The sequence below is a fragment of the Eretmochelys imbricata genome, chromosome 27, assembly GCF_965152235.1.
Source record: "Eretmochelys imbricata isolate rEreImb1 chromosome 27, rEreImb1.hap1, whole genome shotgun sequence".
Taxonomy (NCBI): Eukaryota; Metazoa; Chordata; order Testudines; family Cheloniidae; genus Eretmochelys; species Eretmochelys imbricata.
The window spans coordinates 3,621,297-3,903,534 of record NC_135598.1 but is presented as its reverse complement, the minus strand read 5'-3'; the positions used below and the strand labels follow the sequence as shown (position 1 = coordinate 3,903,534).

The window sequence follows — 282,238 nt, the reverse complement described above, 5'->3', positions numbered from 1 at the left end:
CCGTAAGGGCCTGGGTTTATAGACTGTGTTACTCTGTCCTGACTGCAGGCCAGAGCCCCGATCTATGCCCTGCCTTGCCTGAGGGCCAGAGTTCATAGACTCGCTATTGCCCAGCCCGGATCAAGCGGATTGAGCTCTAAAGACTGCTAATTCCCCACTAATTGATTGCAGTACTAAGGGCTCGATAGCAAGGAGGCATGGCCTCCCTCAGAGATAGACCAGGAGGGACGGCTGCACAGGCTTACAGGGCTCTAAAGAAACATTGCAAAACAAGGAAATGCTTCTAATTCCATGAAATCAGATCTACTCAGTGGAATTCAGCAGACTCACTCGGCAGCTCTTCAGTGCATGTTGCCCGTGCTGGAGATTCATCACAGTCCAGTTGTTCCGATGGTTAATTACCCTCACTGTTAAAGATGTGCACCTTATTTCCAGGCTGAATTTGTCTCAGCACCAAGGCTGGATGGCTGACAGTCACATTTACAATTGCCACCTGAATGCAGGCGGCGGGAATGTAGTCGCATCATCCACAGAGCAGCTGGCATGGAGGAGCCATTCAGCAAGTGAATGCAACAGAGAGGCAGAGGGACCAGGAACAAGAGACGGCAAAGCCCCATTGAAACAGCAGGACCTTCGCAACAAGGTCAGGGCCCAAGGGACAGCACCCCTGAGAAGCATCCCCGTGAGTCCCGGTTGCCATAGAGCTGCCGAGGAGATGAAGTCCCCACCCCTCCCGCCCACTCTTGACCTTTCAGCTTCCAATTATTTCCAGCATGGTCGTATGAAAAAGCAAAGCCATTTAATGCATTCCTGAGTGTCATTAGCAGGGTAATTTCCACGCACTGTAGTTGTAACTATCATTAAGAGGGTAATTTGCAGAGATCTGCCATTAGTCAATTCGAGCTGACATGAGTCTAAAAATAGCCCCCAGCAGAGTGGCATTTGCAGGAGGGTCAAGCTGTTGTACAGACCAGCCCTGGCCCCCTGCCTCCTAGGAATCACCCTGATGGTTGCTCACCTGGCTTGGGCTCGACAACTGCCAGCCCAGCACCCCACCTGTGTGATTGCCGCATGGTAATATTATACCAGCACCCTGAGGCTGTCACAGAAATCAAGGCCCCACTGTGCTAGGCACCGTGCATACACATATGAAGAGACAGTCCCTGTCGGTAGAGTTTACAGTCTAGACAAGGCAGACAAAGAGTGGGAGGAGAAACTGAGGCACAGAGACAGGAAGGGACTTGCCCAAGATCACCCAGCAGGACAACAGCGGAGTTGCGACTAGAACACAGGTCTCCCAAGTCCCCGGTGTCTGGACCATGCGGTGACGAATGGGGGAGCGTTCTGTAATATTGTTATGAACAACATGACTCTCCCCGTTGGGCTTTGCATTGTCACCCCTGGGATTCTGCAGGGTTAAGATGTTTCCTCTGGATCAGAGCAGGAGGCATGAGGGTCACGCAGCCATCTGGCATTAGCACCCCCCAGCGCAGGGCTGGAATCAACCCAGATGAATGGAAGACCCTAGAGGAGCGATAGGGACCTCAAGGACTGAAGATGAACACCTCGCTGCAGAGGCAGCTGAAGGGCGGAGCCCAGAGAACGGAGCCCACGAGGTGTCTGTGATAAAAAGAGCAGCGTGCACAGATGCAGGGGAGCACTCCTGGGACTGGAGGGACAGAGAGAGCAGGGATAGCCCTATGGGGAGTAACTCCCACTAATGGGAACTGTATGCCAAGCCTGCCTCGCTCATGCTACGCCAAAAACAGTCAGATTTGGTATGCCAGGTGGCTAACAGATCCTTAGGTCTTTCTGAACAGGCTGCCTGGTGTTACTGCAGACACTTACTGTGCCCTGAAAGGGGGAGGAAAGTCTCTTGGAGAAGCCTGGCTTGACTTGGACCTAGCAGGTCTCAAACCCCAGCATACAAAGGTACTAAATAGCAGACACCACCCAGCAGCAGTTACATAGAGCTTGCCCTCCACTTCACACAACCCACTATGGACACAGACCATCGGCAGAAGTCCCACCTCAAGGGATCTGACAGGCAGCAGCCTCCTGATTGGTTCCCCACCCTATATAAACCCAAGGAATGCCCAGGAAGTGACCAGGAAACAGTGTGGTTCTTTTGTAGCAGCTGTGACCATTTCTACCCCTGAACTCTTGGCTTCAACCTTGGCTTGATTTGGACTTTGCCTTCTAATCCAGACCCTGAAACCTGACTTGGACTCTGGTCCTTGCTATCTACCCCAGCCTGGAACCTGGCCACGAACTCTTCTGCTACTCCTAGCCCTTGGGTTTGACCCAGCTCTGCCCCTTGGTCCTGGTGGCCCTTGTTAGGGTCCTGAGAAGAGGTTGCTCTGGGCACCTCTCTCTCTCGGTCCCAAAGGCCTTGTTTGTGGTGGCAGTGTTGCTGAACGGCTTGTCCGTTCTCTGGGTCTGTGGCATGTGTGCCTTTCCTCTGCAGCACAGAGCTTCCCATGGGCCCCCAGCCTCTGTCCTAAACCACTGTCACTTACTTCTGACAGTGCTTCCTGCAAAATGGTGCTGGGGCTGTGGAAATTACAGCCAGGGCCAGCCTTAGGGAAAATAGCACCCTGGGTGACCTGGTATTTTGGTGCCCCTGGCCGCTGCTGCCTCCCTGAGCCTCCCACAATGGGTCAGCAGCCCAAGGGGAGGTGCAGTGACAGGAGGGCACCAGAGGGCTGTGGTGGCAGGGGAGCATGGTGACCGGAGAGCCCCAGAAAGGGGGAAGCGAACCAGAGGCATACAAATGGAGCCCCACTGGCTTGGGGATGCGGGGGGGGGGGGCGGTGACATGGGGGCTCCAGAAGGGCAGATCTCTCCCAGTAGTGAGCATTCCCAATATTCAAGTGCCCCTTCCCAGGGAAGGTGCATTATTGGGGGGCAGGGAGGTTAAAATGCAAATGCCCCAGTGCAGTGGAGGTAGCTGGGGTGGGTGGTGATGGTGAAAGATTTGCTCCTGAAATATCCCCAACACCCTGCACTAACACCTCCCTTTGGGATGAGCAAGAAAAAGGGGGAACCTCTGAGATCTGGGGAGCACAGGGAACTGGGGTGTCAATGTGTGGCATGGGAGAAGGGAACCTTGAAGACCTGGGGTGAATGGGGGGGTCCTGAGAACTAGGACCTGGGGGGCAGAGGGAGAGGCCCCTGGGAGCAGGGGTATGGGTTCAGGAACCCCCTGAGTTACTCATCTATTTCCCCTGCAGTTTCAGCTCCCTTCCCCTCCCAACCCAGAAGAGGCTGGCAACTTCCAGCTCCCATGGGCTGGCCGTGATGCCATGCTCGCCTTCCACTGTGCCGCATCGCTTTCATTCAGGCTACCATGGAAGGAGGAATGGTCCAGACTGGGGATGGTCCCAGGGATGGGGGAGCGTGTTGGCTCACAGAGCGCGAAGGCAGGACTAGGAGCTGGGCTGGTAAACCACATGGGGTGGCAAGCAGGGGGACTCTGCTCAGGAGCAGGGAGGCGGTCGCTCCTGCCGCACCGGGCTACACCTCACAGGCAGCAAAGGGGAGCCTGAGCCCCTTGCCTCTGCACCACAGTGCTCCCATGGTGCCCCATAGCACACAGCTCCTTGGTGCAGGGATGAGGGACTCCGGCTATGGCTACACTTGAAACGCTACAGCCGTGGTGCTTCAGTGTAGACACTTACTACAGCGACTGGAGGGGTTGTCCCGTTGACGTAGGTAATCCGCCTCCCTGACAGGCAGTAGCTAGGTCAAGGGAAGAATTCTTCCAGTCAGTGTCCACACTGCAAGTTATGTCGGCATAACTATGTCACACCCTGAGAGACATAGCTCTGTGGCTGTAACTTTTCAGCGTAGACAAGCCCTTACACTATGAGCTTTTTGAGGCAGGGACCCTCTTTTTGTTCTGTGTTTTTACGGCACCTAGCGCCATGGTTCGTGACTGTGGCTCCTTGGTGCTACAGCAATAGAAAAAATAAATAACCAGCTGCCCTGGTGAGCCAACAAATCACCTCAGATCTTGCTGACGGAATATGGTGCCCTTAAAGTGGGTCTCTGCTCTGAAAGGGACCACATAAATATGGCTTCTGCAGATCTGCTCCCTGCCTGCATCCGAGTCAGAGCTGCTGTCTTTAGCAACTACAATCTGTTGCACGGTTCTTTATTCCCACTGGCCCTGCAGAGCCAGGCCAGCTAATGGACAAGGAACTAGAATCTGTTCTGAACTGATTGCAAGACCACATTAAATCCTCACTCACTTCTGGGTAACCCACTGATGTCCTGGTCCTGCTTGCAGGTTCTGAGGGAACATGCAAGTGGAGGTCAAGTTGCAGCCAGCCAACACAGAGCCAGGGGAGTTGAGTGTTCCTCTCTGTTGTAGGGAGTGACCTGCTCTGTGTGTCCGGGGTTGGTTGATTGGTTTGTTTTTTTAATTCTTATGTGGTGTTATTCTGGATTCTGAGAAATAGTCATGTTATGATGCAACACTCCTTCAAGAGGATTTTGTTTTTATTTAATTCTTCTATGTGTATGCTGTGAAACATAATTATTGCTTCCTATATTTTGTAAAGTGCCCAGATACAGTGTTGGTCAGTATCTAAATAGGTCAGGGCCCAACTGTGCTTCCTTTACTCCCATTGTGTAATCAGTAGTCAATCTTATTGATAGGGAATGAGCAGACCCACTTCCCCCAGTTACTCACCCTGCCAAGTGGGTTGCATCTGCGTGGGCAGGGAGGCTGATCCTGCTGCAAGCTCCCCCTCCTGCCACACACTGTGTCCTCTGCTGGGGCAGGGTTGACAAGACCCCCAAGAGCTGTAGAGTTGGAGGCTAACATCCCATTGAGACTCATGAGGCAGTTCCCCTGTCTAAGAGCTATTGACTCAGGCTCTCAGTAAACTCAGGCAGACATCACTTCATCAGTCGTACTAGTGTCTCATTTTTGAGCTTCTCTTTGCAACGATACTTTATTCTGAATGGAAACTGAGATTCCACCCTCCCCCATGACTCCAGGAGCTGGGGGCCTGTTGCTCCTCAATCCTTAATACCCTTTGCTGTCTTTCCAGTGCATCACCTGGTCCCAGTGCTTCAGACCGAGTCCCTGTGCTTCTCTTGCCAAATGGCCAATTCAGCATGAAGACTTTACTGCAAGCCCCAGCAGGACCATCTGGGGCTGGGAAGGAGCCTGGAACACACAAATACCATCAATAATTAAGCTGTGTGGCAAGAAAAACTCTTCAGCCCAATAAGAAGAGTTGGCTTTCTGCCAGACCTTGCCTCTGCTGGAGAGCAGACCCCACCCTCAACCCCACAGAAAAGTCCTTCTTGAAGGATATCCGCCAAACTCAGCTGCACTTTTACCCTTGATTCAGAGAGAGCCTGCTGCAGTCAGAGGAAGTGTTCCTGTCCCCTGAAAGGGCCTGATCCTGGGAGACTCCTGGAAGAAGGGGCCTCCCTGGGAGCTGGCAGTTGGGCCCCAAGGCCATTATTAACAGGCAGAAGGATTCTCGGCCAAGGGAAGTATCCCCAGGGAGCCATACTAGGCAATAATCACACGTGAGAGCCATTTTAGTGTTCTATAAGCAGCCTTGGATTGAAGCAAAGAATGAACTTGAATTAATAGGGGGCTCTTAAATTTTTCATTGCCGAGTACAATATGCATTGGTAGGAACGGCAAGGGAGCTGATATCTATTTATCATCCTGAATGCCAGCGGCAAAGGGATACAAGAGAGGGCAAAGTAATAAGTGCCTTCTAATCCATTATTAGTATTATGGTAGCCCATAAAAATCAAGGATCGGGGCCCTGTTGTATTAAGCACCAGATGAAGAATAACAGGGAAGAGGCCCTGGCCCAAAAAGTGGGGAGAAGGATGGCCCGGGATTAGACTGGTGTGCTAGAGACCCAGGTTCAAGTCCTCCTCTATCGGACTCCTTCTGTGACCTTGGTCAAGTTGCTCACAGCCAGATCCTGAGAGGTGAATTTAGTTGCTGAACTGCCAGTGGAATCGACCGAAATTCAGGAGCAAGCTGGGTCTGGAATCGGAAAACGTGCCGAGAGCAGGATGGAACAGCTTCTGTGGGAGGAGAGATTAAACAGGCTGGGACTGGTCAGCTTGGAAAAGAGACAACTGGTGGCACCATGGCAGATTAGCCACTGGGCCAGCTGGGCCTGTGCCTGGGGGGCTATGGAAAATGGAAGGCCCTGATCCACCCAGCAGGCCTGCCTGGCAAGTCCCCAACCCTGCTCCTTGGCAGAAGTGTGGGGGGAGTGCGGGGGGCCCCAGGGCCCCACAGACCCCGACTCTGCCTCTGGAGAGAGGTCTATAAAATCATGAAAGGTCTGGAGAATACAAACAGGGAAGTGTTATTTACTCCTCCATGCAACACAAGCATGAGAGGTCACTCTATGGAATTAATAAGCAACAGGATTAAAACAAGCATAAGGCAACTTCACACAACGCATGGCCAGCTAGGGGATGTTGTGAAAGCCAAAAACATAACTGGGTTCAAAAAAGAACTAGATAAGTTCACGGAGGATGAATGGCTATTCTCCAAGATGGTCAGGGATGCAACCCCATGCTCTGTGTGTCCCTAAACCTTCAGCTGGACTGGGGGGGAGGGATAGCTCAGTGGTTTGAGCATTGGCCTGCTAAATCTAGGGTTGTGAGTTCAATCCTTGAGGGGGCCATTTGGGGCAAAAATTGGGGATTGGTCCTGCTTCAAGCAGGGGGTTGGACTAGATGACCTCCTGAGGTCCCTTCCAATCCTGATATTCTATGTCTATGTCTATGTCTGACAACAGGGGATGGATCACTCGATAATTGCCCTGTTCTGTTCACTCTCTCTGAAGCATCTGGCACTGGCCACTGACAGGCTACTGGGCTGGGGGGACCATTGGTCTGACCCAGAATGGCCCTTCTAATGTACTTGTATTTCAGGAGCTGGACTTTGGAAGCTCTCTGTCTTCTCTCGCTATCTGCCATGTGAGGAATATAGCCGTTCCCCGCTTCATAGGGGTGTTGTGAGCATAAGTACATGAAAGATTATGCTACAGCGATAGATTGCTATGGTAACAGGAGCCAGACAGGTACCTGAGCCAGACCAGTAGGGTGGGAGTAATAAAATGAGCAGAGTTTAGCAGGAAGATGGGGAATGTCTCATTCCAGCTCTTGCCAGGTGGGCGTGGGCTCTGCTCAATGTCTTAGAGTGATTAGATAGAAATGCGGGAGACCAAATGTAGAAGATGGGACGGAAGGGAGAAGCAGTCGGGTTCAGCTGAGATCCTGCTCCCCAGGAGGGACGTGGGGCTTTGCTCTGATAATGTCTGTCTGGTCATTGTAAGGGATAGTTACAGACTGACTGTACTGGGTAAAATCAACAGGGGTCTTGGGAAACAAACAGGAAGGCAAAGCAATGACTGGAGAGACGACTTCCCGTGCATCTCTCCCCCCAAACACTTGGAGTGGGGGATTGTTACAAGACAAAGGAGTCCGTTTCAGCCTCCCACCAAACTGATTTTGGGCAGCAAGTCCAAGCCCAGGCAAACTGAAGGCAAAGAACTGTGGGCGAGTTAGACTCTACGATTGGTAGGAGGTTGTGAGGGGAAAGGGAGGGCAATATAGGGCAGGTGGGAGACAGGAGAGTGTGGAGAACTTGGAGGGAGGATGTGTGGGGGCAGCTGTTTGTCCTGTCTAGCTAGGGAGGGGATGGAGAGGGACAGAACAGGTCGGAGAAGGTAAATGGAATCCCCTCCTGTCAGTGACCGGGGAGGTCACATCTGGGTATAGCTCAGGGGGTCTGGCTTTTTTACATCGCTCAGGGGCTGGTTTTTCCCTCTTGCCCAGGAATGATGCAAGGCTAAAGCTCTTTGAGGTGGGCTCTCAGAGTTGATATTATGAAAAACTCTGCAATCTATCAACAATTATGTTTTCACAGTTCAATTAACTGCAACTCTAGCAATTGTGGACAGACAAAGGCGGAGGGGTCGGAAAATTCTCTCCTGCATAGATTACCTTTAAGTAATAATAATAATTAATAATAAAAAGCCAAGATGCCTAGCTTTCTCCGTATATAACCCTCTTCCTTGCCTGTGTGCCCTGCAATCCCTCATACACTTTTATTGAATAACATTTTAGGTTGTATTCTAGAAACAGATAAAAAATCAAAGTCTACCTTTGGCACGTAGATACACAGAAGGAGCAAGAAGTATAGGCTGCTGAGATGCTGGGTCTGATTCATTGCTCTCATAAAGGAGTGCAGCTCCCCTAAACCCACTGATATATGCCATTTTGTACCAGCGGTGGATTTGACCCACAGTATCCATGTGAATAAAGTGAGACAATTTTCGAGTAACATGGAAACTTTGCAATTGGAAAGAGTCCAGCAGAGGGCAACAAAAATGATTAGGGGACTGGAACACATGAGTTATGAGGAGAGGCTGAGGGAACTGGGATTGTTTAGTCTGCGAAAGAGAAGAATGAGGGGGGATTTGATAGCTGCTTTCAACCTACCTGAAAGGGGGTTCCAAAAAGGACGGCTCTAGACTGTTCTCAGTGGTAGCAGATGACAGAACGAGGAGTAATGGTCTCAAGTTGCAGTGGGGGAGATTTAGGTTGGATATTAGGAAAAACTTTTTTACTAGGAGGGTGGTGAAACACTGGAATGCGTTACCTAGGGAGGTGGTGGAATCTCCTTCCTTAGAAGTTTTTAAGGTCAGGCTTGACAAAGCCCTGGCTGATTTAATTGGGGATCGGTCCTGCTTTGAGCAGGGGGTTGGACTAGATGACCTCCTGAGGTCCCTTCCAACCCTGATATTCTATGATTCTATGATTCAGTGATCCACCTGCAGAAGGCATTACTTCCCAACAAGCGATCACAGAGGGAGTTTGTGAATTCCTGTCCTGATGGAAAGTTGAGAATAATTTATGGAGAATGTGGTAACGAGGGGAGGGAAGCTGCTAATTTGCTGCAAGGGAATAAATTCCAGGGGATCAGGTTGGGCTGGACATGGCAGTGCACTCAGCACGGTTGTTTACCAGTGCTTGGGGACATAGGCGCTAAGTTTTATTTTTCCCCAGGGGTGCTCCACCCTCGCTCTCCCCCAAGGTCCCACCCTCACTCTGCCCCCTCCTGCCAGGCTCCACCCTTATTCCACCTCTTCCCACACCTGCTCTGCCCCGTCCCCCAAGGCCCAAGCCCTCTCTTCCAGCCTCTTCCCACCCCGGTCCACCCCTGAGGCCCCGTCTGCCGCTCCCAAGTGCCTCCCCCACCGACAGCACCCAATAAATGTGGCTGGTGGGTGCTGTGCACCCACTGTTTTTTTGCATGGATGCTTAAGCACCCAGGGAGTCAGCACCTCTGCTTGGGGAGATGAGGAATTACTCCTTGCAACCTAAGACTGTGGCCAGTCCCTGTGAAGATGCGTGCTAGGAGCTCCCCACCTGTCAAGCTTAAGGGGGTGACTCTGCTACCCGCCTGTATCATCATCATCCTACCCAGCTCTTAGCTAGTATTTTTCATAAGTAGATCTTGAAAGCACTTCATGATCTTTAATGTAGTTCTCCTTCCAGCACACCTGTGCTATCGTCCCCATGGTACAGGTGGGGAACAGAGGCACAGAGAGGCTAAGCGACTTGCCTAAGGTCACTCTGGAAGCCTGTGGTGGAGCAGGGATCCCTCAAGCTCTAGGCTAGTGCCCTGACCCCTGGATAAAGTTACTAACATCACACGCGTGAGTTCAGAAAGACCCAATCCTACAAACAAGGACATTGCTGTCAAAGTTTGAGACTAGAAGGGACTCTTAGATCACCTAGTTTGGCCTCCCATGTAACACAGGCCATTAAACTCACCCCGTCACCCCTGTATTGAGCCCAGTAACTCATGTTTGGCTCCAGTATCTTCCAGAAAGGCCTCCTGGCCTGGTCTGAAGACTTCAAGAGATGGAGAAACCCTTGGGGGTTTGTCCCACTACTGGCTAATCACCTTCACAGCTAAAACATTGCACCTAATTTCAATTTGTCTGGCTTCAGTTTCCAGCCATTCGTTCTACTCTGCTCTTCTCCACTAGATGAAAGAGCCCTTTAGGATTCAGGGTTTTCTTCCCAGGAAGGTATTTACACAGTAATCGAGTCTTCTTTACGACAAACTAAAGAGCCTGAGCTCTGTACGTTTCTCCCTGTGAGGATGTTCTCCAGTCACTGGGATGGCTCTTTCTGCCCCCTCGCCAATTTATCACATTCCATGGGGCTACTTTACGCTACTGATATGCATAAGGTTACTCGTGGACGTGTTTGCAGGAGTGGGGCTTTTGTGCTTGCAGAAGGGATGTTTTGTTAATAGCTGAAGGATTTTCAAACACAGGAATTATGACATGAAAGACATAATGGCTTGAAGAAAGCTGAACATCCTCTGCTGTTTTTATACCAGTCTAAAGCAAAACATCTCTCAAGTGTCGGTTTTTATGTGGTTTTATCCATAATCATGGCAGAGAGATAAAGTTCTGTAATTTATTTCCACTAATGAAGCCAGTCAGCAGTTGATGCTTTTATGAGGGTGACTATGATGTCTGTGCAATGTACCGATGTTTCTAGGGTGGTAAATTGGATTTATATAGAATACTCGGCACTCCTGTTGATCAAGGAGTGATGTTTCCAGGACAGCTAATGTGGTTTGGATTGATTAGATTAATAGCAACTCAGTGAGGTGACATTTGTGATGCACTCTTTTTTTTGGCAGGGGGTAGGTTCTAACATCCCTAACCCTAGCAGTGGTGCTGCTTGTATTCGCAGTCAGAGGCCAGGTGTCAAAGACACGGAATGAAGAGAGGGTCTGTTGTCGCTCCTAGCCGAGATAATACAAAACGGCCACATCATTTGCTGGAGCTGCCCTGTGCACCAAACCCCAGGCAAGGGGATGCTGAAGCCGCAATCCTTTACCTTTAGGCCGTCCCTCCCGATTCAGCCTCTGATGGGTGATTGTGAGGCAGGAGACAGGGTGGTGGATGCTGATCTGTCCGAGGCTCCTCTCCAGGGGCAGGCAGGGCAGGGAAGGGAGCTCTGGGCAGCAGCCGAGAGAGGTGCCGATCATCTCATCAGATCCCGCAGCGATGGCCCTTGGGCAGGAGCACCCCACACACACACACGCACACACCAGAGATTTCTGAAGGAACCTCCTGGCTGGGAATGCAGAGGTTTTCCTGGCTTGGAGGATAGGGGGCATTTAGACACAGGAAAAGACCTTGTGGGGTGGGGATGCCAGTGAACTCCCTCCCCACCCCACACCCCACTGCTCACCACCTAGGCAAGCTGCTGTCCTGAACCGAAGCCCCACGAAGGTGCCCCCGGGGTGCTGCACTGCCCAAGGGCTGTCTTTTACTGAGCCATTGAAACCGAGCCCCTGGCCACCAGATAAAGGAAACGGCTGGACTGTGTCATCAATTCTAATGATAAATCAGGCTCTGGGGCGGCTTGGCGAAGGCTACTGTGTTCCCAGTATGGAGGGGGAAGGAATTTCAGTGATTCAGGTTGTGCTCGTGCCTAGGAGCCCTAGTCATGCTACACACTCTACATTGTCTGCTAGGTGTATTATGGTAACACCTAGGCATCCCAGCCAGGGACCAGGCCCCCACTGTGCTAGGGGCTGTACGTTGTCTATTAGGTGTATTATGGTAGTGCCTCGGAACGCTAGTCATGGATCAGGCCCCTCTGGTGTGAGGGGCTGTGCACACGCGGAACAGAAACATGGTCCCTAATCAATATTGTACCCCCTGAATGCGCGGTGGAGCTGTAATTCCATTTCTGACTCCCTGCGGGAAGGCACAGCAGCGCGACGCATGGTTTGCAGTCCCAGCCCTTGCCTCCACAACCTGTCAACTTCCACGCTTCCAGCCCTCAAGTGCTGCGTAGCCTCCGTGTCTGTGTTCTCATGGCTTGTCTTGGTGTCTGCCAGAACCCGAGGGCAGGGTCTGCTCCTTAAACAGCAGTTGTTTTCTACCCCAGAGGTGGCTGCCTTTCAGCCCTGGTTGAAAATACACCTGCACCTCCCTGATCTTCCTGCCAGTGTGAGGCGGATAAATTGCTATTTGTAAAACACCATGAGGCCTCTCTGATGGACAGTGCTCTGGATGGGTGAGGGGTGATTATTGGTTATATCAGGTAACAAATGAAGTGCCCCGGAGATCCCAAAAGAAAAGACCTTCCTCCAGCCTCTCCCTCTCCGCTGCCTCCTGATCCGCCCTTCTAGCTAAAACCCAGCCCCTGTGTTGCCCTGGGCCCAGGGTTGCGCCGCCTCCATTGCAATGGGAAGTGCCTGAACTGACCCTGTTGCTCCAGGCCGATGCTGGGTACCTGGCTGCGTCAGACTCATTCTGTGTGTTGCTTTGCAGGCCCCCAGCCAGTTTAATGTTTCTCCTGCTCACAGATGGTGCTTGAAAAGCTGCTCTGAGGACCATGATTACCCCAGGAGTGGAGAGAGGAAAGCAATCCCCACTCCGCTCACTGTGTCCGTCACGGACGACATCGGCCCCAGTCACTGACGGGCCTGGCACGGGAAGTAACGTCTCGGTTTTGCAAGGTGTCCGGGTAATCGAAGGGCTGCACAGCCCCCAGTGACATCATGGGCAGTGAGTGTCACAGGCCAAGGGAGGCTAAGCCTCCCCTAACCCGGGTCATAGCCCCACCAACGGCTCGGCCCAAGGCCTTGCCCTGACTCCCCCTCTCCCCCAAAGCTGGCAGAGGCTCAGCTCAGGCCAGCGACCTGGAGCTGGGGCTTGGCTTACCACTTCAGGAGCATGGAAGGCTGCCTGGGGGCCAGCCTGGCGCTCGGGTTGGAAGGCAGCCGGCGGTCAGGGCAGTTTGCCTGGAGCTCCTCTGGCTGCGGTCGGGTGCAGGGAGGGCTCAGGGCTCTGGTGAGCAAGGGGGGACAGAAGGGACAGGGTAGGGGTGGGGCCTCAGGCAGAAGGGGCAGGGCTGGGGCGGTCCTAGTCTCCCCGAAGGGGGTGTTCATGCGCCACCCATGGGTAATGTGACCTTTGATCCAGTCACCCACTGTGCATCATGCCAACGGAGCACGCCATCTGTGTGGGCAAGGCACCTTCGCACTTAACCAGAGGCACTAGGCCCAGCTGCTTTCATTGGGTCTCTGGTGCTGGGGCTTTGCTCACGAGTCCAATGCTCTGAAAATGTCATTTCCCAAAGGGTGCCGAGTGCACTCCTTCGTGCACGCACAGAGTCGTTCCTGTGCACACAAACGCATGCACACACTCGCTTGCACTCTGCACGCTTCCTCGTACGCACGTACTGATGCACACACTTGCTCAGGCTTGCACATGCTCTCACACAGCTGTGTGATTTGGACACCTTGCCGGAGGCATATTTTTGAGAATGTGCCACCCTAGGGGTCAGCTGGCAGCCGCGGTGGTGTGGGAACAGGAATGAACCAATGTCCAGGTCATATTGCCACGGCCTCCTACTGCTCATGCAGCATGTCTCAGCTGGTTCTCTTGGGGCACATTTGTACAGCCACTAATCATGGTGGTGTCTCACTGCCCCCTTGTGCTGAAGAGTTGTTTTATATTCTTATTTTTCTCCAGCCTGGCAGAAGGCAAGCAACTTCAGTGCTGAGAATTACCGACAAAACCCTGCCTGGCAGAGAACCGCAGCTGAGTGTGCTGGCTACCTGTGCACACCCGCAAACTCAACGCCCCCTAACGCAGAGAGAGGCCAGCCAAGGTGCTACTCACCTTCCAGTCCAGCACAGCCAGGACTTCGCTCTGAGAAACGAAACGGGTGCCTTGATCTCGTGGGACTGTGGGAGAGGCTCCCTCCCCATGCAGTCCATCCGGACAAAGGTTCTCGGTTACACAACCGGGCCACATAGAGCCAGCCAAACCTCCTCCACCACTTCCCATAATCCTTTCCACTGACACCAGAGTCACTAAGACAGGGAAGCGAGGGTACAGAACACCTTGGGGAGGGCCTGAGATTTTCCACTGTGATCAAACCATTAAACGTGGCAGGGTGAGGCGGCCCTTCCTTTCTACATGGTGCACGCTGCAGAAGTGGGAATGGGCAGTGAACAAAGATGGAGAAACCTCACTGGGAGGGCACAATCCTCCTATGATCTGGACGAACAGTAACTGCAGCACATACCTGGAGCTCCCACGCCCGCCCCCGGCCCTGCAGGAGACCACAGCACAGAGGGGCAGCTCATGAATATGGAGACTGAAGGGGAACCGACTAGTCAGGAGAATGAATCCAGGCAGGGCATTTCCGTAACCCTTACAGCCCTGGGCAGCCAGAGATGCAGTCCCACACAAAGCACTCGAAATCTACACCTGAGCAACAGCAAAATGGACAAGCCCCCCATCTCCTGAACGCTCCTGCAACACCCGCCCCCCCGAGCACTTCCTGGGGCCCAACTCCCCAGCGCTGCCCCAGTCTGGCACCGTTCCAACTCCTCCCACCTCCCCCCGAGCACCCCACAGGCGGTGGGCACAGCCAGGGAAATCGCTGTGCAGTGCCACCCATAGGGAGCGAGGGGAGGAGCAGCACACACCAGTGTGACTGGTGCTGGGGCCCAAGCATTCACCTGTCACAGGTATCCCCTGCCCCCTGCTGGCTGCACTCAGAAAGACTTTTGTGCAGGAATCCAGATGCCATCTAGCAATGGTACAGTGGTTGACTGCCTGGCAAAGCCCTACTGAGGTCTCTCTCCCAGAGAGTTATTGAAAGTGACGGCAGAGCATCGGCACCTTTGTTACACACAGCACACGTTCCCGAGAGCTGGGACTGGAGCCACCCTCCTCCAGGGGTAAGAACAGGGGCTTTACTACTGGAGCTAACGGGGATTTCACTCCGCTGGCAGTGGGTTTGTCCTCTTGTGGGCCAGCTACTAGAAGACACCTCACTCCTGCGGCTCCCCAAAGCCTCATTAGACATTGCTTGCGGTGCCCTGGAGAGGAGCTTGGCCAGGGGCCATCTCGCACACTGTGCTTTCAGCAGGTGTCTGAAGGCGAACAGAGGGCATGTAAGCTAGCATGCCTGAGAGGTGTGGTTAAGTACATGTGTGAGCCTTGGGCTGTGGCATGACCCCATATCCGTGGGCAGTGTGGACAGGCTAAGGGGCAGGTACAAGGTCTCAAGCTTCAATCGTCTCCCACCTTGCGCTGAGCCCTTTTCTGCCTGACTCTTATCCAGTCTCTTACGGTCCCTGTCCCTGCATTGTCGCTGGTAGTTCCGAGCTGTGCTGACCACGTCAGAACAGCTTCCACTGCCCTCTTTACCGATCAGTCCTGGTGAGCGTGGATCCTGCTCCGAGAGCAGCCGGCCAGTCCACCACACCCGAGTGCTGATCAGTGGGGGTAGGTGGAGTGCACACTCCTCCACGGCCTCGCCCCGCGCAACAGAACATTCACCTGTACCGGGGACTCTCACAGAGGCTGGAGCAAGGAGGCATTGACCAGACTCTGGCCCTGTGCTGGGAACGCACCAAGCCCCTGCAGCTCAAACAGTCACTCCAGGAGGGCAGATCTTACAGGTTTCTTTTACAACAAGCTGGACCCAGTGGTGTTGAGGGCTTCCAGTACAGAGCCTGGAGTGGCTCACGACCCCTCCTTCCTCAGGGACCAGCAGGTGACCAGCTTGGCTTAACAGTGAAATCCTTGCTGATCTTAAACACAAAAAAGAAGCTTACAAGAAGTGGAAGCTTGGACAAATGACCAGGGAGGAGTATAAAATTTTTGCTCAGGCAATCAGGAGTGAAATCAGGAAGGCCAAATCACACTTGGAGTTGTAGCTAGCAAGAGATGTTAAGAGTAACAAGAAGGGTTTCTTCAGGTATGTTAGCAACAAGAAGAAAGTCAAGGAAAGTGTGGGCCCCTTACTGAATGAGGGAGGCAAACTAGTAACAGAGGATGTGGAAAAAGCTACAGTGGGGCGCAGACTCCACTACTTGACTGTGTACATGCTCCCACCTGTTCGCCATATGATTCTATGACCATGGATACCCCAGAAGTCCCAGGAGGTGAGGAGCATGTGATTCAGCACCTCTGCCAGGAGGAGCCAGTTGAAGAAACCCCTGCCCCCGGATGAAACCGACGAGGACCCCGAGCCCTGGCAGGAACCAGAACCCAACGTTGGTAAGTTACAACAGACCCTACCCTGCCCCCCAGCATCCCTCTTGCTCTGATGCTACGTTCCTGATTTGAAGCCCAGCCTGCTCTCTGCTCTACCCCGAGCATGACGCAGCCATAAATCAATGAGTTTATTGATTTCCAATCAGCCACTGTTATGCATTTGGCAGAAGCTGTGCAATAGATTATTAACGAACCATCGTCATGCCTCTGTGCCTGTACTTTTTGCCCAGCACACAGCCAGCCATTGGTCCGGGGGCCACATGTGGGTGGGTTTAGAAAGGTCTCAGCTGAGGATTGTGCTAATGTTGGGTAATGACAGAGGCAGGGTGGACGTGGGCACGACGCATGATACTCGTGTCCAGCATGGCGGACGTGGCCTCTCGGCGTAGGTATGGCGAACAGGTGGGAGCATGTGCACGGTCAAGTAGTAGAGTCTGCACCCCACTGTAGCCATAACCTCAGTTTGAGGGAACATCAAGGCATTTCTCTGCCCCTGGCACAACTTTCAGCCCCCACCCACAGAGGCGGGACAGTCTGCCGCTGCTCAGCACCCCACCCCAACCCCTGGCTGGCGATCAGCTGTTGGACTGGCCAGGGAGGCAGCAACTGCAGTTGCAGCCTAAAGCCACTAGGGCACACTCTGTCCCCCTGCTGGTTAGGTGTGGTGCTTCAGTCTGGAGCCTTCGCTGCCCCCTGCCTGATCCCCCACACCAGGCTGGGAGTACAGAGCAGGGGGCCAGCATGGCAGGCATGGGGCTGGGTAGGCTCCTGGGGAGAGACTGACCCCCTTGCTTCCTGCCCAGCAGGAGCTCCAGCTCTTACTCCCTCCCCCACCTCCCATCCAAGGGGGTTGGGAGCTTGGGGATGACACAACAACAAGGTGAAGAACACTGGCTTGAAAGGGCACTATGGGAAGGGGATGTGGGGATGACAGCCCCATGAGCTCTTGGTGCTAGGAAGGTACAGGCCCACCCGCAGTGGTGCTAGCAAAGTTATTCCAGTGCCCATCAGGAGTAACCTGTACCTGACTGAAAGCAGGGCCCGGCCCACTGAAGGCATTTTCTCCTGTTAAAGCACTGAAGGTAACTGAGTAAAAGTTCTTCTGGTATAAAATCTATAGCAGCCTGCACGGGACTTGGAGGGAGGAGCACAGGGTGCAAGAGGGAAGAGTTTGGAGGAGGCACCAGGAAGTCAGTCTGCATGCACATGGCAGGAATGTCAACCACAGTCCCAGCATTTCTGTAAATAGTTCTATTAATAAGTTCAGATTTAAAAACATGGAATCCTCTCCTGTTATTACCCAGCATGCATTGTGTCAGCCGAGATGGCAGCCATCACCCGTGCACCTAGTGATCCCAGCCACACATTGCTAAATGCCCAGCCACGGTGTGCAAGATTCAGCAGAAAAAATCATCTGCCACCAATTTGCAGCTCACTGAGCTTACACGGCGGGGACTGAGCGGCTTTTCCCCAGACAACACAACCCAGCCCCACAGCAATAACCTTGGTTGGTTGGATGGAATTTGACAGGCTCCAGACACAGCCTCAAAACTCCCATCCAGCCAAGGACGACTGAACAGGGAAACACCAAACTCAATCTCTTTACAGCCTGAAGAAGAAGGCCAAACATGAACCATCTTCCCAGTGTAAGATTAATTTCTCCTGACAGGGCAGCTTCCCCTGAACAGGTGAATAATTTAGAACCAGGTTTTCAGGCTGGCGGTAACTCCAAGTCTAGTGGTGCATTATGTAAGCTGCCAGGCAGAATGGCATCAGAAGCTCAAGCTGCCTTGGAAATGGAGGAGCAGTGGGGGCTGTGCGGCTGGAGAGGGATTGTGCTTTGCACCAAGCTGGGGCATGAGATAAATCTCAATAGCACATGGGCCATGTCTGCATTACAGACATATATCGGTATAACTATGTTGCTGGGTGTCAGGGTTCCTTCCCCACTCTTAACTCTAGGGTACAGTTGTGGGGACCTGCATGAAGGACCCCCTAAACTTATTCTTACCAGCTTAGGTTAAAAACTTCCCCAAGGTACAAACTTTGCCTTGGCCTTGAACCCTATGCTGCCACCACCAAGCGTTTTAAACAAAGAACAGGGAAAGAGACCACTTGGAGATGTCTTCCCCCAAAATATCCCCCCAAGCCTTACACCCCCTTTCCAGGGGAAGGCTTAATAATAATCCTCACCAATTTGTACAGGTGAACACAGACCCAAACCCTTGGCTCTTAAGAACAATGAAAAATCAATCAGGTTCTTAAAAGAAGAATTTTAATTAAAGAAAAGGTAAAAGAATCACCTCTGTAATATGAGGATGGAAAATACTTTACAGGGTATTCAGATTCAAAACACAGAGGATCCCCCTCTGGGCAAAACCTTAAAGTTACAGAAAACAGGAATAAACCTCCCTCTTAACACAGGGAAAATTCACATAAAAGAACAGATAAACTAATCCGCCTTGCCTGGCTTACCTATACTAGTTGCAATATTGGAGACTTGGATTAGGATGGGTTAGAAAAGATGGATTCTGTCTGACCTCTCTCAGTCCCAAGAGAGAACAACCACGTAAACAAAAAGCACAAACAAAAGCCTTTCCCCAACCCAAGATTTGAAAGTATCTTGTCCCCTTATTGGTCCATTGGGTCAGGTGCCAGCCAGGTTAGCTGAGCTTCTTAACCCTTTACAGGTAACAGGATGTTGCCTCTGGCCATGAGGGATTTTATAGCACTGTATACAGAAAGGTGGTTACCCTTCCCTTTATATTTATGACACGCCCCCCAAATCACAGATAGGGTGAAACACTGGCTGTGATTTCTTCCTGGAGCTCTAGGAGAAAACAGAGTTAATAAGACACATGTATCTCTAAATATACTACTAACTGTATAAAGACTATAAGGTGGGTAGAAAGTTGGCTAGATTATCGGGCTCAACGGGTAGTGATCAATGGCTCCATGTCTAGTTGGCAGCCAGTGTCAAGTGGAGTGCCCCAGGGGTCAGTCCTGGGGCCGGTTTTGTTCAATATCTTCATAAATGATCTGGAGGATGGTGTGGATTGCACTCTCAGCAAATTTGCGGATGATACTAAACTAGGAGGAGTGGTAGACACGCTGGAGGGCAGGGATAGGATACAGAGGGACCTAGACAAATTGGAGGATTGGGCCAAAAGAAATCTGATGAGGTTCAATAAGGATAAGTGCAGGGTCCTGCACTTAGGATGAAAGAACCCAATGCACAGCTACAGACTAGGGACCGAATGGCTAGGCAGCAGTTCTGCGGAAAAGGACCTAGGGGTGACAGTGGACGAGAAGCTGGATATGAGTCAGCAGTGTGCCCTTGTTGCCAAGAAGGCCAATGGCATTTTGGGATGTATAAGTAGGGGCATAGCGAGCAGATCGAGGGACGTGATCGTCCCCCTCTATTCGACATTGGTGAGGCCTCATCTGGAGTACTGTGTCCAGTTTTGGGCCCCACACTACAAGAAGGATGTGGATAAATTGGAGAGAGTCCAGCGAAGGGCAACAAAAATGATTAGGGGTCTGGAACACATGACTTATGAGGAGAGGCTGAGGGAACTGGGATTGTTTAGTCTGCGGAAGAGAAGAATGAGGGGGGATTTGATAGCTGCTTTCAACTACCTGAGAGGTAGTTCCAGAGAGGATGGTTCTAGACTATTCTCAGTGGTGGAAGAGGACAGGACAAGGAGTAATGGTCTCAAGTTGCAGTGGGGGAGGTTTAGGTTGGATATTAGGTAAAACTTTTTCACTAGGAGGGTGGTGAAACACTGGAATGCGTTGCCTAGGGAGATGGTGGAATCTCCTTCCTTAGAAGTTTTTAAGGTCAGGCTTGACAAAGCCCTGGCTCGGACGATTTAATTGGGGATGGGTCCTGCTTTTGAGCAGGGGATTGGACTAGATGACCTCCTGAGGTCCCTTCCAACCCTGATATTCTATGATTCTATGATTCTATGAAGACTAACAATATTTCCCACATCTTAAGTACTGTACTTGGACCTCAAGGTAGGCGACCGCACATTCTCCCAATCCCGCTAGGAGACCATCTACAAGTTTTTGGAAGGTGGCGGGTGCATTCCGCAGCCTGAAAGGGAGCACATTAAATTCATGCAGCCCAACACATGTGATAAAGGCTGACCTTTCCTTGGCGGATTCATCTAGCGGTACCTGCCAGTACCCCTTGGTTAAGTCCAAGGTAGAGATGAACTGGGCCCGTCCCAATTTCTACAATAGTTCATCTGTGCGTGGCATTGGATAGTTGTCTGGGTGAGTTACAGCATTTAGCTTACGGTAGTCCACGCAAAAACGTATCTCCCTATCTGGTTTGGGAACTAGAACCACTGGAGATGCCCATGCACTGTGGGAGGGACGGATTACACCCATCTGTAACATATCCTGGATCTCCCGTTCTATAGCAGTTTTAGCTTGAGAAGACACCCGGTAAGGTTGGGCTCTAACTGGGTGAGCATTATCTGTGTCAATGGAGTGGTATGCCTGTTCAGTCAGTCCTGGGGTGGCTGAGAACATCGGCACGTAGCTAGTGCACAGCTCCTGGATCTGCTGTCGCTGCATACGCCCAAGGGTCATGGAGAGGTTCACCTCTTCCACACCACCAGCACTTTTCCCTTCATAGTAGACACCTTAAGGCCACTCAGCGTCGTCTCCTCCCTGGGCTGTAAACTGACAAACCTTTAATTCTCTGGAATAAAAGGGCTTTAGAGAATTAATATGGTACACCTTAGGCTTTCGGTTTGAGGTGGGGAATGCTATGAGATAATTAACAGCTCCCAGGCACTCTTGGACCGTGAATGGCCCTTCCCACGACTCTTCCATTTTATGGGCCTGGAGCGCCTTTAAAACCATGACCTGGTCCCCAACTTTGAAGGAACACTCTCTGGCATGTTCATCATACCAGGCTTTTTGCTCTTTTTGAGCATCCTGTAAGTTTTCTTTAGCAAGGGCTAAAGAGGTTCGGAGAGTGTTTTGTAGGTTGGTTACAAAGTCCAGAATATTAGTTCCTGGAGAAGGTGTAAACCCCTCCCATTGCTGCTTCACCAGCTGTAATGGCCCGTTAACTTCGTGGCCATATACAAGTTCAAATGGTGAAAACCCTAAACTGGGATGGGGTACAGCTCTGTAGGCAAAAAGCAACTGCTGCAACACTAGGTCCCAATCATTGGAGTGCTCATTTATGAATTTACATATCATGGCCCCCAAAGTTCCATTAAACTTCTCCACCATGCCATTTGTTTGATGGTGGCAAGGGGTGGCAACCAAGTGATTTACCCCATGAACTTCCAAAAGGCTTTCCATCATTCCTGCCAGGAAATTAGTTCCTGCATCTGTAAGGATGTCAGAGGGCCAACCTACCCTGGCAAAAATGTCTGTTAGTGTCTGGCACACACTTTTAGCCCTGGTGTTGCTTAGAGCTACTGCTTCCAGCCATCGGGTGGCAAAATCCATGAAAGTCAGTATGTACTGCTTTCCTCTAGGTGTCTTTTTCAGAAAAGGACCCAGAATATCCACAGCTACTCACTGAAATGGAACCTCAATGATGGGGAGTGGCTGGAGAGGGGCTTTGACCTGGTCTTGGGGTTTTCTCACTCTCTGGCATACCTCACAAGGTCAGACATAGCCAGAAACATCCTTGCCCATTCCCTCCCAGTGGAATGACCTCCCCAAACGGTCTTTGGTCCTGTTCACCCCAGCATGGCCACTAGGATGATCATGGGTTAAGCTCAAGAGCTTTTCCCGGTACCTATTTGGAACTACCATCTGTCTCTGAGGATGCCAGTTTTCCTGATGCTAATCAGAAAGAGTTTCCTTGTATAAAAGTCCTCTTTCTACAACAAACCAGGATCGATTAGAAGAGTTGAGAGGTGGTGGGTTGCTCCATGCTTCTGTCCAAGCTCTCTGGAGGCTTTCATCTGCTTCCTGTGTAGCCTGGAACTGTTCCCTTGATGCTGGAGACATCAGTTCCTCACTGGATTGTGGACCTGGGCTTGGTCCCTCTGGAAGCGATGCAGGTGATGGGGCCTTTTCCATTGATGGTGAACCACTCTCCACTGGTGCACTATGGGGTATTTCAGGCTCTGGCTGAGCCTCTTATGTAGGGTCATCTGCTGCTGCTGCCATTGCAGGCTCGGTGGTGCCCTCTGGTGTTAGAGCTGTAGACGGGGTTGCAAGCACTGGACTCAGTACTGGCAATGGTTCTGGTGTTGTTTGCTTCTCCAGTTTCGGTTCGGGGACTGGCTTTGGCTGAGTTTCTGGGACTGGATCCACTACAGCCATTGCAGTTGTTGGCAGGGGACCCGGTTCCACCACCTCCATCTGGGTCTCTAGTAACACGGACGGGGCTCTAGTGGAAGGCTCAGGAACAGGGATAGGTGTGGAAGCTTGCTTAGTCTGGCTGCGGATGACCATTCCCACCCTCTTGGCCAGCTTTACCTGGTTGGCCAAGTCTTCCCCCAGCAGCATGGGAATGGGATAATCATCATAGGCTGCAAAAGTCCACGTTCCTGACCAGCCCTTGTACTGGACCAGCAACTTGGCTGTAGGCAAATTGAAAGAGTTGGACTTGAAGGGTTGAATCATCACTTGGGCTTCTGGGTTGATTAAGTTGGGGTCCACTAAGGATTGATGGATAGCTGACACCTGCGCCCACTAACCCAGGAACCTATCCTTGCAACAAAGCCCATTGAGAACTGTGTCCACACATCTATTCAGGGGACACCATCATAGGGCCTAATCACATCAGCCACACTATCAGAGGCTCGTTCACTGGCACATCTACCAATGTGATCTATGCCATCATGTGCCAGCAATTCCCCTCTGCCATGTACATTGGTCAAACTGGACAGTCTCTATGTAAAAGAATAAATGGACATAAATCAGACGTCAAGAATTACAACATTCAAAAACCAGATGGAGAACACTTCAATCTCTTTGGTCACTCGATTACAGACCTAACAGTTGCAATTCTTCAACAAAAAAACTTCAAAAACACACTCCAATGAGAGACTGCTGAATTGGAATTAATTTGCAAACTGGATACAATTAACTTAGGCTTGAATAGAGACTGGGAGTGGATGGGTCATTACACAAAGTAAAACTATTTCCCCATGTTTATTCCCCACCTCCCACTGTTCCTCAGACATTCTTGTCAACTGCTGGAAATGGCCCACCTTGATTATCACTACAAAAGATTCCCCTATCCCACCCCGCCCCCCGCTCTCCTGCTGGTAATAGCTCACCTTACCTGATCACTCTCATTACAGTGTGTATGGTAACACCCATTATTTCATGTTCTCTATGTATATAAATCTCCCCACTGTATTTTCCACTGCACGCATCCGATGAAGTGAGCTGTAGCTCATGAAAGCTCATGCTCAAATAAATGTGTTAGTCTCTAAGGTGCCACAAGTCCTCCTTTTCTTTTTATGAATACAGACTAACACGGCTGCTACTCTGAAACCATGAGAGTGTCTCTCTCCATGGGTGCTTTCTTTGTGTCTAGTGCCTGGTGACATCCCTGGGCTCAGATGCCATCCACCCTGGGGCCTGTCGCTGTGCCCTGGGGCAATGGGCTCCTGAGATTTCACGATGAATGCAAGGTTGAGGCTGCTCAGGACCCGGAGGGGAGCCCATTGAGGAAAGTTGGGAGGCTGCAGACAGTGGGGTTGGGGAGTCATTGCTGAACCAGCCGTCCCACATGGCGCTAGGAAAAACTGCTCCTGGCACATCAAGGCTGCCTCATTAGCAATGTCCAGGGCTGCCCAGTGGGATCGGAGCAGGGAGCTGCTGCCTGAAGAGTTGGGGTGGGGTCAGGATGTGAGTGCTGGAGTTTTGGGGGGAACAAGACTCAGCTGACCCCTGGATTGGAAGTGGGAAGTTGGGGCTCTGGGTGAGGGGAGATTTCTAGCCAGTGAAAGGGGAGGCAGGCATTAAAGCTGGGAGCGCAGATATTGTGCTGAGCTGGATTCAGGGGGACGACAGCTATGGCAGTTTCTTGAGGAGGCAGGGGGAGAAGTGAGGAGGCCTGAGTGCTTAGTGGGAGGGACGGGACTTCCACTGAACACATGGAAACCCCCAATCCGTCCCCTGGACCTCACCTGTATCCAGCCTCTTGAGGTAGCTTGAGGTGGGTTGGAGGGGGCGACTGCTGCCCACAGCAGGGGGAATGGGATGTTTGTGCAGAATGGGTGGGTAGGAAGGGGGGATGCATAATGAGTGGGGAGATGTATGTGGAATGGCTGGGTGGAAAACACGTGGCAGTGTGGGGCAGGTATGGGAAGCATGCAGCATGGGTGGGGTGCGCCCTGTGGGTAGGGGTGCACCAAATGAGCAGCTGTATGTATTCAGGGTGTGGGCAGGTTGGGTGAACATGGAGTGAAAGGAAGCGGGGGGGAGTACATTGCGTCTGGGGATTAAGTTGCATAGTGCATGTGTGAGTGCAAAGAAGGGGTGGCGAGAAAGCAGGTGCCCTGGGCTGGCTGGAATGAATGCACGGAGGGGGTGCAAGCAGGGCAGTCAGGCAATGTGGCCACAAATGCCTGCATAGTTATGAAAACTCAGATCCCTAGCTTTTCTGTTTGCCCGTACCTGCCAGGCGAGAGAACTGTGAAGCAACACTGGCTGCTAAGGCTTGATTCCCTTCTCCCATCACCCGGGAGCTATTCAGGAACTGCTCTCAGCAGGCTGTCAGAACCCTGCCTGACACTGATGGAATAATTGTGGCTATTTTGTTAATGCAATAAAATAGGCCAATTTAATCCCTAATTAAAAGATAGCAGTGTGCTGTTTTACTGGCCTGCCTTCCTGTCCCTACACAGCCCAATCATCTCTCCACGTCGTGGGCAGAGAGCCCCTGATTATTTTAAATGCTTGCCACATGCTGGGCTTGGAGGCTGAGCTGGGGAAGTGACGGATGGCTTAGACATGCCAACACTAAATGGATTCTGTGCCGTTGTTTGTATAGCCAAATGCGCAATCGCACCTCAGCGGCGGCTGCTGCTGTTGGCTGGAGTCACGGCGGGGGCAGAGCCACAGTGCATTGGTGCTGTTCGGAAGCATGAAAAGGGACGGATTTTATTTGTGAAGCAAAAGCCGACCTGCTGCAGTCTACGTGGGCAATGATCCTAAAACCCAGCACCCCCCATCACCTGGCCTCCGCCTTTGTGCAAAGGGGTAAGTTACTGGGGAGGGTGAGTGGAGAAGAGTCCAGCTGAGCTAAAGAAACTTCTAGGGCCATGTCTATGCTACAGACTTTGTTGGTACATCGCCATGGGCAGCATGTCGCTCAGGCTCATGTGTACTTGGCTGCTTGTGTAGGCACTGAGCGTATTTACCAGGAGTGCTTGTGTCAATGCAAAGTGCAGTACGCTGTGGGTAAGTATCCCAGTGTGCCCCACGCCCCACACACCTCCCGGCACAATGCAGTTTGGGGAAACGTCACACCATATCGTGGTGCAGAAACGAGTCATGCAAGGTGGACTGGGAGCAAGGGGACAAGTTCCCATCATGCAACTTTCTCCATCCCATAATGCCACCCATATCCTATATCTTTCCCACCTCTTTTTGAAAATCCCATAAACCCACATGGGGCCTGTCATAAATATAAAGGGAAGGGTAACCACCTTTCTGTATACAGTGCTATAAAATCCCTCCTGGCCAGAGGCAAAATCCTTTCACCTGTAAAGGGTTAAGAAGCTAAGGTAACCTAGCTGGCACCTGACCCCAAATGGCCAAAGGGGACAAATTCTTTCAAATCTGGAGGGGGGGAACAAAGGGTTTGGTCTGTCTGTGTGATGTTTTTGACAGGAACAGATCAGGAATGCAGCCTCACAACTCCTGTTAAGTTAGTAAGTAATCTACCTAGAAATGCGTTAGATTTCCTTTTGTTTAATGGCTGGTAAAATAAGCTCTGCTGGATGGAATGTATATTCCTGTTTTTGTGTCTTTTTGTAACTTAAGGTTTTGCCTAGAGGGATTCTCTGTTTTTTAAATCTGAATACCCTGTAAGGCATTTACCATCCTGATTTTACAGAGGTGATTCTTTTACCTTTTCTTTAATTAAAATTCTTCTTTTAAGAACCTGATTGATTTTTCATTGTTCTTAAGATCCAAGGGTTTGGGTCTGTGTTCACCTGTACAAATTGGTGAGGATTCTCATCAAGCCCTCCCCAGGAAAGGAGGTGTAGGGCTTGGGGGGATATTTTGGAGGGGAAGACGTCTCCAAGTGGGCTCTTTCCCTGTTCTTTGTTTAAATGCTTGGTGGTGGCAGCATAGGGTTCAAGGCCAAGGCAAAGTTTGTACCTTGGGGAAGTTTTTAACCTAAGCTGGTAAGAATAAGCTTAGGGGGTCTTTCTTGCAGGTCCCCACATCTGAACCCTAGAGTTCAGAGTGGGGAAGGAACCTTGACAGGGCCATTCACCGGCTGTGACAGAAGCATGGAGCCCGCACAGCTCTGCACTATTCTCATAGATGTTGCAAACACAGCATGCAAGTATCCTGTTGCAGATCGCAGGATCCATCACTACAATGGGGAACTGGATGATTTCTCGGAGGACAGTTTGCCAAGGAACAGAGCCAAAAACAAGTCAAGGTTGTTGGTGGCATTCACAGGGCAGCTGGGGACAATTGAGCACCGCGTCTGGGCCGGAGAAATGAGCACTGACTGGTGGGATCGCAATGTAATGCAAGTTTGGGACAATGAGCAGGGACTGCAGAACTTTCAGATGTGCAAAGGCACATTCCTGGATCTGTGTGCGGAGCTCACCCCAGCCCTCCAGAGAGCTGCACTGGCAGTGGAGAAGTAAGTGGCAATCACACGGTGGAAGCTTGCAACACCGGATTGTTCCTGGTCAGAGGGAAATCATTTTGGAGCTGCAGGGCGTGGCTAAGTCTGCAGAGCCATTAATCATCTGTTACACAGGACTGTGACTCTGGCAATTTGCAAGGCATCCTGGATGGATCTGCAGCAATGGGGTTCCTGAACGGTTGTGGAACAATAGCACACACATCCTGGTTTTGGCACCAGCCCCCAGAGTACATCAACCGAGAGGCTTGCTTTCCTGTGGCGTTGCAGGCGTTGGTGGATCTCAGGGGACACTTCACCGACATCAGTGTTGGCTGGTCAGGGAAGCTGCTCGCCTCTTTAAGAGCACAGGACTGTTCAGGAAGCTGCAAGCAGGGACATTTTTTTCACGACCGGCAGATTCCCATTGGCGACGCTGAAATGCCAAGAGTGATCCTGGGGGACCCAGTCTACCCCTTGCTGCCTGGCTCAGGAAGCTGTACATCAGCCTCCTTGACAGCACCAAGGAAAGATTCAGCTACTGGCTCAGCTGGTGCAGAATGATGGTTGAATGTGCTTGTGTGTAGCTGGAAGGAAGCTAGCAGCATGTACTCACTACACGGGGGGGCTTTTCTCACGGAGATCCAATGGTGGTAGCTGCCTGTTGTGTTCCGGGTGACATCTGCGAGGCAGAGTTGCTGCGTGGGGGGAAGTGGAGCAGCTGTCTGCTGAGTTTGAACAGCCAGACACAAGGGCTACTGGAAAAGCTCAGCACGGATCTATGCAGCTGATGGAGGCCTTGAAAAAGCACTTCAACAGTCAACCACAATAATGGGGTATGCCAGGCAGGGCTTTACCTGTCCCTGAAGTTTCAGGGGGTGTTAGGAATTATGTGTGGCTTGGTGTATATTTATCACCCTGTCTTTTAATGAAGCTATGAATTACGTGGTGCTTACTATACATTTATAATTATTACACTGTTTGTCACTGAACCTCTGAGTTTCTTTACAAGCAGTGCATGCTTTGAGGAGCACGAAGCATTCCGCTGCGCACTTTTTGTGAAGTAATAAAGAGGAACTGATTTCCAAAAAATAAAAATGTATTGCGTAACAACAACAACAGCACAAAGAATAATGTGCAATTAAAAACCAAGTCTGTACAAACTTATAAAATAAATTAATGGAACAGAACTTTAAAAACAGGACGGTAGTAAAAGTTCCTCTCCAGTTCTGCCAAACATACACCAACCGTGGCTCTCACAGGTCAGTATGTGAAGCTGTGGTTGTCCTTTACTGTCAGGGGCATCAGAACAGGCAGGGTCAGGGGCCAGTGGGACCCATCACTTTTAAAAGTGGGTTCACTACACTTTTTTCTGGTTGTAAGGCCGAGTGCAGGGGGGGTGGAGAAAAGTGAGTGGAGGGCAGGGTCTTGGGAGGGAAGGGCAGGGTGGAGGGGTGGGGCTATGGTTCAGGCATGGTGGTTCCCTCACTTTTAGGAAGCTTCTGCCTCTCCTGTGGTAAGGATAGGAACGTGCCCTCCCCCATACCACATGAATGTGGGGTATGGGGAGCCGATGAAATGCAGTTTTCCATTGCAAAGGGAGGCGAGCTTGTGATTGTTGGACCTGTAGGGGCATCTCCCTCTCCTGGTCCGGCTGGGACCCCCTGGGCCTTTCTCCTGCCTGCTTTTTCCTTCTCCAGGCTGTTGAAGAGATTCACCCTCCGGACCCTTTGCTCAAGGCCCACTGCAGTGCTGACTTGCAAAATCTCACTTCTTTCATCAGGGTCAGGTGTTCTGTGGGTGTGGAGGGGGATCACTGGATTCACACTCACACTGGGAAGGGAAAGAGATGTTTCAAAACTCCCTTCCCTTATTCCCAAACAAGTTTTAAATAAGACACCTTATGGACTCTTCAGCTCTGCAGGGCCCGGCTCTCCAGCCACAACCTGATAAGGGTGGCCGGCCAGGGCCCAACGGCGGTGGAGAGGAATGGGAGGGAATTTTTCAGTTGTGTAAAACAAAAAAAAGTGTGGCCCCTACTTCCACAGGTATGCGTGCAAGGCAGTGGCCCTGAATAATGGTGCTGTTTTTCCACAGGCAGTGGTGACCATAGCTGAGATCTCACTCCTAAGGGTAACAAAGGCACAGAGAGCCCAGCTATTGCTGGCGTCCCGAAGCTGCCTGGGTCCATGTACCGGTAGCCTGTGTGCAGCGATGGTGCCAGCCGAACTCATGGCGTGGGAAAGTATCCTACTGGGAAGGAAGAAATAAGGCTGTCATCCCTAGAAACCTTCTGGGGAGGCTTGCAGAGTACCTCCATGGATGTTGTCAGCGAGATCTCTCAGGAGGATATAAGGGACATCCCTGTGTCCGTAAACCCACTGCTGTGCATGGCTCCCCTCCCCCCACCTCACCCTGCAGGGGGAATGAAAAGCAGATAACAAGGCTACCTCTGTTTGTTGGGAGGAGACTCTTCTCATCCACGTAAAACAATGGAATGCAGATAGGATTCTGGAGGTCCTGGTGATGTCAAGGAATTATGACATGATTGGAATAACAGAGACTTGGTGGGATAACTCACATGACTGGAGTACTGTCATGGATGGTTATAAACTGTTCAGGAAGGACAGGCAGGGCAGAAAAGGTGGGGGAGTAGCACTGTATGTAAGGGAGCAGTATGACTGCTCAGAGCTCAAGTATGAAACTGCAGAAAAACCCTGGGTGTCTCTGGATTAAGTTTAGAAGTGTGAGCAACAAGGGTGATGTCATGGTGGGAGTCTGCTATAGACCTCCGGACCAGGGGGATGAGGTGGACGAGGCTTTCTTCTGGCAACTCACGGAAGTTACTAGATCGCAGGCCCTGGTTCTCATGGGTGACTTTAATTTTCCTGATATCTGCTGGGAGAGCAATACAGCGGTGCATAGACAATCCAGGAAGTTTTTGGAAAGCGTAGGGGACAATTTCCTGGTGCAAGTGCTAGACGAGCCAACTAAGGGGGGAGCTTTTGTTGACCTGCTGCTCACAAACAGGGAAGAATTAGTGGGGGAAGCAAAAGTGGACGGGAATCTTGGAGGCAGTGACCATGAGTTGGTTGAGTTCAGGATCCTGACACAGGGAAGAAAGGTAAGCAGCAGGATACGGACCCTGGACTTCAGGAAAGCAGACTTCGACTCCCTCAGGGAACGGATGGGTAGGACTTCCTGGGGGACTAACATGAAGGAGAAAGAAGTCCAGGAGAGCTGGCTGTATTTCAAGGAATCCCTGTTGAGGTTACAGGGACAAACCATCCCGATGAGTCGAAAGAATAGTAAATATGGCAGGCGACCAGCTTGGCTTAACAGTGAAATCCTTGCTGATCTTAAACACACAAAAAAAGCTTACAAGAAGTGGAAGATTGGACAAATGACCAGGGAGGAGTATAAAAATATTGCTCAGGCATGCAGGAGTGAAATCAGGAAGGCCAAATCACACTTGGAGTCATAGTTAGCAGGGGATGTTAAGAGTAACAAGAAGGGTTTCTTCAGGTATGTTGGCAAAGTGTGGGCCCCTTCCTGAATGAGGGAGGCAACCTAGTGACAGAGGATGTGGAAAAAGCTAATGTGCTCAATGCTTTTTTTGCCTCTGTCTTCACTAACAAGGACAGCTCCCAGACTGCTGCACTGGGCATCACAACATGGGGAGTAGATGGCCAGCCCTCTGTGGAGAAAGAGGTGGTTAGGGACTATTTAGAAAAGCTGGACGTGCACAAGTCCATGGGGCCGGACAAGTTGCATCAGAGAGTGCTAAAGGAATTGGCGGCTGTGATTGCAGAGCCATTGGCCATTATCTTTGAAAACTCGTGGCGAACGGGGGAAGTCCCAGATGACTGGAAAAAGGCTAATGTAGTGCCAATCTTTAAAAAGGGGAAGAAGGAGGATCCTGGGAACTACAGGCCAGTCAGCCTCACTTTAGTCCCCGGAAAAATCATGGAGCAGGTCCTCAAGCAATCAATCCTGAAGCACTTACATGAGAGGAAAGTGATCAGGAACAGTCAGCATGGATTCACCAAGGGAAGGTCATGCCTGACTAATCTAATCACCTTCTATGATGAGATTACTGGTTCTGTGGATGAAGGGAAAGCAGTGGATGTATTGTTTCTTGACTTTAGCAAAGCTTTTGACACGGTCTCCCACAAAGAAAAGGAGTACTTGTGGCACCTTAGAGACTAACCAATTTATTTGAGCATGAGCTTTCGTGAGCTACAGCTCACTTCATCAGATGCATACCGTGGAAACTGCAGCAGACTTTATATATACACAGAGAATATGAAACAATACCTCCTCCCACCCCACTGTCCTGCTGGTAATAGCTTATCTAAAGTAATCATCAGGTTAGGCCATTTCCAGCACAAATCCAGGTTTTCTCACCCTCCACAGTATTCTTGTCAGCAAGTTAAAGAAGTATGGGCTGGATGAATAGCACTATAAGGTGGGTAGAAAGTTGGCTAGATTGTCGGGCTCAACGGGTAGTGATCAATGGCTCCATGTCTAGTTGGCAGCTGGTGTCAAGTGGAGTGCCCCAGGGATCGGTCCTGGGGCCGGTTTTGTTCAATATCTTCATAAATGATCTGGAGGATGGTGTGGATTGCACTCTCAGCAAATTTGCAGATGATACTAAACTGGGAGGAGTGGTAGATACGCTGCAGGGATAGGATACAGAGGGACCTAGACAAATTGGAGGATTGGGCCAAAAGAAATCTGATGAGGTTCAATAAGGATAAGTGCAGGGTCCTGCACTTAGGATGGAAGAACCCAATGCACAGCTACAGACTAGGGACCGAATGGCTAGGCAGCAGTTCTGCGGAAAAGGACCTAGGGGTGACAGTGGACGAGAAGCTGGATATGAGTCAGCAGTGTGCCCTTGTTGCCAAGAAGGCCAATGGCATTTTGGGATGTATAAGTAGGGGCATTGCCAGCAGATCAAGGGACGTGATCGTTCCCCTCTATTCGACATTGGTGAGGCCTCATCTGGAGTACTGTGTCCAGTTTTGGGCCCCACACTACAAGAAGGATGTGGATAAATTGGAGAGAGTCCAGCGAAGGGCAACAAAAATGATTAGGGGTCTGGAACACATGACTTATGAGGAGAGGCTGAGGGAACTGGAATTGTTTAGTCTGCAGAAGAGAAGAATGAGGGGGGATTTGATAGCTGCTTTCAACTACCTGAGAGGTAGTTCCAGAGAGGATGGTTCTAGACTATTCTCAGTGGTAGAAGAGGACAGGACAAGGAGTAATGGTCTCAAGTTGCAGTGGGGGAGGTTTAGGTTGGATATTAGGAAAAACTTTTTCACTAGGAGGGTGGTGAAGCACTGGAATGGGTTGCCTAGGGAGGTGGTGGAATCTTGATCCTTAGAGGTTTTTAAGGCCCGGCTTGACAAAGTCCTGGCTGGGATGATTTAATTGGGGATTGGTCCTGCTTTGAGCAGGGGGTTGGACTAGATGACCTCCTGAGGTCCCTTCCAGCCCTGATATTCTATGATTCTATGATTCTATGATATCTGCACCCTGATAACGAGGCTGGGCCAGGTTCCATCGTCCCATTTAAACACATGTACCCAGGTTCCTTCCCCTGCCTTAGGCTTGGCTGAGCTCAGCTGGCAGGACTGACTAGACTGCAATGGAGTTTTAAAGGTCCTGGCTCACAGCATAGCTGGACACCCCCATGTGCTGCATCTCCCCCTCCTCTACCTCCTCCTCACTGGGGCTCTGTCTTGGGCTCCTCAGAGGTATCCAGGGTGGTGTGCGGGGTGCTAGTGGGGTATTGGTCAAATACAGCAGGCAGCTCATAGTACCGTGATACAAGGCACTGGTGAGACCTCATCTGGAATACTGTGTGCAGTTCTGGTCTCCCATGTTTAAGACGGATGAATTCAAACTGGAACAGGTACAGAGAAGAGCTACTAGGATGATGCGAGGAATGGAAAACCTGTCTTATGAAAGGAGACTCAAAAAGTTTGGCTTGTTTAGCCTAACCAAAAGAAGGCTGAGGGGAGATATGATTGCTCTCTACAAATATATCAGAGGGATAAATACCAGGGAGGGAGAGGAATTATTTAAGCTCAGTACCAATGTGGACACAAGAACAAATGGATATAAACTGGCCATCAGGAAGTTTAGACTTGAAATTAGATGAAGGTTTCTAACCATCAGAGGAGTGAAGTTCTGGAACAGCCTTCCAAGGGGAGCAGTGGGGGAAAAAGACATATCTGGCTTCAAGACTAAGCTTAATAGGTTTATGGAGGGGATGGTATGATGGGATAGCCTAATTTTGGCAATTAATTGATCTTTGACTATTAGCGGTAAACATGCCTGTGATGGGACACTAGATAGCGTGGGATCTGAGTTTTTACAGAAAATTCTTTCCTGGGTATATGGCTGGTGAGTCTTGCCCACATGCTCAGGGTTTAGCTGATTGCCATATTTGGGATTGGGAAGGAATTTTCCTCCAGGTCAGATTGGCAGAGGCCCTGGGGGTTTTTTGCCTTCCTCTGCAGCGTGGGGCACGGGTCACTTGCTGGAGGATTCTCTGAACCTTGAAGTCTTTAAACCATTGATTTGAGGACTTCAGTAGCTCAGACATAGGTCAGGGGTTTGTTACAGGAGTGGGTGGGTGAGATTCTGTGGCCTGCAATGCAGGAGGTCAGACAAGACGATCATAATGGTCACTTCTGACCTTAAAGTCTGTGAGTCTATGATAAAAGCAGCAGCTCTGCGGCTTGGCACCAGATAAACTGTTGGCCTCGCTGGCCTTGTGGTACATCTGCCATAGTTTCTCTGCTTTCCCGCAGCACTGCTGCTGGTCCTGGTGGTGCCCCTTCTGCATCCCTCCTGCAATCTGCTCGTAGATGTTCTACTGTTGGTCCCTAGCTGGGCCTGCACAGCCTCTTCTCCCCCCAGGCTCCAGAGATCCAACAACTTCGATCTACCCCAGGCAGGAGCGCAGCTAAAGGATGTAGCCAGCACAGTCAGCTGGGCTGTTGCACACAAGAAGGGAGAGCTGATAGATGTGTGTGCCAAGCTGGGCAAGCAGGAAAATCATTTCAAAACTACATGAGGGTTTTAAAGGGGGATAGCTACTAGTCTCCATCATTCCTGGGCAGCGGAGTTCACAGTTGTGACAAGAGTGGTCGCTGTCAGGCATTGTGGGACAGCTTCTGGAGGACTGCTAGGGTCAACGTAAGTCATTCAGTGTCTACCCTAGCACCTCATTGCCCATCGTACGTCAACCATGCTCCAACGCCTTTTGGGGAGGTGGTGTTCTTGCGTCCCCGTAATGGGGCACTTACATTGGCAGGAGACAAATTTCAGTGTTGACAGGTGCACACACAGTGGTCAACACACAGTGACTTAGGTTGGCCTAACTTTGTAGTGTAGACCAGACCGAGGGTATGTTTCTGGAGGAGGCAAACGAGTGACTGAGGATTGGGAGTGAGAAGGTAAATTAATCAAGGGCTGGTCTGTTCGGTTTAGATGACCTCTTCCCATTCCTCATGAAATTATTCCAGTCCTTATTTCATGGGGCAGAAATGGCCTGGGAGATCAACAGTCGACGATATTTATACAGCCCATGATGCTGCAGTATCTTTGATATATAGATCCTCAAACCCCCACCCCCACGAGGCAGGGTGGTGCTAGGAGCCCCCCTGTGTAGATGGGGAACGGAGACACTAAGTGACTGTCCCATATGGATGTCTGTGGCAGAGCAGGGAACTGAAGCCAAGATGCCAGTGGGCCAGGCTGGCATCCAGTCCACTAGGCCAGGGGTTATCAAACTGCATAGCACCATGACCCCCTTCTGACAACAAAAATTACGACATGACCCCAGGAGGGGGGACCAAACCCTGAGCCTACCCAAACTCTGCCGCCCCAGGGCCGGGGGGGGGTCAAAGCCAAAGCCCGACCCCCATTGGCCTGGGCAGGGGGGCCAAAGGCAAAGCCCAAGGGCATCAGCCCCAGGCAGGGGGCCTGTAACATGAGCCCCAGCATACAGGGCAGATGCCTTCGGGCTTTGGGTTTGGCCAAGGATGGTGGGGCTCAGGCTTTGGCCCTGAGCCCCAGCAAGTCTAAGACTGCCCTGGAAACCCCATTAAAATGGGGTCAGGACCCAATTTGGGGTCCCAATCCACAGTTTGAGAGCTACTGCACTAGGCCATCCTTCCAGCCACAGTGACGTCATTTCGTGTGATTCTCACGGAGAGTAACTCTGAGGGACATGGCTCCATTCCGTTCTCTGCATTTTGGGAGGCGAGATGTTGCTGTGACATGACTCCCTGGTACATTCACCCAGGGAGATTACAGGGAGTTTATGATGTTAGCGACTCATTTATTACAATGAGCCACCATAGGGTTGACCACCAGCCACTGATATTGCCTGCTCCTCCCATCCCCTGCCAACCTCCAGGCCACTTCTGAAGGAGGAGAGAAGCTGAAAGGTAAGAAAAGTGAGGGGCAGGCCTCACCTGGCCTGGCCGAGTGTCTAGGGCTCTGGCTTGATTTGGCCTCAGAAAGACCTGTGTTCAAGTCACACTCCACCACAGATGCTGGGTGAGTTAGTTAGTCTCTCTGCACCTCTGTTATCTACCTGTACAATGGGGATAATAGCTGTGTCCTGTCTTATGGGGGGTTGTGAGGCTAATTACACACACTAAGTGCACAGACAGACAATAACGATGAGATGTTTTTGCTCATCAAGTCTGTGAGCCTCACTGCAGAAGCTCTTCCTTTCTTCTAGAGCAGTGGTCCCCAACTTTCTTGTGGGAATAGCACAACCTTTCTTGGGGACCCCTGTTCTAGAGCAGTGGTTTTCAGCCCATAGCCCGTGGGCCCCTGGGGGTCCTCAGACTAAGTGTAAGATTTCCAAAGGGGTCCGTACCTCCATTTGAAATTTTTTAGTGGTCCGCAAATGAAAAAAGGTTGAAAACCACTGTTCTAGAGTCACAAAGCTGCTTTCCCAGCAGAGCTGCCATCTGAGTCCTCAGTGCTGAGTTTCTTCTGCCCTGGGCCCTCAGTACGGTATCTCCTAGATCCACACATGGTCACCTTGTGTCCAGCTGACCTGTGGCTGAGAGAGAATTTGGGAAGGGGGCTTGAGTGACAGTGGTTTCCATCCAGCTGCACGTCTCCAAGATTGTCGGAAGCAAATGATTTGTCAGCCTTGTCTAGACTGTGGTGGAGGCTAAGACAATTTCCTTCACCAATGCAGCTGCAAAGCTGAGGCCAGCAGAATCTGGGCAGCCTGCTGGTGCCAGGTTGTCCCCCTAGTATATGGAGCCAAGTATTTGTTGCTGCAAAGACTTTTCCATCTCCACTGCAGATGAAATCCATGGTGTTTGACTGTCTCCAAGCTGTGGAGTTCTAGCGGGACAGGCTGCGTGCACCTGCCCTCTCTGGCTGAGTTAGGGCAGGACTTGCACCTGTTCAGTGGCTGGAGCAGCATTTTTAGACACACACCAGCAAGAGAAAAATCTTCTTTCCCCTAATGCTGCTGGGAAAGTGACATTGTTTGCGACGCTCACCGTACATCTGTCCCTGCAGGATCCTGCTGACTTCTTCAAAGAGTCACCCGATCTGACTGGGCACCCTCCTTTTCTTCCTCCATCCCCACTTCCCCCGTCACTGAAACTGAGCTCACTTGTCCCCTCTCCACCTCTGAACCCCCCTTGGCCCCCTTCCATCCTGCCTCCTGATTTCTCTTGCTCCCACTCTCCTCCCCCCGCACCTCTCTCACTCCCCTCATTCACTCCCTCCCAAGACACTTTAGCTCATCCCTCCTTCAGCGTGTTCCTGACCTCACCTGCTTCTCTGGCTACCGCCCTACAGCAGGACTGGGTGTCTGTCTCAAAGATACACTCCAGCTCAGCCAGCAGTGGTGAGCACCCTCCAGAATTCCTGGCTGACGTTCTCTGCCCTGTGCTATGCAAACCAGACTAGATGGCCACAGTGGTCCCAGATGTGTGCAACTATGAATCTCTCTCCCTCCAGCCCTTTGCTGGCCATGCTGTCTGCAAGCACTGGAGCTTGCCTCTCCTTCAGCTCCATCCTAGCCCATCTCCACTCGAGCTTCTACCCCCTGCGCTCCACTCAAACGCCTCTCCCCAAAGTCTCTAATGACCTCTTCCTGGCCAAATCCCAGAATCAGCTTTCCAGCCTCATCCTCCTCGGCACCTCAGCCACCTTTGACACTGTCAGACACGCTCCTCTCCTTGGAATCAGGTCCTCCCTCAACCTTCCTGGCTCCGTCTTCTCCTCCCTCTCCAATAGCCCCTTGTTCAGTGGAACATCTGATCTCCCTCAAGAAAATCTCTATCCAGATGCCTAGATCTGCATCGAAGGGGCTGGCAGAGTGCCTCAAACACCCCACCACTCTTCCCCACTTAAGGGCTAGACTCCCCCAGTGGGACACAGAGAAAGGGGCAAAGAGGAAGCCGAGGGAGAGTGAGGGTGATTTCAGACAGAGCACCTCGTGGAGGGAGAGAGATGGGGGTCAGAGGGTAGATTTGGCAAGGAGGGAACTGGGCCCTGGGGAATAGGAGATTCCAGATGGGGAGCTACCTCAAAGACACAGCGCAGGGGGTGTTGTGTTAATTTAGATGGAATATATGGGACAAAGGCGTTAACATAACCCAGTGACTGTCCAACATTAGACAGTGTTAAACAAGGTCAGGGGGTTGGTAAACAGAGACCTCAGCCTGCTTCATACCATGGTGAACACCCCATTAAAAGTCCTCTGAACCTGTTATTAAAGATGCAGAGAAGAGAGGAAAAGAGTTGAGTGAGGATTTTGTTGTGACAACCTGACTTGTTCCCCTTCCCTCTAACAGGAGGGAACTCTTGGAAGGAAAACCCTCCTGTTTGACAGTCTCTTAGAAGGTAACAAAGATGCTAATAACTGTCCTTGGGGATGCAGGGGAAGAGAAGAAGTTACTTGAGATGGGCTAGAGCTATGGTTGTTAGGGTCTGATCCCATTACATCTGGGGTTCAGCTGGAGCTGGTAGGGGTGGCGATGTTACCTGGGTCCCTCTCTCTGCCCTGGTCTGGTCAGGACATCACTCAGGATTAGAAAGAAGACAGTCCGGGACCCCAGGAGAGAGTTGGGGTGGGGGATAGCCAAAATGGTGATGCTTGCTCCAGAAGCCTCCATCTGTTCTTCTGTCTATTCCCCCAAAAGTCTCTTTCTTTAAGGACCCCAGAAGAGAGTGGTGGGTAGAATTGCCCCTCCCCTCATTATTTTGTTCACCAGTTGGGCCTAATATCTGCCATACCGATTTTGGTTCATTAAATTACAGTTCCACAACTTCTGTTTTTACCAAGCATGGTTTCAGCATGATCCTTGAGTTCTAGCAGGAGGCCTTTTTGGTTAGACTAATTCCATTGATCTCCCTTTCGTCCCTTTTGCCATCAAGATTTATTATTATAGGTTATGGTGACATTTTATGAACTTTCATATACTTTCTATGTGTTTCTGCTGTTGCTTGGGCCCTGGGAGCTTTGTGATCTCTGTGACACCACCTAGCTCACCTGAGAAATAATAGTCTCAGCTGATGCTTTCATGCATATCTGTGACTGTTCATTTCTGTCTGACCTTGTGTGTCTCTTTCCCCAGGTTACCCAAAAAGCTATTCCAGGATCTCTCACCCCATTCCCCTCCCTGAAGCACAAATTGGCCACCAGCAGAGATTTGCAATTTATATGTTAATTGAGACCCTATCATGGGACTGTTTTGACTCTGGAGAAAGGGAGTCTTAATTGAGAAATATGCAAAAGATGCTGTTTTAACTTTATTTCCCTAGTGGAAGTTCCCTGGTGTCTGTGTAAACAGATGAGAATGTATCCGCTCCTTGGAAACATACAAGGCATCTCCGTAGATGGGAGAAGGTGGGGTTGCTAATCAGATGTCAGCCTATGTCACGTGATGGAAAAAGAAACCATGATAATTATCTTTATTCCTAGCTGCCACAGAAAAAGGTCTTTAATGAGAAACCTGGTGTACTTTGACCCTATGCTAATGATCTGACACCTAGTGGGATAATGAAAAATGTCAAAACTATCAGAGGGCTTCTGACAAAGCTAATGATTTTTATTTTATTTTTTTTGACACTCCTGGGAAAGATGTCGGTGGAGGAGCTCAAAATATTGGTTCACTGTCTCTAGCTAAATAACTGGAGATGCACACACATTCAGCAGTGTGTAGCTCTAGTGTGATGCTGTGAAGGATCAAACTCACAAAAGCTAAGGGTTTGTATTTGCCAGAGACTGCAGCTTTCTCAGAGCCATGACTTTAGCTTACAGAACATCAATATATGTCTGCAATATGAAGGACACAGTAAACTCCAGCTGTCTGTCACACGCAGGGACCAGTGGCTGCAGTGGAGACCCTGGGGTTTGCTGCCCATCCTGCCTTGGGCGGCAGGTTCAGTGTATAACAAAATACAAAAACCCACCTCTTTGTGAGGCTATTTTGTCGCTTTGTGCCTGCCCTGCTGCTGCTCCTCGCACGGCTCCTGTGCATCCTCAGAGCAGCCAGATCCTGGGACCGTGGCTCTGTCCCCTTCCCCAGCCCTTTGGTCATTGCTGTAGAGTTTGGCTTTAACCCTGGGGAGGGCAGAGTCAGCGACAGCCCCCCGGGTTCCAGCTCCGCTTGGCAGAGCTGCTCTCGTTACACACGTCTACATGAAAATGGAACCAGTTGAACTGAAATTAGTTTTAAAACCAGTTTACTTACACCAGTGAAAACCCCAGTGTGGATGCATTTATTGTAGTGTGAAGGAGGGTTATTTTACTTTAGGTTCAATCAATTAGGAATTGAAGCTAACCCAGAATCTACTCTTCTCTCAGACTGACAGAAGCACCTCTACCAGCTTGCATGGGTTGAACTAAATTGATTTTAAAAGCCAAGGCCCAAGAGAAAGAGGAATAGTTTGTCAGATGCCTTACAACTCTTCCTTGTTTTGTTTGTGTTTTGTTACCATCTGTTTAATTCCAGGGACTAAGGAACATTTTGGGAAAGGTGATCTCTGTGAAAGTCTATCCCCAGTCAAGCTAGGTGTGAGAGCCTAGTGTACATGCTCTGAGATACCTAGCCAGTCCTCCAGAGACCCCAGGGCAGATCAGACTTGACATTCCTGATACTTACAGGGTAAATAGGAAGCAAGAAAAATAAATTCATAGACCGTGCAGACCCTCCCTATCCATCGTAAAGAATCAAGAACTCTTTGTGGGTCCCCTTTAAAAGCGGGAAGCTCATTTTCCTTTGTGCAGATGTTAAAGGCACCTGCTGCAGTTTGTGGCTGCAGGGGCTTTCCCCAGGGCCGGAGTGTGAAAGATTCACCAAAGAGTCACGATCACGAGCTCAGTCGCACTTGGAAAGGATGGCACAAATACATCCCAGAGAGATCTAAGAGGGAAAGAGAACTGGACTTTAATATTTGGGGAATAGGATGTGCTCCCATATTGAAAGACGGTATTGTCCTGTGTACAGCCAGAGGGCAGTTACAAAACGACTTTTCTTTTTCTCTTTGCCTGGGCCTGGCTTCTGTAACAATAATGTTACACTAACACACCTGGTAGTATTTAATTCCTGTTGCTGGTGATGTTTATAGGGGGAGCTCATAGCAACCCGTATATTTAGGCTGCTTGACCGTTTCCATGATAAAATAGTCTTGCAATCTTTTCTTTGAGACAAATCTGAGGAAAACTGTCCCAGATTGAGCTGTTAGAGGAGGTTTTGGAACAAATTAATAAACTAAACAGTCATAAGTTACCAGGACCAGATGGTATTCCCCCAAGAGATCTGAAGGAACTCAAATGTGAAATTGCAGAACTACTAACTGTAATCTACAAACTATCATTTAAATCAGCTTCTGTACTGAAATGACTGCTCACAAACAAGGAAGAATTAGTAGGGGAAGTAAAAGTGGATGGGAACCTGAGAGGCAGTGACCATGCGATGGTCAAGTTCAGGATCCTGACACAAGGAAGAAAGGAGAGCAGCCGAATACGGACCCTGGACTTCAGAAAAGCAGACTTTGACTTCCTCAGGGAACTGATGGGCAGGATCTCCTGGGAGAATAGTATGAGGGTGAAAGGAGTCCAGGAGAGCTGGCTGTATTATAAAAAATCCTTATTGAGGTTACAGGGACAAACCATCCCGATGTGTAGAAAGAATAGTAAATATGGCAGGCGACCAGCTTGGCTTAACAGTGAAATCCTTGCTGATCTTAAACACACAAAAAAAGCTTACAAGAAGTGGAAGATTGGACAAATGACCAGGGAGGAGTATAAAAATATTGCTCAGGCATGCAGGAGTGAAATCAGGAAGGCCAAATCACACTTGGAGTCATAGCTAGCAGGGGATGTTAAGAGTAACAAGAAGGGTTTCTTCAGGTATGTTAGCAACAAGAAGAAAGTCAAGGAAAGTGTGAGCGCCTTCCTGAATGAGGGAGGCAACCTAGTGACAGAGGATGTGGAAAAAGCTAATGTACTCAATGCTTTTTTTGGCTCTGTCTTCACGAACAAGGTCAGCTCCCAGACTACTGCACTGGGCAGAACAGCATGGGGAGGAGGTGACCAGCCCTCTGTGGAGAAAGAAGTGGTTCAAGACTATTTAGAAAAGCTGGACAGGCACAAGTCCATGGGTCCGGATGCGCTGCATCCGGGAGTGCTAAAGAAGTTGGCGGATGTGATTGCAGAGCCATTGGCCATTATCTTTAAAAACTCATGGTGATCAGGGGAGGTCCCGGGCAACTGGAAAAAGGCTAATGTAGTGCCCATCTTTAAAAAAGGGAGAACTACAGGCCAGTCAGCCTCACCTCAGTCCCTGGAAAAATCATGGAGCAGGTCCTCAAGGAATCAATTCTGAAGCACTTAGAGGAGAGCAAAGTGATCAGGAACAGTCAGCATGGATTCACCAAGGGCAAGTCATGCCTGACTAATCTAATTGCCTTCTATGACGAGATAACTGGCTCTGCGGATGAGGGGAAAGCAGTGGACGTGTTATTCCTTGATTTTAGCAAAGCTTTTGATATGGTCTCCTACAGTATTCTAGTCAGCAAGTTAAAGAAGTATGGGCTGGATGAATGGACTATAAGTTGGATAGAAAGCTTGCTAGATCGTTGAGCTCAACAGGTAGTGATCAATGGCTCCATGTATAGTTGGCAGCCGGTATCAAGTGGTCGGTCCTGTGGCTGGTTTTGTTCAATAACTTCATTAATGATCTAGAGGATGGCATGGATTGCACCCTCAGCAAGTTTGAAGATGACACTAAACTGGGAGGAGTGGTAGATATGCTGGAAAGTAGGGATAGGATACAGAGAGACCTAGACAAATGAGAGGATTGGGCCAAAAGAAATCTGATGAGGTTCAACAAGGACAAGTGCAGAGTCCTGCATTTAGGATGGAAGAATCCCATGCACCGCTATAGACTAGGGACCGAGTGGCTAGGCAGGTTCTGCAGAGAAGGACCTAGGGGTTACAGTGGATGAGAAGCTGGATATGAGTCAACAGTCTGCCCTTGTTGCCAAGAAAGCTAATGGCATTTGGGGCTGTATAAGTAGGGGCATTGCCAGCAGATCAAGGGACGTGACCATTCCCCTCTATTCGGCATTGGTGAGGCCTCATCTGGAGTCCTGTGTTCAGTTTTGTGCCCCACACTACAAGAAGGATGTGGAAAAATTGGAAAGAGTCCAGCAGAGGGCAACAAAAATGATTAGGGGGCTGAAGCACATGGCTTATGAGAAGTGGCTGAGGGAACTGGGATTGTTTAGTCTGCAGAAGAGAAGAATGAGGGGGGATTTGATAGCTGCTTTCAACTACCTGAAAGGGGGTTCCAAAGAGGATGGATCTAGACTGTTTTCAGTGGTAGCAGATGACAGTATGAGGAGTAATGGCCTCATGTTGCAGCAGGGGAGGTTTAAGTTGGATATTAGGAAAAACTTTTTCACTAGGAGGGTGGTGAAGCACTGGAATGCGTTACCTAGGGAGGTGGTGGAATCTCCTTCCTTTGAAGCTTTTAAGGTCAGGCTTGATAAAGCCCTGGCTGGGATGATTTAGTTGGGAATTGGTTCTGCTTTGAGCAGGGGGTTGGACTAGATGACCTCCTGAGGTCCCTTCCAACCCTGATATTCTATGATTCTATGATTCAGTGATCCACCTGCAGAAGGCATTACTTCCCAACAAGCGATCACAGAGGGAGTTTGTGAATTCCTGTCCTGATGGAAAGTTGAGAATAATTTATGGAGAATGTGGTAACGAGGTGAGGGAAGCTGACTGGAGAATAGCTAATGTGACACCAATTTTTAAAAAGGGCTCTAGAGGTGATCCTGGCAATTACAGGTCAGTAAGCCTGACTTCAGTACCGGGCAAACTGGATGAAACTATAGTAAAGAACAAAATTGTCAGACACACAGATGAACATAATTTGTTGGGGAACAGTCAATATGGTTTTTGTAAAGGGAAATCATGCCTCACCAATCTACTAGAATTCTTTGAGGGGGTCAAAAAGCATGTGGACAAGGGGCATCCAGTGGATATAGTGTAGTTAGATTTTCAGAAAGCCTTTGACAAGGTCTCTCACCAAAGGCTCTTAAGCAAAGTAAACTGTCATGGGATAAGAGGGAAGGTCCTCTCATGGACTGGTAACTGGTTAAAAGATAGGAAACAAAGAGTAGGAATAAATGGAGTTTTCAGAATGGAGCACAGGCGCCGACTCCGTGGGTGCTCTGGGACTGAAGCACCCTCGCGGAAAAATTGGTGGGTGCTCTGCGCCCACCGGCAGCTCCCCGCCCCAGCTCACCTGCGCCTCTGCATCCTCCGCAAGCACGCCGTGTGCCCGCTTTCCCCCTCCCTCCCAGCGCTTGCTGCCGCGAAGCAGCTGGGAGGGAGGGGGTTCAATAGGGGCAGGGAGGGGGCAGAGTTGGGTAGGGGACTTTGGAGGAAGGGGTTGGAATGGGGGTGGGGCTGGGGGTGGGGCGCAAGCACCCACCAGCACCATGAGAAGTTGGTGCCTATGGAATGGAGAGAGGTAAATAGTGGTGTCCCCCAGGGGTCTGTACTGGGCCCAGTCCTATTTCACATATTCATAAACGATCTGGGAAAAGTAGTAAGCAGTGAGGTGGCAAAATTTGCAGATGATACAAAACTACTCAAGATAGTTAAGTCCCAGGCAGACTGCGAAGAGCTACTAAAGGATCTCACAAAACTGGGTGACTGGGCAACAAAATGGCAGATGAAATTCAATGTTGATAAGTGCAAAGTAATGCACATTGGAAAACATAGCCCAGCTATACATATACAATGATGGGGTCTAAATTAGCAGTTACCACTCAAGAAAGAGATCTTGGAGTCACTTTGGATAGTTCTCTGAAAATATCCACTCAATGTGCAGCAGCAGTCAAAAAGCAAACAGAATGTTGGGCATCATTAAGAAAGGGATGGATAAGACAGAAAATAACCTATTGCTTCTATACACATCCATGGTATGCTCACAGCTTGAATACTGTGTGCAGATCTGGTCGCCCCATCTCAAAAAAGATATATTGGACTTGGAAAAGGGACAGAAAAGGGCAACAAAAATTATTAGGGGTATGGAACAGCTTCCGTATGAGGAGAGATTAATAAGACTGGAACTTTTCAGCTTGGAAAAGAGAAATCTAAGGGGGGATAAAATAGAGGTTTATAAAATCTTGACTGGTGCAGAGAAAGCGAATAAGGAATTGTTATTTATTCCATCACATAACACAAGAACTAGGGGTCACCACATGACATTAACAGGCAGCAGGTTTAAAACAAACCAAAGGAAGTCTTTCTTCACACAACGCACAGTCAACCTGTGGAACTCTTTGGCAGAGGATGTTGTGAAGGCCAAGACTATAACCGTGTTCAAAAGAGACCTAGATAAATTCATGGAGGACAGATCCATCAATGGCTATTAGAATCAGAATTTTTAGACATGTCTGTGGAGTCGCAGGGGGCCGTGGACCACAGGTTGTAAACCACTGTTCCATCAGTACCGAGTGCAGGGTGCTCTGAGGCTGGAGCACCCACGGAAAAAAATAGGGGGTGCTCAAAACCCACAGGCAGCCCTGTGGGTCAGCTCCTCTCCCTCCCCCACCCAGGGCCTCCCACCGGCCAGAGGACCCTGCCCAGCAGCTCCTCCCCCTCCCTCCCTGAGCCTCCCACCCAGCAAGGATCAGCTGTTCAGAGGCGTGCAAGAGGCTCTGCAGGGGACAGGAAGAGGTGGGGGGGCAGAGTGGGGGGCATGAAGAAGGGAGGCGGGGTGGGGGTTTGGGGGAAGGGGTGGAGTGGGGGTTAGGCAAGAAGAAGTGGGGTGGGGGTTTGGGGGAAGGGGTGGACTGGGGGCGGGACCTGGGGGGGAGGGGTTGAGCAGCCCCAGGGAACTGTCAAAGTCGGCACCTGTGCCCTGTTCTGTGGGAATGACGGCCTTTCGCAGACTCCTTAGACGTAGTTTGCCAGCCCCCGTTTGTCCTCGGGCCACAGCTGGAGAACCACTGACATAAACTGTTCAGAACAATCCCCATTTCCCCTCCGGCACATGTGCTCCTGCCAGAATCGCACTGAACTCGAACCTTCCACAGAGCCGCCTCCTGCTGCCCCCAGCAAAGCACGGATGGGCTCACGCTGGGCACCGCCAGGCGTTTCCTCAGCATGAGAGCCATTAGCCTGGTCAGCAGGGGGCGCTGCAGACCCATCCCCTGAGTCATTTCAATCCAGCCCTGGGAAAGCCCTGCACTGCCCGGGGACAGGGCTGGGTCGGGAGGGGCAGGGCAAGCTGTCCCCAGTCGCTCGGTCCCAGCTCTGATTTCCGGGGGGTAAATGCTGCTCTCGGAGACGCTCCCGCAGCTGTGCCCAGACCACACTGGGGCTGTGTAGCCTGTTTGGGTCGTTGGCTGGGGCTGTCTCGGGATGCCCAGCTGTGACTGAGGGCATAATTGGGCTCTGTGATGCCAGGACTGAGACCTGAGCCATTCCATGGATGCCAATCTAAGGGATACGGCCCCAGGCCTCATGCCTGATACTCACCCCCTTCCTGAATCGCTGCCCCCAGGGCAAGGGCCTCCCATGTCACCACCAGCTTCACCAGCTCCAAAGGGCCCTGTCTGCCTGTTTGAACAGTCCCTGAGGACAAGTAAATATTTGAGAGTAAACCAGCAAGGGGCAGTGACCTGGGGCCAGATCTCTGCATCCCTGGAGCTGACAGCGAGCCAGGGCAAGCAGCCTGCTGCCTCACTGTGGAGGTGTCTGCAGTGGTGGGGGAGGGGAGGTGACAGACCAGCCCTCTCCCTTTCCCCTCTTCCCAATCCCAACTCACTACCTTGTGTTTTCTTCTGAGTCTCTCTCTGCAGGACCCAGCCAGTCCCAATGGATCATACATCCCTCTCCCGCCTCCCTGCACTGGACGGGACATTCATGAGACACAATGCACCCCCACCCCTGCAGGGATTCAGAATGGACTGGGTATAGGGGACTCCGGGGCAGTGCCGGGTTTACTATGGTGCCAGTGACTCCATGGCCCATGCTCAGAAGGGGCCCTGGCCTGCTCTGCTTACACTGTACCCTGAAACCCTGCCAGCCCCCACACACCACTTGCTTCTCGTGGCCTGTCCACCAGCTGGCCGAGGACTCCTCTCCGCCCTCTGGCCCCACCCACCGGCTTCTTGTCAGTGAGTTAAAGAAGTATGGGCTGGATGAATGGACTATAAGGTGGATAGAAAGCTGGCTAGATCATCGGGCTCAACGGGTAGTGATCAATGGCTCCATGTCTAGTTGGCAGCCGGTATCAAGCGAGTGCCCAACTGGTCGGTCCTGGGGAGTGTTCCCACTAATTTTTCCCACCTATGTGCGAAATTAATTTTGTTATTTGCACCAATATGAAGGTGATATGTGAGGGTTGGGGTGCAGGGGTGTGAGGGCCCCAGCTGGGGGTGCGAGCTCTGGGGTGGGGCTGGGGATGAGGGGTTTGGGGTGTGGGAGGGGGCTATGGGGCTATGGTGGGGAGAGAGGACTCCCCCCAGCTGTCTCTCCCCACAGCAACACCTGGGCTGTGAGGGAGAGACACCTCTCCCCACCACGGCACCGGGGCTGGGGCTGCAGGATAGGTGCCCCTCCCCCGCCCCAGCAGGTCCAGGCCGGGGCTGGGATTGGGCCAGGGGAGGGGCGCCCCAGCTGCACCTGGGTCCGTGCCATGCCTCCCGGGCCGTGACTGGGGCTGGGCAACGCTGCCCTGGCCACGTCTGGGGCTGGGCTGGGCTGGGCCACACCACCCTGGGTGCTCCTGGGTCCAGGCTGGGCCACTCCGGCCGGGCCTGGGTCCACGCTGCCCTGGCTGCTGCTAGGGCTGGGTCAGGCCACACTGCTCCGGCCACACCTGGGGCCAGGCCGGGCCAGGCCTCTCTGTCCATGCTTGGGTTTGGGCCGGGCCACTCCTGGGTTTGCACTGCCCCAAGCCGTGCCTGGGTCCAGGCCTGGCTGCTCGAGCTGCACCTGGATCCAGGCTGGTCCAGGCCACTCCTGGGTCCAGGCTGCAGCTTGGGCTGCTCCAGGCTGCCTCAGCAGGGCTGGGAGACCTGGCCATGGCAGGTTGGGGGCCTGGGTATGTTGGGGCCGGGGGAGGGGCTCATCTCCCTCAGCCGGTTCCAGGTCATGGCAGGTCCCCAGGCAGATTCCCTGAGCACCTGTGTGGTGCTAAATAGGCTGCTGCATGGCCACGCAGTTTACAGGGAATTTAGGTAGTGGGGTCAGTTTTGCTCAACATCTTCATTAATGATCTGGATGATGGGATGGATTGCACCCTCAGCAAGTTCGCGGATGACACTAAGCTGGGGTGAGAGGTAGATATGCTGGAGGGTAGGGATAGGGTCCAGAGTCACCTAGACAAATTGGGGGATTGGGCCAAAAGAAATCTGATGAGGTTCAACAAGGACAAGTGCAGAGTCCTGCACTTAGGATGGAAGAATCCCATGCACTGCTACAGGCTCGGGACTGACTGGCTAAGCAGCAGTTCTGCAGAAAAGGACCTGGGGATTACAGTGGATGAGAAGCTGGATATGAGTCAGCAGTGTGCCTTTGTTGCCAAGAAGGCCAACGGCATATTGGGCTGCATTAGTAGGAGCACTGCCAGCAGATCAAGGAAAGTGATTATTCCCCTCTACTCGGCATTGGTGAGGCTACATCTGGAGCATTGCGTCCAGTTTTGGGCCCCCCGCTACAGAAAGGATGTGGACAAATTGGAAAGAGAGAGAGCAACAAAAATGATTAGGGGGCTGGAGCACATGGCTTATGAGGAGATGCTGAGGGAACTGGGCTTGTTTAGTCTGCAGAAGAGAAAAGTGAGGGGGGATTTAATATTAGCCTTCAACTACCGGAAGTGGGGTGTGACGGGTTGGGTCACAGAAACCCCCTTGGGAGCTGCCACCTGATGTGCTGAGACTACCTCTGAGCCTGTTTTCCCTGGCAGCTTGGGACTTCAGTGCCCTGCCTTGTTGTGCCAGACACGCCAGCCTGCTACAACCACAGCCCCGGGTCTGAACCATGTCCCCCAAAAGCTGCAGGCTAAACTGAAAACAGCTTAAGAAGTGCTCTTGTCTCCAGCACCCAGATCCCAACTCCCAATGGGATCCAAACCCCAAATAAATCCATTTTACCCTGTACAAAGATTATACAGGGTAAACTCAAATTGTTCGTCCTCTATAACACTGATAGAGAGATATGCACAGCTATTCCCATCCCCCCACCCCGAGTATTAATACTTACTCTGGGTTAATTAATAAGTAAAAAGTGATTTTATTAAATACAAAAAGCAGGATTTAAGGTTCCAAGTAATAACAGGCCAAACAAAGTGAATTACAGAGCAAAATAAAATAAAACATGCAAGTCTAAGCCTAATAAGGTAGAAAACTGAATAGAGATAAAATCTCACCCTCAGAGATGTTTCAATAAGCTTCTTTCACAGATTGGATGCCTTCCTAGTCAGGGCCCAATCCTTTCCCCGGTACGATCTTTGTTCCAGCTCAGGTGGTAGCTAGGGGATTTCTCATGACTGCAGCCCCCTTTGTTCTGTTCCACCCCCTTATATATTTTTGGCACAAGGCTGGAATCCTTTGTCCCTTTCTGGGTCCCCACCCCTCCTTCTAAATGGAAAAGCATCAGGTTAAAGATGGATTCCAGTTCAGGTGACATGGTCACATGTCACTGTAAGACTTCATTACCCACTTGCCAGCCCCCAGGTATACAGGAAGACTTACAAGTAAACAGAGCCATCTAGAGTTAATTGTCCTGGTTAATGGGAGCCATCAAGATTCCAAACCACCATTAATGGCCCACACTTTGCATAATTACAATAGGAACTCAGAGTTATATTTCATATTTCTAGCTTCAGATACAAGAACGATACATTCATACAAATTGGATGACCACCCTCAGTAGATTATAAGCTTTGTGATAATACCTTACAAGAGACCTTTTGCATGAAGCATATTCCAGTTACATTATATTCACACTCATTAGCATATTTTCATAAAATCATATAAAGTGCAATGTCACAGGGGGGTCCAAAGAAGATGGAGCTCAGCTGTTCTCAGTGGTGGCAGATGACAGAAAAAGTAGCAACGGTCTCAAGTTGCAGTGAGGGAGGTCTAGGTTGGATATTAGGAAACACTGTTTCACGAGGAGGGTGGTGAAGCACTGGAATGGGTTACCTAGGGAGGTGGTGGAATCTCCATCCTTACAGGTTTTTAAGACCCGGTTGACAAAGCCCTGTCTGGGATGATTTAGTTGGGGTTGGTCCTGCTTTGAGCAAGGGGTTGGACTAGATGACTTCCTGAGGTCTCTCCCAACCCTGATATTCTATGATTCTCTCTGCCCCCTGCCTCTCTGCCAGTGCACCTCCGGCTCCGGGCCGTCTCTGCTTTCCACCACCTGTGTAGCCCCACCTGTCTCCCTGGAGCTGAGCTGCGTGGGACTGGTGCAGAAGCCTGGCCAGTCTCAGCCAGTTGATGGGGGTCAGGGTGGGGAGCTGTCACGGAGTCCCCGGGCGATGCTCTGGAACTGCTCCCTATGAAGCCAGTCAGGACTCTGGGGAAGTCTCCTCTCTGTGAGCAGACTGTCTTCAGGACACACAGCTCACACAGCTTCCACCTTCCTGGGTCTGACCTCGGAGCATTCAGCATCCTCTGCCCCTCCGTGTGCTTCCCACAGCGAGTCCTCCCAGGCGGGGTCCTGGGGAAGCCAGAGGGTCCTGCACCACAACTCCGCAGTCAGACGTGACTTTCAGCCAGCCAGTAAAACAGAAGGTTTATTAGACAACAGAAACATGGCCTAAAACAGAGCTTGCAGGTAGAGAGAACAGGACCCCTCAGCTGGGTCCATTTTGGGGGGTGGCAGTGAGCCAGACAACCACGTCTGCCCTTCACTCCATGTCCCCAGCCAGCCCCAAACTGACTCCCCCTCCAGCCCCTCCTCCTCTGGGCTTTGTCCCTTTCCCGGGCCAGGAGGTCACCTGATTCCTTTGTTCTCCAACCCTTTAGCTCTCACCTTGCAGGGGGGAAGGCCCAGGCCATCAGTTGCCAGGAAACAGGGTGTTGGCCATTCTCTGTGTCCAGAGCCCTGCACACACCTGCCCTCTAGGGCTCTGCAACGATCATACACCCTTATCCCCCCACCTAGATACTTAAGAACTGCATAGGGGAAACTGAGGCACCCCCACAATATTCAGAGGAAACATTAAGAACAGTCCCGCTTCATCACAGGAGCTTGGCTGGGGCCCCTCCAGGCAAGTGGTCCTGAGGGAGGCTGGTTGGAGCAGGCCCTGGCTGGGCTGATCGTGCCACTCCTGAGGGGCCAGAATGATTCTCCACCCTGGGACCAGCCCTGGCTGCACTGGCAGCTCTGCCTGGCAGACACAGTCGCCTCCCAGCAGGGCCGATGAGTGCGGCCGGGAGGCAGGACATGGGGGAGTGGGTCTCTGGGGGACCTGGGGGGGTCTTGGGTGTGAGGGGGCTGAGAAGATCTGTGTGATGGGGCACTAGGGAGTGGGGGCTCTGTGTGGGATGCTGGGAAGTTGTGGTGGGGCTGTGGGCAGGGGGTCACTGGACCGGGTGGTGGTGTGCAGGGCACTGTGCATTTGTGGCAGGGTCTGGGGCGGGCGCTGGGCATAGCAGGTCCGAGGGGGCTCTAGCCATAGGGAATGGGGGGGGGGGTTCTGGTGTTGGGTGGGAGAGATGTGTGATGCGGGATGGCCCACCCCCGAGGGAAAGGGGCATGCTGGCAGCAAAGGGCCAGGCAGGTTACTGTGTGTCTGGCAACTGCCGGTTTGTAAATAGTGCCCTTGCACTGGGCTGGGAAGAGTGGGGCCACCCCTGCCATACCATACCCCTGGCCAGCCCCTTACTCCGGGGACTGCCCCCTCCCCCCGCGCTATACTTCATTGCCCCCATGGAAGCCAACATATATGTTTGGCGCTGGGCCCACAAAAGGTTAATCTGGCCCTGCTTGGGGGCAGTGGGTATTTCTGTTACCCAACTGATTTCCCCATTACACAAGGAAACCCAGTTCTCTTCCTCCCCTGGAGCGAGGGCAAACATGGAAACTGAATTCTCCTCCCAGCCCAGCTGGGGCTCTGCTGGCGCGTGTGTGCCCATGTGTGAGTGAGAGCGCTCAGCCAGCTGGTAGATTTTTGCACCCCAGGTAATTATTTCATACCATAAACCTACCTTAAAAGAACCTGATTCACGTGGCGAAGCTGAGGGCTGGAACGTTAGGAAATGCCCCACTCAAGGAACGAACAGGACGTGCTTGTGTCAGAACACACTGTACTATGACGTGCTCGCACGAGGAGGCCGAATGAAGGATGACACGGGCAATCTGCCTTCTGGCATTGCTGAACTTTTCACTTCTAGACTTTGCAACCTTAATGCTCCTGGGATGGAGTTTTTGTGTTTAATTTCTCGTGCTGGGGGTAGGGGTTATAGAAAAACAAACATTTTCTGGAATGCCCCTGTAAAGACCCCACCACTACAGCCCAGGGCCATGGAGTGTAAGGCCAGGAGGGACCATTAGATCTTCTAGACCAGTGGTTCTCAAACTTTTGTATTGGCGACCCCTTTCGCTCAGCAAACCTGTGTGTGCGACCCCCCCTTATAAATTACAAGTCCTTTTTTTTATATTTAATACTATTATAAATGCTGGAGGTGAAGTGGGGTTTGAGGGTGGAGGCTGCCAGCTTGCGACCCCAACATAATAACCGTGCAACCCCCTGAGGGGTCACAACCCCCAGTTTGAGAACCAGTGATCGAGACTGACCTCCTGCATAACACAGGCCAGAGAGTTTCATAAGCTATCCCTGCACTGAGTCCATTGCTTGTGTTTGATTGAAGCCCATCCTCCCGAAAGGCATCCAGTCTGGATTTGAAGATGTCCTTTGTTGTTCTCTCCATCCAAACTCATAAATAAGAGCCAGTGGAAAAATTAAAGTTGGCTCCAAGCACAATGCTCCTTCCCCTAGGCCAAGGTGTATTTCGATGGGAACCCCTAGGATGATCTATTTTGTCTGTGCCCTGACCCATCCAGGGGGTCCGTGGGGCTGGCTCCATGCGGTAGAAGAGCAGGGTGAGTGCACATGGCTCTGTGGAGCTAGGAACAGACTCAGTGGCAGTAGGTCTGTACAACATGTTCAGTGTGGAAGGAAGAGACCAGGGCTGGAGCCACAGGCTCTGGCTTCCTCTGGACCCTGGGGGTGCTCAACCCGCTGCTCTGCCCCAAGCCCCCACCCCGCCCCTTCCCACCCAGTTCCACCCCTCCCCCAGCTCATCCTGTCCCTGCTCCTCCCGTTCCCTCCAGCTCCTCCTGCACGCTGTGGAACAGCTGATTATGGAGGGTGGGAAGCGCTGGGAGGGAGGGGGAGAGTTGATCAGCTGGGCCTAATTTTTTTCCATGGGTGCACCACAGCTGAAGTCAGAGTCGGTGCCTATGGCTGGAGCGTGCTCAGCGCAGATGCAATATACAGAGACTTTAGCAGCAAACATTTATAGACTCCAAGGCCAGAGCAGACCATTGTGGTTCATCTAGTCTCACCTCCTGTATAACCCAGGCCAGGGAATTCCCCCAAAATAATTCCTGGAGCAGAGCTTATAGGAAAACATCCAACCCTGATTTAAAAATTGCCAGTGATGGAGAATTCATCACAACGCTTCGGAAATTGTTCCACTGGTTAATTACTCTCCATGTTAAAAATAAAAAGGAGTACTTGTGGCACCTTAGAGACTAACCAATTTATTTGAGCATGAGCTTTAGTGAGCTACAGCTCACTTCATCGGATGCATACTATAGAAAGTGTAGAAGATCTTTTTATATACACACAAAGCATGAAAAAATACCTCCTCCCACCCCACTCTCCTGCTGGTAATAGCTTATCTAAAGTGATCACTCTCCTTACAATGTGTATGATAATCAAGTTGGGCCATTTCCGGCACAAATCCAGGTTTTCTCACACACACCCCGCCCCCCCCCCCACACACACACAAACCCACTCTCCTGCTGGTAATAGCTTATCTAAAGTGACCACTCTCCTTACAATGTGTATGATAATCAAGGTGGGCCATTTCCAGCACAAATCATGGTGGCTGAACTTTGTGACTTTGTCCTTACCCATAACTATTTTACATTTGGGGACAATGTATACCTTCAGATCAGCGGCACTGCTATGGGTACCTGCATGGCCCCACAGTATGCCAACATTTTTATGGCTGACTTAGAACAACGCTTCCTCAGCTCTCGTCCCCTAATACCCCTACTCTACTTGCGCTATATTGATGACATCTTCATCATCTGGACCCATGGAAAAGAAGCTCTTGAGGAATTCCACCATGATTTCAACAATTTCCATCCCACCATCAACTTCAGCCTGGTCCAGTCCACACAAGAGATCCACTTCCTGGACACTACAGTGCTAATAAACAATGGTCACATAAACACCACCCTGTACCGGAAACCTACTGACCGCTATTCCTACCTACATGCCTCCAGCTTTCACCCTGACCCCACCACACGATCCATCATCTACAGCCAAGCTCTGCGATACAACCGCATTTGCTCTAACCCCTCAGACAGAGACAAACACCTACAAGATCTCTATCAAGCTTTCTTACAACTACAGTACCCACCTGCGGAAGTGAAGAAATAGATTGATAGAGCCAGAAGAGTTCCCAGAAGTCTCCTACTACAGGACAGGCCTAACAAAGAAAATAACAGAACGCCACTAGCCGTCACCTTCAGCCCCCAACTAAAACCCCTCCAATGCATTATTAAGGATCTACAACCTATCCTGAAGGATGACCCAACACTCTCACAAATCTTGGGAGACAGGCCAGTCCTTGCCTACAGACAGCCCCGCAACCTGAAGCAAATACTCACCAGCAACCACATACCACACAACAGAACCACTAACCCAGGAACCTATCCTTGCAACAAAGCCCATTGCCAACTGTGCCCACATATCTATTCAGGGGACACCATCACAGGGCCTAATAAGGCCATAGCCACACTATCAGAGGCTCGTTCACCTGCACATCTACCAGTGTGATATATGCCATCATGTGCCAGCAATGCCCCTCTGCCATGTACATTGGTCAAACTGGACAGTCTCTACGTAAAAGAATAAATGGACACAAATCAGATGTCAAGAATTATAACATTCATAAACCAGTCGGAGAACACTTCAATCTCTCTGGTCACACGATTACAAACATGAAAGTTGTGATATTACAACAAAAGAATTTCAAATCCAGACTCCAGCGAGAAACTGTTGAATTGGAATTCATTTGCAAATTTTATACAATTAACTTAGGCTTGAATAGAGACTGGGAGTGGCTAAGTCATTATGCAAGGTAACCTATTTCCCCTTGTTTTTTCCTACCCCCCCCCCCAGACGTTCTTCTTAAACCCTGTATTTGTGCTGGAAATGGCCCACCTTGATTATCATACACATTGTAAGGAGAGTGGTCACTTTAGATAAGCTATTACCAGCAGGAGAGTGGGTTTGTGTGTGGGGGTGGGGGTGAGAAAACCTGGATTTGTGCTGGAAATGGCCCAACTTGATTACAATACACATTGTAAGGAGAGTGATCACTTTAGATAAGCTATTACCAGCAGGAGAGTGGGGTGGGAGGAGGTATTTTTTCATGCTTTGTGTGTATATAAAAAGATCTTCTACACTTTCCATAGTATGCATCCGATGAAGTGAGCTGTAGCTCACGAAAGCTTATGCTCAAATAAATTGGTTAGTCTCTAAGGTGCCACAAGTACTCCTTTTCTTTTTGCGAATACAGACTAACACGGCTGTTACTCTGAAACATGTTAAAAATATACACCATATTTCCAGGCTCAAAATTTTTCCAGCTTCAACTCCCACCCATTGGATCATATTATGCCTTTCTCTGCTAAATTGAACAGTCTGTTATCCAATATTTGTTCCCTGTGTAGGTTCTTACAGACTGTAATCAAATCACCCCTTGGCAATCTCTGTGGTAAGGTAAATAAGTTCAGCTCTTGAGGATACCACTATAAGGCATGTTTCTAATCCGTTAGTCATTCTCATGGCTCTTCTCTGAACCCTCTCCAATTTATCAAATCCTTCTTGAATGACGGACACTGGAACTGGACACAGGATTCCAGCTGCGGTCGCACCAGTGCCAGATACTGTACAGAGATAAGATCACTTCTCTGCTCCTACTCCAGATTCCCCTGTTTATGCATCCAAGGATCTTATTAATCCTTTCAGACACAGCATCACACAGGAAGGTCATGTTCAGCTGATTATTCATCACTGCCCCGAAATCTTTTTCAGGATCACACATCCTGTAAGTATGGCCTACAGTCTTTGTTCCCACATGCGTAAATTTACATTTAGCCACACTGAAACTCATATTGTTTGCTTGTGCCCAGTTTACCAAATGTACCAGTAAACTGTCCTCTTCGTTGTTTACCACTCCCTCAATTTTTGTGTTGTCTGCAGGCTTCATCACTGATGATTTTAGGTTTTCTTCCAGGTCATTGATAAAAATGTTAAATATCATAGGACAAAAAAATGATCCTTACGCGACTCCCTGGAAACTCCCCTGATCAATCATGGTTCCCCATTTACAATTACATTTTGAGACCTATCAGTTAGCCAGTTTGTAATCCATTTAATGCGTGCCATGTTAATTTTATATAATGTTCCAGTTTTTTAATCAAAATGTTGTGTCATATCAAGTCAAACACCTTACAGAAATCTCAGTATAGTACATCAACACTATTACCTTTGTCTACCAAACTTATAATCTCATCAAAAAAAGATATCATATTAGTTTGACAGGATCTGTTTTCCATAAGCCCATGCTAATTGGTATTAATCATATGACTCTCTTCTAATTCTTTATTAACCAAGTCCTATATCAGCCACTCTATTATTGTGCCAGGGATCCATGTCAGACTGACAGGCCTCTCATTACCCAGGTCATCCCATTTACTATTTCAAGTATTAGCACAACATTAGCTTTCTCCCAGTTGTCTGGAACTTCACCAGTGTTCAAGACTTACTGAGAATCACCATTAATGGTCCAGCGAGCTCCTCAGCCAGCCCTTTTAAAACTCTTGGATATAAGTTATCTGGAGCTGCTGATTTTAAAAGTCTCACTTTTGGTAGCTGCTGTTTAACATTCTCCCCAGATACTAGTGGAAGGGAACGAGTGTTCTCCCTTTAATATGATATGACAACTTTATCTGTTTTTTCCCAAATGCAGAACAGAAATATTTATTGAACGCTTTTGCCTTCTCAGCATTCAGGAGCAGCAGAAGCTCCCGAAAAGTGGGGAGCCACTGGCGACCAAGCAATGGCCCCACCTTTTCATCGCCCACTCCACCCGAGGCCACATCCCCATGTCACCTCTTTCCCCCAAGACCTCACCCCCCCATTCCCTCCTCTTCGCCCCCTTGATCCCATTGCTTGCCCTTACAGATAGTAAAAAGTGGGAGGGCATAGCCGTGCCACTTTTAAAAGTGATGGGGCCATGGCCCCTTGGCACCCCCATTCCAGTGCCCTTGTCTGCATGTTTATTGATAATTCTACCATTTCATCTAGTAATTGACCAATACCATTGTTAGAATTCAAATTGTTCTTAAGAACCAGTTTTTAAAGTATATTATTGTCCTTAATTTCTGCTGGCCATATATTTCTTCTTGTATCCCTTTGCTTTCCTTATCAATTTTCTACAGTTCTTAGCTTCTGATTTATACTTATTACTGTCAACTTCTCCCTTCTTCCCTTTGATATACATCATTTTTAAAAATATTTTATCGTTGCTTTCATGTGCCTTCTAAGCCAGGTCAGTTTTTTAACCAGTATGGCTTCCTTCCTTGATTGTGGCTTTTGGAGCATCTAATAAAGTGTTCTTAAACAATTTCCAATTATCAGTCCCACTTTTCTGATTAAATTCTTCCTCCCAGCTGGTTTGGCTCATAATTGTTTTCAGCTTTGTGAAATTGGCCCTTTCACAGCACCAAGTACAAATATTTCTGGTTTGGACTTTATTCTGTTGGTGCATTATAAATGTGATTGTCAGGATCACTTGTACCTAAGCTACCGTTCATTTTTAGTTCTGTGATCAGTTCCTCTTTATCTCTCAAGACGAGGGCTAATGTAGAATACTCCCATGCTGGATGCAACACTTTTTGAGTTAGGAAATTGTCGTCTTTAATATGATGAAATTCCAAGATGATTTTGGTATTAGCAGCATCACACCGCCAACACGTCACTCATACTGAAATCCCCCATGATTAGGCAGCTTTTTTTCCTACACTCTATAAAGAGCTGCATAAGGAGCTTCTCATCCTGTTCCTTAGCGTGATTTGGTGATCTGCCCCAGACACCAGCTAATCGTCCATCTTGTGCCGTATCGGTTAGGACAGTGATCCATAACCATTCAAGATCATTTTCTCTGAAGTTGTCAGTGACTCAGAAACAAGTTTGAGACTCCCTACTGACTTTGTGCACATGGCAATGTTCTGTACTTTATAATCTAGCCAGATCGACATGGATTTTCATGGCATCAGGAAAAACCCTTCTCTTCCCCTAGCACAATCCCCCTGCCAAATTTCAATTCCAGGCTCCAAGGCCTGGAGGTGCTATAACTCCTCAAAGAAATGCTCAGAAAAATGGATTGCTCTGGAAAAAACTACCTGTGTTAATGCTAACCGTGTTCTAAGAAATGGTGTGATTAGTTTTTGCTGAAAGTTTACCAGAAACATTCAACCCAAGGCAGAGACTGAGCATGGAAAGTTCATCCCTGACTGTCCCAGTTTGGGAAAGTTAGAAGCGATCGTGAATGGGGTTTTCATGAGACATGCTCAGCAACCCCAATGTACCTCTCATTTGCATTGCAGTAGTGGGGTAGCTGCCAGAACCCCACTTTAATGAACTCATTTCTCAGCAAGCTCCTCCTTTCCCCCCGCTCCCGCCAGGGCTTTCCCAGCATCCTGGCTTCTGTACCACCACTGACCCCCAGAGGGGCCCCACCCCCTGCTGTGTAACCAATGCAAGGGGCCTCCTGGCCCACCTGAGACTTTGCCAGGCAGCATTCCTCTGACTCAAGTTGCAACACCCTGTCAGAGCCTCGAATCCAGCAGCTGGGGGTGGTGGGTAAATATTGTCCTGGCTGCATCCCCCAGCTCCAGCCAGAGACCTGACACGACCCTTGTTTACCCTGGATCAAAGCGAAACTCTGACTCCAGAGTCTGTACCAGGGCAGAGCAGGCTGGTCTCCAGCACAGAGCAGGGGAGAGAGGGAGGAAGAAAGACCCAGAGGGGGGTAACGTGTATGTGTCCCCTTGCTCCTGCCCATCTGCCTGCACCCCAGGAATGGGGGCCCCAGTAACCCCGGCCTGCCTGCTGCTTCTCCTGCACCTCACAGCTGGGACGTCTGCAGAGCCGTAAGCCCTGTCCATGTCTGTCTGTCTGTCTTCGTGGTGGGCAGTGGGGGGGGGTTGGAAGCAGCCGAGGGCACCGATGAGGGGGCTGCTCGATCTGAAACTGACAGTACAGTTCCGTTCTCCCCTGGGAATTCAGACCCCGATACTGGGTCCCTCCTGGGCCCCCTGGTCCTGCGCCTCCCAGCGCCGGGGGACGTTGGTTCTGGTTAAGACAGTGGCTTGGGGCGCGGGAGAGCTGGGTTCAGTGCCCGGCTCTGCTACAGACGCCCTGTGCGCCCCCAGCCTGACCCCAACCCTCTGAGCCTCAGCTAGGCTCTGTACCATGGGGTGATAATCCTCTGTGGCTGCCTGCTCTGTCAGCCTGTCACCTCCTCGGGCCACAGCCTGTCTCTGCCTGCGGGTCTGTCCAGCCCCAGTGCAGGGGGCCAGGCTGGGATGGGTCTCTAGGCCCCAGTGAAATAGAAAACTAATTACCGACAAACGCAGTGTGTTAAACGAACGTCTCAGCCAGAACCTGGGAGTGCCCTGAAGGTGCAAAGGCCGAAGGGTCCCTGTGAGAGCGAGCGGAGGCCCCGGGGTGCAGAGTGGTCTGGGGTGGGGTTGTATCTAAGCCGGTTACTGGCTGCAAAGGGCTCAGGTGCTCAGTCCAGCCCCAGACTAATCAGTCCCCCACCCCCCCGCACCCTCCCTTACTCCGCGCCAGCCCCGGCCGTGCACTCTCTGCTCACTCTCAGTGCCACTAGCCGCCCCCTTCTGGGGAGACCGAGCAGCCGAGAGGACGGGGATGGACGGGAACTGAGCCCCTCTCTGTGCCCCTGAGGCCCCTCCAGCTCCGCGGGAGGCAGGCTGGGGCAGGGGATGCAGCGGGGAGCCTTGCCCTGCCCCTGCCCTGTGGTTAGAGAAACGAACCAGCCTCCAGCCCCGTCGACCCAGGCCTGTCCCCAGCAGCAGGGACACTCAGGAATCGGGAGTCACCCCCGGCCCTGGGGGAGGCTCTGGGCTGTCCCCTCCCGCACTGCCCATGGTGCTTTCCCCTCCCCAGGCGCTATGTGGTGGTGAGCCCAGCCGTGCTCTACCACCCGCACACGGGGACGGTGTCAGTTCATCTCAGCGACCTCAACGAGACCGTCCGGGTGAGCGTCCGGCTGGAGAGGGGGGATGGGCCCAGCGCTATCCCCCTGCTGGAGAGAGAGGTCCAGGAGCCCCGTCTGCACGAGAACGTGCGCTTCCAGGTGAGCCCCCGCCCGCAGCCATGGGCACGGCCCCGGGCACTGGCCATGGGCACGGAGCCCGTCAGCCCCGGGTCTGCAGCCCCCGCCCAGCCTCAGGGCCCGGGCACAGCAGGGCTCAGGGGACTGGCCCTGGGCACGGAGCCGGTCACTCACGGGGCAGCTGTAGCTGCAGAACTCGAGACCATCCCTCAGCAGCGACAGGCAGGAGGGAGCGGGGATGGGGTGGGGGTACAGAGCGCGCCCTGGCTTCCAACTCCATCGAGCGCCCCAGGTTCATGCTCCCTCCCGTTCAGGGCCCCAGGCTGGGGAGGGAGTTCCTGTGTTTTGGGGGGCTGGAACAGGGACTCCCAAACACCACTGCCCCCCTGCCCACGCGATAGCGGGTCTGCACCACGACCGGCCTGTTACCAGCCGCTGTGGCCTTGCTGGGGTTCCCCGTGTGCAGGTACCAGCCCCATCCGGGGGGCAGCAGGAAGTGGCGGAGCTGCACGTCTCGATCCGGGGAGACGCCCTGCACTTCTCTGAGCGGAAGAAAGTCCTGCTGCAGACACTGGGGCCCGGGACCTTGGTGCAGACGGACAAGGCCGTCTACAAGCCGGGACAGACAGGTGAGAGGGCAGAAGCTGCTGGAGGGAGAGTCCTGGGGCCCCAGCCCCTTGGGACGGACTCCTGGGCCCTGGGGTCGGGCTGGGGGCCTCGCGAGGGACACGGGTCTCTCACTTCTAGGCCTGTCTGCACCCGGTCCCAGGGGGCGAGAGGCCCAAAGCCTGAGGCCTGTTTGGGGGCCTGTATGGAACCAAGTGGGGGTCTCAGCCCATCCTTGGTGATGGCACAGACGCGGCAGGGGCACCGATCGGCCCCCCCCGGCAGCCTCCGGCCACGCAGGGCAGGGCCGTGGTCATTGGCAGAGGGCAGCGTGGGGAAGCTGGCGCTGCACTGCCCGGGCTGTGCCCATTCTGTGGGTTCACAGAGGCCGTCAGTGCCCGGGCGTCTGGCTGGCACCTTCCCCAGCTGGGAATCCACTTAGACAAACCAAGCCGGGGCTGATCCCACCTCTGCCTCTGCTCCTTTCCAGTGAAGTTTCGAATCGTCAGTTTGGACAAAGACTTCATTCCCAGTCCCAGGAAGGTGAGAGCGGGGAGCAGGGGCCGGGGGGCAGGGTAACAGGGCCCTGGTGCACTGAACATCTTAGGTATGTTTACACCAGGCAGGCCATTCATCCAGTTTGAAATCAGACAGTCCTCTTCCGGGGTGGTTTGCTCCCGTCCAGTACATGCTTGTGTCTGGTATTGGATGGCGGGCGCCCTTTGGAAGAGCGCACTGCTCCGTCCCTGCTGGCCTGAACTCACACACACCGAGTGTGGGAGGTCACGCCAGCGGGGAGGGCCCTCGCCATTCCTGGAAACACCGGGATCTCCGGTATCCTGGGAACGCCTCAGCCGCCACCCCGGTCTTCACTGGTGCTGGGGGCGAGTCTCCCAGGGCAGGTTAACAGACTTGCAATAGCAGGGCTTGTGCTGGCCGGCTGAAAACAGCAGTGTGGACCCGCCCCTTGGGGCCTAGTGCCTTGGGCAGTCGCCTCTGTTGTTTGCAGTCTCTTTACTACGCAGAGAGGGGTGATTGCACATGGCATGGAGCCTGAATGAGGGCACTGGCCACCCCCTGGCTTTAGTGAAGTCTGTGATTGGCTGTGGATGCCAGCCCCCCACCCCCAGGATGACAGTCATTAGCACCTTTCAGCCTAACCGTGCTGGGCGCTCTTAGTGAGGTGGCAGAATCGGGCCCAGTGTGGAAATGCAGATTGACAGCTCCCCTCCCAGCCATCTCGCCCGGCCACTGGCTGCAACACAGACCCCCGGCCCTTCGACTGCCCCTTGGCAGAGACCCCAGCCTCTCGCCCTGCTCCTCCACGCACAGACCAGCCACCCATTGCCCTACATCCGCCACTGCAGGGAGGGGAGGTGCGAGGCGCCAGCCTCATGGTCCCAGTGTGGGCAGGGCTGTGGGCTCCCCTTCCGGTCCCTGCTCTCTCGGTCACCCCGCTGCTGTCTGCATGATCCCCCCGGCCTCAGAGACACCCCGGCCCTGAGGAGGTCACAGGCAGAGCCCTGGGCAGTAGGGGGTGTCAAAGTTTGACTCAGACTCACAATTTATCAGACCACTCTGTTTTATTAGCAAAGCTGCTCTGCTAATACATTTAGAAGTGAGCCCCCCGAGTGGGGCTTGTGTCTTTTAATTTATACAGTTTTTTGGAGAACAAGTTACAGAGAAGTTACAGACAAAAGAAGAAAAAGATTTTAGTCACCACCCTTCGAGATCCCTGAGACCAGTCACGTATCTTCAATTACCTGCCACCCTTAACAATCTCCTTTAACAGCTTCCAGTTAACTTAACTAATTGCCCTTCACACCTTCCATTCTGATGACTGCTTCTTAGACGTGCTGGCTCTATCTTAATTGCTTCTCCATTCAAAAGCTAACTGTCCCTACCTGTGCTCCCTCAGATACTTTGTAACATGTTTTGGCATGCCCTCTCATATACAATGTATCCAGCATGTCCCCTTATACAATGTTATACTTATACAATGTTATACTTCCACAGGGGTGTTTCCTGTCCTTCTAACCAGCCATCTCCTGTCTGTTTGCTTTGCAGCTGCCCCTGGTGACTCTGCAGGTCAGTCTGTGCCTCTCCAGCCTCCGCCTCTTCCTGTCTGGCTCATCTGAGGGCACCCGGGGGTGTTCAGTCATGGGGATCCCAGAGGAGTCTGGGCTGTGACCACAGTGTCCAGCAATCCAGCCCTCTGTGGGGGTGCAAAGAGTCCGAGACCACAGGGTGTTTCTGGGCTGGACCACATGGGGGGCAGGGAGGGGACATTTGTGCCATCGGGTTACGTCCTCCTCACCCCCTGCATTGCAGAGTCTGGGGCTGCCTGTCCGGGAGGCAGGTGGGTTTGGGGCTGGCTGGGATCCCTGCCTGAGTCGCTCACCTCGAATGTTCCCAGCCCCCGAACTCTGGGTCAGGCGGCGACTTGATCAGGCCAGTGGGGAACTCAGCGGGGAGGTCCCGTGGGAGACTGAATGGGGGAAGGGCAGGGGAAGAGTGAGGGTCTCTGGGAGCTGCAGGGGCAGTGGGGAGGAGTGGAGGTTTGGGGGTGCTGTGGGGGGGGAGGGGAACAGGGAACATACCCACAGAGGCCTAGCACTGAGATGGAAATGGTCCCTACGGCGTGTTCCCTGGGCTTCATCCAGGCTGGAGATGGGACGTTCCTTGAGACCCACAGGTGGTGCCCTCGGGTCAGGGCTGAGGGGCGCTGGCAGGGCCCCCTTGCCCAGCGGCTGCCCGAAGGTGTCTGCTCCAGGCTAAGGAGTAGGATTTGAGCCCCCAGCCATCGATCCAGCCCCGTCGGCAGCACGAGGCACTCGGGGGCTGCCGGGGATGAGCCATGTGTGGGGGCAGCTGCTGAGCAGGGCATGTCCATGTGCCAGGATCCCAGCGGGAACCGCATCGCCCAGTGGCGAGATGTGACTCCGCAACAGGGCATCGTGGATCTGTCCCTCCCACTGTCTGCAGAGCCAGCCCTGGGGACGTACGCCATTGAGGCACAGGGGACGAGGCACTCGTTCAGCGTGGAGGAATACGGTGGGCAGCGGGGCCCAGGGCAGCGACCGAGGCCACGGGTCCGGCACGAGTCTCCCAACTCCATCTGTGCACCTCTTGGAGCACAAGGGGCTCTTCACACATACTCACCCTTCCCAGAGCGGGTGTTGCTGGGAGGGGGAGGGAAATGTCAGCGGCTCCCTCTCCATTCCCCCCCCAAAAAAACCCTTCTCTGGCTACTGCAGGGGAGGGGGACAGATGAGCTCTGAGGTTTCCCTTGAAACAGCTGGCACCTACCCCCACCCTCACCCCAGGCACTTGCCCCGACTCCCTCCCCACTGCCTCCCACCCCTTGCTTCCCCACACACTCTGCCTGTGAGCCCCACTTCCCCAATGCTCCCACCTTTCCCCTGCTGGCCAACCCCCCATTCCGTAAGCAGGAGGGAAAAAGCAGGCACCGCACAACTTCCCACCCCACCCAGTGCCCCATCCCAGCGCTGCACATTCACCCAGCCCCGATACACGCTCCCCTCCTGGGACTCGTGGGCCTTGGAGCCGTACAGCCAGCTCTTGTCAGTGCCCCAGGATGGCCCAGACCCTGAGGGACAAAGTGCCATGGAGCAGCCCCCCGGCTCCTCTGGGCTGAGCCCAGGTGTGAATTTGGCCCTGTCTGTCCAGGCTGCCTGGTGGGGCCTGGCAGGGGGCGAGGTCCCAGCCGAACACCAGCTCCTGGAGGGGAACAGCCGGGACCTCAGCAGCCAGGAGAAACGCCCTCGTCCACTGGGCCCACGTGGTCCCTGGCCCTGGTCCCGCTCTCAGGCCCACGTTGTCCCTGGTCCAAACCCCAGGTCTTGAGCTAGGCTGACGATACATTCTGGTTTGGCCAGGACAGCCCTTTTTTTTAAGCTCTGTCCCACTGTCCCAAGTATTTTTGGCAAAAGTGGGCATTTGTCCTATTTTCTCTTGCCAACTTGATCTGTGGGGGGTAGAGGAACATGTGGGGGGGGCGAGCGGCAATGCCAGCCCCAAGCATGGGGGAGGCAGGGCTCTTGCGGGGGGCAGGCAGGGCGTGAGCAAACAGTGACACCATCCCCAGCCTTTGGGAAATATGATCACCCCATCTAGTATGTGGGGTTGGGGCCAAGGGGTTTGGAGTGCGGAATGGTCCTGCTTTGAGCAGGGGGTTGGACTAGATGACCTCCTGAGGTCCCTTCCAACCCTGATATTCTATGATTCTATGATAATGGGGTTCAGGGCTGGGGCAGAGGGTTGGGGTGTGGTGGGGTGAGGGCTCCGGCTGGAGGTGTGAGCTCTGGTGTGGGGCCGGGGATGAGGGGTTTGGGGTGCAGGAGGGTGCTCTGGGCTGGGATCGAGGAGTTCGGAGAGGGATCAGGGCTGGGGCTGGGGTGGGGGTTGGGGCGTGGGAGGGGGTGAGGGATGCAGGCTGCGGGCATTGCTTATCTCAAGCAGCTCCTGGAAGCAGCGGCATGTCCCGCCCTCTGGCTCCCAGCCACGGTTTCCAGCCAATGGGAGCTGTGGGGGGGGGCGGTGCTTGGGCCGGGGTTAGCATGCAGAGCCCCCTGGCTGCCCATACAGGTAGGAGCCGAAGAGAGGACATGCCGATGCTTCCAGGAGCAGCACGTAGCCATGGCACACAGGGAGCCTGCCTTAGCCCTGCTGCCCCGCCAACCGGACTTTTAATGGCCCAATCTGTGGTGCCAACCGGAGCTGCCAGGATCCCTTTTTGACAGGGTGTTCCACTTGAAAACTGGACAGCTGGCAACCCTACTGCTACAGCCTAAAGCCTCTTCCCAGCCCTGCTGCATTTCCAGGTCCTTCCCCTTCCCAGCCCTGCCGGCAGGTTGGTGAGGGGGCTGCAAGACCCAGGGAGAAGCTCCAAGGCCGAGGATCACAATGAAACCCCCGAGCTGGGGCTGCAGGTCGGTTTCACCCCGTCTCTCTCTGCTCCCCCCAGTGCTGCCCAAGTTCGAAGTGATCCTTGAGCTGCCCCCCGTGGTGACGGTGCTGGATGAGACGATCCTGCTGCGAGTGTGCGGCCGGTGAGTCTGAAAGCAGCCCTGCCAGGCCAATAAAAGGAAGGCTGGTACCGCCCTGGACCTGCCTCCCCACCCGTGCCCCCCCAGGCCAGGATCTGACCTGCCACTTCCCTGCCTGCCCCCTGCTCTGCCCCATGCTCATGGCCAGGGCTCCCTGGGGCTCTCACTCCCATCCACATGGCCAGCCCCACCCCAGCAGGGACCCCCCATGGGCAGGGGCATTGGCCTCCTCCTCTCCCACTTCCCATCTCCCTCCCCTCTGCTAAACAGATACACCTACGGGAAGCCCGTCCTGGGGAGGATCCAGGCCAGCCTGTGTCGGGAGAAACAACCATCATATCTCTGGTACCGTCTTGATGCCGAGCTAACCAGGGCTCTGTGCACGGAGCTTTCTGGCCAGGTGAGTGTGACTGGGGGCGGGGGGAGGGGAGGTACATGGCATGCTGCTGGGGGAGACTCCTCTCCATGCTTTTCTTACACTGTCCAGAGGGGGCGCTGTGATCTGCCTTGATGATGTTGGTGACATTGGTGTAAGTGCAGGCGAATCAGGCCCTGGATCCATCAGGGTCCCCCATCTGGCAGGCTGGGGGGTGGGGACATAAGAACGGCCATACTGGTCAGACCAAAGATCCATCTAGCCCAGTGTCCTGTCTTCTGACAGTGGCCAGTGCCAGGTGCCCCAGAGAGAATGAACAGAACAGGTAATCATCGAGTGATCCATCCCTTGTCGCCCATTCCCAGCCTCTGCCAAACAGAGGCTTGGGACACCATCCCTGCCCATCCTGGCTAATAGCCATTGATGGACCTATCCTCCATGAACTTATCTAGTTCTTTTTTGAACCCTGTTAGAGTCTTGGCCTTCACAACATCCTCTGGCAAGGAATTCCACAGGTTGACTGTGCATTGTGTGAAAAAATACTTCCTTTTGTTTGTTTTAAACTTGCTGCCTATTAATTTCATGTGGTGACCCCTGGTTCTTGTGTTATGAGAAGGAGTAAATAACACCTCTTTATTCACTTTCTCCGCACCAGTGTTTATAGACCTCTGTCCTATCCTCCCTTAGTCGTCTCTTTTCCAAGGTGAAATTCCCAATCTTATTAATTTCTCCTCATATGACAGCTGTTCCATACCCCTAATCATTTTTGTTGCCCTTTTCTGAACCTTTTCCAATTCCAACATATCTTTTTTGAGATGAGACGACCACATCTGCACACAGTATTCAAGATGTGGGCTTACCAGGGATTTATATAGAGACGATATGATATTTTCTGTCTTATTATCTATCCCTTTCTTGAAGATTCCCAACATTCTGTTCGCTTTTTTGACGGCCGCTGCACATTGAGTGGATGTTTTCAGAGAACTATCCACAATGACTCCAAGATCTCTTTCTTGAGTGGTAACAGCCAATTTAGACCCCATCATTTTATATGTATAGTTGGGATCTGTGTTCCCTGTAAGCTGCGAGAGATGAGATTTAAGTGCCACCCAGCTAATTAGCAGAGCAGACGTAGCCCTCAGCATGTGGTCAGGTCCCCCTCCCATGTACCCCATCTCCACAGAGCAGGGTAGCAGGGACAGCCTGGCTCAGGAGGACTGGGAGCTGCTGCCCTCTGAATGGTGAGTGGCTGAGTGCCTTTCTTAAAGAGACAATGAGTGCACTGTTTCTGAGATTTCCCCAGCAGCCAGCTCACAGAGTCTCTGTCTCTCTTCCCCTCCCCCTCCCCAGGTACCCCATCTCCTCAGAGCTGGGGAGGGGAGACAAAAGGGCTTAGGACAGAGCAGGAGAGCTTTTAGTGAGTGTCTTAAAGAGACAGCACACGGCTTTCCCCAGCAGCCCGCACACACACTGTCTCTGTGTCATACACACAATCTCTGTGTCACACACACACACACACTCTGTCTCTGTCGCACTCACCTCCCAGCACATACTTGTATTATTGTTGTTAGTACTTCTTAGTACTTCCTGTAATGCACATATATTCTCTAAAAAAACAGGAGGACTTGTGGCACCTTAGAGACTAACAAATTTATTAGAGCATAAGCTTTCGTGGGCTACAGCTCACTTCATCGGATGCATAGAATGGAACATATAGTAAGAAGATATATATATGCATACAGAGAAGGTGGAAGTTGCCATACAAACTGTGAGAGGCTAATTAATTAAGATGAGTTATTAGCAGCAGGAGAAAAAAAACTTTTGAGTAATAATCAAGATGGCCCATTTAGACAGTTGACAAGAAGGTGTGAGGATACTTAACATGTGGAAATAGATTCAATATGTGTAATGACCCAGCCACTCCCAGTCTCTATTCAAACCCAAGTTAATGGGATCTAGTTTGCATATTCATTCAAGCTCAGCAGTTTCTCGCTGGAGTCAGTTTCTGAAGCTTTTCTGTTGCAGAATTGCCACCCTTAAGTCTTTTACTGAGTGGCCAGCGAGGTTGAAGTGTTCTCCTACCGGTTTTTGAATGTTATGATTCCTGATGTCAGATTTGTGTCCATTTATTCTATTGCGTAGAGACTGTCCGGTTTGGCCAATGTACATGGCAGAGGGGCATTGCTGGCACATGATGGCATATATCACATTGGTAGATGTGCAGGTGAACGAGCCCCTGATGGCATGGCTAATGTGATTGGGTCCTATGATGGTGTCACTTGAATAAATATGTGGACAGAGTTGGCATCGGGCTTTGTTGCAAGGATAGGTTCCTGGGTTAGTGTTTTTGTTGTGTGGTGTGTGGTTGCTGGAGAGTATTTGCTTCAGGTTGGGAGGCTGTCTGTAAGTGAGGACTGGTCTGTCTCCCAAGATCTGTGAGAGTGAGGGATCATTTTTCAGGATAGACTGGGGGAAGGAGTTTATCCTACAAACCGATGCCTCTGATGTAGGGTTGGGGGCGGTACTTTCACAAATGGTCGGGGATGACAAACACCCCGTCCTCTTCCTCAGTAGGAAGTTCCTACCTAGGGAACGGAAATACGCCGTTGTTGAAAAAGAATGCCTGGCGGTAAAATGGGCCGTAGAAAGCCTCCGCTACTATCTACTGGGACGGAGGTTTACCCTTGTCACGGACCATGCCCCTCTGCAGTGTATGCACCAAAATAAAGACAAAAATGCCAGAGTGACGAGATGGTTTCTGTCGCTTCAACCCTTCCACTTCAGAGTACAACAGGTCTGGAATCCAACATGGCAATGCGGATGGCCTGTCGAGAGTGCACTGTTTGCCGACCCAAGTAGCCCAACCCCGTAGTGTTGAGCAGGTGCGGGGGAATATGTGGTAAACCCAGGACAAACAGCTACAAAAGGGGGGTAGCAATTAGTCCCAGGGGTTTAAACGGCCCCTCCCTATCCACTGAGGAGAGAGAACCACGGGGCAATAAGGTTCAGCGGGAAAAGGGGTTGCTAGGGAACCAATTAGGTTCAGCTGACTCCAACTACTTGGGACCTTTTTAAACCCTCCGCTGGGTGGGGGGAGAGTGAAGGAGTGAGAGGAGCAGGGAAGGGGCCAGTAGGCTGTTTGCAGCAAGACACCAAACCTTCCCAGTAGGGAGGCTGCACTCGCTCCCCAGGAGAGAAGGAAAATAAGCACAAGGGATTGACTGAGGAGAGGAGTAGCAGGACCCTGTGCCACCCTGTGCCTTGCCCCAAACCTGAGTCTCCAAGGCTAAAAACGATGGAGCCTACAGAGGCGAACAAGGTATTTTGCCACAATATATTATATCTAGGTTTTTTGTTTCTACTGGTGGTACACATAGGCACGTACCTCGGTACACATAACAAAATGTATTCCGCACATGGATGGAAAAAATTAGTGGGAACATTGGCTGGGATTATGTTTTCCAATGTGCCTTACTTTGCATTTATCAACATTAAATTTCATCTGCAATTTTGTTGCCCAGTCACTCAGTTTTGTGAGATCCTTTTGTAGCTCTTTGCAGTCTGCCTGGGATTTAACTATCTTGAGTAGTTTTGTATCATCTGCAAATTTTGCCACCTCACTGTTTAACCCTTTTTCCAGATCATTTAAGAATATATTGAATAGGACTGGTCCCCGTACAGACCCCTGCGGGACACCACTATTTACCCTCTATTTACCATTCTGAAAACTGACCATTTATTCCTACCCTTTGTTTCTTAACTTTTAATCAGTTACCAATCCATGAGAGAACCTTCCCTCTTATCCATGACAGCTTACATTGCTTAACAGCCTTTGGTGAGGAACCTTGTCAAAGGCTTTCCGAAAATCTAGGTACACTATATCCACTGGATCCCCCTTGTCCACATGCTTTTAATTCCCCCCAAGGAATTCTGGTAGATTGGTGAGGCATGATTTCCCTTTACAAAAACCATGTTGGCTCTTCCCCAACAAATTATGTTCAACTATGTGTCTGACAATTTTGTTCTTTACTATAGTTTCAACCAGTTTGCCCAGTACTGAAGTCAGACTTACCAGCCTGTATTTGCTGGGATCACCTCTGGAGCCCTTTTTAAAAATTGGCATCACATTAGCTATCCTCCAATCATTTGGTACAGAAGCTGATTTAAATGATAGGTTACAGACTACAGTTAGTAGTCCTGCAATTTCACATTTGAATTCCTTCAGAACTCTTGGTGAATACCATCTGGTCCTGGTGACTTATTATGGTTTAGTTTATTAATTTGTTCTATAACCTCCTCTAATGACACCTCAATCTGGGACAGTTCCTCAGATTTGTCACCTAAAAAGAAAGGCTCAGGTTTGGGAATCTCCCTCACATCCTCAACTGTGAAGACCAATGCAAAGAATTCATTTAATTTCTCTGCAATGGCCTTATCGTCTTTGAGTGCTCCTTCAGCATCTCGATTGTCCAGTGGCCCCCACTGGTTGTTTAGCAGGCTTCCTGCTTCTGATGTACTTAAACAAATTTTTGCTATTACTTTTTGAGTCTTTTTGAGGCTAGCTGTTCTTCAAATTCTTTTTTGGCCTTTCTAATTATATTTTTACACTTCATTTGCCAGAGTTTATGCTCCTTTCTATTTTCCTCACTAGGATTTTACTTCCAACTTTTTAAAGGATGCCTTTTTACCTTTCACTGCTTCTTTTACTTTGTTGTTTAGCCACGGTGGAACTTTTCTGGTTCTCTTACTATGTTTTTTAATATGGGGGATAATTTAAGCTGAGCCTCTAATATGGTGTTTTTAAAAAGCTTCCTTGCAGCTTGCAGGGTTTTCACTTTTGGCGCTGTACCTTTTAATTTCTGTTTAACAAACCTCCTCATTTTTGTGTAGTTCCTCTTTCTGAAATTAAATGCCACCGTGTTGGGCTTCTGTGGTGTTAAATTTAATTATATTGTGGTCACTATTACCAAGCAGTCCAGTTATATTCACCTCTTGGACCAGATCCTGTGCTCTACTTAGAACTAAATCAAGAATTGCCTCCCCTCTTGTGGGTTCCAGGACTAGCCGCTCCAAGAAGCGGTCATTAATGGTATCCAGAAATTTTATCTCTACATCCCATCCAGAGGTGACACATACCCAGTCAGCATTGAGATAGTTGAAATCCACCATTATTATTAGTTTTTTATTTTTATAGCCTCTCTAATCTCCCTGAGCATTTCACAGTCACTATCACCATCCTGGTCAGGTGGTCAGTAATATCTCCCTACTACTATAGTCCTATTATTAGAGTATGGAATTTCTATCCATAGAGATTCTGTGGCACAGTTTGATTCATTTACAATTTTTACTTCATTTGATTCTACGCTTTCTTTCACATATAGTGCCACTCCCTCACCAGCACGACCTGTTCTGTCCTTCTGATATATTTTGTACCCTGGTATTACTGTGTCCCATTGATTATCCTCATTCCACCAAGCTTCTGTGATGCCTGTTATATCAATATCCTCATTTAATACCAGGCACTCTAGTTCATCCATCTTATTATTTAGACTCCTAGCATTGGTATATAAGCACTTTAAAAACTTGTCACTTTTTAGCTGTCTGCCATTACATGGTGTAATTGAATGGGACTCTTTTTCATTTGACTGTTTCTCATCAGATCCTACCTGTATTTTATCATCTTCCATCTTCTCCTCCTCTGTTCTACTAGGACATAGAAAATCTCCATTAATAGATCCTCCCCTAAGGGATGTCACTGTCTGAACCATGTGCTCCTCCGCACCTGTTGGCTTTCCCCCAGGCTTTAGTTTAAAAACTGCTCTATGACCTTTTAAGTGCCAGCAGTCTGGTTCCATTTTGGTTTAGGTGGAGCCCATCCTTCCTGTATAGGCTCCCCCTTTCCCAAAAGTTTCCCCAGTTCCTCATAAATCTAAACCCCTCCTCCCTACACCATCGTCTCATCCACGCATTGAGACCCTGCAGTTCTGCCTGTCTATCTGGTCCTGTAAGTGGAACTGGGAGCATTTCAGAGAATGTCACCAGGGAGGTCCTGGACTTCAATCTCTTACCTAGCAGCCTAAATTTGGCCTCCAGGACCTCTCTCCTATCCTTTCCTGTGTCGTTGGTATCTACATGTACCCAGTGATGAGCTGCCAAAATCTTAACAACCGGTTCCCTATAAAAAGTTCTGATTTAAGGGATGTGCCCCAGTATGTATTTTTTGCACCAGCAGGGTTACCATATGTCCATATTTTCCCGGGAGGAATTTTTAAAATTTTAATTTTAAAATTTAAAAATTCCTCCCAAATGGCGATTTAAGAACCAAAAAACCTGACCTGTCTGGGAAAATACGGATGTGTGTTAACCCTGCCTAAAAAGATGGGCCTGAACTAGAAATGAGCTCCGTTTCACAGGTGTGGGTCCCTGCCACTCCCTGGGGGTGTGCTGGGGGACCAGATGTCCCGATTTTATAGGGACAGTCCCGATTTTGGGGTCTTTTTCTTAGATAGGCTCCTATTACCCCCCACCCCCTGTCCTGATTCTTCACACTTGCTGTCTGGTCACCCTAGGGGTGCACATGTGTGGGTCCCAGCTGCTCCCTGCACCCCTCATTGAAGCAGGTGTGCAGGGTTACTGCCCTGGGAACTGCAGGGCACCAGTGGATGTGGGACCAGCTGCAGACAGGGGCGTGGGGCAGGGCTAGCTGGAGGCAGGGGGTGCAGGGCTGGCTGCGGGCAGGGCAGGGGGTGCGGAGCTGGCTGGAGACAGGAGGATGCAGGATTGGCTGGAGCCAAGGGGGTGTGGGGCTGGCTGGAGACAGGGGCAGGCTGAGGGCAGGGCAGGGGGTGCATGCGGCAGGGGTTGGCTGGATACAAGGCAGGGGGTGCAGGGCCGGCTGCAGACAGGGCAGGGAATCGTGCGGCAGGGGCTGGCTGTGGGCAGGGGCTGGCTGCGGGCAGGGCAGGGAGTGCATGTGGCAGGGTCTGGCTGCGGGCAGGGCAGGGGGTGTGGGGGTGGCTGGAGACAGGGGCTGGCTGCAGGCAGAGGGTACGGCAGAGGCTGACTAGAGGTAGGGGCTGGCTACAGGCAGGGCAGGGGGGGTGCAGGGCTGGCTGGAGACAAGGGCTGGCTGCGGGCAGGGCAGGAGGTGTGTGTGGCAGGCATTGGCTGGATACAGGGCAGGGGGTGCGGCAGGGGCTGGCTGTGGGCAGGGGCTGGCTGTGGGCAGGGCAGGGGGTGCATGTGGAAGGGGCTGGCTGCGGGCAGGGCAGGGGGTGCGGGGGTGGCTGGAGACGGGCTGGCTGCGGGCAGGGCTGGGGGTGTATGCGGCAGGGGCTGGCTGCAGGCAGTGGGTGCGGGGGTGGCTGGAGATGGGCTTGCTGCAGGCAGGGGGTGCGGCAGGGGCTGCTGCGGGCAGGGGGTGCAGGGGTGGCTGGAGACAGGGGCTGGCTGCGGGCAGGGCAGGGGGTGCGGCAGGGGCTGGCTGGAGGCAGGGGGTGCGGGGGTGGCTGGAGGGAGGGCAGGGGTGACTGGAGACGGGGGCTGGCTGCAGGCAGGGGCTGGCTGGAGGCAGGGCAGGGGGTGCGGGGATGGCTGGAGGCAGGGCAGGGGGTGCGGGGGTGGCTGCGGGCAGGGTGCGGGGCTCACGGGGAGAGCAGCAGGACACCGCCCAGGCCCAGCAGAGCAGCCGGGGACCCACCAGGCAGCAGCGGGAGCCCCAGGGCCAGGGGAGCAGCAGCAGCACCAGGGCTCGTGCCCAGGGCCAGTTGGCAGCCCACTTGGCTCCTGAAGCGCAGCGCCCCCGGCGGCCAGAGGAGGAATTACATCACTTCCGGGCCAGAGCCCATCAAAGCCACAGCGCCCCCCTGCAGCGAAGCAGGTTAACAACCGGCTCTAAAACTGGTTCAAAATTTACAACTGGTTCGCGTGAACCGGTGAGAACCGGCTCCAGCTCATCACTGCATGTACCACAACCACCGGCTGCTCCCCAGCACTACACATAAGTCTATCTAGATGCCTCGAGAGATCTGCAGCCTTCGCACCAGGCAGGCAAGTCACCATGCGGTTCTCCCAGTCATCGCAAACCCAGCTATCTATGTTTCTAGTGATCGAATCCCCCATAACTATTACCTGTCTCTTCCTAATAACGGGAGTTCCCTCCCACAGAGAGGTATCCTCAGGGCGAGAGGACACTACGACATCATCTGGAAGGACAGTCCCAACTATGGGATCGTTTCCCTCTGCTCCAGTTGGATGTTCTCCTTCTCTGAGACTTTCATCCTCCTCAACAGCACAGAGGCTGTCAGACAGGGGGTGGGACTGTTCTACTGTGTCCCGGAAAGTCTCATCTATGTACCTGTCTGTCTCCCTTAGCTCCTCCAGCTCAGCCACTCTGGTCTCCAAAGCCCGTACACGGTCTCTGAGGGCCAGGAGCTCCTTGCACTGAATGCACACATATGACATCTGCCGTAGGGCAGGTAATCATACATGCTGCATTGGGTACAATAAACTCGATAGCCCCCACCCTGTTGCTGGACCTCTGCCTGCATTCTCTTTTTGCTCCTGAAGCTCGTTCCTTTGTTGTTGCTTTGTTTTATCAGGAGGTGGTTTGGGCTTTAAATTTAAAGAATGTTAAGTGTATTTAACCCCGCGGCTCACACTCCCTGCTCTAAACTCCCTCTTAAAACTCCCCTGTTAGCTGCTCCTATTCGCTAGCTCCTCTGGTTGCTTACGAGCAGGCTTTTTAAAGCCCGGGTCCTCCTGAATAGTCCCGCCCCCTGGTTAAAGGTTGATGGGGGCTAAATGGCTTAGGGATCACAGCCTCCTTAAGCAGCTCTCAGCCTTGCCTAGCAGCCCGCTAGGCTCAGCACACACATGGTCAGCACAAACAAACAGACCAGACCACACAGTATATTTCAATCACACTACAGACAACTGGCAGCTGTTGAGCAGGGCTTAGGGCCTTATACGCCACCCCCCCTTCACCATAATATCTCAGGGCCTCACTGACCCTCCTAACTCCTGGGAGGCAGGGCAGGCTCCTGTCCCCATTGTACAGATGGGGAACTGAGGCACGGAGATGCTCAGGGTCCGTCTGCGCAGCAAAAACCCTGTGGCAGCATCTCCGAGCCCAGCTCTGCTGCCTGGGGTTTGCGCCGTGGTGCTAAAGTAACAGTGTAGATGCTCGGGTGCAGCCTGGGCTCTGAGACCCTCCCCCTCCCCGGGTCTAGAGCCTGGACCTGAACATCGACCTGCTGGTTTTAGCCCCGCAGCTGGGCTCTGAGACTCGGTGCCGCAGGGTGTTTCTGCTGGAGCCGTACTCAGAGGGACTTGCAGGCAGTCTGTGGCAAAGCAGGGACTTGCCCCCCGGTCTCTCCAGACCTAGGCCAGTGTCCTAGGTTACGGGGCCTCCCTTCCTCATCAGCAGCTCTCGTTAGGCGGGGGCACTGTAAAGACACAGATCTCCCTGAATGCTCTCAGTCCTGCGGGGTTGGGGGACCAATTGGAATTATCCAGCGTTAACACGACGATGGGGGACAAGCACCAGGGGATGGTCACGAGTGGCCAGGGCCTCTGTTTTACGTCTCATCCATCCACAGCAGCTCCAGCTGCACAGCGCCCCCTAGTGCCGTGCTGGGATACCGGTGTCAGGGCCGACTCCAAGGTGTGAGCGCCCCCTGCTGCTGACCAGCACCCAGGTTTTCTTTGAGTGTCTCCCGTCCAAGCGCTAACCAGGCCAAGCCCGATTAGAGAACTGCTGGGCTGACACCTGCAGGGCCTGCTGCAGAGTTGCTGCTAATGGGCCGTGATTCTCTCCCTCCAGACTGAGAGCAACGGCTGCTTTTCCAGAGAGGTGGGGACGGCTCCCTTCAACCTGACCCACTCTGGCTACAAGAGGAGCCTCCAGGCCAAGGCCTCTCTCATGGAGGAGGGGACAGGTGGGACTGAAATCAAGCACACATGCACGCCCCCAGGCAGCCCCCAGCAGTAAACATCCAGAGACAGAGGGGTCTCACTTGCACATGTGGTAATGTCGTTTGTACCCCAGCTGCTTTAGAGATGGGCCCAAGAGGTAGCGTTTGGGGGTTGGATCTGGGGTTTTGGTTCAGCCCATCTCTGGATTGATCCCTCATGAGGAGTTCAGACCTGGGTACATTCATGCAAAGACTAAACAGCCTCCCGCGAGAGGCCTCTGGCTTTGGACTGAGCTGGCAGAGTGGAGTGAAGGCCCAGCCTGTGTCGCTGGGTCCTGAGTCACAGCCTCAGTGACGTTAGCGCTTAGCGTTCAAAACTGCAAGTGCTAATTGCTTATTAATGACCCCAGATAACTCCATATTTAACCCAGAAGAATCCTGATTTCCAGAGCAGTTGACACCCATTTGGCTGAAAACTGTAACTGTGGGGTGGCTACAGCGTTACCCTTGGGTGCTGACATCAGCGATGGCGAAGTGGCTGGAGGAGAGCGGGTCCAGAATGGCAACGGGTCACTGGGCACTTCTGAAAACGGCCCTTTCTGGGGGCAGGCACTGTGCCGAGAGGCCTGTGTGCGGGGTCAGCTCTGGGGCTGTTCAGTTAAGAGCGCTCTGCTGGGGAAAGGGCCGCAGCGCAGGAGAGCCTGCTGGCAAATGTCAAGTGGCTGGTTTGGGATTAAGCCCCATGGGAAGGTGGATCTAAATTTTCTAGTTTCCAGATTCCCCAGGAAAATCCTTCTCCGACCCCAGCCAAACTTTCCAAATTCTCCACCAAGATCACACCCTCCAGCCCATAGCGAGAGGGGGTAGAAATGGCTGCATGTATTGTTATGGAGAGAAATCTGGGACGTAGCCTGAACTCTGGTGTCGTTCCCAGCACCTTCTTCCTATCGTCCCTCCCTCTCCTGCTAGGGGTGGAGCTCAACGCAACCAAGAGCTGCAAGATCACATCTGAAATCGCTACCGTGACCTTTGAGGACGCTGACACTACCTACAAGGCTGGAATCCCCTACACTGGCAAGGTAACAGGAGTACCAGTGTGACAGAGTGGAATATGTCTGAACCAAACTGTAACCTCCATTTACACTGACTGTTTGCCAGATGTGCTGCACTTCTGGTGCACATGTTCCCCATGCACTGGAGATCAGAATGCTTTAGCTGTGTGCTCCATGTCCTCAAGCCCCCTCTTACCGAGGGCACAATGGGGGTTAAGCAACCAGTCAACCCTCAGTTCCTTCTCAGGGCCTCTGGCTGTGAGACCAAGCCAGCAGCAGTGTCTGGTCTCCTGCTCCGCTGAAATTTTTCTCTTTATGTTTTGTAAATAGTAATTTTTGATAGTTAACAATTTTTACTGGAGATAGTGGTTTAGTTAGTTTAGCTGAACTCTCCTGTTTTAGGAAGGATTTGAGTCTTGGACACCCTCTCCTTGGAGCAAAGAATGTCAGCCATGCTTACAGGGTGGGGGAGTCTAGCTGGGAAGCAGGGACTCTGAAAAACACTTGGGGATCGAAGACAAACTCCCAGTGTGCCAACGGGGCCAAAAGAGCTAATGCAATCCTGGGATGTATAAACAGGAGACTCTCGAGTAGGAATAGACAGGTTCTGTTACCTTTATATTTTTCACTTGTGTGTCCACTGCTGGAACACTGTGTCCAGTTCTGGTTCCCACAATTCAACAAGGATAATGATAAATTGAAGAGGGTTCAGAGAAGAGCCCCAAGAATGGCTGAAATATTAGAAATCATACATTATAGTGAGAGACTCAAAGAGCTGCATCTATTTATCTTAACAAAGAGAAGGTTAAGCGGTGACTTGATTACAATTTGTAAGTATCAACATCGGGAACAAATATTCAATAATGGGCTCTTCAATCTAGCAGAGAAAGGTCTAACACAATCTGGAAGTTGAAGCTAGACAAATTCGAACTGGAAATCAGGTGTACATTTTTTATAGTGAGGGTAATTAACTAACAATTTACTGAGGGCTGTGGTGGATTCTCCATCCCTGACAATTTGTAAATGAAGATGGGATGATCTAACAGATCGGCTCTGGGAATTATTTTGGGGCAGTTCGCTGGCCTGTGCTATGCAGGATATCAGACTGGATGATCACAATGATCCCTTCTGGCCTTGGAATCCATGAATCCTGGTATGGGGGGGTAGGGCTCTGAGATGAGCAGTTGCTGTCTTCTCCAGGTACAGGGGGGTTTAGTCCCCAGGATTTAAATTATGTCCCTTACGTGGATCTGCCATGCCGGGAACAACAGACACTCTAAGTGTCTGTATTGCTTGGGTACACAGACACACATTAGAGAGCTGTGCAGGGACTTCAGAGGCCTCCCAAAACGGGCTGTGAAATCCAGGGAGACTAGACTGAAAGTATTTCTCCTGGAGAAGTCTAGGAGTCCAGGCTCCGTCCCTAAAGAGATGCAAGATCCTCCCAGGACCGGTCACCCTTGAGTAAAAAGTACCCTGGTAGCCATCTCTTCAGCCTCTAAGGCTGTGCCTGCCCCGGTTAGCAACCTCGAGTGTGATGTACACTGTCAGGGTTTCTTCCCCACTCTGAACTCTAGGGTACAGATGTGGGGACCCGCATGAAAGACCCCCTAAACTTATTCTTACCAGCTTAGGTTAAAAACTTCCCCAAGGTACAAACTTTGCCTTGGCCTTGAACAGTATGCTGCCACCACCAAGCGTTTAAACAAAGAACAGGGAAAGAGACCACTTGGAGACGTCTTCCCCCAAAATATGCCCCCAAACCCTATACCCCCTTTCCTGGGGAGGCTTGAGAATAATATCCTAACCAATTGGTTACAAAATCATCAAAAACCCAAACCCCTGGATCTTGGAACAATGGAAAAATCAGTCAGGTTCTTAAAAGAAGGATTTTATTTAAAAAAAAAAAGAAAGGTAAAAAGCATCTCTATAAAATCAGAATGGAAAATACTTTACAGGGTATTCAGATTCAAAACACAGAGGATCCGTCTCTGGGCAAAATCTTACAGTTACAGAAAACAGGAATAAACCTCCCTATTAACACAGGGAAAATTCACATAAAACAACAGATAAACTAATTCGCCTTGCCTGGCTTACCTATACTGGTTGCAATATTGGAGACTTGGATTAGGATGGGTTGGAGAAGATGGATTCTGTCTGGCCTCTCTCAGTCGCAAGAGAGAACAACCACGTAAGCAAAGAGAACAAACAAAAGTCCTCCCCCCCCCGCCCCGAGTTGAAAGTATCTTGTCCCCTTATTAGTCCTTTGAGTCAGGTGCCAGCCAGATTAGCTGAGCTTCTTAACCCTTTACAGGTAACAGGATGTTGTCTCTGGCCATGAGGGATTTTATAGCACTTTATACAGAAAGGTGGTTATCCTTCCCTTTATATTTATGACAGACACCATCCTGCCAAGGGCATGGGAGTAGATCTCCTCCTCAGGTGCCTGCTAAGTCACCTCTTTCTTTGTGACTTAAGAAGGGCAGCTCGAGGCCAATCCCTGTTCCCTCTGACGCCCAAAGAGAAGGAGTCCTGAGTCCTTAGTTCCTCTGGTGACTGATCCCTTGGCACTGCAGACAGGACTTGGTGTCTAATGGGGTCCCTCAAGCATCAATCCTGGGTCCAGTACTACTCAGTATTGTAATTTAATGACTTGGATAATGGAATGGAGAGTGTGCTTATAAAATTTGCTGATGACACCAAGCTGGGAGGGGTTGCAAGCACTTTGGAGGACAGGATTAAAATTCTAAACAACTCTGACAAATTAGAGAATGGGTCTGAAATCAATAAGATGTAATTAATTAAAGACAAGTGCAATGTACAACACTTAGGGAGTTGAAATCAAATGAACAACTACAAAATGAGGAATACCTGGCTAGATGATAATACTGCTGGAAAGGATGTGCGAGTTACAGTCAATCACAAACTGAATACAAGTCAACAGTGTGATGCAGTTACAAAAAGGGCTAATATAATTCTGAGGTGTACTGACAGGAGTGCTGAATGTATAGCACGGGAGGTAACTGTCCCACTCCACTCGGCACTGGTGAGACCTCAGCTGCAATACTGTGTCCAGTTCTGGGTGCCACGCTTTAAGAAAGATGTGGATAAATTGGAGACAGTCCAGAGGAGAACAACAAAAATGATCAAAGGCAAATGTCCTGCCATATGAGGAAAGGTTAAAAAACTGGGCATATTTAATCTGAAGAAAAGAAGGCTGATGGGGGACCTGATGACAGTCTTCAAATATGTTAAGGGCTGTTATAAAGAGGATGGAGATCAATTGTTTCCATCTCCACTGAAGGTCAGACAAGGAGTAATGGACTTAATCTGCTGCAAGGGAGATTTAGGGTTAGTTATGAGGAAAAACTTTCTAACTATAAATTCACTTAAGCTCTGGAACACATTTCCAAGCGTGGTTGTGGAAACCCCATCACTGGAGGTGTTTAAGAACAGGTTGGGCAAACATCTGTCAGGGATGGTCTTGTCTAGGTTTACTTGATCCTGCCTCAGTGCAGGGGGCTGGACTAGATGGACTAGGAACCTCTCAATGTTCCTTCCAGCCCTACATTTCTGTGATTCCATGATGTTCCTCAGACACCCTTAAGATCAGCCCATCCATTAGAAGAAGAGTTTTCAGCCTCCTCTTCTTCTTGTGAGGGTAGTGAAGGGGGCTCACTATTCTGTTCTGCTAGGATACACTTTTTTGAACCTTATGTATTAGAGAAAGCCTTTAGTAATAAGGGTAGATATAGGTATGATAGCACTAGACCGGGGGGGCAAACTTTTTGGCCCGAGGGCCACATCTGGGTGGGGAAATTGCATGCAGGGCCATGAATGTAGGGCTGGGGTAGGGGGTTGGGGTGCGGGAGGGAGAGCGGGGTATGGGAGGAGGTGCATGTGCAGGAAGAGGCTCAGGGCAAAGGGTTGGGGCACAGGAGGGGTCCAGGGTGTACGAGGGGGCTCAGGGCAGGGGGCTGGGGTGCAGGGAGGGATGCGGAGTGCAGAAGGAGGCTCAGAGCAGGGGGGTGGGGTGCAGGAGGGGTGCGGGATGCACAAGGGGGCTCAGGGCAGGGGGTTGGGGTGCAGGAGGGGTGCGGGGTGTACGAGGGGGCTCAGGGCAGGGGGTTGGGGTGCAGGCTCCAGCTCAGCGCCGCTTACCTTGAGCAGCTCAGAAAATCAAACAGGACAAAGCCTTGGTCATACTGGCAGCCCCAGCTTGGCCAGACAATACTGGCATCCAGAACTCAAATCTCTGCCACTGACCCCTCCAGTTGCACTACCTCTGTTCTTCACCCAGACCTGATATCCCTGTATCTGATAGCATGGAAACTGCCTGGTTACTGGACGTAGAAAAAACTTGTTTTGCAGATGTACAAAATATCCTAGTTCAGAGTAGAAACAGTCCAGTAGGTGTACCTAGGCTGCGATGTGGACACACCTCTCTGCATGGTCATCTCAACACAATCTGCCCCCAACAGGGCCATCAATTCCTGATATACTTCAATATTTGCTGTCCTTGAAAACATCTGGCCCATCTGTGAGCTCAATATGGGTTCATCTGGTGGTGAACTTGGTGCATCATCCACCAGCAAAACATTATACAGTTTTCTCTCATCGTCTAGTAAGCAAGATTTTAAGGGGACTTATCAGAGTCTTTCTCCTGGAGCAACAGCTTCCTCCATCATAGGACCTTAATATGGTGCTTATCTGTCTGATGGACCATCTGTTTGAGCTGGTCTACATTGGTCTATGAAGACTTCATTCCTCATAACATTTACATCAGCTCATAGGGTTGGCAGATTACAAGGTCATCATAGACTGTCTTTCATAAAGATAATGTGGCATTTAAACCACATCCTAAATTTCTCTCAGAAGCGGTTTCAGGCGATCATTTAAACCATTTAATACCTTTATCTGTATTCTTTCCTAAGCCCCGTTCCTTGAGAGGTGAAGTGGCCTTACATGTTAGATGTCCTTCAAGCCCTGTCCTTCTATCTGGAAGACAGAGCTTGAAGGGGTAGGGATAGATAACAAGACAGAAAGTATCCAAATACATCTATGTAAATCCATAGTATGTCCCCATCTTAAATACTGTGTACAGATCTGGTTGCCCCATCTCAAAAAAGATACACTGGAATTGGAAAGGGTTAAGAAAGGGCAACTAAAATGATTAGGGGCACGGAATAGCTTCCGTATGAGGAGAAATTAAAAAGACTGTGACTTTTCAGTTTGGAAAAGAGACGCCTAAGCGGGTGATAAGATAGAGGTCTATAAAATCTTGACTGGTGTGGAGAAAGTAAATAAGGAATTGTTATTTACTCTGTCACATAATGCGAGAACTAGGGGTCAACCAATGAAATGAATAGGCAACAGTTTAACACAAACAAAAGGAAGTTCTTCTTCACACAATGCACAGTCAACTTGTAGAACTCTTTGCCAAGGGATGTTGTGAAGGTCAAAACAGGGTTCAAAAAGAACTAGATAACTTCATGGAAGATAGGTCTAGTGATGGGTATTAGCCAGGATGGGCTGGGATGCAAAACCATGCTCCGAGTGTCCCTAACCTCAGTTCACCAGAAGCTGGGAGTGGACAACAGGTCACTTGATGATTACCTGTTCTGTTCATTCCCTCTGAAGCACCTGGCATTTGGCCACTGTCGGAAGACAGGATACTGGGCTAGATGGACCAATGGTCTGACCCAGTATGGCCATTCTTATGAATAGGACAAAGCCTTTCAGGGTATCTCCTAGGCTATTTATTTCTATAGCTGAGATGTCAAAGGGTCAAGGAATTTTGATTCAGAGGATTTCCAAGTGGGTGTCCAGTTGCATTAAACTAGCTTATGAGACAGAATTTAGAACAATCATGACAGGTTAAATTACATTCCATCAGGCAGCTTCCACTGCTTCCTTGTAGGGTGTTTCTTTAACTGATGTATGTAGCTGCTACATGGGGTAGCGTACATACTTTTACCAAAAAAAAAAAGAGTACCTGTGGCACCTTAGAGACTAACAAATTTATTTGAGCATAAGCTTTCGTGAGCTACAGCACATTTCATCGGATGCATTTACCAGACAGTACTCGATTGTGAAAGCATCTCCTTCTGATGGTTGGTTCGATAGAGATGCATGATAGAATGTTTCAGTAGACTCACTCCTCTCCACCTTTATGATACACTGTGAGTCACCAGAAGTGGAGCAAATATAGACAAGCACTTGATGGAGAAAAGGAAGTTACGTACCTGCTAATAACTGGAGTTTTTGAGATGTGTTGTTTAAATATGCTGCACAATCCACCCCCCTTTCCCCGTTACTGACAAGTCTATTGTTATGGTCTTGACAATTGGGGTGGAGCTGAGGGGAGGAGGTTTAGTGGGGGAGGTTTAGGTTGGATATTAGGAAAATCTTTTTCACTAGGAGGGTGATGAAGCACTGGAATGGGTTACCTAGGGAGGTGGTGGAATCTTCTTCCTTTGATATTTTTAAGGTCAGGCTTGACAAAGCCCTGGCTGGGATGATTTAGTTGGGGATTGGTCCTGCTTTGAGCAGGGGGTTGGACTAGATGACCTCCTGAGGTCCCTTCCAGCCCTGATATTCTATGATTCTATGAGGGTTGTTTGGTTGCTCCTCCCCCTTTATGCCCTTGGTAAGGGTGTGCCCAAAGGAGGTATGCAGGGCGCAGGCACAACCAATGGCCACTGGAGGCTAAAGCATTCAGATCTGCATCACATGGGGCAGATACGCACCCCCCAGAAGTGGAGCACATGTAGGCACCACATCTCAAAGAACTCCAGTTACTAACGGGTAAGTACCTTCCCTTTGTATTATGGGCTGTACACACACATAAATTTACCCAAGGCAGATTATCTCATTGCATTCTCGACAGGTGCCTAGCCTAGGAAAAGTGTGTGACACTTTGTTGAAGGACTATCATGGAGAAGATCTCAAGATGGCAATCTAGCACCATCAATATTGATTGTCTCTCAACTACTGACCCACCCCCACAAAACAATGTTATTTCTACAAAAGGGCCCGCAGGCGGGGTGAGCACGTCTGGGGGAGGGGGAAGGAGTTTTCCAGCTGAGCACATGGCAGAAGGGTCCAGAGAGGCTCTACTTAAGAAGAGGCGCTGCTCTGTGCAGCCATGCCGACCATTGCCACATGCCAGAAGGACTGGCTGGGGACAGACAAGGCAGGAGGAATTCTGCCCATCCTCAACTGTTGACAAACCCCAGAGTCAGAGGCAGGATGAGATCAGAATAGAGAAGGGTGCTCATCAGGACGTTTGCTCTTTGGCAAAGATCTGTAACTCTTGAGCCATCTAACAGTAAAGTGACTGTGGTTTAGAAATTCCTTTGTTAACCCCAAGTTCTTTGCTTTTCTACCACGTTGTCCCTAAGGGGTTAATCTTGAATCCCAGAGTGGCCACAGCTCAGGTGAGACTCTGAGAGAATGTGTGCAAGCAAAGCAACTCGGTGGGGTGAGGAGGTCTGAGGCCCTGGTTTCAGGGTTTGAGAGCAGTTGGACTGCAGAGTCCCACATCCCAAGGGAGGGCTCAGTCAAGGGGTCAGACAACCTGTTACCCCTCAGTGCTCACCCCAGCACCCCCAGCTATTCCAGTCCTGCCCCAGCTTCTTCCCAGATCTGCTAATGCCCCTCAGTCCTCAGCCCCAACACCCTATCCCAGCTCTCCTTTTGCCTCTCAGTGTTGGATTGCATTGTCCCTTTCTGCTCCCATCCAGCTCTTCAGCCCCTAGTGGGCAACACTCTCCCAGAAGTCTGCTCCCTTGAGTTGTGAATCTCCCCCTTTCTCTCCCGGCTCAGATGCTCCTGAAGACAGCAGATGGCTCTGCACTGAAGAATGAGAAGCTGCAACTCTTTGTTAGCTACGGAGACGTGAGGCAGGACCAGACCTTCCTGACAGACGAGTCTGGCAGAGCCTCCTTCGAGCTGGACACCTCCGGCTGGACTGGGAGGGTCACTCTGAAGGTAAGTGATGGGCATCCCAACACCTGTGGGGACCCTGCACTCCAGCCTCTGATCATCTCTTTTGGGCTGGACTGGACACCCGCACTTGATGTACGAGGGCACCCAGCACTGGGCCCAGCAACTCAGGGGTTGCTGCATTGCTTCTGTCGGGCTGCTTCATTTGAACCACGGGGGTTTTCCATGTCACTCGTGTTAAGTGCTGAGAAATGTTGTTTTTGCTGCGATTACGCTGTCTAGGCTGCTAAACTGTTACAGCAGCTCAGTGCTTCTGTTCTTGGAGCTCCGGTGTTAGCAGCACTAGCAGAGAGTGCCGAGAGACCACAGGCATGGTTCAGTGGCAAAGGCACTTGGCTAGGTTTATTGTCAGTGAAGCACAGTCCTAGCGCCTTGGCTCCGTGGTTACAGGTACAGTAATGTATGTATGCTCATGACAATGGACCAGCTCAGTCAGCAGTGGGACTGTCTGCTGCTCCCTCAGCTGGACAAAGGTGCCCTTCCTATGACTTCCCCTTTTTTACATTGATGCAAACAAGTTACGTATGAAACTCCTGACATGGTTAGTTACCCACCCTACACCTTGTACCTGCTGGTTCAAACAAAACATCCCCATTCATTACTCTGTCATCCCATTCTTATCTTACTTCAGGTCAGCGTGTTCCTGTACCATCTCCAAGGATTGTGTTTATGCCGTTACTTGAGAACTCTAGGTTAGGGTGTACCTGTGCTAGCCTGTGTTTACATGAACACGTACTACTTCTTAGGAAAGCCCGTGTTTTAGCAATGCTAGTCATATCTTTGCCAAGTTCTTGTACCAGACAGTGGACTTGTAAGCAGGCGTCTGCTTTATGACAGGGCCTGAGTTTTGCTCATAGCATGGCCTGGCTATGCTGACTGTGGTTCAGGCCTCAGATCTTACACCAGGCCCAGTGCTCCAGATTCTCTCTCTTTCTACTCTAACTCTTATGGACACAGGGCAAGGGGTCTTGATGAAGAAATCAGTTAGCAAAACCTGCCCTGCCCCGGCAGCATTCCTGTCCATGCTGGGCACTCTGCATCCCTGATGATCCCCATCGCTCTCTCTATCCCCCAGGGGCAGTTCAAGCAGGTGGATCGCAGTTATGTGTATGGGAGAGTCTCTCCCAGTTACCCGGATGCCTATCGTCACCTGGAGCCCTTCTACTCCAAGAGCCAGAGTTTCCTGAAGATCCGCTCGCTGGGTGGGGTGCTGCCCTGCGACCAGGCCCAGCAGCTCCAGGTGGATTACATCATTGCTAGGGAGGCCCTGGGGAACGTGTCCAGGAGCCTGGATTTCATCTTCCTGGTGAGCCCCATCCTGGGAGACTAAAGTGTGTGTGTGTGTGTGTGTGTGTGTGAGCACAAGGTGTGTGTGTGCATGCGTGTGTGTGAGCATGAGATGCGCTATCAGTCCTGTGACCCCACAACAGGCCAGTGGGCAATAGAACAGTTCCTTTCAACGACAAGGGTGGGGCTAGATCAAGGCGGGGCTTTTCTCCTTTTCCCACTCGGGGCTCTGGTTACAGTCTGGCCTCAAAGTGGGGGCTGGCTGACCTGGGGGGCTGGGAAATAGGATACCTGCCTGAATATGCTTTCTTGCTCCCCTGCCATGGCTCAGTCCATGAAGTGGAGAGGCCGCACCCTGCCCTGACTCCAGCCTGTGTAGCCATCCCCACGTCAGGGATTTTGTCAGCCCCCAATATAGCATCTGCTCAGTGACTCCCGTCTCCTCCTCCGCAGGTCGTGGCCAAGGGAGCCATCACCAGGATCCTCCACAAGGGGCTGGACCTCAGGGAGGGGGCTGGTAAGTGGCAGGGGAGGGGTCACTGCAGGGAGGCCCCTGCTCCCAGGAGCAACTGGGGATCGAGCCCCTGAGCAGGGGCCAGGCTGGGGGAGGGGGCTCTGCCTGCTGGGCCTGACTTCCCCTGGGTGTTTCCCACCATCCCTAGGGCTGAAGGGCTCCTTCTCTGTGGAGCTGCCCATCGGTGCTGAGCTGGCGCCCACTGCCAAGGTGCTGGGTTACACGGTGCTGCCCGATGGTGAGATGGCTGCCGACAGCACCCTGCTGCGCATGGCCAAGTGCCTCCCGAACAAGGTGAGCCTGGGGCTCGGGGCGGAGGAGCCTTTGGGGTGGGGGAATCGCTCCCTGCCACATAACAGGAGCCCTGAGCAGGGGCATCACTGGGTGCCCTCGGCTCCTCCCTTCGCTGGCCTTACAGCAGCGCCAGGGTCGTTGCACCCCCATTCCCCTCCCCCGGGGTGTCTATGAATAACTGCTGCTCCATGAGCCGTCCCATGGGGGCGCTGAATGAGCTTGGGCTGCCTCAACCCCCGACCCCCAGCACCGACTCCCAAAGCCCCAACTCTTCATCCAGTGGGGTCTGGGGCCAGAGTGACCCTCGGTGCCTGCCCTCGCCCCTGCCCTGGCCTGTCTCCTCCTGCCCCTGGGGGTCTGTCTCCCCCGCCCCTCTGACACGCTGTGCCTCCCCAGGTGAAGCTGGCCTTCTCGCAGGACCGGGCCTTGCCGGGCTCAGAGCTCCAGCTGCGGGTGCAGGCTGCCCCCGGGTCCCTGTGCGCCGTCCGCGCCGTGGATCAGAGCGTGCTGCTCATGAAGCCCGAGGCTGAGCTCAGCGTCGACACTGTGAGTCCAGAGCAGCTCAGCCGCTCGCCCGGCCACTTCCCACTCGAGTCCTCCCCCCATGCAGGGAGGGGCGATGCACAGCTGCTGGGGGACCTCGAGGACACCTCTCCCCATCTGAGGGCTTCTCCCATGACATTTGACAGCCCCTAACTCTGGGGGGTCCCCGCTTGCCTTGCCTGTTCTCCCATCAGCCCATGCAGTGCCCCGCTCCCGGCACCCCCTCCCCCCAGCTCTGGCTGGGAACATGGAGCTCGGAGCTGAGATAATGGCCGGGGTAACCGGAGCTCGCTCTCCAGGGCAGAGCTGGTCCCCAGGGGCAGGGGCAGGAGAATTCCCTGCCCCCATGTACAGCAGGGGACAACTGGCCAGCTGCACTATGGGAGGCTCTACCTTCCTCTGCGGTAGCAGGAGTTGCCCCTGCCCAGATAATAGTAAGGAATGGATCTGGGGGAGCTGCAGCAACAGACGCCCCTGCGGGAGATGGAGTTGAGTGCTAGGGCTGGATGGAGGGAGGCATCTGTGCTGGAGGTTGGCCAGGGCAATTGGGGAGGTTTGTGGGGTGATGCATCAGTGAGAGAAGGGACTGGAATTGGGCCCTGGCTTAGCTCACACACCTCATGTTGTCTGTTTATTTTTAGGTCTATAACTTGCTCCCCCGTTTTCCCCAAGGAGACTATCCCGCTGGGGCTCGAGAGCACGAGTCAGGCAATTGTCCATATTTCCCTGAGTACTCTGGATACATGCATCCCTGGTGGCAGCATCACAGCAGGCCCTGGCCTGGCCAGTTTTCTGACAGTGACTCCTACCATTTATTTAAGGTAAAGTAAATGCCTAGGCCAGAGCGTGATGAGGCCACAGTTGCTGAACTGGAGCCTCAGAATCAGAGAGAGAAATATACGTAGGTATTGGGGCCAGATCCCCAGCTGGTGTAAATTGGCACAGCACCATTGGAGTCAATGAAATGACACCGATTATGCTGAGGTCTGGTCGATAGCGAGAGGGACATGGTAGTGCTAGCTTGCCTGAAATACCACCGATCATGAGCAGCTGTTGACTCACCTGTGGACCCTAGAGAGAGCTGAGAAACTCGCCCTCAAGTAGTCTTGTCGCTTCGGTAGAGATCCCAGAGGTTGGTGCTGGGCTATTGCTCCTGAGTGCGTTTCAAGGTCCTGCCTTGTCTCCCACTCCTATCCAGTGTGTCTGTGCAGTGCCAGGAGGGTGAGGGAGGGGCATAGCTTGCAATGCCTTCTGTCTGCTGCCGACGTGCAGCTCTTTGTGTCCATCACACTAAGCCACAAAGGTTCAGTTGAGTGCTTACCCAGGGTCCAGTTGAGGCTGGGGCATAGCAGAGCTATCCGGCTGTTCAGGTAAGGCTGAGATTAGATTGGGGAAAACAACCAGAAGAGATGGCAGAGATTGTATCAGCCCCTCCCACAGGGAGGTCACCCACAAGTTTGCAATGTGCAGGTCACAATGACTCTGTAGCTGCTTTGAGTTGATCAGATAGCAGCAGTAGCCAGGACGGCATTTCTCCATATAAGTCTGACCAAACTGTTGCAACCTTTTCAGTGTGGCGTGGACCTTGCTACCATTATCCAGGCCTTTGTCACCTCAAGACTTGGCTTACTGCATTGTGCCCCACAGGGAATGCACCATCAGTCCATTCAGAGACTTGGGCTGGTGCAGAACTCTGTAGCTGTGGCTAGTGGGGGGGCACAAATGAAAGATTCTGGGGGGGTCACTTGCCCCCCAGACTCCTCAGGATGCCTGTGGTGGGGACGCAGCAGCACTCTCGGTGTGTCTGTGCAGTGCATGGAGTGAGGAAGCCACAAGCAATTCATTCAGACCTGCTAAATCACTCTCTGCGTTTGCTGGAAATAAGCTTTAAGGTTATTCCTGAGTGTTACTTAGTGCTGTATAATATAGCAAAGATGTTACTCTTGCCCCTAAAAAGTTAAAATCTATGTTCTACAATATCTGAGAAGCAAAACCAAGTAAACTTGAAGTTTAAGTGAGCAGTTTTTAATGCCCCGCCCCTCCTCTGAGGTTCTGCCCCCACTCACTCCATACCCCCCTCCCTCTGTCGCTCGTGGTGGGGCCAGAAGGAGTTTAGAGTGCGGGAGAGGGCTCCAGGCTGAGGCAGTGGGTTGAGATGCGAGAGCGGGTGAGGGCTTCAGTTGAGGGGTTTGGGGTACAGGAGAGGGCTCCGGGCTAGAGGGTGCAGCCAAGGAGTTTGGAGTATGGGAGGGGGCTCTGGGCTGAGGCAGGGGGTTGGGGTGTGGGTGGAGGTACAGGCTCTGGGCTGGGGGTGCAGGTTCCAGAGTGGGGTCAGAAATTAGGGGTTCAGGGTGCGGGAGGGGTCTCTGGGCTGGGACTGAGGGGTTCAGAGGGCAGAAGGGGGATCAGGGTTGGGTTGGGGCATGGGGGGGAGTGAGGGCCCTGGCTGGGGGTCTGGACTCGGATGGGTCTAGGAATGAGGAGTTTGGGGAGCAGGAGGGTTCTCCAGGCTGGGATTGAGGGGTTTGGAGGGCGGGAGGGGGATCAGGGCTGGGGCAGGGGGTTGTGGAGAGGGTCAGGGGTGCAGGGTCCGGGAGACATTCACCGCAAGCAGCTCCCAGAAGCAGTGTCATTTCCCCCTTCCGCCCCTCCGGCTCCTACACGGAGGCTCGGCCAGGTGCCTTTGCACACTGCCCCGTCTGCCGGCACTGCCCCTGCAGCTCCCACTGGCCATGGTTCCCGGGGGCAGTGCTTAGGGCAGGGGCAGCAACAGCAGAGGAGCCAGCATGTAGGAGTCAGAGGGGGACATGCCGGCTGCTTCCTGGGAGCCACGCAGCGTGGAGGCTAGTGGTGCTGTCCAGAGATGCCAAAATCCCTTTTTGACCGGGTGTTCCAGTCAAAAACTGGACACCTGGTCACCCTATGCCTCTGGTGGGGACGCCCAGTAGCGAGGACAGCAGCACTCTCCCTATGTCCCTGCAGCCAAGGGGAGGGAGGAAGTAGCAAGGTGGCTGGCTGCTGACTGAGCTCTTCCCCCACACATGGGGCTGCTGCACCTTCTCTGATGCTGGAGTCCCAGCGCTGCTGCCTGCCTTGCAGACCATCTGCCCAGGTGAGTCAGGGAGTGGAGGCAGAGGCAAAATGTGACTCCAGGAGCAGGGAAGGTGCAGCAGCCCCAAGTGGCGGGAGAGGAGCTCAGCCAGCAGCCAGCCACCCTCGTGCTTCCTCCCTCTCTGGGCTGCAGGGACACAGGGAGAGTGCCACAGTGGTGATCAGCAGAGCTGCTGGAGTTGAAGCCCCCTGTGTTAAAAAAGGAGGGGGAAACTGGCTGTGGGGTGTTTTCTGCAGAAGGCCCTCAGTCTAGTTGGGGAATCATAGAGGATTAGGGTTGGAAGAGACCTCAGGAGGTCATCTAGTCCAACCCCCTGCTCAAAGCAGAACCAACCCCAACTAATCATTCCAGCCAGGGCTTTGTCAAGCCGGCCTTAAGACCTCTAAGGATGGAGATTCCACCACCTCCCTAGGTAACGCATTCCAGTGCTTCACCACCCTCCTAGTGAAATAGTGTTTCCTAATATCCAGCCTAGACCTCCCCCACTGCAACTTGAGACCATTGCTCCTTGTTCTGTCATCTGCCACCACTGAGAAGAGCTGAGCTCCATCCTCTTTGGAAGGTAGTTGAAGGCTGCTATCAAATCCCCCCTCACTCTTCTCTTCTGCAGATAAAATAAGCCCAGTTCCCTCAACCTCTCCTCGTAAGTCATGTGCCCCAGCCCCCTAATCATTTTCATTGCCATCCGCTGGACTCTCTCCAATTTGTCCACATCCTTTCTGTAGTGGGGGGCCCAAAACTGGATGCAATACGCCAGATGTGGCCTCACCAGTGCCAAACAGAGGAGAATAATCACTTCCCTCGATCTCCTGGCAATGCTCCTACTAATGCACCAGAAACCTGAGTCACCAGAACATGTTGACCTTCGAGGTCGATAGATGCTGCAAGGCCCATCTGTTTCTCTGGCACTTGGGGATGGGTTTGGGGAGGGCAGAGTGGCATGATAGTGAGTGGGGTATTTTGTCGAATTGAATTGCTATTTTGTTCATTGCATTGTCCAGGTTGAGCCGTGTGGCGGGGAGGGTTGTTTGTGTCATGAGTTGCTGTTATGAGAGCATCTGGACTTTAGAAGACTTGCCTCCTCTCATCCAAGCAAACTCACAGATATAGAAGCACACTCTTGGGACTGCTAGTATTTCAGCTTTATTGCTTCATAGTTACTTTCCCCTTTAATGGCCAGCAAAATACAGCCCCTTACTGCCTCTTGTGCAGTTTTTTGCTGGTTGTATTGTTTTCCCTTCTTTCCTTTTTCCCAGGATGCGGCTTTGAAAATTCTCACCAATGCCAACACCAAGAAACCTTTTATCTGCCCTGATATTCCGATCTTCAGATTCAGCAGTCAACCCAACTTTAAGCACGGCCCGCCGGGAAGGCCAATGGGTGAGCTCCCATCCTTCTTGTTTCTGAAATTCTCCCTGAAGACCCAGAAATGGGATTGGTCAGGCTGGGGAAAGCCCTCAGAGTCGCTGGGGAGAGAGCTCTATGAAACCGTCTGCCCGGAGTGAAGCAGCACTCAGAAAAGCCAGCCCATGTTGATGGTGGGTTACAGAGAATGTGTCTCAATGGCGTTAGAGAGAGCACTGACCACCTTCATGCAGAGCCCTGAACTCAGTTTTGGTTGTTGCTCCTGAGCTGAGGAAGGCCTAGAGAAGGGCAATACAGTTGGGGGATTTCATGGCAGAACGAAGGTTGTTTAGTCTAGAAAAAAAGAAGAGAAGGAGGGGACTTTGCTGAGATGTTTCAGATTCTGATGGATTTAGAGGAAAGAGCTCAGTCCCTGCTTTGGATCCTGCCCCACAATATGAGACCCAGGGGACATTTGCTTGAATGAACAGACAGCTGGGAGATTTAGAACAAATAGAAATAAATTCTGGGGGATTCACTGAAGCTTCAGGAGTTGTGGAGTCAGATACTGTGGCCACAGAGGGCCTGTCTCCACTGCTAGTAAACACCTGTGGCTGGCTTATGTCAGCTGACTCACGGGGCTCAAACTATGGGGTTGTTTAATTGCAGTGTAGACATTCAGGCTCAGGCTGGAGTCTGGGCTCCGGGACCCTCCCCCACGCAGGGCCTCAGAGTCCAGGCTGCAGCCTGCACCTGAATGTCTACACCTCAGTTAAACAGCCCTGGAGCCCGAGCCCTGCAAGCCTGAGTCAGCTGACACAAGGCAGCCACGGAAATATACTCAGAGAGCTGGAGCTGTGCAAGGCTATCAAATCTCTTCCTTCAGGACATCAGCTAATCACTGCAGGGGTCAGGAAGGGCTCATGACTGGTTTGTTTATTTTGATCTGTTCCCAGCTTGGACCAACAGCCGGGACCAGATGTAAACTTTATAAACTGCACAATAATCAGACCCACCTAATGTCAGAGCCACTGCCAGGGCATTCCCACTCCACATAAACCCAAGTTACAATCCCTACTCCCAGCCCATCAGAGAGGGGCAGGATCTCGGATACCTAGATCCCAAACCACAGAGAATTTTATAGATTCGAACAAATACTTCGAATGACAACCAGAAATGAACTGGAGGCCCGTGCTGTCTCTGAAGCCCATTCCACAGAGCACCCCCAAGCAAGCAGACAGCCACCTTCCGCACTCTCGAAGGGATTCCCCCCTGCTCTGTCCTGGACAGCTAGTGCATTCTGAGTATTTTTTCTTCCTCTGACATTAACCACAGCCAGGATCCTGGAGTAGGTGGTCAGTGTTTTGATTCAATCTGGGGAATTCTGGGGTATGTCTAATCCAAGAGGCAGCAGCCAGTGGGGATGTCCTTCTACATTATACCTGCTTTATTGCCACTTGGGAAAATGTCTAACGCTATGTGGGGGAGGGGAGAGTATTGTTGTGTCTAACACTGTGAGGGGGAGGGGTGTTGGTGTGGGGGGGCGTTACTGAGTCTAACGCTGTGAGGGGAAGCGGTATTGATGTGTGTGAGGGGCGGGCGTTGCCGTGTCTCATGCCGTAGGGGGGCGGGGTGTTGGGGTGTGTGAGGGGCGGCCGTTGCCGTGTCTAACATCATGGGGGGGCGGGGTGTTGGTGTGTGTGAGGGGCGGGCGTCGCCATGTCTAGCACCGTGGGGGGGGCGGGGTGTTGGTGTGTGTGAGGGGCGGTCGTTGCCATGTCTAACGCTGTGGGGGGGTGGGGTGTTCGTGTGTGTAAGGGGCGGGCGTTGCTGTGTTTAACACCGTGGAGGGGAGGGGTGTTGGTGTGTGTGAGGGGCGGGCGTTGCCGTGTGTCACGCCGTGGGGGGGGCGGGCGTCGCCGTGTCTAACGCCGTGGGCCACCCCCGGGGTGTTGGTGTGTGTGAGGGGCAGGCGTTGCCATGTCTAACGCCGTGGGGGGGCGGGGTGTTGGTGTGTGTGAAGGGAGGGCGTTGCCGTGTCTCACGCCGTGGGGGGGCGGGGTGTTGGTGTGTGTGAGGGGCGGGCGTCGCCGTGTCTAACACCATGGGGGGCGGGGTGTTGGTGTGTGTGAGGGACGGGCGTCGCCATGTCTAACGCCGTGGGGGGGCGGGGTGTTGGTGTGTGTGAGGGACGGGCGTCGCCGTGTCTAACGCCGTGGGGGGGCGGGGTGTTGGTGTGTGTGAGGGACGGGCGTCGCTGTGTCTAACGCCGTGGGGGGGCGGGGTGTTGGTGTGTGTGAGGGGAGGGCGTTGCCGTGTCTAACGCCGTGGGGGGGCGGGGTGTTGGTGTGTGTGAGGGACGGGCGTCGCCGTGTCTAACGCCGTGGGGGGGCGGGGTGTTGGTGTGTGTGAGGGGAGGGCGTTGCCGTGTCTCACGCCGTGGGGGGGGCGGGGTGTTGGTGTGTGTGAAGGAAGGGCGTTGCCGTGTCTCACGCCGTGGGGGGGGCGGGGTGTTGGTGTGTGTGAGGGACGGGCGTCGCCATGTCTAACGCCGTGGGCTGCCCCCGGGGTGTTGGTGTGTGTGAGGGGAGGGCGTTGCCATGTCTAACGCCATGGGGGGGCGGGGTGTTGGTGTGTGTGAGGGGCGGGCGTTGCCATGTCTAACGCCGTGGGGGGGCGGGGTGTTGGTGTGTGTGAGGGGAGGGCGTTGCCGTGTCTCACGCCGTGGGGGGGCGGGGTGTTGGTGTGTGTGAGGGACGGGCGTCGCCATGTCTAACGCCGTGGGGGGGCGGGGTGTTGGTGTGTGTGAGGGACGGGCGTCGCCGTGTCTAACGCCGTGGGGGGGCGGGGTGTTGGTGTGTGTGAGGGACGGGCGTCGCCGTGTCTAACGCCGTGGGGGGGCGGGGTGTTGGTGTGTGTGAGGGGAGGGCGTTGCCGTGTCTAACGCCGTGGGGGGGCGGGGTGTTGGTGTGTGTGAGGGACGGGCGTCGCCGTGTCTAACGCCGTGGGGGGGCGGGGTGTTGGTGTGTGTGAGGGACGGGCGTCGCCGTGTCTAACGCCGTGGGGGGGCGGGGTGTTGGTGTGTGTGAGGGACGGGCGTCGCCGTGTCTAACGCCGTGGGGGGGCGGGGTGTTGGTGTGTGTGAGGGGAGGGCGTTGCTGTGTCTCACGCCGTGGGGGGGCGGGATGTTGGTGTGTGTGAGGGGAGGGCGTTGCCGTGTCTAACGCCGTGTGGGGGAGGGCTCTTGGTGTGGGTGAATGTGGAGGGGGTAGTGTACCTAGTGGTGTTTTTGTGAGGGGGAGGGGCATTGTTGCAGGTAGGAGGGTTGGTGTGGGGGAAAGGCCTCTGTGCCCCTAGAGATGCATGGGGGGAAGGGCCTGGATGTGCCTGAAGCTGCCTGTGTGCAGTGACAAGCCTTGCTCTTCCCTGTCGCACTTTTCTAGACTCTTCATATAAAGCCGGGATTTCGAGGGAGGACCTACTCGTAGGGCGTGGTGGATTAGGTAACGCCCTGCCTGAGCCAGAGCCCAGCACCGAGCCGGAGCCAGCGCCACGTGCCTACTTCCCAGAGACATGGCTGTGGGACCTGGTCCCCGTGGGGTGAGTGAGGAGCTCCTGCAGACCTTCCCTATGGAGCAACCTCCATGCCTGGCCCTCTAAAGCAGTGGTCCCCAAACTTTTGAAGGTTGTGCCCCCTCTTCCCCTTGCCCCCCCCTTGCCCCCACTCTGGAGCTGGGATCAGGAGTGGGGCCGCGGCTCCAGGGCGTGGGAGCTGCAAACTGAGGTAAGGGAGCTGAGGCTGAGGCTGCAGCTGGGGGTGGGGCTGGGGCCAGGAGCAGGGCCAGGGACAGAGCCATGGCTAGGGGCTGAGGCTGGGGGTGGAGGCAGGCGCAGAGCCGCAGCCAGGCTGCGATGGGGGCCAGCAACCAGGCCTGCAGCCAGATGCGACTCTGCTCCTGGCCTCACCCCTGCACCCACCCTCCACCCCGGGCTGGGAACGAAGCGGTGGCCAGGGGCCAAGGCTGAGGATGGGGCTGGGGTCCATGGCTGGGGGCTGGCAGCCAGGTCCCTCAGCTGGGTGCAGAGCCGTGCCGAGGCTGGGGGCGGGGCTGGAACAGAGCTGGGTGTAGGGCAGGGCTGGTGGCGCTCCCCCACCCCCATGGCTGCTGGCCTGGGCCAGCCACGCCCCCCCTCCCCCAACATTCCTCCATGCCCCCTTAGGGGGGTGGGCCCCACAGTTTTGGGACCTCTGCTCTAAACACTTCCCTTGCTGCTTCTGTGCTGAATCCAAATATCCTGAGCCGACCCCAGATAAAGGCTCCAGACAACAGGGACAGGGAAGGAGCAGTGGGACTACAAAGACTGGCGCACCTAAGGAAGGGGGGCAGCCATGGCATTGCATCACATTTCTGGCCTCCACATTCCTAGGGCACGCTGAAGGTAGATTCAGCCCCCCGCTTAGAAGAGAGATACCTTTGTGCTAGCCAGCAAACACACTTCCATGCTGGCTTAGGGCTGCTTTAAGCCCTCTGTGTGTTCCTGTAGTAGCCTTATCAAGGGCAGAACTGAGTCCAGTGTCTAAGCTTGGCAGAATTCAAATTTAATTTTTTATAATTATAATTTTGATAGATAATATTGCTGTTTATTTTTAAGGTTTTTTTTTTCAATTTTTATCAACTTAAATATTCACAGTTGCACAGAATTATGGGCGTTAAGCAATGATTTTATTTTATCTTTATCTATTTGAATTTTCACATTTGCAGAAAATGATGGGAGGTCAGACAACAGGGCAGGCCAGACAGCAATTATTTAATGACAATAGACATTGGTAGTGACTTTCACTCGGAGGCCAGCAGGCCTAGTGGACAGGTCATGGCTCAACAGTTTTTCCTACCCCGAAAGTCCTGGGATGGGCTTCTCTGATGGTGCCAAGCTGTTCAACAGTGGTACATTGTTCCCCAGATGGATGGGCGGAGGGGAAGATAGTGGGACCAGGCCCTCCCTTTTCACCAGATCCTGGCCCAGTGCACAAGGGAAAGAGGCATGGAGTGCCTCACTTGTCTCTTCCTAGCATACCTGACCCGTCTTCTATCAGTTACATCTGCTTCCGACCTCCCTGCTTTCTCTTCGGCTTGGTTGCAACCTCTATCCCCTGCTAGCGGGGAGTTACCAATCAGTCCCAGCAGCTCAGTTGGTCCAATAAGTGATTCCCAGTCCCCCTCCTAGTGTTCAGTTATTCTCCCTCATCCGCCTGCTCTGCTGTTAAGGAGTTGGGGGGCGGGGGTTAGACGGCTGTTCGTCTGGAACCTCACCTTTAACCTTGCCGCCTTGGGTGACTCTGCCAGGAGGATGAGACTCCTGACAGCATCGCTCTCAGGATCATGGGAACACTCATGCCGCTCCACCACATCAAGGTCACAATTCTCTGGGACGGGGACATGAATTTGGAGGATGCATGTGCGTAAATTCTTTTAATTTGGAGACACCATTGTACACAAGGGACACTCCCTGGGATTCGATATTATTGTGCAACATACAGCTGCCATCCAGAGGCTGAGGTGGGATGACAGACAGAGAAAACCTGAGTTGCACGTTTGTCTAAAATTGCTTTGTGTCTGTCCCGGCCCAGCGAGGGGGGCTCCAAGGACGTCCCACTCTCGGTGCCCGACACCATCACGGAGTGGAAAGCTGGGATGTTCTGCACGGCAGAGGTGGGCTTTGGGCTCTCCCCCACAGCCACCTTCATGGCCTTCAAACCCTTCTTTGTGGAGCTGGCCTTGCCGTACTCCGTGATCCGGGGAGAGGCCTTCGCCCTAAAGGCCACCGTCTTCAACTACCTGCAGCAGTGCATCAAGGTGAGCGCCGCCTGGGGCTGAGCTGCTGGGGCTGGTGACCTGGGGCTGGGGAGCTGGGCAGTGGCGCAGGCTGACAAGTGGCACTGGCAGTCACTGGCTGTGACCTGGATGCCCCACAGTAACCCTGTGACCACTGAGGTAAACACATCACAGTGAGTGGGGCCTGGCCTGATCCCCAGAGGGGCCACCTCTTGGGCTGGAGCTGGCGCGTCCCCCACAGCCCTAAGGGGGCTCTCGTGTTGGGCCCCACAGGTGCGGCTGACGCTGGCGGAGTCTGCGCAGTTCCAGGTGCAGGCAAGTGAGGACGGCGCCTACACCAGCTGCCTCTGTGCAGATGAAGGGAAAACCTTCCAGTGGGAGGTGACGGCGAGCAGCCTGGGTGAGGGGCACTGGGGGCTCTGTGCTGGAGGGGAGGGGCAGGGAAGGGGTGGGGGGCTCTGCACAGCAGGGGGCAGAGAGCCTTCACAGGGGGGTGTTGGAGCCTTCACCCAAGGGAGGCAGGGAGGGGTCTTTGGAGGCTCTCCATGGGGGGACAGATGGGTAAGGAGCATTGGAGGCTCTGGTCTCGGAGTGAGAAGGAGGGCGCAGGACAGGGTCACTGAGAGCATGGTGCAAGGGGAGGGGATGAGAAGAGCTGCTGGGTTGAAGGGGCTGAGAGGACGCCCCAACAGTGAAACCCTTTACAGCCTGCTTGCAATTTCCCACAGTCCCCACTTCCCTGTGTCCTTTCCTTCCCCTCTGGCCTTCTCTCCTCCATTCTCTCTCTCCATTTTCTTTCTTTTTCTACTTTTCTCTCCCTTCTTCACCACCCTACCCCTTCAAGTATCCTCCCGCCCTCAGCCCCGGGGTTCTCTCTGCCTCAACCCGGCGTTCTGTCTCCCTCGGGCAGGGGCGTTAGTCTAACAGGGGCATCTCCCACCTTGCTCGGCAGGGGAGGTGAACTTCACCGTCAGCACTGAGGCTCTGCGCACCGAGGAGCTGTGCGGCAATGAACTGGCCGTGGTGCCGGCTCAGGGGCGAATGGACACTGTGATAAAGCCCCTGCTGGTCCAGGTCAGTGTCTGGTCGGGGCCTCTGGGCAGAGCAGAGCAAGATCTGGTGCCTGGGTCTCACCCCCTGGTAGCCGTGGGCCGAGTCTGCACTTGTGACTGTTCTTTGTCCTGCCACAGAAAATAATGTCCCAGCTCCGCACAGTCGGCATCCCAGACCCCGACCTGCACTGGCCACGTCACACGGCCCCGTCACAGCGAGATCAGGGAGCTGGCAGGAGAGTCCTGGGGCAGACAGAGATGGGGGTTAACCCCAAGGGGGGTGGCTTAGTGTGACACACGGGAGGGCTCGAGGGGGCGGAGAGAATTAGCAGCAGGAAACTCTGTGCTGAAGAGGAAGAAATGGCAAGATCTGCTGGGCTGGGAACCGTCTCCCCGAGGAAGGGATGGGAGCCCCATCGCTGGAGCACTGAGAGCTGGATGTGCCTGAGCCCCACAGCACAGGCTGTAGGGAATGATCCTGCCCTGGCTAGGGGCACTGGCTGACCTAGCAGGCCCTGTCAGGCTGTGACGTGCACGGTCCCTCGTCCTGACCTTCTGTCTGATGCTCCTTCCTAACAGCCGGGGGGGATCCTGGAGGAGAAGGCGCACAGCTCCCTGCTCTGCCAGGAAGGTAGGATCCCAGCACCTGTGCGGGGCTCAGTGGGTGTCACTAACGCGGGGAGACGCCCGAGCCGTCACTTGGCTGCAGCACGTCAGTGATGGCTGGGCCGCTGGATGGCTCAGCTAGGGGCACGGGAGCTGCGAGGCCGGACCAGACCAGGGGGCATCCAGACCAATGTCCAGCCTGGGACAGGGTCCAGGCCCAGCTGCCCGGGGAAGATGCACTCCCTAGTGGGCAGTTATGGAGCCGTCTGCCACAGGCCAAAGGCTCGAGTACGTCCGGCTCCTGCTCCCGAGTGTCACTGGACCCCTGTTGCGCCAGCTCCTCTCCCCTTCAGCCTGGCCCCTGTGTGTACGATGCTCCCTGCAGAGCTCGTCACACCGGCTCTCTGGGGCCAGGAGAGGGACCGAGTCCCACAGGCAGGACCCCACACTATGAACCCCCAGCCCTCACCCTCAAGGGCACGTATGTGCCATGGTGGGGGGAGCTTGGGATTGAGAGAGGGGCTGTGATTGGGCGAGAGACCCAAACGGTGAGGAATGGAGGGATCCGATTGGCTGGAGGCAGGGGCAGATTCCCAGCAGACCTTTAACGGTGTGTCTTCGCCTTCATGTTACGCAGCATCCGAAGAAATCTCCTTGCAGCTGCCTGCGAACGTCCTGGCAGGGTCCGAGCGGGCCCACGTGACTGTCCTGGGTGAGGAATTCCCGTGCCCCCTCCCTGTCAGGGCACGGTGCCCTTCGCCAGCCAGCCCGTCTGTGGCCCAGCGCTCTGATCAGGGAGGCTGGGGTATCATGGATGGAAAAGACCAATGAGGTCTAGTGGGTGCCTGGGGCCAGGACAGGACTGGTCCCTGCAGTCTGTGCTCCAGGGCCTCGTCCCCAGCAAGGGGCAATAGACTCCCACGGTGATGCCATGAAGCTGTGCCAGGGCATTGGCGTCTTGGCTATTCAGCACCACGTATCTGCGTAACCCCACCAGGCCTGAATCCAACTGGGGGCTCTGGGCCCCCGTGAGCCAGGGCTCCACAGACATGGTGTTAGGGACGGGGCAGCTGTTGTGCAGCCTGGTAATTCTCTGCTCCCCCGACTCCTTTGGTGCCAGGAGACATAATGGGCACGGCTCTGCAGAACATAGATCGCCTGCTGGCCATGCCCTACGGCTGCGGAGAGCAGAACATGGTCCGATTCGCTCCCAATATCTACATCCAGCAGTACCTGGAGAAGAGCGGGCAGCTGAGCCCGGAGATCAGACACAAGGCCCAGGGATTCCTCCAGAGCGGTGAGTGTCCTCCTGCCCCTGCGCTCCCAGAGCATGGCGGGACCATGTGAGGGCCGTGTCCATGCCACCTCCAGGGCCCGGATTCCAATCCAGCCCCAGATCAGCGCCCTGGCTGGCTCTGGGGGCCACGGAATGTGATCCGTGGCCTTTCATATCTGGGGCACCAATTCCAAGCCCTAGGTCATAAGGACTGTTTGACTCAGGATTCAGGGAATGGGAGAGGAGCCCTTTCCCCTCTAGGGGGCGCTGGTTGGGATCTAGCCCCGGTTCGGGCACTGGTGGGTTTCAGGGGATCAGGGCACTATTCAGCCTTAACTCCATTCCCCTATTCAAACCTACCCCGGAATCTCTGAGTCTCAAGGTCGTGGGGGAGGGGAGGGCTAGCGGGCCCCACGGGGCTCAGGCTGGGGGTGGATTCTAGCCCCTGGGGGTGAGCGGATCCAGGACTCACTGTCTCCCTCCTGTCCCCGCAGGCTACCAGCGCGAGCTGCTCTATAAGCACAATGATGGCTCTTACAGCGCCTTTGGGGAGAGCGATGCCGTGGGCAACACCTGGTGAGGGGCCGCATGGCACGGGCAAGTCAGGGCTCTGGGTGGGCAGGGCCTACCGTGCTGCAGCCTGACCCCCAGCCCCTCTGCTATCCCAGTCCTGCTCCCCACACAGCTCTGCCCCACGTACTCACTCCAAATCCCCCCCATTCCTGTCCTGGGCTCCCCTGACAGCTCTGCTCACCTCCCACAATGCTGACCCCCATCCCCGTCCCCCACGCGCCTCCCTCCTGGCCCGCAGCATCACCAGCAGAGTGTCCCTCTAACGCGTCTCTCCCCGCCCAGGCTGACGGCCTTCGTTCTCAAGTCCTTTGGCCAGGCCAGACCCTACATCTCCATCGACGAGAAGCACCTAGAGGACGCCCTAAAGTGGCTGCAGCGCCACCAGCTGGAAAGCGGCTGCTTCCGTAGTGTGGGGAAGCTGTTCAACAATGCCCTGCAGGTGGGAGGCTGGGGGGATGGGCTGATGGGATGGGGGAGGAGGAGACAAGCTGGGGAAGGGGATGGGGGCCCCTCATGGCAGCTGGCTGTTGTTACCCGGTTTGGTCTGGGGGATTTCCCTTGGTTTTTAGCAACGGCTGAATGGGTTGAACGGCCGAGGCAGCAGGTTATTGCACCGAACAAGGGAGCAGCCCTGGTCCAGCCACCCCTGGCTCCTGTACAGCCCGGTCTCCCTGCAGGCACTGAGCAAACCCCGCACTCATTGCATGGCATGGAGAACCTGATGGGCAGGACCCAGCCCAGCCCTAAAGTCATGCAACTCCCACAACTCCCCATGTGGCTCGGTCAGAAGGGCAGCTGCAGTGCATCATGGGAGATGTAGTCCAAAGGAGCCCAAGTCTATAGGGGAACGGGGGCACAAGGCTGGTGCAGCTGAATGTTGAACCGGTTTGCAGTGGAAGGTTTCGGTTCAGGTTGCCAACCCAAGAGGCTGCGATTTGGGCCCCACCGACCCACAGCAGAATGTTGCGTTTCCATTTTCCCAACAAAAATCAAAATGTTTCAGCAAAAATAACATTTTCTCTCAAAGTTTTGGTTTTGTGGAAACTGCATCGTCTGTGGAGAAATCATTTCAGCAGGAAATTCTCACCCAGCTCGAGTCACAGCCTAATTCCTGCCACTGCCCTGGAGTTTGCAGGGATCCGGGACTGTATGGAAGGGGCCGGGGCTGTACCCAGCTGTTTGGGAGCTAGAAGGAGACAAATTTTAATCAAACGCATGGGGGGACTATTTAATAAGCAGGAATTCGCCCAGCAAGGGGCAAATCCCTCAGCCTCTGCAGAAACAGCCCCTGGTCTTCACAGGAAATCTGGCAAATGTGAGTTCAAACCAACTTAACAGCCTCTGGTTCCAGGTGGCCTCAGACATGATTTTATACTGAAATTTTATACAGCCCTGACAATGGAGAGGCTACTAGCACTGCCTCTCCCTATAACAAAGCTGTGGAACTCACTGCCACAGTGTGGCCTCCCTGGCTGCTATGACTGGGGGCCGCTGCTCGGGACCCAGAGGGCCTGACAGGTCGCAGCAGGAGGCAGGACCCAAACCCAGCCACTCGGAGCGCTGGAGCCGGTTCTGTTCTGGCCCAATGGGCTTGTGCTGGGCAGCGGCTCACCTGTTCCTGGCAAGGTGGCCCACAACTCGGTCTGAGCCGGCTCCCGGTGTCTCCATCCCCCTCAGGGCGGCGTGGTGGATGAGCTCTCTCTCTCGGCTTACATCACGGCAGGGCTGCTGGAGCTGGGGCAGCCGCTCACGGTGAGGCCAAGCCCTGCTGTCCCAGGGGAGGGGCCAACAGTCAGGGGGAATGGGGATTGTTGGTGACAGTGAGGGGGGAGTCAGTGCCACGGAAGGGTTTGGGGTAAGACGGGGGAGTCGTGGGGGGTTGGTAGCAGGGAAGGGTTTGGGGTGAGACGGGGGAGTCGTGGGGGGTTGGTACCAGGGAAGGGTTTGGGGTGAGATGGGGGAGTCGTGGGGGGTTGGTACCAGGGAGGGATTTGGGGTGCTGTTGGGAGCCGTGGGGAGAGGGGTTGGTACTGGGAAGCGGGTGAGGGAGAGATTGGGATGGGGACAGTGGAGTCAGGGCATCAGAAAGATGCAGCAGCTCGGTCAGTTTCTGGGTCCAGCTCCAGCTCTGGCTCTGGGCGTGACTTGGGCGGGCTGTTTATAGATGGGCCCACGGCAAAGGTGGCGGTGGGGAGGGATGGGTCAGGGGAGGTGACAGATGCCTGCCTGGTGGAGCATTGTTAAGGCCCCATGGGGTGGTTGCCAGGGGACGTGCGCAGGCCCCAGGCGCAGGGTGTCTCCTCTGGCCAGCTCAGCCTGACGGGGAGTCTGTTCGGTGTCTCCCCCGTCCCAGGACCCCATGATGACCAGGGCCCTCCAGTGCCTCCAGGAGTCGAGCACCAGTGACCTCTACACGCAGGCGCTGCTGGCCTACGCCTTCGGGCTGGCGGGGAGCACAGAGCTGCGGGGCGCCCTTCTGCAGAGCCTGGCCCAGCACAGCGTCAGCGCGGGTACCAGCAGCCCCTCGCTCTAGTGCTCTCCTCGCTGCCAGCCTCTCGACATGGCAGGGCCAGCTGCCCCCCACGGCTCTGCCCACCCAGGTGTCATCCCTGCCCTGGGGCCTTCTCAGCCTGGCAGGGGAGCTGGGTCTCTGTGGCCCAGTCAGTCCGTGGTCTCTGCTGAGGCTGCCAGTGAGGGGCTGACGCGCTGGGCTCTGTCATGGGGACACTTGCCCCTCAGACCTGGAGTGAGATCGGCCCGCCATTTCCCAGAGCCCAGCACATGGAGTGAAGGGGGACAAGTCTGGGTCGCTTCCAGGCTGTGGGTATCGGAGCTGAGAACCTACAGGAGCAAAGCCCCATGTCCCACCCAGCCCTCTAAAGCACCCGGGGCCAGGAGCGTGATGGGATCCAGTGGGCTCACAGCCTGTGGGACAGGGCTTTGCGTAGGCAGTCCCAAGGGGAACGGGCCGTAACCGAGCCCTGGGGAGATGCCGCAGGATCCCAGCATCCATCCTGTGTTGGGGACATCCCAGCTGGGGAGTCCCTGCCCGAGTCTCTGCTTGGCCCAGCTAATACTGGGAGTGGAACAGACTGCATTGGGCCAGGGCCGGGTAGGCCCTGCTGTCTCTGTGTGTGGGAGCTGGGCAGAGGAGGAGGTTTCTGTCTGCATCATGTGCCCCCCATGTTCCTGCTGGGCAGTTGCCCGTCCCCCAGCTCCAGTTCCCCTAGCCTTTCCCTGCACAAATGGCCTTGTGCCACTCCCAGCCCAGCCCCCGGTGTGAGCTATGCAGCCTGGGGTGAGCTCCCCATAGGGTGGGAGGTCCCATGAGAAGCATGAAGCCCACTGGGAGCGTGGCTGGGGACACAGGCGGTGGTGCTCCTTCAGTGCTGAGCTGAAGGAGCCCTCGTCATGAGGCCAGGAGGCGCTGGGAGTGCCAGGTTGGGTCCCTCACACTCATCATGAACAGGCCCCGTGATCTCTGTGCATCTCCTCGGCTCCATTTGAGCTCAGACTGAGCCATGCTGGGAGCTGAGGCCTGGTGCGCTCGGTTCCTGCCGGGCCCTGGAGAGATATCCCCCCACAGAGAGGAGCCGGCTGCGTGGTCTATGCGGCTTGGTTGTGTCATAGCTCAGATGAAAAGTCCCTTCTCTGCAAGCTCCAGCACAGCGGCTGGAGATGGTCTGTGCCCACAAGTTGTGTGTGTCGCCTCCTGCCCTGCCCCGAGGTGGATAAGAATTTCTGGGAGTAGCACATGGCTCCTGCCCCAGGGAAGGGAGAGGTGGGTGCTCTGCTGCTGGGGGCACCAAGGGGCCACCAGGCACTGTGGTAAAACAGCCCTTGGGTAACAGGACACATCTGTGAGGTCCCGTGGGGTCTGGTGATAACCCAGTGTCTGCTCCACCGCTGCCCTTCAGCTGGGTCCAGCTCCCGCTCCAGCCTCAGGGGGCCCACATTAACTCAGGGGCTCTCTGCCCCCCTGTAGCAGTGGCAGCACGAGGCATAAGCAGACAACGCAATTGCTTAGGGCCCAAGCAGCTCACAGCCCTGCCAGCTCTGTGCGTAGGGGTGGGGCAGGGAGGAGGCCTCTGGGTGCGATGCTGTCTGCACCCTACGCCCCATCAGGGCTTCTCACCGGCTCCATTTGAGCTCAGACTGAGCTGTGCTCCTAGGGGCGCACTGAGGGCCCATTGGACACTGGACTGAAACAGCCCTTGGGTGAGGGTCCCATCTTCAAGGCCCCAGGGATCACTCAGGAGGGGGGTGTTAACCCGGCAGCAGCTCTGCCCCATGCCCTTTGGCTGGGTCAGGCTCTGGGCAGGGGCCCAAACTAACACAGGGGATCTCTGCCCCCTCTAGTGGCTGCGCACCAGAGGTTTAGGGGTCGCCTGGAGCCAGTGACCCACCTGGGCTCAGCTTTTAGCTCAGGCACCAGAGGTTCAGGGGTTTCGAGCTCAGCAGAGGCTCAGGGGTTTTGAGCCAGAGGTCCAGGGTTCAATCCCTGCTGATGACCCACCCAGTGGCATCATGTTACACTTGTGTAGCCCTGCTGTGCGCTCTGAATTGGTTGGACTAGATGACCTTCAGGGGTCCCTTCCAACCCTGATATTCTATGATTCTATGATTCTATGAATCAGCTGCCGTGTCCTGCCCCAGAGGTGGCTGCATTCAGTGCGGGGCAGGCGTCCCTCTGGCCTGGGAAGCCCTGGGGCCCCTTTGGAAAGCAAACAGGTGACCCACTGTATTGTAACTGCAGCCATGGGGCTGCCCTTCCCTCGGCTCCTCTCCTAGGGGGCCAGCTCCACTGGCAGAGGAAGGTGAAGGCCCTGCCCAGCCCCTACGGGAACAAGGCCCCGTCAGCGGAGGTGGAGATGACGGCTTACGTGCTCCTGGCCTATCTCTCCCTGCCCAATGTGTCTGCTGCCGACATGGCGACCGCCACCCAGATCGTCCGCTGGCTCAGCAAGCAGCAGAACCCCTATGGGGGCTTTGCTTCCACACAGGTAACACCCCTGCCCTTGACCCTGGTGCAGGAAGGGGCCAGGAGCTGCATCTCCACAGCTGAGCCAGGCCCTTCCTGGGAGAGGGAGTCCTGGGGGCCGAGCCCCCTGCCCTCAGGGGCCGGGAGCCAGGGTCCCGATGTCAGCGCCCCGGCAGGTCCCGATGCTGCCGCAGTGAGTCTGAGCCGGGCTCCTCTCCCCAGAGCGTGACAGCAGCTCGGTGACTCTCTTTCCCCAGGACACGGTGGTGGCCCTGCAGGCCCTGGCCAAATACGCAGCCCTGACGTACAGCACGAGCGGGGCTGTGTCGGTGACAGTGAGCTCCCAGGCCGGGGCCCGGCAGCAATTCCACGTGGAGAACGCCAACCGGCTGGTGCTGCAGCGAGCGGCCCTGCAGGAGATCCCCGGGCAGTACACGGTGCAGGCCAGCGGCGAGGGCTGTGTCTTTGTGCAGGTGAGTGCAGGGGCCCCTGGGGACCAGCTGGCCCAGCGATGACTGGCTGTGCCCTGGCACTGCCCCACGGCACCTGGCTCTGGGCCCAGGCTCTGATCTGCTGTGGCGGACGCAGCAGGCTCTTCCTCAGCCCTCCTGCTTTTCTCCCAGCTGACTCTGCGCTACAACGTGCCGCCCCCAAAGAGCGCCGTGACCTTTGACCTGCGGGTGGAGACGGAGCCGAAGGAGTGCACCGAGAGCGCCAGATCCCACTTCGGCCTCGTCGTGCACGCCCGGTATGAGCCCCAGCCCCCCACCCATCTGGGTCTGAGCTCCCGGGGGCAGGGACAGGCCCCAGGCAGTAGGGAAATGGCCGGGGCAGAGCCGCCCCACTGCAGGGCCGGGGCATGGCTGGAATCGCTGTGGGAGCCATCCACCCCCAGGGCTCGGGGCAGAGGCAGGGGCCCCCTTGGAATGTGCCAGGGACTAAAGAGCTGGTCCCGGGGCTGATCTAGAACAGACAGTCGGCTCCCAAGACACTCCTGGGGCCAGAGCCCCTTGCCTGGGGAGCTCAAGGCTGGCTGGGGGCTAGTGGGGCTGTCATAACCATACAGCTAAGGGTAGCCTAAAATTCCTCCATTACCTGTAAGGGGTTAAGAAGCTCAAATAATATGGTTGGCACCTGACCAAAAGGACCAGTGGAGAAAGAAGATAATTTAAAACTTTGTGGGAGGGAGGCTTGGTTTGTGCTCTTTGTTTGTGTGTTTTCTTGGGAGGCAGAGAAGCACCAGGTCAGGCAGAAATCCATCTCCTCCAAACAATCCTGAAACGAGTCTCTAATCTTACAAAAAGTGTAAGTAACCAAGGTAAGGCGCATTAAGTTATCTTTTGTTTTAGCTTGTGAATTTTCCCTTTGCTAGAGAGAGGTGTACTCCTGTTTTTGTAACTTTGAAGTTGCCTAGAGGGAATTCCTCTGTGTTGTAAATCTTTTGTTACCCTGTAAAGTTACCTTCCATCCTGATTTTACAGAGGTGATGCTTTTACCTTTTTTTTTCCTTAATAAAATTCTTCTTTTAAGAACCTGAAATGATTGTCAGTGTCCTTAAGACCCAGGGGTTTGGGTCTGTGCTCACTTTCTAACCAATTGGTTAGGATATTATTCTCAAGCCTCCCCAGGAAAGCGGGTGTAGGGGCTTGGGGGGATATTTTTGGGAAGATAGGGCTTCAAGTGGCCCTCCCTGAATGTTTGTTTAAATCACTTGGTGGTGGCAGCGATACCAAGGGCAAGGAAGGAATTTGTGCCTTGGGGAAGTTTTTAACTTAAGCTGGTAGAAATAAGCTTAAGGGGTCTTTCATGCGGGTCCCCAAATCTGTACCCCAGAGTTCAGAATGGGGAGGGAACCCTGACATGGTGGCAGCGTGGAGGGATCATTTTGAACCAAAAGCACAGAGCTTAGGATTTTAAAAGGACAATTTCTTTTTTCCTTTTGTCTGCTTGGAAAGCAAGGAGGTTTTTTTTTAAAGGACACCTTTTTTTTTTTAAGCTGAGAGCAGCTGGAGTTTTTCTTTCTCTGCCTAAGGGCAGGGTAGTTAACTTCCTGCAAGGGAATTCCTAAGTGGGTTTTTTTTTTCTTTCTAGCTCTTGGGTTAGGCTAAGCTAAGCACATGAAGGCTAGGATAACGGAAAGTGAGGTCCAAAAAAAGTTAGAATTAGCCAGATTGGAAGCTGAAGAGAGACAGAAAGAACATGAAAGACAGATGGCCTTTAGGTGCTTGGAGTTGGAGGAGAAGGAAAGAGAGAGGCAGCTTGCTGAGAAGGAGATGGATTTCTGTCTGATCTGGTGCCTCTCTGCCTCCTGAGAAAACACATAAACAAAGAGCACAAACCAAGCCTTCCCCCCTGACCCTCAAGATTTTAAAGTATCTTCTTTCCCCATTGCTCCTTTTGGTCAAGTGCCAACCAGGTTATTTGAGCTTCTTAACCCCTTACAGGTAACAGAGGAATTTTACACTACCCTTAGCTATATGGTTATGACATGCCCCCCAAATCACAGATGGTGCTGGACAGCCTGTTCCACACTGGCTGTGATTTCTTCCTGATTATATAAAAACTAACAAAATGTCCCACATTTCAAGGACAATTTTAACCAGTTGATTCTGGGAAACTTTTACGGGACAGTGCATCAGCCACTTTGTTAGAAGTTCCTGGAATGTGTTATATTTCAAAATCAAAGTCTTGGAGAGCTAAACTCCACTGAAGAAGTTTTTTGTTCTTTTCCTTGATGGTATGAAGCCACTTCAACACAGCATGCTTGGTTTGCAAGTCAAAACACCTTCCCCAAACGTATCAGCGTAGCTTTTCCAGAGCATACACAATAGCGTAACATTCCTTTTCGGTGATTGACCAGTGGCTTTCCCTTTCAGACACTTTTTTTGCTGAGAATCACAACAGGATGCAATTCTTGATTTCTGCATTAAAACTGCTCCCACACCATGCTCAGATGCATCCGTGGTTACTAGGAAAGGTTTGTCAAAGTCTGGGGCCCTGAGCATAGGGTCAGACATGAGTGTCACTTTAAGTTGGTTAAAGGCCTTCTGACACTCTTTAGTCCACTGAATCATAGAATCATAGAATATCAGGGTTGGAAAGGACCTCAGGAGGTCATCTAGTCCAACCCCCGGCTCAAAGCATGTCCGATCCCCAATTAAATCATCCCAGCCGGGGCTTTGTCAAGCCTGACCTTAAAAACTTCTAAGGAAGGAGATTCCACCACCTCCCTAGGTAACGCATTCCAGTGTTTCACCACCCTCCTAGTGAAAAAGTTTTTCCTAATATGCAACTTAAATCTCCCCCACTGCAACTTGAGACCATTACTCCTTGTTCTGTCATCTGCTACCACTGAGAACAGTCTAGAGCCATCCTTTTTGGAACCCCCTTTCAGGTAGTTGAAAACAGCTATCAAATCCCCCCTCATTCTTCTCTTCCGCAGACTAAACATCCCCAGTTCCCTCAGCCTCTCCTCATAACTCATGTGTTTCAGTCCCCTAATCATTTTTGTTGCCCTCCGCTGGACGCTTTCCAATTTTTCCACATCCTTCTTGTAGTGTGGGGCCCAAAACTGGACACAGTACTCCAGATGAGGCCTCACCAGTGTCGAATAGAGGGGAATGATCACGTCCCTCCATCTACTGGCAATGCCCCTACTTATACAGCCCCAAATGCCGTTAGCTTTCTTGGCAACAAGGGCAGACTGTTGACTCATATCCAGCTTCTCGTCCACTGTAACCCCTAGGTTCTTTTCTGCAGAACTGCTGCCTAGCCATTCGGTCCCTAGACTGTAGCGGTGCATTGGATTCTTCCATCCTAAGTGTAGGACTCTGCACTTGTCCTTGTTGAACCTCATCAGATTTCTTTTGGCCCAATCCTTCAATTTGTCTAGGTCCCCCTGTATCCTATCCCTACCCTCCAGCGTATCTACCTCTCCTCCCAGTTTAGTGTCATCTGCAAACTTGCTGAAGGTGCAATCCACACCATCCTCCAGATCATTTATGAAGATACTGAACAAAACTGAACGGCATTTGGCTGTTTCTTTTTGGTTACGTCTGTCAGTGGGGTGGCGATTTGGCTGTAGTGCGGTACAAATCGCCTATAATATCCAGCCAAGCCTAAGAAGGATTGGACCTGTTTCTTTGACTTTGGGACAGGCCACTTTTGGATAGCATCCACTTTGGCCTGCAGGGGGTTGATAGTTCCTTGACCCACCTGGTGTCCAAGGTAAGTCACTCTGTTTAAGCCTATTTGACACTTTTTAGCCTTAACAGTTAGTCCTGCCTCCCTTATGCGCTCGAAGACCTTCTGGAAATGCTCCAGGTGTTCTGCCCAGGAATCACAAAATATAGCCACATTGTCAAGGTAGGCGACTGCAGACTCTCCCAATCCCGCTAGGAGACCATCTACAAGTCTTTGGAAGGTGGCGGGTGCATTCCGCAGCCCGAAAGGGAGTATATTAAATTCATACAGCCCGACGTGTGGTGAAGGCTGACCTTTGCTTGGCGGATTCATCTAGTGGTACCTGCCAGTACCCCTTGGTTAAGTCCAAGGTAGAGATGAACTGGGCCCGTCCCAGTTTCTCCAATAGCTCATCTGTGCGTGGCATTGGATAGTTGTCTGGGCGAGTTACAGCATTTAGCTTATGGTAGTCCACGCAAAAGCTTATTTCCCCATCCGGTTTGGGAACAAGAACCACTGGAGATGCCCGTGCACTGCCAGAGGGGCAGATTACACCCACCTGTAACATATCCTGGATCTCCCGTTCTATAGCAATTTTGGCTTGAGGAGCCACCCGGTAAGGTTGGGCTCTAATTGGGCGAGCATTACCTGTGTCAATGGAGTGGTATGCCCGTTCGGTCTGTGCTGGGGTGGCTGAGAACATTGGTGCGAAGCTAGTGCACAGCTCCTTGATCTGCTGTCGCTGCATACGCCCAAGGGTCATGGAGAGGTTCACCTCTTCCACGCCACCGTCACTTTTCCCTTCGTAGTAAACACCTTCAAGCCACTCAACATCATCTCCTCCCTGGGCTGCAAACTGACAAACCTTTAATTCTCTGGAATAAAAGGGCTTTACAGAATTAACATGATACACTTTAGGCTTTAGGTTTGACGTGTGGGATGCTATGAGATAGTTAACAGCTCCCAGATGCTCTGGGCTCACAACCCAGAGCAGGCAGAGGGCATTAGAGATGCTGGCAGGTCTGAGAAGACAGGAAGCCTTCCCTCCTACTCCATCCCCCTGGGGTCTGTATCCAGAGCAAACCCCAACCTCAGCGCACGGCTCCTGTTGCAGGTACAGCGGAGAGCGCTCAGCCACCAACATGGCCATCATCGAGGCCAAGCTGCCGTCCGGCTACACCCCCGTCAAGAGCTCCGTGAGGCAGGTGAGCTTCCCAGGGAGGAGAACACGCCGGGCCAGTCACAGCGTGAAACCAGGGGCTGATCCATGGGGGAGAGCCCAGACCCCCAGGAGAACACAGATTGCAGCTCTGACCCCCAGGGGGAGCTCCCCCTGCAGAGCCCTGCCCCCTGCAGCGGGTCACTGTGCAGCCCTGGGGTCTCCCATCCAGTCACTGAGCAGGTCCTGACCCTGCTTAGCTCCCCCAGAAGAGAACGCCCATGTCTAGACTCTCGCCCCTCCCCCAGCAGACACCCAGTGCGCAGCTGTGACTGACGTGGAGGGTGGCAGCCAGGCCCCTCGGCAACAGGGGCATTTGGTGCCCCATGTCCCAGCCCCCATCAGAGCAGACACTCCTGCCCCAGCCCCTCCATTCCTGGCTCAGCCGTTTCCTCCCTCTGCTCCTAGCTGGAGAAGCAGCGTTTGGTGAAGAAGCTGGAGGTGCAGAACGACCAGGTGACGCTCTATCTGGACCAGGTGAGTGTGGGCGGCTCAGGGCTCCAGGGGGGCCTGGTGTGAATGGGGAGGGCGTGTCCTGCCCTGGCTCCACCCCCATTACAGTTGCTCTCGTGGGCTCTGTGTCACACGCACAGCGTGGGGTCACTGAAATCTCCCCTGGTTCAAGTGACCCGTTTCCATAAAGGACGGGGAGACGGGACCAGACTCAGCCAACCCCAGGGAGGGCCGTGAACCGAGCGATGGGGAGCTCAGGGTTGTGGAGGCTGGAGCTGGGCCCTGAGTGTGATGAAAGGGGTCACATTTTGCAGGGGGGTGGAACAGGGATTCAGGGGGAGCCTTTTCTCACTGCTCCAGGCCGCAGGGGCAGAGGGAAGTGGGTTGGGCCAGTCCGAGCCTCGGGGAGGAGGGGGTTAGAGCTGCCAGTGCAGATATTCAGCCCAGGGGCTCGCTCTGTCGCTCTCTCGGTAGCTGACGAAGGAGGCGGCGAGTTTCACCTTCTCCCTGGAGCAGGATTTCCCTGTGAAGAATCTCAGAGCAGCCCCAGTGAGACTGTACGATTACTATGAGACGGGTGAGTCCTGCCCTAGTAGAGCTGTTCCCATGGGCCCCATGGTGCAGTCTGTGGCTGCAGAGGGGGTGTCCTGTCCTGGCTCCACCCCAGTGCTCTGTGGCACACTCAGTGGCTGGGTGGGCATGTCCTATGCTGGCTCCACCCCCATTACAGCTGTTCTCACGGGCTCTGTGTCACACTCAGTGCGTGGGATCACTGAAATCTCCCCCGGTTCCAAGTGCCCTATTTCCATAAATCCCACTCAGGTCAGAGCCTTCCCAGGTTAGATCTGTGGGGTCGGCTCACCGCGAGGGACACGGGAGCCGTGTGCTCACCTGGCTAGTGGGGAGGGTGTGGCTGGTGTAACTGGGGCCGTCCCAGCAGGAGCAGCTGAGTCCTGGCCCTTCAGGCCCCTCACATTTAATGTGCCATTCCTTTCATCCCTTGCTTTTGCAGGTGAACACACAGAGGCTGAGTACAGCCCCCCCTGCGGCTCAGGTAGGTGTGATGTACCCACACACAACTCCAGTCCCTACAACTTTATGGGTGGAGGGAGTCCATGGGCGGGAGAGGTCTGTGTGTGTTGTAGATGGCAAAGGATGGGGAGATGGGAGCATGAAACCCACCAGGACCATGTGTGTGGGGGGAGAGACATCTGGGGAGAAGGGTCTATGTGGGGCACAAGGGAATCTCTCTTGAGGGCAGGGGGTGACTCTGAGGAGAGAGTCTTTGTGGGGGTTGGGAGAGTTCTGGGGGGTCCATGTCTACAGGTGTCTGCCAGGTGTGTGTGGGGGGGGGGGCGCTGATTTTGATCCTGTCTCAGGGAATGTTTGTGTTTGTTTAAAGCCCCTGATGTCGACAAGATGGAAAATTCCCGCTGAAGTCCCCGCCCCTGCTGGGCAGCCCCCTCCCATCCATCCCGAGAGCGCCGCGCCAGCAACCAGACACCTCAGGATCAGGGCAGCACGGACAGGCCTCATCTCATCTGCTGCTCTTCCCCGTACCAGCTGCCCTATCCCCCTTAGCACCTTCTTCAGCCAACGCATCCCGCTTCGCTCTGCAAACTTCCCACTTGCTATCCCATCTCTCGGCCTCCAAACCAGCCCGTGTGATCCCAGCTGTCTGTCACACGCAGGGACAAGTGGCTGCAGTGGGGACCCCTGGGGTTTGCTGCCCGTCCTACCTGGAGCGGCAGGTTCAGTGTAAAACAAAATACAAAAACCCACCTCTTTGTGAGGCTGTTTTGTCGCTTTGTGCCTGCCCTGCTGCTGCTCCTCGCACGGCTCCTGTGCATCCTCAGAGCAGCCAGATCCTGGGACCGTGGCTCTGTCCCCTTCCCCAGCCCTTCGGTCATTGCTGTGGGGTTTGGCTTTAACCCTGGGGAGGGCAGCGTCAGTGACAGCCCCCCCGGGTTCCAGCCCTGGCTCGCAGAGCTGCTCTTGTTACACACATCTACATGAAAATGAACCAATTCAACTGAAGTTAGTTTTTAAATCAGTTTACTTACACCAGTGAAAACCTCAGTGTGGATGCATTTATTATGGTGTGAAGGAAGGTTATTTTAGTTTAGGTTCAATCAATTAGGAATTGAAGTTAAACCAGAATCTACTCTTCTCTCAGACTGACAGAAGCACCTCTACCAGCTTGCATGGGTTGAACTAAATTGGTTTTAAAAGCCCAGGCCTAAGAGAGGGAGGAATAGCATGTCTGACGCCTTACTACTCTTGCTTGTTTTGTTAGTGTTTTGTTACCATCTGTTTAATTCCAGGGACTAAGGAACATTGTGGGGAAAGGCGATCTCTGTGAAAGTCTATCCCCAGTCAAGCTAGGTGTGAGACCCTAATGTACATGCTCTGAGATACCTAGCCAGTCCTCCAGAGACCCCAGGGCAGACCAGACTTGACATTCCTGATACTTACAGGGTAAATAGGAAGCAAGAAAAATAAATACATAGACTGTGCAGACCCTCCCTATCCATCGTAAAGAATCAAGAACTCTTTGTGGGTCCCCTTTAAAAGCGGAAAGCTCATTTTCTTTTGTGCAGATATTAAAGGCACCTGATTCAGTTTATAGCTGCAGGGGCTTTCCCCAGGGCCGGAGTGCGAAAGATTCACCAAAGAGTCACGATCACGAGCTCAGTCTCAATTGGAAAGGATGGCACAAATATATCCCAGAGGGCTGCATGTGCCTGTCTAAGGGGGAAAGAGAACTGGACTTTAATATTTGGGGAATAGGATGTGCTCCCATATTGAAAGACGGTATTGTCCTGTGTACAGGCAGGGGGCAGTCACAAAAAGGCATTTCTCCTTCTCTTTGCCTGGGCCTGGCTTCTGTAAGGATAAGGTTACACTAACAGAGCTGGTGGTGTTTAATTCCTGCTGCCTGTGACGTTTGTAGGGGGAGCTCGTAGCAGCCCCTCTATTTAGGCTGCCATGATAAAATAGGTTTCAGAGTAACAGCCGTGTTAGTCTGTCTTTGCAAAAAGAAAAGGAGTGCTTGTGGCACCTTAGAGACTAACCAATTTATTTGAGCATGAGCTTTCGTGAGCTACAGCTCACTTCATCGGATGCATACCGTGGAAACTGCAGAAGACATTATATACACACAGAGACCATGAAACAATACCTCCACTGTCCTGGGTGGGGGGAGGTATTGTTTCATGGTCTCTGTGTGTATATAATGTCTTCTGCAGTTTCCACGGTATGCATCCGATGAAGTGAGCTGTAGCTCACGAAAGCTCATGCTCAAATAAATTGGTTAGTCTCTAAGGTGCCACAAGTCCTCCTTTTCTTTTCATGATAAAATAGTCTTTTTCTTTGAGATGCTCTCACCCCGTCATTGTTTGCTGTGGGTCTTTGATATTCAGCCCTCAGGCTGGAGAATTGGCTTTTCTTTGTGCCATCAGATTCCATTCAGCTATTGCTTAGATAGGAACCCCAGGGTTTCTACCTTTTTTTCATTTGTGGACCCCTAAAACATTTCCAGTGGAGGTGCTGACCCCCTTGGAAATCTTAGAGTTTGCGGACTCCCAGGGGGCTGCAGACCACAGGCTGAAAACCACTGTTCTGTGGGAATGACGGCCTTTCGCGAACTCCTTAAACATAGTTTGCCAACCCCCGTTTGTCCTTGGGCCACAGCTGGAGAACCACTGACATAAACTATTCAGAACAATCCCCATTTCCCCTCCGGCACTTGTGCTTCTGCCAGAATATCACTGGTCTCGAACCTTCCACAGAGCCGCCTCCCGCTGCCCCCACCAAAGCAGCAGCGCCAGCTCCTGTCCTGGGAACAAGTGGGAGCTGCTCTAGCAAGAGGGGTGGGCTTCCCTCACTGGGCACAGAACATGGCTCTAGTGGCCCCTGGCACCTCTGGGCGATCACATGGAGCAGGACCTCCATCCCACCCAGCCCACAGAGCCGAACAGCCCGTCACCCATCCAGGACAACAACCTGGTCCTGCTGCAGCTGAACAGAATGCTGTGGCTCAAGTAGTACAGCCCGGGCTGAAGGCTCAAACACACAGAGGGAGGTGCATGCTTAGCAAATATTGGACGCCCAAGCAGTGCGGGAAGCCCTGCGGTGTGAAGCCTGGAGACTGAATTCAGTTGTGAATGTCTCAGACCCAGGGCTGGCTCAGCACAACCGGAGCCTTGGAGATGCAGCTGAAAACCGCAGAGCAGATCAAATGGAGACAGCGCAAGAGAGAAGTGGGTCCCTGCGCAGCCCGCGTGGGCTTAGGTCCCACCAGCTCTGCTTTCCCTTTATGGGGACCCTCTGCACCAACTGTGGCTCCCCCCCAGGGGCTGTCTCGGGATGCCCAGCTGTGACCGAGGGCAGAATTGGGCTCTGTGATGCCAGGACTGGCCATGACCGAGATCTGAGCCATTCCATGGACGCCAATATAAGGGATACGGACCCCAGGCCTGATGCCTGATGCTCACCCGCTTCCTGAATCACTCTCCCCTGGACAGTGGCCTCCCACCCCACCCCCGGCTTCACCAGCCCCAAAGGGCCCTGTTTGCCTGGTGGGACTGAAATCCAGGTGACTTTTCAACCATCCCAGAGGTCAGGTAAATATTTGAGGATAAACCAGCAAGGGGCAGTGACCTGGGGCCAGATCTCTGCATCCCTGGAGCTGGCAGAGAGCCAGAGCAAGCAGGCAGCAGCCTCACTGTGTAGCAGTGGTGAGCTGGAGCCGGTTCACACCGGTTCAATGGAGCGGATTGTTAAATTTTGAAGCCCTTTTAGAACTGGGTGTCCTGCGAGGGACAACTGGTTCTAAAAGGGCTTCTAAATTTAACAACCGGCCAAAAGTGGCGCCTTAGGTACCGACTCCGTGGGTGCTCCGGGGCTGGGGCACCCACGGGGAAAATTTGGTGGGTGCAGAGCACCCACCAGCAGCTCCCCGCCCTGTGCCTGGCCCCAGCTCACCTCTGCTCCGCCTCCTCCCCTGAAGGCCCCCCCCCAGCTTCCCGCAAATCAGCTGTTCGTGCAGGAAGCCGGGGAGGGCTGAGAAGCAGACGGCGGCTTTGGGCTCAGGCCCAGGGAGGTGGAGCGGAGGTGAGCTGGGGTGGGGGGGGGCGTGAGGAGGGCCGCCTGTGCCGCAGCAGGTAACCCAGGCGGGGGGGGGCACACAGGGGAACTGCGCCCCACCCCTGCTCACCTCCACCTCCCTGGGCCTGAGCGGGAAGCCGCCCCCTGCTTCTCAGCCCTCCCAGGCTTCCCGTGCGAACAGCTGATTCGTGGGAAGCCGGGGCCGGGGGGTGGACAAGAAGAGCAGGGCGGCGCGTTCAGAGGAGGAGGCGGAGGTGAGGTGAGCTGGGTCCGGGCGCGGGGCAGGGAGCTGCCGGTGGGTGCTCTGCACCCACAAAATTTTCCCCATGGGGGCTCCAGCCCCAGAGCACCCAGGGAGTCGGTGTCTAAGGCACCACTTTTGATGTGATCAGTGGTGGGAGCGGCCACTCCCCCCCAGCTACGCTCCCCCGCCCCTAGGAGCCAGAGGGACCTGCCAGATCCTTCCTGGGAGCTGCTCCAGGTAAGAACCGCCAGGAATCCCCACCTTGCCCCCTGGCAGGTCCCTCTGGCTCTTAGGGGCAGGATGGGCACCCACTACAGTGGCCCACAAGACCCTCCTGCCCAGTTCTGGGGGCATTTAGGGGACAGGGGAGGGGGGGTGGATTGGGCAGGGGTCCCGGTGGAGGGGGGCATCAAGGAACGCAGGGGATTTGATGGGGCAGGAGTCCCAGGGGGGCGGGGGTGGGCCACGACCCCTTCGTGGGGTGAGGAGGGAACCCATTGTTAAGATTTTGGCAGCTCATCACTGCTGTGTAGGTGTCTGCAGTGGTGGGGGAGGGGAGCTGACAGAACAACCCTCTCCCCTCCCCCTCTTCCCAAACCCAGAGCTCCCTTGTGAGTCTCCCTACAGGTCAGGACCCAGCCAGTCCCAATGATCGTATATTCAATGTGGATGGAAGAGACCTGGGCTGAAGCATGCTCAGCGTGCTCAGCGCAGATGCAATGTAGAAAGACAAATATTCATAGCTTGATAGATTCCAAGGCCAGAAGAGAACATTGTGATTGTCTAGTCAGACCTCTTGTATAACCCAGGCCAGGGAATTTCCAAAATATAATTCCTAGAGCAGATCTTTTAGAAAAGCATCTCATCTTGACTTAAAAATTACCCTCACTGTTAAAAATGTACACTATATTTCCAATCTCGATTTGTCTAGCTTCAACTTCCAGCTATTGGATCATGTTAAACCTTTCTCTGCTAAATTAAAGAGCCTGTTATCCAATATTTGTCCCCCATGTAGGTACATATAGACTGTAACCATATCACCCTTTAGCCCATCTCTGTGCTAAGCTAATAAATTCAGCTCTTGAAGATATCACTATAACCCATGTTTCCAATCCGTTAGTCATTCTCGTGGCTCTTCTCTGAACCCTCTCCAATTTATCAAATCCTTCTTGAATGACGGACACTGGAACTGGACACAGGATTCCAGCTGCGGTCGCACCAGTGCCAGATACTGTACAGAGATAAGATCACCTCTCTGCTCCTACTCCAGATTCCCCTGTTTATGCATCCAAGGATCTTATTAACCCTTTTGGCCACAGCATCACATTGGGAGGCCATGTTCAGCTGATCCACACACTCTTCCCAAACTTTTTCAGTCATCGCTTCTCAGAGCAGAGTCCCCAATCCTGTAAGTATGGCCTACATGCTTTGTTCCTAGATGTGTACATTTACACTGAGCTACACTGAAACACATATTGTTTGCCTGTGCCCAGCTTACCAAGTTATCCATAGAACCCTGTATCAGTGACCTATCATCTTCGTTATTTAACACTCCTCCAATTTTTGTGTTGTCTGCAGTCTTTATCACTGATGATTTTAAGTTTTCTTCCAGGTCATTGATAAAAATGTTAACTAGCACAGAACCAAGAACTGATCCCTATGCAACCCCCTCGATCAATGATGATTCCCCATTTACAGTTACATTTTGAGACCTATCAGCCAGTTTTTAATCCATTTAATGTGTGCTGTATTACTTTGTATCATTCTAGTTTTTTAATCAAAATGTCATGTGGTATTAAGTCAAACACTTCACAGAAATCTTAGTAAATTACATTGACATTATTACCTTTATCTACTAAATTTATAATCTCATCAAAAAAAGATATCAAATTAGTTTGACAGGATCTGATTTCAATAAACCATTGCTAATTGGCATCAATCATGAGAGTCTCTTCTAATTCTTTATTAATGAAGTCCCGTATCAGCCACTCCATTATTGTGCCTGGGATCCATGTCAGACTGACAGGCCACTAATTATCCAGGTCATCCCATTTACCATTTAAAGTATTGGCACAATATAAGCTTTCTTCCAGTCTTCTGCAACTTCACCATTAACAGTCGAGCGAGCTCCTCAGGCAGCTCTTTTAAAACTCTTGGATATAAGTTATCTGGAGCTGCTGATTTTAAAATGTCTCACTTTGGTAGCTGCTGTTTAACATTCTCCCCAGATACTAGTGGAATGGAACAACTTCAACTGTTTTTTTCCCAAATGCAAAACAAAAATATTTATTGAACCTTTCTGCCTTTTCAGCATTCAGGCATGGGGGATGCTTCCTAAATTGGGGGGGACACCAGCACTGAACTATGCCCCCCCACCGCCCTTTCCCCTCAGGCCCTGCCCCCACACTGCCCCTTCTCCCCAAGCTCCCACCCTCACACCACTCCGCTCATTCCATCCGAGGTGCCACCCCCACACCACCTCTTCCCCTAAGGACCTGACCCAATGCAACCTCTTCCCCTCAGATTTCTGAACGTAATAGAGCCAAGGGCCGCTGTCCCTCCCCCGCCCCTGTTCCGGCTTCCCGTCTGCATTATTATTGATAATTCTGCCACTTGATTTGATAATGGATCAGTACCACTGTTAATATTCATTTTGTTCCTAATATACTTTAAAAGATCCCTCTTACTGTCCTTAACTTGGCTGGCCATAGATTTCTTCATATGTCATTTTACTTCCCTTATCAATTTTCTATAGTCCTCATTTATATTCATTTCTGTCAACTTCTCCTTTCTTCCCTTTGATATACATCATTTTTAAAAATATTTTATAGTTGCTTTCATTTGCCCTCTGAGCCAGGTCAGTTTTTTAACCAGTTTGATTGGTTGTGGCTTTTGGGACATCTAGTAAAGTGTTCTTAAATAATTCACAATTATTATTCACGTTTTTCTGATTAAATTCTTCTTCCCAGCTGGTTTGGCTCATAATTGTTTTCAGCTTTGTGAAACAGGCCCTTTCAAAGCACCGAGTGGAGATATTACTGGTCTGGACATTACTCTTTTGGCACATTATAAATGTGATCGAGTCAGGATCACCTGTACCTAGGCTACCGTTCATGTTTAGTTCTGTGATCAGTTCCTCTTAGCTCATATAGAACACTCCCAGGGGGCTGGAACACTTTTTGAGATAGGAAAATATATAAGAAATTCCAAAGACATTTTAGTACTGGCAGCACCAGACTGCCAGCATGTGTCACTCACATTGAAATCCCCCATGATCACACAGCCTTTTTTTTCCTACATTCTATAAATAGCCGCATAAGGAGCCACTGATCCTGTTCCTTAGTGTGATTTGGTGATCTGCCCCAGACACCAGCTAACTGCAACCCCCCCTCCCATCTTGTGCTGTATCGGTTAGGACAGTGATCCATAACCATTCAAGATCATTTTCTACCAAGTTGTCAGTGACTGAGACACTCTACTGACCAGGTCCAAACGGCAATGTTCTGTACTTTATAACCTAGCCACATCGACGTGGATTTTCATGGCAACAGGAAAAACCCTTTTCTCCCCCTAGCTCAGGGGTGGCCAACCTGGGGCTCCGTATCCCCACGCGGCTCTGCAGAAGTTACTAGGCGGCTCCTTGTCTAGGCACCGACTCTGGGGCTGGAGCTGCAGGCGCCAACCGTCCAATGTGCCGGGGGATTCTTGCTGCCCAACCCAGGACCGGCCCACAACATTTCGGCACCTGAGGCAGGGAGCTCAGATGACCCCCCCATGCCCCCTGGCTTGGGCCAAAACTTTGAAAGGTCTCAATTCTGCCTTCTTCCTGTTCTAATCCTCTCATGGTACTGCTCTGCTGTCTACCCCAATAAAGGAGAAATAACAACTTAAAATGCCATGTTCAAAAATTTTAAGTAACACTTAACTTTCAAATGCCTGGACAGCAAATGTAACTTTTCTTGTCTGCATAGTAAACACTGGCATTTTTATCTGTTTGAATAATCGAAGTGGTGCTTTCCGTGCCTTCTTGGTTGCACAGATTTGCACTGCTGCCTGAAGGTCCACAGTCTGGGCCAGCTCATGCTCTGTTGAGATGGTTGCAAGGCCGACCAGCCTCTCCTGTGTCATTGTGGAGCGTAGATGTGTTTTTATTAACTTCAACTTGGAGAAGTTGCGTTCTCCACTGGCAGCTGTTACAGGAAGCGTTAGAAGTATGCACAGAGCAACAAAAGCATTTGGAAAGATGGTGGCCATCTTATTTGTGCACATATATTCCAGAAAAGCCTTTGGAGTTGATCCTGCTGAAATTATCTTGAAAGGGCTTTCAGTTCATCACCTAAATCACTCGCATCAATATTGCGCATGTCATCAGGTGTCAACACTGTCTCTAGTGCCCTGGATTGCTGGTGTAGGCCTTCTTCAGGTATAGTGAGGAGTTTTGGAATGTCCTACAACATCCCAAATATACTGCTGTGTTCCTTGAGCTGCATGAAACGTTCTTCAACTGACTGTATTGCACAATCTAGCACCTGGTTAAAGAATTCAACTTTGAATTGTTATCTGGGGTCTCTTATGGGATTATCCCGTGCCTTGTAATCAAAATGTCTTCTTCTTCGGTGACTCTTGTATTCTTGAATGGGTGGGAAAATAGCTTCAGTATGAAGTTCCTCTGGCAACTTCTGTGCACTCTTCAGAACATTTTGAAATCCCTCATCTGACAGGTAAGACTGTAGGTATGACTTTGCTTTGTCCAGTTGTTCCATTGCTCCAGATATATCAAGGTCAACACCTTGGAGTCTCTTGCTTACAACATTTATTTCAAACCGTATGTCATGCCACAACACTAAGCCACACAGAAATTTGAAGTTATGTATGTTTCTGGTGATTCCATTTCCCACTGCCCCTGTTCTCCCATGAACAGTTCCTGTCATAGCCTTATCCTCCATAATGGCAATGGTGGCATCATCTATCTTCCCAAGTTGGTGTTTGATAGGCTTTATCGCCTCCACTCGACTTTCCCATCATGTGGCACTCAGTGGTTTCAGTGTCAGAGAGGATGTTCCCAGATGTTGCTTCAAAATTTGCCATCGATGAGTTGATGCAGAGAAAAATACATAGATGCTTTGAATTACATTTAAAAATTCAGCAGCCTCACTAGACGCTGATGCTGCATCACTGACCACCGAGTTCAATGAATGAGAACTGCATGGGACAAAAAAGCTCGAGGGTTTAACTCTTGGATCCGTGTCTGCTCTCCTCTGTTCTTGCCTCTCATGTTGGCACCATTATCGTAGCCCTGACCTCTCATGTCAGCTATCGCAATTCCCGTATCTTCCAGCTTTTTAAGAAGCACATTTAAGAAGCACAGCTCCTGTAGTATCATCAATGTCAATAAATTCTAGAAAATGCTCTGACCGTCACCATTGCAGGGACACTTTCACTAGGTTCTGTTGTTGTTACAAAACGCACCATTAAAGTCATTTGTTCTATATGACTGATGTCAGGTGTGCAGTCCAGAATAACAGAGGAATATCTTGCTGACTTCAGGTCTGCCACAGTCTTCTGTGTGACTTTTGTTGCCAGTAACTGTATGATCTCATTTTGAATTGTTTTTCCAAGGTAGTGGTGTGTGTACATTTCTTGGGTGGTGACTCTTCTTAGATGCTCCTGAAGTCCAGCATCAAACTCAGCCATCAGCTCCACAATTTTAAGGAAGTTTCCACTGTTCGGCACATACAGCTGATCTGAAGTGCCATGCAGTGCTAGGTTTTGGGTCGTGAGCATTCTCACAATGGCAATGAGCCTTTTCAGAACATTTTGTCAGTAAAGAGACTCTGATGCAATCTTCTCTTGATGCTGATCATCTATGGTGGCCTTTAACCTTAGTCTCATCTCAAGCTCTTTCCACCTATGGAATGCTCTCTGGTGATTTCCTGCCTTCTCATGGCATGCCAGATTTCCAGCCAGATTTTTCCAGTCCTTTGTTCCTGTAGAACCCAGTGTGGCTGGAACATTAGACTGGAAGAGTTGGCAACAAAAACAGTATGCAGCATCTGGGTTTTTGTGTACATAAGCCATGGCCTCTCCACTTTGTCACCATTGGGGATTTCATGCCAGTAATGTGTTCGATGGAAGCTTCTATTTTCATTGTCTTTGGGGAACATGAAGTTTTTCACTTGCTGTGGCCCATGCAGTACAAGGAAGTCCCTCAGGCTACTGCTCAAGTGGGTCCAGAGTCCTGGATCATCTAGACTTAAGGAACTAAACTCAGCAGCCGCTGTTTCTTGCGCCTCCACCCCACCCTTCTCTGAGCTACACTTTTCTTCAGGAATGTGCATGGTTACATCCATTTGAGATGGAGATATGGATGCTGCAGGAGCTGCCAGGTCACCTGCACTCTGACTAACTGGAAGATCAGGCATCTCCTCATCACTCACATCCTCCCTGGGGCCGGAAGGCTCACTGTGAACATTTGTGTCTATGTATCTCAGGAGAGCTCCTTCCTGCTTAGATAGAAAAGCTTCCTTTGCTTTCTTTCTTTTTCTGAATGCTGCCCCCGAGGGGCGTTTTCTTCTTTCACTCATGGCTGCTGTTCTGGGCCAGCGACAGTGGCTCTCAACACTCAATTGAAGAGGACAAATAAGCAGGCTGGTAGCAGGGCCTGAGCGAGGGAAGATAACAGAGTCTTAATGACCTAACTGGCTCCTACTACTTCAGTTGACGGTCTGTTCTCCTCAAGTGGGTTCAGGGAAGCAGCAGGACACAGGAAGCTCCCTGAGAAGCTGGGGTTAATCAGCCCAGGTTCCTGGGGGTGCTCGAGGGGTACATAAAAGGCACCTCCTCCTCTCTCTCCCTGCAGCTCCTGCTGCTTTCCGTGATTCCCTCTCCCCTTTTCTCCTGCCTGCCTGTTCTGTCTCTTGTGCCCTCCTCCCTCCAGCCCAGCACTCCCCGCTCTCTGTGCATCTCGAGCAGAGAGAATCCAGATGCACCAGCAGCAGACACCATCTTTTACACTCTGGGTCCTAGGGACGCCCCCCCGCCACACACACACAGTCTGGCAGCTGAGGCGGCCGCCTCATGGTAAGGCCAGCCCTGGCTTAACCCCTGGCTCTGCCACAGGCCCTGCCCCCACTCCACCCCTTGCCGCCCCTTCCCCTGAGCCAGCCGTGCCCTCGCTCCTCCCCCCACCCCAGCCTCCTGCACGCCGGGAAACAGCTGATCAGGAGGTGCAGGGAGGGAGGGGGAGGTGCTCATCGGTGGGGCTGCCAGAGGGTGGGAGGATCTGGGAGTGGAGGTGGGGAGCTGACGGGGGGCTGTTGACGTATTACAGTGGCTCTTTGGCAACGTACATTCGTAAATTCTGGCTCCTTCTCAGGCTCAGGTTGGCCACCCCTGGCCAAGCACAATCCCCCTGCCAAATTTCAATTCCAGGCTCCAAGGCCTGGAGGTGCTAGAACTCCGCAAAGAAATGCTCAGAAAAATGGACTGCCCTGGAAAAACCTACCTGTGTTAATGCTAACCGTGCTCTAAGAAATGGTGTGATTAGTTTTTGCTGAAAGTTTACCAAAAAAATTCCACCCAAAGCAGAGCCTGAGCTTGGAAAGTTCCTCCCCGGCAGTCCCAGTTTGAGAACGTTAGCAGCGATCGTGAATGGGGTTTTCACGAGACATGCTCAGCAACCCCAATGTTCCTCTCATTTGCTTTGCAGTAGTGGGGTCGCTGCCAGAACCCACTTTAACAAACTCATTTCTCAGCAAGTGCCTCCCGCCTGCTCCGGCCAGGGCTTTCCCAGCATCCGGGCTCCTGCCCCACCACGGACCCCCAGAGGGGCCCCACCGCCTGCCATGTAACCAATGCAAGGGACCTCCTGGCCCACCTAAACCTTTGCAACGACCCGTCAGAGCCTCGAATCCAGCAGCTGTGGGTGGTGTTTAACTATTGTCCTGGCTGCATCCCCCAGCCCCAGCCAGAGACCTGACATAACCCTTGTTTACCCTGGATCAAAGCAAAACTCTGGCTCCAGAGTCTGTACCAGGGCAGAGCAGGCTGGTCTCCAGCACAGAGTGGGGGAGAGCGCAAGGAAGAAAGACCCAGAGGGGGAGCAGCCGAGGGCACCGATGAGGGGGCTGCTTGATCCAAAACTGACGGGACAGTTCCGTTCTCCCCGGGAACTCAGACCCCGATGCTGGGTCCCTCCTGGGCCCCTTGTTCCTTCCCCTCCCAGCGCCGGGGGAGGTTGGCTCTGGTTAAGACAGTGGCTTGGGGCGTGGGAGAGCTGGGTTCAGTGCCCGGCTCTGCTGCAGATGCCCTGTGCGCCCCCAGCCAGACACCGATCCTCTGAGCCTCAGCTAGGCTCTGTACCATGGGATGATAATCCTCTGTGGCTGCCTGCTCTGTCAGCCTGTCACCTCCTCGGGCCACGGCCTGTCTCTGTCTGCGGGTCTGTCCAGCCCCAGTGCAGGGGGACCAAGCTCGGATGGGTCTCTAGGCCCCAATGAAATAGAACAGTAATTACCGATGAACACAGAGCATTAAACAAACATCTCAGCCAGAACCTGGGAGTGCCCCGAAGGTGCAAACACCGAAGGGTCCCTGTGAGAGCGGGCGGAGACCCCAGGGTGCAGAGTGGCCTAGAGGTGGGGTTGTGTCAAGGTTCCTTCCCCACTCTGAACTCTAGGGTACAGATGTGGGGAACTGCATGAAAACCTCCTAAGCTTACTTTTACCAGCTTAGGTTAAAACTTCCCCAAGGTACAAACTATTTTACCCTTTGCCCCTGGACTTCCATTGCCACCACCAAACTTTATCTGGGTTCCTGAGAAAACGTAGTTTGGACACGTCTTTCCCCCCAAAATCCTCCCAACCCTTGCACCCCACTTCCTGGGGAAGGTTTGGTAAAAATCCTCACCAATTTGCATAGGTGACCACAGACCCAAACCCTTGGATCTTAGAACAATGAAAAAGCATTCAGTTTCCTTACAAGAAGACTTTTAATAGAAGTAAAAAAGAATCACCTCTGTAAAATCAGGATGGTAGATACCTTAAAGGGTAATTAGATTCAAAACATAGAGAATCCCTCTAGGCAAAACCTTAAGTTACAAAAAAGACACACAGACAGAAATATTCATTCTATTCAGCACAGTTCTTTTCTCAGCCATTTAAAGAAATCATAATCTAACACATACCTAGCTAGATTACTTACTAAGTTCTAAGGCTCCATTCCTGTTCTGTCCCTGGCTATAGCATCACCCAGACAGAGACAGACCCTTTGTTTTTCTCCCTCCTCCCAGCTTTTGAAAATATCTTGAAAATATTGGTCATTTTGGTCAGGTGCCAGCGAGGTTACCTTTAGCTTCTTAACCCTTTACAGGTGAGAGGATTTTTCCTCTGGCCAGGAGGGATTTTAAAGGGGTTTACCCTTCCCTTTATATTTATGACAGGTTGTATCTAAAGCTGGTTACTGGCTGCAAAGGGCTCAGGTGCTCAGTCCAGCCCCAAACTAATCAGCCCCCCCCCCCCCCCCCACCGCCCACGCCATGCACAGGGGTCTCTGCTCACTCTCAGTGCCACTAGCCGCCCCCTTCTGGGGAGACCGAGCAGCCGAGAGGACGGGGATGGACGGGAACTGAGCCCCTCTCTGTGCCCCTGAGGCCCCTCCAGCTCCGCGGGAGGCAGGCTGGGGCAGGGGATGCAGCGGGGGGCCTTGCCCTGCCCCTGCCCTGTGGTTAGAGAAACGAACCAGCCTCCAGCCCCGTCGACCCAGGCCTGTCCCCAGCAGCAGGGACACTCAGGAATCGGGAGTCACCCCCGGCCCTGGGGGAGGCTCTGGGCTGTCCCCTCCCGCACTGCCCATGGTGCTTTCCCCTCCCCAGGCGCTATGTGGTGGTGAGCCCAGCCGTGCTCTACCACCCGCACACGGGGACGGTGTTAGTTCATCTCAGCGACCTCAACGAGACCGTCCGGGTGAGCGTCCGGCTGGAGAGGGGGGATGGGCCCAGCGCTATCCTCCTGCTGGAGAGAGAGGTCCAGGAGCCCCGTCTGCACGAGAACGTGCGCTTCCAGGTGAGCCCCCGCCCGCAGCCATGGGCACGGCCCCGGGCACTGGCCATGGGCACGGAGCCCGTCAGCCCCGGGTCTGCAGCCCCCGCCCAGCCTCAGGGCCCGGGCACAGCAGGGCTCAGGGGACTGGCCCTGGGCACGGAGCCGGTCACTCACGGGGCAGCTGTAGCCGCAGAACTCGAGACCATCCCTCAGCAGCGACAGGCAGGAGGGAGCGGGGATGGGGTGGGGGTACAGAGCGCGCCCTGGCTTCCAACTCCATCGAGCGCCCCAGGTTCATGCTCCCTCCCGTTCAGGGCCCCAGGCTGGGGAGGGAGTTCCTGTGTTTTGGGGGGCTGGAACAGGGACTCCCAAACACCACTGCCCCCCTGCCCTCGCGATAGCGGGTCTGCACCACGACCGGCCCGTTACCAGCCGCTGTGGCCTTGCTGGGGTTCCCCGTGTGCAGGTACCAGCCCCATCCGGGGGGGCAGCAGGAAGTGGCGGAGCTGCACGTCTCGATCCGGGGAGACGCCCTGCACTTCTCTGAGCGGAAGAAAGTCCTGCTGCAGACACTGGGGCCCGGGACCTTGGTGCAGACGGACAAGGCCGTCTACAAGCCGGGACAGACGGGTGAGAGGGCAGGAGCTGCTGGAGGGAGAGTCCTGGGGCCCCAACCCCTTGGGACGGACTCCTGGGCCCTGGGGTCGGGCTGGGGGCCTCGCGAGGGACACGGGTCTCTCACTTCTAGGCCTGTCTGCACCCGGTCCCAGGGGGCGAGAGGCCCAAAGCCTGAGGCCTGTTTGGAACCAAGTGGGGGTCTCAGCCCGTCCTTGGTGATGGCACAGACACGGCAGGGGCACCGATCGGCCCCCCCCCGGCAGCCTCCGGCCGCGCAGGGCAGGGCCGTGGTCATTGGCAGAGGGCAGCGTGGGGAAGCTGGCGCTGCACTGCCCGGGCTGTGCCCATTCTGCGGGTTCACAGAGGCCGTCAGTGCCCGGGCGTCCGGCTGGCACCTTCCCCAGCTGGGAATTCACTCAGACAAACCAAGCCGGGGCTGATCCCACCTCTGCCTCTGCTCCTTTCCAGTGAAGTTTCGAATCGTCAGTTTGGACAAAGACTTCATTCCAAGTCCCAGGAAGGTGAGAGCGGGGGGCAGGGGCTGGGGGGCAGGGTAACAGGGCCCTGGTGCACTGAACATCTTAGGTATGTTTACACCAGGCAGGCCATTCATCCAGTTTGAAATCAGACAGTCCTCTTCCAGGGTGGTTTGCCCCCGTCCAGTACATGCTTGTGTCTGGTATTGGATGGCGGGCGCCCTTTGGAAGAGCGCACTGCTCCGCCCCTGCTGGCCTGAACTCACACACACCGAGTGTGGGAGGTCACGCCAGCGGGGAGGGCCCTCGCCATTCCTGGAAACACCGGGATCTCCGGTATCCTGGGAACGCCTCAGCCGCCACCCCGGTCTTCACTGGTGCTGGGGGCGAGTCTCCCAGGGCAGGTTAACAGACTTGCAATAGCAGGGCTTGTGCTGGCCGGCTGAAAACAGCAGTGTGGACCCGCCCCTTGGGGCCTAGTGCCTTGGGCAGTCGCCTCTGTTGTTTGCAGTCTCTTTACTACGCAGAGAGGGGTGATTGCACATGGCATGGAGCCTGAATGAGGGCACTGGCCACCCCCTGGCTTTAGTGAAGTCTGTGATTGGCTGTGGATGCCAGCCCCCCACCCCCAGGATGACAGTCATTAGCACCTTTCAGCCTAACCGTGCTGGGCGCTCTTAGTGAGGTGGCAGAATCGGGCCCAGTGTGGAAATGCAGATTGACAGCTCCCCTCCCAGCCATCTCGCCCGGCCACTGGCTGCAACACAGACCCCCGGCCCTTCGACTGCCCCTTGGCAGAGACCCCAGCCTCTCGCCCTGCTCCTCCACGCGCAGACCAGCCACCCATTGCCCTGCATCCGCCACTGCAGGGAGGGGAGGTGCGAGGCGCCAGCCTCATGGTCCCAGTGTGGGCAGGGCTGTGGGCTCCCCTTCCGGTCCCTGCTCTCTCGGTCACCCCCGCTGCGTCTGCATGATCCCCCCTGGCCTCAGAGACATCCCGGCCCTGAGGAGGTCACAGGCAGAGCCCTGGGCAGGGGGGGTGTTTCCTGTCCCTCTAACCAGCCATCTCCTGTCTGTTTGCTTTGCAGCTGCCCCTGGTGACTCTGCAGGTCAGTCTGTGCCTCTCCAGCCTCCTCCTCTTCCTGTCTGGCTCATCTGAGGGCACCCGGGGGTGTTCAGTCGTGGGGATCCCAGAGGAGTCTGGGCTGTGACCACAGTGTCCAGCAATCCAGCCCTAGACCCCTCTGCCCCGCTGTGGGGGTGCAAAGCGTCCTAGAGCACAGGGTGTTTCTAGGCTGGACCACATGGGGGGCAGGGAGGGGACATTTGTGCCATCAGGTTACATCCTCCCCACCCCCGCATTGCAGCGTCTGGGGCTGTCTGTCCAGGAGGCAGGTGGGTTTGGGGCTGGCTGGGATCCCTGCCTGAGTTGCTCACCCCGAATGTTCCCAGCCCCCGAACTCTGGGTCAGGCGGCGACTTGATCAGGCCAGTGGGGAACTCACGGGGAGCTCCCGTGGGAGCCTGAATGGGGGAAGGACAGGGGAGGAGGGAGGGTCTCTGGGAGCTGCAGGGGCAGAGGGGTGGGGTGGAGGTTTGCGGGGGCTATGTGTGGGGAAGGGGACAGGGAACATACCCACAGAGACCTAGAACTGAGATGGAAATGGTCCCTACAGCCTGTTCCCTGGGCTTCATCCAGGCTGGAGATGGGGCGTCCCTTGGGAGCCTGTTCCCCCCTCAGGCGGTGCCCTCGGGTCAGCGCTGGCAGGGCCCCCTTGCCCAGCGGCTGCCCGGAGGTGCCTGCTCCAGGCTAAGGAGAAGGATTTGAGCCCCCGGCCGTCGATCCAGCCCCGTCGGCAGCACGAGGCACTCGGGGGCTGCCGGGGACGAGCCGTGTGTGGGGGCAGCTGCTGAGCAGGGCATGTCCGTGTGCCAGGATCCCAGCGGAAACCGCATCGCCCAGTGGCGAGATGTGACTCCGCAGCAGGGCATCGTGGATCTGTCCCTCCCGCTGTCTGCAGAGCCAGCCCTGGGGACCTACGCCATCCAGGCGCAGGGGACAAGGCACTCGTTCAGCGTGGAGGAATACAGTGGGCAGCGGGGCCCAGGGCAGCGACCGAGGCCGCGGGTCCAGCACATGGGGAGGGAGGAGGATTCCTGAGTCTCCTTGCGGCGAGATGTCCATGGGTCCAACATCATGAGTCAAAACCATGACCGTTTCATATTTTTGGTCTGCTTTGGATTTCTCCAGCCACCCCACCCCCTGCCACCTCCCAGTGTCTGTGGGAGGTGTATGGGGGCAGTTACCATGTCACCCAAATTATCGCGGAAGCTGACCCTGGCCCCTGCTGATGGAGCTCGCTGGCTGCCGGATGGGACGGAGCTTCCAGCTTCTCACCAACCACCCAGCATCTAACTCTATCCCCCCAGCCCCACCTCAGCACCCACCCACATCTGCCCTGTACCCCCCAGCCCCACCTCTGCTCAGCCCCTGAAGCACAAAGGGCTCTTCACACATACACACCCTTCCCAGAGTGGGTGTTGCTGTGAGAGGGAGGGAAATGTCAGTGGCCCCCTCTCCATCCTCCCCCTCCCACACAAAAAAACCTCTTCTGGCTCATGTGGGGGAGGGGGAGAGAAGACTTCTGATGTCACCTACCCCCACCCTTGCCCCAGACACCTGCCCCTGACCCCCCCAACTGCCTCCCCCAGACCCTTGCCCCTGACCTCCCCAAATGCCTTCTACCCTCACCCTTGCCCCAGACACCTGCCCCTGACCCCCTCAACTGCCTCCCACCACCCTGATCCCCAAAGGGTGTTTGAGGCTGGGGTAGCGTGAGGAGCCCCCTGGCTGTCCCTATGAGTAGGAGCCAGAGGGGGGACACGCTGCAGCTTCTGGGACCAGCACATAGCCACAGCATTCAGGGAGCCTGCCTTAGCCCGTTGCTCCGCCAACTGGACTTTTAACAGCCCGGTCAGTGGTGCCAACCAGAGCCATCAGGGTCCCTTTTCACCCGGGCGTTCCAGTCGAAAACTGGACAGCTGGCAACCCTACTGCTACAGCCTAAAGCCTCTGCCCAGCCCTGCTGCATTTCTGGGCCTTTCCCCTTCCCAGCCCAGCTGGTAGGTTGGTGAGGGGGCTGCAAGACCCAGGGAGAAGCTCCAAGGCCGAGGATCACAATGAAACCCCCAAGCTGGGGCTGCGGGTCAGTTTCACCCTGTCCCTCGCTGCCCCCCAGTGATGCCCAAGTTCAAAGTGATCCTCGAGCTGCCCCCCGTGGTGACGGTGCTGGATGAGACGATCCTGCTGCGAGTGTGCGGTTGGTGAGTCTGAAAGCAGCACTGCCAGGCCGATAAAGGGGGGGCTGGTACCGCCCACAGGCCAGGATCAGACCTGCCCCTTCCCTGCCTGCGCCCCGCTCTGCCCCATGCTCATGGCTAGGCAGGGCTCCCTGGGGCTCTCACTCCCACCCACATGACCAGCCCCACCACAGCAGGGACCCCACCACGGGCAGGGGAGTTGCGCCCCTCCCCTCCCCTTTACCGTCTCCCTCCCCTCTGCTAAACAGATACAGCTACGGGAAGCCCGTCCTGGGGAGGGTCCAGGCCAGCCTGTGTCGGGAGAAACAACCATCATATCACAGGTTCAGTTCTTAAGTGGCGCTAATTTGGTGCACAGAGTTCACTGGCGAGGTGAGCGCGACTGGGATGGGGGGAGGGGAGGTACATGGCATGCTGCTGGAGGAGACTGCTCTCCATGTTTTTCTTACACTAGCCAGAGGGGGCGCCGTGATCTGCCTTGATGATGTTGGTGACATTGGTGTAAAGCTGGTGTCAGTGAAGGTGAATCAGGCCCTGGATCCGTCAGGGTCCCCCATCTGGCAGGCTGGGGGGTGGGGACTGGCAGCTGTGTAGCAGGGCTTAGGGACTTATATGGCCCCCCCCTCCTTCAACATAATATTTCAGGGCCTCACTGACCCTCCTAGCCCCAGGAGGCGGGGCAGGCTCCTGTCCCCATTGTACAGATGGGGAACTGAGGCACGGAGATGCTCAGGGTCCGTCTGCGCAGCAAAAACCCTGCGGCAGCGTCTCTGAGCCCAGCTCTGCTGCCTGGGGTTTGCGCCGTGGTGCTAAAGTAACAGTGTAGATGCTCGGCTGCAGCCTGGGCTCCGAGGCCCTCCCCCCTCCCGGGGCTAGAGCCTGGACCTGAACATCGACCTGCTGGTTTTAGCCCCGCAGCTGGGCTCTGAGACTCGGTGCCGCAGGGTGTTTCTGCTGGAGCCGTACTCAGAGGGACTTGCAGGCAGTCTGTGGCAGAGCAGGGACTTGCCCCCCGGTCTCTCCAGACCTAGGCCAGTGTCCTAGGTTACGGGGCCTCCCTTCCTCATCAGCAGCTCTCGTTAGGCGGGGGCACTGTAAAGACACAGATCTCCCCGAATGCTCTCAGTCCTGCGGGGTTGGGGGACCAATTGGAATTATCCAGCGTTAACACGACGATGGGGGACAAGCACCAGGGGATGGTCACGAGTGGCCAGGGCCTCTGTTTTACGTCTCATCCATCCACAGCAGCTCCAGCTGCACAGCGCCCCCTAGTGCCGTGCTGGGATACCGGTGTCAGGGCCGACTCCAAGGTGTGAGCGCCCCCTGCTGCTGACTTCAGCACCCAGGTTTTCTTTGAGTGTCTCCCGTCCAAGCGCTAACCAGGCCAAGCCCGATTAGAGACCTGCTGAGCTGACACCTTTAGGGCCTGCTGCAGAGCTGCTGCTAATGGGCCGTGATTCTCTCCCTCCAGACTGAGAGCAACGGCTGCTTTTCCAGAGAGGTGGGGACGGCTCCCTTCAACCTGACCCACTCTGGCTACAAGAGGAGCCTCCAGGCCAAGGCCTCTCTCATGGAGGAGGGGACAGGTGGGACTGAAATCAAGCACACATGCATGCCCCCAGCAGTAAACCCCCAGGGGCAGGGGAGTCTCACTTGCACATGTGGTAATGACAGGTTTCAGAGTAGCAGCAGGGTTAGTCTGTATCCGCAAAAAGAAAAGGAGTACTTGTGGCACCTTAGAGACTAACAAATTTATTTGAGCATAAGCTTTCATGAGCTACAGCTCACTTCATCGGATGCATGCAGTGGAAAATACAGTGGGGAGATTTATATACACAGAGAACATGAAACAATGGGTGTTACCGGATCACTCTTGTTACAGTGTGTATAGTAAGGTGAGCTATTACCAGCAGGAGAGCGGGGGGGGGGGGTTGGGAGGAATAGTTTTACTTTGTGTAATGACCCATCCACTCCCAGTCTCTATTCGAGCCTAAGTTAATTGTATCCAGTTTGCAAATTAATTCCAATTCAGCAGTCTCTCATTGGAGTCTGGTTTTGAAGTTTTTTTGGTGCAGAATTGCCACTTTTAGGTCTGTAGAGATTGAAGTGTTCTCTGATGGGTTTTTTAATGTTATTCTTTATATCTGATTTGTGTCCATTTATTCTTTTACGTAGAGACTGTCTAGTTTGGCCAATGTACATGGCAGAGGGGCATTGCTGGCACGATGGCATATATCGCATGGGCAGATGTGCAGGTGAACGAGCCTCTGATAGTGTGTCTGATGTGATTAGGCCCCATGATGGTGTTCCCTGAACAAATATGTGGACAGAGTTGGCAACGGGCTTTGTTGCAAGGATAGGTTCCTGGGTTAATGTTTTTGTTGTGTGGTGTTGGAATTAATTTGCAAACTGGATACAATTAAATTAGGCTTGAATAAAGACTGGGAGTGGATGGGCCATTACACAAAGTAAAACTATTTCCCCATGTTTATTTCCCCCCCACACACACACACTGTTCCTCACACGTTCTTGTCAACTGCTGGAAATGACCCACCTTGATTATCACTACAAAAGCTTTTCCTCCCCCCCACCTCCCCCCCCAGCCTCCGCTCTCCTGCTGGTAATAGCTCACCTTACTTCATCACTCTGGTTACAGTGTGTATGGTAACACCCATTGTTTCATGTTCTCTGTGTATATAAAATCTCCCCACTGTATTTTCCACTTCATCAGATGCATTCAGTGATCTGTAGCTCATGAAAGCTTATGCTCAGATAAACTGGTTAGTCTCTAAGGTGCCACAAGTCCTCCTGTTCTTTTTACATGTGGTAATGTCATTTGTAGCCCAGCTGCTTTAGAGATGGGCCCAAGAGGTAGCATTTGCAGGTTGGATCTGGGGTTCTGGTTCAGCCCATCTCTGGATCAATCCCTCATGAGGAGTTTAGACCTGGGTACATTCATGCAAAGACTAAACAGCCTCCCGCGAGAGGCCTCTGGCTTTGGACTGAGCTGGCAGAGTGGCGTGAAGGCCCAGCCTGTGTCGCTGGGTCCTGAGTCACGGCCTCAGTGACCTCAGCGCTTAGCGTTCAAAACTGCAAGTGCTAATTGCTTATTAATGACCCCAGATAACTCCACATATAACCCAGAAGAATCCTGATTTCCAGAGCGGTTGACACCCATTTGGCTGAAAACTGTAACTATGGGGTGGCTACAGCGTTACCCTTGGGTGCTGACATCAGTGATGGTGAAGTGGCTGGAGGAGAGCGGGTCGAGAATGGCAATGGGTCACTGGGCACTTCTGAAAACAACCCTTTCTGGGGGCAGGCACTGTGCCGAGAGGCCTGTGTGCAAGGTCAGCTCTGGGGCCGTTCAGTTAAGAGCGCTCTGCTGGGGAAAGGGCCGCAGCGCAGGAGAGCCTGCTGGCAAATGTCAAGTGGCTGGTTTGAGATTAAGCCCCAGAGGAAGTAGGATCTAAATTTTCTAGCTTCCAGATTCCCCAGGAAAATCCTTCTCCGACCCCAGCCGAACTTTCCAAATTCTCCACCAAGATCACACCCTCCAACCCATAGCAAGACGGGGTAGAAACGGCTGCACGTATTGTTATGGAGAAATCTGGGACGTAGCCTGAACTCTGGTGTCGCTCCCAGCACCTTCGTCCTATCGTCCCTCCCTCTCCTGCTAGGGGTGGAGCTCAACACGACCAAGCGCTGCGACATCGTGTCTGAAATCGCTACGGTGATCTTTGAGGATGCTGACGCTACCTACAAGGCTGGAATCCCCTACACTGGCAACGATTACCTGTGTGACAGAGTGAACTATGTCTGAACCAAACTGTAACCTACATTTACACTGACTGTTTGCCAGATGTGCTGCACTTCTGGTGCACATGTTCCCCATGCACTGGAGATCAGAATGCTTTAGCTGTGCTCTCCATATCCTCAAGCCCCCTCTTACCGAGGGCACAATGGGGGTTAAGCAACCAGCCAACCCTCAGTTCCTTCTCAGGGCCTCTGGCTGTGAGACAGAGCCAGCAGCCGTGTCTGGTCTCCTGCTCCACTGAAGTTTTTCTCTTTATGTTTTGTAAATAGCAATTTTTGATAGTTAATAATTTTTACTGGAGATAGTGGTTTAGTTAGTTTAGCTGAACTCTCCAGTTTTAGGGAGGATTTGAGTCTTAGATGCCCTCTCCTCGGAGCAAAGAATGTTGGCCATACTTACAGGGCGGGGGAGTCTAGCCTGGGAAGCAGGGACTCTGAAAAAGATGTGGGGGTCGTGGTGGATAATCAGCTGACCATGAGCTCCCAGTGCGACGCTGTGGCCAAAAGAGCTAATGCGATTCTGGGATGGATAAACGGGGGACTCTCGAGTAGGATACTCTGTAGTTGGCAGGGGTGCAACTGATGCTGGAACACTGTGTCCAGTTCCGGTGCCCACAATTCAACAAGGATATTGATAAACTGAAAAGGGTTCGGAGAAGAGCCCCAAGAATGGTGAAAGGATTAGTCAAGATGCCTTATAGTGAGACACAAAGAGCTCAATCTATTTAGCTTAAGACAGAGAAGCTTAAAGGGTGACTTGATTACAATTTGTAAATATCGGGGAACATATATCCAATCTAGCAGAGAAATGTCGAACACAATCCAATGGCTGGAAGTTGAAGCTTGACAGATTCAAACTGTAAATATGGTGTAAATTTTTTATAGTGAGGGTAATTAACCAACAATTTACTGAGGTTCGTGGTTGATTCTCCATCCCTGACCATTTGTAAATGAAGACGGGATGTTGTTCTAACCGATCGGCTCTGGGAATTATTTTGGGGCAGGTCTCTGGCCTATACAGGAGGCCAGACTGGATGATCACAATGGTCCCTTCTGGCCTTGGAGATTATGAATCCTGGTACAGGGGAGTAGGACTCTGAGGTGAGCAGTTTCTGTCTTCTCCAGGTACAGGGGGGTTTAGTCCCCAGGATTTAAATTATGTTCCTCATGTGGGTCTACCATGCCTGGAATAACACACACTCTAAGTGTCTGTATTGTCTGGGTACACAGACACACATTAGAGCTGTGCAGGGACTTCAGAGGCCTCCCAAAACAGGCTGTGAAAACCAGGGAGACTAGATGGAAGGTATTTCTCCTGGAGAAGTCTAGGAGGCCAGGCTCAGTCCCGAAAGAGATGCAGGATCCTCCTAGGACCGATCATCCTTGGGTAAAAAGCACTCTGGCAGCCATCTCTTCCACCTCTAAGGCTGTGCCTGCCCCGGTTAGAAACCTCGAGTGTGATGGACACCATCCTGCCAAGGAGCATGGGAGTAGATCTCCTCCCCAGCTGCCTGCTAAGTCACCTCTTTCTTTGTCACTTACGAAGGGCAGAGAGGATTTCACTTGGGGATGGCCTCTCAGCACCACTGCTTCCGGCACAGCCATTGCTGCTGCGGGTGCAGTCGGCACCACTGTTTTCCGCACCGACCCATCGCCACCAGAGCTCTCGCCTTCGTTGCGCCAGGTGCTGCTCTCCTCAGCGCCTCTGCCACCCGCACCTGTGGCCCGGACGTCCCATTTCCTGCACTGAGCGTCCATCACATGGGTCCTTCCCCCACACTTGGCAACAGTGCCATTCCAGGTGCAGGACAGACCCAGGCCTCCCGACCTCCCCAGTCCCAGCAGCTAGCACCCCACTGGCCACAATTCAGGGTGCTGCTCTGCAATTGAGGCCTTTCTCTGGAGTCACCAGCTCGGCTCCCTTTCCCCTACTGAGACAGGCAGGGCTGGGAGAGAGCCCCAAGAGGAGAGGCCACAGCTCATTTGGGGAGCTGCCCCATCGGATGCTGGCAGCTGCACCTGCTTTAGTGAGCTCTGACAGCAGCCCCAGCGTCCGGCTGGTACTGCAGCCAGGAGGCCGAAAGAGACACCCAGCCACAGAGCTAACAGAAGAGGCAGGATCCCACGGCCGCAGTCTAGCGGAGCCATGGGGAACAGCAAACAGGCCCAGAGAACAGGGTTTAATTTCAGAGCAAGCTAGGAGTGCTGCGTCCCCCAGTGAGACCAGACAGTGGAGATGAGAAAGGGACAGGGACGCCTCCCGCTGCCCAGCTTTAGCTCCTGCTTTCCCAGCGAACCCCCGCACCATGCACCCGCTCAGCCTACAACCAAAGCAGGAAGCAATGCCGGACCGAGCTCCAAGGAGCCCCTGCTACTGGCCAGGCCACGGACTGCACAGGGATTGGCCCAGCGCAGGAAGCCTGGCTGAAAGCAACAGTCAAAGCAGCTTGTGAACCTCCTGGCCTTGCTCTCTGGGGGGACCGGGACATGCACGCAGTGGGGTGTGGCTAGAAGGTGAATGTACAGAGTAGAATTGACAGCTGTGATGTCAACATAACCACAGGACCAGGGCTAACCAATCGTCTGGCGCACAGCAAGCCTGGGAAGGGCGGTAGTGCCAGGAAGCTGAGGCTGGCATGGCCAGTTCCCGTGAGGCTGCAGACAGGAAGTGGCTCCATTGCCCATAGGAAGTGACCTCTTATGATCCAGAGTGTGTCTCCCTCCTCCTCTGGCTGAGGAGCCGGGGGCTCAGAAGTGGGCTGTCCAGCTACCCCAGCCTGGCACATGGTGCCAGGCACTGGCCATGCCCAGCCCTCGGGGGCAGAGTCCTCACTTGCGGCGCCGTTTCGTCTTCTCTTTTCCTTTCTGAGCCCTCATGTCCTTCTTCATGCGGCTGTCCACCACCTTGAAGTGTCCCTTGACCCCTGCAGGGCGCCGCACGCGCCGGCCAACTCCCTTCTTGGCTACCAGGTAGGTGACCTCCCGCTTCTCCTTCCCCAGGCCGGCCTTCTTGTAGATGCTGCCAGAGGAGAGGGGAGAGAGGTCAGAGCAGAGACCTGCCCCCCAGCCGCTTGCCTGCCGGGTGGGAACAAGCCCAAGGAGGAATCAGACCAACAGGGGGTGTCAATGTGACAGCTGGTGGGAGCAACTCCCAGCTCTGGATTCCAATGCTTCCCAGGGCATGAACTGCTCTGGGCTGAGCCCCCATCTCCACAGCCCTAAGAGCTGCCACGTCCTCCAGGGCTGCAGCCTCAGAAAAGCATGGGGACCCCCTTCCTGTCTGACCCCCACCACCTCCCCACCTTTGTTCTCAGCTGCCTCTTCAGCCCGTCCAGCCAGCCAGCCCCCCACCCTCCCAGGTCACGTCCTCTTCTCAGAGCTCCCCCAGGTCAACGCCACTGCCCAATATTGGTGCCCCAAGCAGCAGGGGCCTGGCCAAGGCAGAGGTGGGGAGCTGAAACGACCCCTCGGGAGCCTCATGGCTGCTTGCCTGCCTGGCACGACTTCCGTTGTTCTGACAGATCCCAGGACAATCCAACCACCCCTTGCCCATGCCGTAGATCCCGACATCATAACTCACCTGCGCAGCTGGGCCACCTTTTCACGCTCTGAAATATCCACTGTGCTCACCACAGCCTCCGCCTTCTTCTTCATCTGTTCCATCTTCTTCAGCATCTGGGGGAGATGGGAGAGATTAGGGAGTAGCTGGGGGGGCCCGGGCAGGCGGGGAGAGAAGAGGGTAGGGGAAGGGCAACTCTGCCCAGGGACGCAGGCCACGCAGCTCACTTACCCGCCGCTTCTTCCGGGCCTTGGCCTCTGCCACCTTTTTGATGGGGCGGGCGTTGATCTGGCACCAGCGCTGCCGGTACTCCTCCACCGTCTGCCGGTCCAGAGGCAGCTGCTTCCGGCGGTGCTGCTGTTCTTCCTGCTGGAACCACTCAGGCAGCTCCCCCTCCTCCTCGTTAAAGGCATACCTGGGGAAGGGGTGCCCCAGCTGACGGTGGGGCCCAGGGACAAGCAGAGGAGTAGGCCCTCCTCCGCCCCCGCCCCCAGCCTTGGGGCTAACAGACAGAAGACTCAGACTCATAGACATTAAGGTCAGAAGGGACCGTTACGACCATCTAGTCTGACCTCCGGCATAATGCAGGCCACAGAATCTCACCCACCCACTCCTGCAATAAACCTCTCACCTTTGTCTGAGCTACTGAAGTCCTAAAATTGTGGTTTAAAGACTTCAAGGAGCAGAGAATCCTCCAGCAAGTGACCTGTGCCCCATGCTGTAGAGGAAGGCAAAAAACCCCCAGGGCCTCTGCCAATCTGCCCTGGAGAAAAATTCCTTCCCGACCCCAAATATGGCAGTCAGCACGTGGGCAAGATTCACCAGCCAGATACCCAGGAAAGAATTCTCTATAGTAACTCAGATCCCACCCCATCTAACGTCCCATCACAGGCCATTGGGCCTATTTACCATGAATAGTTAAAGATCAATTAATTGCCAAAATCATGTTATCCCATCATACCATCTCCTCCATAAACTTATCGAGTTTAATCTTGAAGCCAGATACATCTTTTGCCCCCACTGCTCCCCTTGGAAGGCTACTCCAAAACTTCACTCCTCTGATGGTCAGAAACCTTCGTCTAATTCCAAGTCTAAACTTCCTGATGGATATAAACTGGCCAGTTGTTCTTGTGTCCACATTGGTACTGAGCTTAAATAATTCCTCTCCCTCCCTGGTATATATCCCTCTGATATATTTATAGAGAGCAATCATATCTCCCCTCAGCCTTCTTTTGGTTAGGCTAAACAAGCCAAGCTCCTGACACCACCCCCACAGAAAGTGACCACCAGACACAACTCACACCCACAGGGCAGGAGAGAAGAGGTCAAATGAGGGATCCACCTCCCGCAACACACCCTTTTCTCTACCCAAGAGGGAGCAACCAAGGGGGAACGGACCCCTCAGAATCACAGCTGTCTGCCCACCCAGTGCCGCTGCTCCCCCCCCCCCCCCCCACAGGAGCTACCCAGAGAAGCTGGTCGCCGCTGCCCCCATACTGACTGCTGCCCCGGTACCTGTTGAAGGAGTTGTCAATCAGGTCCCGCTTGGCTTTCCTGGAGGTGGCAATGACAGACCCCAGCGCGAGCCCCTCCGCATCCAGGACACGGGCTCGCTTCACTGTGTGTGTGGGGGGGGGGGGGGGGGGAGGGAGGAGAGAAGATGGACAAGTATGGGCTCAGGCTGCTACAAACCCTCCCACCTGGGCCCTGGCACCTCCATATATGAAACCGTTTACTCCTGAGAGAATTCTGCACCAAAACATGAAGAATTCTGCAAGTTTTATATGTCCAATAAACGTGGAGGCTCCAGCATGGCAGTGGGGAGGACAGGCCACTGGCTGCTCAGGGGTGGGAGATCACAGTGCAGCTCCCCCAGGACACAGACTCAGTGGTGAGGCTGCACCCAACCCTGATGCAGCGCAAGGACCAGGCCTGCCCCAGAAACACCCCAGGGCCCTGCCCCTCCATGCCAGGTGTGGGCAGGCAGGCTCAGCCCAGCAGAATCCAAGTGTGGAGGGGCTTAGCGTGGGGGGATCCAGGTGTGGGTTGAGAGGGTTCTGTGTGGGGCAATCTGGGTGCAGGCGGCTCAGTGGGGGATCCAGGAGCAATGGTAATGGGACTCTGCAGGGGGGTCCAGGTGAAGGTGGTTGGGGCTCAGCGGGAGGGGGGGTCTGGGTGTGGAGGGTTCAGTGGGGTGGGGATCCAGGTGCAGCTGCTTGGGGCTCGTGGGATGAGGATCCAGGTGCAGGTGGCTCGTCAGGGTGGTCCAGGTGCAGGGGGAGCAATGGGTGCAGGATGCATGGGGGAGGGGGGAATTTGCAGAGCTTCCTACAGCCAGGGGAGAAATCTGGGGGTGGCTCTGACAACCCCGGATGCTGTGCAGGGGAGGAGCCACCAGCCGGGTCTTCCCCAGTCCCGCCCCATTCCCCACGGTGATTTACCTCTCTGCCGGCTGCCCTGGACACCCGAAACATACTGATGGGGAGGGTCACATGACGGCTCTTTTGGCTTCCCTTTACTTCCCTGTCAGAAAGTCATTTTTCTGCAGGGAAGCAAAGAAATCTGTGGGGCACTTAAACTCTGCGCATGCGCAGTGGTGCAGAATTCCCCCACGAGTAGAAACCTCCATGGCCAGATATCCGTGGCCTTATGCCCTGTGCCCACCACCCAGCCCTGAGCTCCATGCTGGTGTCCAGGGGTGCAGACACCCCAGCAGGGCTGCCTTTCCCTGCACAGAGCCCCCACTCAACTCACCCGGGTCCTCAATGGGCACCACCTCGAAGCCACCTGGCTCAACCAGCGCCCGCTTCCTTCCCTTCTGCGACGTCTCCCTGGGGGGAAGACAGGAGCTGTCACTGCCGCTCATACAGTGTCTCCCAAGGCAAGGGTGCTCAGGACTGGGGGGGAGGGGCAGCCCCCCCAGCTCATCCCTCCCACTGCGTAGAGTCTGGGGGCCTGGGGCCCTGCTACACCCACCCCGCCCCCACACCAGGCAGGCCAGCGACCCCCATTTGCTCCTCACCTCTCCTCGTCGCTGCTGCTGTCAGAGTCGTCTTCGCCACTGCTCCCCCCGCCCTGGGCTTCGCTGGGACCAGCCCCTACGGCTGCCCTGGGCCCCACCTCTGCTGCAGCTCCATCCTGGGATGGGGGCAGCTTCTTCTGCTCCTTCCCCTTCACGTTCCCTGGGTGTGACAAGCAAGGCCAGTGGGTGAGGCGGACTGGGGGGCCCCCAAGGGAGCTCATTGCTGGGAGGGGCATTGCTGCTGGTCATGCTGATAAGAGGTAATCCTGCTTCCCAGGGGCCCCAGCCACACCGGTTGAATGGACAGCATGGGGACGGCCTGTTAGCTGCAGGGGAGCCCTGCGCCCTGCCCTGTTTGGCTGGGCCCCTTTCCCTGGGGGCTGAGCCAGGGTCAAGCTTGTCTCACCAGACACTCCCCCCATTCAGGTGGTTCCGAGAGCAAGCCGGGGACCCAGAGCTCCAATTGCTTCTGTGACCTTGTGGCCAGTTCCTCACCTGGACAATGGGGGCCCAGCTTCCTCCTGGGCTTGGCTGCCAAGGGTGCTACCCCCAGCGACAGCAGGCCTTGTGCATCACACCATGGCCCCCTTCTCACCTGGCAGCGGCTCCTTCCTCTCAGACAGCACCTGCGCCTGGCTGATCTCCAGGGCCTCGTCTGCGTCGTCCTCAATGCCGGCAAAGACCTCCTAGGGACAGGGAGCGCTCAATCACAGAAGGCAGGGCTGAGCTGGTAGGGAGGTGGGGGGCAGCAAGAGACACGTGAATGGCAGGGATCTGGCGGAGGAGGGGGCAGCGGGAAACACATGGGTAGCAGGGAGCTGGAGGGGAGAGACACATGGGTGGCAGGGAGCTGGCCGGGGGGCAATGAGAGACACGTGGGTGGCAGGGAGCTGGCAGGGATGGATGGGGCAGTGAGAGACACGTGGGTAGCTGGCAGGAGGGGGCAAGGACACAGGCCCTCATGCGTGGGCTGTTCCCACTGTGCTCCCCACTCTCCCCCCTGGGATCCCTGAAGCCCACGTGGGGAGACTCTGGCCCCTGTAATTCCCCAGCCCTGCGGCTGCCCAGCCCCAGGCAGGCCTCCCTGGGGGAGCTCAGGAGTCTCCTGCCAGCCATTAGTACCACAGCTCACATGTGCTGTGCTGCCACCAGAGGGCGACAGGCCAGAGCCAGCGCAGACCTATCTCCAGCCAGCAGAGGGTGGGTGAACCCAGGTGAGGCTGGAGCCGCTGCACAGGGGCTGGGACACCCCCCACCCCAGGGCCTGGCCCTTCCTGGCCAGCGGGGGCACTCACCTTCCTGAACCACAGGGTGGTTTGCCTCTTGTCCAGCACCGACTTCTCCTCCAGGGGCACCAGCAGGGGATTCTCCTCCCCCTCCTCCTCTGCCAACTGCTGGAAGGTCCCTCTGCAACACAGCCAGCCGGGCACGCTCAGCCCTGGCACCACGGACAGGGACCCGGCAGGGGCAGCCAGGCTGCTTCACACAGGGCTCCCCGAGGCAGGGCACTCAGCAGAGCTGCCCACCTGGCTACAACCCCTAGGAAATGGGGCAGAAGCTCCCACTGCAGCAGTGCTGCAAGGGTTAAGGGCCAAGCAGGCCGACTCCATCCGCCTGGTCATCACCCCAGCCAGTCTCAGCGCCTCCTACTGGGAGCCCGGAGTGGAGGGGCTGTCGTTTGCCCAGCACCCCTCATGGCCATGGCCCTACCAAATTTACATCATTTTCGTAAATTTTAGTCACAGCATTTTAAAAAGCTTGAATGTCACGGTTTCAGATACTTAAATTTCATGGTGTTGTAACAAAGCATGAATATGTATTTAAAAATTGCAAAATATAAACATGTAAAGCCCCCGCCAACCCTCCCCCCCCCAAAAGGTGATGAACCCCCAATGCAGTGCCACCCCCACTTCTGCGCTGCTGCTGGCGGCGGTGCTGCCTTCAGAGCTGGGCTCCCAGCCAGCAGCTGCCGCTCTCCAGCCGCCCAGCTCTGAAGGCGGTGCAGAAGTAGGATGGGCAATGCTGGGAGCCCCAATTTGCGAAACGCTGCTTAGGTAAAAAGTACACAAGAGACCAGATTTTACAGGGAAGGCCAGATTTCATGGTCCAGGACATGTTTTTCACGGACATGAATTTGGTAGCGCCCTACTCACGGCCAAGCTGGTCCGCAAGCTGCTCCAACCAGGGGGATTTTACTGCAGCTGCCAGGATCCCTCACCTGCCCTCCAGCCCCAGGGCAGGTGGGTGAGCGCCCCCTGCTCCCCACGACAGCTCTGACCTCTTTGGGCCCAGTCCCCGCTTGGCTTCCTGCAGCCGCTCCTCGACGTCGGCCAGCTCATCTGAGCCCAAGTCGCTGGCCAGAGACACATCGTCCGCGTCGTCCTGCTCCGAGAGGGCCACGTCATCCTCTTCATGCGGCGCCTCCAGGAAGGCATCAGCAGACGCCATATCACCCCGGGCCACCTCGTTCAGCAGCTGAGGACCAGGGAGCGAGTTTCAGGAGCCAGGCCCCACAGAAATCAAATCATCCTGTCTCCTCTTCCTCTCCTGCCAGTTCCCCCTTTGGCCAGCCGCTCTCCCAGCCCAGCACCCACCTGGCCGGCCAACACCCCTGGAGTGCCCCCACCCGCCACGCTCCTAGCCCTGCTCACTCCCCTGTAGCCTCCTCATTGCCCAAGGCCCACCAACCCTCCAGCTCTGCCCCGAGCAGACACTGGCCGTCACGCCGGTGGGGAGCCAGCTGTCGCCCCCGCAGCCTCACCCGGGTCTTGCCAATGGTTCTGAGGGAGAACATGCCAGTCTCGCCCTCGTCCGCGATGGAGACACCGGGCAGGTCCATCTTCAGCTCAATGCGCTCACGCTGCTTCCGCTGCTCTTTCAGGATCTTCTTCTTCTTCCTGGGGGGAACCCCGCCGGGGGAGGGGTGTCATGCTGCAGCCAGTGCCCCACAGCTGCTGTCACAAGGATGGGAGCCCGGCTGCCCCAGCATGCCTCCCAGCGGGTCTGTCCGACTGCCCCCCCCAGATGGAGACCCCTGAGCTGCAGGGCTGGGCCCATAGCTCTCACAGCTCTCTACTGCTGCAGGGCCATGCTCTCCAGTCATGGGGGAAGGGGCACAATCCCCCTCACCCCCGAGGGCAACCATCATGCTGCGATAGAGCAGTGGGCTGCCACCAGGCAATGAGCTCCAGCTGCTGCTGGGGACACATGGAGCCGGGTCTTGTGGGGGGTGTCAGAGAAGGCTTGGCTGGCAGGATTCCTGGGTTCTATTCCCAGCTCTGCTGCAGACCTTGGGAGCTTGGGCAAGTCACTTCACTCAGGGCCTCTGCTTCCCTCGCACGCTGGGGTGGGCGAGCGTCTGAGCCAGGCTGGGGTCCCTGGGAAGGGCAGCAGTCCTGAGGCCAAAGGAAACTACTCCTGGAAATAGGTCTGAAGGGAGAGGAGCCATGGGGGGCACTCAAGGCACATAGGAGTACCGGGCGGGGAGGGCAGGCACCCAGGGAGCTTCCAGGGTGCCCAAGTGTGGCAAGGGAGAGCCCCCTGCAGCATTTCTGCTGGCTGGACACCCCAGCCCAGCTGAGGATGAGCCCATCACATGCCTGAAAATAGCGGGAGCTCACAGCACTGAGCTCCCCCCACCCCTGGGTGCCCAGATCCCCTCGCTCAGCCCCCTAGGAAGGCAGCACTCACCTCTTCAGCTCAGCCACTTCCTCTGCCTTCAGCTCTGCCAGCCTCAGCTCCATCTCCTCCTCCTCAGCGGCTCCATCCCCAGCTGCTCCCGATGTCTTCCCGACCTCCTCCTCGCCACCCTCCTCCTCCTCGCCGGAGCTCAAGCTGGCAGAAGATGGAGTCACTCAGCCTGGCCCTGCCCCACCAGCCAACCCTGGGCTAGGCTCCCCAGCGCAACCAGTTGGGGGGTACTAGCTACAGAGCTCCCGGTGTCACAGCACCCCCTGGTGTCACAGCACCCCCTGGTGTCACAGCACCCCCTGGTGTGCATGGAGGGGGCAGCTGAGGTTGGAAGCCACGTTTCTCGTCCTACCTGATGTCCAACTCCTTGGCCTGCTCCTTCAGTTTTCTGGCCATAAAGCGACGGAGCTTCGTCCTCCAGTTCAGCAGGGCCCTGAGCAGAGAGGCAGCGAGTTAGAGCCAGCCACCCCAGGCAATGCCAGACTTCCCAAGCCCAGGCTGCGTGCCCCCGCCCCCGTACCTGAGCTCCTTGCGGCCCAGCACACGGATGTCCCGGCAGCACTGGTGCAGCTCCTCGGTGGTGATGCTGTGCCGCTCCAGCTCGCTGTCCCCCAGCGTGATCTGCACAGGAGCCGAAGGGGAAAGGCTGCAGCTGCCTCCTTCCCGAGGCCCCGCAGCCCCCGCAACCCTTCCCTGCCCCAAGCCCAAGGTCAGGGCCACGGGTCCCACCAGCAAGCCCCTGGGTGCTGCTAAGTGCACTGCAGGCGTCCAGCAGAGGGGCTGAGCCGAGCCCAGCACACATGCCCAGGGTCTAGCCTGTGGGCCCTGCCTTCTCCGCTCCCACCGGGGCCAGCCATGCCCTGGGCACTCACCTCGTTGGCCTTGGAGAGAAAATCCACAGGGTTGGGGGCCTTGAGGAAATCCATCAGCGTGAAGCGGTGATAGAGCGTTGTGTCCCCTTCCGCGTATCCCTCCGCCTGTGAGACGGGAGAGCGGGGTCAGAGCCGTACGTTCACGGCAGGGCCATCAGATCAGCTAGCCTGACCTCTGGCCTAGCCCAGCTGCTTCACTTCCCCCCTCACGCCCATATGGAACCCACCGCTTGTGGTGGCTAAAGCTCCTTCCAGAAGCCTCCAGCCTGGAGCTGGCGACACCGAGATGGGGCCCCCTCCCTTCCCTGGGCAGTTTGCTCCAATGGCCAGTCGCCCGCTCAGGGAACACTTCCTGCCCCATTTCTAATTTGAATGTGCCTAACTTCAGCTTCCAGCCAGGGGTTCTCGTTTTGCCTGTCGCCCTTAACGAGCCTGTTAGTCGCCAGTATTTTCTCCCCGTGAAGATTAAATCACTGTCGTCATGACAACTCTCAGTCTGCTCTGTGATCAGCGAAACAGAGCGAGCTCTGCGTGTCACTCTCTGGCCTCTTCGCCAGCCCCCGAATCGGTTTTGTGGCTCTTTTCTGCACCCTCTCGAATACGTCAACACCTTTTCGAATGCGGACCCCTGACTGGTGTGCGATCTCCAGCGTCGATCCCAGCAGTGCCATACAGAACTCTGCTTCGACTCCCCTCTTCACACAGCCACGGGTCACATCAGCATCACACCTGGAGCTCCCGGGCAGCTACTTGTCCACGAGCACTCCTAGGTCCTGTCCAGAGTCCCTGCTTTCCAGGACACAGGCCCCCATTCTGCAGGTACGGCCCTAGACACATGACCTTGCTTTTGGCTGAATTAAAACACCTGGTGTTTGAATGGGTCCAGATCACCCTGCGATCCTGATCGCTCCATAGCGCTACCCTGTCCCAATTGGTATGTCTCAATCCACAAATCTTTGGCTCAGTTGCACCTTTGCTATTTGCTTCCCGACTGATGAAAACTTTGAATGAGGTCAGGCCTAGTACCAGTCCCTGTGGAACCTCACTGGACACTCGCCCATTTGATGACGATGCCATACGGACAAACACTTTCTGAGATCTGTCAGTTCCCCAGATCTTAATCCACTCACTGCGTGCTTCGCAGGTACCGCTCAGTGCTACGTTTTTAGTTAGCCTGTTGTGCAGTACTAAGACAAGAACCTTTCGAAGAATGAAATCAGGTTTGTTTGACAAGAAACCCCCCACCACCACCAAATCACGCTGACTGGCATGAATTAACATCAGTAGGCTAGAGATTTTCTCAGCCTGCTCTTTTAGGACTTTTTGGGTGCTAGTTATTTGCTAGTGACTTGCTGATTTTAAAATGTTTGTTCCTAGTAGATAATTTTTAACATCCACCTTGGTTACTAATGGACTAGAAACTACTTCACCATCCTCATGTAATACGATAACATAATCCTGCTTCTTGCTGAATACACAAATATTCATTAAACACTTTTCTGCCTTTTCTATATTAATAACTTTGCCATCTCCCCCAAGTATAATAAGCCTATACCATTACTAGCATTTATTTTATTCCTAATATCCTTAAACTCTTTATTGTCCTTAGCTCTGCAAACCAGGGAGTTTACCCTGATCTCTTTAGCTTCCCTTATCAATTTTCTACCCTCCATAACTTTGAATTCATATCCATTGCTATGCATTTCCCCTTTTTTCCCCCATGTGTTATATATTGCTTTTTTATGTCTAATTATCACTTTCTCTTCACCACTGAACCAGGATGGAATTTTAGACAAAATTCTTTCTTGACTGTAGAATTATGGCTTTTTGGCCACACCCTCTAAAAGGGCTCCCAATTTTCATTCATTTGCCTGTCTATATTTTTCCTCCCAGGCAATTTCACTCATAGTTTTCCTCGGCATTGGGAAATTAGCGCGTTTGAAGTGCCAAGCATATATATTACTAGCCAGATGGGATAAGTAAGCAGCAGGCTCCACTCGGTAGGGTCCAAGTGCTACAGCCTCCCCCGGCCCCACTCTAAGCTGTGCACCCCTCTCCTCATCCGTGGGGGCTACTCTCTCTGACCCAAAGGACCTCCCCTCACAGCCAAGCCCCCCGGACTGCTCACTTGTACCTTTGGTTTCTTTTTGGTCACCAACTCGCTCACAGATTTGGCCTGAATCTCAACTTCCTTGAAGGCAAATTTGGGATCAAAAAATTTGCTGTCAATTTTATCTGGGGACAGATATCCTGGGAGAGGGAAAAGGAAAGGATTAGAGATGTCAGCCAGTGACTCCCCCCCTTCCCACCCGGTAACCCCTGGCCCCAGCTCACCCTGGCAGACGACGAAGATCTCGGCCGACTCATTGCGGGAGGCCTGTGGCTTGGTGGCCTGCACCTTGCGAAAAAACTGCTGGAAGATCCACAGGAGGGGCTGGTAGTCGCGGGAGCGGAAGACTTTTGTGATAAACCAGCCACCCTTGGAAAGGAATTCACAGGCCAACTTCAGGGCCATGAGCGTCAGGTTGGCTGGAGTGGAGAATGGAGGTGGGTCAGTGCCATAGCCAACCCCATTGAGCCCTCGCTCCCAGTGGCTCCAAGCGCAGCAGGCCGGAGTGTGGCTAGGCAGTGGGATCCAGCTTGATTCTGGTTCCCACGGTGCCTGTCATTGTGGTACCTGAGGGGAAGGATAGGGCAGGGCCGGAGTCAGCCCTGGGCCTGTTGAGGAAACAACTCCACAGACACTTGCCCGGCGCTGCAACTCGTGCTCCTTTCCCTCCCCTGGGGCGTCTCACACTTCCACGGGGCCCCGGCCTCCTGCCGCTCTCTGCACTGGAGCATCCGACCAACCGTGCCGGGCTACAGCCAGAGGGTCCCAATCCCTCGTAACTGGGCTGGCCCCAGCAGGCCCTTTGCTCCTGCACTGGGGGACAGGGGCGATGGGACACAGGACTGCTGAGCTGGACGCAGGGACTGCGCTGCAGCTCCAGGGTGCAAGGGATGGAGCTGAACCCTCGGCTATCACAGGGACCAGTGCTGCCAGGCGAGTGGGGGACGTACCTTGGGAATATGCATCATGCACCCAGCTGGCCCCCACATTGGGGGCCCCGTCGTTCAGCACCACGTCCACCTTCCACGTCTGCAGTTCCTTGCGCACGGCCTGGGGGGCGAGGGCAGGGGGTGAGCCTGGGACACCCTCCCTGCCAGGACAGTCCCCCTCACATTCCCTACAGCAGAGTGGGGGAAGGGGGCGAGGGCACACAGTGAGCCCACCGCCCCTCTCCCCACGCCAGGCCTCTCCACCAACACCCCAAGACCAACGCTCCCGCCTGCCTACAGAATCTGCGCACCAGCACTGAGTGGCCGAGCCACTCCCCCCAGGGGAAACCAAGGTTGTTGGCTCAGGGATCCCACCACAGAGACGCCTCTGGGGGGCGGGTGGACATGGTGCCCCCAATTCCCCCAGAAAAAGGGCCAGGAGAGATGCGCTAAAGCATCCGGCTGTTGGAGTTCAGGAGGTGTTGTGGGGTGGGAATTACCTGGTGACACTTCTCCGTGGTGATGTCCTCCTGCAGCGTCACCACGTTGGGGATTGGCTTAATGGGGACCAAATCCACCCCTAGGAGAGAGAGACTGCTGAGACTGCATCTGCTGGACCCCCTCCCCCAACGGGGGTGCTGCCCTGTTCTCAACAGCCCCCAACTCCCATGAGAGGTGGCATCCGCCCCAGTCATCAGGAGGGACAGTGTCCCCTTCCCAACCAGCCCCTCAGCAACTGCCCCTTCTCTCCTAGGCCCAGCCCCCCAGGCATCCTGTCCTGCCCCCAGACCCACGCTCCCATCACTCACCAATAATGAGGCTCGAAACTGGCATGAACTTGGAGGCCACCTGCAGCCTGTGGAGAGGAGAGAAGGCCAGAGACAGCGTAAGGCCTCAGCTTCCTGCTTCGCCCACCATAATGACCCACACAGCCCCCCATCACAGGAAAGGAAACAAGTCCTACAGGACTGACTCTGACAGAGGAGAAACCCAAGAGGCGTGGGGCTCCGCAACCATCCCTTGGGGTCTGGCACCCCAATGAGTCTCTATGCAGCCCACAGATACGGCTGTTTGGGGTCACCCCCACTCCAGGCTGGTCCGAGACTGGGTGGAGGGCATAGTGGGGGGTCCAGCCTGGAGGGTCTGGTAGCATAGGGAGCTGCTCCCCTGACTCACAGCAACCCCGCCCAGTCCACGCTGCCTCGGCTGGGGACAGATGTGTTGCCATGGAGGACTCTACCCTCATCTTTCATGGGGAGACACCTGCGATACCTCATCTGGCAGAGCCAGAGCAGGGAGAGCTCCCTGGGGTCCCTAAGGACAGGCAATGCACCAGCAGCAGCTCCAGGCCTGGGCGCTGATCTCTTGCCAGCGACTGCCTGCTCTTGGGAGCTGCCCACTACCAGACAGTCACCCAGGGTTTGGGACAGGATAGCTCTGGCGTCCCCTGGAGTGCCACGAATTGCCCCCTGGCAGCAGCCTGCCATGGCCACAAGGCTGTTTGCCAGCCCGGGGGGGGGGGGGATGTTGGACAGTGCGTGTCCGCCGCACAATTGCTCTTCTGCCCCAAGACTCAGTTTGTTAGCCACTGATGGTGCCCAGGAAGTAGACAGGGCTGCACATGGGCTCTGGGCCTTCCCAAAATGTAAGTGAGCGGGCTGGAGCTCTGCCAAGCCAGCCAGGACATTCCTGCCTCCTGTCACCAAGGGGCCCCCGGGGTACCTGCCAGCCCCCGTTCCAAGAGCCGGGGGGCAGGGGGGTCCCCTGGGTTCTGACAGGGCAGCTGTGGCCCCTGACACTCACCAGCCGCCAGGGGCTGCACACAAGTCCAGCAGTGCGCGGGATTTCGGCAGGAACTGGAACTTCCGGTTGAGCTGAATCAGCTTGAACGAGGATCGTGAGCGAAAGCCTAAAGGGAGGGACAGTCGGAGCTTTTCAGGGATCTGGGTGAGTCCCAGCTCTGCACTCTGCAGCTGCAAGGGGGGACAAGACCAGCTTGGTGCCTGTCACAAACTCCCCAGCAGCCGCTGCAGGGCAGGAAGTGTGGAAACAAACAGAACAACTTATGGCAGGGAGCACAGCCCAGGCCGGGCCATGCGTGGGAGGTCATGGCCCAGCAGAGGTAGGATGTGGGTGCTGAGGGGCAGAGTCACATCTCAGGAGAGATGCCCCCAGAACTCAGCAGATACTGACCCTTGCCCCCGCTCACCTGTCTCCTTGGCCAGGCGGTAGAACTTGTCCCGGCGGCTCTTCCCCACTTTGCCCTTCTTGCCCATGCTGGGGGGGTGAAGGAGCCCGTAGGCTCGCTCAGGCCCAGAGTCTCTGCTCGCTCTTTGACAGGTGGGGGAGCCCCACAATCAGTCACAGGCAGCAGTGCACACGCCTTCTGTGGAGAGAGGGGAAGCGGCAGCAGGTTGAACCCAGAGTCCAAATTGTCCCTCATTGGCTCTGAACACCCCTGGGAGCACGTCACTCACCCCAACACTGGGCTGGGGGAAGGGAGGTCTCTCCCATCCCATTCTCTGCAGCTGCTCTCCAAGCCAGACTGCTACAGATCAAGGAGTGAGTAACCCCATGACTCCACCCAAGGCCCCACATCCCCATGCTGCCCCACCAGTACTGCAGTTCCAAACCCACTGCTGTCTGCAGTAGGACAACCCTCTAGATGCATTTAGTCCCCCCACCCTGCAAAAAAAATCTACATGGCTAGATATGGCCCCCCCCACACTGTGACCCCAAGCTCCAAAGCAACCCGTACCCACCCGCCTCCCACTGAGTAGCAGCTGAGTGGGGCTAGGACCCATCAGACCCCCAGCCAAATCCCCCCAAGTTCCCCCACCCCTAGCAAACCTCCCCGTGTCTCCGCACTCCCCCCGCAAATCTCCCCACCCCTGCAAACCTCCCCGTGTCCCCGCACCCACCCCCGCAAATCCCCCCACCCCAGCAAACCTCCCCGTGTCCCCGCACCCACCCCCGCAAATCCCCCCACCCCAGCAAACCTCCCCGTGTCCCCCCACCCCTAGCAAACCTCCCCGTGTCCCCGCACCCCCCCGCAAATCCCCCCACCCCTAGCAAACCTCCCCGTGTCCCCGCACCCCCCCGCAAATCCCCCCACCCCTAGCAAACCTCCCCGTGTCCCCGCACCCACCCCCGCAAATCCCCCCACCCCTAGCAAACCTCCCCGTGTCCCCGCAAATCCCCCCACCCCTAGCAAACCTCCCCGTGTCCCCGCAAATCCCCCCACCCCTAGCAAACCTCCCCGTGTCCCCGCACCCCCCCGCAAATCCCCCCACCCCTAGCAAACCTCCCCGTGTCCCCGCACCCACCCCCACAAATCCCCCCACCCCAGCAAACCTCCCCGTGTCCCCGCACCCCCCCCCGCAAATCCCCCCACCCCAGCAAATCCCTGCACCTCCCCCGCACTACTGCCCCGGCGCTGGGGGACGCTACGCTGCTCGCGGGCACAGGGTCACAGCCCGATCCCGCGTGACCGACCGGGCACCTGACCCCGACTCACCCCCACCCCGACCTGGCTGGCGGTGCGTGCAGTTTGCACACCACATGCACGTGCCACGCTACTTCCCACACTGCCCCACGCGCACCGTCACTTCCGTTTCCGTCACGACGCTGCCCAGCCGCCATCTTGTGAGTGGTGCCCAAGCACTGAGGCCGCCCGGCGGAGCTGGGCAGGCAGTGGAACATGGCGCACAGGGAGGACTGAGGGGAACATTCACATCAGAGGGTTCCCCTTCTCCCTACAAGACCGAAGATTACTGGAGAGACCCTACCAAGATGGCGGCTAAGGACGGATGGAGGCGGCCATCTTAGGTGTGGTCATTTGAGCCCGGAAGCAACTTGAGTGTTTTGAGTGGTCATAGTCAGAGAAAGGAAATGACGACTACGCTCTTCTTGCGCGTGCGCACGGGGAAAGGGTCGGGGCGGCGGCCATCTTGGATGTGGGCAGATAGCTCCGCTTGTCTCTCTACGCCTGCGCAGTACGCGTCAGTTCCCTGACCTGGTCACGGCGCTCAGATGCCGGCGGAGAAGATGGCGGTGGATGGGCCGGAGCAGGTGAGAGACCCCAGGGGGCTGTGGGGGCTCGTCCTACCCTGGGGGCAGCTCCGTGGAGCTGGGGACCCGGTTCTGCTGAGTCAGGCCGGGGCTGGGATGGGGGCCGGGAGGAGGCGAGGGGGTCGGTGATTGGGGGGAGTGGGGACGGGCGGGAGGGAGGGAGGAAGAGGGATAGGAGGGGGCGGGGGAGGAGGGGGAGGGGGAGCGGAGTGGTGGGCGGGGGAGGAAGAGGAGGGATGGGAGCAGGGTTTGTTGCAGATGCTCCTGCAGAACCAAGGGAGAAAGGGTTCCTCCCTCACCAGTGGGGAGCCCCCTTGGGTGGGCTGCCCTGGATCTCCGTGCCTGCTGCCAGGGATGCCTCCCGGGCGGTGGGGCTGGAGCACCAGGGCTGGCCACGCAGGTTCTCCCACCCACCAGCTCCTGTCCTCTTGGATTCTTTGCCTGTGATTGGAGCAGCCGGGTCCCCTGAGAGTTTGGGGAACTCCACGGAAGCGACCAGAGCCCCGGCCTGCACAGCCTTGTGTACCTGGGTCTCCTTGGAGCCTGGTGGCTGCAGATGTTAGTTACTCTGGGGCTGCCTCCTACCCTTTGGAAGGGGCCTGTGGAACGGGCTGAACCTGCCTGCGCCGGAAGCTGCCCCTGGAGAGCCATTTGGGTGCTCCCCACCCGATCAGAGGGTCTCTGGGGAGCCCTGGGGCCTCCTTCGCCTCAGATCAAGCCTTTGCGGTGCTCCAAGCTCCAGCCGGGCTGTGGCTCTGAGAGCAGAGGCAGAGGCTCTGGGTTGGTTTATAGCTGGCAGCCAGCTCAGGGGGCTGTTCTGCCAGACCTGTGGACGGCAAGGGTCCGCCTGTCGCCACCCAGCCTCTGCTCCTCTAGAGAATGAGCAGCACCTCCCCTTCGGCGCCGAGGGGCTTCCCTGGGCTGATGGACGTGTCCTGATGTGTGCTCTCTCTGCAGATGGAGATGGATGAAGGCAAAGGGGGGACGGGTCTCCGCCAGTACTACCTGTCCAAAATTGAGGAGCTGCAGGTGAGCTGCATGGTGGGGGCTCTCTGATCACAGAGAGCGGAGTCTGGGCTGGGGCACCGTTTCTTCTAAGTGGGTGGCCAGAGGGGTACTAGTCTGATGGTGCTGAGGATGCGCATTCTGGATTGCGGCAGGGGTACTACCATCTCTGCTGGGCAGTTCTTCTCACAGGACCTCCGAGGGAACCAGCAGCCTCTTCCAAGCGATTCTAGTCCATGTTCTGTGACAGCATCTCTGTCAGTAGGGCTGGGGCCTCAGAGACTCCCAGCAGGAGGTGTAGGCTGGGACCCAGGAACTAGTAGGCAGATGTGGGGCCTTCCTAGAGCAGCGTTGCTAGCTGTCAGTGGCAGGCATCTCCAAAGCCAGCTGGCCTGACTCCGCAGAAGGCAGGTCTGCAGGGCTAAAAGGGGCCGTTTTGACTGTTGTTCCTCGGAGCAGAGTGGCGCCTGTCTGATAACAGATTGGGGGAGAGGGCGTCACAGCAGCAATTTGTCTAGGCAGAGGTCCCTTGCCCAGGTTTCAGGGTGTTGAGGTTGGTGGTGGTACCCCCACTCCTATGGCAGGGACAAAGTGACCAGAAAACCCCTTCATAACGTTCCTTGTTCCTGACGGAGAGGGGAGGCCATTAGCCAGGGTTTGGGTGCAGACCACGTGGTAAGAGACGCTCACACCTGGGTCCCCTCCCCTTCCAGTGCCGGGCTGCTTTCCCGAGCGGTTCACACTGGAGACGCTAGAGAGGATTGCCAACCGGACACACATGGCACTTCCTAGCTGCTAGACTGGCAGTTAGCCTGTGTTCAGGAGCGAGTCGACTCTGAGCTGAGGTGCTGTGGTGGGGGCGGTTGTGCAGGGGGGACCCCTGGGCTCGTGTGGGCTTATCCCTTCTCCCTCTCTCCCCAAAGCTCATTGTGAATGAAAAGAGCCAGAATCTCCGCCGCCTGCAAGCACAGAGGAACGAGCTGAACGCCAAAGGTAGGGCTCCCACTGGCCTTCCCCGGCCTCGTCCGCAGTCTCCGCGCTCGGCCCCCCCGAATTGGTGCTTTGAAAACTAGAAAGTTTTCTGCATCCCAGCCAGGGGGTCGGCCTGGTGGGTGGGATGCGAAAGGTGGCCAGAGCGTACCATGAGAGCAGCCTCCTGCAGGGAGGGTTGGATTGTTCCATGTTCTGCCAGGGAGGGACGCAAATCTCACTGGCTGGGTGAGCTCTTGTGTTCCTGGTGGTCACAGCCTCTTCATTTCCACGCCACCGGGAAAGCTGGACAGCCCGTTTCCCAAGCGCGCTCTCCCGGGGATACAAAGGCAGGGTGCTAGCTGTTATTTCCTGCCTGAGAAGGAGGCCGGCGCTGACTCTGGAGCATGGCTGCTGTGTCCCCAAGGGGCTGGGGCATGTGGGAAGTTAGCAGCACCTGCCCCCTCTGAGTTAATGGAAGTGGCTGGTTACCCCTGCCCTGGAAATGCCCTTTCTGCTTGGGCCCTGAGCGGGGGCCCTGTGAACAGCTGCTGGCCTCTTTGCTCCTTGGTGGCCAGGCAGGGCTGACGTCTCCTTGTTGCGCTACAGTGCGCCTGCTGCGGGAGGAGCTGCAGCTGCTGCAGGAGCAGGGCTCCTACGTCGGTGAGGTGGTGAGGGCCATGGATAAGAAGAAGGTGCTTGTCAAGGTATGGAGCTGGGGTGCTGCTTCCCAGGGCCGAGCAGTGCCAGCTGCTGGCTGAGGGCCTCTGGCACTGCATGGGGGTTCGTGGGTGGGTGGCCAGGCTCATGAGCTCAGGGCAGCGCTGCTCTGCTCCCTGACTGGGGACCGTAGCTCTCCTGGCCTTCCCAGGCTGCTGGTGGGCTCACTCCCCAAATGAGCCTGGGAGCAGAAACCCCAGGAGCCCCAGCCGTGCGCCCCAGGGGACTGCCCTGGAGCAGGCCAGGGGGAGGGTGAACTGCCCTAGGGCTGCCAGCACACTGCAAATCCATGTGGCAGCAAGGAGCCACCTGTCCCCCTCCCAGCGCCAAGGAGTGGCCCCGGAGGAAAGGGGGTGCTAGACCTGGTGGCAGGCGCTCCCTCCGAGGGGAAGGAGAGTCATTCAAGATGTCCTGGGGAGCTGTTACTAGGAAGGACGAGCTAAATCTAAGGGGCTGGCTCTGCGGAGAAGTTGGTTACCAGCATGTTCTGCTGGGCTGGGGAACCGTCTCCCAGGAGCAGGAGGCCCAGCGGGCAGGACGGGGTATTAGAAAAGGCTTGAGCCGGAGCAGCCCCTCCCCAAGCCCCTGGGGACCTTGCTGGGCTCTTCCCCCCCCCCCACCCTCGCCCGAACACCTGGGGCACTCCCTGGACAGGCTATGCCTTGCTGCCCTCAAGAGCAGGACTATGTGGACCCTGATGTGCCTGGCCCTCAGTGGTGTTCAAAATGAAGCAGGGCTGGGCCCAGGAGACCACCAGGGGGTCACTAGGGGCCCATTCAGGGCGACTGCCCCAGCCCCGAGAACTGACTGCTTAGACTCTGCTTGTGCAACGAGACCCACCTTTGTGGGGGCCAGTTACTGAGTGACGCACAGAGTCCTGGCCCCTGTGGGACCTGCCCCAGGGCCTTGGCTCTCCTGCGCTGACTGAGAGGTTTGTGGGAGCTGTGCACGCCTGCTGGGGATGAGTGGGGCGGGGGGGCTGTGCACGCCTGCTGGGGGGGAAGCCTGCACATGGGCTGGGCGGGAGGAGGTGTGTGTACACACGCACTGGGGCAGGAAGGAGGCCTGTGCGCGCACACTGGGGCAGGACAGGGGGAGAGCTGCGTGTGCTTCCCCAGCCCCACCCCACAGGTCTCTGCTCTCTCTGTTCCAGGTTCACCCAGAAGGAAAGTTTGTGGTGGATGTTGATAAAAATATTGACATCAATGATGTGAGTACCAGACCCCTTGGTGAACCCAGCCCTCGGAGCAGCGCGTTCAGTGCTGGGGGCAGAGGGAGGCGGCTTGGCAGCAGCTGCCTTCCCTTGTGCCTGTCTTCGCCAGCCTGCTGGGGGCAGCAGAGGGTGATGCTCCCTTCTAACCAGCTGCTGCTGCCCCGCCCAGGGGGTTCCGTGGGCCCTGCCCCAGCAGCTGCCCCAAGTCCCAGCTCTTGCTGGGGAGGTGCCCAAGCTGGGTGCATAGGCTAGGGCACTGCGAGTGCGGCAGCTCCCGCCAGCTGGTGCTGAAGGTGAGTGGAGGCCACACGCTGAGTTCCTACCCGTCTGTCTCCAAAGGTGACCCCGAACTGCCGCGTGGCGCTGAGGAACGACAGCTACACGCTCCACAAAATCCTGCCCAACAAAGTGGACCCGCTGGTGTCCCTGATGATGGTGGAGAAGGTCCCGGACTCCACCTACGAGATGATTGGCGGCTTGGACAAGCAGATCAAGGAGATCAAGGAAGTAATCGAGCTGCCTGTCAAACACCCGGAGCTCTTCGAGGCCCTGGGGATCGCCCAGCCCAAGGCAAGTGCTCTCGGGGCAGGACTCCCAGCATGTGCAGATCGCGCTCAGCCAGCTGTGCACTGCCACCTGCCACGGGGAGGGGGCTCTGCCAGCCGTGGGCATCTCAGATCTGCTGCTCAGAACTGAGCAGAAAATAGCTCTGCATTGCTGGGTGCTGGTGCTCTGCACACGTGCCCTGTCGGGCTTCTGGGCTAGGTTGGCACGGAGAAGGGAGCCCTCTACCTTCCCTGGATGGTTCCCACCACCCCATGGAGATTCATTACCAGCTCCCAGTAATGGGGACGACGGAGCAGCTGGTGCTGTTCACCACCTCTTGCTCCCACTCTCCCGTGACTTGCTCTGGTTCTCTGGCTGTGTGGGAGGAGGGAGCAGGGAACCACTCACATACCAGTCACTGAGTGGGTGGGATCCCAGTGCCTGCCAAAGGAGAGGCCGAGCACTCAGCCCCTGTGCACCCACTGGCAGCACCCCCCTGCAATGCTAGCTGGGGAGAGGGGTGGCTACTCGAAGGACGTAGATGCTCCCAGTGGAAAGCAGCTGTAACCCTTTACCCTGCCAGAGCCCAGCACAGCTCCCTGCTGGCAGCTGCAGCAGGGCCAGGGCCAAGAGTGGGTGCGAGTCTCCTCTAGCCTCAGCCCTTCCCAGGGGATGGCAGCTCCTCGCCCATGTGGAGGAGGGGGTGATCCTTAGGGAATGCAGCGCCCCTTGCTGGAGGAGGCAGAGCTTGAGCAGCCCCCCATGGTGCGAATCCCCGAGGGCACCGCTGGCCTGGTCCGTCCCCACCTGTCCAAAGCCAGGCTCTCCCCCTTCTGGCAGCACTGGGCATGACTCTGGCAGCTGCGTTCCACTCCCTGCTGCACCCAGGACTTGTGGCCCTGGTCGGATCGTTGGGGCCCCCTCTCCTGCTGGGACGTGGATGGGATTTATGGGTAAATTGCCCACTAGGTGGCACCAAATGCCCATGTCTGTGGCAGGCTATGCAGTGTAGCTCCTGCACTGAGCGCCCTCAGCTAATGACACTGCACTGGCCGTTGCAGGGGGTGCTGCTGTACGGACCTCCCGGCACCGGGAAGACCCTGCTTGCCAGGGCCGTGGCTCATCACACTGACTGCACCTTCATCCGAGTCTCGGGCTCTGAGCTGGTGCAGAAGTTTATTGGCGAGGGTAAGTGTGGATGTGGGAACACGATGGGGCGGGGGGTAGGATGGAGACACATGAGTTCAACCCCCCATTCCCAAGCTGTCCCTCTGCGAAGCCTGGTAGCAGGGCAGGGGGGCGATGTGGCCCCCCTCACAGCTGTGGCTGTGGGGCCGGTGTTCCTGTTCTGAAGAGCTGGGCCCAGGGGGGATAAAAATCGATGGTTACAAAAAACCCTACAAAATGGGAGTAGGTGCTGTAATTAAATACATTTTTCTCTTTAAAAATAACATGAAATTATAAAATTCAAGTTGAAATTATTCTGGCCTGTGTTCAAGCCTAAGAGTGTAATTATTAACATTTAAATAACCAATGTGCCATGAGCTTTCAAAAGGTCCCAATGTCATGTTACCCATCTTACTATCAGTCCTTACAATGGAGCGAAGGCTGGTTATTTACATCTTTCCAAGAGTCGGTATTTCCAGTGTCTGGGGGAGCAGAGACGCTTTTGGGGTTCAGATTAGCTAACAGGTGCAAAGAATCCTTCATCTGGACTAGCTCATTCCAAAGAGAGAAAGCAGCTGGGAGTTGGAAGCTTGTTTCCCCTTCCCGTCTGTGAATAACAGGCAGGTGTGGGAGGATGAGCTCTGCTAACTAAAACCTTGAAGGATGTGGGGCCAGATTTCCAAAGGGGTTCAGGCACCTAAAGATGCAGGGAAGCTGTAGGTATTTCAGTGCACCCATTACAGTGAATGCTTCCTTTGTGTAATAAATCAAGCTGTTTTAAATGCAAATCACATTTGACAACCTGAATGTTTTTTCCAGCGCATCTGAGTTAGGTTTATTGAACTGAAACAGTTTTAAAATGCTGATTTTGTAGATTTAATCAAAATCCAGTTTCGAGCCAAATACAGCTTGACCCCAATCCCAAGTCAAAGAATTAGCTAGTAAATAACTGAATCGTTTCCCATTTTCGAACATCATAAAGTGTGACAGTCAAGAATCTGAAAACAAAACATGCCGCGAGCTCGTGTGTTGGCCTGGCTGGCAGAAAGCAGCACCAAGCGCCGAGGGAAGGTGGTATGGGTTGGCCAGGCGACGCTGTGTAATGGTTATACCAGCCAATGAGCATGAACCTGGATGCAGGGAAATAGCTACAGGACAAACACAAACCAAGATTGCTATCAGTGATTTAAATCAGTCCCTCCTGTTTTCATGGCCCGCAGCCAAGCCCTGCGCTGAATGCCTCTTGTCCGTGCCCGCAGGAACCAAGTCCGGAGGGCCGGGCCTGGTCTCCCGGTTCCCAGTGCTGAAGAGGAGCACTCCTCAGGCTAGGCCTGTGACCAGGCTCCTACCCTCGGGGGCGCCATGGTCCCAGCCCCTGGGGCTGCGCTGACCAGCGCATTGAAGGAACTCTCCATCCCTGCAGTGAGCACGGGGCCGGGGCGCAGCCCTGGGGCTGCAGAGCTGTGGTGGGCTGCACGCTTTCCTATGGCAGGGCGTTCAGGGGCCCCTCTGCTTTGCTCTCAGGCGCTCGCATGGTGCGGGAGCTCTTTGTGATGGCCAGGGAACACGCTCCCTCCATTATCTTCATGGATGAGATCGACTCCATCGGCTCCTCGCGCTTGGAGGGCGGCTCCGGGGGGGACAGCGAAGTGCAGCGCACCATGCTGGAGCTCCTCAACCAGCTCGACGGCTTCGAAGCCACTAAGAACATTAAGGTGCGTAGAGCCTAGCATGACCCTGGCCACTTCTCGGCCCCACCGCGAGTCTCCCCCACAGGGCTAGGCCGGCGCCCTTCCCACATGCTCAGGGTAAGAGGGGAATCAGCTGCCCCGTTTCTGAGCTGGGAGCTGAAGCCAGGTGGCTTGGCTGGCACCCAGAGCCCCCGCGGGAGGGGGGGCATTTGCCCCTCACTGCGGGATAAAACCCCAGCTCCTTTACACAGTGACAGCCTCCTCCCCTACAGGTGATCATGGCCACTAACCGGATAGACATCCTGGACTCTGCTCTGCTGCGCCCAGGCCGCATCGACAGGAAGATCGAGTTCCCTCCTCCAAATGAAGAGGTAATGGGGGCATTCCCCTGTGGCAGGCCCCTTGCAGGCTCCCAGTCCTGTGTTCCCAGTGCTATTTAGTAGCAGGGCATCCCCCCATCCCCAGCGTGCATTCACCTGCGGGCCAGGGACAAAGGGTTGAACTCTGCTTCTGTAGTGTCATGGCACTGAAAGGGTCTGAGTCCCAGCCTAGACCAACAGATGTTCTCCCTGTGCTGGCAGTTCCTTGCCCTGGCCGACCGCTCAGGTGCTGGACCCCCTTCTTGTCCCTCACCCCCGTTGCTGGGGCTCTCCGCGCAGGCTTGCCTAGGCTCTTACCCCCCTTGCTGGGGCTCTCCCTGCAGGCTCGCCTAGACATTCTCAAGATCCACTCTCGGAAAATGAACCTGACGCGGGGGATAAATCTGCGTAAAATTGCGGAGCTGATGCCAGGAGCGTCTGGGGCCGAGGTGAAGGTGAGTAGCTGGGCCTGGAGCTCTACAGACTGGTGCAGGGGCAGCATGTGGGACAGGGAGCAGCTGCCCCTGATTAGCTCTGGCTGGAGCCCGGGGCTCAAGTGTGTTTTGAGCCAGGACAGGCTTCCATTGAGCTGCCATGTGCCTGCTCCTTGCATGTTCCTGGGGCAGGCTGGGGCCCTCTCAGGAAGTGCTGAGCTCACTGTGTTCCCCTGGAGGGATGCAGACTGGCAGGAGACATACAGGACTCCTCTGTCACACGCTGCCCCTCTACCAGGGAACTGCTCTCCCCGTGTGAGAAGATGGCTGCAGTGTGTGGCTAGGCGGGTGTGTCCGGGCGGCGGGGGATGGGACACTGTGCAGAAAGGGGAGTGACTGTTCTTCCTTGCTCTTGGTCCCTTGCAGGGGGTGTGCACGGAAGCCGGCATGTACGCCCTGAGGGAGCGGAGGGTGCATGTTACACAGGAAGATTTTGAAATGGCTGTAGCCAAGGTAAAATCCCCCTTGCTCTGCCCCAGCAGCGGGTGGGGGAGGTGGCTTCAGAGCGCCAGTCACTTAAGGGACCAATTGCAGGCTCTTCCGTTCCTTCAGCGCTGCTGGCCGTGCCCCTGGTCCAGCTGGCAATGGCTAGCCTGCCAGCCCAGTCAGCCCCCTGCTGGAGAAGTGGGACACCCCGAAAGAGAGGTGTGGGGAAAGAGACAGACTAAAGGAATGCAAAGAAATGAGGGGTCCCCCAAAGGTAGATGGAGGGCTGCTGATGCGCTTGTCCCCATGTGGCCAAAACAAGGGCCCACAATAAAACCCTGTGAGGAACTTTTACCCCATGCCCCTTTGGCCATGAGTTCCACAGGTACCAGCATGACTCAAGTGGTAAAATCAGCGTGGAAAGGCTGAAACCCACCTGCTGTGGCTCTGCTTCTCCCACCTTCCTCTGCAGCTTTGGGCCAGGTGCTGGCAGTGTCCCAAGCTGCTCCCTCTGGCAGATCCTGGGCTCCCAGTTCTGTTGCTGGCTGCTCAAGAAGGGATCAGCCTATGGCTGAGTTGCTCAGTGTGAAGTGAGAGCAGCTGAGAGGGGAGTTAACTGGCTTTAGGGGCAACCCCTGGGGCCTCCCTTATGCACAGAGACCCTGCTGCTGTAGGGTGGGGGGTGGCCTGGCCTTTGCAGCTGTGCTGGGGCAATGTGCTTCCCAGCTCCCCAGTAGCTGATTCCTTCCCTGAGTCTTGGCTTCTGTGCACTTTGGGGGATGGGCTTTTACTACTACTGTCATTGCCCTGCCTTTGGTGAATGCCAAGGGGGCTGTGTCCTAGGCAGTGCAGTGCTATGGTGCCCTAAGCTGGAGCGCTGGGTCCTGCCCCTGCCCGCAGGGGGTACTAGGCAGAAACCTTGCCAGGCAGGCTCCTGGGGCCTAGCCTGGTTCCTGCCTCAGGACAGTGACTGAGGATGCATGCAGGTGACTTCACTCAAGGTCTGAGTGCTGGATGCAGGGCCTAACACTTACCTTTCTCCTCCCCCCGCAGGTGATGCAGAAGGACAGCGAGAAGAACATGTCGATCAAGAAGCTCTGGAAGTAACTGGGGGCCTGAACCCTGTGTGCTGGGTACTGGCCCCCTCACCTTTTCTCTAATAAAGCTCTGTGCTGGCTGAGTTACTTCCCCTCAGACTCTGGCTGTTGGAGGGAGGGATATGACAGGGGAAAGCAGCCTCTGTGCCTGCCAGCAGCTGGGAACCCTCTCTCCCACTTAGGTTACAGATCAAGGAGCCTAGAGCCCAACCAGCAGGCTAAACACTAGTGGGTTTCCATGTGGCAAAGGGGACACAGTGACTGGCCCTGCCTTGAACAGCTAAAGCCCAGGCTGGTGCTCAGTAACTGCTCTGCAGTGAGATGGGCTCCTCCCATCCCTGAGGGGCAGGACTGGACTTTGGCCTGCTTACAGAGCAGGGATGGGCCCTTGGGGAAGGAGGGAAGTATTGACGCTGTTACTCCCTAGGCCTTTGAGCTCCTGTCTGCAGCCAGGGTCTCCTCCCCCCTCTGGTTACCCTAGGGAAGGTTTGGCACAGCAGGGGCACTAGGCTCCCATCTGCTCAGCAGGTGGTGAGGAAGGAGACACTGGCACAAGCTGTTCCTAAATGTTTTTATTAGAAAATATCTAACCCAGACAAAATGGTTACAACAGCAAGAGCAGGCAGCCACAGCCTGCATGTCTGTAAACACCCCCCCTCTCCTGCCTAATTCTACCATGCGCCATAACTGCAAGGCTGCTCTGCCCCCCAGGAAACAGCCCCTGTTCCCTTGGGCCAGGGATGGCTGGGGCTAAGGCACATGGGAATGCCCAGCTCCTGGTGTCACAGATGCTGGGTCTAGTCCTGTGGGCACTACCTTGTGTCAGGGTGTCTGCAGCCAGTAGGCGCAGCATGCTCTTCCTGCCCTGGCTCCCTTGAGAGAGAAGCCCCCCACCCCGCTGTATGTGAAAGAAAAGGGAGGATGGAACATTTAGTTGATTGTCAGGGACTCTGACTAAGCTCAGCTGCCCAGGAGCAGAGTGAATCCATTGCATAGGTTTAGGCAAGTGCAGGACTAGCCGGAAACCTTATATTAATCAAATACAAACCCACTGTACAAAAGGCTTCCTTTTATAAACCCTGCTCACAAAAACAGATAGTGCAAAACGCCGCCAGCTTGGCCGGCCTTTGGAATGGACGAAGCTTTGGTTTCAAAAGTGCCAGCAGCTGCCTGCCCTTCCCCATGTAGGGGGGAGGCTGGCACAGCTCAGCAGGAAGCAGGCGAAGCCCTTGTCCTCCCAGTGCTGAAGCTCAGGAGCCCATGCAGCTGTTGCGATGCTCTGGCCACATCGCTCAGCATGAAGAAGGGCCTCGGTGGCCCCTTGGCTCCAGCTCAGGGAGAGCTCATACCCTCTGGTCAGCGACTCCGCCAAGGCTCAGGCCCAGGCAGGAAGGGGAGGGCGGAGCTCCGAGCCTGCAATGAACACTGGGGAGAGGCAAAGGCAGCAAGCTAGGCCAGTAATGCAATAAAGGGGCCGGAATGAGAGTGGCAGGGACAGGGCAGAGGCTGCACAGGTTACCATGTGACCCATGCCTTTGGCTAGAGCTCCCTGACCCAGAGAAGCCACAGGGTTGGGAGCCCCTGGGGATGCTAGTGCCTCGGAGCCCCTGGGCACACAGGCTTTGTGCAAGTGCTGTATTTGATTCCAGTAAGATGTACCGTAAGGCTCAGGCACTCTCTCAGAGGAGAGAACAAAGCTCCTGAGCTGTGCCCAGCCCATTAGGTGAGGCGAATCCCAAGCACTTGTTCCAGTTCCTGTCTGCGCTGCTGAACCTGAAAGGCACAAGAGGCAGGAGGTCAGGCGGGCTCTGGGACCTGCCGAAGCTCGCCCAGGAGAAAGGCAGGGCTGGCTGGGGGAGCGTTGGATGGGCACAAGCTCTCTTGCCCCTCGGAGGCGTTCTCCACTTCGGAGTGTCTCACTGGAGCTCAGCTGCCACTCGAGCCTCACAGCACCAAGCCGATGGGCGACTGAGCCACGACAGGGGAGGTACATTTCCTGATTCCGCTCAGGATTTTAGACAGCAGGCCTGATGCCCCCCCATGCTTGCTGCTCTGTCCCTGGCTGCAGTCCATTCCCACAGCATGCTGTGGGGCAGATCTTACCTATTCTAGGCCTCCCATAGCTCGTCACCCTTGAGTCCTTCCTCCGGGGGAGGACTCCAGTACTTGTCACCTCCCTGGGCAGCTGTGAGTGAAACCCACAGGGCTGGGTCAGTTTCATGCCCGCCCAGTGAAATTGACCAGGGTCTTGTCAGGTTCACTGCTGACTGGGAAGGCCTGCAGAAGGGCAGGGACAGAGCTCTAGAGTGGGGGTGGGAAGGACCAAATCTGGTCAGGAAAGGGGAGGGGCTGAGGTGCAGGAAGGGGGTGAGCACTGATCCTTCAGAAACAGCCCAGTTCCCAGCTGGACATCCCAGACCTGGCTCAGCTTCAGGGGAGGGCAGGTTCTAGTTCGAACCGCGTGCTCACAGGAAAAGGCACAGCGTGACTGGGCCATGGAACATGGGGCTCTGCCCACCCCTCTAGCATTGGCTAGGGCAGGGAGGAGAGGGTGGCAGGGATGCTGGTAACAGCTAAGGGGCCAAGCCCAGGCAGCCTGGTCCGCATGGCAAGAATCCACACCTTGGCAAAGATGTGCCTCCCCGCAGCCTCCTGCGCCCAGGGCTGATGGTAGAAGTCAGCTCGTCTCTCCTCCTCGGGGTTCCCAATCACGTCCGTTATGATCTGCAGCACCACATGGGGAGGAGGGAATGGTCAGGGGGACACAGACTGCTGGGCTCACGGGCAGCTGCTGCCATCCCAGGATCCACAGCAGGCTTCCTGGACACCCCGCCCCTGCCAGCATGATCACACGTCCCGCGGGGCAGGGCAAGCACCATGGCAGAGCCTGCTCCAGAGGGGAGATGCCCCATGGCTTCTGGGCTGGATACTGCACTGCAGCGTGGGCCCCATGCCGGTGTGGTTATGCTGCAAGGGGCTGTTACTGCATTACCCTGCAGGGTAATGCCATGCCCCAGCCCCTGCTCAGCAGCAGCTCGTCTCTCCAGTGCGGCCCCAGCTTTACCTTGAGGTCCCTCCTCTGGGATTTGATCCATTCCTGAATGAAGTCCTGCGGGTTGTTACTGAAGCTCAGCATGAAATCTCGCTGTGTCTTCAGCTGGTTAATGGACTCAATGGTCTCGTGGATCTAGCAAGAGAAATCGGGTGAGAGGGAGCCAGCCAAGGCAGGACTGGCTTTGCCATTTTGCTTGCAATTGTCTGTAAAGGGCTCCAAGCCAGGACCCTCCACAGCATGGGGAGAGGCTGGGTGGGGGCCCAAGGGAAGGCTCAGCAAGAAATGAGTGGAGCCCACTTCCTCCTCGTGCCAAAGCTCAGAAACACATGGGATAGCAGCGCAGCGTAAAGCCAGGCCCAAGTCCCTGGAGCTGCAGTCCAGAGGGGTTAACTTGTCCCCCAGCCCAGTGCCAGACACAAAAGGAGCTCCGTCCCCCAGGGGTTAGCATCTCCACTGGCAGCTAGCACAAGGGATTCCAGGTTCCCAGCCCCGACCCCTTCCTTCCTTAATCCTGTCTTGCACGGCCTGGCCCCGGGCAGGCGGCTCTGGACTCCCAGGGCAGGGCTGGCTAGGCCAGCCTGCGGAGCGCAGCATGCCAACAGTGGGAGGAGGGTGAGGGGAGCACTCTGCAGCCTGCAGTGAGAGCAGAGGGGGAGCGGTGCCTGCACCGGCACTGAATCTCCTGTGGTATGCTAGCTCACCTGATGGGAGGCTGCTGGCCTGGCACACAGCTCAGATGGCGCAGTGAATCCGACCAGGGGCCCATTTCCTCCTCCCCTGGGTGGGCAGCTGCAGCCCAATGGCTTGGCACACTGAGAGGCACAGGACTCTGCCTAGCTCCAAGCCAGAAGCAGCAGATTCCTGCCCAAGGCTCAGGTGCTGTGCACTCAGAAGCCCAGCCCTCGCCCAGAATCGGGATCTCAGCTGTTACTCAAACAGGGGTCTAACCCGTATGGGGGAGGGGGAAGCTTGAAAACATGGACCAGGGTGACTGGTGCAACATCTTTGTGGGGGAGGGATAGCTCAGTGGTTTGAGCGTTGGCCTGGTAAACCCAGGGTTCTGAGTTCAATCCTTGAGGGGGCCAAACTGGGGATTGGTCCTGCTTTGAGCAGGGGGTTGGACTAGTGCTTCGGCTGAAACGTGCGTGGGCTGAAATTGTGAAAATGTGCCCCATAACCTCAGCCGTGCAGAACACAATGCCATCCACAGCCTCAGAAACAGCTCTGACATCATAATCAAAAAGGCTGACAAAGGAGGTGCTGTCGTCATCATGAATAGGTCGGAATATGAACAAGAAGCTGCTAGACAACTCTCTGACATCACATTCTACAGGCCATTACCCTCTGACTCCACTGAGGATTACCAAAAGAAACTACACCATCTGCTCAAGAAACTCAAGAATAAATGTTCTGCAACCAGAGTTCTGCACAAGAACAAATCCACACAGACACACCCCTAGAGCTCCGAGCAGGGGTATTCTATCTGCTACCCAAGATCCACAAACCTGGAAATCCTCGACGCCCCAACATCTCAGGCATTGGCACCCTGACAGCAGGATTGTCTGGCTATGTAGACTCCCTCCTCAGGCCCTACGCTACCAGCACTCCCAGCTATTTTCGAGACACCACTGACTTCCTGAGGAAACTACAATCCACCGGTGATCTTCCTGAAAACACCATCCTGGCCAGTATGGATGTAGAAGCCCTCTACACCAACATTCCACACAAAGATGGACTACAAGCCATCAGGAACACTATCCCCGATAATGTCACGGCAAACCTGGTGGCTGAACTTTGTGACTTTGTCCTCATCCATAACTATTTCACATTTGGGGACAATGGAGACCTTCAAATCAGCGGCACTGCTATGGATACCCGCATGGCCCCACAGTATGCCAACATTTTTATGGCTGACTTAGAACAACGCTTCCTCAGCTCTCGTCCCCCAATGCCCCTACTCTACTTGCGCTACATTGATGACATCTTCATCATCTGCACCCATGGAAAAGAAGCCCTTGAGGAATTCCACCATGATTTCAACAATTTCCATCCCACCATCAACCTCAGCCTGGACCAGTCTACACATGAGATCCACTTCTTGGACACTATAGTGCTAATAAGTGATGGTCACATAAACACCACCCTATACCGGAAACCTACTGACCGCTATTCCTACCTACATGCCTCCAGCTTTCATCCAGACCACACCACATGATCCATCGTCTACAGCCAAGCTCTACGATACAACTGCATTTGCTCTAACGCCTCAGACAGAGACAGACACCTAAAAGATCTCTGTCAAGCATTCTTACAACTACAATACCGACCTGCTGAAGTGAAGAAACAGATTGACAGAGCCAGAAGAGTACCCAGAAGTCACCTACTACAGGACAGGCCCAAAAAAGAAAATAATGGAATGCCACTAGCCATCACCTTCAGCCCCCAACTAAAACCTTTCCAACACATCGTCAAGGATCTACAACCTATGCTGAAGGACAACCCATCATTCTCACAGATCTTGGGAGACAGGCCAGTCCTTGCTTACAGACAGCCCCCCAACCTGAAGCAAATACTCACCAGCAACCACACACCACAAACACTAACCCAGGAACCTATCCTTGCAACAAAGCCTGTTGCCAACTGTGTCCACATATCTATTCAGGGGGCACCATCATAGGGCCTAATCACATCAGCCACACTGTCAGAGGCTCGTTCACCTGCACTTCTACCAATGGGATATATGCCATCATGTGCCAGCAATGCCCCTCTGCCCTGTACATCGGTCAAACTGGACAGTCTCTACGTAAAAGAATAAATGGACACAAATCAGACGTCAAGAATTATAGCATTCAAAAACCAGTCAGAGAACACTTCAATCTCTTTGGTCACTCGATTACAGACCTAAAAGTTGCAATTCTTTAACAAAAAAACTTCAAAACCAGACTCCAACGAGAGACTGCTGAATTGGAATTAATTTGCAAACTGGACACCATTAAATTAGGCTTGAATAAAGACTGGGGGTGGATGTGTCATTACACAAAGTAAAACTATTTCCCCATGTTTATTTCCCCCCCCCCCCCAACTATTCCTCACACATTCTTGTCAACTGCTGGAAATGGCCCACCTTGATTATCACTACAAAAGGTTTTTTTCTCTCTCTCCTGCTGGTAATAGCTCACCTTACCTGATCACTCTCATTACAGTGTGTATGGTAACACCCATTATTTCATGTTCTCTGTGTATATAAAATCTCCCCACTGTATTTTCCACTGAATGCATCCGATGAAGTGAACTGTAGCTCATGAAAGCTTATGCGCAATTAAATTTGTTAGTCTGTAAGGTGCCACAAGTCCTCCTTTTCTTTTTATGATTCTGTGATCTGCCTGAGTCTGCTGAGAGCCTGATACTAGCTCTCCCTTTCGCAGCCCTTCTGCCCTCCAGGTGGGTAGCTCCATGTCCGCCCCGGGGACTCTTTCGCTGCTGCTCACCCCATGGTGCAGACATGACCCAGCTGCCCCAGCCCCCACTGACAATAGAGAGCTCAGGCCTGTCGAACTGGAAACATGGGGAGAGCAGACAAGAAAGGGAATTTCTAACGGCTCCCTCTGGCTGCCCGGTCCCCCAACCCCCATCCATTGGGCACCCCATTAGCATCTCCCTGCCTGGGCTGGGTGCGAGCTGCCAGTAGGCCTGTGAGCTGCCAGGGCAGTCACCCCCGACCAGCCTGGATCACGTAGGCTGAATGCTGCATTGCGCTCTGGGACATGGAGCCTTCTGCAGAGAGAATTTAGCAAGGGCGCTGACTGGAGACCCTGCAAGCAAGCCAGGACCCCAACCATTCGCAGCCTCAGGCTCTGCCAATCGCCACAGCAGGACTGCTGCTCTCTATGGATGGGGGCAAGGGCTGAGCCCCAGGGTGGCACAGACACGCCCCAAACCTTGGTATCCAGGGAGGCGATTTCCTGCTGGTTGGTGGTGGAGGCCAGGAAGTTGCTCATCTGAGCTTTCAGGGGGTCATCCACCTCGACATCTATGTCATAGCAGGCAGTCTTCTTCTGGTCGTTGGGATCCACGCTGTGGGAGGGGAGGCTGGCAGTTAGGGCCTACACCTGGCACTTTGCAAACAGCAGCCAGCCCCCCAGCTGAAGACATGGTCACGTGCAGCCCCAGCCCCCAAGGGAGACCAGCCTCCACCCCCCACAAAACCAGCGGAAGCAGTGGCAGCGGCAGGGCAAACTTCAGCCTGGCAGGAAACAGAATGAACTGCACGGAGCTCACCACACCCTGGGGCCAGGCTGGAGCCGGTGCTCTGGCCCCATCCCCTGGCCTCCTCCAGCCTTTCCGTCTCCCGCTCCAGAGCCAGCCAGTCCTGCCCACCCCCCACCCCACATACACGGGCCATCCATCCCTGTTCCCCACTCCAGAGCCAGCCAGTCCTGCCCATCCCCATGTACACGGTTCATCCAGTCTGAGCACACTGAAGAAAAGAATCCCAGAAGCAAACCAAACCCCAGCCCGGCCCAGGTAAGTCCCAGCCCCAGAGCGGACAGCAGGGGCCATGCCCTGCCCTACCTGATCATGTGGTTGATGATGATGGGATCCGGATGCTGCAGCAGGCCTGCCAGCTTCATGGGGATCTCGGAGAATCGCATGCGAATGCAGCTGAAGATCTGGGGGGGGGCAAGTCAGAGCATTAGCAGCCCCAGTGAGGAGGCTCCTTCAGCCCGCGAGGGGATGGGACCCAGCTTGCAATATGGGCAGGACCAGATCACCATCTGATGGTGTAAGGCAGGTAAACACTTCAGTGACACTCATGGGAAGTGGGGCATGTTGCAGAGCAACCGGCATGGGGGCAGCCAGATCCTCAGCACTCCTCCCCCAGAGACCCCTGGCAGCCCTGGGCACAGCCCAGAGACACCTTCCCCTCACCCACCTTGGGCCCGGCCGCAGGCTGCTGAGCCCATTTCTGCATGGCAGGGACCAAACAGCAATGCTGGCCAGCAGGGAACGGTTAACCCGAGGCTGGAGAACCCCAGCTGGCAAAGGGCGGGAACAAGGGGCTGGTCTCTGCCGAGGGACGGCAGGGCCAGGCTGAGCTGGCTGCAGCCCTGGGCACACAGGGAGGGAATCGGGAGGCCCAGGCCCACCTGGCGGAAGTATCGGTTGCAGTTGATGTACTCCTTCTCGTGGCTGTCCTGCAGCTTGTTGTGTTTGATGTAGAGCCACAGGGCCTGCATGATGCTGGCCCGGGTCTGGGTGTGGACACCCAGCAGGCGAGCCAGGCGAGGATCCAGTTTGTACTGCGGAGGCTGCAAGGAGACACAGCGCCCGGCTAGAAACAAATACGGAGACAGTGCTCCACCCCAGGGAGGGACCAGGCATCTTGGCTCCATTGAGGTACCCGGGTGTTCCCTCTCAGCACCACCTGCCGACACAGAGCTGCACCAAGCCTGCCGAGAATGGAGCTATCTGCAACCACCCCTCCTCCCTTGGTGGGCACACCAGGTCCAGAAGGGTTTGTGGTTAGAGGGGTGAGGGGGTGGGCTTGCTATGGCCATTCGAAATTCAGGCTATGGGAGCAGCCCAGCTGGGAGCTGTCTGCACTTCTCCCAGAGCTGGTGCATCGCCAGCAGTGCTATCCCAGCATGCACTGTGGCTGGGCTGATAGGATCAGGATGGGACCTGTAGCCTTCCTGGGCCACCAGGGTGCTCTGATCTAAACTGATCTTCTCCCTGCAAGAGCCTCTCATGGACCCACCTGGCCTGACCCTGGTGACCTGGGTACCACTGGCCAAGGGCTCCATAGGCCACTGCGAGAGTGACCCCCCCATCCCTCTTGCATGGCGGCCAGCTAACACCCTGGCAGAGGCCCAAACTCTCCAGTGCACTTGCTGATTATCCGCCAGGGGGGCAGAACAGGTCACTGGAGAGGAGAGAAGTCGGTCCCATGGGAGCCAGCCCCGTCTGGGGAAAGGACCCTCATGGGGACAGGCCTGGCTCCTTCACTGTTCAGTAAAGCCTGGGGCTGGGCCACACCAGTCTCTCCTGCTGTGGGACCCAGCACACGCCCTCCCCATCCATGGACAGTCAGCAGGTAGCCTCAGAGACTCACCAGGGCAGAGAGAGAGAACGAGAACCAACCCCCGGGGCTTTCTACAGCCTGCAGAAAGAGCAGGCTCTGGCGGGGTGCAGCCATCGACAGCTGAAAGGGCAGCCCCAGGACCCCCAGGGGGTGGTGCATATGGACAGGAGGTAGGTATGGCGGGATGGCGACATGCTGGCAGTCAGTGCTGGGACATGCCACCTGCCTCCAGAATTAATCCCCCCACTCAGCAGAAGCTGCCAAACCTGCCCTCCCTGGGGGGGGGGGGGGAGCTTTATGCCTGCTCAAGACAAGCAAATGTTTTGCCTTTGGGATGCCCCAGCATGCACCACATGGCAGGTATTTTTACATACCTTTGCTGGCCCCCCCCGGTTCCTTAAAGTCATTTGATGGGCTGCTCAGATCTGCCCCAAAGGCAGCCCCTGCCAGTCAGCCCCTCCCTGTGCTCCCGGCATAGCCATGCCATTACCTGCTGCTAGAGGGGAGGGACTTTCCCCAGGGCAGGCAGGTTGGGCAGTGGGGGGGACGCCAGGCTGCACTGCTGACCCCAAAGGACCTCACCTGGTGATCCAGCATGAGCAGCAGGGTGCATTTCACATTGACATCACCAGGGCGCTTGACCTGGAAGCCGTCCGTCTCTTGGGTCGTGGGCATCCTGTGCCACTAGGGAAAAGACCAACATGATTAAAGATTTACTGCCAAGACCACAAGGGGGCGCTCTGCACGCGTTATTCGCTAGTTCATCAACATCAGCCATTTGGAGCCTGACCCAGCGCCAGGTAGCTTGGGGCCAGAGCCTTCTCCGCACCCTCGGGCTGGCACCCTGACAGATTACTGACCAGATTGCTGTGCAAGGGTCTGTGAAAGCCCAACTCCCAACTGCTCCGAGTGGATTTTAAACCTCCCAGGGCAGCTGAGTTTGAGCCTGTCCTTGGTTGAAAACTCACCCTGCACGCTTGTGGAGCTCAATGTGTCCCACTTCCCTGCTGCCCTCTACCCCTGGGGGAGGAGGCGTGTTGTGTATGGTTTCTGAAGAGCTCCTGGCTCCAGTGGGCCAGGGGAATAAAGAAACCCAAGATATCACAGTTAGGGGTTCACACAAACAGCTCGTTAGCAGCGCTGCGGCTGGAAACACAAGTCAAGAGCCCTGGAGCTGTGCAGCTATCACAACCCAGCCCCTTGGTGGGCTGGAGAGTCAGAGCTGAGTTCTAGAAGCACCTCTGAGCACAGCACTGTGAATTCCAGGACCAGCCCTGAACCTTCCTAACAAAAGCCAGGGTGTTACAGACAAGCTCAGAAACACGAACCAAGTGTAACTGGAGTCTGCAGCCAGCCTGGAACAATAGCGCTGAGACTGGGCCCTGCCCCACTTCTCTCAGAGAGTGAGCTGAGCCACCTGGAGCGTACAGTGGAGAACCCGGTCAAACACCACTCTGGTGAAGATAATCCCCCATGATTTAACGTTCCCAGATCAACCAGGAATCACAGCAGGAGAGGGTGGGTGGGGGGTGCTGAGGAGTATTGCAGTGGTTGAATACACTAGTGTCACTGCAGAATTTGGTCCCACTGTGCCATGGAGCACAATACCCCCCCGACCGATTATTCCCAGGACCCAGTCCACCCTTCAAAATTGTCCAACAGGCAGATCTTGGCGATCACAGACCTGTTACAGCAGCTTCAGAAACTGTTCAGATCAACGATAACCGGGGTGGGGAACCTTTTCTCTATCGGGGCCACTGACCCACAGGAAAAAAAAAACAGCTGTGGGCCATACACAGCCCCACGGGGGGGTGCAGAGGCTTAGAATTCCCCTAGGCTCCTGGGTGGGGCCAGAAATGAGAGGTTCAGGGCGTGGAAGGGGGCTCTGAGCTGGGGCAGGGGGTGCAGGCTCTGGGGTGGGGCTGGGGATGAGGGGTTTGGGGGGCAGGAGAGTGCTCCGGGCTGGGGCGCAGGTGGGGGTCGGGAGGTGTGGTCTGGGAGGCAGTCAGGGTGCAGGAGGGGGTTCCGACCTGGGGTTCGGGTGTGGGCTCCAGCGCTTCCCTCAGGTGGCTCCCCCGGTTGGTGGCGTAGCAGGGCTAAGGCAGGCTCTCTGCCTGCCCTGGCTTCAAGCTGCTCCCAGAAGCGACCACCATGTTCAGCCCCTAGGCAGAGGTGCCAGGGGGCTCTGTGCAGTGCCCACAGTCCCTGCAGCTCCCACTGGCGGTTCTTGGCCAATGGGAGCTCACGGAGCTTCCCGGAGCAACCCTGTGCCTAGGGGCCGCAGGGACATCCCAGTCACTTCCAGTCACTGTGTTTTAACAGCCTGGCAACCCTCCCCCCGCAGCAGGGAAAGGCAGCACTCGTGGCTCCAGCCCAGCGGGGGCGCACCAGGGCTCGGGACTTCCAGCCTGCGGCGCAGGGACTTGCCGCGGGCTGGATGAAATGAAGCAGAGGGCTGGAGGTTCCCCACCCCTGAACTATAAGTGAACACAGAAACTGCCAGTCTGGGTCAGAGCTGAGGTCCATCTAGCCTGGGATCTCACACTACATGCTGGAGGCCGGTGCAAGAAGCCCTGCAGGAGGCAGTTCTGAGACGATGTGCTTGTGTCTGTGTGTGTGAGACGTGGGGGGGGGGGTCTGACCCCATTAGAGGTTGGCTGATGCCTGGGACCAGGATGGTTTTGAGTGTTCACTATCCAGCTCAGGATCCACTCCTTCTCTGCCACCCGCTAAGCTCTTGGCCCAGCGACATGTCTGGCAATAAGTTTCACAGGCTAGTCGCACATCACTTTACTAGAGGTTTCCTTCTTCCCCCAGCACCCAAGGGCTGACCAGGTAAAAAGCAGATTTATGATGATATTCATCTGAGGGCTGGGACAGGCAACATTAGCCCCACACCAGCAACTATGTGGAGGTTGGGATTCTCATGCCCCACCACGGCTGGAAGGGTCTAGCGCATGCCCCACTGCAGTGTGGGAATCCTCCCCTCACATGGGGGGATGGAGAGCACTGGGACGTTCTCTGAAGCTGCTGTACAGCTCCTTACACCACCCCACAGAGCCCTAGGAAGCTCTCCAGAGGACCCCTGGAGACCCAGCTCTCCATCCCTGCTCCATCCCAAGAGCCGAGATGCTGTGGGGTCACTCTGACCCCTTGACTCCCATCTTGCCTCAGAGCTCCACTTAGTGGATTTCAGGGCAGGTATTTGTCAGGAGCAGGTATTGGGCAGGGTAGTGCCCCATTATCGATGGGATTTTACAGCGTATGGGCCCCTGAGGCAGGATCTCTCGGGCTCTAGAGGCTGCAAGAGTCATTCTACATGTGGGGTGTGGAGAGGTGACACACACAAGCTAGTGCCAGCAAAGCCACTGAGTGGCTGCTGGAGACACACCCTCCCTGCTGTCTACGGAGCAGTATTGCAAGAGCCCCCCTTCCCGCCCCCGTTCTTTTTGAAGTCTAGACACGACAAGCACAAGCATTGGTGCGGGCAGCAGTCGCCGTCACGGCATTCCCAGCACTGCCCTGCCCAGACCCCAAGGGCCATTTCCACCGTGCTGGGGCACAGCCCAACTCCGGCCTCAGGCTACAATGGCACCAGGACCCTCCGACTGGTTCTGCTGGGGCTGCAGCTCGGACTGGGGCTGCCTCCTTCACCCAGAACCTCCCCTGTCCTTGGGCTCCTCTCCCACCTCCTGCTCTCTGCAGCTCAGGCTGCCAAATTCCCCCACCCCTTGGTCTGACTGCCCACCCTCCCCTGCCCCACCTGAACCTCACCTCCGGTGACAACTGCACTCGGCCCACCGCAAGGGCCCCCGAGACTCCATCTCTAGTCTGCTCCTCTCACCAACACCACTTCTCAAAACCGCCCCATACTCCACTCCCAGTTCTCCTCTCCCCTGGGACCCAAGAGGTTAACAGCCAGGACTGCTGGGGCGGGGCAACAAAGCTGCAGGCAGTTGCTGCTGGGAGCCTTCCAGGGGGGGGCGGGGGAGGAGAGGCAGGCCAGGCTAGGCCGTTGCCACTTCAATCTGGGCCACGGGCCAACAACGCCACAAACAAAACAAAGCCCCAAGCTGGAGGCCAGAGCAAGCCCCAGCCACTCCCTGCAGGGAGGGCCCAGTGCAGCCGCTTAGACGCCAGCCCCAGCATTACTGCCATTCTCCCGGCTCCCACGGGGCGGATCTCTGCTCCAGGCACTAGCTCTGGGGGTACCAAGTGCTCAGGGGGTAATGGTCTCACTTGGTCCATTTGGGTCTTGGCCAAAAGCATCCTTCCACCCCCACCACTGAGCGTGCACCAGAGCCAGCCCCAGGCCTCCAAGGAGCCCCGGAGCTCGCAGGCTAGAGACCCGCTGCAGGGCGCTGCTAGGAGACGGCTGCTCCACCCCGAGCCGCGCAGCAGCTGCTAGGCGCACCGCACCTCCACCAAATGGTTGTCTGGTCCATACAGCTCCTTGTCCAGTTCGATGACGAGGCTCTTGAAAAAGGAGGAGAACTTCCTCTTCTGCTTGCTCGGCTGAAAGACAGGAACCGGTGCGGTGCTCTGCCTGACCCTCCCCAGCCCCAGGGCCCTGCAGCTGCAGTGCCAAGGGGGCACAAGTGCAGCAGGCCATTACAGAGCCCCAGCACCCAGACAGATGGGGTGAGGGGAATTAGAGGTGTGGCTACACAGGCAGCTCCTCAGCTGGCTGCTCCCAGACGGTTGTGGGTACATCAGAGCTGCCATTGGTGCTGTGGGGCTCAGGGAGCACAAAGCTGTGCCAGGCCCTGATGAGGCTCCAGTGATGCATGGGGCACAGGGAAGGGGGGCTGGGAGTTTGCAGGGTAGGGCTATGGAAGGGGCATTATGAAGAGGCCCTACACAGCTAGAAGTGAAAGGCCACTCTGGGAGAGGGCCTGGGAACCTGTTGGCAAGGGGGGGGGCAAGGGGGTGCCATCAGTGCTGTGGGGCTCCGCACAGAGCACCAGGTGCGGTGTGGACATTCACACAGCCTCCCACATTTGGGGCAGATGCACTGTAGGAAGTCAGGTCAGACAGGCCAAGTATGGAACCCGGGCAGGGCCAGCATTGCTCCCTGTCCCGTGGCTATCAAAGGGAAGGTCTGGGCTGGCTCCGAACATGGGGTTGGATAGAGGGGCGCTGAACAGCTGCGTGCAGCTCCCCCAGCAGGCACTCGGCGGGGAACAATTCTCAGCTTCACTGTGCAGCACCAGGCAGCGTGGAGGTTGCAAGGCCGGCAGTCAGTTTACACTAGTGCTGTCTCCTTACATCCTCCAGGAGCTTGCCTTCCACTCGCAGCTCCCACGAGGCCACGCGCTCGCTGCCGTCCCCCTCCTCCTTGCCTGGGGTGAAGGTGTTGGAGATGTAAATTCGCAGCTTCCGCTTTTGCTGTGGTGCGGAGAGAAACAGAGGAACACTCAGGATTCAGTGAGCACTCAGCAGCACCCACACCAGAGCCTCTCCCTACAGAGACCCGCTGCCGGGAGAGGAAGCTGCGGCTGGAGTGGGAGCACCATCTCCCACAGTGATCGGGGAGGGGGCAGGAGAGAAGCATGCACACAGGAAACGACAAGGCCAGACCTTGGCTGCAATCTGCCATGCTGCCTCAGAGCCACACAAAGGGCTATGAAATTGCTGCTAGGCCACATGCTCCTCTTGGTCCCAGCTGCCTGGAGAGCCACCTGCTCCATGAGTATCTCGGGAAGGCCCGGGAGTGAGGTGGGCCCCACTCAGATGGGGCAGCTCCATCCCCTATTTTTGCCCTTCCAGCGAGGCAGCTGCCTGCTCCTTTGTTCCAAGGGCTGGATCACAAGTAGGAGCTGCCCCAGCAGGATCTGACTTCCCAGGGGCTGCCACGCACCGTGAGGGGTTTCTTGATGGCCTCCTGGATTTCCATTCTCTTCCGGGCAATGGTCTGATCCAGCTTGCGCTCAAAGGCGAGAAGGTCCATGTAGGCCTGAGACTCTGGGACCAGCTCCCGGATCTACCAAAGAGAGCCCATCACAGAACCGCCGTGGGCCCACACCACATGCCTGCCCCCTCCCTGCAGGGACAGCCTGCCTGTCTCCGCCCGCACCAGGTCATGCACATGTCGCAGCTCGCTCCCCCCGCACCCTCCAGCAGCAGCTCCCAAGTCATGGTGCCAGCCTCTGAGCCCAGGAGTCACTAGCACCACCGAGCCCGACAAGGCAGGAGCCCAGCTCGGCCTTATACCATTTGGAAAAGCTGTCCAGAACCCCAGACAACCCGGGATACCCTGAAATCCCCACCCCAGCTGAATGGGCATGACTACCATGATCTGAACACCCCAGCTCACATCCCCACCCACAATGCCTGGTCAACCCACCTCCCACTCCTGGGACATCTGGAGCTAGCTATCCCAGCTGTTCAGGCTCCAGCTCCTTACCACTCTACAGCTGTGCGGCTCGCCCCAGCAGGCAGGCGGGCATAAAGACAAACCTTCCCCACAGTCCATCTCGGGGCCTAGTTTCGTTGGAGTACTGTTGCTGCAGGCACAGCCAGCGTGGGCCTGCAACATACCTGCCAAGCACTCCAGCAGGGCTGGCGGCACATTCCTGCCCCATGGGTGCTGCCGCACAGCTTGGAGCCTGCCTCTCCACTCTGCAGCCAGCCTAGGGTTCCAGCCCAACAGGTGATCTCGCACCACTGAGGGCAGGGCGGACCGAACGCCCCAGGGGAATGGCCTTTGTCAACAAGACCAGAGGCTCAGAATGGGAACAACTGCCCAGGAGCCCCACCAGCATTCTCGAAACCAAGGCACTGTTGCTCTCCCCCTGCCGCACCCTGGGTAGTCCCTCTCCCACGGGCATCATCTTCCTCTGCTGCCTACAGAGGACACTTCACCTCCCCCCATCTCCACCCCACTGGGGGTGCCTCAAGACCCTGGGTACCCTCCGAGGGCAGGAAGGTGACAAAGAGAAACCATCTTCCTCCTACAATGCCCATTCCACTGGCATGAGTACACCCCACTGCAGGGCGGGGGCCCAGCACCCTCGCTCAGCAGGGAGGTAGCACTTACCCTCTGTGGTAGGACCTTGTCCGCCATCTTCCTTCTTTTCAGCCTGCAAGCAGCACACAGAACGGCAGCATTAGGTGAGCGCAGGCTGATCTCCCGAGCAACTTCTAATACCCACATCAGACCAGAGACCCATGCACTGGGGCTTTGCACACACGGGGCCTCCCTCTCCTCCCCAGCACATGCTGACCACCCTACCCCTCAGCACCACCTCATTTGCACCACAGCTTGTTATTGGTTACAGTGGCCTGCAGATCTGGTAATTCCAGCCTAGAACTCAGAGGGTCACAGCGACTCTCAAATCATGGAGAGTCAGCCACCTAGCCAACCCTAAATCCCCTGGAGACTCTGCTCCTTGTTGCGGGCATGAGAATCAACCAAACAGATCTGGAGTTTCTAGGCCACGCCGTCTCACCTGGCTCAGGAGCGCACAAGACATCACAGATTGATCAGTCAAGGGGTGGACTCAAGACAGCTCATTACGGATGAGGGTTGTCACCTGAATTACCCCAAGCTTGGGTCTGGCTACCTCTAAGCACCGCAGCAGCGCTCTGGCTAACAGCAAGGGGAAGGATGTGGAGAGCGGAGAGTATCCCAGCACCTCCCAACATCCTCCAAGAACTGGACGTTTCTGCTAAAGCAATCTGCAAAGCAGTTATTGTGGACACTTGAACTGTCCTCATTAGGTTTCAGAGTTCGCATCGTGCTTCCCCAAGGCAGCTTGGGCCCTATGCCGATGCCCTCCCTGCTGACTGTCAGCTGGTCGCTGAGAGGGGAGTTCAGCACAGGAAGCCAGGAGGTCCAGTGTTTGGAGCTGTAGCTCCTACAAATGTACCTGCCCCTCTGGGAAGGAGGCAGAGCAAGGGAGAGGGCCACACCCAGGAGTTTCTGGACAAAAGTTGTCTCCTGCATGACATCAGGCTCTTGGGGAGCCCTGGCCCATTAGCTCTGCAGCTCATACGGGAGCAGAGCCAGTGCAGTGTAAGCCATGGGGGTCAGAGCGCAATGCCAGACTGGCTAGGGCAAAGCTGCGCACCCCTTAGAGGCCAAGCTCACGCATGAGAAGGGGTCCTTCACTCCCCTTTTCCTCCCCCCAGCCCAGGCGTGGCTCGTGCTGTGGAGATCACAGGAGGCAAACGGAGGACTCCAGAAACAGGAACACTGCCAGTAATCGGCTGCTTTCATGCCCCTCATTCAGCCAGCTGCATTTCCCCATTTATCTAAATTCCACCTCTGCTCAGGAACGTCCCTCAGACGCATAGACCCAGTGAGTTCCCTGAGCAGTTCTCTTCCCCAGATGCCTGCAGCCAGTCTGTGACAGCATGGAAAGCTGCATTGATTCCCAGAGCATGGGAGCTCTGGCCTCATACAGTTACAGCTAGGCTCTGCTAAAGGGAATGCAAAAGTACGGGCTCAGTTTGACCCAGCGATCTGCAAAGCTGGGGTAATGCACCTTCATTCAGGTTTTAAATAACCGGGTCCCAGGGCGCAGCCTCCATTAGACCCAGGAGAACCTGCCCTGGGGCCCCTGAGAAATAATCAACAAACCCGCATGAAAACAGAAACAGAGCGAAGCGACGAACAGCACTGTAAACAACTCAGGATGTGCTGGCACGGCTGCTCACCTCGAAAGGAGGAAGAGGCCAAGTGAACGCTGCGTGCCGGAAAGCTGGCTGCCACAAGGCCATGACTTCGGCTGCAGTGACGCTCCTATCAGCCTCCAGGCCCACAGCAATCCCCAGAGGGCTTCCCTCTGTTCGGCCAGCAGCCTGGCAGGGGCGTGGGGGAGACATTCGAGGCATGAAGCACAGCATACAGCCCTCTCAGGAGAGGTCCATAGCTCCCATTGTGCCTGTGAGCCTGCCAGCACAGTGACACAGCAAGAGCCCCACTCACACCAGCACTGCTTTTGTTGTGGCTTTTTTGGGGGGGGGACGACATGACAGTTCTCAGAGCCCCATCAGAGCCTGTGCAGGGGGTGATGAGCAAGTGACAGACACTGGATCCCCACAGCTCCCCTGCAAGGGCGCTAGCATTCCCCCCACGTTGCAGTTGGGGAAATGGAGGCAGAGGTAGAGCAGTGACGTGCTCCCAGCCCGGAGCCCTGGGCAGAACGGAGTTGGGATGCAGCAGCACAGCCCAGAGCCAGCGCACTAACCAGGACAGAGATGGGGACTTGGGCTCGCCCCGTCCCGAGGTCAGGCAGACCAGCAGCAGCGCAGACGCCCTTACCCTCGCCTTTGGTTTGCCAGGGGTGGCTGCGACTGCGGAGCAAGCAGGCGCTTTCTGAAGGGGTCCATAATGGACTGTGGCATTCCTGGTCGCATCGGAGAGACTGCTCCATAGGGGGGTCCTGAAGGGGATCCCACCTGCAATCCTGCCATGGGCATCCGGCTCCCCGGTGGCATCCCGGGACGCTAGCAGGAGAGAATGAGACACAGTTACCTTGGGCAAGCCTTTGACCCACACGGCCCAGGAGTCTGTGCGCCCAGCGGCTTGAGGCACAGAAGGGAACTCAGAGCAACGCAGATGCGCTCTGAACACGAAGGCATCGGGAGCAGGCACCAAAGAGCCTCTAACACCCCACCCAGCGCACTCACGGGGGGGGTAACGGTGCGGAGCAGGGGGCACAGCCAAAAAGCCACGGTGCAGGGGCAGCTGCACAAGGTGAGGGCTCATCTACATTTGAGTTTTACACGGAGATAACTGTTTGCTAATGGACACACAAGGCTAGACTGCGCTGTGGCGGGAGGTGTGGGGGGCAGGGCTGGGAGTACAGTCACTCACCGAGATGCGGGGGCGGGGGGGGGGAGGAGGGCCGCAGCTCGGCTCCGGCGCAGAGAGAGCCATCACCAAGTTGCAGCATGGGGGCCCAGAGAGATGTCACTTGCTGAGATGGGGGAGCACAGCGGCATCACCTGCTGAGCTGCAGTGTGGAGGGAGGGGCCATGCTGGCTGAGCTGGGGGGAGGGGGAGGGGCACAAAGTGCCATCATGGGTTGAGCTGCAGTTTTTGCTACTCTACAAGCAGGAAAGAGTAACAGAAAATGCAGAAGTGCAAGCCGCAGAGAGCACCCCCCATGCCAACGGACTTGTCAGTACATGGGAAACCCCCTTTGTGAGTCTAGGCAGGTTCCACCACAGGCCTGGCCGCTTTCACTTCTCTCTGGGAGGAGGAGGGGGACACTGGGGCTCAGCACAGAATGAGAGCTCCCTGCTCTGGGGCAGGCCCTCCCTGCTAATGCCTTTGGGACCCATATGCCACCACACCGATTCCCTACAACACGGGAGCAAGGGCACCAAGGGGATGCGCACCCAGAGACCCATATCGTACTCGGCAGCTACTGGTGGGAGGTTCGGGCTCCGGACTGGCCTGGTGCCTGCCCAGTGCTGCAGTGTCTAGGATCAAAGCAGCTGTACAACCTTGACTCAGGGCACACAATGGCCTTCACACAGCTCTGTTTATTAGTGTCATGTGCCCAGAGGTGGTGTGCATGGCTCAGGGCGGGTCCTCTCTCCTGACAGCCCCAGTTCTGGCCCCAGAACCATCATGATGGGGCTGTGCAAGGGAGAATCCAGTTCCCTAATGGCCCACTGGCCCACCGCTTACATGTACCTTGTGACAGACAGTATCTGATTAGGTGACAAAGGCTGCATGGGGGCCAGAGGGGTTTGAGAGACTTTAAATGAGCCTGGACAACACCTCAGGAGGTACAAGCTTGATCCTGTGACCCCTGGCCTAATCTCACGATCCCCCCGGGGATCCAGCAGAGCATTTCTTGGAGGCTGTAAACCCACAACTTCAAGCCTCAACCCTCCTCTCCAGGATCCACCTCCACCCAGAGTCAGGCCCAGATAGCTGCCCTCCCCCCACAGGGACAATCCAGTCTCCAGGGCACCCAGAGCAAACCGGAGCATTACATGCTGGGATCCGCAGTCTCTGCCGCAGCACTGCTGCACTGAACACAAGGCTGTAATTGGCCCCAGGTTACCAACATTAGGCACACCCTTGGGTGCTTGACAAACTGCCGGCGTGGTCGCTGGCTGGCCAACCACCTCAGGGCTCCCTAGTTTGCTTGGTCTGCTTTCCAAGATATCGAGAATGGGCTCCCTATTGCCAAGGCCGTTGTGTGGTTGGGAAAGTCACCAAGCCAGCAGGACAACATTTCATTGCTTCCGGCAGCTCCAGAACATGCCGAGACAGCACCCACTGTTCCCCAGCTGCCTTTGTTCGGGCCCTGCATGTGACAGATTGCGTTGGAGAGCATGGAACAAGCCCACTGATGAAAGACTGACTGAGTTGTTGTGTGGCGAGCGCTCCCTCCAAGGGAGAAGAGCTAGGGGAACTGACTCCATGGAAGAGCCATGTAACGGACGAGCAGCAGTGCTCCCCAGGGGCTCGACAGAAGCAGCTGCCAGGCCTGGTGCATAAGGCCACCCAATGAAACAACAGAGGGGCCTGTTTGGCTGGGCTGGAGAGAAGAGGAGTAGCCGCCTACGGATCTCTGTAATGCACATCACAGCCAGGTTCTGCACAGCTCTACGTGACATTTTAGGTGAACTTAAAGAGCTTGTTTGCATAGAGCCATAACTTCAGCCTGAAGTCGGGTGACGTAGCGAGCATTTGAGAGCCCTAGTTAATAAAGCCTTCTCCAGAACCAGCCTCCTACACACACAGCCAGAGGGGGTGAGACACTGCTTTTAGGAGTAACAGGAGCAGTTCTGTCCCCATGGCTCACACAGCTGTCGACTACTCAGCTGAGTTCACCAGTTAGCATAAAGCCTGGGTTTGGACTGGGGGAACTGGAACTGGTCCCACCAAACTCATCTCCTATAGAAGCCAAAGAGCCATTAAACAGGCACAATTTTTACTCCCTGCTCAGCTGGACTGGATGCAAACTGGTGAGCTACAAGTGAAAGGTTCTGACAGCTGCTAGATATGCTCTGAGGCCCCCAGTTTCTCAACAAGTGCCAACTTCACAGGAGGTCCTATTAAAAACATTTTAAAAGTCCACATTTAAACACGTTAAGGTTGCAGAGTCAGGCACCCAAAGTTAGCAAGTGCCAAGATTAAGGCTGCCCATGCAATCAATCACAATCGCATTTTTCCCCCTGCAGGGGCTGTCAGCATGCTGGAACCCAGGACCTTCAGACCCACAGTACAGACCTCCTCCACTTGAGCTAAAGGAGCAACTAGTAGCAGAAGTAGGCTGTTGCCCAATATGCCATTACTGTTGCACAAATAGTTGTATAATCTACCAGCAAACTGTCATGTTGCCCTCTTGGGGCTGGTCCACAGAAGAGTATCAGAATTCCTACGTTATATAAATAGCTCTAGAATAGAGTATGGCACAGGGTTACAGACAGGATAGACAAGCACATAAATGTGGCATATTCATTCTGAAAGGCACCATGGCAAGCCTTAGTTCTATCTTCCTAGAGACCTGGGCTCTATTCATAGATCTTCCTGAAGTCACCTTGGGCAATCTTTCAGTTACCTCCATTGTGAAGCATGGAGAATTCCAGTCGTCTAGATTTTAACATTTAATTTCAACAATTTCACTTGTCACTGAAAACACAGAACAGAATGAATTCTAAGGGGCAATGCTTGTGTAGAACTTGTACAAAATTAATTCATTTTGCTTCTGATTTCCTTTGTTGGCACCACACAGCAAGCTGAACAATATTCCCAAATGGAGAGCAATCACTGCTACATGCCAACTAGTTCCCTCCACCCACAACTGTCCATGTGGCAGCCCCCACACAGGAGACAGCATCGCATGGCGTGGCACCTGCTCCACAGTACATGGGGTCCGTTTCCTATAGTACCAGAAGGAACCTGCCAGCTGCCACCAGTTTAGTCAGGGACCAGTCAGCAAGGAGATACCTTTGATTACAAGATACTATTGGACAGATGGAGTAGTCCAGTTGGCTAATGAGCAACTAGATTGCTAAATAAACTGTTTATCATTTTACCTGGTAAATGAAATGAAGCTGTTCTGGGGACATATATGGACCTCGTTTGGTGGTTTCCAGCTCCCCCAGTTGGGCCCACTCCTTGCACATTCCCTCACAGCACTGTTGCCACTTTCTCTCTCTGCTCCCTCCCCATATTTCTTATTTTCTCTTCCCTCATCCCACATTTTTTTCCTCTCCTGCCCTGTTAGCTTCCCCTCATTCCCCCAACTTGCTTAAAGGATAGATGCTGCGGAGGATGGAGAGCAGCCAGCTGCTGATGGCTCTGCAGAGCTGGCCACGTGTACTCTTGTGACTGAGGTGGTGCTGTAGGAGCAAAAAGGGCAAGACGCTTGAGCCAGTGGCCCTGTCGTAAAGCGCATCTCTACTCTGATAAGCAACAACGTAAAGATGGCATCGTCAACAGATCCACACACAACCACCAACGCATGCACTGAAATCAGATCTGCTGGCTTTAGTGACACAAATCAGTTTTACTGCCTTTTACTCCGGATTGCCCAACACAGTCAGCAATGGCAGGAATCTATTCCTTCTTGGACATCACCACCACAAAACGTTTCCCTCGTTCCAGTCAGTTCCATTTGCCTGCCCAGCCCAGCCCCCGAGCTCTCTCAGTTCCTTCTTGCCGGCCAGCTCTAATGCAGAGGTAGGAGGACGGGCCGTGGAATGGACATGTGCAACACATCTTGAAGAACAACAGTTACAAAAGGTTAGTAACCGTTTTTTCTTTTCGAGTGATTGCACATGTGCATTCCTCTTTCGGTGACTCACAAGCTGTAATATGGGAGAAGGGATCGGAGTTCATGTACGCACAGACTGGAGTACAACTCGTCCAAATTTAGCATCGTCTCTGAGTAATGGCATAATGGGATGTGAAGGTGTGAACTGAAGACCAGCCACTGCTCTACGAATGTCCTGGTTAGGGACTTGCACAAGGAATGCCATCCTGGCTGCCTGTGATCTTGTGGAATGTATTATCGGTTTACCTGGCACTGAAATGCCTGTCAGGTCATAAACATGAGTGCAGAAAGTTCCAAGATGAAATTCTTTGCAAAGGGAGCAGGAGACCCTTCATTTTATCTGCTATGGCCACAAGTAGTTGGACTGTTTAGTCCTGTCTACGTAGAAGGTCATTGCTCTTCTGACATCTGAGGTGTGCAAACACTGCTCCTCTCTATTGGCCTGTGATTCTGGGTAAAATGTAGGTAAGTAAACTGACAGGTTAATACGAAAATTAGATACCAGTTTAGAGAGACCTCTCGAACAAGGGTGCAAGTATACCTTCTCCTTAAAAAAAGATCGTATAAGGCAGCTCGACCCCCTCCTGGCTGAAGAGAGAGCTACCCAGAAAGCTTTCTGGCTGGGGCTGCAGGGTACGATCCCCAAGACTTTAGAGTGGTCCTCGAGCCCCTCAAGCCATGGAGCTTAGACTCAGTTTGCTGCAAAAACAGCAAAGCCCCTTCCAAGGGCAGGTGCCGTAAAGGCTGTTGGACCCCTTGGGGAAGCCCAGAGGTTTGCAGCCAAGAGCTCGCACGCGTGGCCACTGCAGAAGCCATGGACCGAGCCACCAAGTCCGCTGCCTCCGCACAACCTACCGAAAAGATCTTGCTACAGATTTCCTCTCATCAACTAAGGAGAACTCCCGCCTAGTGTCCTCCAGCTGCATGTCTCTGAACTTTAAAAAGGAGTCCCACATGTTAAAAATCACACTGGCCCAAAAGCATTTGCTGGTTGGCAGTCCTGAGCTGCAACCCCCCCCTAAAATAAGCTTCTCTACCAAACAGATCTAGTTTGTGTGTGTTTTTTGATTTATGGGTCGCCGCTTGCTGCTCCCTTTCATTAGCTGCTGACACCACCAGACAGCCCAGAGAGGTGGATGAGGTATTCAAACCCCTGGGAAGACAAATAGTATTTACGTTTCGCCCTTCTTGAGGTGGGGGAAGGGACAAAGGGGTCTGTCAGAGAGCCTTAACAGGGTCCCTAATTCCTTGTTAATAGGTAAAGCCACACAATGGCCCTGCTGGGGCCAGAATGTCAACAAAGCAATGAGGATTCCGGTACTGGGCTCAGGAACAGGCGGTGCCTGGTGAGCAGGCGTCCCCCACCTCTCTGAGGACACAGAACAGAAGTCTCATGTACGACCTAGAGACTGGTGGGAAACTCCAGTGGTTCCAAAAAGGCCATTGGTCTGGTGGTGGGCCCCAGAGTGGCCACCCCCCTCAACGGGATGGAGAGTAGTGAGAGCAGCTCTGAGGCTGGGAGACACAGGAGCCAACCTCTGATTCAGAGGACAATGACTCTCCCTCCGCTGACGAAGGAGGGGCCGCTCCCGACAGTGCCAAAGACCAATGCCGAGAAGGAGAATGACACAGCACAGCCCATATTGCAGGGATCCCCTTGGATGGTACCAATGGATGTGCAATTTGAGGTAACAGAGGCTGACACGGTACCAAGTGGTGCACCGATGTTGCTAGTGCCCTCCCCGTCTGCTGGTACCAAGAGCATGATCTCCTGCACCACTGGAAATACCAGCATCGAAAGGTTCAGCAGATCTCTTGCTGCTGCAGATGCATCTGGCATAGTCAGTACCGAGACGGTCCTGGGACAGCGCGGTGCGGCAGATGTAGAAGGACTCCCTCAGGCTCTGGACTCGACAGCACCTGCCTTGGTGCTGGAGTCAATGCTTACCAGCTTTGGCAGTGCCAGAGAAGAGGCGTGCTTAGCTCTGGGCTGCCCTCTACTCTTATCCCCATGCCTAGATGACTTTGGTGAAAGCAACCTTCCCCTCTCAGCGGCCTGCCTAGAGGTCTTATACCTCTTCCTAGGCACTGGGGAGGATGAGCAGTGCTGGGACTCAGGCAACTGGGAGGCATCTAACTGATGCCAAGGCACTTGGTGCAGAGTCTGACCTACTGGCCTCTGACAGAGGTCTTAGCATGAGCAAAACTTTACCCTGACTTCTCGGTCTTTCCTTGCCTGAGGCTTAAAGTCTTTGCAGATCTGGCAATGATCCGGAATTTGAGCTTCCCCTAAACACTTCAGGCAGCCTGAGAGTGGGTCACTTAGGGGCATCTGCCTAACCCGAGAGACACGGGGCTTGAAGCCGGTCACTGAGGCATCCCTTGGTAGAGAGTAATGGAAAAACCTTAACTCTGGCCAAAAGAGAAAACTTACACTATTAACTAAGTACTAACACTATAAATCTAGAAAACTCTCTACAATTAATTTACAATGAACATGCAGAGCACTTGCTAAGGCAAGCCAAGCAATTCCAACAACCGTCACCAGCAGTAAGAAGAAACTGAGGAAGCTTGGGAGCAGCTGAGCCCTTTATACTGGCACACAGCAGCTGAGGGGAGTCAAGCCGCACTGACAGGTACCACCAGAGGAAAAGTTTCCAGCGACTGTGTGCAGGGCCCATGCTCACCAAGAATGGAATGGATGTGTGCAACCACTCAAAATAACCTTCATTGTGGTGAAAGAAAAGGGGAATGCCCAACTTGACTTTCAGGATTATCAACAGCAAGAAAATTCACATAGGGCAACTATGTCGATGCAGCCCTAAAGCTGACTGGTGTAGTTTATGCAGGTAATTTTTCTGGCATAAGCATATGACAAGTTTGCCCACGTGAGAGGATGTCACCAATGGCCAGGGCCTAGCCTGGCCAAGTCTCTGCCAGCCAGAGTGCAATGGTTCTGCAGTATCCCCAACTCCTAATCTCATCACTGGCTATTCCTCTCACATACACACTCTAAAGCAGTGGTTCTCAACCCAGGGATCCGGGACCACCTGTGGGTCTGCAAAGCATGACTGGTGTGAGACTTGCTAGGGCCCAGAGCACAAAGCCAAAGCCCTATCACACAGGACTGCAGCCCAGGGCCCCGACCCTGCCACATGGGGCTGAAGCCTAAGCAATTTAGCTTTGCGGGACCCTGGGCAATTGCCCAGCTTGCTACCCCCTAACAATGGTCCTGGCTTTTATATACAGAAAAATGGTTGCTGTGGCACAGCTGGGCCGGGGGGGGTGGGGTTTATAGCATGTTGGGGGGAGTGGGGGCGCTGAGAAAGAAAAAGGTTGAGAACCCTGCTCTGAAGTAAGCGCCCCCTGACTGTCACTCTTGGGATGCGTCCACCTCACCCCTAGCTTTGGTCGCTGTGCTGTTTTATTTGGTCAGATTTCTGAAGCTTGGGCAGGAAAAGGAGATCTCTTTGGGGAGGGACTTGGAGGAGCCTGGAGTCAGCTCAGAGGGTGTGTCTGAAAGCGTGCCATGAGTGATAACATCCTGTATGAAGATTTCTTGAAGCTGACCTGGCATGGGGAAGCCTGCAGAGACCACATGGCTCCAGTGGGGAGAAGAGAAGCCTCATGTTTGTAAATGAAGTGTCAGCACCATGACAAATGATGCTCTTTGATGCTTGACTTTGGCATCACCTCCACTAGTGCTTGAGCAGTCTTCACCCACAGCTCAGATTTAGCCCTTTGACCTGGCAACACATCACAGAATTGGGTTCAATCCATTGCGTGAGAGGAACTGGAAAAGTGGAATCACACAAGCAGATTCCCCATGTCCTTGTTTACCCTTGCAGCCTTGTTAAACAGCTGCTTAGAGAATCCTCTCAAGGACAAAGTGAAGCCCCTACTGGTTTGAGTTCTACCAGCAGTATCCATGGTACTGGCTTGTGTGTGTTACAGCCAGCATCATCAAAGCGAGTCCCAGCTCTTAGAACATAATGCCCATCCTGACTGGGGTCTGCAAGGGTCTCCATTCTCCACAGGCCTCTGCGGTCCTCGATCAGTGACTCTGCCACCTAGATCTCCTCACATTACTCCAGCTGATGGGCTAAGCTAAGGGCAAAGCTTGGAAGTTACATTCCAAGGAAGATGTTGCCAACAGAGAATGAGGGGAGCCATTTGAAGTGGGATAGAAAATTTTTGTTTCTATTCCCTCCCGAAGCTGAAAGCATGGACGGAGTGGTCTACAGTTGAGTGGTTCATTCCAGATCAATGCATAGGCCTCTTGGGAGCCCTGCTTGGAGTCAGCTTCCCTCAGAAGTAACATGAGTTTGGAATGCTTCCTGATGAATATTTGCCTGCATGACAGAAACCTACATGCCTGCCAAGGGCTCCTCTCGAGAAGCGGGAGTCCAGGAATTGGAGACGCTGCAAGTAGGGAAAAGAAGGGGAGAAAGAAGGCTCTCTGCTCCTCGTGCTGCCCTTCTTAGGTCAGTGGAAGTGCTCCTGGTGAGGACATGCACCACCGACCCAAGGAGGTTAGTGTGGACATGTACCACTGCAGTAATTAATGCAATGGCTGTAAGTCGACCTAACAAAGGGCAACTTATCTTTGTGATGTAGACATAGCCTGAGTCACACACTGTTAACAGAAACAGAGTGATTCAGAAAGTAATGGGAAGAGATACTCTCTAATTCTTTGTTCTTCTTTATCCCAATGTAATGGCTCTTCTCTACAACTTAACATTAAGGAGCAATACTCCCCTCAGTGCCCAGGGCTCAGGAAAGGATGATCCAAAAGACCTCATCTGTCTAATGAAAATGAGGAGTGGTGCCACTAGGATGCAATATCAAGTACTCGCAAAAAACACATGCACAGAGAGCACTTCCAAGGCAGGTAGTGGGCAGGGCACATGCTTGAAAGTTGTAGGAAATCAACTGTGACTGAAACAGACAGGTTGCTGCCACAGGGGCAGGTCCATGGGACGCCTGGTGCAGATCAGAATATGTTCCTTGCTCTGGTTTGCATTTCAGGGTCCTACAGGCCATAGTTACTGTCACTATCCGTCAGTTCCCAAAACTGAATCTAGTGTAGCCTTTAAGAACAAAGAGCAAATGGGGCTTTCCTGACATGCCAGAAGCATGTGATCCAACTTCGTACACACTGACATTTATGGAGAGAGCCACATGTATTCTTGCTCGGGGCTTTGGAAGCAAGGCCTGGATGGATGCCCAGTGAAGGCAATTCCTGCATGTTCCTCCAGAATCCCCATAAGCCAAACAGCAATGTTTACCATTCTGACATGCAAAACAAACCCTGTTCAAACAGGATTTCAGCTCAGCTTTCAGGCTGATGCGAGCGATGCCTTGGATTTTGAAGCTACATTTTCCATGCTGCAGATGGGCCCAACCCCCACGTGGCACTCTGAGTCCATGGCTGTTTCACTTCCCCTCGACTCAGTTTGCCAGTCTGTAGAACAGGAATAATACCTGCCCCACAGGGACATCAGGAAGCTCAGTTTGTTCAAGGGCATTGAAATCTTCAAACAGAAGGTATCAGAGGAAGGCAATATTAAGATGTTGCCTGGTCTCCTGGAAATCCCAGTACAGACTTCTCCCCTAGCAAGACTACAGCTGTGTAAGGAGACTGCTGTGGGTTCAGGACTTGCATTACTGGAGATTAGTCGTATTTTATTACGAAAGGAACTCCAGGAGTCGGGCTATTCCTGTGCTAAAAACTGAAGGGTAGTGAATAAAAGGGGCTGGGAACAAAGCAATGGCCAGAACTACGGAGCAGAATTTAGTCACGTGCTGGCGATGTGACCCAGCTGCGATATTTGAGTCCAGACAGATTTGCTTGCAAAGCCACAGATGTTACAGGTCAGAGGATTCTGCCTTCAACTCAATCTAGACATGAAACAATGTTTGTGCCAGAACCCACAATGGCAGCTTTACTGCTCGGTGCTACCGCAAGGTCCCAGTGAGAGAATGGGGGAGACCGAGGGAAGGGAGAGAAACAAGTCAGTTTATGCTGCACATTAGGGTCCATTTAATACGAGTAAAAAAAAAATCCATTTCTGACATTCTGCTCCCCCAGCGCACTGTACAAACGGATGCACGACTTATAACCTGAGACTTCTGCACCTGCCATTGAAACACACCAGGCTAGACCCAAGCCATCCTTCATGTAAAGCATCACAGAAGAAGACAGACTCACACACTTCATGTTCTCAGACAGGCAGAAGGAAGAGACAAACTGAGACGGCACAGTAAAAAGTAAATGCAACAGTGAAAACATCACAAGCAAATCCGAGAAAGGAAGGAGACAGCAAAGGGGGAAGAGAAAAATTACTGGAATTTAATCTATCAGAGGATAGCCGTGTTAGTCTGTATCCACAAAAACAAGGAGGAGTCCGGTGGTACCTTAAAAACTAACAGATGTATTTGGGCATAAGCTTTTGTGAGTAAAAAACCCACTTCATAGTTTTGTGGAATTAAATCTGTAGCACAAGCATTAAGGCAAAATGAAATAAGGAGAAAGGAGTAAGATTCTCACCAAAAAGAGAATACTGAGAAGACTAGCTTTCTACTCCACAGGCCACAGTTAACAGCAGCATGAGAAGGAGCACTAAGTTCCCACAGGAAGCTCAGAAGGGAAACAGATCACTGAACTGGCCCTCCAAAAGGCTGGACTGGTAAGGACTGCCCTCTCCAGACCATGGCTAAGGAAAGGAAGACTACAGAAAAGAGAGGAGTTGAGGGGATATCTGCAGAAAGTGGGGGGCTTCTCAAGAGAGGCAGCAGAGAGAACTGGTGATGGGTGGAGCGGAAGCCTCAGACAGCAAGTTTCACAGAGATTTTACATCTAGATTAACTCCAGTCTCACAACCGCAGGTGCTTTCCTCTTGGGGGCGAAGGGCTGGGTATGACCCAACTGGTGCCTCTCCCTGCCTCCCTCCTCAAAAGGAAAGCAGATGATTGAAGTGACAATACAGAATTCAACTCAGATGTATAATCTCTCTGATGAAACCTGCTCTCTAAAACCACTGCCATTCAGGAAAGGAAGGGTTACACACCAGTGTAACAGCACATCCATGGAGCTGTTTTTAAAGGGCAGATATTCCCTTGCTTGGCTAGAACCCTAGTCCAGGTCATTTGCTCTCATCTTGACTCCTAGCAACCCTGATCCCTTCTCAGATTCATTCAAAATGCTGCTGTTGCTGAAATCTTCTTGGCCTGGCACTTTGTCCATGACACCCCACTTTGAGTCCCTCCACTGGATCAGTCTTCTCTACTGCAGACAAGTGACCTGGTGCAGATTCATATTAAAAACTCCAGTGAAATATATAAACTGGATAATATAGCTTAGATAATCATGTATTCCTATTACCGATACTCCCTTCACTGTGCATTACACCCACTAAATAGCATACCAGTGAGACTGCAAGCTCTCTGGGGCAGGGACTGCCTCACTGTGTGTATAGCACAATGGGGCCTCCGCGTGCTACTGCAATACAAACAAACAACCTTATTTCAAATAGCCTCTGAACACCTTGGAAAGAAGCTCTCTCTCATTCAGCAAATACTGATCAAACCATTTCTAATGGAACATGTACCTTTCTGTTCTCTTATTTCTATTCTGGCATAACATTAGTACACGAGAGAGTTAATTTATAGGGCAGAGCCACTCGGGGCATAAATAATAGGTGCTACATAAAAGAACTGAAAGCCACTGCATCAAAGCTAGCTCTTTCTTCACCAGAATACAACCATTTTCACATGGTCAGATAGCTTAGGCCCAACACTAGATCTGTGCCCTTGCACATGAAGGGTGCCCTAATTTTGACTGAATTAAACCATCACCTAATTTGCATTAAAGAGCACAAATGGCACTTGGGTCCCTGTGTGATCAAGATGGAGCATTTCATCCTGGGACTCAGCCTCTAAATGGCTGCATTTCCACCTTCGAGGTGAAAAGCACAACAGAAATGCTGCAATTAAATTCCTCCTCCTCACCGGTTCCTCAGACCACACCACTCCCTTATTGGAATCCCTTTGAGAGCTTCCCTTGCCAGCTGCAACAAGCTCAGGCGTCACCTCCTCACTATCAAGACTCTGCCTGTCTCCAGGCTTGTCTTTCTTCTACTCACCAGTTGTCTTCACTCTAACCAAGCCTCCCCTTTTGTAGCCAGTTTTCTGTCTGACTCCTTCTATGCTTAGGACAGACTTCTCCCCATGATCGAACAGTCCTCAGCACCACTGCTCACACCCTTCCCTCAAAACCGCTTCTGCTAAGCCCTACAGCAGTGACCTCTGCCAGGGCCCTGCACTGCCTGGAACTCCTCTGGACACTCATGTGTCAGAATTAGCTGGCAGGCTCATCGGGGGCACTGACCTGGTCTCCTCATTCTGTACTGTGCCAAGCACCTTGGCAAAGCTTGAATAATCGTCCATTTTCTGATCCTCTTACTCAACCCCCTTTGTTTTCCAAACTCAACTGCTGAGTGCCATGCAAAGGACCAGGGTCTGGCTATTCTGGAAACACCAGTAACTAGCCACCAAATTAGAAGACTCTGGTGCCACTAATACATGGAGGATTAACAGAGACAAAGCCCCCTGATGCCGAGACGAGCCACCTGCTTAAACTCCCTGCTCGAGTTGTTAACGAAACAGCCAAGTGACACACAAGGATGTAGAAGGTTTAATATATCATGTTAGTAATCCACCAATTAAAGAGCCCCTGAGTACTCCCTGGCACAGACCCGAGTCACTGATGGTTACTGTGTCCCTCAGAGCCTGAACTGTGGAGTAAGTCCCCAACTAAACCAAGGCACACCAGGTCTGAATCTAATGTGTCCATAGGGCCTACACCAGCGTTCTCCAGGTGCGCAGAACAGACGGCAGCAGCTTTGCAAGGCACGTACCCCCTCTGATCTAGTGCTGTGAGGCACCAGTGAGGAGCAGTCATGGAAGTGAAGGGCTGATAGTACTGTCTACAGCTAGCCAGCGTGGAGACAGTATGTAGCCTCCCACCTCCCCCATGGCTCTATTAATGCATCCCAATCATGACCCACAGCACCCCTTGTTACCCCAGCCCTAAATCTCAGCAAACCCTTGTCAGCATACCTCTGTCCTGCCCTATGGCATCTTCCACAAATTTAAGATGTGGGTCTTTATTGACTAGTTTACTGACACTATCTTAGCATCTCCACATACTCTACACCAGACAGACAGAACAGTATGCAAAGATGCTAGGACTGGAGCATTGTGGGTGATACTGTTGAAAGGAAAGCACAAGTTACAGAATATTAGTATGGTCAAGAGTTGGGACCCTAGTGGGTTAATGCTCAGAGTTTTGTATATTATCTTGATTTGAGATTTCCTCGTTTTCTGGTGTTTGAGGGAATAACTTGAACAGCTTTAACTCTATGTTAATGACATTTTCAATGTGGAAATTTCCTAGGCTGGGGGATGTGTTGTTTTTTAATTTGTGGATATAAATGGGGGTGGGCTGTTGACATGGAAGTGGAGACTAGCAGAGGGGTTGAAGATGGGCTAGCTGGAGAGTGTAGAACAATCCGGTCTCCTCCATTTAAACACTTTGCTTGCCCGGCAGAGAGCATTACCCAACCCTTCAGCCTGCAAGAGCCTAGCAGCATGAACAGCTTTGCACGCTGAGGGCAGAGAGTTTGAGTGTCAGTTATAATATTACACTCCTCACAAAGAACGCCTTAGACAGCAGACAGAATTGTTTCACTGACTCCCAAACTTCCCTAGCTCTGCTCACTGGCCAGCTCCACTCCAGAGACCAGTGTCCATTCCCTGCTTCAGATACGAAGCAGGAACCTTCTCCCTCCCCCCTCCATTATTTTCCCACTATCTGTCCAACTTTCTTCAGGTAAACTATATGCAGGAAATCTAAAATTTGGGCACAGCTGTTATACCTGCAAAACATACGCATTAATATTGACTTACATGAGAATGCTGCAAAAGGGGAAACGGAAAACAGGGGAACTGGAGAAGCTTCAGTAGAAAACACCATTGTCACCTGAGGTGGTTCACACTTAGCTGTCTTCAGAATGGGCTGGCTTTCACACAAACAGAATGACCATCCCACAAACCCCAAGTGAATCTCAGGGCTGCCCCTGATATGGAGTCATGTGCAGCAGTTCCTGCTGGCTGTTTACAACAGACCCAGGCCATCATCCTATGTTGCTGACACAGAGAGCGTTTGCACAGCAACACTATAAGTGAGTCAGCGTTCATCTGCTAACATCGTTTTTCATGGACTTTAAGTGGCTAAAAGCCATTGAGAACCAGGGAAAAGGCGGCGCAAACAGAGGCTGTATAGGGGATAAATCTGCAACAGCACCTGGACAAAGCTTCTTTAACACACTGATCACATGCTAGAAGATTTCAATGGAATAAAATTCTCAGTTGACAATATGGAGCCTGTGATATCACCCTGCATTGTGACAATTGCTGTCCTAAGGAGGAGATGTTAATCCGGGAACCAAGTCTGGTATGTGTTAGAGATCCCATAGCACTTTTTGGAAACTGTATAGGGAAGGAGAGTCTTGTACTAAGACACAGGGAAGGGAATCAGGATTCTATTCCCAGCTCTCCCACTGGCTTGCCATCTAACCGTAGCCAAGCAATTCAGGCCAACATTATCTAAGTAGGTTCTAACATCCAAAGCTGCACACAGAGGGGCTGCTTGCTGGCCTACTGCACATCCATGATCCAACTCACCACCTCAGAAGAGGTAAAGCAGCAAGTGGGCTGCCAAATAGCCAAATCAAGCCCCAAAGTGTTACCTCCTCTCAGCACCTGGGAAAGCGGATAGGGCTGTTTGATGCAATCGGTTTGGAGAGGTGGGCAGGGGGGAGAGAAGAAGAGAGATGTTGGCTGGATTCTAGCACATTCCTATTCAGTACTACAGCTACCCATAGATATTATGCACACACTCCCCTACAAGACCCCAAAAAAGCGACCCCATTCTCCACCCCACCCCTCTGCCAACAGGCTTTTTATCACCTCCACAGAACAGCCTCAGAGCGTATGTCTACACCGCAGCTGGAAGCGTGCCTCCCAGCCCGGGTAGACAGATATGAGAGAGACAGAGCTAGCAAGCGAGAAGAATCACTGTGGATGCTGCACCACAGGCTGGCCACACAAGTACAAGCTTGCTCAACTCCCCAGGTCAGTACTGGAGTGGCTAGCCCGTACCGTCACCCGAGCCACAGCTATTTTCAGCATGCTAGCTTGAGCGGAGCTAGCATGTGTCTGTCTACCCAGGCTGGATGGGAGGCATGTTTCCAGCTGCAGTGCACATACCCTAAGAGTCTAGTTCATAGAATATCAGGGTTGGAAGGGACCTCAGGAGGTCATCTAGTCCAACCCCCTGCTCAAAGCAGGACCAATCCCCAACTAAATCATTTTTAGCAGACCCTTGTACAGGGAACCCGGTCACGGCACCAAAACAACAAAGAAAAGAATTGATTAGGAGTCTGTCTCTTGTCCTGTAATTTTCTAATGACTCTCGCGCACAAATCCCTTACCCAAATATACACAATGCTGTTTTAGGCACCATAAAAGCCATCAAGCTTCTGGTCAATATCATCCAGTTACCTTTCAAGTAGAAGCTACCATCTCTATTTTATCCTCTCCAAAACAAAATAACACCCCCAAGTGACAGCTCCTACCAGGAGACACCCCACCCCAAGCCATCTGAAAAGGATTTCAGTCAAATTCAGAAACAGAAAGTGAAGCATGAGCTCATTCCCATGAGTCCCTGAGGGGGGAGCCACATATCTCTCCCAAGTACCCCACTGCTTCAGAGAGCAGGGTGTCCATAAGTAGGACTGCTTCCGCCATTTCTTTTTAAACTAGTAAATGGAATGATCACATCCAACCCAATGGTAAATCCACCCCTAGGGCAAGATCTCCAAGCCTCAGGACCCAATAAGCAAAGTTACAGACTCTTCTTCAGTTGACATCTTAGGCCCCTTTCCCTACTTCTTCCAAATTATGTTGTGGAATAAGAGCCAGATCAGAGGAGCTGGAATTAATGTAGTGTAACCATTGCCCACTTGATCCCGGGTTACTGCTGCACACTCTGTTTTAATTAGACCCTGGCTGCTGCTAGATGCACAGGCAGAAGCGGGGTCCACGAGCAGGTTTTTCCATCTGTGCCTGGCATGACAAGCGTGACTTTTTTTAGATGCAGACTTTGCTGCCATGACCCAGTGTTACCTAGCGCAACGTGCTCTGTGTGGGGCAACGTTCTGAGAGCACTTGGAAACTGAGGCAGGTGGCCACTTTGTAAAGTTGACCATACCCAATGCCATCACGGTTTAAGGACTTCGGACTAATAGTTTTGATAGCTGCTTTTAACTACCTGAAAGGTGGATCCAAAGAGGATGGCTCTAGACTGTTCTCAGTGATAGCAGATGACAGAACAAGGAGTAATGGTCTCAAGTTGCAGTGGGGGAGATTTAGGTTGGATATTAGGAAAAACTTTTTCACTAGGAGCGTGGTGAAACACTGGAATGGGTTACCTAGGGAGGTGGTGGAATCCCCTTCCTTAGAAGTTTTTAAGGTCAGGCTTGACAAAGCCCTGGCTGGGATGATTTAGTTAGGATTGGCCCTGCTCTGGGCAGGTGGTTGGACTAGATGACCTCCAAAGGTCCCTTCCAACTCCGTTATTCTATTACTGCTGCACTGAACAGTGTGAGACCTAGTTACCCGAGAGGCTGCCGTGCCACTGGGCCACTGCCGCAGCTCCAGTCAGGAGAGGTACTCCAGCTGGTGGAGAGCCCAATTCCATCAGGGCACTGGACTGGAAATCATTTCCTCCCTTGGGCCAGAGCTTGGATCCTGGGGGAGGGGTGCAGGGTGCGCAGGGGCAAATTGGAAGGATGGTGTTTAGCTACATATGGCTCTAGGAAACTTGCCATGGCAGGGGAGCGGGCGGGGCTTCCTGGGGCTGCCACCGCCCTCCTCCTGTCCAGCACCACATGGCACCTACTCTCCCCACACACCCCCTGGTCCCCCCAGTGCCCTCCCCGCAACACACACACAGTCCCCTCCACACACAGACCCCGCCCAGTGCCCTCCTCCCCACACCCACTCCTGGGCCCAACACAGCTCCTCCCCCCACACACCTGGGCCCCCAGTGCCTCCAGTCCTCCACAGTACCCACACACCCCAAACCCCCCAGTGCCCTCCCCCACATCTCCAGACCCCCCCAGTGCCCTCCCTCAGCCCCCCCCACCCCAAACCCCCCAGTGCCCTCCCCCACACCCCCAGACTCCCCAGTGCCCTTCCTCAGCTCCCCCACACACCCCAAACCCCCCAGTGCCCTCCCTACACACCCCAAACCCCCCAGTGCCCTCCCTCAGCCCCCCACACACCCCAGACCCCCCCAGTGCCCTCCCTCAGCCCCCCCACACCCCAAACCCCCCAGTGCCCTCCCCCACATCCCCAGACCCCCCAGTGCCCTCCCTCATGTCCCCCCACACCCCAGACCCCCCAGTGCCCTCCCTCAGCCCCCCCCCACACCCCAAACCCCCCAGTGCCCTCCCGCCCGGCGCCCGCACCTGGTACTGGACGACAGCGGGCCCCATGGGCCGGTATCCAGCGGCCCCCGCTCCGGCCGGGCTCGCGCCCCGCATGAGGCCGGGCCCCTGGGCGGAAGGGGGCGGCGCGGCCCCGGGGGCGGGGGTCAGGGGGCTGAGCGGGAACGCGCCGCGGCCGGACATCGGCTCCGCGGCCCCGCGGCCCGCCTGTTTACTAGGAAGCGGCGGCGGCGGCTCCCAGGGCGAGACACCGCGCGGCACCCAGAGCCCCGCCTCCTGGCCCCGCCCCCACCCAGAGCCCCGCCTCCCGGGTCCTTGGCCCCGCCCCCACCCAGAGCCCCGCCTCCGGGGCCCTGGGACCCGCCCCCACCCAGAGCCCTGCCTCCTCCCGGCCCCGCCCCCACCCAGAGCCCCGCCCCCTGCTCTCTCTGGGCCCCGCCTCTGAGCTTCAAGCCCCGCCCCCCCAGCCCCTGAGCCCATTGGGAGTGGGAGTTGCCTGCTGCCTGAGGGTGTGCGCTGGGCGCTGTAGCAGCCGCTGAGAGGGCAGCGGCCGCCCTGGGCTCGGTGCAGGGGCCTGGCCCGGAGCAGGCGGGTGGGGCTCAGACTGTGGGACCGAGGGCCAGGCTCCGCTGGGCTGATTTGCTGCTTTACCTGTAATTAAAGCAACGTGTGTGTGTGTCTGTACCTACACACACCCTGACACCCATGTGTGTACGCCTGTACCCCACCCGCCTCAGTATACACTCGTGTATGTCAGTACCCCCACCCCCTCCATCACCCACATGTGTGCGCCTGTACCTATGTACATCCAACGGGCATGCATGTGCGCCTGTACCTACACGCACACCCTGACATCTGCATGTCTACGCCTGTACCTACACACACCCGCAAAGCACGTGTGCACCTGCACCTACACACACTCTGATATCTGTGCACGTACACCCATGCCTATGCACACCTCAATTTGTAGGCATGTGTGCCTGTACCTACACACAACCCCTCAGTGCATGTTTGCCTGTTCCTGCACAACCTGACATGCATGAATGTACGCCTACAACCCCATACCCTCCAACACCCATACAGGTATGCCTGTACCGATGCATACCCCAACAACCCCACATGCACCTATAACCATGCACACCCGACATCTGTGCATCTGCACCCATACACACACCATGACCTGCATGTATGTACATCTGTACCTCAGTGCATAGTGAGGCTTTTGATACTGTCTCGCATAACTTTCTCATCAGCAAACTGGGGAAATGCAACCTAGATGGAGCTACGATAAGGTGGGTGCAAAACTGGCTGGAAAATCATTCCCAGAGAGTAGTTATCAGTGGTTCACAGTCATGCTGGAAGGGCATAATGAGTGGGGTCCCGCAGGGATCAGTTCTGGGTCGGTTCTGTTCAACATCTTCATCAATGATTTAGATAATGGCATAGAGAGTACACTTATACAGTTTGCAGACAATACCAAGCTGGGAGGGTTGCAAACGGTTTGGAGGATAGGATTAAAATTCAAAATGATCTGGACAAACTGGAGAAATGGTCTGAAGTAAATAGGATGAAATTCAATAAGGACAAATGCAAAGTACTCCACTTAGGAAGGAACAATCAGTTGCACACATACACAATGGGAAAGGAGTACTGCGGAAAGGGATCTGGGGAAGTGGATCACAAGCTAAATATGAAAAAAGAAAAGGAGGACTTGTGGCACCTTAGAAACTAACCAATTTATTTGAGCATAAGCTTTCGTGAGCTACGATGAAGTGAGCTGTAGCTCATGAAAGCTCATGCTCAAATAAATTGGTTAGTCTCTAAGGTGTCACAAGTCCTCCTTTTCTTTTTGCGAATACAGACTAACACAGCTGTTACTCTGAAAGCTAAATATGAGTCAACAGTGTAACACTGTTGCAAAAAAAAGCAAACATCATTCTGGGATGTATTAGCAGGAGTGTTGTAAACAAGACACGAGAAGTAATTCTTCAGCTCTACTCCACTCTGATTAGGCCTCAACTGGAGTCTTGTGTCCAGTTGTGGGTGCCACATTTCAGGAAAGATGTGGACAAATTGGAGAAAGTCCAGAGAAGAGCAACAAAAATGATTAAAGGTCTAGAAAACATGACCTATGAGAGAAACTGAAAAAATTGGGTTTGTTTAGTCTGGAGAAGAGAAGACTGAGGAGACATGATAACAGTTTTCAAGTACATAAAAGGTTGGTACAAGAAGGAATTGTTCTTCTTAACCTCTGAGGACAGGACAATAAGCAATGGGCTTAAATTGCAGCAGGGGAGGTTTAGGTTGGACATTAGAAAAAATTTCCTAACTGTCAAGGTGGTTAAGCACGGGAATAAATTGCCCAGGGAGGTGGTGGAATCTCCACCATTGGGGGATTTTAAGAGCAAGTTGGACAAACACCTGTTAGGGGTGATCGAGATCAGTGCTTCTCGTGCTATCTGATGTGGGGGACCGGCAATTTTCTTTTCCAATGTGCACACAGACCGGCAGCCGATGGCTCGCAGACCGGCACCGGTCCATGGACCACCACTTTGAGTAGCACTGGCCTAGATAATACTTAGTCCTACCTTGAGTGCAGGGGACTAGACTAGATGACCTCTCGAGGTCCCTTCCAGTTCTGTGATTCTATGTACACATGTACCTACACACACCCTGACACGCATGTATGTATGCCTGTACCTACACGTGTCCCAGGTGAGTCCCACTGCACCCCCACAGGCCCAAACATCCATGCCTGTACCAACACACATGCCCCAACATGCGTACATGTACACCTGTACCCCCCACATCCTGACAAGCATCTATGCCTGTACCCCCGACACGTGAACACCCACCCATGTACACCCGTACCCCCCACATCCCAATGCATACACATACCCACGTGTACCCCACACACCCCAACACCCCCACACGTACACACCCGACACCCATGCGTGCACACCTGTACTCGCCCTCATACCCTTACACCCATGTGTGCACACCCATACACACAAACCCCAGCACTCACGTACACACACTCATACCCATGCATACACCCCAACACCCATGTGCATACACCGATACCCCTGCACACACTCCAATACATATGTGCACACACTCCTACCCATCCATACACCCCCTGACACCCACATTCACACACCTGTAGCCATGTGCACACCCCAACACCCACATGTGCACACCCCAACCAGACACACCCCGCCACATACCCCCACCCCCTGACATCCCCACATGCGCAACTGTACCCATGCACACACCCCATGCACACCTGCACCCATGCACACACCCCATGCACACCTGCACCCATACACACCCTGACACCCATACGTGCGCACACATGCACATACGTTCTGACACACACACGTTCCCTCACACACACCCTGTACACATACCCCCATATGAACACACACCCAACCTCCCCTACACCCTCCATGTATGTACCAACACACACACGTGGCCCCCCCATGCCCATCTGCATGTATGTGTGTGCACTTACACAGTATAATAGTCCTTATAGCCGTGTAGTTCATTCTGGTTCAGGAAGTTAAATAAGCTACGTCAATATAAGTCATCTTTCTATGGGCACAACTGCATCTAACTAAGGTTTGGATCCATATAACTATACCGATAAAAAAAAGTCACACTCCTGCCTGCCTTGGTTACACCAGAGTAACTGTTCTGGTGCAGACCAGGCCTCAGGGACTCCTGGTGCTATTCCATTAGCTTCAAAGATGTTACACCGGGGATGAACATAGGGGTTTGCATCCATTTTACGCAGCTCGTTTCTCTTCTGGAGCTAGGTGAACTGGTGAAGCTGTAACATCATGGAGTGATAGATGCTGGTCCCTACAATACAGCAACCATTAGCTGTCTTCTGTCTTGTTCTGCCACCATGTGGCCATTCTACTTCCTTTCATTCATTTTAAGCTCACTGTCTCCCCACTCCACCTCCGTTATTAGGCTCTGATTCCCTCAGTCCGATCAGACAGTTTCTTGCTCCTTGACTGCTGGGCTTGTTTGACTAAATCCAGGGAGCTGGACAGACTTTGGAGTAAAAAGAAAAGGAGTCCTTGTGGCACCTTAGAGACTAACCAATTTATTTGAGCATGAGCTTTCGTGAGCTACAGCTCACTTCATCAGATGCATACCGTGGAAACTGCAGCAGACTTTATATATACACAGAGAATATGAAACAATACCTCCTCCCACCCCACTGTCCTGCTGGTAATAGCTTATCTAAAGTGAGCATCAGGTTAGGCCATTTCCAGCACAAATCCAGGTTTTCTCACCCTCCACCCCCCCACACAAATTCACTCTCCTGCTGGTGATAGCCCATCCAAAGTGACAACTCTTTACACAATGTGCATGATAATGAAGTCAGGCCATTTCCTGCACAAATCCAGGTTCTCTCACTCCCTCACCCCCCTCCAAAAACCCACCCCCATACACTCACAGACTCACTCTCCTGCACTCACTTTAGATAAGATGCTCACTTTAGATAAGCTATTACCAGCAGGACAGTGGGGTGGGAGGAGGTATTGTTTCATATTCTCTGTGTATATATAAAGTCTGCTGCAGTTTCCACGGTATGCATCTGATGAAGTGAGCTGTAGCTCACGAAAGCTCATGCTCAAATAAATTGGTTAGTCTCTAAGGTGCCACAAGGACTCCTTTTCTTTTTGCGAATACAGACTAACACGGCTGTTACTCTGAAACCAGACTTTGGAGTGAAGCTTGGAGCCTGTCACCCAGATCTTCACACTAGTGTAAGGGGACTGTTGCCCCCTTACTAACATTCAGTGGGGGTGTTTTGGTTGCTAGGTCCCAGGACTAAAAGGGGAAGGGTCTATGGGAAACCAGGACCCTGAGACTGATAGGCCCCAGGAACAATGGGGAGAGGCCAATGCTCCAGGTCAGCCTGAATGACAGGGCGGGCAGGCTAATCAGGGAGTCAGGAGGCCAGGGAGGTCCCGTCCTCCGTGTGAGCTGGATTTGCCTGGGTCAGACAGAGTGGGGCCGAGCTAAGGAGAAAGCAGGGGCCCAAGCTAAGCTGGGGAGCAGAGTGGTGCCAGATCCAGAGGGACCAGAAAAGCAGCCCAGAGAGAGCAGACTTGCCCTGGGAGCAGAGCTGCAGCAACCAGAGCCAGAGGAGCCAGAGAAGCCGCCCAGGGAGCTGGAGGCAGAGCAGCAGCAGCGGTGCAGAGACCGAGTGGTGGAGCTGGGCCTGGAGCAGTCTCCGGAGCTGGGTGCGGTGAGCAGCTGGGGAGAGCGAGGGGGACCCTGGGCAGCAGGCCCAGCACAGGGAGACGCCTCAGCCAAGGGGCTCTGCAGGCCAGGCTTGGATCGTAACCCCGACAGGGCGGGGGCGACACAGGGCAGAAGGGTCCTACCACTTAGAGCCTGAGAGTGTGTGGCCACCACCAGAGCAAGTGTCCAACCCACAGCATCCCTGCAGCACAGCCAGGGCCTGAGAAGGGGCCTGGGACTTACAAGGAGCAGACTGTGAACTGCCCTGACGTTCCAGAGACACTGTTTGTGATGTTCCCTGCCGCAGAGCGGGCTGATGTGTTTCCTCTAACCTTTCCCATTTCCCCTTATTCTTTTTAAAATTAATTGTTGATTAAGTAACTTGCATTTGCTTTAAATTGTATGTAATGGTCAGTGGGTCAGAGAAGTGCCCAGTGCAGAGAGAGTACCCCAGAGTGGGGACACCCTAGCCCCTGTCCTAGGTGACCACAGCAGGGTTGGGGCTCAGGCCCCCCAGGAATCCTGGGCCCAGCCTTGTTGGGGTTACAAGGACTCTGCCAGACAGGAGAGTGGAAGAGGAGTCCTCAAGGGCAGGGAGGCCACTGGTTAAAGGAAGTGGGAGCGAGGACTCAGATCCTTTCGCTAACCCACTTCACCGGGGTAGTGCAGAAGCCAGGAAAGTTCCCCACAAGAGCGGGACTGTTCCCCCGCTTACACTAGTGGCAGAGGAAAGCAGGAATTGGCGTATCGGCTCAAACCAACCGTCCCACTAGTTCAGTCTCCGGCCAGTGCCACACACTTCAGAGCAAGGTGTCAACCCCTGTCATGGTTCCGGAAAACCACGCCTATATTTCCCCTCAGTGGGCCAGCAAGGGGCCGCCCGCCCCCTTGCAGGCTTCTGGCTTCCTTGGCCGTCACCTCTCTCGGGTGAAGACACGTGTCTCTCTCCCTTCTCCAGGCTGAACAGGTCCCTTCCTTCACTGTGTTATTCCCAACAAAAGACAGTCTGTCCTGTGTCCTCTCTATCCCAAAGGCAGCCAATCAACTCCCAGGAAATGGAAGCACCCCCGCCCCACCCCATTCAAGTACAGCAGCTCAGCATTTAACCCTCTCTTTTTATTCTGACTGCTGAGCTGCAAACACAGGGAATGTTCTGCACATGGGCGGTGGCGCAGCTGTGGCCACTGGTTGCAGGTTGGGTGGGCAAAGTTTTTGCTCATTATTATGCCCCATGCAGGTTCCAGGGCGGCCAAGGAGGGGTATCTGCTATTCAGCTTCTTGGGTTCACCAGTAATCTCCCTGAACCCAGGAAGCTGAGTGACACATACCGCCTCCTCAGCCACCCCGGAACCTGCATGGCTCATATCAACAGCTCAGGTTCTTCTTCTGGAAGAGAGACAAAACAAGAGCTTTTCCCGCAGGGCGGCTTGGGGTCTGGGGAGGCGCAGCTGGGGGAGGGGAGGGGCTCCAGCTGGCCCGGGGCTCCTCTGGCCATGGGAGGGGTAGGGGCTCAGGGCTCCAGCTGGTCCAGGGCTCCTCTGGGCGGAGGGTGGGGGGCGCTTGTGGCTCTGGACGCAGGGGAAGGCAAAGGGTCTCAGGGCTCCAGCTGCAGGAGTGGTAGGGCGCTTTGGGCTCTGGCTGTGGCCGGGGGGTGGGGGAGAGGACAGAGGAAAGGGTGGAGCCGGGGACTAGCCTCCCCGAAAGGGGGCCCCACCCATCACCAATAGTTCTGCATTTGCAATAGCCACTGACCAGAAGCCCTTTGCCGAATGCCCTGCTTCCTGGGTGCAGGGGGCGCACAGACAGATTTTGGTGAATCTCTGGGGTGAAGCGCAGCAAACTGTTCAACTTGAACAAGAGTTCCAGGAACGACCAGCTAATGGCGAAGAAGCTGGCAGCGGTGGGGATGCACCCGCCAGGTGCCGGTGCAGGGAGAGGATTAAGTGGCTCGGGGATGACGACTGCACTTCTGGGAACTCACCGTCACCCTGCTCCGAGGAGTTTGACTGGGTGCAGCAACAGCGCAGGAGCCAGTAAACAGAGCTGAAAACGGGAGGTTGAGTGGAGCAATGTGGGAGGAGAAGGCCGGCAAGCCCCTGGTCCTTAGGGGCAGCGAGTGAGTTCCTGAGAGTGTTTGCTTGCTCGCTGGTTTGTTTTCCTTTTGCAAAGTCTGGTAGGGTGCAGTGTGTTGTGAGAGAAGCACACCTGAACCTTGACTGGATGCGGGCCTAAAAAGGCAGCCAACGTAGGTGGTGTGTGAACCGCCCTTGCCGGGAGGCTAGCCCCTGGCCCTGCCCCTGCCCCTTCCTCCTGAGGCCACGCCCCGCCCCTCCCAGAGCCCCGAGCCCCGCACTGCGGCTGAAGGAGCTCTGTCTCAGCTGCCCTGAGTCCCGGCCTGCTGACTGGCCCAGGCCATCCCGGCCCAGCCCCAGGCCACCCTGCCTGAGTGCCCCCAACCCCAGGCCGGCCCGCCCGATCGCCTCCAGTCCCAAAGCACTGGGCGGCCTGAGTGCCGGAGACCAGGCAGAACTAGCCCCGGAGCGCGGGGCAGGCCCAGTCCTGGCCGGCCCAAGCACCAGCCCCAGCCGCCCTGATTCCTGGGCCACCAGCCGGCCTGCCCTAGCCCCAGCCCCAGCCCCAGCCCCCGCATGCTTCTGGGAAGAGGAGCAGCCTGGGCTGGGGCCATGGGGGAAGAGCTGAAGGTGGAGCATGGGTGGGACCATGGCTGGCTGTTTGTGGAGGCTTAGCCTTTCCTGGCCTACAATACCTGCTGCCCATGGGCCAACTAGCCAGCCAGTGGCACACGGTTCAAATGGGCTGAAAACTAGGTGGGAATTTGTAAGGGGAAGGTGTGTATGGTGGTTTGTTTGTTTGCTTGCTTCGTTCTTGACGGGAAGGGTATGACACAGTGATAGTGACCCAAAGAATGGAAGAGACAAGATGACAGGATGTGCATTATCCTGGAGCGGGTACCTGAGAAGAGCTGCGTTTGTATGAGGTGCCGCCTGATAGAGCTGATGGAAGAAAAGAGCCGAGGTTTGGAGACACAGCTAGAAACTATGGTTGAGTTTTGAAGGGGATTTGAGCAGATGATGGAGGGAAGGAGAGAGGAGGCTGAAGGGAAACCTCAAGATTGGCAGATGCAAGCTGGGCCAGAGAACTGTGAGGGGATACTGCTGGGTGAAGAAAGTGGCCGGGGAAGCATGTGACTACGAGAACAAGGCAGAGGAAAGACCAGCTAGCGAAGGAGGAATGGAGCTGAGGAACAGGTTGGCAGTGCTGGAAGATGAAGGGATGGGGCAAGCGGTAACAGAAGGTGGGAAGTCAAGGAAGAAGAGAAGAGCAGCTAGCTCTCCAAGAAAAGGGGAAGAGTCAATGGAGATGGCTGGAGTTTGGAGCCCCAGGAGGATACAGGATGACCCACAGAAGATTGCAAGAGAGAACAGAAGATGAGCACTTGCCGCCAGAACAGAAGGGGGAAGGCTGGAGAATTGCACCAACTATATGACTGGGGACTCCCTACTAAGAAGAACAGACAGGCCTCTCACCAGAGCTGATCTGGAGCACAGAGGGATGTGCTGTCTGCTAGGGGCTAAGACAAGGGATGTGGACCTGAGGCTGAAGAGGATCCTAATGGGAATGGGAAAGAATCCACCGATTGTCCTTCATGTGAGAACAAATGATATTGCTAGATTCTCGCTGGGACACATCAAGGAAGAATATGCCAGGCTGGGGAAGATGCTTAAAGAAATGGAGGCTCGGGTGATCTTCAGTGGGATTTTACCTGTCCCTAGAGTGGGAGAGCGAAGATTATGATGATCAACAGATTGCTCAGGCAGGGGTGCTATTAGGAGGACTTTGGGATGTTCATCCACTGGGAGGCATTCACGGACAGAGGACTGTTCTCATGGGATGGATTCCACCTGAGAAGGGAGAGAAATAGACTTCTGGCATGAAAGTTGCACAACTGATTAAAAGAATTTTAAACTAGGAACTTGGGGGAGACAATCTGGAAATGCTTATGTAACCTCCACGCCTGATTCTAATACTGAGTGGGAAGGAAATCAAGTAAAAGAGAATACAGCAATGGAGAAAGCAACAACAGAGGGTAGGAGAATGGACATGAAGAGGAAAGATAGTGCCAATACCAATGACTGTAACAGTCAGGTAGGCAATACTGGCAGTAAAATGACCATAAGTAATTGAGTGAGGAATCTGGGTGAAACCAAGCAGAAGCAACAATGCCAGGAGCCTGGGTAACACAATGGAGGAACTAGAATGACTGATGCAGGAAGTGAAACCAGATATTATTGGAATCATGGAAACATGGTGGAGTGGTAGTCATAACTGGAATATGGGGATTAAAGGGTATGTCCTGTTCGGGAAAGACCGAAATAAGGGTAAGGATGGAGACGTTGCATGGTATATTAATGATGTGGTAGAGTGTAAACAAATTTGAAATGATGAAATGAATAATACCAAATCTGTTTGTGTCAAAATCACTTTGGGGGAGAAAGGGAACAAAGGCTCCACTGGAACATTGACCCCAAGGATCTGATTGTGGTATGGATAGAGACCTCTTTAATATTTGTAATAAAATGAATACGACTGGGGATTGTGTGATATGGGAGATGTTAATTTCCCAGATACCGATTACAGGAGAAGTGCTACTAATAATAGTAGGTACTAATAATTCATGGATGTGTAAGCAGTGTCAGGATGAGCTCCACCCTGACCATCTGGTGGTGAGGTGTGGCAAGTTGTGGAAAAGAACTTCAGGGGCTGATCTCATTTGCATAGGCACACCCACCATGCCTAGAATGAGACCATAGCTGCCCAAATGGTCACTTTGGCTGCTGTGGGATCCCCAGTGTCTCTGTTATTGGGGCAGGAAGAATAAATTGTTATTACCCTGATTATGGGAACTGTGCTTGGAACTGTACGTGGCCTTTTGTTATGATGGAGGGATTCACCATCAACTAAGTAGCACTCGCTAGGCAAGGGTCATGGGTTCCAAAACTGTGTGAATGGAGAGAGGCTGGGGACAAGTATTAATACTTGGTGGCATGGGCCCCTTGGTAAGGGCCTTACATGCTAATTGCACTTCCTCCTCTCTCCACTGTGGAATATCAGAGCTAATTTTGATTTCATTAGAAGTCTAGTTATAGGCTGCTGAGCTCACTTTGGGCTGACAGTGCACCAGCCCTGGGGCTCCCCTACTACAAGCTGAATTCACCTAAGAGCTGAAATCACTGAGTGTTGTGTTAAGTAGTGGGGGAGCCTGAAGATAGACTGTGGAGCAGTTCGACGTGGAGCAGTTTGTGGATGGCAGGAGCTGCTTGTGGGCTGTGGAGCTGAGCGAAGGAGTTTGTGGGGCGGCGAGCGGAGCGGAGCGCTGCTATGGGGCGGTCAGCTTCAGATCATGTAAGGTGCCTCTTACCCCTGTCCCATTTCCACCCAGGTTGGGAGGTAAAGCTCCGCAGATAAACTTTTGAACTCTGGGGCTGCCCTGACCAGGGACAGAGACTTTTGGGGCATTGGACTTTTGGAACTTTGGGTGATTTGGGGTTGCTGGACTCAAGAACCAAAGGGAAAAGGGCATGCCCCAATTTGCCTGGGGTGGGTTTTTTTGCTCATGGGTTGTGTTATGAATCCTGTTGGTGGTGTTTCCCCAAGATAATGCCACATTGTTTCTCTCTGTTATTAAAAGGCTTTTGCTACACTCAGGCTATGTGCTTGCGAGAGGGGAAGTATTGCCTCTTGGAGGCGCCCAGTGGGGGTGGTATATATTTGTCCCAGGTCACTGGGTGGGGGCTCGAGCCGGTTTGCATTGTGTTATTGGAATGGATCCCCTAGATATTGAACCCGGCCCTTGTTGCTGCCAACTCTGACGGGCAGAAGGGTTACAGATGTAATAAACTGACAGATTTCTTCACCAAATAGTCACTGAACCAGCATGAGGGGATGCCATTTTAGATTTAGTATTAATCACTAGCGGGAACCTCACAGAAGAGCTGGTTGTAGAGGACAACCTTGGTTCGAGTGATCATGAGTTAATTCACTTCAAACTAAATGGAAGGATAAACAAAAATAGGTCTGCAACTAGGGGCCATGATTTCAAAAGAGCAAACTTGAAAAACATAAGGGAATGAGCTGGGGAAGTGGGCTGGACTGAAGAACTCCGCGATCTGAATGTGGAGGAGGAATCATAGAATCATAGAATATCAGGGTTGGAAGGGACCTCAGGAGGTCATCTAGTCCAACCCCCTGCTCAAAGCAGGACCAATCCCCAACTAAATCACCTCAGCCAGGGCTTTGTCAAGCCTGACCTTAAAAACTTCTAAGGAAGGAGATTCCACCACCTCCCTAGGTAACGCATTCCAGTGCTTCACCACCCTCCTAGTGAAAAAGATTTTTCCTAATATCCAACCAAAACCTCCCCACTGCAACTTGAGACCATTACTCCTTGTTCTGTCATCAGCTACCACTGAGAACAGTCTAGAGCCATCCTCTTTGGAACCCCCTTTCAGGTAGTTGAAAGCAGCTATCAAATCCCCCCTCATTCTTCTCTTTCGCAGACTAAACAATCCCAGTTCCCTCAGCCTCTCCTCATAACTCATGTGTTCCAGTCCCCTAATCATTTTTGTTGCCCTCCGCTGGATGTTTTCCAGTTTTTCCACATCCTTCTTGTAGTGTGGGGTCCAAAACTGGACACAGTACTCCAGATGAATCATAGAATCATAGAATATCAGGGTTGGAAGGGACCTCAGGAGGTCATCTAGTCCAACCCTGTTAGCCGACGGCCAAGGATGTTTGGTGAGGTGCCAGCTATGCCCGTTTATACCATCCGTGACTTTAACCTCTAGGACGCACTGTCCCTTTGCGGCGGGCAGCCCAGGCTAGGCTGACGGATGCCCCAAGGTCCTAACCACCCGTGACTTTAACTGCTAGAGCTCAGAGCTCCTTCGCAGCGGGCAGTCAATACTGACTGACAGGTGCCCCAATGGCAGCACTAAGAGCCTCTCCACACCCGTGACTTTAACTGCTAGAGCTCACAGCTCCTTCGCAGCGGGCAGCCAGGATTGACTGACAGGTGCCCCAAGAGTTTGCCCCGTGGAGGCGGCACAACTCGACGCTAGGCTCTTAGTACTCTCACCTAATGGCCAGGCTTTAGAGCCAAAACGGCTGAGGTTCTTTAATTGTGTTGGCTGCTTTACAGTAAACCAGAGAAAACAAGTCAGGCTTATGCATAAATGGTTACCAAAATTTATTAAGCTAGATTCTAATCATGTGGTTACAAAATTGCTAGTGCCTACTTATTTAAATGTAGAGATGTTACACACACAAACAAGTTACAAAACTGAAGCCACAATCCCAAAGAAAGAAAACAAAGTATAGAGCTCTATTTCAAAATATGTGTACACTAAAGATAGGAGATCAGGTGTGGGTGCTTCTTACCCTCCTTGCATCTCTCGATTCCAGCGGTGCCAAGCCAGGATCGGTCACTCAATTCCGCGGAAAGACGAATAAGGGACAAGGCGTAGGGACCCTCTTAGCTGCAGAAGCCTTGGGAGGCTGTCACTTATCTGACCAGCCGATAGATAGTGAAAAGCACTCAAAAATCATGGTGCTGTAGGTCCCCTACTTATACCTCTGTACTCCTTTATTCTCTTTCTCCTTTCTTATGCCAAATTGAGGCTGGTCTGTCTGGGTGACGCCAGCTTTCGCAAGAGTAGTTTACACTTGCAAGGGAGAGAAACAATAAGTGTTGACTACTGGACATTTCTTTTATCAGGGTAAATATTTTCCCAACTAGGATGTTGGTGTGTGTGCATCACGCTATTTAGTAGGGGCTAAAAGCCATGTCTGTCACAGGGCCTCTGCCTGCTGTGAGCTTAATCGTTGTATCTGCCCCCAGAGGCACACCTGTGCTTTCACAGCTTCAAAGGCTGTCCTGGAATATATGTTAAGTGCCCTGTTCCGGCTTCCTCCTGTGTTTCCAGCAATGCTGGTCTGGTGGGGGGGGGGCTGGCTGTCTGGCTACATTCCACCCCCTGATGCACCACACTACATCCCAGATTGCAAGGTGGCGGTGATGCCAGCACCTCTTTCCCTCCTTGGGGAAATCTAGAAATACCCAACAACCAAATTAGAGGATGAGGGTTCGCGGAATTGGTTAGGATCCCTTTTTAGCTCTAGGTATCTGATTTGCATGGAGGAAAGAGCAGTTTGAATCAAACGCTTCATAATACATAAAGTTACACAAAAAACAATTACAATAATTAAAATGGTTAAAACAGTATTCACAACCGAATGTAAAAACGGGGAGAGGGAAAATCCCAAGTGTTGAGCTAACCATTGCATCCATGAGGTTTGTCCATTCTCAGCCACTGCATGTAGTGGTACAAATTCAAGTCCCAGTCCATTGGTTGAATCTAGCAAGGTGCACATCCAGCAATTTGCAGCACCAGCAGCTGAGGCGATGGTTTGGATTGCTCCCCGGAGAGGATGTTCTGGTATTGCCAAGGTGACTGGAGCCAACAGAAGGATCATGAGAGCTTGCAGGAACATATCTCTGGTGGGTCGTGTTCTAGCTAAAAAACTTATTTTAAAACCAAAAGCAAAAATTACACCTGCTATTATAAGTAATGGCAAATATATCAACAGTCCATAGTAGTCTCTAGTGATCAAACAGGTCTGCTGCATGGTCCATTTTGCTGACAGGTTAGCTGGCAGGTTGCTCGGAACCATGGGACCATTCCTGCAATAAATCACATGGTCAGCCGGTCTTGGATGCGATCCAAGCCTCTGTAATGGTTATTAGCCTTTTATCAGCATTTAAAGCACTCCATACACCTTTCTCTTTATAGGCGTGCAAAACGCAGGTAAAGGTTCCCAGGGCTGGGTGTTTAATCACAACAGTGTCTCCGGGAGCATACTTGGAACTGTGCAGTGGTGTTCTGGCAGGGGAGATAGCTTTCCCTGTAGGGAAGAATCCCCTGCTGATTGGACTTCCTGTAGGAGTCTGTCTGTTGTTTAATCTCTGCACCACTTCGTCCAGTCTGTCTCCCCATGTGCCATCAGTAGGCTTCAAGTGATTCTTTAGCAACCCATTCCAGCGCTCGACCATGCCATTAGATTGAGGTCGATATGGAAGGTGGAAGGTCCATTGGACTCCATGTTTAAGGGTCCATTCCCTTACAAGTTTATTCTTAAAATGCGAACCATTATCTGATTGGATTTCTTGAGGCATTGGGACAATTGCTGTTAAGCGGTTTAGTCCCATAACTGTGGACAACCCTGTTGCCAATCGGGTTGGATATGCAAAACCAATCCCTGAAACAATTTCTACCCCAGTCAAGATGTATTTCCACCTCTGCCTTGTAGTGGGCAGTGGTCCGACATAGTTGACCTGCCAGGTTGCCCATAGTGTTTTTCCATCTCTTAGCCTGGCAAACCGTTGTCCTTCTGCTATATGTTTTCTAGTCTCAGCACAAATAGTGCAGGCTTGCACCAGGTCTCTAGCCTGTCTGTGGGTGATAGGCCACCCCCTGATATGTGCTTGCCGCACTAACTCATCACTTCCTGTGTGTCCTAAATTATCATGTAACCATGAATATAAGCGTTCCCATTCTACTTGCGCGGTAAAGAGCTGGGCAGCTGCATCGGCTAAATTGTTTAACTGTGCAGCTGGGGTATTATTCCTCTGATGAGCTGAGACATGTCCTATAGACAGGGGTTGTTGCAGGGCATGCTGATATAACCACTTCCAGTATTCCAGTCCCCAGACTGGTTTACCTCCTATTTCCCAGTGGTTATTTTTCCAGTTAGTGATCCACTGAGTGGCACCTGCCCATACCGCATAGGAGTCCGTATATACTGCGGTGGCTCTTGCTTCACAGGCCAGTTTAATTGCAGCCAATTCTGCAAGTTGTGCTGACCCATCAATTTCAGCAGTTAGGGGTGCTGCAGAGGTGTCTGCAGGCACTGCTGCAGCTTTTCCCTTCCATTTTCCTTTTACCAGCCTGGCACTGCCATCAGTGAACCACACTCCCTCAGGCTTAGAAGGATCAAATGGGGCAGCATCCTTAATGGGAGACTGCTGTGGAGGTAGGCGGTATTCATCAGGCATTCCTACTTTCCATAGGGATTCCTGAATCATAGTGGGGTTTTGTGCAGTGTCTGCACTACCTACCCGGTGGTGTATGTAAAGTGCCCATCTTTGGATAGTCATCTTTTGTGCTACACCAGGTGGTAACTCTTTCCCTTCCAATATAGGTTTAATGATTGGAAGAGGAGTGTGAATTGTGATGTCCTTATCCTGAGTTAATTCCTCAGTTTCTCTCAAGGCTGTGTAAGCTGCCAGAAGCACCTTCTCATAAGGCGCGTAGTTAGCCTGTGACCCTTGCCATGACTTGGAACCAAACTGAATTGGTCGTCTGGGAGCAGTGTCACTTTCTTGCCAGAGAGCATAAGACATTCCAGTGGCTCCCACAGTTAGGTACAAATGGAATGGGGCTTCAGGATGTATGGGACCCAGAGCCTGATAGGTGTGTATCTCCCCTATCAGTTGCCTGAGGGCTTCCTCATGGGCAGGAGCCCATTCCCAGGCAGCACTTTTCTTTAACAAATTGTACAATGGTCTGACTATAATGGCAAAGCCAGGTACATGTTTTCTCCAAAATCCCAGGGTTCCCAAAATCTGTCTCAATTGATCTTTACTTTCAGGGGAGGGTGCCTGATTTAGCTCTTGCACAGTGTCATTAGGCACAGACCTCCTACCTCCCATCCATACAGTACCTAAGAATTTTATCTCTTGGGAGGGACCTTGGCATTTCTCAGCTGGTAACTCTAAATTAAGGGCTTCTAGTGCTCCTTTGATTTGATTCATAGTCTCCTGTACCTCTTCTGAGGTTTTCCCACCTATTAAGATGTCATCAATATATTGCACAGTTTGTACATTGGGTGGCAATATAAGGTCATCTAGGACCTTTGCCAGTGCCCCATGGCAAATAGTGGGTGAGTGTTTAAACCCTTGTGGCATTCGGGTAAAAGTGTATTGTACACCTTTCCAAGTAAAAGCAAATCTTTCCTGGTCAGCTGGTTGCAAAGGGACCATGAAGAACATGTCCTTTACATCTAATACTGCTAGCCAGGGTTTATCCCAGGTTTGTATGGTGTTTACAATATCTGTTATGCTAGGGACTGCTGCAGTTAATGGTCCAGTGTTACTGTTTAGCTTTCTATAATCTATAGTGAGTCTCCATTTGCCATTTGGTTTCTTAATGGGCCACACAGGAGAATTAAAGCGAGAGTGGGTACGAATTAAAATTCCTCGCTGTTCCAAATCTTTGATCAGGTCAGTAACAGGGCTTATGGCCTCAGCTGGAACATTATACTGCTTTATGTTTGTTACTGTTGAGGGCGGGAGAGCAGGCGCGCTGCTAAGTAAGTTTACAGAATTGTGGGGAAGGCTTTCCTCTTCCAGGTGGGTGGCATGAGGAAAAGAACTGACTCCAAAAGCCCATCTTTCCCCATTAATCCTTCCCTTCTTTCCTCTTAAAACGTCCATGCCCAGTATGTTGGCATTGCCCAAAATCACCTCATATTTTCGGGGCTGATGGTGGGGTTGCAAGGGGATATCCAGTTTTATCTTAACTAATGGGTAAGTTATGGTACTGCCATTTACTCCTGTAACAAGTACCTGTTTTCCGCCAGTAGGTGGCGAGCCCTGAAAACTTTCTCTCTTAATCATGGACCTTTGAGCCCCTGTGTCCATTAAGAAAGGAATAATGTGTTTGTCATTTACAGTTACATGTATCCGGGGGTCTTTTGCTGTTGTTTTCTCCTCTTTGGATTTAAGCTGGTTTATTAGGAGAGGAGACTGACCCCCGCAAGCTAGTTTCCCTGCTCTGGTAACTCTTGCAGTTGCCGCAGCAATGGAGTATACCGGGTGTCTGCAGGTGGGGAAAGAGGAGAGAGCTGCAGAGGTGCACTGGGAGTAGCATTAGTTGTCTCCCAGTCAGCTCTTTTAAAGGTGGTGAATAATTTTAGCCGCTCTGTGGGCAGTCCATTTATCACATCTCTGGGATAACCTAAAGCCAGACATTGTCTCCACAACTTGGCTCTAAGCTCCTTTTCCTCTTGGGTTGGCTCTCGCTTGTTTTTATGTCCTTTAGATGGTGCCCCCTTGTTTCCCTGAAGGGAACGTATCTTAGCTTTGCCTGTCAGTGCTCTGATGTCTCCGAATTCTCTAAAGTATGACACCAGAAGGTTTAGCAGTGCCCGAAAGGTACTGTTATGTGCTGCAGCTTCTGATCTAAGGGACAGTGCCATAGCCCTGTGGTTACTTGGAACTCCCTTAAGCAGGGGTCTGAGATCATCTACATCTACCTGACCCTCCCATGGGCTTTCATAGGCTAACTCTTGAGGGTTTTGGCCAAGCATGCTAATAACAGCCACAGTTAATAGAGCTGTTTTTACCTCATCTATGTTGGTCCAGTGCATTACTGTGGGTTCATCTCGGTCTGCTGGGTAAATTCCTCTTGCCCATTGACAAGCCAGAGACCAAAGTGTTTTAGGGGTGTTCCCCTCTGAATGTTCCAGGAATATTCCTGCACCTAAGTTAAGGCGCTCAGTTTCTTGGGCTGTCAGGCGTATATATCCACCCCCAGTGTCCCAGAGGCGGACCAGCCACTCTATTATACCTTCCTCAGGTTTTTTTAGCAAAATCTCCCTGGATTGTTTTTAACTCCAAGGGAGTATATTGGCGGGTGGTAATTTTGGTAAAGTGTGTTGGAGCTTTACTCCCTTTTCCCTTTTTACCTCCCTTCTTTGTTTTTGAAGAGGTGGATGGATAATTGTCATCCCCTTCTTCATCCAGCTCTGCCCCACTCAAATTTTCCTCATGTTCTTCTGATTTGTGATGTGTGATAGCAGGTCTTAATTTTACAGAGGGACCTTCCTCCTCAGAGGAGGGGGACTCATCTGCTGAATCCCAAATGTCTCCATCCCATTCCTCAGGGTCTAGCCAGAGAGCAGTCTCAACTTTAGCCCGGTTGATACTGCGTGTTTTAGTCTCCAGCTTTTCCCTTCGTTCTATCCCTTCTTTCTCAATTAAGGGAAGTAATCTTTTCTGAAGATGTTCCATATCCCTATTCAGTGTTCTTACTCTGGTATCTAAATTCTGGCATTCCTTGTGCAGTGTGTCCCTTTCCTGTTGTAGCCTATTAAATTCTATTGCCAGACTATGATAATCCTTACAGGCAGCTTGCCAAATGTTAGTAAGCAGCCATATACAAGCACCTTTTCCTTTCCCTTTCTTCATCTTGCAGGCAGTTCTCCAGTTACAGAAATGCTGCCAGATCTCTGCTGGTTTTCCCCAATATTTCTCCAGCAGTTCTTTGCTCCACAGAGGATTTCCCCATCCCTCTTGGGTCAAACTTTTCTCTAGCTCAGGGAATTCTGTGGTGTTTATCATGACTGGTTTCATTGTGTTACTGTAGTGCAGCCTATATCACAACCCTGCTCGCTGCGCCAATTTCTGTTAGCCGACGGCCAAGGATGTTTGGTGAGGTGCCAGCTATGCCCGTTTATACCATCCGTGACTTTAACCGCTAGGACGCACTGTCCCTTCGCGGCGGGCAGCCCGGGCTAGGCTGACGGATGCCCCAAGGTCCTAACCACCCGTGACTTTAACTGCTAGAGCTCAGAGCTCCTTCGCAGCGGGCAGTCAATACTGACTGACAGGTGCCCCAATGGCAGCACTAAGAGCCTCTCCACACCCGTGACTTTAACTGCTAGAGCTCACAGCTCCTTCGCAGCGGGCAGCCAGGATTGACTGACAGGTGCCCCAAGAGTTTGCCCCGTGGAGGCGGCACAACTCAACGCTAGGCTCTTAGTACTCTCACCTAATGGCCAGGCTTTAGAGCCAAAACGGCTGAGGTTCTTTAATTGTGTTGGCTGCTTTACAGTAAACCAGAGAAAACAAGTCAGGCTTATGCATAAATGGTTACCAAAATTTATTAAGCTAGATTCTAATCATGTGGTTACAAAATTGCTAGTGCCTACTTATTTAAATGTAGAGATGTTACACACACAAACAAGTTACAAAACTGAAGCCACAATCCCAAAGAAAGAAAACAAAGTATAGAGCTCTATTTCAAAATATGTGTACACTAAAGATAGGAGATCAGGTGTGGGTGCTTCTTACCCTCCTTGCATCTCTCGATTCCAGCGGTGCCAAGCCAGGATCGGTCACTCAATTCCACGGAAAGACGAATAAGGGACAAGGCGTAGGGACCCTCTTAGCTGCAGAAGCCTTGGGAGGCTGTCACTTATCTGACCAGCAGATAGATAGTGAAAAGCACTCAAAAATCATGGTGCTGTAGGTCCCCTACTTATACCTCTGTACTCCTTTATTCTCTTTCTCCTTTCTTATGCCAAATTGAGGCTGGTCTGTCTGGGTGACGCCAGCTTTCGCAAGAGTAGTTTACACTTGCAAGGGAGAGAAACAATAAGTGTTGACTACTGGACATTTCTTTTATCAGGGTAAATATTTTCCCAACTAGGATGTTGGTGTGTGTGCATCACGCTATTTAGTAGGGGCTAAAAGCCATGTCTGTCACAGGGCCTCTGCCTGCTGTGAGCTTAATCGTTGTATCTGCCCCCAGAGGCACACCTGTGCTTTCACAGCTTCAAAGGCTGTGCTGGAATATATGTTAAGTGCCCTGTTCCGGCTTCCTCCTGTGTTTCCAGCAATGCTGGTCTGGTGGGGGGGGGGGGCTGGCTGTCTGGCTACAAACCCCCTGCTCAAAAGCAGGACCCATCCCCAATTAAATCATCCCAGCCAGGGCTTTGTCAAGCCTGACCTTAAAAACTTCTAAGGAAGGAGATTCCACCACCTCCCTAGGCAACGCATTCCAGTGTTTCACCACCCTCCTAGTGAAAAAGTTTTTCCTAATATCCAACCTAAACCTCCCCCACTGCAACTTGAGACCATTACTCCTTGTCCTGTCCTCTTCCACCACTGAGAATAGTCTAGAACCATCCTCTCTGGAACTACCTCTCAGGTAGTTGAAAGCAGCTGTCAAATCCCCCCTCATTCTTCTCTTCTGCAGACTAAACAATCCCAGTTCCCTCAGCCTCTCCTCATAAGTCATGTGTTCCAGACCCCTAATCATTTTTGTTGCCCTTCGCTGGACCCTCTCCAGTTTATCCACATCCTTCTTGTAGTGTGGGGCCCAAAACTGGACACAGTACTCCAGATGAGGCCTCACCAATGTCGAATAGAGGGGGACGATCACGTCCCTCGATCTGCTCGCTATGCCCCTACTTATACATCCCAAAATGCCATTGGCCTTCTTGGCAATAAGGAATGACTTTAAGTCAGAGTTGCAGAAACTATTTGGAGCCTGCACTCCAAGAAAGGGAAAAAACTCATCGGGAAAGGTTGCAGATCAGACTGGATGAATAAGCATCTCAACCAGGTTATTAAGAGAAAGCAGAAAGCCTGCAAGGAGTGGAGGGAGGAGAGGTTACTCGGCCTGTGCAGTGATTGTAGTTCTTCGAGATGTGTGTCCCTACAGGTGCTCCACTTCACGTGTACATACATGAGCTTCTAGGGAGCAGTGCCTGTTCAACCAGCACATGTACCCCGCCTCATGCACTGCCCCCAGCCCCAGGCCGGCTGTATAGAGCTGTGCAGGTGAAATGCCCTCTCTACTGCCAAGCTCCCTAGCAGAGAACTCTGAAGCTGGGGGAAGGAGATCAGGTAGTGGAGTATCCGTAGGGACACATATCTTGAAGAACTACAGTTACTGCACAGGGTGAGTGTCTCTCCTTCAAGTAGTGTCCCTGTGGGTCAGTGGTTCTCAACTATATACCATTATATACCAAATATACCATTGTGGGCCGCATATGCAGCTCTCTATATGTTATGTGGGCCTCATCCACACAATAGATACACTACTTGTATGGCCCTTAGGATGTCACATGGGCCGCAGCTGTGTGCTGATTGGGCCACAAGCGGCCCATGGGCCAGGGTTGAGAACCACTGGTCTGAGTTCTCCACTTCTCTAAGGAGGGAGGGGTCTTCAGAGTTGAGTCCAAAACTGAAGACTGAAAAGCCGAGCCAAACACAGCCTCAGAAGCTGAGTCATAAATTATTGCATAATGTTCCAAAAAGGTGTGAAGGGGGGGTTGTATAAATTGCAGCTCCACATATTTCAGTAATGGGAACGTTCTTAAGAGAGGCTACTGAAGTAGAGAGAGATCTCGCTGAATAAGTGAATACTCCAGAAGGAGGTTGGAGATCAGAAGACTGATAGCAAACGGTACTGCAGTCAGAGATCCATTTAGAGAGTCTTTGCTTGGGAATTGGAGATCCCTTCGATCTGTCTGCAACAGACATGAACAATCTGGGAGATTTTCTAATGGCTTAGTCCTGCCCAAGGAAAAGGCTAATGCCCTTTTGACATCATGGGTATGTAATACGTCCTCCTTGTTCAGGTGTGATTTAGGAAAGAAAACTGGAAGATGAGTAGACTGGTTAATGTGGAAATCAGAGGACACCTTCAGTAGGAATTTGGGATGTCAGTGCAATATGACTGTGTCCTTAAAAAATACTGTGAAGGGGGTGGAGGGTATGCCATCAGATCCCTTGTCTACCCAACTCTTCGAGCAGAAATGCCATTTTCATCGATAAGTCAAGAAGGGAACTGGCTCAAAGGGAGGTCCTGTAAGGCACCTAAGCACTAAGTTGAGGTCCCAAACTGGGGTAGGATATTTGACTTATGGTGTGATTATATCTCATCATGAATGCCTGAGAGCTGGTGATTCTAAATGGCAGTGTTGCAGACAAATATGATGTGCACTAACTAAATCAAGACGTTTCCTTTCTTTATAGACTTGGTGGTGCTGGTATGCTGCCCATGGATCCCAGTATGGCCAATCAGGGGGCCCATACGGCATACGTGGGAGCACCCAAGAGTGCCATAGGTACAAGGTGCCTTAGGTAGGAGCACTCTTGGGTGCCCCCAACACTAGAATGGAACTTGAATGTTTCTTTTGTGAATACGTTCCATCTCTAGAATTCTCCAGAAAAATATTCCTCTGATAGCAAAGAGGAGAGCCCTGAACTGAAATGTGGGAGATTGATGAGAAATCCCCATCATCATCATCACCGTCCATGTCACTTTGTAGAGGTGGCGCTCCGGTAGAAGAATGTGGCGATTCCATTGGTGACTATCCGGAGATCTGGGTACCGAAATGGATCAGTACCAAACAAAGGTGAGTCAGACATCTCTGCTGCCGGAAGGCCCTGTGAAAAGCTAAACTCCTGCAGTACCAACGTGGTGGCCGTACTGAGGTGGCAGCCTGACCAGCGGTGATTGTGACAGAGGGAGCAGACGGTATCGTAGGCTTTATGCATTCCCAGGAATGTTCACTAGCTGTTAGCCTGATCTTCAGCGGTACCAAAAGGTTAGGTACCGAGGGCCTGGCTTATTCTACCAGTACCAACTTAGAAGAGGTGGATGAAGGGAAAGCAGTGGATGTATTGTTTCTTGACTTTAGCAAAGCTTTTGACATGGTCTCCCACAGTATTCTTGTCAGCAAGTTAAAGAAGTATGGGCTAGATGAATGCACTATAAGGTGGGTAGAAAGTTGGCTCGATTGTCAGGCTCAACGGGTAGTGATCAATGGCTCCATGTCTAGTTGGCAGCCGGTGTCAAGTGGAGTGCCCCAAGGGTCGGTCCTGGGGCCGGTTTTGTTCAATATCTTCATAAATGATCTGGAGGATGGTGTGGATTGCACTCTCAGCAAATTTGCGGATGATACTAAACTGGGAGGAGTGGTAGATACGCTGGAGGGCAGGGATAGGATACAGAAGGACCTAGACAAATTGGAGGATTGGGCCAAAAGAAATCTGATGAGGTTCAATAAGGATAAGTGCAGGGTCCTGCACTTAGGACGGAAGAACCCAATGCACAGCTACAGACTAGGGACCGAATGGCTAGGCAGCAGTTCTGCGGAAAAGGACCTAGGGGTGACAGTGGACGAGAAGCTGGATATGAGTCAGCAGTGTGCCCTTGTTGCCAAGAAGGCCAATGGCATTTTGGGATGTATAAGTAGGGGCATAGCGAGCAGGTCGAGGGACGTGATCGTCCCCCTCTATTCGACATTGGTGAGGCCTCATCTGGAGTACTGTGTCCAGTTTTGGGCCCCACACTACAAGAAGGATGTGGATAAATTGGAGAGAGTCTAGCGAAGGGCAACAAAAATGATTAGGGGTCTGGAACACATGAGTTATGAGGAGAGGCTGAGGGAACTGGGATTGTTTAGTCTGCAGAAGAGAAGAATGAGGGGGGATTTGATAGTTGCTTTCAACTACCTGAGAGGTGGTTCCAGAGAGGATGGTTCTAGACTATTCTCAGTGGTAGAAGAGGACAGGACAAGGAGTAATGGTCTCAAGTTGCAGTGGGGGAGGTTTAGGTTGGATATTAGGAAAAATTTTTCACTAGGAGGGTGGTGAAACACTGGAATGCGTTACCTAGGGAGGTGGTGGAATCTCCTTCCTTAGAAGTTTTTAAGGTCAGGCTTGACAAAGCCCTGGCTGGGATGATTTAATTGGGGATGGGTCCTGCTTTTGAGCAGGGGGTTGGACTAGATGACCTCCTGAGGTCCCTTCCAACCCTGATATTCTATGATTCTATGATTCTCCTTTGTCGCCTTGATCCCCTGATGGAGGAAACCAAAGATCTTACTGAGCTGGAACCCTTAGAATCTTGGGGTTCACAGCACCTGAGGAAGCTGCAGCCTTGTGGGAACCAAGTCAGGAACTGGTGAGGTGCTGAAGTAGTTGTCTCACTCGTTCCCTATCTGGGGAACCTGAGCTCCGTTTCCTAAAGTCTTTGTGAGAGGATCCCTGAGTTTTCCTCTTAGAAGCTCTGGGAGAGTGTTGTGCTATAGTGGTTGAAGTGGCTGACTTGCTCAGAGACTGGTGTACATGGGGGGCAGACAGTCCCCTGGCCTGGGTCAGAAGCCAGACGGAGGGAGCTCTCCATCGTTAGGTCACACAGTTCAATCTCCCGGTTCTTTCTGGCTCTCGATTTTTAAGGCCAGGCAAAAATTACACCTTTTGTGGCTGTGTGACTCCCTGAGGCAACGAACATACTGGGGATGCCTGTCGCTCACCAGGATAACCTCCCAGCACAAAAGGCAATCTTTAAAACCGGGAGAGCTGGGCATAACTTTCCAGCCATCTAAATTTCCCCACAGGGAAAAACTGAAAGGACAACGGTCCTTACTACAATTTAAAAAAAAACTAAATTACTACAACTAACTAAGGTGTGACGCAGCAGGGAGTGGGGTGGATTTGACCTGGGAGTGTTGCCGGGGAGGTTCACTGGGACTGTCTGCATTGTGGATGGGAGACTTCCCCTGAAGGAAGATACCTGAGGCTGTAACATTAGCCAGGAGGCGGGTTGGGAGAGCTGACACCTTTGCCTGGGAAACTGGACAAAGGCTAGAGGAGGAGCTGGGGGGAGGGAGAGAGAGCCTGCTGGAGGGGTTTTTGGTTTCAGTTTGGAGCTGAGTGGTGAAACGCAGGGAACCCCAGGGCTGAGGTCTAAGCTCTCTGCCCCCCAGAAGGACTTGACTGAGGGGTCCTGGTTGTACTTACAAGCTCTGTTTGGGACTGTGTTCCCGTCGTCCAATAACCTTCCATTTTACTGGCTGGCTGAGAGTCACGGTGAATCCCAGGAAGAGGGGTGCAGGGCCCCGATTCCCCCACACTCCATGACAAAAGCTAAATACAACTATGAGGAAAAACCTGCAGTTGAGGTAAGCTCAACTCGGACTTTGCTCATGAGGAGAGGAATGGAGAGCCTACCTTATGAGACAAGACTTGAGCTTGGCTTGTTTCGCCTAACCAAACGAAGGCTCAGGGGAGATCTGATTGGTCTCTACAAATTCATGAGAGGGTTAACCACCGGGGAGGGAGAGGAGTTAAGTTAAAGGGCAATGTTGGCACAAGAACAAATGGATGCAAGAAGTTTAGGCTTGACATTAGATGAAGGTTTCTAACCGTCAGAGGAGTGAAGTTCTGGAGCAGCCTTCCAAGGGAAGTAATGGGCGGGGGGAACCTAACTTGTTTCAAGACTGAGCTTGATAAGTTTGTGGAGGTTGCCTGCAATGGCCTATGGCCCATCTGTGACTGCTGTTAACAAGTATCTCCAACAACCAGAGATGGGGCACTAGATGGGGAGGGCTCAGCGTAACTACAGTAAATTCTTTCCCCCTGTCTGGCTAGTGGGTCTCGCCCACATGCTCAGAGTCTAACTGATGGTTATATTTGGGGTTGGGAAGGAATTTGCCCCCAAGTCAGACTGGCAGAGACCCTGGGGAGATTTCACCTTCCTTTGCAGTGTGGGACACTTAGTGGTTTGAAGCAGAGTAAATGGCGGATTCTCTGTAACTTAAATCAAGATTTGAGGAATTCAGTAACTCAGCCAAAGGTGGGTGGGTGAGATTCTGTGGCCTGCCATGTGTAGGAGGTCAGACTAGAACAGGGGTTCTCAAACTTCATTGCATTACGACCCCCTTCTGACAGGAAAAATTACTACACGACCCTAGGAGGGAGGCCTGAAGCCTGAGCCCCACCACCCAGGGTGGGGGGGCCAAAGCAGAAACCCAAGGGCTTTAGCCCCAAGTGGGGGGCCTATAACCTTAGCTCCACCAACCTTAGCCCCACCATCTTCAGCCCCAGGCAGTGGGGCTTGGGCTTCAGCAAGTCTAATGCCAGCCCTGGCAGCTCCATTAAAATGGAGTCACGACCTATTTTGGGGTCCCAACCCACAGTTGGAGAACCGCTGGCCTAGATGATCAGCATGGTCCCTTTTGGCCTCAGTCTCTCAGTGCTGGGTACCAGTGGGACAACTGGAGACCTGCTGACCCCAGAATCGGCATGGGAGGCAGCAGCAGCTAGATCAAGCCACTGACGTGACTCTGGAGATGATACCAGTCTCTGAGGAGGCTTTGCTGCCACTGCAGCACAACCGGGGGCTGCACTCAGAGGAACGCCCAGGAGCAGCCTGCTGGGGAACCAGCGGCAGAAACGGGAGAGGCAGAACTCGCCCCGGAGCCGGGTAAGTGTCTGGCTCCATGTTTGTAGCTGCTAATACAGGAGTGGGAGGGATTTCGGGTTTATGTGCCAATGCGAAAGTAACGACAAGGGTGGGCCAGCAGCGTGTATCTGCCAATGGCGGTTTGCACGCCAGCACCTTGGTGCCCCACCCCACCCCTCCCGCTCCACCTGGAATTCAACATGGGGAAGCAAACAGTCAAACAAACGTTTCAGCTTTAACTTTTATTAGGAACTCGCACACTCTTGCCAAAATGTGCTGGGATGTTAAAAATAAGAGCCTTATATTGCCTTCCTGTGACTACAGTGTAATCATACACCTATAAACAATTAAATGTATGGGGTGGGGGGAGTCCATTTAAGTTACATGTAGTCCATGGGTGAGGAAATCATGTGTCCGAAATATGGCTGGGGGTTTGTAGGCAGCCCAGAAGTGTGCCGGGGTAGAGGTGGGGGTGTGACGGCCTGCAACAGCAAGGTTGAGGGGGCAGAAGAGGCAGAGTGGGGATGGGGCCTTGGGCATAAGAGGCGGGGCAGGGGGCTAGGCTCCCCAAACGGGGGTTTGGGGGGGTGCACACACCACCCATGCCTTTGCACCTTCTCTCACTCTCAACTTCAAAATCACTCTCTTCTGGCTCCTTTCCATCAACTAGGCAACTGCTTCCTCTAAACTCAGACACCTTCCCTCTGTCCCCCTGTGGCTACCGCCCCATCTACTCCCCTGTTCCAGGGCAGCTGGCCTCTTGAAATGAAGCAGGTCCAGCTCCCCTTGCTAGAACAGGGGCTCCCAGTGTGGCCAATTAAAAGAGTGGGGCAGCACCTGGGCTATGGACAGCAAGGCTGGCAGTAAGGACGGGATGTTCATGGAGTAGGAGGCAGTGGGAACGTGCTGGGCGAAAAGGGGCGCCAGGCAAAATGCCCTGGTAGGTGATGCTCTGTCAGAGGAGCACAGAAGAATCTGCGAAAGGCCCTGAAGCAAGAGGGACTGAGAGGCAAAGGGGGAAATCCCTGAGCATGGGCTGAGGATTTGTTTTGTTGGTTTTATGTTTGGGAAATAAAATGGCCTGAGAAAAGACACTGGGTGTGGCAGCAGCTCCTCCATGGGCTGGGGACAAGCCAGCACCTTACATGTCCTTTGCCTCCGAACTCCTGGACTCCACTCCGTTGCCTTCCTCCCCTGGCTGGAGGGCAGCTTTGCTAAAGAGCTCAGCCCCCAACCTGCACCTGGCATGCTGACGGCTGAGAAATCTGGCCACCTGTTGGTATCTAAATGGAGCTGGATTGGCCTGGAAATTCTGGCCTTACTCTCTCCTGGATCCTCCCTGCATCTGGATCCTCTCAGCAAAGGTGAATTGGCATAAACCACAGCTTCCGAAAGCCCCTCTCCGGCAAACTGCGTGACCGCTTCTGTAGTGTGACATACAATTGGGGATGGGACTGCAAGGATTGCTCTTTGGGACCAGGCAGCTGAGGCTGAGAACTACTAACTCGCTGCATGGGTGAAATGAAAAGGGTTGCTAAAGCCACCATAGAGGGGGCAAAGGAGGGGGCGGTCACCAGGTGCTGACACAATGAAAGTGACCAGGCTCTAGACAGTGAGTCAGGCAGGGGCCTTGGGTGCTCTGTCCATTCCAAGCAGTGCAGTTAGTGAGGGAGCAGGCCAGCAGCTGGTCCTAGCTGGGTAGGTCCCTGCCCAAGGTGTCCGTTTGCTTTGCACTAATCTTTCGCCGTCCCTCTCATTTTCGTGGTGAATTGTCACGGGAGCAGTGGGATGTTTCCAGAGAGAACGGGGAGGCATTGGCCGAAGAAAGCGCTACGAATCCATGTCTCAACCGCGGGGCTGCAGCCTCCTTCCAGCCCAGGGCCAGGGGATAGGGCAGATGGTCCGGGAAGCAGCAGCTGAGACAAAGCCTGTCCACGCCCCACCGCCCCGATCCTGGGGTGTCTGGCTGCCGGCTGAGCACTCTTGGGAGGGGAGGGGGCTGCCCAGCAGCGGTGAGGGCGTCAGCGGGAATTTCCCATCGTGTTCGCATCAGGAGCTTTAAACAAACACAAACATCCCCTCAGACAGGATCAAAATCACCCACACATACCTGCAAACACCTGTAGACATGGCCCCCCAGAACTCTCCCAACACCAACAAAGACCCTCCCCACAGTCACCCCCCGCCCTCAAGACAGATTCCCTTGTGCCCCACATAGACCCTTCTCCCCAGATGTCTCTCCCCCCACACACATGGTCCTGGTGGGTTCCATGCTCCCATCTCCCTTACTTTGCCATCTGCAACACACACAGACCTCTCCCGCCCATTGACTCCCCCCACCCATAAAGCTGTAGGGACTGGAGTTGTGTGTGGGTACATCACACCTACCTGAGCCGCACGGGGCGCTGTACTCAGCCTCTGTGTGTTCACCTGGAACAGCAAGGGATGTAAGGAATGGAGGAGAGACCCAGTGGGGGGATGTGAACCGCTCCCCCTAATCCCACACAGGCAGAGTCTGTTACCCCAGCGCCAGGGGATCCCTCCTGCAGGTCTGACCCCAAGAAGGGAGTGGGAGGTCGCCCCCCGCTGTCTGAGTGGGGCTGTGAACTCCAGGCACTCATGGAAACCATCCTGCCACCTCCTGGCCCAGCACAAAGGATTCTGGGGGATTCTGAGGAGCTGCATTGCAGGGTAAATGTGTGGGGCCCTGGAGAGGAGTGACACACCTGCTCTGGCCATTCCTGCTGGGAGAGCTCCAGTTACACCAGCCTCATGCGCCCCACGAGCCCGAAGAGCACACGGCTCCCATGTCCCTCCCGGTGAGCCGACGCCACAGATCGAACCCAGGAACATGCCTCCAGCAGGTGTCTCCAGCTTGACCCCTGCAAGCCCCACGGCTGGTCATCTGCCAGCATCTGCCCAAGTGCTGCGCTCAGGCCCGAGCAGGGGGAGATCAGCTATGGACACGGGTCACAGGGAGCAGGGGGGATTCCAATGGCACCACCCTCTAACAAGGCACTGGTTGTGACACAGAGCCCGCAGGAGTGGCTGTAATTGGGGTGGAGCCAGGACAGGACACCCCCTCTGCAGCCACAGACTGCGCCATGGGGCCCGCGGGAGCGGCTCTACCAGGGCGGGACTCACCCGTCTCGTAGTAATCGTACAGTCTCACTGGGGCTGCTCTGAGATTCTTCACAGGGAAATCCTGCTCCAGGGAGAAGGTGAAACTCGCTGCCTCCTTCGTCAGCTACCGAGAGAGCGACAGAGCGAGCCCCTGGGCTGAACGTCTGCCCTGGCAGCTCTAACCCCCTCCTCCCCGAGGCTCGGACTGGCCCAACCCACTTCCCTCTGCCCCTGCGGCCTGGAGCAGTGAGAAAAGGCTCCCCCTGAATCCCTGTTCCACCCCCCTGCAAAATGTGACCCCTTTCATCACACTCATGGCCCAGCTCCAGCCTCCACAACCCTGAGCTCCCCGTCGCTTGGTTCACGGCCCTCTCTTCGGTTTGGCTGAGTCTGGTTCCGTCTCCCCGTCCTTTATGGAAACGGGTCACTTGGAACCAGGGGAGATTTCAGTGACCCCACGCTGTGCGTGTGACACAGAGCCCATGAGAGCAACTGTAATGGGGGTGGAGCCAGGGCAGGACACGCCCTCCCCATTCACACCAGGCCCCCCCGGAGCCCCGAGCTGCCCACACTCACCTGGTCCAGATAGAGCGTCACCTGGTCGTTCTGCACCTCCAGCCTCTTCACCAAACGCTGCTTCTCCAGCTAGGAGCAGAGGGAGGAAACGGCTGAGCCAGGAACAGAGGGGCTGGGGCAGGAGTGTCTGCTCTGATGGGGGCTGGGACATGGGGCACCAAATGCCCCCGTTGCCGAGGGGCCTGGCTGCCACCCTCCACATCAGTCACAGCTGAGCACTGGGTGTCTGCTGGGGGAGGGGCGAGAGTCTAGACCTGGGCGTCCTCTTCTGGGGGAGCTAAGCAGGGTCAGGACCTGCTCAGTGACTGGATGGGAGACCCCAGGGCTGCACAGTGACCTGCTGCAGGGGGGAGGGCTCTGCAGGGGGAGCTCCCCCGGGGGTCAGAGCTGCAATCTGTGTTCTCCTGGGGGTCTGGGCTCTCCCCCATGGATCAGCCCCTGGTTTCACGCTGTGACTGGCCCGGCCTGTTCTCCTCCCTGGGAAGCTCACCTGCCGCAGGGAGCTCTTGACGGGGCTGTAGCCGGATGGCAGCTTGGCCTCGATGATGGCCATGTTGGTGGCTGAGCGCTCCCCGCTGTACCTGCAACAGGAGCCCTGTGCTGAGGTCGGGGTTTGCCCTGGATACAGACCCCAGGGGGATGGACAGGGAGGGGAGGCCTCCCGTCTTCTCAGCCCTGCCAGCGTCTCTAATGCCCTCTGCCTGCTCTGGGCCATGAGCCCCGCTAGCCCCCGGCCAGCCCTGAGCTCCCCAGACAAGGGGCCCCGGGCCCAGGAGCTCCTTGGGAGCCGACTGTCCATTAGATCAGCCCCGGGACCAGCCCTTTAGCCCCTGGCACATTCCAAGGGGGCCCCTGCCTCTGCCCCGAGCCCTGGGGGTGGATGGCTCCCACAGCGATTCCAGCCATGCCCCGGCCCTGCAGTGGGGCGGCTCTGCCCCGGCCATTTCCCTACTGCCTGGGGCCTGTCCCTGCCCCCGGGAGCTCAGACCCAGATGGGTGGGGGGTTGGGGCTCATACCGGGCGTGCACGACGAGGCCGAAGTGGGATCTGGCGCTCTCGGTGCACTCCTTCGGCTCCGTCTCCACCTGCAGGTCAAAGGTCACGGCGCTCTTTGGGGGCGGCACGTTGTAGCGCAGAGTCAGCTGGGAGAAAAGCAGGAGGGCTGAGGAAGAGCCTGCTGCGTCCGCCACAGCAGATCAGAGCCTGGGCCCAGAGCCAGGTGCCGTGGGGCAGTGCCAGGGCACAGCCAGTCATCGCTGGGCCAGCTGGTCCCCAGGGGCCCCTGCACTCACCTGCACAAAGACACAGCCCTCGCCGCTGGCCTGCACCGTGTACTGCCCGGGGATCTCCTGCAGGGCCGCTCGCTGCAGCACCAGCCGGTTGGCGTTCTCCACGTGGAATTGCTGCCGGGCCCCGGCCTGGGAGCTCACTGTCACCGACACAGCCCCGCTCGTGCTGTACGTCAGGGCTGCGTATTTGGCCAGGGCCTGCAGGGCCACCACCGTGTCCTGGGGAAAGAGAGTCACCGAGCTGCTGTCACGCTCTGGGGAGAGGAGCCCGGCTCAGACTCACTGCGGCAGCATCGGGACCTGCCGGGGCGCTGACATCGGGACCCTGGCTCCCGGCCCCTGAGGGCAGGGGGCTCGGCCCCCAGGACTCCCTCTCCCAGGAAGGGCCTGGCTCAGCTGTGGAGATGCAGCTCCTGGCCCCTTCCTGCACCAGGGTCCCCGCGCTCATCTGCCCTGAGGGCAGGGGTATTACCTGTGTGGAGGCAAAGCCCCCGTAGGGGTTCTGCTGCTTGCTGAGCCAGCGGACAATCTGGGTGGCGGTCGCCATGTCGGCAGCAGACACATTGGGCAGGGAGAGATAGGCCAGGAGCACGTAAGCCGTCATCTCCACCTCCGCTGACGGGGCCTTGTTCCCGTAGGGGCTGGGCAGGGCCTTCACCTTCCTCTGCCAGTGGAGCTGTCCCCCTAGGAGAAGGGCCGAGGGAAGGGCAGCCCCATGGCTGCAGTTACAATACAGTGGGTCACCTGTTTGCTTTCCAAAGGGGCTCCAGGGGCTTCCCAGGCCAGAGGGACGCCTGCCCCGCACTGAATCAGTCACCTCTGGGGCAGGACATGGCAGCTGATTCAGAGCTCACAGGAGGGCTACAGAAGTGTAACACGATGCCCCTGCGTGGGTCGTCAGCAGGGATTGAACCCTGGCCCGCTGGCTTGAAACTCCTGAACCTCTGGTGTCTGAGCTAAAAGTTGAGCCCAGGTGGGTCACTGGCTCCAGGCAACCCCTAAGCCTCTGGGGTGCAGCCACTAGAGGGGGGCAGAGATCCCCTGTGTTAATTTGGCCCCCTGCTCAGAGCCTGACCCAGCCAAAGGGCATGGGGCAGAGCTGATGCCGAGTTAACACCCCCCTCCTGAGTGATCCCTGGGGCCTTGAAGTTGGGACCCTCACCCGAGGGCTGTTTCAGTCCAGTGTCCAATGGGCCCTCAGTGCACTCCTAGGAGCAGAGCTCAGTCTGAGCTCAAATGGAGCCGGTGAGAAGCCCTGAGGGGGCGCATGGTGCAAACAGAGGCATACCCAGAGGCCTCCTCCCCGCCCCAGCCCCGCTCCCAGAACTGATTTATGCCTAGTGCCGTCACTGCTCGAGGGGGGCAGAGAGCCCCTGAGTGAATGTGCAGCCCCCTGGGGCTGGGAGCAGGAGGGGAGCACAACCCAGCTGAAGGACAGGGGTTGGAGCTGACGCCGTGTTATCACCCCCTCCAAGGGATCCTAGGGACCTCGCAGATGGGTCCTGTTACCCGAGGGCTGTTTTACCCCAGTGCCTGGCAGCCCCTCCCCCAGGAGCAGAGCCCCCACCTCTCCTTTCTCTGGGGCAGGAGCCAGGTGCTGCTCCCAGCACTTCTTACCCGCCTCGGGGTGGGGCAGGGCGGGGCAGGAGGCGACACGCAACTCGCGGGCACAGACCAGCTCCAGCCACCGTGCCGGGGCTTGGAGAGAAGGGACTTTTCATCTGAGCCGAGACACGACAGAGCCGCCTGGACCATGCAGGCTGGTCCTCTCTGTGGGGGGATGTCTCCCCAGGGCCCATCAGGAACCGAGTGCGCCAGGCCTCAGCTCCCAGCTCAGCTCAGTCTGAGCTCAAATGGAGCCGAGGAGATGTACAGAGATCACGGGGCCTCTTCATGACGAGTGTGAGGGACCCAGCCTGGGAATCCCAGGCACCATACAGAGGGCTCCTTCAGCTCAGCACCGACGCGGGGCAGCCCCACCGCCTGTGTCCCCAGCCATGCTCCCAGTGGGCCTCAGGCCTCCCATGGGACCTCCCGCCCTATGGGGAGCTGACCCCAGGCTGCATAGCTCACACTGGGGGCTGGGCTGAGAGCGGCACAAACCCAAGGGCATTTTTGCAGAGAAAGGCTAGGGGAACTGGAGCTGGGGGATGAGCAGCCTCCCATAGGTCCATAGTGGGCACAGGCTGCAGACAAAGGAGCACCCAGAGACCATCTTCCCTGTACAACCCCCTCTCCCAGGGACAGCAGGGCCTAGCCGGCCGTTAGCCCAGTGCAGCCTGTTCCCCTCCCAGTATTAGCTGGGCCAAGCAGAGACTTGGATGTCCCCAACACAGGATGGGTGCTGGGATCCTGCGGCATCTCCCCAGGGCTCGGTTACGGCCCGTTCCCCTTGGGAGCTGCCTACGCAAAGCCCTGTCCCACAGGCTGTGAGCCCACTGGATCCCATCACGCTCCTGGCCCCGGGTGCTTTAGAGGGCTGGGTGGGACATGGGGCTTTGCCCCTCTAGGTTCTCAGCTCCGATCCCCCCAGCCTGGAAGCGACCCAGACTCGTCCCCCTTCACTCCATGTGCTGGGCTCTGGGAAATGGCGGGCCGATCTCACTCCAGGTCTGAGGGGCAAGTGTCCCCATGACAGAGCCCAGCGCGTCGGCCCCTCACTGGCAGCCTCAGCAGAGACCACGGACTGACTGGGCCACAGAGACCCAGCTCCCCTGCCAGGCTGAGAAGGCCCCAGGGCAGGGATGACACCTGGGTGGGCAGAGCCGTGGGGGGCAGCTGGCCCTGCCATGTCGAGAGGCCGGCAGCGAGGAGAGCACTAGAGCGAGGGGCTGCCGGTACCCGCGCTGACACTGTGCTGGGCCAGGCTCTGCAGAAGGGCGCCCCGCAGCTCTGTGCTCCCCGCCAGCCCGAAGGCGTAGGCCAGCAGCGCCTGCGTGTAGAGGTCACTGGTGCTCGACTCCTGGAGGCACTGGACGGCCCTGGTCATCATGGGGTCCTGGGACGGGGGAGACACCGAACAGACTCCCCGTCAGGCTGAGCCGGCCAGAGGAGACACCCTGCGCCTGGGGCCTGCGCACGTCCCCTGGCAACCACCCCATGGGGCCTTAACAATGCTCCACCAGGCAGGCATCTGTCACCTCCCCTGACCCATCCCTCCCCACCGCCACCTTTGCCGTGGGCCCATCTATAAACAGCCCGCCCAAGTCACGCCCAGAGCCAGAGCTGGAGCTGGACCCAGAATCTGACCGAGCTGCTGCATCTTTCTGATGCCCTGACTCCACTGTCCCCATCCCAATCTTTCCCTCACCCGCTTCCCAGTACCAACCCCTCTCCCCACGGCTCCCAACAGCACCCAAATCCCTCCCTGGTACCAAGCCCCCACGACTCCCCCATCTCACCCCAAACCCTTCCCTGGTACCAACCCCCCAGGACTCCCCCGTCTCACCCCAAACCCTTCCCTGCTACCAACCACCCACGGCTCCCGTGTCTCACCTCAAACCCTTCCCTGGCACTGACTCCCCCCTCACTGTCACCAACAATCCCCATTCCCCCTGACTGTTGGCCCCTCCCCTGGGACAGCAGGGCTTGGCCTCACCGTGAGCGGCTGTCCCAGCTCCAGCAGCCCTGCCGTGATGTAAGCCGAGAGAGAGAGCTCGTCCACCACGCCGCCCTGAGGGGGATGGAGACACCGGGAGCCGGCTCAGACCGAGTTGTGGGCCACCTTGCCAGGAACAGGTGAGCCGTTGCCCAGCACAAGCCCATTGGGCCAGAACAGAACCGGCTCCAGCGCTCCAAGTGGCTGGGTTTGGGTCCTGCCTCCTGCTGCGACCTGTCAGGCCCTCTGGGTCCCGAGCAGCTGCCCCCAATCTGTGGCAGTGAGTTCCCCAGGCTAGTTCAGGAGAGGCAGTAGTGGCTGCACTGGACTCCTGGTATAAAATCCTATCTGAGCCCCACAGGAACCAGAGGCTGGTAAATTGCTTTGAACTGAGATTTGCCAGATTTCCTGTGAAGACCAGGAGCCCTTCCTGCAGAGGCTGAGGGATTTGTCCCTTGTTGGGTGAGTTCCTGCTCATTAAATAGCCTCCCCCACCCCTTCCCCAGCTTGTTTCCTCCTCCCCCATCCCATCAGCCCATCCCCCCAGCCTCCCACCTGCAGGGCATTGTTGAACAGCTTCCCCACACTGCGGAAGCAGCCGCTCTCCAGCTGGTGATGCTGCAGCCACCCTAGGGCGTCCTCTAGGTGCTTCTCGTCGATGGAGATGTAGGGTCTGGCCTGGCCAAAGGACTTGAGAACGAAGGCCGTCAGCCTGGGCAGGGAGAGACCCCCTTAGAGGGACACTCTGCTGTTGATGCTGCGGGCCAGGAGGGAGGTGTGTGGGGGATGGGGCTGGGGGGTCAGCATTGTGGGGGTGAGCAGAGCTGTCAGGGGAGCCCAGGACGGGAATGGGGGGTGGTTTGAGTGAGTATGTGGGGCAGAGCTGTGTGGGGAGCAGGACTGGAACAGCACTGGGGCTGGAGGTCAGGCTGCAGCCCGATAGGCCCTGCCCACCCAGAGCCCTGACTTGCCCGTGCCGTGCGGCCCCTCACCAGGTGTTGCCCATGGCGTCGCTCTCCCCAAAGGCGCTGTAAGAGCCATCGTTGTGTTTATAAAGCAGCTCGCGCTGGTAGCCTGCGGGAACAGGAGAGAGACAGTGAGTCCTGTATCCTCTCACCCCCGGGGGCTAGAATCCACCCCCAGCCTGCACCCCGTGGGGCCCTGATCCCTCCATGCCCTGGAGGTGGAGAGGTGGGAGGACACTCACCGCTCTGGAGGAATCCCTGGGCCTTGTGTCTGATCTCCGGGCTCAGCTGCCCGCTCTTCTCCAGGTACTGCTGGATGTAGATGTTGGGAGCAAACCGGACCATGTTCTGCTCTCCGCAGCCATAGGGCATGGCCAGCAGGCGGTCTATGTTCTGCAGAGCCGTGCCCATTATGTCTCCTGGCACCAAGCGAGTCGGGGGAGCAGAGAATTACCAGGCTGCACAACAGTTGCCCCGTCCCTAACACCATGTCTGTGGAGCCCTGGCTCACGGGGGCCAGTTCGATTCCGGTCTGGTGGGGTTATGTGGATATGTGGTGCTGAATAGCCAAGACGCCAATGCCCTGGCACAGCTTCATGGCATCACCATGGGAGTCTATTGCCCCTTGCTGGGGACGAGGCCCTGGAGCACAGACTGCAGGGACCAGTCCTGCCCTGGCCCCAGGCACCCACTAGACCTCATTGGTCTTTTCCATCCATGATACCCCAGCCTCTCTGATCAGAGCGCTGGGCCACAGACGGGCTGGCTGGCGAAGGGCACCGTGCCCTGACAGGGAGGGGGCACGGGAATTCCTCACCCAGGACAGTCACGTGGGCCCGCTCGGACCCTGCCAGGACGTTCGCAGGCAGCTGCAAGGAGATTTCTTCGGATGCTGCGTAACACGAAGGCGAAGACACACTGTTAAAGGTCTGTTGGGAACCTGCCCCTGCCTCCAGCCAATCGGATCCCTCCATTCCTCACCGTTTGGGTCTCTCGCCCAATCACAGCCCCTCTCTCAATCCCAAGCTCCCCCCACCATGGCACATACGTGCCCTTGAGGGTGAGGGCTGGGGGTTCACAGTGTGGGGTCCTGCCTGTGGGACTCGGTCCCTCTCCTGGCCCCAGAGAGCCGGTGTGACGAGCTCTGCAGGGAGCATCGTACACACAGGGGCCAGGCTGAAGGGGAGAGGAGCTGGCGCAACAGGGGTCCAGTGACACTCGGGAGCAGGAGCCGGACGTACTCGAGCCTTCGGCCTGTGGCAGACGGTTCCATAAGTGCCCACTAGGGAGTGCATCTTCCCCGGGCAGCTGGGCCTGGAGCCTGTCCCAGGCCGGACATTGGTCTGGATGCCCCCTGGTCTGGTCCGTCCTCGCAGCTCCCGTGCCCCTAGCTGAGCCATCCAGCGGCCCAGCCATCACTGACGTGCTGCAGCCAAGTGACGGCTCGGGCGTCTCCCCGCGTTAGTGACACCCACTGAGCCCCGCACAGGTGCTGGGATCCTACCTTCCTGGCAGAGCAGGGAGCTGTGCGCCTTCTCCTCCAGGATCCCCCCCGGCTGTTGGGAAGGAGCATCAGACAGAAGGTCAGGACGAGGGACCGTGCACGTCACAGCCTGACAGAGCCTGCTAGGTCAGCCAGTGCCCCTAGCCAGGGCAGGATCATTCCCTACAGCCCGTGCTGTGGGGCTCAGGCACATCCAGCTCTCAGCGCTCCAGCGATGGGGCTCCCATCCCTTCCTCGGGGAGACGGTTCCCAGCCCAGCAGATCTTGCCACTTCTTCTCTGCTAATTCCCTCCGCCCCCTCGAGACCCCCGTGTTACACTCAGCCACCCCCCTTGGGGCTAACCCCCATCTCTGTCTGCCCCAGGACTCTTCTGCCAGCTCCCTGATCTCGCTGTGACGGGGCCGCATGACGGGGCTGTGCAGGTCAGGGTCCGGGACATGGACGGTGTAGTGCTGGGACATTATTTCCTGTGGCAGGACAAAGAACAATGCAGACTTGGCCCACGGCTACCAGGGGGTGAGACCCAGACACCAGATCTTGCTCTGCTCTGCCCAGAGACCCCGACCAGACACTGACCTGGACCAGTAGGGGCTTTATCACAGTGTCCATTCGCCCCTGGGCCGGCACCACGGCCAGTTCATTGCCGCACAGCTCCTCGGTGTGCAGAGCCTCGGTGCTGACGGTGAAGTTCACCTCCCCTGCCGAGCAAGGTGGGAGACGCTCCCATTAGACAGACCAACGCCCCTGCCAGAGGCAGAGAGGAGCCTGTGTCCAAGGGGGGGGGAGGATATTGGAAGAGGGAGAGGCAGAGGAGAGGGTGGTGAAGAAGGGAGAGAAAAGTAGAGAAAATGGAGAGAGAGAGAGAGAGAGAGAATGGGGGAGAAAAGAGAGAGAAGGAAAGAGGGGAAGGAAAGGATGGAGGGAAATGATGAGTTGAGTGTAATGGGTTTCTCTGCCTTAGCCCTTGTGCGGGAACAGCGAATGGCAACCCAGAAACTGCCCCCCTCCCTGCTGAAATCACTGACAGCTGCGTTACATGGGGGACCCTCGGAACATGACATTGCAGCAGGAAGCAGCAGCGGCCAGCGAGACGGCAGAGGGGTCCTGACCTACAGGGCTTGGTCAGTGAGACCACTGGAAGCGAGCGGGGAGAAACTGTGCTTGAAGCTGATGTAGTTTGTTAAGTCAGGTAATAGTAAACAGCTTCTCTCTGTTTTTCTTGTAACCATTTCTGACTTTTATGCCCCATTCCTTGCACTCACTTAAAATCTCTCTTTGTGGTTAATGAACGTGTTTGATTGTTTTATCTAATCCAGTGTGTTTAAACTGAAGTGTCTGGGCAACTCCATTTGGGGTGACAAGATGCGTGCATGTTATTCTCGTAAAGGAATATCAGCCTAAATGTAACTTGTATTGTCCAGGAGAGGGCTGGGCAGGCAGGACAAATCTTTCTGAAGGAAGATCTCGGACTGGGGGTGTTGGGGTTGCCCTGCAGTATAACCCAGGCTGGCGAGAGCCAGAGTGTAACCCGAGAGTGGCAGGCAGGCTGCAGTCACACACAGACGCTCATGGTGCGGCTTGCACACTGGGGTCTGTTTGTGAGCGGCCCAGGTGGGAGCTACTGAAGTCAGCCAAGGTGGCAAGGCAGGGGTGACAGAGCTGCTCATTCGTCTGGATTCTGCCCGGCTATAACGCAGTGGCTCAGCGGCAGAGAGCCAGCGGAGCTGTGAGCCAGCTGCAGACAGCAGCAATAGAGTCGTTGGCACAGAGAGAGACCGAGCTGGCTCTGTGTCGTGCTCTTAAGGGGAAGCCCGAGATATTGAACCTGGCCCTTGCTGCTGCCAGCTCCACCTGGCAGAAGGGTTAACGTGAAAGGGGTTTTTCTGCTGGGGTGTCCTTCTCTCTCTTCTTCCGCCCCCCACAGCTCTTCCCATCCCCTCCCCTTCCCCTCGGCACCAAGCCCTCAGCAACCCTGTTCTGCGCCCTCCTTCTCACTCCCAGAACAGAGCCTCCAATGCCCCTTACCCGTCTCTCCCCCCATGCAGAGCCTCCAAAGGCCCCTACCTGCTTCCCTAGTGCAAAGGCTCCAGCACCCCCTCTGCCCCCTGCTGTGCAGAGCCCCCCACCCCTTCCCTGCCCCTCCCCTCCAGCACAGAGCCCCCAGCGCCCCTTACCCAGGCTGCTCGCCGTCACCTCCCACTGGAAGGTTTTCCCTTCATCTGCACAGAGGCAGCTGGTGTAGACGCCGTCCTCACTTGCCTGCACCTGGAACTGCGCAGACTCCGCCAGCGTCAGCCGCACCTGTGGGGCCCAACACGAGAGCCCCCTTAGGGCTGTGGGGGACTCACTCACATGTGCCAGCTCCAGGCCAAGACGTGGCCCCTCTGGGGCTCAGGCCCCCTCACCGCGATGTGCTGACCCCAGGGGTCACAGGGTCACAGCCAGTGACTGCCAGTGCCACTTGCCAGCCTGCACGGCTGCCCAGCTCCCCAGCCCCAAGTCACCAGCCCCAGCAGCTCAGCCCCAGGCGGCGCTCACCTTGATGCACTGCTGCAGGTAGTTGAAGACAGTGGCCTTTAGGGCGAAGGCCTCTCCCCGGATCACGGAGTACGGCAAGGCCAGCTCCACAAAGAAGGGTTTGAAGGCCATGAAGGTGGCTGTGGGGGAGAGCCCAAAGCCCACCTCTGCCGTGCAGAACATCCCAGCTTTCCACTCCGTGATGGTGTCGGGCACCGAGACTGGGACGTCCTTGGAGCCCCGCTCGCTGGGCCGGGACAGACACAAACCGAGCATCAGACACGCAGCTGCCCCATGGGAAGCACCCATGAGCACGGCCACCAGAGACGTCCCTGCCCGGCCCTCCGCTGGGCTGAGGCCTTAGGCCGGTGGCACAGAAACAGGGCAATCCCAGACAGCAGAGAGGGGAAGAACTGTCAGTGTCCCCATCTCTTCCCCTCCTCCGCCCCACGCCAGCTAGCGCAGGATCCTTCCCTGCTCCGGGGCTTTCTGGGCTGGGCTCAGTGTCCCATGGGATGGGGATCCCCCCTTCCGCAGCCAGACACATCTCCCTGTCACGGGGCTATTCCTGGGTGTCAGCCTCAATTCCCCCTGCTCAGGATTCCCTGCCTCTCCCACTTGTAACCCACGTGCCGCCCTCAATGTCCCGCTTCCAGGGGTTCATTCCCTTCCCATGTTCTCAGTGCTGGAGCTCCCAGGCGCCGCTTGGGAATGAAACCACCAGAAAGGGCAATGGGGTCGGGATGATAAATGGGGTCGGGATCCAGGGAACAGCTGGGGAGGGGCTGGCATGAACCCCACTCTGCTGGCAAGACGCAGGGTCATGGTGCTGCCCGGGCTCCCAGCCCTCTCCCCCGCTCTGCAGGTTCGTTACATCTGTAAATAGACAAATCCCACAGCACTGGGGGCTTGTTATTCTCCATTGCTGTGCTGGGTTCCTCTCTGGTGGCAACAGGGTGCAGGAACCAGCCCCACGCGGGCAGCCAGCCCTCCCCCAGCCAGTGCACCGCCTCTGGGAGCTGCTGCTTTCGAGGGTGTGGCCTGGAGGCCGCTCCGCTGGGACAGTTTGTGACAGCTCCTCACTCACCCCACAGGGACCAGGTCCCACAGCCATGTCTCTGGGAAGTAGGCACGTGGCGCTGCCTCCTTCTGGGTGCTGGGTTCTGGCACTAGCAGGTCATTGATCCGTGGGGTCCCTGCTGCACTATCCACATGTGCTGCCCCAGGGATCATGCCAAGAAAAGATATAAAGGCGGGTTGAGGGAGCCCCAGGCTGATTTGGGGGCAAATCAGACGAGGATTCACGTGTGTTTGCACTTGCAAAATCTCGATGTTTGGGGACATTTTGGGGGACTGCACATGGCCACCAGGAGCTCTGAGAACTGACCCCTGATGGCAGGACTGGGCCTGGAGGGGGCTTGGGCTGGGGGTGTCCTAGATGCAGCACACACTGGTGGACTCAGCAAGTGGGCAGGAGCCAGGGAGTCCTGATCTCGGTCCCAGCTCTACCCTGAACAGCATTAATGGTACGTTGAACTCCCAGAGCCCTTCACAAAGAACCGCTAGCCAGGCAGGTCAAATCATTAGCCACACTGAGCAGCTGGGACATGGAGGCCTAGAGAGGCTTAGTGCGTTTCTACTGTAACCAATGAGCATGAAAAGCCATCGGTCTCCGTGTGACCATAAGAACGGCCATACTGGGTCAGACCAAAGGTCCATCTAGCCCAGTATCCTATCTTCCAACAGTGGCCAATGCCAGGTGCCCCAGAGGGAATGAACAGAACAGGTCATCATCAAGCGATCCATCCTGTCACCCATTCCCAGCTCCTCGCAAACAGAGGCTAGGAACACCATCCCTGCCCATCCTGGCTCATTGCCATTGATGGACCTGTCCTTCATGAACTTATCTAGTTCTTTTTTAAAACCTGTTATAGCCTGGGCCTTCTCAACATCCTCTGGCAAAGAATTCCAACCAAAGGAGGAGGATCAGAGCTGAATTGGAAGGGTCAGATGATCGTGTGTACCCATCCCACACTGAATACACTGGAGAAACCCTCCCATCCCTGCCCCATTGAGAACAATGGATAAACTCCCGCTATCGGCATCTTTGAGAACAATGGAGAAACCCCCACCCCCCACTCCATTGAGAACACTGGAATTGACAATGACAGTGTCAGAACCAGGATCAGAACCCAGGTCCCAGGCCCAATCCACGAGCCCACACATCTCCCCTCAGAGGGCAGAGAGGGCATTTGGAATTGCTGTTCGAGGGGGATGAAAGCTCCCGGCCCATCTGACCTGCTATGGGGAATGACAGGCCAATGCCTCTAGAGTCGAAGTACTGTAAGCGTCCACCTTGACAGGGCTGCTTGGTGTCTGTGTTGGTGAGAATTTTCAAAGCCGCAACCTGGGTGGGATGGAAGACAGAGGAAAAAGCATCAGGAGCTGCTAAAATAAGGGAGCGTGGCATCATACTTTGGCCTTTCTCCTCCCCCACCTACGCTGGAAGCAACAAGAACCCTGGGAGGACAAAGACTTCAACTGAGGAGACTGGTCCCAGGCTTAAAAGGGGAAGCCTGTTGTGACGGGCTCGGTCACAGAGATCCCCTTGGGATTGTCACCTGATTTGCTGAAATTACCTCTGAGCCCATTTTCCCTGCCAGCTTGGGACTTCCAGAACCCTGTCTTGTTGAGCCAGACACACTAGCCTGCTGCAACACAAACCCAGGGTTTGGTCAATGCCCCCAAAGCTGCAGACTTAACTGAAAACTGCTTAGCAAGTTACCTGTCTCCAGCACCCAGACACCCAGCTCCCAATGGGATCCAAACCCCAAAGAAATCTGTTTTACTCTGTATAAAGCTTATACAGTAACTCCTCACTTAATATTGAAGTTATGTTCCTGAAAAATGCGACTTTATGTGAAACGATGTTAAGCGAATCCAATTTCCCCATAAGAATTAATGTAAATGTGGGGGTTATGTTCCAGGGAAATTTTTTTCGCCAGACAAAAGACATTGTATACATAAACAGTATAAGTTTTAAACCATTTTAAACAAGCAGTTTAATATTGTACACAGCAATGAATGATTGTGAAGCTTGGTTGAGGTGGTGGAGTAAGAGGGTGGGATGTTTCCCAGGGAATGCCTTTCTGCTAAATGATGAACTAACACTCGGCTGAGCCCTCAAGGGTTAATACGCTGTTGTTAATGTAGCCTCACACTCTACAAGGCAGCATGGACTGAGGCAGTAGGGAGGAAACACAATAGCTGCAGGGCAGGATCTGCAAATACTTTCCTGCAAAAACTGAACATGATGATGAGCCCACGCTATCCAGCTGGAGCGCGCCACTCCCTCCTCCTGACAGCACATGCACCTCTGCACAGGTGCTGACTTTTCAAAGTGCTGTGGGGTGTGTGCATGAGTGAGAGAGAGAGAGACGTGCATTGCCCCTTTAAGTACGCCGATCGCATTTCAAGAATGTTGCCCTTTTAAGCAGATCAGCCAGGTCAGACAGGAAGCAACAGCTTCCTGCAAGCCCCCCGCCCGTCTTCTCCCCATGACTGTCCCCTTCTCTGCTTTGTGGAGAGGGGGTACGGAGGGGGCAGGGAAGGAACAGGGGGACATCTGACATCAGCAGCATAGGTGCCAACTTTTCCTGGCGCCGGTGGGTTCTCGCCCCTGGCCCTGCCCCGACTCCACTCCTGCCCTGCCCCCACTGAATCACTATCTTTCTGTAGTTAATAAATCTGTTTTATATTTTACAGAAAACAGGGTGTTTTGGTTGAAGTCTTGGAAAATCTCAGCTGAGGTTACAAAGGCTGTGTGTCCCATCTACACATCGAGGGAGGGGAGGACTGGGTTATAAACTTACCCTGGTCAGGCTTCTGACCAGGGCAAGACGGTACAGTTCCGGGGTGCAAGGCAGGTGGTTTGCAAGATTGGCGGGTGCCTTTCTCTGTGTGATTTGTATGTGCTCTGGGAGCATTCATGCAATCTAGCTGGGTGGGGGGCTCCACATGCTGTTGTGCTGAGCGATAACAGCACCTGGAGGGGTTTGCTGCTTGTCACTAGCAAAGCACTGTGAGAGACAACCCAGGTTGGAGAGTTAAGCGGCCACAGCAGTATCCCAGTCCCAGGTTGTACCCGGGGATCCCATCACACAGAGCTGTGCCTGAGACAGGAGGAGAGGGGCACGTGAACCTCGAAGGGTCCAATCTGCCTCAGTCCAGCTCTGAGGAGCCTGCTTGGATTCTCCTAACCGGGTGCTGGAGCTTTGCCCTTCCCTCTGGTCGATGCTCATTTCCTTGACAACCCTCTGCAGGAACGGCAGCATCTGCACGCGGCTCTTTCAGCCCTTGAAAACATCACCCTCAGTCTGAGATTTCGGTCTCGGGCAAAACTCCACAGAGCCCCAGCCCGGCTGCACATGCGCACCCCACTCTCTGGGGCCTCAGTTCAGGTCGCCTCCGCTCAGGTTCTGACCGTTCCCCTCAGTTACGCTGGGAATATTGCTCCCCAGAGGCGGGGGTGGGGCACTAGCTGGGGTAAATCCCGAGCAGCTGAGATCACTTCGGGAGAATCAGAGCCAGAGCTGGAGCCCCAAGTGTGGGCAAACAGCACAATGAGAACTGGGCGGTTGTGTAAACACGTTTTATGAGGGGGGCTGTATCTTGAGTCCCCCCACCCCTGATCAAATGACCCCACATTTGGCCCCCTAGCCCCACCCTGCACTGCCACGAGGCACAGCAAATCTCAGGCCAGGCTGTGGATGTCAGAGCACTCAGACACTCCTCTTTTAAATAGCCAGTGACACTCAACCTCTGCTGGAGCAGAGCTGCTGCCCCGCTGCAATGTGCAGCACCCGCCCATGGGGCCAGCCGTGCCTCCCCGAGCTCTCCCCACGGCAGCATCTGTCTGGTCCTGTGGTGCCCAGACCCAACGCCCCTGCCCGCCTGGGGGACAGTTCTGGGGAGTGACTTGGCCACTGGGCAGCCCCTAGATGCCGTGGTGCTGGGTGCCATGGGCACCACGCTCCCTGTACGGGGCTGCTGGCAGCGGGAGGGTGACCTCGGCCCATTCCACTATGGCTGTCTGACTGCGATCCCAGGCCCTGGGAGGCTGCAATCACTCAGAGCAGCCCCCAGGTGGGACAGAGCCCCCGTCTCCTGACTTCCAGCCCCCTGCGGACTTTAGAGGACGCCGTCCATCCCTCCCTCTGCTGGGGCAAGATGCCATCACCCCCACTCCCTCCTTGCCCCTCTTTACCCATTCCCTCAATCCCCTCCTTGCTCCCCTGCACCTATCCCCCAGCCCCTCCTTTCCCCCTCCGCACCCATCCCCCAGCCCTCCTTGACCCCTCTTTCCATCCCCCCAACTCCCTCTTGCTCCCTCTGCCCCATCCCCAAACCCTGTCCTTGCCTCCTCTGCACCCATCCCCTCCCCCTCCTTGCCCCCTCTGCACATCTCACTCAGGTGGCTTCCTCCTCCTCCAGGCTGCCTGGGACCAGCTGGGGAGCACTGGGAGTGCCAGAGGCACCGTCTCCAGCAGCCCCGTTCCCGCACCCAGTGCCACCGCAGGTCCTGCTGGCCGGAGGAGCCGTTTCAGGAAAATCCTGCTCCGCCGCTGTGGCCCCGGGGCTGGAGCAGGCTCAGTCGCCCTGTGGCGAAGGTGCGCACAGGCCGGTCGGCATGTAGGAGGGGATGGAGCAGGCGTGGTGCAGAGGGATTCCTCGCAGAACAAGGCTGCCAGACTCCAAGCCTCTACTGGGCATGTGGGTCCTGCCATTCCCAGGGGCTTCCCATTCACCCAAATGGGGGCTGGATGCCATGGGAAAGGCAAAGGGCACCTCCCTGACCCCAGGGCAACCTCCCGGCCAAGGGTCAAGTCTCTGCTCCGAGGCAGGGAGCTTTTCAATTAAATAGCTACATTTTATCATGGAGAAACAGAGTATTTTCCCCACCTCCCCTTCTGAGCAACTGCTGAGCTGTGTTAGCTGAAATGCCTCAGAAAGTTCGGCCTGAGGCTGACCCCTGGCTGGAGGAATTTCAGTCCCAAACGTTTCAGTCAGACAAAGTTACAAGAAATGAAAACTTCTAACGGGAAGTGCCAGAGAACCGTAAGTGGAGGTGGTGCTGCCAGCCCCGCCTGTAACACCCCTGTGCCCAGGAGTGGGGCGGGATGGGGCGTTCCTGCTCTCTGAATACGTCGGAGATCTGTCCCGGGGCCTGGGCCGTGTCTGAAGGTGGCTGGGGAGGTGTTTCCCAGGCCTGAGTTAGCTGGGAGCGTCCCTGGGGATTCATTAGAAGAGGCCGGACTGTTTGGTGGGATGTCATCCCTGGGTGCCAGCAGCTCTGAGCACATTGGAGCCAGCTTAGTCCTTTCAGGCTACAGAGGAGTGTGAGGCATGGCCAGGAGCAACCCTACCTTAAACAGGCTGTAGGCGTCACGTGGTGGAGGAGTCCAGCTGCTAGTCCCTCTGCGACACCTCCACCTGTGACTTAAGCCATGGCAGTGAAAAGCTGGAGCTAGAGGGCCGTGCATATTAGAACATGAGTCAGGCTCGTGAGCTGCGGCGGGATAGTCTCCTTGGGGAAAATCGGGGAGCAAGTTATAGACCTAAAGACAAACACAGAACAGATCAGCCATGAAACCAAGACACGAGCTACCACAGAGCCAGCTCCTGCCCCTCCTCCCACTAACACATCACCCCACAAACCTCCGCTCTCGCCCCAGCCTCATCTCTAGCCTGGACATCTCCCCGCACCCTGCCCAGCACCCAGCCCCGTCCCCCACATGGGCGTCTGTCCCTGCATCTCCCCCACACAGTCCTAGGAGAGGGACCTGTGGCTCCCAATGCCCTGGGAGAACCTGGGGGAGGGAGGTCACGTGCCCCTTCTCTCCGTGGGGCAGTGAATGGCTTTTAGTGCCCCTCCCCCACTCTGTCCGGATCACAGAGGGGCCTCGCTGGGGGCTGGCACTGGGAACATGGCTCGCAGGGACACGATGAGCCAGGGGCTGAGGCACGAGTTCCAGCTTCTGCTGCCCCACGGGACTTGGGAGGCTCCACTCGCCATGTGCAGAGCCCGTGAGCCCCTGGATGGCAGGCGCCAGCGATGGGCCGAGTGCGATTCCGAATCATCACCCGGGCAGGGACAACTCCCACAATGCACCTGGCCAGCTGACCCCTGCTGTACATGGGGGGCAGGGAATTCTCCAGTCCCTGCCCCTGGGGACCAGCTCTGCCCTGCAGAGCGAGCTCCGATTACCCCGGCCATTATCTCAGCTCCGAGCTCCATGTTCCCAGCCAGAGCTGGGGGGAGGGGGTGCCGGGAGCGGGGCACTGCATGGGCTGATGGGAGAACAGGCAAGGCAAACGGGGACCCCCAGAGTTAGGGGCTGTCAAGTGCCATGGGAGCAGCCCTCAGACGGGGAGAGGTGGCCTCGAGGTCCCCCAGCAGCCGTGCATCGCCCCTACCTGCATGGGGGGAGGACTCAAGTGGGAGGGGCCAGGCGAGCGGCCGAGCTGCTGTGGACTTACCATGTCGACGCTGAGCTCGGCCTCAGGCTTCATGAGCAGCACGCTCTGATCCACGGCGCGGACGGCGCACAGGGACCCGGGGGCAGCCTGCACCCGTAGCTGGAGCTCTGAGCCAGGCAAGGCCCGGTCCTGCGAGAAGGCCAGCTTCACCTGGGGAGGCACAGCGTGTCAGAGGGGAGGGGGAGAGAGACCCCCAGGGGCAGGAGGAGCCAGGCCAGGGCAGGGGCGGGGCAGGCACCAAGTTTCACTCTGGCCCCAGACCCCACTGGCTGAAGGGCTGGGGCTTTGGGAGTCGGTGCTCGGGGGCGCGAGGATTGAGAGAGTCCAGGCTCATTCAGCGCCCCTGTGGGATGGCTCATGGAGCTGCAGTTATTCATAGACACCCCGGGGGTAGCGGGATAGGAGGTGCAGGAGGGTAGGGATACGATGGGATCGCCAGCCCCCCCAGATAAAACTCATGCGTCAGACCCCTAAAAGTCCTGAGATTCTTGACAAGGACGAAGCCCTGGGCTGCTGTCTGTCCTTTGGCTTCTCCACTCTCCTGCCCCTCCCAGTGTGTCTGGACACGCACAGCACTGCCGGGGGCAAGGGGGTCTGTTGACACTTGTGCCCCAGTCTTTAGAAGCCCTCTAAAGAAATATAGCCAGCTGGCGACCCCCACAAGACTCCAGAGAGGAAGGGGGATCAGACCATCATATCCTGCCCCCCCACCCCAGGAATCTCCAAGGGTGAGCAGAGGCAGTGCAGTTTGGAGGATGGGCAGTGGGTAGGATTGAGGCGGCAGAAGTTCTGCGGGGTTGGGGGAGCATGTGGCTGGGCAGACTGGGGAGTGGGGAGGCTCAGGGCAGCAGGTCCCTGCCGGGAAGCCCAGAGTGGGACGGGGAGGGGCTGGGTCACAGGTACCTGCCTGGACCTGGTCAGTGGGGCGGGAGGGACAGGAGAAGCAGGAGCTCTGGGGAGCTGGGTATAGGGAGGGCGAGAGGTGGGGCAGGCAGGCAGCAGGTACCTGCTGGGCCCGGAGTGAGAGGCTGAGTCCGTGGGGGAAGCAGGGTGGGCTGGGGGAGGCAGGAAGGGTTTGGGGAAGCAGGTACTTGCTGGGGCCAGGGCGAGCGGAATGGGGGCGGGGGGAGAGTGTAGGCACCTGCTCCTACGCTGTGTGGGGCAGGAGCATTTCCTGTTGCGCCTGCAGACGGGGATGAAATGGCTCGTGATCAATTCACCGGAGCCGGCACAATCACTAAGAGCCTGGCGCTGCTGTAAGGCCGGGGAAAGGGGGGCCGAGGGCACCCAGCGATGCCCCTGCTCAGCGCGCCTGTTATGGGGCAGGGAGGGATTTCCCCACCCCAGAGGCTCCTCCGCCCCGAGCCCCAGGCTCACCTTGTTCGGGAGGCACTTGGCCATGCGCAGCAGGGTGCTGTCGGCAGCCATCTCACCATCGGGCAGCACCGTGTAACCCAGCACCTTGGCAGCGGGCGCCAGCTCAGCACCGATGGGCAGCTCCACAGAGAAGGAGCCCTTCAGCCCTAGGGATGGTAGGAAACACCCAGGGGAAGTCAGGCCCAGCAGGCAGAGCCCCCTCCTCCAGCCCGGCCCCTGCTTTGGGGCTCAATCCCCCGTTGCCCCCTGGGCGCCCCATATCTGCACAGACCCCTCCCCCGCCACTTACCAGCCCCCTCCCTGAGGTCCAGCCCCTTGTGGAGGATCCTGGCGATGGCTCCCTTGGCCACGACCTGCGGAGGAGGAGATGGGAGTCACTGAGCCTGTGATGCTGTGTGGAATCTGGGAGACACTTTATGGTATGATTGATACCAACATTATAAAATTGCAGGGAATCTGACCAGATATGCCATGTGAGGTGTCTGTGTAAATGGTATGATTTGCCAAGCATGATGATCTTGTTTATATGTTTGTATCACCTTTGTATTGTGTTCTAGGCCTGTATGGTACATCTGTGTTTCAAAACTCTTGCTGTGGTTCTGGGTGACACCCCCACACAGACTGGCATCAGCACTGCCTAGCCTGTTTGATGGCACATCACGGGTCATCAGCCCTACAGTGAACCCATTGAAAGGAACTAGGGGACACACCTTATGAGTCAGCAAGGCCTGTAGGGCAGGCTGGTGGACAGAGAACTCTAAGGCTTTTCCATGCCATGTGCTGTGCAGCTTGTGTTTGGGACAAAGGAATGGCAAAGCCAAAAGGACTATAAAGGGCAGCTGCATTGTCTCCATTTTGTCTCCTTTTTTGCTTCTTATTTCTGGAGTCACTTTTCCACAAACGAAGCTCTGAACAAAAGACTGAATGACCCATCCAAGCTGTGGATCAGTTCCAGAGGGACTTTCAAGCCAGCAAACTCACCAATACTGCTCAGAACCTGATATATGGACTTTGAAGTCTCTGAGTGTGATTGCTTTACCATTTAACAACTCCCCTCTTCTTCTTTCCTTTTTCCTTATAAGAAACCTTTCATTTCAGACACTAAAGGATTGGCTGCCAGTGTGGTATTTGGGTAAGATCCAAACTAACATTGACTTGGTGACGTGGCTCACGCTTTGGGGTCAGAAGAACATTTTGTATAGTGAGTAGAGGTTTTAAATGACTTCTCACTGTACTGGACCTTGGCGCTGATTGGAAGCCAGAGAACTGGAATGCAGTAAAGGGGGCTGTGTGATTTCTTTTTTAGCTTCTTGACAACCAGTGTGGGGAATCAGGAGCAGTTTGCGACTGGTTGGTGAGTCCAACTTCAGTGTGACCACCAGTTTTCAGAGAATCTGCTCTTCTGTTTGCAGCCTGCCCTGACCTTGGCATTTCCAGTGAGGGCTACCCTAGGCACAGTGGGTCACGAGCTGATGCTATACAGGGGGATGACAAATGCCCCGACGTGGGGATGGCCACGCAGGCTGGAGTCAGGGGAGGGTGCAGCCTCTCCTCCCCACAGACTGAGCCAGCAGAGGTGGGGGTGCAATTCAGGCAGGTATCCCATTCCCCAGCCCCCCCAGGCCAGCCAGCCCCCACTTTGGGGCCAGATTGGAACCAGAGCCCCTAGTGGGGAAAGGGGAAAAGTCTCGTCCTGATCTAGGCCAGCCCTTGTAATTCAAAGGAACCGTTCCATTCCCCACTGCTCTGCTGTGGGGTCACAGCACTGACTCCGCAGCTCATGCTAACACACACATGTGCTCACACACACACACACACACACGCTTTAGTCTCCCAGGATGGGGCTCACCAGGAAGATGAAATCCAGGCTCCTGGACACGTTCCCCAGGGCCTCCCTAGCAATGATGTAATCCACCTGGAGCTGCTGGGCCTGGTCGCAGGGCAGCACCCCACCCAGCGAGTGGATCTTTAGGAAACTCTGGCTCTTGGAGTAGAAGGACTCCAGGTGACGATGGGTATCCGGGTAAATGGGAGAGACTGTGTCATCCCCAGCGCTGTCGTTCACCTGCTTGAAGTGCCCGTGGGGGACAGAGAGAGAGATGGGGATCGCCGGGGTGGTGAGTACCCAGCACAGGACAGGAATGCAGCCAGGACAGGCCAGGCTCTGATGCTGCTGACTGAGCTCACCCCCATGGCCTCTCACCCTGCGTCCGTAAGAGTGACCTGGAAAACCCCAGTGGTTCGAATGGGGCAGCCCAACAGTGGCAATGGGGCAGCTCCTGAGCTGAGCTGCCCGAAGGGGGCGACCTTCCTAACTAAACCCCACCCCGAATATGAATGAGAAGACAAGTGGTGGCACTAAGATGCCGTTTGTGTCACCCCATTGATGACTCTGCTGGTGGGTTCTACGCCTTCCTCCACCCACCGTCTGGCCTGGCTATTCAGCCTGCAGGCTCTTCGGGCAGGGCCGTTTGCTACGCTGAGTGTGTGCAGCGCCCAGCACCATGGGGCCCAGATCCTGGCTGCTCCTTAGGCACTACCCTAATAAACATCAGAAATCACAGACACAATAACAGAGGCTGGAGTGCAGGGGCCACACTGGGGCTCAGAGGCCCGTCGCTTACCTTCAGAGTGACGCTCCCGGTCCAGCCAGAGGTGTCCAGCTCAAAGGAGGCTCTGCCAGACTCGTCCGTCAGGAAGGTCTGGGCCTTATTCTTATCTCCATAGCTAACAAAGAGCTGCAGCTTCTCATTCTTCAGCGCAGAGCCATCTGCTGCCTTCAGAAGCATCTGAGCCAGGAGAGAAAGGGGAAGATGCACCATTCAAGGGAGCAAACTCCTGGGAGAGTGTTGCCACAGTGTTTTCCCCAGGAATTGAAATTGGGGGGGGGTGTTCGAATTTACTGGGCAGGGGGGGAGTGTCAGGGCCGATGAGGGGTGAGACCGTGAGGGTGAAGGTTGAAGGATGTATTGTTTCTTGACTTTAGCAAAGCTTTTGACACGGTCTCCCACAGTATTCTTGTCAGCAAGTTAAGGAAGTATGGGCTGGATGAATGCACTATAGGGTGGGTAGAAAGCTGGCTAGATTGTCGGGCTCAACGGGTAGTGATCAATGGCTCCATGTCTAGTTGGCAGCCGGTGTCAAGTGGAGTGCCCCAGGGGTCAGTCCTGGGGCCGGTTTTGTTCAATATCTTCATTAATGATCTGGAGGATGGTGTGGATTGCACTCTCAGCAAATTTGCGGACGATACTAAACTGGGAGGAGTGGTAGATACGCTGGAGGGGAGGGATAGGATACAGAAGGACCTAGACAAATTGGAGGATTGGGCCAAAAGAAATCTGATGAGGTTCAATAAGGATAAGTGCAGGGTCCTGCACTTAGGATGGAAGAATCCAATGCACCGCTACAGACTAGGGACCGAATGGCTAGGCAGCAGTTCTGCGGAAAAGGACCTAGGGGTGACAGTGGACGAGAAGCTGGATATGAGTCAGCAGTGTGCCCTTGTTGCCAAGAAGGCCAATGGCATTTTGGGATGTATAAGTAGGGGCATAGCGAGCAGATCGAGGGACGTGATCGTCCCCCTCTATTCGACATTGGTGAGGCCTCATCTGGAGTACTGTGTCCAGTTTTGGGCCCCACACTACAAGAAGGATGTGGATAAATTGGAGAGAGTCCAGCGAAGGGCAACAAAAATGATTAGGGGTCTAGAACACATGACTTATGAGGAGAGGCTGAGGGAGCTGGGATTGTTTAGCCTGCAGAAGAGAAGAATTAGGGGGGATTTGATAGCTGCTTTCAACTACCTGAAAGGGGGTTCCAAAGAGGATGGCTCTAGACTGTTCTCAATGGTAGCAGATGACAGAACGAGGAGTAATGGCCTCAAGTTGCAGTGGGGGAGGTTTAGATTGGATATTAGGAAAAACTTTTTCACTAAGAGGGTGGTGAAACACTGGAATGCGTTGCCTAGGGAGGTGGTGGAATCTCCTTCCTTGGAAGTTTTCAAGGTCAGGCTTGACAAAGCCCTGGCTGGGATGATTTAACTGGGAATTGGTCCTGCTTCGAGCAGGGGGTTGGACTAGATGACCTTCAGGGGTCCCTTCCAACCCTGATATTCTATGATTCTATGATTCTATGAAGGTGGGCTGTATGGCACCATAGTAAAAACGGGAAAATGTTTCATGACCATTTTATTAGATTAAATTAAAGTTGGCTACTCAAGCCTTCTATGAAGCTCTACATCTATATCCTTCTTGGTTTCTTGTTATAATTTTGCACAACTCTGTTAACGAACTTCTTGAATGCAATGTGTTCCTCTTTGGTGGTTTCTCGTGTGTCTGGTACTTCCATTCCTTCAATTGATATGCTCATTAGATCATTCACATGATCAGGCACAAGGCGACTTCTTTCAAAACACAAAATTCTATTCAACAAGGCAAAAGAACGCTCAACTGTAGCTCTTGTGACTGGGAGTAGCAAGAGATGAATTTCTACTTCTTTCATCCCAGGAAACATAGCACAAAGATCGGGTCGAGCCACTAGTTATGATAAAAAGGAAGTTGAAGTCAAATCTTCATTCATTCGTCATACGATATTCCACTGTGTGTTCAAATTCTCTATTCTGTCCTGAGCGCATGGCAGCCCCATTGCCGGCAGTGCCTCACTCCACTCAACTGTCGGTGTTTTATAGGACAAGGATCTGTAAAAGCTACATAGGGGTTGAGTAGAATCTAGAAGTCGCTGTTGTAGATTTTTAAGAATCAAGTCTATGTACTTTTTTGATTGTCTTAACAAACACTTCTTGTCCTCTTAACTTAAGGATTCAATATAAATGCCTTCATTAGTCAACTTCTGGACTGACGTCCTTGCTTCTTCCAGTACGTTTTCAATGGATAGCTCTCTGATTGATCCAAATGTAGCTTCTATTGCTGGACAAAGATCTACTACTGTTGTAGCAGATGCCTGGATGGCATTGTTTAATGACCCAAGTAGTTTCAACAGTAGACTTACAAGAGAGAGAATCGCAATAGTCTTCTATGAACGTAGTAGCAAAAGTAATCCACCAGCGTCATTGATGGATCCACCCCATCTTGGTAGATACTTTCCAAAGCCAGTACTAACGGCTGGAGTAGTTTTAAGACAACAGCCAAGGATCGCTCATGAGAAAGCCAGCGAGTTTTCCTAAGTTGGACTAATTTGAACTTCAGTCCCAGTGTATCTTCTATATTTTCCAAGATATTCAGTCTTTCTGGACTCTTGCTGAAAAAAGAATATTATGAAGACATTAAATTTTTAGCTTTTTAAATGTCTTTTGAAGAGTCTTCAGCTCGTACTAGCGCTATTTGGAGTAGATGGCCTCTGCAGTGTGTATAGGAGAGATTAAGGTTACACTTTTCTCTGAGCAAAGCTTGTACTCCCCCATGTCTTCCAGAGAAGTTTGCAGCTCCATCAAATGCACAAGCAGCCATCTCTTTGGGGTCCAATTGACAAGCATTTAACTCTTCTAAGATGTGGGTTGTCACACATGCAGCCGATGTGTCTTCTATAACTTGAACATCTAGAAATGCATCTACTGGCCTACCACTGACATCAAGATAACGTACACAATGACTTAATACTTGATGACCTTTTGCATCGGTGCATTCGTCAGCCATGTATGCAAATTTTTTGAATGTGATAAGAGAGTTCTTCACTTTTTCAATTGTTGAGTCTTTCACTGTTGCACCGCATGCTTCTAGCCAGTCAGTTGAGTTTCTTGCAGAAAGATAGTGAGCATTTGCTGGTCTTGTTCGGAACCAGTGTTCAACTTCAGGATGAACAAGTAACAATGCACTTAACATTGGCCTCCAGTTTGTAGTGTGTGGTATCTCTTGCTTAAATAGAAAGTAGGATGCCACAGCCATGTTTGTTCGCATGAACTGTGTTGTATCTCCAGCATTCTTAACAGCCTCATTAAGTACTTCTAAAATTGGCTTTGAAAGGGGGCTTATAAGGCTTTCTGCATGTTTATGCACTCCAGAGACCTGGTGTTTTGCAGCCTTTTCATGTCGTTTGTCAGCATTGGCTTTGCTGATCGGTCTGACAAGCCCAGCTCCTCCACTTTTACCAACTGTAGCATTGGGAAGCTTTCCTTCTTCGTAAGCTTCTTTGCAAGAGGTGCACCAGTAGCCATCTTTTGTAACTTCAATAAATGGGAACAATTTGACAGACAAACATCGGGAACTGCCTTTAGGTTTTGGAGACACTGTTTCTTCAGTACGTAGCTGTATTTGTGCTTCGGGCTGGTCAGATGTAGATACACCACTTGAAACTTCAGATGACATGTTGATATATTCTTGGTTCTTGATGTGTTCTTCACCTTTTTTTTTTTTGAGGCCTTTGAGTGGAAAAATTGTTGCATTATTTTTTGTCTTTTCATTTTCACTTTGGCCTGCAACATATAAAAGAGATATGAATAAATTAAATGTTTTGTTAGGATAATGCAAATTTAACATAAGGATAATGCAAAATACACCAAAACACGTAACAGTTCTAGATTTCTAAAGCAAATATAATTTCTTTTAAAAAAATATTTAATTTAAATTGACTTTTGAAAAGTAAACCATCATGGGATAAGAGGGAAGTCCTCTCATGGTTCAGTAACTGGTTAAAAGATGGGAAACAAAGGGTAGGAATAAATTATCCATTTTCAGAATGGAGAGAGATAAATAGTGGTATCCCTGAGGGGTCGGTACGGGGACCATTACGGTTCAACATATTCATAAATGATCTGGAAAAATGGGTAAACAGTGAGGTGGCAAAATTTGCAGATGATACAAAACTATTCAAGATTGTTAAGTCCAAAGCAGACTGCGAAGAGCTACAAAAGGATCTCAAAAAACTGGGTGACTGGGCAACAAAATGGCAGATGAAATTCACTGTTGATAAATTCAAAGTAATGCACATTGGAAAACACAATCCCAGTTGTACATATAAAATGATGGGGTCTAAATTAGCTGTTAACACTCAAGAAAGAGATGTTGGAGTCATTGTGGATAGTTCTCTGAAAACATCCACTCAATGTGCAGCGGCAGTCAACACAGCAAACAGAATGTTGGGAATCATTAAGAAAGGGATAGATAATAAGACAGAAAATATCATATTGCCTCTATATAAATCCATGGTACGCGCACACCTTGAATACTGTGTGCAGATCTGGTCACCCCATCCCAAAAAGGATATATTGGAATTGGAAAAGGTACAGAGATGGGCAACTAAAATGATTAGGGGATGAAACAGGAGGAGAGATTAAAATGACTAGGAATTTTCAGCTTAGAAAAGAGACGACTAAGGGGGGATATGATAGAGGTCTAGAAAATCTTGACTGGTGTGAAGAAAGTGAATAAGGAAATGTTATTTAATCCTTCACATAACACAAGAACTAGCAGTCACCCAATTGCATTAATAGGCAGCAGGTTTAAAAAAAACAAAAGGAAGTACTTCTTCACACAAGATAAAGTCAACCCATGAAACTCTTTGCCAGGGGATGCTGTGAAGACCAAAACTATAAGAGGATTAAAAAAAGAACTAGATAAATTCTGGAGAACAGGTCCATCAGTGGCTATTAGCCAGAATGGGGAGGGATGTAACACCATGCTCTGAGTGTCCCTAGCATCTTTGCCAGAAGCTGAGAGTGGGCAACAGGGAATGGATCACTTGATGATTACCTGTTCTGTTCATTCCCTCTGGGGCACCTGGCCTTGACCACTGTCGGAAGACAGGATACTGGCCTATATGGACCATTGGTCTGAACCAGTATGGCCGTTCTTATGTAAAAATTAATTATAATAATAAAAATGCTTAGTACAGAAACTCCCCAACATAATGGCCTCTCAAGATAGCAACAATGTGAGAAAACAATAATGCGTTTTAAAAATCTTGGTCTACTAGGAAACAGATTTATGTAAGTTTCCATTCCCTGTCACAAATCTGGCATTCTGGAGCAAAGTCACTAAAATATAGCCCAACAAACAAATGTTTATTTAACGTGCCCCTCACTTTCCCCTCCACCGCATCCCACTCACCAGTGTTGTCCTTGGTCAGTGGAGACTCAGAGTTCAGAGGTGCTTTCACGTGAGTTCACCTCCCAGTTGGGGGGCAAGAAGGCACCTTGCTTGTTCCTCCAGCTGCTCACTATTCGTTCTGGCCACTGTTGTTCATTGTGCCACCGTTCACTCTATCGCTCTGTTGCCAATGGCCCTGCACCATCACCTTCTGCTGCCACTTGCCACTGTGACCTCTGAGAGTTGGTCTCTTGAGGTTCCACCAGCTCTCAGTGATTTCAGCTGAGCTCTCAGAGGGGGAACCTCACTGCTAGTGCAGGCTGGGCTGTCTCTTCCACAGAAACACTGTCCCCACTGCAGGTCTGAGCATGTAGACCTGATTCTCAGTGATTTCAGCTGTAGTGATCACTTAACAGAACAAAAGACTCTCTATGGAGCCTAATCAGCTCTGTCTTTAAACAGTGGAGAGGGGCAGGTCAACTAGTACTGTGACTCAAGCAGACCATCAAGCAAAACACCTGTCCCCACCCTCTCTCTCGATGCCCTCAGTCAGCAGAGGATCAGGACAGTTCTACTGCCCTTTACTCCAACAATAAGAACAACAACATTTCATCCCCCTCCCCCCCCCATTCAAGTGATTTGTAACCCAACCCCAGCCAAAATCTATCACTTGGGCAACACCACTCTGTTTGCTGGATACCTAGGTAGATTAGGTGTGAATGTAAATACAATCTGGTCCTGAAGCCTTTTCCCCTCCCAGCCCCCAGCTCATCACTAGCTGTCAGGGAGAGCTCATTTAGACTTTGCTTACAAATCATAATTTGAAATTATTAGGTTGGCCAACATCGCCGAAATGAATGCACTGACATTGTCATAAAAAACAACAGCTGGACAAGGAAGCTAGTCTATGTTTATACTTTTCAAATCCATTATAGTTTTTCAGATACACGTATTTTATCATGCACTGTATATGCTTTTAAAGTGTGTATTAACGTTTCAATTGCAATTCAAATTTCCAAACAATCACTAAATTGGCAACACTGCATGTAACTAGTTCACAAAACTGGGGCGGGGGGGCGTTGGGGAAATTCAGGGGGGGTGTAGGGAAATCCCTGGTGTTCCCACTAGGGGCTAAAGAGCTGGATGGCGGCAGAAAGGGATAATGCAATCCAACACTGAGACGCACTGGGAAAGCCCAGGGCTGGGATGCGGTGTTGGGGGTGAGGACTGAGGGGCATTAGCAGATCTGGGAAGAAGTTGGAGCAGGACTGGAATAGCTGGGTGTGCTGGGGTGAGCACTGAGGGGTAACAGGTTGTCTGACCCCTTGACTGAGCCCTCCCTTGGGATGTGGGATTCTGCAGTCCAGCTGCCCCCAGGCCTGAAACCAGGGCCTCAGATCATAGAATCATAGAATCATAGAATATCAGGGTTGGAAGGGACCTCAGGAGGTCATCTAGTCCAACCCCCTGCTCAAAGCAGGACCAATCCCCAATTAAATCATCCCAGCCAGGACTTTGTCAAGCCTGACCTTACACCTCCCAGCCCCCTTGCTTTGTTTACACACATTGCCTCTGAGTCCCATCTGGGCTGTGGCCACGCTGGGCTTTAAGATTAACCCCTTAGAGACAATGTGATAGGCAAGCAAGCAACTCGGGGTTAACAAAGGAATTTATGAACCACAGTCACTGAGATGGCTCAAGAGTTACAGATCTTTGCCAAAGAACAAACGTCCTGATGAGCACCCTTGTCTAGTCTGATTTCATCCTGCCTCTGACTCTGGGATTTGTCAACAGTTGAGGCTGGGCAGAATTCCTCCTGCCTTGTCGGTCTCCAGCCAGTCCTTCTGCCATGTGGTGATGGTCAGCACGGCTGAACAGAGCAGTGCCCCTTCTTAAGTATAGCCTCTCTGGACCTTTCTGCTGTGTGCTCAGCTGGAAAACTCCTTCCCCCTCCCCCAGACGTGCTCACCCCACCTGCAGGCCCTTGTGTAGAAATAACATTGTTCTCTGGGGGTGGGCCGGTAGTTGAGAGACAATCAATACTGATGGCAGTAGATTGCCATCTTGAGATCTTCTCCATGATAGTCCTTCAACAAAGTGTCACACACCTTTTCTAGGCTGGGCACCTGTCGGGAATGCAATATGATAATCTGCCTTGGGTAAATTTAGGCATGTGCACAACACATCATACAGTGGGAAGGTACTTACCCGTTAGTAACTAGAGTTTTTCAAGATGTGGTGTCTATATGTGCTCCACTTCTGGTGTGCATATGCCCTATGCACTGGAGATCTGAATGCATTAGCCACCAGTGTCCACTGGTTGTGCCTGCACCCTGCATGCCTCCCTTGGGAGCTGGGATCTAAGACATAACTAGTAAGCTGTGGTGCACTAGTCCTTTGGGAGCAGCAGGCCTGGTAATTCTGTGAGTGCCCAGTGGAGAAGGGGCCGGACACTATAGGGGATGCTCAGAGGACTGGGGGCTATTACTCCCAGACCCTTTCCAGCAGCACTATCACCTGGCCAGGTGTTCACCATTTTGTAGTTGTTCATTTGACTTCTCCTTCCTAAGTGACATCTTTATCATATGGATCCACGGGAAGGAGGCCCTTGAAGAATTCCACCTGGATTTCAACAATTTCCATCCCACCATCAACATCAGACTTCCTGGACACTACAGTGCAAATAAGCGATGGTAACATAAACACCACCCTATACCGGAAACCTACTGACCGCTATACTTGCCTCCAGCTTCCATCCAGGACACATCATACGATCCATTGTCTACAGCCAAGCCCTAAGATACAGCCGCATTTACTGCAACCCCTCAGACAGAGACAAACACCTACAAGATCTCTGTCAAGCATTCTTAAAACTACAATACCCACCTGGGAAAGTGAGGAAACAGATTGACAGAGCGAGACACGTATCCAGAAGTCACGTATTACAGGACAGGCCCAACAAGGAAAATAACAGAACACCCCTGGCCATCACACACAGCCCCCAGCTAAAACCTCTCCAGCACATCATCAACGATCTACAACCTATTCTGGAAAACGATCCCTCACTCTCACAGACCTTGGGAGGCAGGCCAGTCCTCACTTAGAGACAGCCCCATAACCTGAAGCAAACTTTCACCAGCAACTACACCCCACACCACAGAAACACTAACCCAGGAACCAATCCCTGTAACAAACCCCCTTGCCTTCTCTGTCCCTATATCTACTCTAGCGACTCCATCACAGGACCCAACCACACAAGCCACACCATCAAGGACTCATTCACCTGCACATCTACTAATGTTATATATGCCATCACATGCCAGCAATGCCCCTCTGCCATGTACATTGGTCAAACCAGACAGTCTCTACGTAAAAGAATAAATGGACACAAAACGAAAGCCAGTAGGAGAACACTTCAATCTCCGTGGACATTCTATAACAGGTTTAAAAGTAGACATACTTCAACAAAAAACTTCAAAAACAGACTTCAAAGAGAAACTGCAGAACTACAATTCATTTGCAAATTTAACACCATTAATTTGGGCTTGAATAGGGACTGGGAGTGGCTGGCTCACAACAAAAGCAACTTCCCCTCTCTTAGTATTGACATCTCCTCATCAATTATTGGGAGTGGACCACATCCACCCTGACTGAACTGGCCCTGTCAACACTGGTTCTCCACTTGTGAGGTAACTCCCTTCTCTTCATGTGTCTGTATAATAATGCCTGCATCCGTCATTTTCACTCCATGCATCTGAAGAAGTGGGGTTTTTACTCATGAAAGCTTATGCCCAAATAAATCTGTTAGTCTTTAAGGTGCCACCAGACTCCTTTTTGTTTTCCTAAGCATAGTACCTCACACTAGTCTTTAACTAATTTCATCTTGTTGATTTCAGACCAATTCACTAATTTGTCAGAGTCATTATGAATTCTAATCCTGTCCTCCAAAGTGCTCGCAACCCCTCCCTGCTTGGGGTCATCCACATATTTTATAAGCGCACTCTCTATTCCATTATCCAAGTCTTTAATGAAAATACTGAGTAGTACCGGACCCAGGACTGACCCCGTGGGACCACACTGGACACGTCTTCCCAGACTGGAGCAAACTATTGAGAACTACCCCTTGAGTATGGGGGTTTCAACCAGTTGTGCATCAACCTTGCAGTAATTTCATTTAGACCAGTGATTTTCAACCAGGGGGACAGGGGCTCCTGGGGGGCTGTAAGCAGGTTTCAGGGGGTCCAACAAACAGGGCCAGTGTTAGACATGCTGCGGCCCAGGGCAGAGGGCTGAAACCCCACCGCGTGGGGCAATTGTCCTGCTTCCTATCCCTTCACACCGGCCCTGACTTTTATATGCAGAAAACCAGTTGTTGTGGCAGAGGGGGGCTGTGGAGTTTTTACAACATGTTTAGGGGGAGGCTCAGAAAGAAAAAGGTTGCGAACCCCAATGTAGACCACATTTCCCTACTTTGCTTACGAGGATGTCAAAAGCCTTACTACAAACAGGATATATCGCGTCTACTGCTTCCCCCCAGCCACTAGGCCAGCTAGACGTGGCTTTTCTGACTGGGGCCTTTAAAATCTCCCCTATTGCTCCCCAGGGAGCCAACGAAGGGGTGTCTGGGAGTTCAGAAATGGTCCAATCACCTGGTGCTGTGCCTGTCAGTGCGGGACGCGAAACGAGATTCAGCACTGCCAGCAGCGGCGCTGAAGGACCCATGCGATGGATGCTGAGTGCAGGAAATGGGACGTCCAGGCCACAGGTGCGGGTAGCAGAGGCGATGAGGAGAGTGGCACCTGGCGCAACGAAGGCGAGAGCTCTGGTGGCGATGGGTCGGTGCGGAAAACAATGGTGCCGACTGCACCCACAGCAGCAATGACTGTGCCGGAAGCAGTGGTGCTGAGCGGCCACCCCCAAGAGAAATCATCTCTGGGCTTCAAGGGATGAGACAGCAGTGGAACCAAGGACTCCTTCTCTTTGGGCGCCAGAGGGACCAGGGATTGGTCTCGAGCTGCCCTTCTTAAGTGACAAAGAAAGAGGTGACTTAGCAGGCACCTGGGGAGGAGAGCTACTCCCATGCTCCTTGGCAGGATGGTGTCCATCACACTTGAGGTCGCTAACCGGGGCAGGCACAGCCTTAGAGGTGGAAGAGATGGCTGCCAGGGTACTTTTTACTCAAGGATGAATTGGTCCAAGGAGAATCCTGCATCTCTTTAGGGACTGAGCCTGGCCTCCTAGACTTCTGCATGAGAAATACTTTCAGTCTAGTCTCCCTGGATTTCACAGCCCATTTTGGGAGGGCTCTGAAGTCTCTGCACTGCTCTCTAATGTGTGTCTGTGTATCCAGACAATACAGACACACATTACAGTGTCCCTCGTTCCAGGCATGGCAGACCCACATGAGGAACATAATTTAAATCCTGGGGACTAAACCCCCCTGTACTTGGAGAAGACAGCAATTGCTCACCTCACAGCCCTACCCCCCGGTACCAGGATTCATAGACTCCAAGGCCAGAAAGGACCATTGTGATCATCCAGTCTGACCTCCTGCATAACACAGGCCAGAGAACTGCCCCAAAATAATTCCCAGAGCCGATCTGTTAGAACAACATCCCGTCTTCATTTACTAATGGTCAGGGATGGAGAATCCATCAAGAACCACAGTAAATTGTTGGTTAATTACCCTCACTATAAAAAATTTACACCATATTTCCAGTTTGAATTTGTCAAGCTTCAACTTCCAGCCATTGGATTGTATTCGACCTTTCTCTGCTAGATTGGATATATGTTCCCCGATATTTACAAATTGCAATCAAGTCACCCTTTAACCTTCTCTCTCTTAAGCTAAATATATTGAGCTCTTTGTCTCTCACTGTAAGGCATCTTGTCTAATCCTTTAACCATTCCTGGGGCTTTTCTCCGAGCCCTTTTCAATTTATCAATATCCTTGTTGAATTGTGGGCACCAGAACTGGACACAATGTTCCAGCATTAGTTGCACCCCTGCCAAATACAGAGTATCCTACTCGAGAGTCCCCCGTTTATCCATCCCAGAATCGCAATTGCTCTTTTGGCCACAGCGTCGCACTGGGAGCTCATGGTCAGCTGATTATCCACCACGACCCCCACATCTTTTTCAGAGTCCCTGCTTCCCAGGCTAGACTCCCCCGCCCTGTAAGTATGGCCAACATTCTTTGCTCCGAGGAGAGGGCATCTAAGACTCAAATCCTCCCTAAAACTGGAGAGTTCAGCTAAACTAACTAAACCACTATCTCCAGTAAAAATTATTAACTATCAAAAATTGCTATTTACAAAACGTAAAGAGAAAAACTTCAGTGGAGCAGGAGACCGGACACTGCTGCTGGCTCTGTCTCACAGCCAGAGGCCCTGAGAAGGAACTGAGGGTTGGCTGGTTGCTTAACCCCCATTGTGCCCTCGGTAAGAGGGGGCTTGAGGACATGGAGAGCACAGCTAAAGCATTCTGATCTCCAGTGCATGGGGAACATGTGCACCAGAAGTGCAGCACATCTGGCAAACAGTCAGTGTAAATGGAGGTTACAGTTTGGTTCAGACATATTCTACTCTGTCACACTGGTACTCCTGTTACCTTGCCAGTGTAGGGGATTCCAGCCTTGTAGGTAGCGTCAGCGTCCTCAAAGGTCACTGTAGCGATTTCAGACACGATATCGCAGTGCTTGGTTGCGTTGAGCTCCACCCCTAGCAGGAGAGGGAGGGACGATAGGACGAAGGTGCCGGGAGCAACACCAGAGTTCAGGCTACGTCCCAGATTAATCTCCATAACAATACGTGCAGCCATTCTACCCCCTCTCGCTATCGGCTGGAGGGTGTGATCTTGGTGGAGAATTTGGGAAGTTTGGCGGGGGTCAGAGAAGGATTTTTCTGGGGAATCTGGAAACTAGAAAATTTAGATCCACCTTCCCATGGGGCTTAATCCCAAACCAGCCACTTGACATTTGCCAGCAGGCTCTCCTGCGCTGCGGCCCTTTCCCCAGCAGAGCGCTCTTAACTGAACGGCCCCAGAGCTGACCCCGCACACAGGCCTCTCGGCACAATGCCTTCCCCCAGAAAGGGCCGTTTTCAGAAGTGCCCAGTGACCCGTTGCCATTCTGGACCCGCTCTCCTCCAGCCACTTCGCCATCGCTGATGTCAGCACCCAAGGGTAACGCTGTAGCCACCCCACAGTTACAGTTTTCAGCCAAATGGGTGTCAACCGCTCTGGAAATCAGGATTCTTCTGGGTTAAATATGGAGTTATCTGGGGTCATTAATAAGCAATTAGCACTTGCAGTTTTGAACGCTAAGCGCTAATGTCACTGAGGCCGTGACTCAGGACCCAGCGACACAGGCTGGGCCTTCACTCCACTCTGCCAGCTCAGTCCAAAGGCAGAGGCCTCTCGCGGGAGGCTGTTTAGTCTTTGCATGAATGTACCCAGGTCTAAACTCCTCATGAGGGATCAATCCAGAGATGGGCTGAACCAGAACCCCAGATCCAACTGCAAACGCTACCTCCTGGGCCCATCTCTAAAGCAGCTGGGGTACAAACGACATTACCACATGTGCAAGTGAGACCCCTCTGTCTCTGGGTATTTACTGCTGGGGGCTGCCTGGGGGCGTGCATGTGTGCTTGATTTCAGTCCCACCTGTCCCCTCCTCCATGAGAGAGGCCTTGGCCTGGAGGCTCCTCTTGTAGCCAGAGTGGGTCAGGTTGAAGGGAGCCGTCCCCACCTCTCTGGAAAAGCAGCCGTTGCTCTCAGTCTGGAGGAAGAGAATCACGGCCCATTAGCAGCAGCTCTGCAGCAGGCCCTGAAGGTGTCAGCTCAGCAGGTCTCTAATCGGGCTTGGCCTGGTTAGCGCTTGGACGGGAGACACTCAAAGAAAACCTGGGTGCTGAAGTCAGCAGCAGGGGGCGCTCACACCTTGGAGTTGGCCCTGACACTGGTATCCCAGCGCGGCACTAGGGGGCGCTGTGCAGCTGGAGCTGCTGTGGATGGATGAGACGTAAAACAGAGGCCCTGGCCACTCGTGACCATCCCCTGGTGCTTGTCCCCCATCGTCGTGTTAACGCTGGATAATTCCAATTGGTCCCCCAACCCCACAGGACTGAGAGCATTCAGGGAGATCTGTGTCTTTACAGTGCCCCCGCCTAACGAGAGCTGCTGATGAGGAAGGGAGGCCCCGTAACCTAGGACACTGGCCTAGGTCTGGAGAGACCGTGGGGCAAGTCCCTGCTCTGCCACAGACTGCCTGCAAGTCCCTCTGAGTACGGCTCCAGCAGAAACAGCCTGCGGCACCGAGTCTCAGAGCCCAGCTGCGGGGCTAAAACCAGCAGGTCAACGTTTGGGTCCAGGCTCTAGCCCCGGGAGGGGGGAGGGTCTCGGAGCCCAGGCTGCAGCCGAGCATCTACACTGTTACTTTAGCCCTGCAGCACAAGCCCCAGGCAGCAGAGCTGGGCTCAGAGACACTGCCGCAGGGTTTTTCCTGCGCAGACGGACCCTGAGCATCTCCGTGCCTCAGTTCCCCATCTGTACAATGGGGACAGGAGCCTGCCCCGCCTCCCGGGGCTAGGAGGGTCAGTGAGGCACTGAGATATTATGGTGAAGGGGACGGGGGCAGGGGGCGCATAAGTCTGGGCCATAAGTCTGTCTGCTACACAGCGGCCGTCCCCACCCCCCGACCTGCCAGACGGGGACCCTGACGGATCCAGGGCCTGATTCGCCTGCACTGACACCAGCTTTACACCAATGTCACCAACATCATCAAGGCAGATCACAGCGCCCCCTCTGGCCAGTGTAAGAAAAACATGGAGAGGAGTCTCCTCCAGCAGCATGCCATGTACCTCCCCTCCCCCCATCCCCAGTCGCGCTCACCCGGCCAGTGAGCTTCATGCACTCAGTTAGCCCCAGATAGAGACGGTACCACGGATATGATGGTTGTTTCTCCCGACACAGGCTGGCCTGGACCCTCCCCAGGACGGGCTTCCCGTAGCTGTATCTGTTTAGCAGAGGGGAAGGAGAGAGTAAGTGGGAGGAGAGGAGGCCAATGCCCCTGCCATGGGGGGCTCCCTGCTGGGGTGGGGCTGGTCATGTGGGTGGGAGGGAAAGCCCCAAGGTGCCCTGCTTGGCCATGAGCATGGGGCAGAGCGGAGCGCAGGCAGGGAAGGGGCAGGTCTGATCCTGGCCTGGGGGCGGTGGGGACAGAGTCAGGCCCAGGGCGGGACCAGCCCCCCCTTTGTCGGCCCGGCAGCGCTGCTTTCAGACTCACCGGCCACACACTCGCAGCAGGATCGTCTCATCCAGCACCGTCACCACGGGGGGCAGCTCGAGGATCACTTCGAACTTGGGCAGCACTGGGGGGCAGAGAGGGACGGGGTGAAACTGACCCGCAGCCCCGGCCTTGGAGCTTCTACCTGGGTCTTGCAGCCCCCAACCAACCTGCCGGCTGGGCTGGGAAGGGGAAGGGCCCGGAAATGGAGCAGGGCTGGGAAGAGGCTTCAGCAGGAGCCTCAGCCGGCAGGACTCTTTTCAACCCCTCTTGACAATAAAGCTGAAAAACAGCCTCTGTTGCCCCGGCCTGGTTCCCAAAGGGCAGGGGCAGCGCCAGGAATGACATGGGCTTGGCAGCTGGCGTTTGGGCCAGAGACCATGGGGGGCTGAGAGCGAGGACGCGCCAGGGTCCGTGCGGGGCTGAGAGTGGGGACGCGCCAGGGTCCACGTGGGGCTGAGACCATGGGGGCCCAGTGGACGGGGTGTTTCTTCTGGCTGATGAGGTCCCGGCTGTTCCCCTCCAGGAGCTGGTGTTCGGCTGGGACCTCGCCCCCTGCCAGGCACCATCAGGCAGCCTGGATAGACAGGGCCAAATTCACACCGGGGCTCAGCCCAGAGGAGCCGGGGGGCTGCTCCATGGCACTTTGTCCCTCAGGGTCTGGGCCGTTCTGGGGCACTGATAGGAACTGGCTGGGCGGCTCCAAGGCCCAGAAGCCCCAGGAGGGGAGCGTGTATCGGGGCTGGGTGAATGTGCAGCACTGGCATGGGTCAGTGAAGGAGGGAGTGTGTTTGTGGGGTGCCGCATTTTTCCCTCCTCCTCAGGGGATGGGGGATTGGCCAGTAGGGGAAGGAGGGAAGTATTGTGGAGGATCAGGGGCAGGGTATCTAAGGTGAGGGTGGGAGTAGGAGGCAGTTGGGGGGCTCAGGAAGGGTGTGTGGGAGAGTGGGGGTGGGAGGCAGTTGGGGGGGTCAGGGGCAGGTGTCTGGGGCGAGGGTGGGGGTGGGTGGCAGCTATTTCAAGGGAGACATCGAGCTCTTCTCTCCCCCTCCCCCGCAGGAGCCAGAGGAGATTTTGGCGGGGGCGGGGATGGAGAGGGGGCCGCAGACATTTCCCTCCCTCTCCCAGCAACACCCACTCTGCGTAGGGTGTGTATGTGTGAAGAGCCCCTTATGGCGTTGGGGGGCACAGGGTTGATGTGGGTGGGTGCTGGGCTGGGGCTGGGTATAGGTGGGGCTGGGGGCACAGGGCAAATGTGGGTGGGTTGCTCGGCTGGGGCAGGGCAGAGGTGGGGCTGGGGGGCACAGGGCAAATGTGGGTGGGTGCTCGGCTGGGGCTGGGCAGAGGTGGGGTTGGGGGCACAGGGCAGATGTAGATGGGTGCTGAGGTGGGGCTGGGGGGATAGAATTAGATGCTGGGGGGTTGATGAGCAGCTGGAAGCTCCATCCCATCCGGCAGCCAGGGAGCTCCAGCAGCAGGAGCCAGGATCAGATCCCTCGATAACGTTGGTGACACGGTAACTGCCCCCATCCACCTCCCACAGACACTGCGGGGAGGTGGGGGCCGGGGGGAGTTGCAGAAATCCAAAGTCAGACCAAAAACAGGAAACAGTCATGGTTCTGACTGATGATGTTGGCGTGTCTGGGGCTGGCCATACTGAAATCCCCAGCTCTGTATCTCCCCAGCGGCGCTGACCTGAATGGGGTGGGGCAGGGCCTGGGCAGGGCAGGGAGGCTGAATTCCCCCTGCTCAGTGTCCTGTTGCGAGAGCATTGGGCAAGGCGTGGCTGAGGCCCACGAGAGCTTGGAGCTGCCTGGGCCAGTCCCAGGGCTCTGAGCTCCCAGGGACCCTCTGATAGGGACCCACGGATACCTCGCCCCAGGGAGACTCATGAATCCCCCTCCACCCCCACATGCCAGACCCGCGGCCTTGGTCGCTGCTCTGGGCTCCACTGCTCACCGTATTCCTCCACGCTGAACGAGTGCCTCGTCCCCTGCGCCTGGATGGCATACGTCCCCAGGGCCGGCTCTGCAGACAGCGGGAGGGACAGATCCACGATGCCCTGCTGCGGAGTCACATTTCGCCACTGGGCGATGCGGTTCCCGCTGGGATCCTGGCACACGGACATGCCCTGCTCAGCAGCTGCCCCCACACACGGCTTGTCCCCGGCAGCCCCCGAGTGCCTCGTGCTGCCGACGGGGCTGGATCGATGGCTGGGGGCTCAAATCCTACTCCTTAGCCTGGAGCAGACACCTCCGGGCAGCCGCTGGGCAAGGGGGCCCTGCCAGCGCCCCTCAGCCCTGACCCGAGGGCACCACCTGTGGGTCTCAAGGAACGCCCCATCTCCAGCCTGGATGAAGCCCAGGGAACACGCCGTAGGGACCATTTCTATCTCTGTGCTAGGCCTCTGTGGGTATGTTCCCTGTCCCCCATCCCCCACACAGCCCCCACAAACCTCCACCCCTCCCCGCTGCCCCTGCAGCTCCCAGAGACCCTCACTCTTCCCCTGCCCTTCCCCCATTCAGTCTCCCACGGGACCTCCCCACTGAGTTCCCCACTGGCCTGATCAAGTCACCACCTGACCCAGAGTTCGGGGGCTGGGAACATTCGGGGTGAGCGGCTCAGGCAGGGATCCCAGCCAGGCCCAAACCCACCTGCCTCCTGGACAGGCAGCCCCAGAGGCTGCAATGGTGGGGTGGGGAGGACGTAATCCGATGGCACAAATGTCCCCTCCCTGCCCCCCATGTGGTCCAGCCCAGAAACACCCTGTGCTCTGGGACGCTTTGCACCCCCACAGCGGGGCAGAGGGGTCTAGAGCTGGATTGCTGGACACTGTGGTCACAGCCCAGACTCCTCTGGGATCCCCATGACTGAACACCCCTGGGTGCCCTCAGATGAGCCAGACAGGAAGAGAAGGAGGCTGGAGAGGCACAGACTGACCTGCAGAGTCACCAGGGGCAGCTGCAAAGCAAACAGACAGGAGATGGCTGGTTAGAGGGACAGAAAACACCCCCCCTGCCCAGGGCTCTGCCTGTGACCTCCCCAGGGCCGGGGTGTCTCTGAGGCCAGGGGGGATCATGCAGACAGCAGCGGGGGTGACAGAGAGAGCAGGGACCGGAAGGGGAGCCCACAGCCCTGCCCACACTGGGACCATGAGGCTGGCGCCTCGCACCTCCCCTCCCTGCAGTGGCGGATGCAGGGCAATGGGTGGCTGGTCTGTGCGTGGAGGAGCAGGGCGAGAGGCTGGGGTCTCTGCCAAGGGGCAGTCGAAGGGCCGGGGGTCTGTGTTGCAGCCAGTGGCCGGGCGAGATGGCTGGGAGGGGAGCTGTCAATCTGCATTTCCACACTGGGCCCGATTCTGCCACCTCACTAAGAGCGCCCAGCACGGTTAGGCTGAAAGGTGCTAATGACTGTCATCCCGGGGGTGGGGGGCTGGCATCCACAGCCAATCACAGACTTCACTAAAGCCAGGGGGTGGCCAGTGCCCTCATTCAGGCTCCATGCCATGTGCAATCACCCCTCTCTGCGTAGTAAAGAGACTGCAAACAACAGAGGCGACTGCCCAAGGCACTAGGCCCCAAGGGGCGGGTCCACACTGCTGTTTTCAGCCGGCCAGCACAAGCCCTGCTATTGCAAGTCTGTTAACCTGCCCTGGGAGACTCGCCCCCAGCACCAGTGAAGACCGGGGTGGCGGCTGAGGCGTTCCCAGGATACCGGAGATCCCGGTGTTTCCAGGAATGGCGAGGGCCCTCCCCGCTGGCGTGACCTCCCACACTCGGTGTGTGTGAGTTCAGGCCAGCAGGGGCGGAGCAGTGCGCTCTTCCAAAGGGCGCCCGCCATCCAATACCAGACACAAGCATGTACATGTACTGGAAGAGGACTGTCTGATTTCAAACTGGATGAATGGCCTGCCTGGTGTAAACATACCTAAGATGTTCAGTGCACCAGGGCCCTGTTACCCTGCCCACCGGCCCCTGCCCCCCGCTCTCACCTTCCTGGGACTGGGAATGAAGTCTTTGTCCAAACTGACGATTCGAAACTTCACTGGAAAGGAGCAGAGGCAGAGGTGGGATCAGCCCCGGCTTGGTTTGTCTGAGTGAATTCCCAGCTGGGGAAGGTGCCAGCCGGACGCCCGGGCACTGACGGCCTCTGTGAACCCGCAGAATGGGCACAGCCCGGGCAGTGCAGCGCCAGCTTCCCCACGCTGCCCTCTGCCAATGACCACGGCCCTGTCCTACGCGGCTGGAGGCTGCCGGGGGGGCCGATCGGTGCCCCTGCCGCGTCTGTGCCATCACCAAGGACGGGCTGAGACCCCCACTTGGTTCCATACAGGCCCCCAAACAGGCCTCAGGCTTTGGGCCTCTCGCCCCCTGGGACCGGGTGCAGACAGGCCTAGAAGTGAGAGACCCGTGTCCCTCGCGAGGCCCCCAGCCCAACCCCAGGGCCCAGGAGTCCGTCCCAAGGGGCTGGGGCCCCAGGACTCTCCCTCCAGCAGCTCCTGCCCTCTCACCCGTCTGTCCCGGCTTGTAGACGGCCTTGTCCGTCTGCACCAAGGCCCCGGGCTCCAGTGCCTGCAGCAGGACTTTCTTCCGCTCAGAGAAGTGCAGGGCGTCTCCCCGGATCGAGACGTGCAGCTCTGCCGCTTCCTGCTGCCCCCCGGATGGGGCTGGTACCTGCACACGGGGAACCCCAGCAAGGCCACAGCGGCTGGTAACGGGCCGGTCGTGGTGCAGACCTGCTATCGCGTGGGCAGGGGGGCAGTGGTGTTTGGGAGTCCCTGTTCCAGCCCCCCAAAACACAGGAACTCCCTCCCCAGCCTGGGGCCCTGAACGGGAGGGAGCATGAACCTGGGGCGCTCGATGGAGTTGGAAGCCAGGGCGCGCTCTGTACCCCCACCCCATCCCCGCTCCCTCCTGCCTGTCGCTGCTGAGGGATGGTCTCGAGTTCTGCAGCTACAGCTGCCCCGTGAGTGACCGGCTCCGTGCCCAGGGCCAGTCCCCTTAGCCCTGCTGTGCCCGGGCCCTGAGGCTGGGCGGGGGCTGCAGACCCGGGGCTGACGGGCTCCGTGCCCATGGCCAGTGCCCGGGGCCGTGCCCATGGCTGCGGGCGGGGGCTCACCTGGAAGCGCACGTTCTCGTGCAGACGGGGCTCCTGGACCTCTCTCTCCAGCAGGGGGATAGCGCTGGGCCCATCCCCCCTCTCCAGCCGGACGCTCACCCGGACGGTCTCGTTGAGGTCGCTGAGATGAACTGACACCGTCCCCGTGTGCGGGTGGTAGAGCACGGCTGGGCTCACCACCACATAGCGCCTGGGGAGGGGAAAGCACCATGGGCAGTGCGGGAGGGGACAGCCCAGAGCCTCCCCCAGGGCCGGGGGTGACTCCCGATTCCTGAGTGTCCCTGCTGCTGGGGACAGGCCTGGGTCGACGGGGCTGGAGGCTGGTTCGTTTCTCTAACCACAGGGCAGGGGCAGGGCAAGGCTCCCCGCTGCATCCCCTGCCCCAGCCTGCCTCCCGCGGAGCTGGAGGGGCCTCAGGGGCACAGAGAGGGGCTCAGTTCCCGTCCATCCCCGTCCTCTCGGCTGCTCGGTCTCCCCAGAAGGGGGCGGCTAGTGGTGCTGAGAGTGAGCAGAGAGTGCACGGCCGGGGCTGGCGCGGAGTAAGGGGAAGTGCGGGGGGGGTGGGGGACTGATTAGTCTGGGGCTGGACTGAGCACCTGAGCCCTTTGCAGCCAGTAACCGGCTTAGACACAACACCACTCTGCACCCCGGGGCCTCCGCCCGCTCTCACAGGAACCCTTCGGCGTTTGCACCTTCGGGGCACTCCCAGGTTCTGGCTGAGACGTTCGTTTAACACACTGCGTTCGTCGGTAATTAGTTTTCTATTTCACTGAGACCTAGAGACCCATCCCAGCCTGGCCCCCCTGCACCAGGGCTGGACAGACCCACAGACAGAGACAGGCTGTGGCCTGAGGAAGTGACAGGCTGACGGAGCAGGTGGCCACAGAGGATTATCACCTCATGGTACAGAGCCTAGCTGAGGCTCAGAGGGTTGGGGTCTGGCTGGGGGCGCACAGGGCGTCTGTAGCAGAGCCGGGCACTGAACCCAGCTCTCCCGCGCCCCAAGACTCTGTCTTAACCAGAGCCAACCTCCCCCGGCGCTGGGAGGCGCAGGACCAGGGGTCCCAGGAGGGACCCAGCATCGGGGTCTGAACTCCCAGGGAAGAACGAAACTGTCCCATCAGTTTCAGATCGAGCAGCCCTCTCATCAGTGCCCTTGGCTGCTTCCAATCTCCCCCACACCACCCACCACGCAGACAGACAGGGCTTACGGCTCTGCAGACGTCCCAGCTGTGAGGTGCAGAAGGAGCAGCAGCCAGGCCAGGGTTACTGGGGCCCCCATTCCTGGGGTGCAGGCAGACAGGCAGGCGCAAGGGGACACACACGTCACCTGCCTCTGGGTCCTTCTTCCTCCCTCTCTCCCCGGCTCTGTGCTGGAGACCAGCCTCCTCTGCTCTGATATAGACTCTGGAGCCAGAATTTCACTTTGATCCAGGGTAAACAAGGGTCGTGTCAGGTCTCGGGCTGGGGGACGCAGCCAGGACACTATTTACTCACCACCGCCAGCTGCTGGATTTAAGGCTCTGACAGGTTGTTGCAACTTGAGTTAGAGGATCATAGAATCATAGGATATCAGGGTTGGAAGCGACCTCAGGAGATCATCTAGTCCAACCCCCTGCTCAAAGCAGGACCAATCCCCAATTTTTTTTTTTTGCCCCAGATCCCTAAATGGCCCCCTCAAGGATTGAACTCACAACCCTGGGTTTAGTAGGCCCATGCTCAAACCACTGAGCTATCCCTCCCCCCAAGGTTCAGGTGGGCCAGGAGGCCCCTTGCATTGGTTACAGGGCAGGGGATAGTACCCCTCTGGGGGTTGATGGTGGTGCAGTAGCCAGGATGCTGGGAAAGCCCTGGCAGGAGCAGGTGGGAGGAGCGACTCCACTACTGCAAAGCAAATGAGAGGAACATTGGGGTTGCTGAGCATGTCTCATGATAACCGCATTCACGATCGCTTCTATTGTTCCCAAACTGGGACTGTTGGGGATGAACTTTCCATGCTCAGTCTCTGCCTTGGGCTGAATGTTTTTGTAAACTTTCAGCAAAAACGAGTTGAGGCATTTCTGAGAACACAGTCAGCATTAACGCAGGTAGCTTTTTCCAGGGCGATCCGTTTTCCTGACCATTTCTTTGAGGAGTTCTAGCGTCTCCATGCTTTGGAGCCTGAGACTGAAATTTGGCAGGGGGATTGTGCTAGGGGAAGAGAAGTTTTTTTCTGTTGCCATGAAAATCCACGTCAATGTGGCTAGTTTATAAAGTACAGAACATTGCCATGTGCACCTGGTCAATAGAGTGTCTCAGACTTGTTTCCGAGTCACTGACAACTTGGAAGAAAATGATCTTGAATGGTTATGGATCACTGTCCTAACCGATACAGCACAAGATGGGGGGTTAGCTGGTGTCTGGGGCAGATCACCAAATCACAGTAAGGAACAGGATGAGCAGCTCCTTATGCAGCTATTTATAGAGTGTAGGAAAAAAGGCTTTGTGATTCTGGGGGATTTCAATGTGAGTGACATGCTGGAGGTCTGATGCTACTAGTACTAAAACATCCCTGGAATTTCTCATAGATAACATTTTCCTCACCCAAAAGTGTTGCATCCACCATGGGAGTGTTCTTTATGAGCCCTCACCTTGAGAGGTAAGAAGAACTGATCACAGAACTAAAAATGAACGGTAGCCTAGGTACAGGTGATCATTACTCAATCACATTAATAATGTGCCAAGAGAATAACGTCCAGACCGGTAATATTTCTACTTGGTGCTTTGAAAGGGCCTGTTTCACAAAACTGAAAACAATTATGAGCCGAGCCAGCTGGGAGGAAGAATTAAATCAGAAAAATATGAATGATAATTGGAAATTGTTTAAGAACACTTTACTAGATGCCCCAAAAGCCACAATCAAGGAAAGCAGCAATACTGGTTAAAAAACTGACCTGACTTAGAGAGCACATAAAGGCAACCATAACGTATAAAAAATGATGTATAACAAATGGAAGAAAGGAGATGTTGACAGTAATGAATATAAATCAGAAGCTAGGAATTGTAGAAAATTGATAAGGGAAACAAAGGGATACAAGAAAAAATCTATGACAAGTCAAGCTAAGCACAATAAGAAGGAATTTTTAAAGTAGATTAGGAAATATATGAATCCTAACAATGATATTGATCCATTATTAGATGAAGTAGTAGAATTATCAATAATAATGCAGAAAATGATGAAGCGTTCAATAAATATTTCTGTTCTGCATTTGGGAAAAAACAAATGATGTCATCATACCATAGGAACATGATAACACTCTTTCTATTCTACTTGTATCTGGGGAGAATGTTAAACAACAGTTAGCAAAGTTAGACATTTTTGAAGCATCAGGTCCACATATCTTGCATCCAAGAGCTTTAAAAGAGCTGGCTGAAGAACTCGCTGGACCATTAATGGTGGTTTTCAGTAAGTTGAACACTGGGGAAGTTCCAGAAGACTGAAAGAAAGCTATTGTTATGCCAAAACTTTAAAAGTGGTAAATGGAATGACCTGGGTAATTATAGGCCTGTCCGTCTGACATTGATCCCTAGCACTATAATGGAGTGGCTGATAAGGGACTTGATTAATAAAGAATTTAAAGAGTGTGATATGATCAATGCCAATTAGCATGGGCTTGTCAAACTAATTTGATATCTTTTTTTTATGAGATTACAAGTTTGGCTGATAAAGGTAATAGTGTCAATGTAATATACTGAGATTTCTGTAAAACATTTGACTTGACGCCACACGTCAAGGCATTTTGATTAAAAACTAGACTGATAAAAAATTAACACAGCACACATTAAATGGATTAAAAAGTGGCTAACTGATAGGTCTCAAAATGTAACTGTAAGTGGGGAGAAAGAATGAGGAGTACTTATGGCACCTTAGAAACTAACAAATTTATTTGGGCATAAGCTTTCATGGGCTAAAACCCACTTCATCAGATGCATGCAGGGGAGGGATAGCTCAGTGGTTTGAGAATTGGCCTGCTAAACCCAGAGTTCAATCCTTGAGGGGGCCATTCAGGGATCTGGGGCAAAAAGGGGGGGGGGGAATTTGGATGATTAGTTGGGGATTGGTCCTGCTTTGACTAGATGACCTCCTGAGGTCCCTTCCAACCCTGATATTCTATGAAAATACAGTAGGAAGATATATATATATATATACAGAGAACATGAAAAAATAGGTGTTGCCATACCAACTCTAATGAGACTAATCAATTAAGGTGGGCTATTATCAGCAGGAGAAAAAAAAACTTGTAGTGATAATCAGGATGGCCCATTTCAAACAGTTGACAAGAAGGTGTGAGTAACAGTAGGGGAAAAGTGGCAAAGAGTCCTGTGGCACCTTATAGACTAATGGATGTATTGAAGCATAAGCTTTCGTTGGTAAATACCCACTTTGTCAGATGCAGGGGAAGTAGGGGGAAAAAGTTTTGACTTTGTGTAATGACTCATCCACTCCCAGTCTTTATTCAAGCCTAATTTCACAGAATATCAGGGTCAGATGGGACCTTTTTGGAGGTCATCTAGTCCAACCCCCTGCTCAAAGCAGGGCCAATCCCCAATTTTTGCCCCAGATCCCTAAATGGCCCCCTCAAGGATTGAACTCACAACCCTGGGTTTAGCAGGCCAATGCTCAAACCACTGACCTATCCCTCCCTCTGTTTAATGGCGCCCAGTTTGCAAATTAATTCCAGTTCTGCAGTTTCTCATTGGAGTCTGTTTTTGAAGTTCTTTTGTTGAAGAATTGTGACTTTTAGGTCTGTAATTGAGAGTCCAGGGAGGTTTAAGTGTTCTCTGACTGGTTTTTGAATATTATAATTCTTGAGGTCTGATTTGTGTCCATTTATTCTTTTGCATAGAGACTATCTGGTTTGGCCAATGTACATGGCAGAGGGGCATTGTTGGCACACGATGGTAAATATCACATTGGTAGATGTGCAGGTGAACGAGGCCTTGATGGTGTGGCTGATGTGATTAGGTCCTATGATGGTGTCCCTTTAATAAATATGTGGACAGAGTTGGCAACGGGCTTTGTTGCAAGGATAGGTTCCTGGGTTAGTGTTTTTGTTGTGTGGTTGCTGGTGAGTATTTGCTTCAGGTTGGGGGGCTGTCTGTAAGCAAGGACTGGCCTGTCTCCCAAGATCTGTGAGAGTGATGGGTCGTCCTTCAGGATAGGTTGTAGATCCTTGATGATGCGCTGGAGAGGTTTTAGTTGTGGGCTGAAGGTGACGGCTAGTGGTGTTCTGTTACTTTCTTTGTTGGGCCTGTCCCGTACCTGACTTCTGAGTACTATTCTGGCTCTGTCAATCTGTTTCTTCACTTCAGCAGGTGGGTATTGTAGTTTTAAGAACACTTGATAGAGATCCTGTAGGTGTTTGTCTCTGTCTGAGGGATTGGAGGAAATGTGGTTGTATCATAGAGCTTGGCTGTAGACAATGGATCGTGTGATGTGGTCTGGATGAAAGCTGGAGGCATATAGGTAAGTATAGCGGTCAGTAGGTTTCCGGTATAGGGTGGTGTTTATGTGACCATCACTTATTAGCACTATAGTGTCCAAGAAGTGGATCTCTTGTGTGGACTGGTCCAGGCTGAGGTTGATGGTGGGATGGAAATTGTTGAAATCTTGGTGAAATTCCTCAAGGGCTTCTTTTCCATGGGTCCAGATGATGAAGATGTCATCAATATAGCGCAAGTAGAGTAGGGACATTAGGGAACGAGAGCTGAGGAAGCATTGTTCTAAGTCAGCCATAAAAATGTTGGCACCACAACTATTTCACATTTTGGGACAATGTATACCTTCAAGTCAGCAGCACTGCTATGGGTACCTGCATGACCCCACAGTATGCCAACACTTGGGAATTATGGAATTACGGAATTTCACCATGATATCCTCAAGAGCTCAATTTATTTGCTTAACACAGAGATGGCTAAGGGGTGATTTGATTACAGTCTATAAGTACCTACACGGGGAACAAATATTCTAAAGCATACTCTTTAGTTAACAGAGAAAGGTCTAACATGATTCAATGGCTAGAAGTTGAAGCTAGACAAATTCAGGCAGTGGATAAGGCATACACTTTTAAATGTGAGGGTAATTAACCATTGGAACAATTTCCCAGGCATCGAGGTGGATCCTCGCTAACTGGCGATTTTTAAATCTAGGTTGCATGTTTCTCTAAAACATGCTCTAGGAATTATTTTGGGGGAGTTCTCTGGCCTGGCCTGGGTTACACAGGGAGTTAGACTGGATGATCACAATGGTCCCTTCTGGCCTTGGGATCTATCACTCTGTGAATCTTTGCTGCTCAAGTCTCCCTACATTCCATCTGCGCTGCTCCTGCTCCAGCCCTGAACTGAACGTGTTCTACAGACCCACTGCCCTGCATCAGCACTGAGCCTGTTCCTCGCCCCACAGACCAATGTGCACTCACCCTGCTCTTCTACCACACGGAGCCAGCCCCAGAGGCCCTCTGGATGGGACAGGACACACACAAAATGGATCCTCTTAGTTATTCCCATCAAAATATGCCGTGGCCTTGGGGAAGGTGCCCTATGTTGCAAGGCAGGAAACCATAAGCTTCTGTCTTCTACTGACTGATGTTAACAATTCTTTGCACTCTACAGCTGTTATTAATGAGCCAGCCCTTGTACATTACCTTAGATGAGAGGCAAGTGTCCATCCCACCAGTTTAACCAGAGTATCTCAGAGATTTTACAAGGTCACCTTTGGAAATGATCTCAGGTCTCTGATATGGCAAACCCCAATCTTAGCTACATGGCCTCCCATAAAGAATCTACCAAATCCAGGTGCTTGGCGAAGCCGTCTGTGCAGTGCTTAATTTGTAATGAAAGAGATGCTGGGGCTCAAGCAACATTTTTACTTTCAAAACTGATGCAGCAAGTCCAGAGGTGCCGGGGCTATGAACTGCCAAGCCCAGAAGTGCCGGGGCTATGAACTACCAAGCCCAGAGATACCGGGGGCTCTGAACGGCCAAGCCCCGAGGTGCCGGGGGCTCTGAACGGCCAAGCCCCGAGGTGCCGGGGGCTCTGAACGGCCAAGCCCCGAGGTGCCGGGGGCTCTGAACGGCCAAGCCCCGAGGTGCCGGGGATCAGCCTGGCAAGCCCTGGCACAAATTAAGCCCTGCATCTGTTAAATGTGTGACTGCTAGTCTATATGGCTCATTACATAACAAAGTTGCTCCATTAGATGAACGGGTAAAGGTTTCTGCAGCAATGCTGAAGGTCCAGGGATTGAATCCTGTTAAAGGGGTTGTTTGAGTGCATATACTAATATTTCTGTTTTCTTTTTTCCTTTATAACCCTGTCCACCACCCACCAAACCCCAGGAAATCACATAGGAAAAAATACATGAAAAGAACATTAAGGTTGCAAAGCCTAGTAGTCAGTAGTTAGGAAATGCCAGAACTAAGATTGTCCTTGTGCTGCTCATTCAGCCCTTTCACATATACATTATCACATGCTACTTGTTCCTTCATTCTGGCATTTCCTAACTTTCAGGTGCTCGACTTTGCAACTGTAATAATGTTTTTCACCTAGGTTTTAAGTGTGTAATTATTATATGGGGTGCAGAAATCTACCTGCTGGCTGAGTCTCACCCACCCACATTTATATGCACACACACACATTCATAGGCGCACACACAAAACTCCCCCAGTAGAGCCCCAGCCCCATGCTGGGGTGGGCAAATTCAGTTTCCATGTTTGCTCTGTTTTGGGCTTCAGCACATACACATGGCTCCCCTTGCAGCCCCAGCCCTGCTGCATAGAGACCCCTCTGTAACAATGTGGGCTTTGGTGGGACACAAATGAGAGTATCAATTCAGGACAAATTGCTTAGAGCAGGGCAGTTACAGCCCAAGGCTGGTGGTTCTCCACCTCTAAGGCTCACCAGACCAGCCAAACAGAGAGGACTTTGGTCTCACCCCACTGGCTAACCAGAAGTCATACTGTTAATTTTGGTTTTAAACCCCGTTTACTTCTGCCAAATTATTGAAATATATGTATAAAGTTAAGATAAGTTCTGTAACTCAAAAGGGCATTTTGTTTTGGTAAAAGGATAAGGTAACCTCCACCTTGTGTCAGGTTCTTGTTCCTTGGTACCAAGAAAAGGCAGGAAATCACAGAGGTGGGAAACTAGGTTTGCTCGGCAACAGCTCCCTATAAAAGTGTGTGAGGGGAGGAGCTAGGGGCTCTTGGTCTCGGGAGCTTTCGCGTTGTCAGAGGTTCAAGTGTCCAGTTCTCTCTTGTGGTGTGATACCATCTTGGCACTAGCTATTGGCCTGCAATAGCTGCTTACTAATTAGTTTGGGTTTGTTTATTCTTTTATTTGGGGAAAGCAGACTTGCATACACGGACTTAGTCCGATTAGTTAGATCAGTCTCACACACCCAGACGACACAAAGCGGGTTAGGGCGGGAGTTAAGATAGGGATACATACCTGTCCATTCCATCTGCCATTCGCGGTCGGTGTCCGTCAGTCCATCGCTGGCTTCGGTCATCTGGATCCTGCAATCTTCATCGTGGACGTATGGAAAGGTAGAAGAACATCTTAGTACCATTGAGGGTATGTGTGAGTGCAAGTGTCAAACCAAATCTCCAGTATTGTTAATCCATTCCCCTTTCCTCTTCCCTTAGTTAAATAAAGTGTTGCTGTTTACTTTTACATTTGGTGTGTGTGTTGGTTTATGGGAATCCAGCTCTGATAGATGGGCTTAACAGGGGGACTCAGCCCGAGGTAAACTGTAAGGCTCCCTGAGATCCTCTGATCAGATTGGCCTCCAGCAATAAAAATCCTTACAATACAAGCCATTCCCTTAGACACTCCAGTTTCCCAGTATCACCACCAGTGCCACTCGTTATGGGGACGAATGGTTATGAAAACCAACACCCCAGTAAAAGAACAAAGGTTCTCTCGATCCCAAAGGACCAAGCCCCAGACCCAGGTCAATATACAAGTCAGATCTTACCCACAAATCACGCTGTTGCCAATCCTTTAGAATCTAAAATCTAAAGGTTTATCCATAAAAGGAAAAAGATACAGATGAGAGCTAAAATTGGTTAAATGGAATCAATGACATACAAGAATGGCAAAGTTCTTGGTTCAGGCTTGTAGTAGTGATGGAATAAATTGCAGGTTCAAATCAAGTCTCTGGAGAACATCCCCAGCTGGGAGGGGTCATTCATTCCTTTGTTCAGATCTTCAGTTTGTAGCAAGGTTCCTCCAGAAGTAAGCAGCAGGATTGAAGACAAGATGGAGGAGATGCAGCTGCCTTTTATAGTCTCTTGCCATGTGGCCTCTGCTTTCTTTGTTCCAAAGACAAGCTGTCCAGCACATGGCATGGGAAAACCTTAGAGTTCTGTCCATAGGCAGGTCTCCGCATGCCTTGCTGAGTCACAAGGTGTATCTGCCGTCTCTCAATGGGTCAGTTGTATAGCTGATGGTCCTTAATGGGCCATCAAGCAGCCTAGGCAGTGCTGATGCCACATTGTCTGGCGTGTCACCCAGAAGCACAGCACAAGTTTGAAATACAGACAGCATAGAGCCAATACTTATAACTTTAAATACAAAAATGATACACGCATACAGATAGCGTAATCATAACCAGCAAGCCATAACTTCCTCATAGATACCTTACTTGACCTTCTTTGTACAAGATTTGGTACCAGATCTTGGTTGCAACAATGATCTATACGGTCCCAGTTCATGTCAATAATGTCACACCCTCTCCCTGGAGTGATGGGCAAAGAGGTTGGGTAACTGAAACACCCACTTCCCCATCTCACCTTCACCCATGTGGGGGTGCATTGTTTCTTTCACTCCCCCATCCAATGCAGGGGTCAGATGGGGGCTGGAGGGTCCACTGGGACTGAATGAGTCCTGCAGAGCAACCCAGAGATGCGAACCCTGACTGTCCAAAGGAAGGGTTAGGTTTGAGGAGAGGGTGTGGGGAGAGGGTTGGTCAGTGTGACGATTTGGGGAACCTATGTTTCTGGTTGGTATTATGGAGTTATTATGAAGTTGTTGCCATGAAAATTGCTGTGTCATAAATGCGCTTCTGTCTCTGTGTATCCACCATTGCTGACGAGGCTTTAAGCATGTCCCTCCCAGATCAGGGACAATTGTAGGTCCTCAGAACTCAACAACCACCTATTCAGGGTGAAGCACCTTGTGCCCATGGGTTTGCTGGAGTCTAGGATGGGGAGGGATAGCTCAGTGGTTTGAGCATTGGCCTGCTAAACCCAGGGTTGTGAGCTCAATCCTTGAGGGGGCCATTTAGGGATCTGGGGCAAAAATTGGGAATTGGTCCTGCTTTGAGCAGGGGGTTGGCCTAGATGACCTCCTGAGGTCCCTTCCAACCCTGATATTCTAGGAGAAGCTACTTTCTCCCCTT

At 54.0% G+C, this 282,238-nt stretch overlaps 5 protein-coding genes across 8 annotated transcripts; 2 read left to right on the top strand and 3 right to left on the bottom strand.

Annotated features, from left to right (window-relative positions):
- The first annotated feature begins 58,880 nt into the window (after positions 1 to 58,880).
- Positions 58,881 to 130,154, top strand: LOC144257829 (alpha-2-macroglobulin-like protein 1). The gene is made up of 39 exons (XM_077805999.1): positions 58,881 to 58,951; positions 59,994 to 60,183; positions 60,629 to 60,791; positions 61,259 to 61,311; positions 62,836 to 62,856; positions 63,669 to 63,822; positions 65,756 to 65,840; positions 66,108 to 66,243; positions 76,043 to 76,151; positions 77,097 to 77,206; positions 85,007 to 85,171; positions 86,262 to 86,492; positions 86,927 to 86,990; positions 87,136 to 87,281; positions 87,678 to 87,827; positions 88,466 to 88,532; positions 95,724 to 95,880; positions 97,910 to 98,135; positions 98,388 to 98,514; positions 99,067 to 99,188; positions 99,746 to 99,797; positions 100,362 to 100,484; positions 100,893 to 101,069; positions 101,543 to 101,624; positions 101,904 to 102,060; positions 103,299 to 103,373; positions 103,975 to 104,131; positions 106,413 to 106,624; positions 106,860 to 107,075; positions 107,226 to 107,350; positions 111,899 to 111,989; positions 112,412 to 112,480; positions 112,931 to 113,033; positions 113,469 to 113,510; positions 116,983 to 117,076; positions 127,681 to 127,870; positions 128,251 to 128,479; positions 128,936 to 128,988; positions 130,032 to 130,154. The coding sequence occupies exons 1-39, from the start codon at positions 58,881 to 58,883 to the stop codon at positions 130,152 to 130,154; spliced, it is 4,917 nt and encodes a 1,638-aa protein (XP_077662125.1).
- An 8,088-nt stretch (positions 130,155 to 138,242) lies between these two features.
- On the bottom strand, positions 138,243 to 153,845 carry FTSJ3 (FtsJ RNA 2'-O-methyltransferase 3). Of its 4 annotated transcripts, none has more exons than XM_077806304.1 (22): positions 153,779 to 153,845; positions 152,471 to 152,647; positions 152,065 to 152,170; positions 151,071 to 151,117; positions 150,762 to 150,841; positions 150,283 to 150,382; positions 149,557 to 149,751; positions 149,357 to 149,472; positions 147,223 to 147,327; positions 146,871 to 146,971; positions 146,703 to 146,783; positions 146,351 to 146,494; positions 145,422 to 145,557; positions 144,939 to 145,135; positions 143,956 to 144,067; positions 143,256 to 143,346; positions 142,661 to 142,820; positions 142,393 to 142,469; positions 141,154 to 141,256; positions 139,870 to 140,053; positions 139,660 to 139,754; positions 138,243 to 139,098 (listed from the first exon to the last, which is right to left on the bottom strand). In XM_077806304.1, exons 2-22 carry the CDS (start codon positions 152,535 to 152,537, stop codon positions 138,909 to 138,911), a joined length of 2,487 nt encoding a protein of 828 aa, XP_077662430.1. In that variant the 5' UTR covers positions 152,538 to 152,647; positions 153,779 to 153,845; the 3' UTR covers positions 138,243 to 138,908. The 4 variants fall into 4 exon arrangements, 3 of the variants coding, with proteins under 3 accessions (XP_077662430.1, XP_077662433.1, XP_077662432.1); XM_077806307.1 differs by lacking the exon at positions 153,779 to 153,845 and adding an exon at positions 153,674 to 153,711; XM_077806306.1 differs by lacking the exon at positions 153,779 to 153,845 and adding an exon at positions 152,739 to 152,904.
- Positions 153,846 to 154,177: 332 nt separating this feature from the next.
- Positions 154,178 to 164,102, top strand: PSMC5 (proteasome 26S subunit, ATPase 5). The gene is made up of 12 exons (XM_077806359.1): positions 154,178 to 154,332; positions 155,290 to 155,361; positions 156,261 to 156,330; positions 156,916 to 157,013; positions 158,180 to 158,236; positions 158,579 to 158,809; positions 159,847 to 159,973; positions 161,477 to 161,667; positions 161,916 to 162,014; positions 162,347 to 162,457; positions 162,863 to 162,949; positions 163,976 to 164,102. The coding sequence occupies exons 1-12, from the start codon at positions 154,294 to 154,296 to the stop codon at positions 164,027 to 164,029; spliced, it is 1,236 nt and encodes a 411-aa protein (XP_077662485.1). The 5' UTR covers positions 154,178 to 154,293; the 3' UTR covers positions 164,030 to 164,102.
- Positions 164,103 to 164,576: 474 nt separating this feature from the next.
- SMARCD2 (SWI/SNF related BAF chromatin remodeling complex subunit D2) lies at positions 164,577 to 200,743 on the bottom strand. The gene is made up of 13 exons (XM_077806232.1): positions 200,503 to 200,743; positions 182,425 to 182,609; positions 180,196 to 180,238; positions 179,017 to 179,139; positions 178,425 to 178,544; positions 177,576 to 177,671; positions 173,739 to 173,840; positions 172,222 to 172,383; positions 171,647 to 171,744; positions 171,013 to 171,148; positions 167,084 to 167,206; positions 166,642 to 166,743; positions 164,577 to 165,792 (listed from the first exon to the last, which is right to left on the bottom strand). Exons 1-13 carry the CDS (start codon positions 200,662 to 200,664, stop codon positions 165,739 to 165,741), a joined length of 1,506 nt encoding a protein of 501 aa, XP_077662358.1. The 5' UTR covers positions 200,665 to 200,743; the 3' UTR covers positions 164,577 to 165,738.
- Positions 200,744 to 228,892: 28,149 nt separating this feature from the next.
- On the bottom strand, positions 228,893 to 280,405 carry LOC144257828 (alpha-2-macroglobulin-like protein 1). Its single transcript, XM_077805998.1, has 36 exons — positions 280,285 to 280,405; positions 273,012 to 273,084; positions 271,801 to 271,990; positions 271,193 to 271,355; positions 270,674 to 270,726; positions 269,623 to 269,643; positions 268,642 to 268,795; positions 266,683 to 266,767; positions 266,289 to 266,412; positions 265,062 to 265,176; positions 264,009 to 264,118; positions 251,985 to 252,149; positions 251,210 to 251,425; positions 249,650 to 249,713; positions 249,361 to 249,506; positions 247,984 to 248,133; positions 242,743 to 242,851; positions 241,532 to 241,661; positions 240,466 to 240,691; positions 240,102 to 240,228; positions 238,504 to 238,625; positions 237,927 to 237,978; positions 237,240 to 237,314; positions 236,665 to 236,841; positions 236,450 to 236,531; positions 236,013 to 236,169; positions 235,458 to 235,532; positions 234,701 to 234,857; positions 232,332 to 232,543; positions 231,863 to 232,078; positions 231,588 to 231,712; positions 231,061 to 231,151; positions 230,571 to 230,639; positions 230,016 to 230,118; positions 229,260 to 229,301; positions 228,893 to 228,927 (listed from the first exon to the last, which is right to left on the bottom strand). The coding sequence occupies exons 1-36, from the start codon at positions 280,403 to 280,405 to the stop codon at positions 228,893 to 228,895; spliced, it is 4,332 nt and encodes a 1,443-aa protein (XP_077662124.1).
- Between the last annotated feature and the right edge of the window lie 1,833 nt (positions 280,406 to 282,238).

Bases quoted from the DNA above. Each gene is read 5' to 3' on its own strand.
- SMARCD2 (XM_077806232.1), bottom strand. From the start codon at position 200,664: ATGTCCGGCCGCGGCGCGTTCCCGCTCAGCCCCCTGACCCCCGCCCCC. The intron at 182,610-200,502 runs GTGCGGGCGCCG...CTCTCCTGCTAG, and splicing joins CCGCTGTCGTCCAGTACCAG to CGTCCCGGGATGCCACCGGG. The intron at 166,744-167,083 runs GTAAAGCTGGGG...GTGGTGCTGCAG, and splicing joins CCCAGAGGAGGGACCTCAAG to ATCATAACGGACGTGATTGG.
- LOC144257828 (XM_077805998.1), bottom strand. From the start codon at position 280,405: ATGGTACTAAGATGTTCTTCTACCTTTCCATACGTCCACGATGAAGAT. The intron at 232,079-232,331 runs GTAATACCCCTG...CTCTTTCCCCAG, and splicing joins GGGGCTTTGCCTCCACACAG to GACACGGTGGTGGCCCTGCA. The intron at 228,928-229,259 runs GTAGGTGTGATG...GTTTGTTTAAAG, and splicing joins CAGCGCCCCGTGCGGCTCAG to CTCCTGATGCGAACACGATG.
- PSMC5 (XM_077806359.1), top strand. From the start codon at position 154,294: ATGCCGGCGGAGAAGATGGCGGTGGATGGGCCGGAGCAG. The intron at 157,014-158,179 runs GTATGGAGCTGG...TCTCTGTTCCAG, and splicing joins AGAAGAAGGTGCTTGTCAAG to GTTCACCCAGAAGGAAAGTT. The intron at 162,458-162,862 runs GTGAGTAGCTGG...GGTCCCTTGCAG, and splicing joins CGTCTGGGGCCGAGGTGAAG to GGGGTGTGCACGGAAGCCGG.
- LOC144257829 (XM_077805999.1), top strand. From the start codon at position 58,881: ATGGGGGCCCCAGTAACCCCGGCCTGCCTGCTGCTTCTCCTGCACCTC. The intron at 107,076-107,225 runs GTGAGTGCAGGG...CTTTTCTCCCAG, and splicing joins AGGGCTGTGTCTTTGTGCAG to CTGACTCTGCGCTACAACGT. The intron at 128,480-128,935 runs GTGAGAGGGCAG...GCTCCTTTCCAG, and splicing joins CTACAAGCCGGGACAGACGG to TGAAGTTTCGAATCGTCAGT.
- FTSJ3 (XM_077806304.1), bottom strand. From the start codon at position 152,537: ATGGGCAAGAAGGGCAAAGTGGGGAAGAGCCGCCGGGACAAGTTCTAC. The intron at 143,347-143,955 runs GTGAGTGCCCCC...CCCTGTCCCTAG, and splicing joins CCACCCTGTGGTTCAGGAAG to GAGGTCTTTGCCGGCATTGA. The intron at 142,821-143,255 runs GTGAGAAGGGGG...TGTCACACCCAG, and splicing joins GAGGAAGGAGCCGCTGCCAG to GGAACGTGAAGGGGAAGGAG.